At 41.6% G+C, this 273,277-nt stretch overlaps 13 protein-coding genes across 23 annotated transcripts; 5 read left to right on the forward strand and 8 right to left on the reverse strand.

The window, feature by feature from the left end:
- Positions 1-9,224: 9,224 nt before the first annotated feature.
- On the reverse strand, positions 9,225-14,125 carry vsx2 (visual system homeobox 2). Its single transcript, XM_029494286.1, has 5 exons — positions 13,702-14,125; positions 13,350-13,434; positions 12,795-12,918; positions 9,990-10,170; positions 9,225-9,604 (listed from the first exon to the last, which is right to left on the reverse strand). The coding sequence occupies exons 1-5, from the start codon at positions 14,123-14,125 to the stop codon at positions 9,225-9,227; spliced, it is 1,194 nt and encodes a 397-aa protein (XP_029350146.1).
- A 4,778-nt stretch (positions 14,126-18,903) lies between these two features.
- On the reverse strand, positions 18,904-28,521 carry lin52 (lin-52 DREAM MuvB core complex component). The gene is made up of 6 exons (XM_029494127.1): positions 28,478-28,521; positions 27,103-27,177; positions 26,970-27,007; positions 26,786-26,852; positions 26,496-26,579; positions 18,904-19,338 (listed from the first exon to the last, which is right to left on the reverse strand). The coding sequence occupies exons 1-6, from the start codon at positions 28,494-28,496 to the stop codon at positions 19,283-19,285; spliced, it is 339 nt and encodes a 112-aa protein (XP_029349987.1). The 5' UTR covers positions 28,497-28,521; the 3' UTR covers positions 18,904-19,282.
- Positions 28,522-29,131: 610 nt separating this feature from the next.
- pomt2 (protein-O-mannosyltransferase 2) lies at positions 29,132-35,780 on the reverse strand. 2 transcript variants are annotated; one of them, XM_029493751.1, is made up of 21 exons: positions 35,100-35,780; positions 34,929-35,013; positions 34,748-34,852; positions 34,521-34,629; positions 34,205-34,313; positions 33,327-33,486; positions 33,139-33,245; positions 32,976-33,058; positions 32,553-32,662; positions 32,385-32,451; positions 32,231-32,291; positions 32,065-32,143; positions 31,719-31,870; positions 31,549-31,640; positions 31,374-31,450; positions 31,218-31,289; positions 31,063-31,122; positions 30,875-30,980; positions 30,636-30,776; positions 30,047-30,158; positions 29,132-29,801 (listed from the first exon to the last, which is right to left on the reverse strand). In XM_029493751.1, the coding sequence occupies exons 1-21, from the start codon at positions 35,372-35,374 to the stop codon at positions 29,696-29,698; spliced, it is 2,268 nt and encodes a 755-aa protein (XP_029349611.1). In that variant the 5' UTR covers positions 35,375-35,780; the 3' UTR covers positions 29,132-29,695. The 2 variants fall into 2 exon arrangements, with proteins under 2 accessions (XP_029349611.1, XP_029349610.1); XM_029493750.1 differs by having other exon boundaries at positions 34,205-34,373.
- A 336-nt stretch (positions 35,781-36,116) lies between these two features.
- On the reverse strand, positions 36,117-113,065 carry LOC115035557 (latent-transforming growth factor beta-binding protein 2). The gene is made up of 41 exons (XM_029493438.1): positions 112,375-113,065; positions 109,499-109,572; positions 99,708-99,978; positions 84,837-85,090; positions 83,657-83,845; positions 80,677-80,877; positions 79,168-79,451; positions 77,902-78,004; positions 70,256-70,330; positions 66,541-66,663; positions 66,281-66,445; positions 64,499-64,828; positions 63,644-63,663; positions 63,348-63,384; positions 62,843-62,917; positions 60,907-61,032; positions 60,000-60,128; positions 59,671-59,790; positions 59,248-59,367; positions 56,660-56,779; positions 56,389-56,511; positions 56,157-56,282; positions 55,936-56,061; positions 55,634-55,759; positions 55,315-55,440; positions 54,648-54,773; positions 53,623-53,748; positions 53,289-53,408; positions 53,018-53,143; positions 51,260-51,382; positions 50,394-50,522; positions 44,472-44,600; positions 43,659-43,793; positions 42,452-42,655; positions 42,277-42,369; positions 41,889-42,017; positions 41,472-41,612; positions 41,070-41,243; positions 40,680-40,958; positions 40,407-40,556; positions 36,117-38,872 (listed from the first exon to the last, which is right to left on the reverse strand). The coding sequence occupies exons 1-41, from the start codon at positions 112,704-112,706 to the stop codon at positions 38,697-38,699; spliced, it is 6,135 nt and encodes a 2,044-aa protein (XP_029349298.1). The 5' UTR covers positions 112,707-113,065; the 3' UTR covers positions 36,117-38,696.
- A 15,733-nt stretch (positions 113,066-128,798) lies between these two features.
- Positions 128,799-140,361, reverse strand: arel1 (apoptosis resistant E3 ubiquitin protein ligase 1). 3 transcript variants are annotated; one of them, XM_029493954.1, is made up of 22 exons: positions 140,308-140,361; positions 139,230-139,457; positions 138,622-138,790; positions 136,863-137,083; positions 136,408-136,479; positions 135,899-136,125; positions 135,505-135,742; positions 135,222-135,391; positions 134,840-135,020; positions 134,498-134,742; positions 134,292-134,369; positions 134,059-134,200; positions 133,841-133,962; positions 133,632-133,707; positions 133,327-133,436; positions 133,026-133,205; positions 132,578-132,703; positions 131,934-132,063; positions 131,738-131,796; positions 131,564-131,653; positions 131,300-131,475; positions 128,799-130,997 (listed from the first exon to the last, which is right to left on the reverse strand). In XM_029493954.1, the coding sequence occupies exons 2-22, from the start codon at positions 139,375-139,377 to the stop codon at positions 130,895-130,897; spliced, it is 3,063 nt and encodes a 1,020-aa protein (XP_029349814.1). In that variant the 5' UTR covers positions 139,378-139,457; positions 140,308-140,361; the 3' UTR covers positions 128,799-130,894. The 3 variants fall into 3 exon arrangements, with proteins under 3 accessions (XP_029349814.1, XP_029349816.1, XP_029349815.1); XM_029493956.1 differs by lacking the exon at positions 140,308-140,361 and adding an exon at positions 139,805-139,968; XM_029493955.1 differs by lacking the exon at positions 140,308-140,361 and adding an exon at positions 139,544-139,725.
- Positions 140,362-140,374: 13 nt separating this feature from the next.
- Positions 140,375-143,472, forward strand: fcf1 (FCF1 rRNA-processing protein). 2 transcript variants are annotated; one of them, XM_029493957.1, is made up of 8 exons: positions 140,375-140,453; positions 140,830-140,894; positions 141,036-141,107; positions 141,508-141,656; positions 141,794-141,866; positions 141,961-142,048; positions 142,881-142,975; positions 143,090-143,466. In XM_029493957.1, the coding sequence occupies exons 1-8, from the start codon at positions 140,451-140,453 to the stop codon at positions 143,136-143,138; spliced, it is 594 nt and encodes a 197-aa protein (XP_029349817.1). In that variant the 5' UTR covers positions 140,375-140,450; the 3' UTR covers positions 143,139-143,466. The 2 variants fall into 2 exon arrangements, with proteins under 2 accessions (XP_029349817.1, XP_029349818.1); XM_029493958.1 differs by lacking the exon at positions 141,036-141,107 and having other exon boundaries at positions 143,090-143,472.
- A 1,005-nt stretch (positions 143,473-144,477) lies between these two features.
- On the forward strand, positions 144,478-148,220 carry vash1 (vasohibin 1). The gene is made up of 7 exons (XM_029494167.1): positions 144,478-144,699; positions 145,029-145,117; positions 145,497-145,553; positions 145,939-146,013; positions 146,184-146,565; positions 147,091-147,200; positions 147,720-148,220. Exons 1-7 carry the CDS (start codon positions 144,478-144,480, stop codon positions 147,790-147,792), a joined length of 1,008 nt encoding a protein of 335 aa, XP_029350027.1. The 3' UTR covers positions 147,793-148,220.
- A 2,454-nt stretch (positions 148,221-150,674) lies between these two features.
- Positions 150,675-154,416, reverse strand: angel1 (angel homolog 1 (Drosophila)). Its single transcript, XM_029494409.1, has 10 exons — positions 154,319-154,416; positions 152,962-153,852; positions 152,638-152,885; positions 152,459-152,528; positions 151,939-152,375; positions 151,667-151,808; positions 151,447-151,557; positions 151,314-151,347; positions 151,060-151,223; positions 150,675-150,986 (listed from the first exon to the last, which is right to left on the reverse strand). Exons 1-10 carry the CDS (start codon positions 154,407-154,409, stop codon positions 150,826-150,828), a joined length of 2,349 nt encoding a protein of 782 aa, XP_029350269.1. The 5' UTR covers positions 154,410-154,416; the 3' UTR covers positions 150,675-150,825.
- On the forward strand, positions 154,002-158,789 carry lrrc74a (leucine rich repeat containing 74A). Of its 4 annotated transcripts, XM_029494411.1 has the most exons (13): positions 154,002-154,887; positions 154,970-155,151; positions 155,224-155,331; positions 155,450-155,543; positions 155,737-155,786; positions 155,875-155,956; positions 156,045-156,130; positions 156,211-156,405; positions 156,498-156,593; positions 156,754-156,897; positions 157,003-157,107; positions 157,386-157,471; positions 157,676-158,789. In XM_029494411.1, exons 1-13 carry the CDS (start codon positions 154,779-154,781, stop codon positions 158,289-158,291), a joined length of 1,953 nt encoding a protein of 650 aa, XP_029350271.1. In that variant the 5' UTR covers positions 154,002-154,778; the 3' UTR covers positions 158,292-158,789. The 4 variants fall into 4 exon arrangements, with proteins under 4 accessions (XP_029350271.1, XP_029350272.1, XP_029350273.1 ...); XM_029494412.1 differs by lacking the exon at positions 156,754-156,897; XM_029494414.1 differs by lacking the exon at positions 154,002-154,887 and having other exon boundaries at positions 155,023-155,151; positions 155,228-155,331.
- Positions 158,790-162,537: 3,748 nt separating this feature from the next.
- rps6kl1 (ribosomal protein S6 kinase-like 1) lies at positions 162,538-169,960 on the forward strand. Of its 2 annotated transcripts, XM_029494161.1 has the most exons (12): positions 162,538-162,717; positions 163,438-163,554; positions 164,042-164,215; positions 164,493-164,617; positions 165,062-165,154; positions 165,338-165,385; positions 165,879-166,011; positions 166,170-167,546; positions 167,627-167,716; positions 167,877-167,959; positions 168,539-168,634; positions 168,728-169,960. In XM_029494161.1, the coding sequence occupies exons 3-12, from the start codon at positions 164,080-164,082 to the stop codon at positions 168,836-168,838; spliced, it is 2,292 nt and encodes a 763-aa protein (XP_029350021.1). In that variant the 5' UTR covers positions 162,538-162,717; positions 163,438-163,554; positions 164,042-164,079; the 3' UTR covers positions 168,839-169,960. The 2 variants fall into 2 exon arrangements, with proteins under 2 accessions (XP_029350021.1, XP_029350020.1); XM_029494160.1 differs by having other exon boundaries at positions 168,539-169,960.
- On the reverse strand, positions 169,745-175,841 carry dlst (dihydrolipoamide S-succinyltransferase). Its single transcript, XM_029494162.1, has 15 exons — positions 175,688-175,841; positions 174,796-174,829; positions 174,663-174,702; positions 174,245-174,306; positions 174,063-174,137; positions 173,873-173,928; positions 173,529-173,637; positions 173,269-173,442; positions 173,002-173,087; positions 172,810-172,907; positions 171,407-171,537; positions 170,927-171,000; positions 170,757-170,840; positions 170,450-170,617; positions 169,745-170,049 (listed from the first exon to the last, which is right to left on the reverse strand). The coding sequence occupies exons 1-15, from the start codon at positions 175,748-175,750 to the stop codon at positions 169,915-169,917; spliced, it is 1,389 nt and encodes a 462-aa protein (XP_029350022.1). The 5' UTR covers positions 175,751-175,841; the 3' UTR covers positions 169,745-169,914.
- Positions 175,842-176,146: 305 nt separating this feature from the next.
- Positions 176,147-186,383, forward strand: prox2 (prospero homeobox 2). Of its 2 annotated transcripts, XM_029493914.1 has the most exons (6): positions 176,147-176,199; positions 177,017-177,117; positions 178,682-180,267; positions 182,166-182,273; positions 183,689-183,883; positions 185,500-186,383. In XM_029493914.1, the coding sequence occupies exons 1-6, from the start codon at positions 176,192-176,194 to the stop codon at positions 185,665-185,667; spliced, it is 2,166 nt and encodes a 721-aa protein (XP_029349774.1). In that variant the 5' UTR covers positions 176,147-176,191; the 3' UTR covers positions 185,668-186,383. The 2 variants fall into 2 exon arrangements, with proteins under 2 accessions (XP_029349774.1, XP_029349773.1); XM_029493913.1 differs by lacking the exons at positions 176,147-176,199; positions 177,017-177,117 and adding an exon at positions 177,207-177,327.
- A 35,130-nt stretch (positions 186,384-221,513) lies between these two features.
- esrrb (estrogen-related receptor beta) lies at positions 221,514-247,180 on the reverse strand. 2 transcript variants are annotated; one of them, XM_029493733.1, is made up of 6 exons: positions 246,771-247,180; positions 240,983-241,099; positions 234,439-234,549; positions 233,726-233,887; positions 224,798-225,067; positions 221,514-221,758 (listed from the first exon to the last, which is right to left on the reverse strand). In XM_029493733.1, exons 1-6 carry the CDS (start codon positions 247,165-247,167, stop codon positions 221,514-221,516), a joined length of 1,302 nt encoding a protein of 433 aa, XP_029349593.1. In that variant the 5' UTR covers positions 247,168-247,180. The 2 variants fall into 2 exon arrangements, with proteins under 2 accessions (XP_029349593.1, XP_029349594.1); XM_029493734.1 differs by having other exon boundaries at positions 240,974-241,099.
- Positions 247,181-273,277: the final 26,097 nt, after the last annotated feature.

Below are 273,277 nucleotides of genomic sequence, written 5' to 3' on the forward strand. Positions count from 1 at the left end.
CAGAGCATATTGTCAGACATAGCATTTTGTATTGACTATTTGGAGACCCCTCTGCTGTAACTGCCACAGCTCCTCGCTGTCAGCACTGTTAAGCCTTGAGGTGACTTGGCAGCTAGAGTGCTGTGAGCGTCATGCACAATGCCTGCTTTCTGAAGTCAGGGCGACAGAACAAAATGAGAGCAGCACTTTGTTCCGCTCCAGTACTTGGAAAGACCATCATGGACAGCCATGTTCTCGTGCCCCACATGCCATCCAATCACAACATTAGACTGCACAGCCTGAGTATTCCAGACTTCTCAGAGCCCTTCTTGTTCATCTTTGCAGATACTATTGATCCCATGCTGAGCCAAAGAAAGAGGAGAGAAAAGATTCACACATCGATTCGATACACTTTATCACACACTGTGTGAGGCAAAGTGAAGCAGATGGCAAAGTAAGCAATTCTTACAGAGAAGCTTGCACTGCCTGACCTCTTCCAAATGTGTCTGTTTTTCCTTTTGCAGCAACTATCCAAGGAAGTCTGTAATGCATGAAATGTGGCTTGATGGGGGACACGGGGGCGAAAGTGCCGCTCTCATCAATGGGAGCTGTATGGGGTGCTGAAGTGGACTCACTCTGCAAGCGAGTGCAGTACTGCATGTGTTTTCTCTCCTTCAATAGCTAGGAAGGTTCACCCACGCCTGCTCGCACACTCACTCACAGCATCCATAGCTAGCTCCGACCACCAGAAGCAAACTGATTTTATTAGTCATCCACCCCCATGTGAATAAAAAACTTTCCAAGAGGCTGCAGCAGGTTGAATCTGAACTTCTGTAAATGTTTCATCACACACCTCTATTGTGCGTATCCCCGATTCAACTTAAGTTTTGCTTTGGGACGATTATAACGCTGCCCTTCTAAGCCTATCTCAAAGTTTTTGTTGTTTGGCAAAGTCATCGCCTAAATGTCACATCTGGTAAATGATAAAAGAAAGGAAGAAAGAAAATGAATGGGTTTTGCACACAGAAGCACATTTCTAGGTGAAAAACATTGATGAATGGGCTGAAACCAAATGGATAAGAAACTGAAAGAAGGGAATGGAAAAACAAAAAGACATTAGAGCTGAGTGCTACATTAATAAGGAGCAAGATGGTCTTGACTGTTCTTTCAACTGAATGGCATTTCCAGATTCTTATCATTGCTTTGATAAAATACCTGACACCAAGCATGGACAACAGATGCATAGAGAAGTTTTTGAGTTTTTGCCGTTATCTGAAGCTGAAATTACAGCAAAGAAATGCTGGCAACTTTCAATGAATTTCTCACTCATGAAAAGTGCTACAGTCAAAAGAAAGTAAACTTCAAGAAGAAATATTTTCAAGTCACAAAAGGAAGAAGGAAAGAAAGGTGTGGAAACTGTGTGCTAGCATTTTGAGCGGTATGGGAAACAATGGTTACCTTGCAAAAGTGGAAAAACCTCTTGGCTGTGTAGTATGTGACCGATACATTGAATCAAAGCCATATACAGCAGTTCATTTGGTAGATTACAGACACTTGTATGCATTTTGAAGTTCATGCACAGATCATGTCTCATGCAAACAGATACATATAATGTATATTTGATTATCCCACAGAGAGCAGCACCAATGATGTCTGTGCCAAAACGGTGGAACCATATTTATGTGTGATACCCTGAATGGGAATTGGCATACGGTATAAGAGCATTTACTTTCATTTACATTTATATATACACAGAATTTACTAGCCTTTGTATCGCTACACATCCTGGTATTCTTACACACTATGGCCAAAAGTCTTAATTCCACTCCGAGTGCACACACACACACACACACACACAGCTCGGATGTCACGTGACTTTTTTTTTTTGTTTGTTTGTTTATTTACGCCGCCATTTAGGCAGTAAATGGAACAGAAAATGGCTAGTGCCGCAGATTTTAAGCCTTCTGAATTCCCTTCTCACTTTAAACCGGATGAAACTGGTCTTTAAATAAAAAAAAAAAAAAAAAGAACTAAATAGATTAAATGTGACCGACCCGCATAATGCCATCGGGGTGCTTTTTACTGGTAGTATAGGACGTCCCACACCTGCAGTATCCGGGCATCAGTGGCAGCAGATCCAGCTTTAATCAACCTCATAATGAATTAAGTCTAATAAGGTTTATTATTGTGCCATTGATTCAACCACTGTTTAACAGCCTCTGAAACGCTGCATTTGTGTACTTTATGTCTAGTTTTATGTGCTGATGGGAACCCTAACCCTGACAGTAATATTACGTTGGTCACCTGGGAAGGACTGCTGCAGCAGACAGCCATCGAAGCTTTGTTTCTATCTCCTCTTGAAAGGTTCCAATCTCGTTCTTCTTCTGCTCTTCTCCGGAGATGCCAGGTAGTGGAAGATGATGACTGTGGACTGTCGCTCTTTTTCCCTACAAGCAGAAAATGCTCCATCATTTTAGTAACCAACAACACCACCACCACCACCACAATCTGGCTTATTAGCTAGCTATCTTAGCAAACGTCTGACTTTGTTGGGCCCACTAATTCAACTTGCTAGTTAGTATTAAACTGATCGAAAAATCGTAATTATAGCCTGTTAAATAAGCAAGACACTGGCGTTTGCAAGCGTTTTATTCTGTAACGTTGGCTAACGTAACTCACCTGCTGTGGTCCCACCTCTCGGTCTGTTTTGTCCTACTGCGGACTCTTTTTATCGCACTGAGCCACTTATCTGTTCTCTCTGGGTCTTTGGGGATGCGGTAAAACGGTTTACCTTTGTTGTTTTTAGCACGGCTATTTGTGCACCCTGGTGCACAACTACTGTCAACCATGATGTCGCTTCCCGAGCGCCTAAAACCGCCGAAAACCTTCTTTACTGCCAAAATGGAGGCGCGGTGAATTGCGTTGCATTCTGGGATATTGTGACGTCAGCTCCCGGTGCGCTAACATTATTATCTTATAATTCTTCGGCCACAGCCAAGGTCCATGGAGCCGGTCGATATCCGAAGGTTCAATGTGCTTCTCTTACTCAAAATATATATTAGAACAGTCACGTTTTTACATGACCTTTGAAACAAGTTTATTTTACTGTAAACCTTCTCCACATCCATTAAAAGACAACTCAAACTCAACCTTATTTATATAGCACTTTGAAAGCGACCACAGCTGAGACAAAGTGCTGTACAACAATAAAATAGGAATAAACACTAAAATAATAAGATCAGTTTTGTACATGAAAGTGTTTTTACAGGTGTTCAGGAGCACTACTGCATATGTGAGGAACGTTGTATAGAGCCTTTGTGGTTCCGGGGGGAGCAGTGAGGAGGCTGAGAAATTGCCTGAAGTGATGCTGAGTCAGTGTCAGTTGGACCTGAAGACTGTAATTCTGAAAATGAAAAAACTAGGGGAAAAAAAAGCCCTGGAGGTGAGGAGTAAGAAAGAAGTGTGCTTGCCAGCCCTCCATAATAATGGGCTTACAGCATGGACACATTCTGCTTTCTATTTATTAAATCTTGCACTACACTCCTTTTAGTCTCATAACTCATTTCCAGGATTCAGTTTTCAGACAAGTTTATGAATTATCACCTCAGGTCCTCAGGTGGTGTCTCTTATTCTTTGGGAATTTGTTAACCACTTGCCAAAACCAGCACAATTTAATATTGTGACATTCAGAGATATTCACTCTCTATTCTTCTTAATGTCGTGTCGGGGCTTGAGCTATTGAGCGATGCACAACTTTAACAGGTTTCCACCCTATCACAGAGAAAAAAAACCCTCTGAGCCAATTTACCTGGCTTTGGATTGTGAGAGGACACCAGAGAAAACTCACAAAGAGAGCAGAGAAACTCCACGCTGTAGCTGGCCGACTTGACTACGTTAAATACCTCAGTGCTTCCACTTTAAGTAATGCAAGACTTCTAATGGAATATTTTGACATGGTTGTGTAGCTCTTTTAAATAAGTAAATGATCTCAGTACTTATTCCATCACTGCTTAGCTTCAGCAGGACAAATCCGCATTCCCAGCAGGTTTCCTATAGCACTTCTCATTGTATATCAGGAAATGAGGACATCCCCACTGCAACTCTTAGCACAACAGATGTCAGCATCCATTTCTGTAAACCCATCTCTTTTACTGCACTCTCTTGGCTTCCCTCTCTCCCCACTTTCACATCAGAGTTATGCTCATCTTTGAGGCATTTCACACATACATGCTTATCTGCCCTCACACCTTTATTGCACAGCAACATGCCTCTCTCCGTGACACCAGCATTTTCCAGGACGCACTCTGGACCGATAAGAACCTCAGAGCCAGCCTCATCCTCTCTGGCTTCACTTATCACTCTTGAGCAACAAGGGAAAACTGTTTGTCTCTTCATGTTTCTCTGCTCTTGAGAAGTGCAGACTGGTCACTTTGCTCTTTTTCGCCTTGAACATTCCTCCAAACTGCCATCTTTTTCCAGCAAAAGCGTCTAACACATCTGAAAAACATGAAGTAGGCTTTTAATAGCAATCTGCCACAGAAAGGGTTGATATGTTTTTTTTGAGACAAGACAGAAGAATCAGAAAGTAATAAAGGCTGGTAAGATAATATTTAAGCAAACAGAGACTTGCACAGTCTGCCCAGCTGACTGAAGCTGGCATCTGAAACAGTCCACAGATGGCCTGCTGAAAATACCAGGATGCAGTGGATGGCTGCTGGTGCTGAGCCACACAAATCTTTCTGGGGCATGCAGCCTGGTCCAACTTCAAGAGATAACTGATGTCCTTTACTCGGTTATCATAAACTAGACAGCAGCAACAGAGAGGAGGCATGAGCCATGCTGCTATAATAAAAAAAAAAGTTAAATTTCTTATATTAAGATAATATGGCGCATGTCGCTGATGTTATTCGCCAGAAAATGTCAACAGGTCAGGTCAGACATTAATCTATCCTTGTAAAAAAAAATAAAGTTGCATTCAATAGGCCAAAGAAGGCAACAGCTGACTTCAATCAGAAGCCCAATCGAAGTGCTTGTGGGACTAAATTAGCATTATTATTAGAGAAATAGAGAAATAATTTCCCACACAAACCCAGAAGACTCGCTGAGCTGATGATGATTCTTATCCAGTCAAGTGTTAAAGGAAGCTGGTTTGCTATGTGTGATCACCGCAAAATGGTTCCGGACGGATGAAGCCTGGAGATGAAATCAGCCCCCAGCCAGGACAGATCATTTAGCTGCAGTATCAAGCTCATCTCCATTTACCTGCAGCAGACAGCCTCATCACCGGGAGCACCAGAAGATTGACAAAAGACGACGAATACTGATCAAGATAGCAGATTATGTCTGCTGAAAGGCATGAAATATTTTCTAAGACCTCCTTTTTTCAGCCTGATGGATAGGAATCAATGACAAGAATGTATAGGTATATTAACAATGTATACTAACACCTAATAATGGACTATGAACGTGCTTTAATTCTCATGGACATCAGGGTGATGAGGGATGTGATCTGGAAGGAAGCTCAAGACTTCCACCACGTGGCTAAAATAAAGCACTGTACTCCAAAGATGAGATAGAGGACTGAAATTGAGTTGTCAATATTATACACAGTAAATTTTTGTGAGATGATGCACCTCTAGAGTAACATGATTTATCCTAATCATTATCGGTTTTGTGGGTTTTTTCCACATCCAAGACATAATCCTTATAAAGACAAGGAGTAAAAGTCTGCAGGCTGCTTGTATCTACGGGCTTCGGGAGCATATTTTGGTGTCTCTGGCAAAAATAAATAAATAAATAAAATGACAAAATTATGGATTCTGAACAATCTGTGTTTCAGAATATAAAGACCTGAAAAAGTTCAGTTACTTAAGGAGAAATGATTAAGTTGAGAGGGGAAAGTTTACAGGAAATATTCTATTCGGTTCGACATCTCATTTCCTTGTCAATGTGGAAGGACAACATGATCAACGCGATACTTAACCTGGATATGTATACAGGCACTGTGTGTATATCGATGTGTATAAATACGCAATATGCAAATCCTAATTATCATAAGCCCACACACACAATGTCACAACACGTTATAGGCATAACGATCTAAGCACAGACTGCTGAATAACACAAATGGCCAACAAATGGCAATATGTTTGTAAGGTCGCCTGGAGGGATGTTAGGCCACAGCCTCATTTTAACTGAGCAATATTGTAATCTGACAGAATTGGGACAGTGATGATGCTTTTAAATGAACAACTGTAATTTCAATAATATTCCAGTTTTTACAACCAAGTTGTAAAGAATATAGTGCATCGTGAAGTAAATTATAAAGAAGACTAAATAAATCTAAATGTCAACAGGCCAAACGGCAATATCATGTGAGGCAATTGAAACCTACTGAGGGATGTTGTGGAGAGAATGTTTTGGGAACGAAGTTCGAAGTTCTGCCTTAACCCAAATCTGCCTGATGAGTCAGATCACATTTCTTCATCATTTTCATGGAAATAGTGAAAGTCATTAATGTTGCCATTAGGAAAACAAGTAACTCAATACTATTTCTTATAAGGTATTGAATGTCTTGAAGGACTCAGCTTCTAAACTAGCCAGCTGGCTTTGGTTGTACTGATGACTCTGTGCAGCAGAGGGCAGAACAGCATCACATTTTACTCTCCTCTGTTTAACTACATCTTGTGCTTGATCTCAGCCTAGCATGCAACTGTTCTCGAGAGCATTCCCAAAATGATCTGTGAGCACTTAATCTCACCAGTGAAATGAAATCATATTGCTGGGTAACCCCATCAACTAGGAACAGAATGTTAATATAGCATTAGCAGAACTTTCCATAAAGCGCCCTCTGATCTCTCTTTGCATGGATTGAGATGATCTTATGATGGTCTTCAACAAGCAGACTGTCCATCATAAGGGATACTGTGAATTACCTCCTCATATCCTATGTAAATCTTCAACAAATCTGATCTATCACAGCCTTCTTTTCCTCTCTAAGAGGATTTAATAGCTTTGCACTTTAGTGGAATAATCCTGAGCGTGTATATGTCTTGGCCTCAATAACTGACCTGGACCGAGGCTCTGCGGAGGTGAGGCCTCGGCCTGTGACTCCGCCTCAAATGGTTGTTGGGCTCTGTGGGAAATTTCCTTTTTTTTAAGAGGATGAGGAAAATTACTTGTCATGATATGTTTGTTTCCAGCTTTAAAGCGTGACAGTGATTTTACATTCAAGCTAAATTTTGTAACCTCTGCAAATTTAAAGATACGGTGTATCAGTCGTCAATTTTAAGTTTGAAAAAGGCGTAGTTGCAGGTTCAACTGGTCTTAAAGACTGGTCTCTGACTTAAAGTCAGAGACAAATCAATATTAAACAAATAAGTCTACAGCCACACCATAAATGCCAGCATCGCTCTGTTAGCTTGCTCACAATTCCAATGATAACATGCAGGTATATTATTTGCTTTGTGTGGGTTTTGTGTGTTTACATGCTAACATTTAGCACAGGACAACTGAGGAGGATGATGGGAATGTCAATGGTAGGTTTCTCAAGAAGAGAAAAAAAAAATGGTTCTGACGATTTTGTTAGATGAAAATGAAAGAAATAAGCAAAGTTATACCGCCTCATCTTGATGGGATGAATGTTTGTATAGCATTAATGAGTCCTTAAGTGAGAATGAGTTAGCTGGTTTGGTTATCGTCACACTCTGGGGAGCGTGATTGGTCAATTATCTTCTTAGATTTACACCTCAAAAATGCACAAATCCAGGTTATTACAGAGCTCAGTGCATCATTAATTACCCTGATACACTTTAATGCATTTCCTAGCCATGGTGAATTATTATCTGTGCACTTATCTCTGTCAACAATGTAATTAGCAGCCTGTTCTCCATTTGGTGATTTTATGGTTCCAATCTGAGCAATTCTGTGCAGAGTCATGTAGCAGCATACTGATAATCACCTCCCATTGCCCCTTGAACTGGCTGTTTCATTACAAAAGAACTATGTTTTTCAACTCATTAGGGCAGCCGAGGATGAAATGTAAGATAATATGGATTACAGCTAATGCGTAACACTTAGACGTGTTGTTCAAGTAGCCTGATAGGAAGTTTTATTAACAGCCCGGAGAGAAAGAAGATTGCAAGCAAATAAAGCTGTTGAATGTGTGTAGATAAGAAGATGAAACAACTCTTGTGTCTCTAGTGTCAATCAGTAATAGTATCTATCAAAGTGATTTGAAATCAGACTGAGGTCATCCTGCATGAAGTGAGAAAGTGTGTGTGGAGGGGGTGGGAGGGGTTTGTCTCCCTGTCATTCTGACTCTCTTCCCAAAATCACTACTCCCCTATTTTAATCTAAAACTGAAGGCTCTCAACTGCGACGGATTGTAGGAACTAACCCAAGCATGCAGCCGGGAAGCATCTCCTAATGAGCACGGCCAGCAGAGCATCAAGTGACAACAAGTGGCTTCAACAACAACGGGGACAACTCCATGCCAGTTAAGAGTCACAATAACAATCAAATCACTCGTTACGGGTTTGAAAGGAGAGCAGAATGAATAGACACCAAAGAGCCACATTTAATAAAACGCTGTTTCTATTTTTATGCTTCGTATTTTGAGTTTTACACATTTTGAAACGGAAACACAAACATTTCTAAGACTACAAGAAAACATATTGAAAATTGTGCCTTAGTGAGAGAGAATAATATATCAATTATATACAGTGCGATATAGGTCAACATTTACCTTCTTTCTCTTAAAAGAGTACTGTCGGTGGGAAGGTTCTTACTTCAAAGGTCACCATTTAGTAACTGTACAAGCAACATTAAAATGAATGTAAAGTGAAATGAAACGCCAACCTTCAAACACTGACTGTTTGTTGGTCACTGGTAGTCCTAATTGAAATGTTATAAATTTTTATACTGGATAGATTTTGCCTCATCTGGTTCTACATATACACCAATATTAACATTTTACTCCCACTCAGTCCGGTCTTCAGTCTTCACTCTGCATAATAAACAACAACTGTAAGTAAACTGTAGGTTTGGAAGTAAATCAGAAAAAGTGCATTTGTATCTTGTGTGCAGCAGATGAGTTTTCCTCTCAGAGACATCCTGACGCAGGCCAGTTTATAGAAGTCGATGAAGGATGTGAGCCTGCAGTGTGTTATGTCAGGTCTGTCCGTACACATGCTCAAAGCAGCCAGGCCTCTGCGTTCACTCAGGAGGATAACAGTCCTCAGCCTCTACGGGCTTTTCTCCCCCTCCGCTGGACTCAGGGGATCACTGGCTTTCTCCTCGGCCGCCTGTCTCTCCTGTTTGCCTTCCTGCTGTCTGTCGTGAGAAACTGTCCCTAGCACTTTGGCACTGTGCTCCTGTGCCTTGGCCCTGAGCGCAGCAATGCTGTTCTCTCTCAGTTCCTCTTTAGAAATGGTGGACTTGCCTTCTGATCTCTTATCGTCCGCCTCAGCCTCTTCTGCCCTCTGAGAGCTGGGCTGCTGGGCTGCGTCACACTTTCCTGTTGGCGAGGTAGCAGCTGCCTCCATGGACTTTTTGTGCATCCCTGCAAAGAGTTGCGGGTATTCAGATTTAGAATTGCGTCTGTTGATTGGTAAGCCATCTTGGACTGAAAATAGCAAGCAAAAATAGTTCTGGTTTAGAATATACTTTCTGAATGGGCAAGGGCAAATCATGGCCAAGGTAGAGGATGAACATTTTATCATACAATGTCCATGCAGCTAGTTTGTTTTTGTTTGTTTGATTGTTTGGTTTTTAAGATACTTAACATTAATGCATCCACATTACTGTGCCTGCATATGCACAATCAATTAAACCTGAAAGCAACACATTTATCCCAGCTGGAGAGTAAATAAAGTGTGGGAACATTTAAAGCAGATTTTAAGATGATGTTAAGCTTGAATCATGTGATTTTAAAATTGGCTAAAACTCCCAAATCCAATAACAGAAGAACCAAGAACGAAAAAGGAAAGATGTGGCGACATCAGCCTCACCAAGCAGCCAGGGGGCGCAGGACTCCATGATGCCATCCTTGGCAGACTTGAGGATGGACTCTGGCAGAGGGATTGAATGCCTCACCATGGCTCCATACAGCCCATACTCAGCCATGACAGTGCTGCGGCCCCAGCATTTCTCCCTTTTCCTCCACTTAGCCCTGCGGTTCTGAAACCATACCTGTGACAGGAGAGGACTTCCCTCAGTGATTAACATCAGGCAACAACATTACCATCCCCACTCCCGAATACAACTCAATAATGATCTTCTCTTCCCGGCACTGAGAGACACAGCACTGCAGCTTGCAGGGAGGGGAATATGTTGATGGAAAAACTGGATCATTTAATCAGTTTAGCTAAAACTCAGAGGGTGCTCGGAGTTCAAAAAATAATTAGTTTTTTTTTTCCTTTTTAATGATCTCTATAATGACATTTTTTAGTAGTTCTGCACATGCCTGACTGGTAGACACTGCTAACCCCTTAACCCGTGTTAGAGGTGGCAGAGTACATAATGTGTAAAGGAATTTTTTGCAGTTTTCTTTATCCATTGCAGGTAAAATGCAATAATCAATTCCCCAATGAAAGTCTGGCTTTATTAATCATTAAAAAAATTATATATATTGTGAACGCTCCATTCATCAGTTATAAAGCATCAGTTACTGAAATAATCAATTTGGCAGGTGTTTATCTGCGCTACTTGGAGGTGCGTTCATTAATTTTAGTAATTCATGAATAAATGCTTCAAATTTAGCTAATAAATTATTTTGGTTTTCTGTGGCCATTTTCCTGAAGGCAAATGAGAGAACTGGTGAACAAAATAAACACAACACCAAAAACAGTTCATCTTAGTGGAGAACAACTGCTGTTTTAGTACACAATTTATGACTTAAGCCATTACTTATTAAGCCCTTCCTTTTTTTAAGGTGCCTCATTGCAAAGTGCTGGCACTTATTTTACTAATTGTGAAAACTGAATTTTAATATGTAGCTAGTAGTTTTAAAGCTGAGCTGTTTCTGGGAATCGGTGTGTGATTGAGATGAACTGAAGCTGCTTTGATTCGGTCCATTGATTTCCCATAACCCCCTGCTACAGGTGTGAAGGATCTGCCGCCTGTCAGAAGTCATCTCCAGCCACTTACAGTGGCATTAGAGATGCTTTGACACATGAAGATACTCCACTTAGCCACAGCAGGAGCCAGCGGCTGCTGCAGAGCCTGCAGGCCTATTTGTCAGCTCAGACAGGCCAAATTAATTGCAAAGCACAGCCCAGGACTGTTAAACAGTCTACTTAGGCCCCTGTGATGGCTCTGTGAGAAGGGGCCCTCACACAAGATCCAAGTGAGGAGGCAGATATTCAATTGCAGAAATTCAAAAGGTTTTGAAGCCTTTTTTTTCCCCTTCTGGTAGTTGTGATGATAACTCTTATATATATATATATATATATATGTGTGTGTGTGTGTGTGTGTGTGTGTGTGTGTGTTTTATGAGAAGTTGCTTCTTCTCCCTTCAACAGAAGCCAGCCGGTGTGGAAGCTGCAGGAGGAGCGACCCTGGGGCACGACGAGGCTGATTGAAAAATAAGTTAATTTCAGGCCCAATCGATGGCGGGCAGGCGGGCAAATATCACGGGAAATTAAACTACCGGGACTCGGGGGAGCAGCGCTATTGACCCGTGCTAATAAATTCAATGTAGTTATTTCATTTGAACTGCCTGCGTCTCTGCAGCAGCAGCAGCAGCGTCTGATTTAACTAATTACACTCAATGAGAAAATTGGGTGTTAATTTTATTTAGTCGAGGAGCTTATTTATTTATTTCCTTTTATTATTTATTCTCGGCTGTAATGAGAATGAGATTAAAAGGCAGCCCTGGCAGATGGATGGTCCAGGTCACACTGCAATCTTCCTCCGCCTTGATCGCTTGATTAGGTCGTTAGCGGCTTCTTCTCCGAGAACAAATTGTTTCACATCCAACTACTGCGGCTGATGAGAGATTATGTGTCCTGGCGAGGATGCTGCAGGGGAGCACTCTTTGTGGAGGCAGGAGGGGAGCAGAGCTGATCGATTTGCCCCCGGTGGTGGTGGGAGAGGGGGGGGGGGGGGGGGTGAACGATGGGGAAGCTGTATCAGCCCTACAGGTGGAAGGAAAACTACTGTCATATTTATACCTATGAAAATGAATCCTGCTTTTATATAAAGACACTGGTGATTATTTGAGGAACAGTTCAGAGATCTGTGGTGAGGTTTTTTTTTTTTTGTTTGTTTGTTTTTTTTTTTGCAGTGTGCAGTTTTAGTGTGAAAAACAAGATTGAGCTGTTTTAGCAACACCTGACTCTATGCTATGGATTTATTTGTTCTTTTATAAATGACTTTATTTGGGTTTTTATTAGCTTTGCATTTGTAGCTGTATTCGACTGGAAGCATCTCAAAGAGAGCTTATGCCTTTTGGGTTTTTGTGATAACCCTATTTAAATGTTTTATGGTTAATGCTACAGCCTAAAATAAAATATTCAAAAGGCTTGTTTTGTATATGTCTAAGGAGGATAATTGACAAAAAATAGTATCTAATTACACCCGGTGTATCAAAGAAAGGCTCTGTGACATTTAAAAAAATATTTACAAGTGAAATCGACCATAAAGGTTAATTCAAATAGACTCGATTTAATAAATACGCACAAAATACACACCCATTGTATCGACTGTCAGTGATACATATTATTATTATTGTTGTTGTTGCTGCTGCTGCTGTCCCCTTTTTTATTGTTATTATTATTATTATTAAAACACTGGAAGATGAAATGGACACTTACCTGTATTCTGTCCTCGGGTAGCTCTGTTTTCATGGCCAGCATCTCTCGGGCATAAACATCCGGGTAGTGTGCTTCGTTAAAGGCCTTTTCCAGCTCCTCCAGCTGATATGAGGTGAATATGGTCCTGTGCAAACGGGTTATTATTTAAGGTGAGTGAACAGGTGGAGCAAAGTGTTTCGGCATAAACATGCATGTTTTTTTTTCCTGCTCATTTAAACCGAGTGAAAAGGGAATCGTTACAAAGACAGCTCAGAATAAAAATCTAAAAAGCTTCAAAAATCTAACATTTTAATAATACAGCAAATGAGCCCTTTCATTTTTGTGCTGGTGTAACGAACGAAGACAAAACATTTCAGATGAGCTGCACAACAATAATGAAGGAAAAATACGAGCAATCTGTGTCAACAACACACAAAACACAAATTACCACACGATCACAATCCCTGGAAGAGATTTTTCTTTTCGTGTCAATGGCTGTCCCGTTCAAAATGTTTCCATCTAAAGGCATCCTTTGTCAAAAATTTATATTATCAGCCTCGAAAAATACTCACTAACCGGTGACGTCGTTTCTTGCGTTTCTTGCTCTGACTTACAGATGACTTTGAGAGTTTTCGTTCATTTGAAGATAAATCCTCGGAGTCTGGATCACAAGAAATAATATTTACATTAGCAGGTGGAAGAATTTTCAAATAATAAATATAAACGATAAATATAAAACTACTGACAGAGACAGAAGTATTCTTAAATAAAATGTTTCATTAAATATCACACATCAGTAACGCTAATACTACTAATAAAAACATTATTATTATTATTATTATTATAGTAAAGTGCATGCAGTGGAATTATGGCACAGATAAATCCTGCAGGATGATGCTCAGGCTGCTGTGGGCCGTATTAATCTGACCTGAGCTGGCAGACTGGCTGGTGTCCAGCGGCCCCACGGACCTGCTGTGGGGCTGCAGGTGAACATCCTGTGCGTCTGACAGCACCGTCTCCAGAAACGCCGGCTGACTGTAAAACGACGGAATTCCACCGGGGCCGATTAATCCCATCCCGACACCCACACCCATGCCGGCCGGGCCCAGCACGGACCTGGCGGCTATCAGGTGCGCCCCGGCCGGCAGCGAGCCCAGCGGGCTCCTCGGGGCCGCGGACGGCTCCTTATTCAGCCCCAGGATCTCCTGGATGCCGAAGCCGGTGCACCTGGGCGGCGGATGGGTCGTGCTGCTCTTCGGCTGGACGCTGTTACTCCCCGCGTCGGCGCGCACGGAGCTTTTCTCCGACAGATTTAAACTTTCCGACAGCAGTGCGCCTTGTTTCCCCGTCATGGTGTCTTGAACGCAACTTGAAAGGCCAATTTTCTTACGAAAGCGTCTCACAGGATGCTCCCCAGTGCATGATCCTCTGAGTAACACACAAGAGTCCTTTACAAAATGGTCCTTTTATCCAACAGGTCCATCCCAACAAGAGGCAGGACGCAGCAGCCAATCAGCTGCAAGGATTCAGGATTCCTGTGGATCATGGATGCATTATACGCCCTCCCGGATACATATCTGCATTTTCCCGAGGACAGTATGGATAAACGAGGAAGGGATTTGGGCAACAGAAAGAAAGGCGGGAAGGAAACGACTGTCTCCAAAGCTCCAGGCTACAGGGAGAAATAGGAAACGCTGAGAGGAAAAAAGAAGCTGATCCTGCACATCTTCTTTAAAATACAGTGATGAGAAACTTAAAACTAGCTGCAGCATTCAAACTATAAACTAACTGCACATGCACAACATGAATCATATGAATGTGATTAGGAAGTCAGGCCGAATTAAATCGCCTGTTTCACACCTCTTGCTTACCTTTTAAATGTTGCAGGCTTTGGAAATGAGAAAAATTGCCTCAATCTCCAGGAATAAATCAGTATGCATTACCTCTCGCTGAACGGTTCACAGACAGGCAGAGAGAGGGAGGGAGAGGGAGAGAGCTATGATCTCTGTGCCTAACCACACGGATGGATAATTGATCTCCAGATGCTATGGGAAACTCATCACACGCAAATCAAAGGCCCTCCCCAAAAAAAGCCGACAGCTGGCCGGTGGCCCCTCCGTGCAGAGAGCGGCTCCAATCCTGCAGCAGCAGCAGCACGGACTGACAGACAGAGACCGGAATCTGACAGAAGATGGGCCAAAAGAGGAGGACTGACTTTTCATTCACAGCTACGATTTTATTTTTACACAATTGGCCTAATATTAGCACTAACACCTAATAATAATAATAGAAATTGCTTTAATAATAATGCAAACTGAAATGAAGTTATCTAACGGATTAATGGCTAATTGCAACTGGTGTAAGCTTTTTATTTAGGCCGAATACATTAAGGAGGAGCAAAGTGGAAGGAAGTAATGTCAGGATATTATTGAAACGTTTATAGTAGTCTATTTTTATTTTTATTTTTTTTTAATTTAGCAAAATTAGTTCGCATCTGAGTGAGCATGAACCAAATTTGAAGAAAGAAGAAGAAGGAGAAAAAAAAACAGGAAACAAACTTTAGTGGTTCTTTTTGAGACTTATTTGGACCAAAAGGTTGGTGATTATTTTGATAACGCTACAAACTATTTTTAAATGCTTGACAGTTGAGGGAATAAAGAGTGAGACCAAGGCCACCCATTTTTCTTGGCGTTTCAGGGCTGGTCAAACGACTAACTAACCCTAACCCTAACCTCACAATCATAAAATGTACATGATTTATTTAAAACAGTCAATCTGGTGTGAATAAACACTGCCGTTATTGTTTACTGTATAATATATTTTGTTGATCACACTGGCAATGGTTTGGGAACCACAATTGTGATGATGATGCAAATTTTGGGCCTATGGGGCTGCAGGTGTGAAGCGAGACTTCCAATAGATTTACACAGACACGATCAAAGCGATTACACGTTGATGCAACAATGACAGAGACGGAAATAATCTCTCTGGTCACTTGCTGAGCAAAACAAAAGGAAGAGCTGGGGAACTGCTACGGCTGCAGGACATGACGCACAGCACGGCTACAATAAAAACTGCATGAACTGTTGCTGAGGCTTCATGCAGACACACCTACAGGTGAGACGCCATTTTATATCGAATAATATGAAACGAGCTTCTGATTAAGAAGGAGGAAATATTGCTGCTGCAATTAGCGTTTTCCCAGTTGAAACTAATTAGAGCCCATTTGGTGGAAATTCTATTAATAAAGAAATCAATGTTATTAGAATATGCTAATGACGCATCGGCCTGTTGGGATCCAGTCATTTAACATGGAGGGTGAGTCAGGATGACCCGTCAGTCCGGTCTCTGCCCGCTCTCACTCCATCAACACTCCTGGAATCCATACTCTATTTTATTTATTTATTTTGTGTTTGCCTGTTTGTTTACTGCTACACTTTCTTCTCTCTGAACGGCTTTTAATAATCCATTTCCTATATGAAAATGGCCGCATGCTGCTTTACATGCAGAGGACAGGCTGACTAATAAGGCTCTAGATTAAGGGAAGATTTAGTTCAGTCATTCGTGTAGATTGGGTTGCCCATCAAAGACATGAAGGATCTGACGGTTGCAGATTAAAAAGCAAACAGCTGTTGATTTTTTTTTTTTTTTGTTGTTTTCTGTTTATCTGCCCCACCACCCAACCCTACTCTCCCCTCCTGCCCAACCCACCCTCCTCCTCTCTTCCTACTTTCGCCCCTCCTGTTCCTGCTGGGACTTTTTTTTAGGCTTAATGGAAAAAACATTTTAACGTCATGGACATGAATAAGCAGCGATCAACTGATCGGATGTGTAACCTTCAAACAGGAGTGTCTGTCGGCAGCAGGTCAAACACTGATAAACAGCTGAAAGCAAAAAAAAAACAAAAAAAAAAAAACGTCCACTATAATAAATATCGCACCCTGCTGATGCAGCTGCTGCAGCTCCAAATGCATTTGTGGAAATGAAAAAATAGCAGACTTGTTTATTTGCAGGAAGGTCACAGCGGAACTGAATGCATCACCTGATCTCGACACTCATCACTTTCCTCCGGTGGTGGGGCGTTCAGGTCCACTTTTTTTTTTTTTTTTGAAGGGTGCAAAATTCGGCCACCATACGCAGACTAACCCACTTTGTGTGACAGTAAAGCTTGAAAACAAACTGCATGCTCAGTGTTGAAAAACTGTTCGATGACAGCACACCCGTAGAGCAGAGTCAGGGGAAAAACCAAAGCACTTACAGGCCGTGATGTGATGCCATGTAACTCCCGGCCCGCCGTCCAGGTCCCGCAGCTTTCTCATGGCTCCTCCAGAATGGCATGTTTGGAAGAAGCATTGCTTAATTAGGCGAGGAGTTGATTAATTTGTACTAATTGACAGCTAATTTCAGGACTCGGGGCACATCGGATTGACGTTTGTCGGGGCACAGAGGCTATGTGAGGTCAGGGCAACACATTGGATGGTTGGATAGATGAGCTGTGACTCCCCCCCCCCCCCCAGCCCTGCGGGTCTGACCCGTTTCCTGAGGAGACTCTGCTGGGCAGTCAGCCACCATATTGGCCATGTCACGTCTCCTACCTCGTCAACGCTCAGCAGACTGATTAATGTGCATCAGTCAGCAGCAACAAGTGTCCACATGCAGCCGGTCCCGATGACAGCAAGGCCATCTGCAACAGTTCAATGTTTCAAACACTGAAGATAAGAGGAGGTTACTGAGCGGATTCTCACTTTCTAATGAGGAAGTAAAGGAATGTACCCGAGCCAGGCCTGGGGGGGGGGGGGGGGGCTCCTTCAGTGTGGGTGCACTTCAGAGATGAGCTTCTTCAGTATGAGAGGTTTCAGATTAAACCACTTCACAGTGAAATGCAAACTGCATGAATTTGTAATAATCAATGACCATAACTTATAATACTACAAAATTAATGAGAGGGGATGTTTTCCTATAAAATAGCTGAACACAATTGCTCTGATTTACAGGCTTTGAAGCTGTTTATTCCGAGTAATAACAGTTATGGATGTTTGTACTCCATTGATGAATACAGAGGGGGTTTCTCTCTTTCTTCAAACAGTTCAGTCTACAGTTAGAGATGTTAATATGCCAATCAATTACTCCGGGACTTTCATATTCTCAATTCCAAAATATTTTGCAAATGGTGACTGGTTGGAAGAAGGCCCTGCATTGTCTGGAAACTTTAATGAAGCCCATTTTAAGGGATTGGCTGCAAATCACTGCAAGTATCCAGAATATTATCAGAGAAACTGAGAATGTTTTTTTTTTTTTTTTAATCTATCAACCGATATAGGTCACTTTTGTCCTCATTTATGGTCGGATTAAGTGTCATGGGGGGGCGCTTCAACAAAAGGTGTTTGGAATTTTTTCTGCTCTGCTCATAAAATGAAGTCCATGATGCGTTCAGGACCCCCAGATCGCTCTGCTCTGTCCCTGTCCCAGAGGTGGCTGGGTCCCAGGGAAAGGCGGGCGGCCTCCGTCCTGGGGGCTTATTAGCAGCCCGGGGAGAAGTGTAACCTGTTGGGAGTGAGCGGCCGGAGCCTCGGCGACATCTCCAGCCGAGAACAGTCCGAGACATTGTCTTACCTAATTATGGCGGATGGACTTCTTTTTGTTTCCCATTCGGCATGCCTGTCTGATTCTCTTTTGGGCCGGTCACAACGCCGAAGTGTGCTAATTAGAAAAGAAATGGTCCTAGTAATTATGTCAACTCTCATTAACGGCGATGACAATGAGCAATATTATTTTTACGCAATGTTTTGTGTAGGGCACCCAGCTTCCACTGCTCATTAAGGGGAAAACGTGGCCTGGTAGCCGAGGAAGGGACTCTCACGCCGGAGCTCCTTATGTCCACAGCCGGAGAGCTGCTGCTCTCTGTGGAATGACCCAGGCACGGAGTTAGGCCCTAATCACAAGCTGGAAACTCTCTCTCTCAAAAAAAAAAAAACAAAAACAAAAATACACCCCCCCAAACAAAAACTGTTGCATCACCAATGTTAGCTGCTTTGGCTGCAAACTGGCTCTTTAAAATTTAAAAAGAATCATCTTTTCATTTCAAAAATTTATTATACAACCCCCACAAATTGGGAAAAAAAGCTAAATAATTTTTAAAATAGAAATCAGAATAAACACAGAACATTTAATCTTTGCAGATCCAACCAGCTACAGAGAAATTCTGTAAAATGTAATAAATCACTGTAAATTTTCCATAAAAGGAAAAGCTTCTATTTATTTGGAGAACTGATGCACTAAGGAGTTCAGAGAGAAGACCTCAGCTGTGTGAGGGAGAACTTTGCTCCAGTCGATGGATTTGAAAGAAAAAGTCTTTCAATTTGGCTGTGGACATCTGAACATTTTCAGGGTATATTGCAAAATGCATAAATCAGACTCGGTTTGAAATCCCAAATCTTCTGTTGTTTGAAAAAGTGAAGAAGTAGAAGAAGACAAAGGAAAAAAAAAAAAAAAAAAAAAAAAGAGATTTGTCACTTCTTGGGTCTTTCCAAGATATTCAGGAACTTCCCCCTGGTCATTTCCCTTGCTGCAAAAGAAGAAAAGTCAGTGTCACATTTTCCAGATAATCCAAAGAGAGCATATTGAATCATTATGCTTGTGAGAGACCATGAGTTAGTAAAATCAGAACAGAGCTGCCAGTCTTACACAACATTTGTCTACAGCGCAAGCTACCTCTGGAATTTTGTTTAGCAATGCAAATCATGTATTTAATATCTGCAGTATTAAGCTGGGAGATCATTTACACAAACATCTGTTTTCTGAACATGAAAACAACGTAAAATGGAGCGGTAGCTTCTAAAGAGTCTTGTGATTTTCTTGACTGCTGTTTTAATGTAGTGAGGCACAAGCACTGAGACCTAAAGGCATTATAGTGTGTTTGTGTGTATATTGTATATTGTGTGGCTGAATATAAAAGTTCACCTATTGAAGAATTAGCTTTTTTTCTCCCTTTAAGTTCCAACAATTTTGTCCCTTCAAACTTAAATAATAACAATAAAAAAAAATAAATAAATAAAAATCACTAATACACTGCAGTTTTGCTTCTCCTTTTTTAAGGACACATGTCCTAAAGCTCGAACACAACTACTCTTGGTAAAGTACTTGATATAACTTGATATAACGTGTGTTTCTGAATACTTTACTAAAGAAGTTGACGCTTCAACTAATCGCTGTAAATTAATATACATTATAGTTACACACTGAAATAATGTTGTTATATGTTAATAAGGAGTATTTCTTCCCTTGCAACCTTAATGTAAGTTTACGCTCTGCTCTCACTGACTAAATTTTGAGTGACATATCTCCTTTCATAAAACAGGTGACAAACAGTGAGGGACTTCAGTGTTGACATAAGTGGAAAATCAGTGAACTAGGTTTTCCACAAGTGTGTAAGCATCCCCCCCCTTCAACACAAACAACTCAGACCTAACACTTACTCATCCCAACTGAAGGCCCTTTGTGAACCTGGTCTTCATAATAATTAGAGGCTTCATTGTCAAAAATGAACTTTAGTGACACAATGGGGACTTTTCCTGCAGCATCATCACCATCCAGGTACAGTAATTGCTCTTTATTAAAGAGAAAAGAGCATCAGGCTCTCTGCTTTGCTACAGTACAGCAGCAAAACTCGGCAACTTTATTTGCCTTCTAACTAACCCTGTACATCACACAAATACAAAACAACACTGCACAAGAGGGACAACTGATTGCAAACCAGCATTAAACAGAGTCTTCCACCTTCACAATGCCTGTACGAAAAATGTGATCAGGATCTTAAGTACTGTCTGCCTGTGTGCTGCAGTGAGGGGCCCCCACCTCCCCTGCCAACGGCGGCTAATGAAAAAGCCGGGGCGGTTAGTAATTTAGATGAGTCGCACAGTGTGGAATGATAATGGTGCATCTGGGCGTAGGGGCCACGTCACCTTGAGGTGTCCGTCATTAGGTTAAAGATGATGCTAATTGGAATGGGATGGATTCATTTTGCACTTTGCTGTCTCTTCAAATCACACTAAACAAAGTCATCAAGGGACACTCGGACATGCATAAGGCACTTCAGATTGAAACGAAGCCATCAAAATTAGGTGAGGGAAAGTAATTACATTGAGATTACCCTATAACTGCGGGTACATTGACGCCATTTTATTATTAGGAGCAGTTAGAGCAGGAACGGTAAAGGGTTGCAGTTCATATATTTCATTTTTAAAGGTGTCATGCTTCTCCATCTTGTTATCCTTTTCTCCAGCTCTTGATGAGCCCAAACTGTAAAACAAATCAAGGATGACTGAGCCAGTCGTCCCGAGCCCATCACCTCACAGAATGTCTCATTAATAACAGCTCAGTTCAGCCTCCAACTACTCAGATAGAAACCCTTAGCATAGACATCATCACATTGAAGACCCGATTAAATGTAAAGCAGTGCTCCATTTATGATGTGTGGCACTCCTTTCTTAAAGAGGAAACATGGGAAAAGGGATATGATTGGCAGAGTTAGGTTAGGCTCTTGTTTTGATGAATGGGCCAACTAAAATTTAAACATCAGCAAGTTATAACAGTTGATTAAAGGTTGTGAAGAAAACTTTGAAAGGCATGAACGCAGGCTCAGTTCTACTCAAGGTTCCACGGAAGGCACCCATAGGATAATGCTAACAGGTAATAAAAAAGTTACGTCAAACTAAATTGTGAAAAAATTACAATTAATTTGTAATATTATAAACTTTACTGCAATAACTTGCTACAGTCCTTTGTTTTGTGTGTGTTTTCCACAAGTGGTTCCAATTTTTGTAGGCTATACATAAAGAAATACATTTAAACACATCTAAAAGCACACACAAACAATTGCACACACACACACACACACACACACACACACAGCTTTGTCATACAGCGGGAGAGATCAATACTGATTAGAGGGACTTAGAGATTTGTTTAGTTGATTAGAAAGGTCAATTACTAATTTTGTACTAAGTTAATCAGCATCTTGTTAGGACTGCCATCCATACTAAATGACACCTTATGGATTCTGTGGGCCATTTCCTTGCCCTGTTGATTTGTTGGTATCTAATTATTGTGTAGCCCCAACTGGGCTGAGATTCCATCAGAGTCTAACATCGTAGTTTAGGAAACACAGCTACGGTGTAGTATAAAATATATTTGCATAACTTTGCCATTCAGTATTTATTGACTCGCAATTTCTATCTCAACTATTTGTTATTTTCATTAATGAACATATATAATATATAAACAAACAGAGCTTAGGCAGGGTATTATCAGAGTGAGGATTTACAGCATAGAGCAGATAACAGAGGAGCCTGCTAACGGTTTCTAGTGCCTATATCCCCGGCTCCCACAGCAGTAATCCCCTGGATGTACATTTGTGTGTCATTACTATTGTTAAGGTACATAGCAACAATGCAGATTGACTACCTGTGTGTATTTGAAATTTTACTGGGAAAAATGTATATATATATATATATATATATATATATATATATATATATATGATGCAACCCAAATGCTTCAGCATATTTTCTGCTGCACAGTGGCAAATGATTTTCAATGAGAAAATCCCTGGTGGCTGGAATGTAAATGCAAAGGAAATACATTGGTGTAACATCTTACTTTCCCCCTGTTTACGGTGAGTGAGCTGGGTGTCATTGTCACAGCCCACTCCCAGCCCCCACCACAACTCCCCTGTGTATAAAATGAGAGTAATCATCACTCTGCCCCACCCCCATACCCCCAACTCCGACCGCCTCTCTCGATAGCACACTCTTGGTGAGCTGCTGCACCCCTGTTAGCTCCAAAGACAGATGACCAGCTGGGTTAACAGGAGTCCTGGACCCTGGCCATGACTGCCCCAAATTCACTTTCATTAAGAGTTAAGAGGACTTATCTGACCCTCACTGCCCATCTCCAAGTGCTGCTGAGCTATTACGGGCTGTAAGCTTTATTTAATGGATTTAACATCCACTTTCACCACCCTCCTCCCCAGGGCGAAGGGAGACACAGAGGAGATGACACACACAAACACAGAAGGAAAGATACACTTGGAGGCACACACATTCAGTCAACACAGCCCCCCTCCAAAACAGCCACGCCATGCAACACATACACCTGACGCCCATGTTTGTGTTCAAAATTCAATTACCCACTTATTGATACTTCACAGGGATATTTAAGATGCAGACACGAGTTGTGATTTCCCAAGGGAGCCACTGGTTCCTCTTTATGTCCCAACCGAGTGGGTCCACCCCGCCTCTCCTCCTCCCTCTCCCTCTCCAATGCATTTTCGTCTAGCTGAGACGCACGCGCACACACACACACACCAAAACAAACACATCCGCACCTCCCAACCCCTGCCTCATCCTATGCCTGTTCAAGAGGTGTCCTTATTAATAGGCAATCAGTCAAAAATCATTCATTAAAAAGCCTAAAAGGTTTTACACCCGCACTATGATTAGCTGGGAAAGAAAATCCAATGAATTCCTAATGCCTTTATGGAAATGAGGTGTCATTTCCGATCTGCTCATGGAGGCGGCAGGCAGGCAGAACTGAGGAACAGTGTTTGAGTGTGTGTGTGTTGAGCTCTGCCTCCCTCTTCTTTCACACACCTCTGACACCGATCCTGCTTAAGATATGGACAGGCTCTATCAGATACAGCTGCAACCTGCTATAGAAGGAAGGCGATACTTCATGTCAACCTGCTGGAAAATGTGTGACTTGCGGCCAACTATTTTCCAACAATGGACCTTGACTATAATTAGCAGCACTATTATGAAACGGCACATCAGATAATTTCAGATGTAAAATTGAGGGAGCTAATTTGAAGGAACTAATCACGCAAGTTACTGTAGTATATGGTACTTATTACACATTCCTTACAATGAAAGTGCCACACAAGGAAACACACAACACAGCTATTCATCGCAACTATGAGTCTACAGAGACACAGCGACGAGGTGGAAAGACGTGCACAGCAAAATAGTAGAGGTGAGGAGGAGGAAGGGTGGTAACAGCGGTGGAGGGGAGGCATCCCCTGTTCCTCATTCAGCGGCTGTCAGCTGAGGCACTTCATAACTGCCCGCCCCGCGGTCAGCCCATTCTGATGGATTGATGGAGGCACATTAGCACCAGTGGGGCCCAGTGAATGCAATCATATTCAGCAGCAGCGTGCTTCTAATAGGCTGGAGATTGATCCTGAGGGTGAGGAGGAGGCAGCGGTGAATGCGGGCCCATTAGGAGCTGTCAAGGCAGGGTGACCTTCAGTCTCACCTTCACACAAGAGGATGTGGTAGGGGTCAGCATGGGTCTGCGCAAGATGGCAGCATGGCAAAGAAAGGTGCTCTGTGTTACTACACAGGTGACAACAGGTGGTCCACAACCCGGTCTCAATACAGTGAGACGCTGTTATGAAAGCATTTCTATGGTTGTATATTGATATTCCATAATGTTCCTGCTTAAAAATGGCACTCTTTTAATCATTTTGGATAAAAGAGCAGCACAGTTCTTAGGTTGCCAGTCTGTATACCAATCAAGATTCTGGGGACACTAAAGAAGGCATAACCTTCCGGTCAACATTTCAATATGACAATATGGATTTCGACAAATATTGACATTATTCAAAGAAACATTTTGGCTTTAATCCAACTTGAACTCTGCATTTGACAGAGACACTCCAATTCAACACATATTTCATACAACTACAGACTCAGAAACTAATCACACATTCAAATCAGTTTCATCAAATGATTTGATGAAACTGATACTGAAGCAAGTTTAAAACTCAACAACGATGACAGTACACACACTAGTACTTAAGGAAAATCTAAATTAATGGGCCGAGACAATAATCGAACCCTTTCCTTACAATCAGCATGTACTAGCTGACAAGTGGTAAATGGCAGTCAGAGGCCTTGGGCCCCACAGTGTGATAGAGCACCATCACCAGCTCCAGCAGCTATGCTACCAGCCGTCTCAGTAGCCGAGGCCCTACAGCGCCTCCCAAAGGAACACTCAGCTTTCAATTGCCTCCAATAACAGCACTTATCAGAGTCCTCAGCTGTCCCCAGAGATTTGGGGCTTGATGCCCACGCTCAGCGGCCCACGACAGGGGCATTCATCACAGGGTGGAGTAACAGCTGGGGCCTGAGAAAGAGGCACGCGTCAAGCCCCTGTGGGACTAGACCGAGCCAGCGTTGCACAGATATTATTGAGGGTTGTAGTGAGGGGCGGGGCAATAAGGGGGCAACATGTCTTCCCTTCCCATTTATGTTAATGCACATATACAAACATGAATATGCATCAAGATGTGCAACAGTGCACAATTTGCAAGAAAAATCAGCACCCAGCACTAGTATTACTTCAGTATTCTCCCTGTAAGAGAGCCGTATTCTTGCACTGTCTGGTTCATTCCACCGTTCTCACTGCAGTCAGCTGGGTGAGTTTTCAGCATTTGATTGTGCTCTGCCCATTAACCAGCTCCCTCTTTAATGGTCCCACATGTTGAAGGGGGGAGGGGCAGTAAATCCTGTCCCATGCCCTCAGTGTGCTGTGACTCTGCAATGTCTCATTTATGGGTAGTGAAGAGTGCACAAACATGATGAAAAAGTAGCCGAGATTTACAAGGCCTCCCCTGACAGCCAGGAAAAGGAGAAAATTAAACCAGAGACCATTAAACAGGCACCCATTACAAGGCTGCTCCGACACCAATAATAACCATCATTATGTCCTCTCATTTTGAGGTACATGACATGATTGCAAAGCCTGCAGTCCTGCATCTATGACAGCTAACATCTTCATACCAACCAGATTGCATGCTTCTCTTGGTTTAGAGAAGCCAAGGAGATTAGAAACTTTTTCAACAAAATTAAGTCATGGCTTGCGATCGGTGCAGTTACAAGATATAATGCACAATCTATAGACGCTCTCTGCATCCCGTTAATATACAGTTCCCTTTTTATGGGCTTTTCTTACTCCTATGGTGTGTCCTCATGGACTTTTATGAGTCAAGAGGTCTGCAAGACAACATTTCTACTGCTTTCTCTCAGTATTGGATAATTTTGCCTGTATGCACAGGCATGTTGGTTGAATTTAACACATTTAACTTCCGCATATATTAATTCATATATCTAAACCCAGTAAGAAGGCAGTTATACCACAATTCTTCTTTGCTTGTGTGCTTTTTTGCTGGAAAAATAAATACCCATTTTTCTCCAAGAGAAATATGAGCACTTATCTATATCGCTCTAATCCACACTCCAAAAGGATTATCACAATGGAGGTAGCAGAGAATGGATTAAAAACATCCATCAAATGCTTCAGCACTTGTTTTATGGGCTGCTGTGAGAATGTTTTTTACCTTTTCAAATTTAACAAGATTGACCCTGAACCTTGAATCTATTATTTTTAAGGCCTTGAGGCTGTGAGTGTAGAATTGATTTGAAATTGAAGTTACATTTCCTGTATAATCTATTACGTCTGTGGAGAACCCATGTGCAGTCAACCTGCCTGGGATTCTGGGAAATCCACCCACTAGATACCGAAATGCTGTGAGCACCATCTGGTGGTAACATCTAACATGTTAATATCAATAAACCTGGAGGTTAGATCAACCCCAATGCCTTTTATAAATATTAAATATTAAATATTAAGTCGTTGTTCTGTATGTGTCGCTCATGTACTCACACTCCTCTAAGCCCAGTTGGTAAGCGAGGTTCTGCAGTCCTTTAACCTTCTCCATCAGGTTGGCTGTGGTCAGACTCCCCAGCTCTACAACAAGATAACAGGACTCATGAAGAAAGTTCTCAGCTACAAGTATCTAGTTTTAATAAAATATTATTATTTTTATATTTTATATATTATATATCATTATTTAATATGATTATATTGTTTCTGTCCACTGTCACCCTGTTTAACACCAACTGTGATAGGTAGACTGAAATAAAATCATGATATCTGTCTATACACAGACATACCTTTCAACATTTCTATGTCCTCACTCTCTAGTTCAGCCATCCACTTGGGGGGTGAATTTGTGATGGGCTGTAATGTAAGAGGCCAAGGAAACAATTCATGAAAGATTTATACAGCAGGCTCATATATTCAAGGCTACTTAATTATCTACATACACATCAGTGAACTACCATGGATCGAACTTACATTTTTACAAGATGCAGCAAATTCTGCAACTCCAGGCACTGTGTGAAATTACAGGATAATCAAATCAAACAAACAAAACAAGCTTAATTCCATATTAACTAATGTCACAAGAGAACGGTGACTGTAAACTTACACTTTTCTGGCCAGAGATCTGGTGATGCTCTATCCAACTTCTCGAAACTCAGCAAAGAAGACTCAAAGTCATCACCTATTGGGACACAAAATTTATTTTTTATTAGTGCAGGATTTATGATGAAGATCTAAAGTGTAACTTCTGAACATCTACAGTAAACAGTTTTAGTCACATTGCTCCTCCAAGACAATTCAAACCGATATGTCCATTCACAGAACAACAAGAAAGGTCCAATATGATTAATATTCATATTAAAACAAATCATTGTTCCGATTCTCCATATGTACAAATAGAAATTTTGTATGATTGCCCACTCGCATTTATTCTGTTATTTCTTTTTCTTTCATTTGTCATTTCTCTGTTTTTCCTCATCTATTTCTTAAAAGTTTTAATTTGGATACCTGACATCTGAATAGCATGTACACTCACTGGCCAGTGTGTTAGGTACACCTGAACAATCTACTGTAACTCGACACAACAGTGGTCAGGATGCCCATAATGTTAAATCACATTTACCCTCATCACCCATATTTTCATGAATGGTGCAGGGCTGTCCTCTGTCCTCCCCGTTTACAAAAACAGGGAAATTATTAGGAACACCGTACAACCCACAACTCTTCAATTAACACATTTCTGAGTAGAAGCAACTAGAAGGTTAACTAATCGAGTTGACTGTTGATTAATGATTAATCATTGATGATTAATCATTGATTATCCAAACAGTCATAATCAGTTTTTGTCCAAATCCAAAAATGATTGTCAACTTAACTCACACCCCTCACTTGCTCAGACATTTGGAGACACCAAACTATGAATCGGTTCAATAAATTGGTAGGAAGTAAATTATGTAATCGTAAAACTAACCCTCCACTGTACCTTTAATTTTAATGAATTGGTTCCAACCCTAAAAACAACACCTCCACGACTGTCTTCAGTCCTGAACATTGCAGGCTTCGTTAATAAAGATTTACAGGACAACAAATGTTTGGATTGACATTAGACTGTGAAGGAGAGCACTGTGGGGATGCTGTACTGTTAACACGAGTGTACCATCAGAAGTCATGGATGCCATTTTAAACTAGGTGTAGCGTGGAAAGGCCAAATACAACAGTGATTAGATTCTGCAGACAGAAGGACTGAGTGTGAACGCAAACAGAGCAGATCCAGCCCGGCCAGTTTGGCTGCTGTGCCTCCCTTTAGCCAACCGACGACAAAAACATCCCCCAGCAGGGCCAACACGGCGCCAACATGAGTGCCCCGCCGTCCGGTACCGTTCGTGTAACACGGCGAAGGAGTCCTTCGCGGTTTGGGGAGCTCTACAAGGTCAAATATACGGTTTACACACGACATAGCAGCGTAAGGAATTAGAATTTACCTCCATTCGGAGACGCCATCTTCAAAATGAGCACGTGACCGACGGCGGCCAATCACAGCCGCGGGGCTCGGGGTTGACGTGTGCCGCTGTACGTCACTAACGCGCCACCAGCTGGTCACGGCGGGCATCGAACAGGAGACCCCCGGAGAGGGGCGTTACACTCAAGGAGCCCACCCATTCATGCAGAACCACACACAGCACGACGGTACCATCACTTCATTATTGTCTATCAGGGAATGCGTACATTGTCTAATTTTAATTCACACATTAACAGTGTCCCACTAAAGATCAAGTACAGTCACATTGAATTAAAAAAACCCCACAAAATAAATGCATACTTTTTTATGGAATATGATAGGGCATAAATATCATCTGTACTTCCAAACCTAATATGATACAATGAGATATTCTTTTTATTATTCTTATCTATCTTTTATAATCTTCAAGAGTTAAATGGTTGTAGCTTGATCGTAGCTGGCAATATTGTAGTCAACAGTGAACATGACTCTGTGGACTGTTGTGTTGCACAGGTTATGTCTTGAACACACATGTAGCATTACTTCATCAGATTGATAGAGGGGTTACCAAGTAATAGATATTGGTGAGGTTGTAGAAGATGAAACACTGATGATATAATGATAAGTTAGACCAGACTAAAAGAATGTCATAGTTTATTGATCACACTGAACACAACACTGAGAGTTAGCAGTAGTCTTAATGTGTTAAAACAGAGGTCTAAACAGTTTTTGTCTTAATACAGTACAAAAATAACACAGACTAACTTCAAGCATACAGAAAAAACCAAGAAGGGTACCTCCTACAACCATCTAACAAAAAACGTTTGTTCCAAAACTGGAGAGATGCAGCATTTAAATGTTTCCTCATTTCTGTCACTAGTTCCAGGCACTTTAGCTTATTATTGTGACACATGCAGTACATAATTTGTTCAGGATGTAAGATGTGCTGTGAGTTAAGGCAGCTTGGTGATCACCACGTGTCTGGATTTTTAGTCTCGAATATTCCACAACTTCTGTATATTCTGACTCAAGTCACTCTGGTCAAGCTTTCTTTACATGGCAATACTTGGAAATGTTGAGAGATAAATACTTGGACTGGTAGCAGAATAGTCTGCACTATCAATACCTTATGAAAAGTCCCTCATCTGCAGAGCAGTTACAGATACATCCCATCATTAGTGTCATTCTCATGGAAAGTTGTCTAAAACTCCCAGGAGTCCATCCACTTCAGGCCAGCCATGCTGCTGCCCGGCTCGTGTGCAAGAGGACCCGTCATGCCGTAGGAGAGTGGATGGAACAGGTAGAAACTAACAGACAGGGAAAGGATTAAAGTGATTTACCCAAAGTCAAAGAAGCAGATAGAAGCAAGCGGACCAATGTTTTGGGGGGCTTTTTGGGAGCAACAAAGGAAAATTAGGTTAAAAATCACATTTATAATCATTAGAAACCTCATTCAATACAAGAGACGTTCTACTAACCCTAACCCTATACAGTTGACAAACCAGTGCTAAATGTTTTTCTTTCACATTTATATTTCCAATGGTCAGCTCACCTGTGAAGAACAGTAAACAGAAGAACCAACTGCCCGGCTCGCTGCAGCCAATCAGAGTAAGGTGGGCGGAGCAGCAAGTCAGCACTTTTTAATAAAATGTCTAGTGTAATTCCTGGGGGAAGAAAGAAAGAAAGAAACAAACAAACAATCACAAAGCTTGAACCCAAAATACCTGACCACAAAGTCAGCTTTTTCTATCAGAAGGGTTTTGAAAGCCTCAGACTATGTCAGACAAAATTTAGGTGGAGCTACAACACTCAATCAATATTTGATTGTGATCTGGATGACCTTTATCATTAAAGTCAGTCACTGGCACATTCTGTTTGCAACAACAGCACAGGCAACTATCACTGGGTTGACCCGATAGTAATGAAAGTGTGCAATCTTGATGAATCTGGGGTGCGTTCTAGATTTAATGAGCAAAGGAAATAATAATATCCTCAGAAAGGTTAAGGTCAGCAATTTAATATTAAATTTGATAAAATACTTCTTTCAACTTATGCAGGAGCTCTGCCAAACATCCCCTCCCCTTCAACTCCCTCTCACCTGTCTCACCACCTTACCTCTGCTCCATGAATGGATGTGATACCTGTAAGCATGCTGCTGAAGAGCATGGCAGGGAAGTAGTGGTGATAGTAGAGGACACGACCCATAGTATAGAAAGGTGCGTAGTGAAGCAGCCAACCAAGGAGAAGCAGTCCTCCCCCTCTCATAAGCACATGGGAGTGCTCTGAAACACAATGTGGAGTGCAGAACACTTACGTCCTTTTATTCCCAATGCAACCGGGAGTTTTCAGAACGAAAATTTGCCACCATGAGTAATTATACCTTTTCTTTTTTGGCTCAAAGAGAAACCTCTTTGGAGGGCGACTGAGGCCACTGCCACCATGATCAGATACAATCCCAAACTGGCCAGGTTCATCCACCAGAGCACCTGAGAGAGAATATTTAATGATGAGGTTTGAATGGATACCGGTCAGAGAGGAGCACCAACAGGAAAATGAGACTTGACTTACAGGATTCCCCAGCAAGTAAACACGATACTCTGTCTCATTCACACCCGAGAACCTTAGGCCCTTTACAAAAATAAGACCAGAAGATCTGCAGTTAAAAATAATCACCCATTGTTTTTTTTTACAAAAAACATTAAACCATGAATCAGTCAGTATACCTGATAGTTGATAGGCCAGTGCCAGGGTTTGGAGTTCATCTCATTGTCTTTGGGTTTTAAGCCACTGTTACCCTGGAATTATAAATTTTTTTGGTCTCAATAAAAAATGTATGTCTAAACATGTTCTATGAGACGAGCTTTCACAAATTCTCTTACCCTGATCATAACAATGTGGGACTCCAGTAAGATCTCCAGAAAATGAGGCTTCAGCACAGACAGACTGATGTTGGGCACTGTCAAAACACAGAGAAAAATTTAAAATATTAAATTGGTTAGTGTTCGATTAAGATATAAATACAACAAGATAGCACAAACAACGAGTTCATCATACATTTGGGGTTGATGTGATCTTCAATGTTCCACTGAGAGCTTGGAGTCTCCTTCAAATAGGGACTACAGGTCACCTCCACCTGTTCCCAGCCCCTACATTGAAACAAAGCTCATAGTACACAAAAACAAAGAATCATCAAGCTAAGAGGATGTTAAGTCAGGGTTGTTTACCACTTTGGAAGAGTCTTGCCAGAAGAGTAAAGCACACAGCCGGTAGCTCGGTGTAGGAAGCGGACTTTGCTGCGGAGCACCTTCACCAGGTCACCCTTCTGACCTCCACACACCTCCACCTGCCACAGATCATTAGCGTCCCCTGTGCCATTCTAACACCACACACAGAGACAACAGTGTGTTAAGGTCAGGGCATATGAAGATATAATGACAAACACAATCGGATGTGAGTGTTCCCAAACCGTTTGGCATCTCTGAACGGAAGTGAGAGGTCAATTTTACCACGGCATCTTGTAACATGTCATGACACAGTTGTTGGGATTAAGATATGGTGGGATACACTCACATTGCCGTAGCCTGTAACTTGGAAGTGTTTCTTGGTCAAAGGAGCCTCATGTAGGTGACTGTGAAGGTTGCGAGTTGTTCTGCAGGCACCACATTATAGACATGAAATAAAGATTTTATGATTTAAACTGGGATTAAGTAATACGTTTCATTAATGTCGTACATACTCTTTGTGCTCCAGTCGAATGATGTCACCATGGCGAACCAGGTCAGGGGTTGGAGATTGAGCTTAATAAAGATAAATAAGAGAGAAACATAAACTTATGACTTAAATAAATGTATGTGATATCAATGAAGGGTAATCTGACCTAATTATCTCACATTCATTACTATTCTGTCTGTGGACAAGCCACAGATTGTTGTAGTCCTTGTGGAGATAGGCTGTCACCTGTAAAGAAAATAACAAGGACAACAGCTTATTTAGAATAATTATTCTTATGAAAAGTATTAGTAACATTATGTGGAGTTTAGCTGAACCTGAAGCCTGACCTGCTGCTGCCTTGCTCCCACTCCTTCTGGGTATAAGTGCCAGTGAGAGTGTAAATAGCCTCCAGCAATACGCAGATTTTTCACAGTAATGGTGGAGCCATATGCCAGGTCTACATCATAAGATATCAAGAAGACCACATCATTAAAACACAGTACATAAAATGGAAAATGCCTTTTTAAGATTTATTCAAAGTGACACTAGCTAATTATGGGACTGAGCATAAGAGAGAAAAGTAAACCTCAACAGTAAATCTTTGCTTTGTAACCTTATAAAGCAAATATTTCAGCCCATCTGGCTGTCATCAGAAATCAAGGAATGCCCAAGCTTCTCTTTGACCTCCCTCACATCTTTTCTTATTAGTGCTTTAGTAAACACAGCTGCAGCACCATGTGGTTTTATTCACGTATGTGTTTGGGACTCACACTCAGGCATTGATGCATTGTGCAGGTTGTTCCCGATTAGACGAGACTGAAAGGCAGAGCTGAAGAAGCCATCTCCCGGTCCACTGTTGAGAGAGGACAATCTCAATGACCCAAGCAGGCGTCTGGAAAATATTCTGTGAACCGAACAATAAGAAAAACTCACCTTTTGTTCAACACAACAAAGTGGATGGCAAATACTGTCACATAGAAAAAGAGTGGAAACAGGATGAGCCCCACAACCCGAGCCAGAAAGTGCTTTGCGATGTCCACCTGTGGTCAAACAGTAGTCAGAGGAACAGCCAAATATCAAGCAGTTGTTACCGGCACCATTAAAATGTTCTGTTTGTTCACCAGAGATAGGCTAAGGTCTCCCAAGAGTCTCCAGAGGTCCCAGACTGTGTTCAGTCCAACTAGGAGGATGACAAACAGACCCACAAACTTCACCCCCAACGCTCCAGCAAGGTTTACACCAGTCAGCACCAGCCACAGCCACCAGGATGCACTAAAGGGCCTGTAGACACAAGCAAGCAGGGAATAATCAAGTGTATTTACTTAAAAAGATAAAAGAGCAAGAGAAATGTCGGCTTTTCATTTTATGCTTAAAATAGGACCATTAAGCAACATCATAAGATTTGTTCTAACTGAAAGATACTGGTTGTGTTTCAAGAATGTTAGATCCTTTTTTAAACAATCATTTAATTAATCCCCAAAATCTCCCAAAACAGAGACACATGTTGTCGACGGGGCATCACAGATGTAAATCTAAAAAAGAAAACCAGCAGGGTTTAATCAGAATGATTCTAAAGTGTAAAAGATAAAAATATATGCAGTGACTATATGGCGTGTATGACTTGAAAATTTGTTAATTCATGGCAAACTAATTGATATGATAAAGAGTAATTTAAGAAGTCATCAGTGTTTACTCTTGATCAGCCACAGTTTCAGATCTACACAGTAAAAGACAAGCTTGATTCTCCTTCAACTCAGACTAGTTAATGTCATGGTTATCCAAAATTAATTAAATTATTAACTTTTTGTTGTGTTTGTTTGTTTTGTATTGGTAACAGCTGAAATGTGCACAAAATCAGTTCATCCTACAGTCCAACTGTCTGTTTGCACCTTCACATTGAACTCAGGGAACAAAAGAATAGACAGACAACCTGAGAACACAAAGTCTCTGGCTCTGGCTAGCACAGGGGGGTAAATCACCAACAGCAAGTTCCACCTACCTGTAGACCTGCTGGTTGAACTTGACCATGCTAAGCACTGCCGCCATGATGAAGAACATGAGTATAGGGTCTAACAGGATGTACTGGGATATGGTGATGCATCCAGTGTCTGTCAGGAGGACGTTAATTACAGCTTTATGCTCAACAGGACGACTGCATGCTGCTAGACCTATAAATATATTTTAACCTTTCAACTGAATTTGAGATACAAGGTATTCATCAAATTATAATATATATATATATATATATATTTTTTTTTTTAATAATATGTATGTCAGTGTTTTGCAACTTAGCCAAATTCTTGATTGTTCCTCACCAAATATGAGCAGAGAGGCAGCGATGAGAGCAGCAGTTTCAGACCGAGACAACTCCAGCACTATGAGGTAGGCAAAGATGGGGAGCAAGGAGCCCAGCACAGCACAGAACTGGAGGGCAAAAGGGCCGGACAGGCTCATCAGCAGTCATAACACGATGTTTTCTTATTTACTTCACATTGTCAGAGGATGCCAAAGAGCAGTTTTTCCGTGGAGGAAAGTGGCTTACCCCTCTCATCCCCCAGTAGTTGTGGTGTTCATATTTATCTCCAGGTTTCATGAAAGGAAAGGTGCCATCATATCCAGTCATGTAACCAGCTAGACCGATCAGCATCTAGGACAGAGTGCAAGAGTTTAATAATAGAGACGTTACCATACATAAAAAAAAAAGGGAGAATCTGACATCTCACTTTTCCAAGAGGAGGATGGACATCGAAGAAGAAGGTCCTGTTAATGTAGTAGCTCCCCATCTTTCCAAAGTGCGTCTCATCCCAGCTGAAACATCACAGTAAGTCATCATAAAAAAAAGGATACTACAATGCTCTGAACAATGTTTGTGCTTCCAAGGGACATTTACTCACCACACATGAGGGGGCTCTGTTATCTTATAGAGGCGTGTGGAGAAAGACAGCCCAACGACCAACACCAGCAACACTGTGCACATGTGTCTGTCACTGAGCCTGCTGGAGAACTGAGCAGATGTCCCATTGGAGGACTGGGCGTCATTTCCTGTTGGACAGCTTTGGCCCTTGGACACAGGAGTGTTTGGGGCTGATGTGGGGAAGCTTTTCCTGTTTCGGAGTGTTGAAGTGTCCCCTGATTTGTTCCACTGTGTAATGCTTTCTCCTTTTGCCATGAGGACGTAAAATGACCAGACCCCGCCAGGTAAGGGCCAATATTGTGGTAAAAATACAGAGTCATCCACCAGCAGCTACTGAATCAGAGATGCATGTTTTAGGGTCAGATGGCTTCATTAGCACCAGTAACCGAAGGAGTTAACGCGGACAGTGACTGTCGCTCCTCTCAACTGTCAGACACAATATTAGTTACAGTACCGCCAAGCTATCGGTGTTTTCTTATCAGTAACCTACTTATTACAGCTTCCTGTTTATAACCAAGCATCCGGCCTTAAGCTGTAATAAACAACAGCAAACAAACATAAAATCCGCCTCTGTCTGTCCCCTAAAATTACCCACTTGTAATTCAAGGAGTCACATTTGTAGCAAAACGAGAGCATGAGAGGTTGTACCTCCAGTCCACGACGCACGTAAAAGGCGAGGGGGATCCTGGGAAGTGTATTCCTTTGTATTGTTGATGGGGGCTCTGTATGCCAGGACAAACGCCATTCCCCACAATCCCTCTGGAGCAGGTCCTGATCCTCGGTTAGCCAATGGGAACAGGCTGTGAGAGGGCTTCGTTTATTTCGGCCACTAGAGGGAAACATTGTATGATAAATGATTTTCATAACTTTTTTTTTTTTATTATTATTCTTTTCGTGAGATACAGTGAATACAAGATACTTGCTCCCCAGTTCTGATTTATTTATGTTCCAGGGAACAGACTGTTTATATACAGTCTGCGGTTCATAGTATCAGTCAAACACATTGGCTCAAGTACTGTGCTACTTAATGCCTCTGCTTCATCACATCTAACAAGAATACAGAAATATCGACACATTGTGCTTATTATTCTTGTCTTCTTATTATTATTACATCTCTTAGGCAGAGGTTTTTAGATTAGGCATTTATATAAAAGCCTTATGTTCTTTCTTTGTCAAATTACTTAAAATCTTAAAATTAGCTCTGCCTTGAACACTGACATTCAATATCTTGCCTTCATATAATTCAAAATTAAATAAAGATCTTCTTTATAAACTAAATCCCTAAATGGGGTCATCATTTTGTTACATACTAATGTGACAGAAATCCATGTTCCTACCTGCGTGAAACTATTCAAGGAATACCACAAAAAATGTTTTTAAAGCAGTAAATCACTATGAGGAAATGTGAGGTATGTTGGTAGGATTTTTTTTATAGTAAACTGTTAGAGATGTATATTTTTTATGTTTTTATTTTCATGACTGATAGTGATTACAGTCAGGAGGTAAACAAGATGAATGGGCATGATATTTCCAATGATCACAAAATTACAAGACATTTATCTCAAGTTGTTTGCCATTTTGAAAGGCTGTAAATATTCCACCTTCACCCTAAATGTAAGACTTCTGGTCCGTTCAGGTAATGATTTCAATAGAACAGTAAAATACAGTGGACATCAAGGGAGAACATCTGTACAACTGTAGATTTGTAGATTATGAATGCAGGTTAAGGGCATAAGTCATCCTCCAAGGTTGGAATTCATCTTTTATGTTGCTGAGCTTTCTCAAGAGAGGGTCAGTCTTTCCGACAAATTATGCCATAATTTTCTTAAACCTGAATATAATGACAAAAAGGGCTGAGAAGGATTTAGAAACCAAATATGTAGGCGGATACTGTGTATGATACATTCATGACAAAAGGACCCAACAGATATTGAAAGAAATAATGTTCACAATTACTAATATTTAGCCATAAAGTTGTGATGCACATATGCTGGTGCTTGCATTTCAAAAGCTTTTTAAAGAACTTGAAGAGACAAAATGTCTGTGATTAGAACAGTGCCGCCACTTCCAAAAAATATATTTCATTTTCTGCTCCACAGGGCAGGGTATACACACAGTTCCTCTGGTACAGTGTCAGCCACTCTCCTCATACATAAAAAGATATGCTTTAAAAAACATTTTTACAGACATGTATAAATCTACAGTTATAATGCCATAATTTTCTTACACTTTATGTTTTATGTCAAACAAAAATATTGGTTGTGTTATAATGCATTAAGAGAATATGTAACAAAAAAAAAATATATAGTACTCGATCTGTACAAAATAAACCAAACCTCTCCACCAAAACCTTTGTCTTTACATGTATTCAGGTGGACTGATGTGACAGATGGGATCCATTTGCATTGCAGCTGAATGAGAAATCCTTTTGCCTGTGTGACACTGGAGCACAAAGTCTGACTTAGGACAGTGGTATTTGTGGATAATTTCAACTGATGTACCCTCTAATAAGGTCAGAGGTTGGACTGTAGGGCAGCATAGAATCAAAATTCGATAAGTCATGGTGCATCTGATTTAAGTGTAAAGCACGTTAATACTGTTATAAAGAAAAAAAGATTAAGCAACTGAGTCCATCTTTTCCGAAGTCATTGCTTGTATTAAAATTGTGCTAATGATGTGAAACAGAGGAAGGCAAATTACACCAATTGCACCTTTTTCAAAACATTACATAGACCATCATATACATCTACAGTTTTTCCATGTCCACATAAAGGCTGAAGCTTTTTATGGGAAAGTTTGGCTCTGCTGACTTCTCACTTGCTTAATCCAGAAATTCTTCAACTTCAGCTTGTAGTAAATCTTGAAGTGCAGAAAGGCAGCTGTGGGAGAACGTGCTTCTTAGAATTTGTGACTTTTGTCAACCTTGCCGTCCATTTAGTCCAAGGCCAAAGGTAATTAAAATGACTGAATGAAACAATAACAGGAAGAGGTTTGGCAGTGATGCACAAGCTATTTTATGAGTGGCTGATTTCTTTCCTTCTTTCCTTCCTCCTTCTTTTACAAAATTATCTCCCCACGTCGCCTCTGTATAAACTGACAAATAATTGAGAGGAAACGCGTATACCCTCTGAAAAATGTGAGTTTCTTAGTTTGCAGAGGCCAGTTGTGGATGAAATAAATAACAACAAAAAAAGCGACAGAGAAAATAATGTGGAAATATATCTGTATATCAAATTGCCTGGGGTTATTGAATAATAAAAAAAAAAAAACTGTCCACAAAATCCCTTTAAGGCAAATGGATATCTAGTGAATACTGAATCCCATGTAATACATTCACTGCACTGTATTCCTGGTCCTCTTGCATATGGGGACATTGATGTGTTTTGAGCTGAAGGAAAATGGGTGTGTGTGTGTGTGTGTGTGTGTGTGTGTGTGTGTGTGGGGCAATGGGTTTGGACGTTTTGCCATTACTGTTGGAGGTTTAGTGCCAGGCCCTTGGGGTGAAAAAAGGCAGAGGGGTGCATAAAAGCTGATCTTTGAAGGAGTATGACGAGCCAGCGCTCCAGCAGTCACTGTCTCAGTTTCCTGTCTCCCTAAGCCCAGACTCTGGGATTGTCGGGATGCATTTGTGTGGTTGGGCAGAAGCCACAAAGCCCGGCAAACAGGTGCACTTGTAGGATCCCTCTGTATTGGTGCAATGCCCGTTCTGACACAAGGGCACCTTGTCGCTGATGTCCTCACACTCATTTATGTCTGCGGGAAAAGGACAAAAAAGTTGTAAGTCACCAGGGAGGTTTGACAGCTGAAACAGCTGAATGCATCACATCTGCTGCTGAGTAGCCTTATGGGTATTAGAGGTTTCACACAAATGATTCTTTCTTTCTTAGTTCACAAAATAACTTCACTCTAAAGGTTCCTTCAGTAGTTTCTCTCGAGCTTTCTATCATACCCAATGGTCTTCGTTAAGTTTCAAATACTCTGAGAAAAATTGTCAATGCAGAGTAAAAAACGTGGAAAAAAATGACAAAAAATGTAACTATAACTGTTTTGATGATCAATTTATGACTTATCAACATTAATGTGTGGCTCCAGCAAATGAGTGGATTGTAAATCGAGTATTTAGGGGTTTTTTGAGTGACATTTGATTTGAACAAAAAAAGAATTGGGGAAGTGGGATGAAGATTAATCAGTCATAAAAATAACCATTAGTTGAAACTCTATACAATCCCATAACATTTTTGCAAAATCCATGTGCTGATGAAAATTATGTGATCTTATCAAAAGCCTCAGAACAGCTACTAAATGGACACTCTTGTGAGCAATAAACAAAGCTGTTTTAATTCAGTCCCCCCAAAGTTGAACTTAAGAGGTACAGAGTGTCAATGTTGCATAATTTCTCATCTTGTGCAACTTTATTCAAACATGCTGTCATGTTTCATGTTGACTGGCTAGGCCCTGAACTTTCATGGTCACATTGAGCACTGAATATTTCATGTGATGTTAAAATTAACAGTGCATTGGGTTACGTTTCATTTTGGCCTTCAAAAAATGTTTTCCCCCTTTCCCAGTATGGGAGGTCTAAATGTCATTTCACAGCAGTCAATCTCAAATGACCCTTCTTATGTTTATGTCATGTTCTTTTGGGGAAGTGCTAGTGGTGATATTTATAAAAGGAGGCAACGCACAAATTGTGTTTCCACAGTGTTGGAATTCAATCACTTTCCTTGGGAAAATGGCTGGCCTTGGAGTTGATAAGCTTGTACGCAGACAGGATATTCTAAACACAACATTTCATTACAATAAGACAGCCTCACTTTCTTACAAAACAAACAAAGTACATTTTAAAGATATAATATCTCATGTAATACACTGAGTGGCTGAGATTCAAGGCCTCCTTACTCTTGGCAGTATACAACGAGAGAATTTCAGACCAAAGGGTAACAAGCAGTGGTTTTGAGGAGTTCACCGCTTTCATTAGTTTCCCATAAAACATAACTTAATGCAAGGTTGTTCAATTTGGAGCCTCTCCTTGAGCATGATGATATACTGCATGACGGGTTACCTCTCTGAAATCAACCAAAGATCTAGTTCCAAAGGTCTTAAACCTGCAGGAAGAGTTCACTGCGGTTTGAGGTCATGATTCAACACCACATTTTGAAACAAGATTAAATGAAGTGATTCTATATTGATTCAAGGAAGTCCCTGGACCTTTTTACTTGAGGCACACAGTCTGCATGTGGGTGGCCTGCTGAGAAAGAAATCAAAAATTGCTGGGGATACAACCTACCTACACAGGCCATCTTGTTAAGGTCAAGTTCGTAACCGTCAAAGCAGTCGCAGGTGTAGCCTTCTCGTACACGAACGCAACGACCATTTTCACATCCATTGAGAACTCCACATTCCTCAGCTTGGAGACCCTCAAAGCCCTCATAGCGCTCTGATAGAGATATGGAGCAAAATCAAAAACCTAGTTCATCTCTGGCTGTAAAATACATTCCTGTGATCGTATTGCAGATGAAATACTGTACAGCATGTTCATGTATAAACAGGATGAATATACCTGCATAAGAATCCACTGGTCTTGGTTGGTTCTCCTGTGGTTGAGGAATCGGGACATGGACAGGTGGCTGTTGAATGCTGTAGTCATTGTCAATGAAGAGAGGGACACTTTCAGGAATATCAAAAGGTCCTGCAGGGCTGCCATAACTGTCCCAATATGGAGGAACAAAGGGCTCTGCAGGATCCTCTGGCCCCTCCAGACCATATTCGTATGGCTGCCGCTCCCGTAGACTGTCTGAATCGCCTCTCCGAGGCAGGTTGCACATGATTGCATAGTCCTCTGAATATAATGACATACAGGGATTAGTTATGTATTGGGCATTCACAGTGCTAATATAAATATACTTAAAGAACAGAGTAAGCTCATTCTTATGCACATCCTGATTCTCACCAGAGTCTCTCCTGGGACAAAAAGCACACTGTCCACTCCAGGCAATACCATACAGGCAGCAACATTCTGTGTATGTAGTCCTCCGCCCCTGCAGGGGTTCTGCACACATGTTGTCCCCTTCCAGACGCTGCCAGCAAATATCCATGTGTACATCATGATCAGGCTCTAGAGTTTCTGGGAGACAGAATGAACCTTTATTGCCAATGAAACTGAAAATGTCCATTACAATCACTCATTGCAATGAAAAGGGTCTATATGCTTCTGTAGGGACTGTACTGAACCCTACCTCCACCTATCACAAAGTAGCTGAAAGGAGAAAACAATAGTAAAAGCAATAACCTTCTCAGTTTTTGTTGTCACTTTACAAAAGCAAAAACATGTGCGTTTGAGTTCGAGTCACACCTCCTGTAATGTTGACGCTAATGCAGCGCCGCCGTGTGCTGTCCAAGACTAATGGAGGACTACAGAAACAGTTGAAAGACCCTGCAGTGTTGACACACACGCCATCCTCACAGGCATTTCCAAATGCACACTCATCATAGTCTAAAAGATCATACATGAAGAGAGGCACACAGACATTAATCAGAAGTAGAATTCAAAATATAAATATTTCAATGCAATAGTATAACTATACAAACTTGACCATATATGATGTAAAAAAAATATCAACATTCTGTTAAGAATATGTTTGATTGCAGCATTCGCAGTGGGTTGTATTTCATACTGGTTGAGGATGCTGGATGGATTGAGCCCAGGTTTTCTGTCAGTTTTATAATAATATTTTCTGATGTTGAAAATGTAAATAATATAATTTCTTACCCACACACTCAAGTCGGATGTTGTCGTAGTAGAAACCAGAGCGGCAGAAGCAGGTATAGGTAGAAAAGAGATTTGAACACTGTCCATTCTTACAAATGTCTGATCCAAACATCTCACACTCATTTGCATCTGAGAAGAAAGTTTCATATTTTGGCATTACAGTGGTGATAGTGGTGATAGGGAAACTAATCTCTCTGCTTGCTAAAACACTGAAAACTTGGCTCAATGCCATTCCTTCTTCTTGCTGAAAGCTGTCAAGGCCGCACTGTGATTACAAAAATGAATGTAGGTATCTCATGCAACATTAGCTCACTGTTGAAGCAGCCTTTTAAATCTAGGTTTTTGGCTATCGTGTGGAATGGAAACCATCAATAAAATAAGAGGGTACCTATATAAGGATGCTGTTCTCCAAAAGATTGTGTCGAAGAAACAGGCTGGGATAATAATCCACTACCATGAGGGCACAACTGGTTAAAATCATCTGGAAAATAAGAAATGGCTCCATTACTGAAGTGCAAAGGGGAGATGATGTCTAAATGTAGATCATAAGCCTCCTGTTGTACCTCTTCCTGGGACAGGGCAGGCATGGATCTCGCAGTTGTCCCCCCATCCCGCCCCCACCGTGCAGCAACATTCCTGTTTGGTGGTGTTACGTGACAAAACATTGTCGCAGAAGTTGGCATCATTCAAATTATAGTAACACTCTTTCCTTTCTTCAGGTGAGGCAACAGATGGATGGACTTCAGCAGTGATGTCAGGGTCAGCACCTAAGGCAGGTGGACAAAGAAAGTATCTCTTTAGTACGGGGATGCCAGAAATAAGCAAAGGGATTGAGTCGTTCAGAAAAGCTGTAGAGGTGGGATCTCAGAGTACACAGAGCTATTGTAGAGCTGACACTTCAGTAGCACATCCTCAAACCCCAGAAGCATCAAGTGGCCTCCACTATTCATTCACTGATGAGTATGTGCACATGGCTCAAGCAGGTAGCGCCTTACCCTGGCCTGCCACTGCTGATCCTGCTCATTTGTCCAAAGGCATGGGCTCAGGCATTTCACCCTTAAGCTGCTGGCTTAGCCAAATGGAAACACTGGCTTGTGAGTCAACACACCATTCACTCTCACATGATTGATTAACACACGTCAAAAGCAAACAGAGCAATGCGGCAAAAAGGTACACAAAGGCATAGCTGGGGTTTAGTGCCCAGGCAGAAGGAAAAACATCCTTGCAACGGGTGCGCCGCTTAATAATGTAAATACGACCAATTTGTGTACACAAACGCCTATCAAGCCTGAGATATGATTTCCATGACTGAAAAGGCTCTTTCTGTCGATCTGAAAATGCAATACTTACATGTATATCTGCAATGTCTGCACTCAGGTTCATTTCAATACGGAAGTGAGCAATGTGTCTTTAGTGGTACTTGCCAATAACTACACCTTGTCCTTGTTTGTCTTGGTGAAGATATTGGTTAACAGCAAGTAGGGCCTTAGGGCTTTTGCTTGGCTCCCCTGGAGGAGTTACTTCATATTTTGTCTGATGGATTAGGCCAGTAAACATTTTTGTAGGCAACCATAGCCTATATTTCAAATGGAAATGGCCAGGTCAAAAGATAATCTAAGCGATATGAAGTTAAGTTATGTGCACATCGTCAACCTTGTTGTTTGGATAATGAGAGATGGCTCATTAAATCAGGGAAAACTACGTCTCCCGATAATGGGATGGAGAATTCAGTCCCGTGAGTCACTGTGAGTGCTAGTCCTGCTGTATTACCCAGGGAGCGGCATTGATTGGTGGTGGGATCAAATTCCTCATTGTCGTTGGGGCAGATGCACAGGAAGCTGCCATCGACGTTCTCACACAGGGCTTCTCCGCACAGTGCCAAGCTCATCTCGCACTCATTCACGTCTGTGGTAGACAGGAGAGGAGGATGGTCAGGAGAGAATCTGGCACACATGCAATAATTTATCACCATGGTTAAGTCAAGTTGGACAAGAAATAACCATCATTGACATAAATAAAATCATATCTATGATAAAAAGTTTTATTATACATATATATACTTATTAAAATACTGGTTATTAAACATTTGTAACATCATTTTCTATGAAGATGGGTCAACCAAAAAACAAATCTTTTTTTCTACGCTGTCCAACACTTTATGATTTTTTGTAGCTCCCCAAAATCCATTGGATCCATCAAATATATATCTGAATAAAAAAAAATAATAAAACAAAAACAAAACATCACCTTCATGCCCATTTTCAGTGGGCATTTTGCTTCCAATTTTAGTCACTGGCATATTAATTCAGATTTGTTGTTTTGTGGAAAACAGGATAATGTGTAAACAAGTCATTACAGTGCTTTTCCTTAATGTCATCCACTGTGACTTACTATTATGTTCCTTATTGTTTTTTAAACAACAATAACTTTCTCTGGTGGAAAAAGCTGTATCTGGTTTTGGCCGTAGATAAAATTGGCTCAGTTATTTTCATGGATTTGTTGACAAAAAGAAACCTGAAAATATCACCAGGCTTGCCATTTAACTTACTGTTCTTGAATACTGTTTAAAGAGCAAATACACACCAACACATCTGCTGGTATCTTCTAGTGGGTTGGTGTAGCCTTGGTCACATTGGCAGCGGAAGGAGCCATCCGTGTTCTCACAGAAGCCATGGTTCCCACAGATGGTTTCGTTGATGCACTCATCAATATCTAGGCCAGCGCACACAGAGAGGTGAGCGCTACATTAATATTTACACTGTCAGTCTACATAATAGACATTCAAACCGCCTCAGTAAACACGGCATGGGTTATCCAAAATAAACATCACTACCATTCTGACAATAACAGGAGAAATCACTTACATCATAACATATAAGACACAGTGTAGAAATGAAGACAATTCATTAAGGTGGTTTTCAAACAGTGGTGTGTGCCAATTACTCAGGGGAGGTTCGGGGCTTTCTCTCTGCATCAGCACGTCTTTGGATGTACTGGAAAGTCGTAAAGTAAATGTTTTTTGGTTGTGTTAATGAAGTGAGAAGTGACACTTATGTCAGTGGGACGTTGGAAAAGTGTCAGCAATGGAGGAGTTTACAGCTTCCAGCCAGCATTCTCAAAGACATTTTACAAGCGCCTGGAGCTGGATGAAGGCTCTGATTTGTTGTGAAAAGGTTTTCGACAGTGGTCTGGCAGGAAGTGCTTCAATTCAATCAATGAAATCAGTTTAAACCAAAGTGAGGTCAGCTGTAAATGTCCTTAAAAATGTAAATGATCCTATGAATGGATTATAGGCAAACTGTAAGACTTGATGTTAGGCCCAAAATAGTAGTTAGTAATCAAATCTGGCAGGCGGCAACCCCAATAGTTCCTCCTTTGTTTGAGAATAAATCAGAAGGCAACATGAATAATAATAATCATTATAGATGCAATAGGGCTCTCGCACGGTCAATGCTTGGGCCCTAATAAACACAGTGGAGCAAAACTGCTATGTGTCAATGTATGAGAGAGCAAAAGAGAGAGAGACATGAATATGGAGACAGTTAATACTGGACCATGTAATGACGCTGCTGATTCCCTACCACTCACTGTCTGAAAGCAACATTTGTTAGCAATTTCTGACATACGCGATTTAGTATTTCTTGGCATCTTGAGTACAGTGGAGAGGCCAAAGACTGATACTGCTGGAGGGCAGATCTGATTATAATTGTTTAAAAAAAGAGTCAGGGACGTTGATGATCACACTTCAGTCACGTGAATTTTTTCCTGTGATTGGTTACTATTGCCACTGGTCAGTCTTTATGCAACATTGTTTTCTTATTTAGTTCCATTACAGGTCCATTGAACTGTATAATTTAGAGAACTGACTTGTTCTAAAGCATAACCAGACATACTAAATGGCTTGATAATCTGTTCCAGTGTTTTTATGGTGTTCATTGATAACTTTGTTTGAAATTGCATCGTGATCTTTTCAGTTTAGAATTGAAGCCACATAGGGTGTCTCAGCGGGATGGTGGTTAGTGCTGTTGCCTCACAGCAAGAAGGTTCTTGGTTCGGTTCGTCTTTGGACGTCCTTTCTGCATGGAATCTGCATGTTTCCCTGTCCCCATGCCAGATGAAAGACATTTGGTGAATTAGTTGCACATATTTACGAATGAGTGTGAATCGTTGTTTGTATCGGTATGCCGGCCCTGCTACACAGTAATGACAAATTATAGCCCTGGGACCCTGATGCATGAGTAGTATAGATGGACGGATTAAAGAAATGTAGTTATTCTGCCAGTGGAAAATTATTTACAAACAGGCCTCTCATTTGATATGAACCACACTGAAGCAATTAGAGAATGCACCTATATGTCTTTTTTTATCATAAGCATGAATTGGTTCACATTTAGTTTCATAACATCACTCCATGGCCATTCCATTCAAAGTTTCCATGACTAATAGTAATTTCACTGGAGAGACTACGAAATTCAGTAAAACAGGAAGACCAATTTCAAATATGGAATAAATTCAGACAGTAAAATCACAACAATTTATAAAATTAAATTACAATTTGATCAGTTACACTTAACAGCCTCATATTTGCAAAGCTCATTCAGGGCACATCTCCTCAGTTACGGCAAAAACTCTGACATTTTAAACAAACTGATGTATTACTTGTTCACATGCCATCTAAAGCTGTTTTATTTAGCCTTTGAGCAGTCGTAAAGGTTGCATCCATCGAAGAAAGGAAGGAAAGGGGCCAGGGAAACCACAGCTGATTTGATTTGAACAGAGCCCTTGGCTGAGGCTCAGTCTTCCCCTCCAACACAGACAACTGCTTTCTCAGGCTTGCTAGGGGACTCATCTTCTGTGTTCCTGTCCTGACTTGGCCACTTCTCTAACATGCCTCCGGGGTCAAAGACAGGGGCTCCCACAAGCTAATAAAACTGAGGAGGAGACAAAATTGTCTTTGTCATTTGTGAAACCTTTCACAGGACACGCTGAAAGGGACCAAAATCGTTCGAATAGACTTGTGGGCTCAAATGACTGCAAAATCATAGAGAGAGAATAGATGGACGCATACTGAAAACGCCAACCCACTGGATTTGCATTTTGCAGCTGGGGAGTGAGATGCCTACTCCTAATAGTGCAGCAGTCGTGTAGTTCAGTATTTTGCATTTAAGTAAAGAATAAAGGACGCATAATTCCAAAGCTCTAACAGAAAAACTCTCAAAATCAGGTAAAGGGTATTGTGTATCAAGAGTTTGAGGAACATTTCTTCAAGTGTGAAGCCCATTAAGTGGGGATAGGAATGAGGAATGACAGCATTTGCCAGCTGGGAGGTCTGAGATGAGGGTGATGAAAGCTTTCTTCTAATATGTGAGATAATCAGTGTCTGCAGGCAGCATTTCATTCATGTGTAACATGGAACAAAATCTGTTGTTAACCACATGTTGTAATGAGATGCAATCAAAGTTTCATCCCAGAGAGGAATCAGAGCACCAAGACCAAAATAATTTTAATAGCCTTTCATTTTTTTCTGCGTATCTGAGTGGTTCTAGTAGCAGCGCTGTTTGGCTTTTATTATTTATTTTATTCTGTCCTGAGACTCTGCTTGCTCATCACATGCAGCACTAACGGTTTGTGGAAAAAAACTAATAATGCAAAATGAGATAACTCCACCAAAGTCAGACTTGCATCAGCAGGACATGGGATTGTCTTTCATAGTCTTTCCATGTAATAATCAGTTACATTAGGACACATGCAGTGCTTTAAATAAGCCTCAAGGGGAGAGGTGAAGCAGGGAAAATGGTGAGGGCTTTGGCTGAGATGAGAGGAATGGGGTTAAGGGGTGATACAGGCCCACTAGGCAATTATCCCATTCTGACCTGATGCGTTGGGTCCTGCGCCATGTGTTAATCTAGAACACATGGTGGCAGGTAACATGAATATAGGACTTAGTGACTATGGCTCACCCACCACGGCCCACACCTCTCCCATATTAGCTGGGCAACCCCTTGTGTGATTGGAGCCATATGAAGCGATTACATAAAGATGAGGTGAGGTATTCGTTTTTACTGACACATGCCATTGAGCTTTATCACCCTTAGAGGATGAACCTGTCCAATTGCGTGTGTGTGTGTGTGTGTGTGAAGTTTTCAGAAAAAGAAAAAGAAAAAAAAAAAAAAACCCAAACAAACCAGAAACATCTTCCCTCCACGCAACAGTTTGAGCAAAGAGACACACATGGTAAAGTCTTTAGATTTCTATACATTTACGAGGGTGGGAGGTTGGCAGGAGTGTGACCACAGATAATTTCCGCCCTGGGCAAGTCTTATTAAAGACAAGGCATGGTTTGCAAAAATTTATGACCATCATGGTGAGTTAAAGCTAAAAACAATTATAGACATACATACCCTGTACATGACAGGGCTGAGTGCAGCCTTCATAGCACAGTTGTGGCTGACCCTCTGCTGAGGAGAAAACCTGATTTTCCCTTTTGTATCACGGCCTCTAAATCTAAATGAGCAGTGTGACCAGAGCCAAAGACAACCGTTGCCCCTTCGAAAGGCCAGTGAGGAAAATAAAACAACGCCCCTCAGAGAAACAGAAAATTACACTGTCTGGCCTTTTTTTTTTTTAAATATTTGATGATTTTTACAAGCAGACAAAAATGCCCCAGAGTAATCAGTCTCCCTCCCTGGACTTTTATTAGGGTGACGGCAGCATCTCCCACAACTTCCCATCGTGAGGTGAAACAAGCCACTATTGTGTATAGTGTCGGGCTTCTGGAGGTAAAAGGGCTTGTTTCTAAAACTAGGGCTGTGAGTCAATGCTGAGCTGTATGAGGATTTGTTGTGGGGTCCAGTGAAAACACGCACAACTGGCGTCACAACATAGCAACAGGGGAAAGATGGTCAAACGCAGTCATAACTGGGCAACCGTACAGAAGCATTAAACTGGGAGATTTGTGATGCCATAGGGGACAATGTGTAACTTTTTCAATCAAGTCAATTCAAGTCCCACCTAAAGATTCCCTCGTGCTCCACAGGACTTGTCAGCTAAGATGAACTGCAACATATAGCATGCACTAAGCCAGTGGAAGTCTTTGTCCCTAAGCACAGTTATAAGAAACATATCTAAATCACATAGAAATGCGCCCAACACTGATGTGTTTTGTTTTGACAGGAGCTGCTGAGGTGAGCAGCTGGTTTCAATCTGCCCTTATCACACTACAAGCCCCTGAATCCTCCAGCTTGTGCCAGACAGAAGATTTTATATAGTACAATGAGGAGTCAGTGGCACGTATCCGAAATCAGGCTGATGGAGGGGGTACAGATCTGATCCGTCACTGATCAGCAATGCAGCAACATATTCTCCCAAGTCTCCATCCACTGATTGTCCAACGAAAACTTGTTATGAGAATATGTGAAGCTGTGCCTCAGTCAGAGCGAATCACTACAACTGTTACAATCCCACAGTCCCTGTTTTTTTATATTCTGGAACATAAACATCCAACCAGGGATGCGAAAACCAGAAGTTATCCACATGAATATCTGTACACACAGACACACACACTTACATACACAAAAAAATCACCCACAAACACCCAGAGCTTCCAAGTTTAGTCCAAAATGCCTTTCCAATCTGATGCTTTGGATTCTGCCCTAATATGAACAAAATATTTGGCCTTTGTTTTTGTCTTTCATGAACCAAACTTGTTGTTTTATGGTTCTATGGGAGCGACAAAAAGAAGCTACAAAGCACTAGAAAATAAAGAGAGATAAACTCACATTGCTCTGCAACAAACCACATTAATATTTCAAGCACAAGGTGTCCAATCCTGCCAGTAAACACATACTGAGGCTCCATGTATTCTGGAGGTCATGGAGATGTGTCTGTTGCTGTTGGCCAGTTGTTGGGTCCAGATGTAGCATAATTACAAACCTACCCAGCCAATGTGCGTGACCAGGCTCCTCCACAGGGGGTACAAAGAGGTAGGGGACCATATGAACTAGTTTGAAAATGCAATCCCCTCTCAAAAGGAGGACTGCAGTGGTCAAGTTCCACCTTGCGTCTCTGCCAGAGGCACTCCAATCGCTCTGTTGTCAGAGGATGAGCCAATTATTGGTGGCTGGACTCACACACTGCCTTCAGTGACAGTGCAGTTTTTCTCTAAAGTGCCCCAATTTTAGGGGCCACTTCTCATCTCCCCAACGGTTTCTTGTGTGGGAGAATTTGGAAACCTGATAGCTTTTGATGAACATCAGTCTCTTTGTGACAGCATGGCAAGCAGATATCATTATCTGGTGGACAGTTGATTTGGGGCTGCTCTCCTCTCTCTGTCTGTATTTAACTACAGGCCAAATGATAAATGGACTGAATTAAGAAACAATTATGCTTCAAATACAGGGAGGCTCATTCTTTGAGAATGAAGACAGCCGGGCTGTACATCTGACTGTTTTTATTAACACAATAGTGTGTGCTATTCTTTTAATTAAATGTGGTTTGACCACTCACCGCAGTCCGCGGTTGCTTCTCCCTCAAGGCCAGGCTGGCAGCTCATGAAGCACCGATAGGAGCCGATGGTGTTCTCACAGCGCCAGGTACCACACACTGTGCCGCCAAATTCTTTGCACTCATCCTGGTCTGTGAAAAGAGAGGCAGACAGATGTTCGTTAGTGACTGACAAACACAGGCGCAAGCACAACCACATGTGCTATCAGACACTAACGTGGACACATGCACCCCCGCACACTCTTTACTATTCCCTTCGCTGTTCCTCTGCTTCCAGTGTAATGGTTATGCAGCAGGAGTCGGCCAGGGGCCCTGTGGTGTAGCTGTCCTCAGTAAATGCAGCAGGCAACAGGAATGGCCAAGAACAATATTATCACAGCAACTAAAGAACTTGTGAAGGAGCTAAAGGGAGACGTTCCAGTGGGAGAAACACCTCCTGCTCACAATGGGGTCATTCATACTTCCCTCGGGAGAGAAGGAGTTCACAACTCCAACCACGTAATCCAGGCACCCTTCAGTACTGACACTATGGAGGAAAAGTCTCTAAGCCAGGTTTGAACACTTTGACTGGAGCCCAGTCCCAACTGGCTATAGGTAATCAATCATAGCCGACTGCACACTCCAGCCGCAATGCCGCATAATGATCAGCTGATGGTGACACGTGTGTTTACTCAGACAAACAATACCTGAGGTCAGCAATTGGGATAAATAATTACTAATACATACAGGACATTTATTGTACATATTCTTTTTATTCTGCTCTTCTATTCACTATCCACTTGCTGCTGGAACAATGCAAATTTCCCCATAGTAGGACAAATAAAGGAATATCTTATCTTACATTGTTCCTGAGTTTCATTCATCCTTACCTTCACAGTCAGCCATGTCTGCGTTGAACTTGAAACCAGCCTCACACAAGCACAAAAAAGAGCCATCAGTGTTGATGCACTGCCCCCGAATGCACACGTTGTCTTTACTGCATTCATCCACATCTAAGCCAGAGAGAAGCAGAAAAGAAAGGCTGACAAACATAGATAATCTGAGAAAGTTTGGGTTGAGATATGTTATTTATTAACTATCACAAAATATACCCATTTATCCTGTCTCCATTAAAACACAATTCTTTTTTTGTATGTATCACAAAAAGAATGTGTAATTAAGCGCTTGTCTGAACACAAGATGCATGGGCCATTTGGAGCACTTATCGGTGTACTGGCAAACAGGAAACAAGGGAGAATAAAAGCATTTACCTAAGCTTTTCAGGCTGAGAACATTTCCCTTCGACTCATAGGAATTAATAATGAATGCTGTATGCTTGATTACCTATAGATTGGCGGATAATTGCTGCATTACAACATAACTTGTAAGGTACTTGGACCTGGGGTAAAAGGTGGGGGCAAGGCAAGAAAGCGGGGGGAAAATTAATCAAGGTCTGTCTTCTTTTTCCAACCTTTGATAATCAGATGAATCTCTCAGAGACGACAAGGTAAACACCCACTTGCAAAAGATAGGGAGGAAAAAAAACATCAATTCTCCAGACCATAAGTAAACACATAAATATGCTGTGACTGGATATCTTTGGAGGTAATTCAAGGACTTCAAAGTCTTTTTGAAAGGCAGAGCAAGTCTATGGCACAACCTGATGATTTGGAGCAAGTGAAGAACTGTTTCAGTCTGCTGTCAGGTCTTTATTATGTATGTTCTGGTTTTGCTTAAAGACTGGCCAGGTCGAGGCATCAAGCATCATTTTGTCCTTCCCTGACGAAAACTCATTTCTCATCAGGGGACAAAAAATTCCCATATACTCACAAACCCTGTGTTAGAGGAGTCTGGCTTTCATTGTGTCAGCACTGTACACACAATGGTGGACTGCAAGAAAATATACGACAACTGCTGATTTATTGTATAATTAGAGCCCTGTATTTGTTGTGGCAAACAGCCAAAGTACCTGATGCAGGCTTAGGGAGGTACAGGGGACAGTATTTAACACACTCCAAGGCCAAGGTCTCAAAAGAACATCCCTATACAAGGAGGGACCCAAGTCTGCAACAGGACCAAACGAGGTCTTATCGGTTCCTAGACCGAGAGATCCAACCCTACCTCCATCATGTCATAATGGGACATTTAAATGCCAGCCATCCCTTTATTTACTTAACTTACCTACAACAACTACCAGAAATAACTCTGATTCAATTCTGGCATCCTGGCCAAAGTTATTTCATATATTTTGGCAGAAAATGCTCAAACTTGTTGGGAAAAAAAGTCTTCCTTTTCTGATGATCAGCCTACATTCCTCCCCCACCCCATTACTGTAACCTTAGACAAGTGATGAGGACATGGCCCATTACATAGTAAGGCTGGCCTGAACACCCATGCCAGCGGTCCCAGGCCTCAGCACCTAGAGCACAATGGTGAGGACACTCCATCATCTTGCCTGTACTACAGGAAGAAACTTGTCCAAGCCAGCAAAGTTACTGTAAAATGACTTGAACACTATGTGCTAAAAGCCTGTATTACATTATTACCAACTTTGACTCTGCCTCACCCAATTACACAAAGTCATAAAAATCATGTGAAAAATTATTTCCCAAAGCTATTAGTCTTAGTGCTTCAGCATGTCACTATACCTTGGCACCCAGTTCTTCCATTGATGGTGGTATATCCATCAGGACACATACATGAGTAGGAGCCATCAGTGTTCAGACAGTCTCCTTCTCCGCAGATCCCCATAGTGGTTAAACACTCATTGATGTCTGTCACATACAAGCACAAACATACGCACACAGCTCTGTCAAGATGCCGGTATGAAGTAAGTCACTGGAAATGTTTGACCATTAATAGTATATCTTATGCATCATGTGATCAACAGCTTGTGCGTGTGTTTGTGTGTGTGTATACCTCTGCAGGACATCCCATCCACCAGCTCCAGACCAGCAGGGCAGGAGCAGCTGTACGAACCAACAGTGTTTGTGCACTGGCCTCTGAGACACAGGCTGGTGTCCTCACATTCATTAACATCTGGATTGCCACATACACAGACGTCATCAGCACAACACATTCACACCAGCAGTAAATCACTGGGTAACACTCCAAATTTGCCTGTCACATTGATGAAGGCTTTCCAGACCACAGTGAATATGTCAGAGAAGTCATGTAGCAATAACTTCTTATTGTAGCGTGCACAGCCATTGTAAATTTTAGTGACTACAGTGAACAACCCAAGACACTTTACCTTCACATGAGAGCCTGTTGGGTGCCACTGCAAATCCTGGGTCACAGGACATGCAGGAGAAAGCGCCCACTGTGTTGGTGCAAACACCAGTGGGGCACACACCTGGGGTCTGGCACTCATCAATGTCTGAGACAGAATAAGATAAAAAAGTTAACTATGGGCTAACATACAAAGAAAAGGCACCTTTAAAGAGTCAGTTTTTTGACAGTTCACTCTCTTATCTTTTAAAAATAGTTAATGGCGCCTTGTGACTCAGCCCAACATACAATAAGAAAAGCCCTCTTTATTACATCGCACTGACAGTGTTTTATTAAAAAGAGTGGAAAGATAAGAATGCAGGATAGTCACTGAATCCAAAACAGCAAGCTATTACAGGTGGTGTATAATTACTGTATCTACAAACAGTCACTGGCTCGATGTTATGTGATCATTGGAAATTCCATGAGCCGGTACAGATTGTATTTCTTACTTGGAAAATAGTGTGGACCATTGTTAGGTGATTGAGATGGCTCGGTTTTGCCTTTGGGTGAGCAGAACAAGTTCAACAGGGTGAGCTCACAGCAATAGATGGAAGGCAGGGGAGTGCTTGACTTCATTTCCAATTAAGTCCTCAATATTTTCCACAGCATCAGAGACATCCATTAAAATCCTATCAGAGGCTGACTTGGACTCAAACTTGTTTTGTAAAACACATATCAGTTGTGGATCTTCCTCCCAGGCTAAATCCGCACTTCCATTGAAAATCACACCACCGTATATATGAATAACAGAGGCTATGGATGAATCCATTTAAATAATCACTCCTTTTCTGCTTCCCATGAAGTCATGACAGATTTAACCTCCCTGGATTCGTCCAAGGGTCCGTTTCGCTGCATTGATCTCATATAGCATGTCATGACAAATTACTGAGTTCAGTAAAAGATTTTCTGTAATCACGTAGTTGATGTAACAAGGTCTGGTCAACCTTAACCTAAGTCGAAGCCATAGTGCCAGTGTAAGCTCTCCTACGAAGGCAGAGGTCTTACCTTCACAGCCATAGCCATCCTCAGTAAGTTGCAACCCGGTCCCACAGCCCCTGCAGGTGTAAGATCCTGGGGTGTTCAAGCACAGCTGGCCCGGGCACGTGTTAGCCACCGAGCACTCATCCACATCTGGACACAGATACACAGACTCATCACAGTATAGATTATCATCTCTGGCTTCAAATAAATAAAGCCGCTTAGTTGTAATCAAGTTAGATCAGTAATGACTGAAACAAGGAATTACAAGTGTCGACACCTCTGTCTTTTGTGCTGAACTATCTGCAGGACATTTGCCTGACATCATTTTGTTCTATTTGAGGGCTGGTGTCTCATTGTGTTGAGAAAGGATTATATGAGCGGTGCCAGAGGTGGAGGGCTCCAGGATCCAGCTATGATGTGATGTCTAGAAGGAGTATTTTGGGATTTTGAGCACAGATGAAGGGGTTTTTAGTCCAAGCTGTCACACCTGATGCTGTTTACATACAACCTACCCCAGCTGGGGAGCAACATGTTTAACAGAACTGGCACATTCACTTCTAACCGCAACTTTGATGGGTATTGGTATTAAGGCATGAAATGGCAAGCCTGAATCTAAGAGGTTGCACACCTGTGCTCAAGTATATAAACATAACAAAGTACATTCTTTCTAAAACATAGCCAGAAGTCTCACCGTCACATTGCTGTCCATCCTCAGAGACCCTGAAACCAGGTTGACAGGTGATACATGTGAAGGAACCCTCTGTATTTGTGCATGTTCCCTGGGGGCATGCAGTGGGCAGTGCACATTCATCAATATCTGGAAAGAAAAAGCAGACAAGGTGAGATATGAACTGCAGGACTGTGATGTCTCCAAACCAAGAAAAGCCTTGGAAATTTTCAAAGACAGGCAGGAAGCATTTTTACCACTGGTGTTAGTGCAATATGGCTGTGTTTAATAGAATTAATGTTATTCAGGGCTTTTTTTGAGTAACTGTGTGTAATGAACAAACCTTCACAGAGCTCTCCGTCATATGAAACTTTATATCCTGTAGGGCAGTTCTCACAGGTGTAAGAACCTTCTGAGTTTAAACAGATCCCGTTGGCACAAGTAGATAGGGATTGGCACTCATCAACATCTGAATAAAACATGCACATCAGGACAGACATCTCAAAAAGACTGCATAATATGTGCGGCAGTTGCACAACAAAGGACTTTTAATGGTGAGTTGACAAACTGCCCAGATGTGTTCAGTGAGACAGTGAACCGTTGTACAAGTGATTTAATCCTGAATAGGCTAGCGTGTGGACTCACCTTCACACCTCTGCTGGTCTTGGGACACTCTGTAGCCAGATTTACACCTGGTGCAAGTGTAGGAGCCCTCAGTGTTGGCACACACCCCAGCTTGACACAAGTCAGCCTGGGTGCATTCATTCACATCTGATAACAAAAAGACCAGTTTCACCAGAGATCATTATGGTCTACTGATGTTTGATATAATTTTATTTTAAATCACTAGCTGGTATATTTCATACCTTCACATCTCAATCCATCAGCAGATGGGCCAAACCCAGGGCCACAGTTCTGGCAAGTGTAGGAACCTGCTGTGTTGATGCATATCCCTGAAGGGCACGCATTACCAGTTGCACACTCATTGACATCTAACAAAAAGAAATTATTTGCAGACATTATTCTGTTGTTGAGAGAGCTCCACGAGGAGAGTATGCAGTGATGAGTTACACCCTACATAGATAATCCTTTGCAGACCTTCACAAGCTTTGCTGTCTGAAGTGACTTGGAAACCATGGTTACAGGTGCATTTGTGGGTGCCCTCCAGATTGACACAGTGGCCGTGGAGACAAACTCCCTGGAGCGCACACTCATCTACATCTGGAGGGAATATACAAAAGGGGGGCCTCAGAAAATAGCCACATTATGCCACAAGGCTTCTGTAGTAGTGGAGAATTGTTGACAGAGCTGTTGTTGCTTTGAAATAGGAAATAAATAATGTCTCACTGATCCTCTGACAGACAGTTACCTTGGCAAATGTTCTGCTGTGAAGGTTTGTAGCCTTGGAAACAGTTGCACCTATAGGAGCCCTCAGTGTTGACACACCTCCCATGACCGCAAACCGTTTGGTTCAAGCATTCATTTACATCTGAGGACAAAAGGGAAAGGAAACATGTGCAGCAATATGATTTTAGGTTTTATCTTGCCAAAAATAAACTGTGATCAAACAAAGTACTGTCAAATTATAATGAAAACATTCAACTGCAACAAATGAAACAATGTCCTGAGGGACCATTTCTTTGGTAGTAAGTAGTTCCAATGGAAACAAGGCAAACAGCATGTAGCAAAGAAAGAGAGATCACTGTTGAATCGTTTAAAGTAAATAAAAAAATAAAGTTTGAACAGGGAGAACCTCATAAACACTGTTTCTAGAGATTTTGAAAAACAGAGCCTTCAAACCTGGGAAACCCTAACCCTACAACTGAAAGAAAGAGAACCAACTGAAAAACGTAAAGTCCCTGTAAAGTTGCAGCATGAAGATAAAGAAAATAACAAAACGCTGTACAAGTATCTAACAGCAGTAAAGAGGAAACAATCACAGCATAATTAGTGTGCAAACAGCAGTCATTAAATTACATAAGTACACAGACCCAAGCTTCATTCATGACAGCTTTGTACTATTTGCAGCAGTAGCTGTCTTTTCCACTTCATAAGTCAGAACAATTGACCCAGGGATTATGTGGAAAACCTCATGCAGAAATAATGTTTTATAGTGAAATTTACTAAGTGTTAACAATGGCAATTTTTTTAGGTCTCATGAAGGTGTGGAGAGAGAAGTCAACTGAGGTATGATTATGTGAGTTAGAGACAGAGAGGACACAGTGGAAGACAGAGGAAGGCAAAGGGGGAGAGGAAGGAAAAGAATTTGTCTACAAAGGAGGTGGAGAGAGGACGTTACTGAGAGGTGATAGAGACTCTGAAATAGAGAACTTGAACGGTGAAAACACAGCGAGAGAGTTACAGACTGGGTTTTGTTTGCCTAGCTGTGGGCACTGCCAGACTTCTGTCAGTGTGGCCTGATACTTTGTTTCTGCAATCACTCGGCATCTTTCAGGCCTCTGTGATAAGCCTTGACAAGGGAATGGAGCTGTTTTCTCTATCACACCAGCAATTAGGCTTATCCACGATTCGGCCAATTGGACCCAAACTACTGAGCTACCGTCAATTGACTGAGGCAAATGCTGGAAACCCAGAGCTCATGTTGCCTGTTTTATGTGACTCCCACAGTTTCAGACGTGTACTGTTAGTCCTGCCTGTGTGGATGTTGGAGAAAATGCATTTAGCTTCAGTGTTATCCCCCATTTACCAGGTTCCTCTAAATTATTATTTATACCACCAGCACATATTTACATGGAATGAATAATACTAGTGGACTGGCAAACCTTCTGAATAAGGTGGTGCATTTTTGGAGGTCAGGAAGGACATCAGTGAAAAATAAATGATAAAGAGCTCCAAAGCTGATTTTTGTATTTTGTAATGTTCATTCAATTTTTCAGGTTTTTACATTTCTGGACATTTTATTCCAGGGGCTTAGTTTACCAAACATAATAGAGGGGTGCAGGGTTACAAGCAGAGAGGGTGTGTAAGTAATAGCAGTCAGGTTGATTTGTAGGGACGCTTTCAGGCTAGAAGATGCTAGCACGTTAGCTTAAAAAACACACATTGAATGGAGTTTTTCAGCCCTTTGTGCGTTCACAGCTAAAAATCTGTAGTTAGAGTTTTACAGTGGAGCATGACAACACTGTGGATGAGTGAGAGAGTTTGTTTGCGTGTCGAGACCTCTTCGCAGTGGGGAATTGACTGTCTGACCTCCTCATATGCCTCCTGTGACGGCTCTGTTCTCTCACCCAGCTCAGCAGTGGTAATAAAGTCATGCTGGTCTCCACTGAGCCCCAGAGTACAGTGGTCAGAGCTTTCCAACAATAATGCACCGTTTGTTCAAGGCTGTGGCCAAGAGAAAATATTTGGACTCTCCCAAATTGAAGTATTATAAACAATCGTTTTACGGAGGCCAGTGATATCAGAAGATCAGCAATAACATGGCGAATGTGTTTAAACAATATTGGTTATATGCAGAGGCTGCTGGGTGGAGAAAATGATATATCATACATGGAAACATTGAATGGAGTGGGTGGGTGGAGTGTTGCACTCCACCCACAATCACTGTGGCTTTGGGCTGTCATGTGGACCTAGTAGTGGCCCACACTTGTTCAAGATGATCCCCATCAAATGAAATTTATTCTAACATTTTCTGCATATAGGCAGTTTGTGTCTCCGTCAGTGGTTTGAATGAAAAGCTTAGCTCTGTGAAATGCATTTAGCCCATGGTATTCGTTGACCTGCTCTGCATCACAGACTGTCAACAGGTTTTAAACAGCCCGACTCGTTGCCATGCCGTCTTGGTTATTTTTGGTGATGCACACCGGGTGCAACAGTTTCATCTACGTAAATGTTACCTAAAACAGGAAGCTATTATGACGTAAGAGGGAAACCACGAGGAGTTTGGGATTGGTTGGGGTGGTGTTACTGCTATGATGGAGTGTTAGGCTGCCTTACCCACACATCTTTCACTGACAGGCCTGAAGCCCGGGCCGCAGGCTTGGCACTGGAAGGAGCCGAGAGTGTTGACACAGATGCCATTGGGACAGGACCTGGGATCCCTGCACTCATCTACATCTGCTCAGGGTGAAGATGGGATATAAAAATAATCACTTCAATTAGCTGACACTTAAACAATGTGCGCATGTGTGGGAGAAAGCATGTAAGGTCACAAACACAAACCTATGCAAACACACAATCACTCTGTCAAGAACTGACAGAATTCTCTCATAGTTTTCTTCCTGGCTACAACTAGAGGAAAATAAGCGTGTTTTGTTACTGGGCTACACATAAACTCATGGCAGCAAACAAATAGCTCTGGCAAGAACTGTGCTGTTATAAGAACTTGACTGTGTTTGTATGTGCGTGTATACATGTCACCTTCACACAGGCCTCTCCAGGACTTGGCGTAGCCACTGTTGCATTCACAGGTGTAAGATCCTTCTGTGTTGACACATTTGCCATTCTGGCACTTGTTCGGCATGTTGCACTCATTAATGTCTGCCAGTTTGAATAAAAACCAGGGAGAAAGGAAAAGAAAGTGGCTATTGTGTTCCTCAGCATTAATTAGGGCAGGATGCTTTTTAAATGAACAGTGCTGACTGACAAGAACTTGTGCTGTTCTAGCAGAGTCAAAACAGCAGTCTGTAGTGACTTTCATCCACTAGAAACATTATATCTCATTCTGTTTTTCTTGGGCAACATCTCACCTTGACAGAACTTCCTGTTCTGGGTGATCACCTGGCTGTAGCCACTGTGGCACTGGCAGGTGTAAGAGCCATAACTGTTTACGCAGCTGCCCTTCCCTTCACATGGGTTCTCGTCGCACTCATTCACATCTGCAATGGGCAACAGAGAAAGGCAAAGAGTAGGAGAGTGATGAAGTTTGAATTATGTGACAGCATGTTACAATTCAGTCAGCATGGCGGCATAGTGGTTAACGCTGTTGCCCCACAGCTAGGAGGTTGCAGTTGCCGGCCTGGGGCCTTTCTGTGTGGAGTTTGCATGTGTTTCCTGTGGGTACTCCAGTTTCCTCTCACCATCCAAAGACATTCATGTTGCCTGGAGGTGTGAGTGTGAGTGGCTGTTGGCCCTGTGATGGACTGGCGACCTGTCCAGGGTGTACCCTGTGCTCGCCCAATGTGAACTGGGATTGGCTCCAGCACTCCTCACGACCCGGAAACGGACAAGCGGTAGAAGATGAATGAATGTTACAGTTTGATCTCAACACAAACTGTTCACTTTTCAGGCTGTCACTGTAGTTCCTCTACTACACAGCCATTCCTCAGGAATGGGCCTGTGCTCAGGCCAATGCCTTCAGTGTGAGACAAGGGATTAGAGCATTGTGGCAGCTCTTTGGATGAGCTGTAGGCTGTTGTCTGGCATCGCAGAACAGGTCAACATAAACAAACAGATCCCTTTCATTTTGGCTTGCTGAATTTCTCAAGGCTTCTATGCAATGTAATGGTTTATGTTGATGACTTTCTTGCATTGAGATAATGATAGACAGTCACTGGGGCCCCTGGTGTCAGCAAGTATGTATCAGTATGCCCCTCCTTCCTTTTGAGCGTTTACTCTTAGCCCTATCTTACCTTCTCTCTCTTAATGTTTGCCTACCGATGCAGTTGGTCTGCAGTGCGCTGAGCTTGAATCCTGGTTCACACTGGCAGGTATAGCCCGTCTGCACAGGAACACATTTCCCATGCCCACATATGGTGGGCGTGATGGCACACTTGTCAATATCTAAAAGAAAAGACAGATGTGCACAGTAATTACTTTGAAAGCTGACAAAGACATTTGTCACCTAAAGTTACCTAACTCCACAGACACCGTAAAAAGTCAAAAATGCATTCCAGTAACACATGTTGTTTTCCACTGGAACCCATCTTGCTGTTTTATAGGTGGGGTCTTGGATGCGTGGACAGGTTTTACAGCACCATAGTGTTCTAACAGGTGGTATGGAGAGCTTACAAAGAGGGTCGACAAGAAACAGGTCATGCAAAGTAGAGCCTGACATTAATGTTTTTCTTTTTCCATCCAAATGGACTGTAGTGAAAGAAAGACAGTGAACTGGGCGCCTGTGTTTCACTGAGGAGGAAAAAAAAATAGCTACAGTATTTCTTTTTCTATAGGATTATTGCAAATTCTCTTCACCTCCTTAACCTTCCAACCACACTTCACCTCGCTCTCTCTATCACATGCACATACTTTCACTCTGTCATTCCTTCTTCCTGAATTTGTCACAAATCTGGCTTCTGTCAGACTAGGATAAGTTCGCCTGCCAAGAGGCACACTCTGTCTTGGTTTTTCGCCCTCTCACCCTCTGTGCAGTGCCGCATCTTCAAGCCAACTTGGCTTTGAGAAAATGGGGTCAAAAAAAAAAAAAGCACAATACAAGCTCTGCGCAGCTTAACTCTGGGTCAGCCTGAAAAAATGTCTCATGAGAAATGATGTTGTCTGCCAGCAGTTAACAGAGAACATAAAAAATGAAGAATTTAGTTTCATGCTGTTCTTACGCATGGTTGTCCTACAACCTCAAACCCACTTGGTGATTTTAGATTTACATCCAGTGCAATAACCAAATTTACATCATTCCTTGTGTGTTTTTATTACTGGATTTACATCAGTTATGTTTGCTCATTTCATTCTGCTGTCCATATTTTATTCTGCTCTGGCAGTGATGTCATCATTTACATTTAGTATACAGCAAACTTGATCACTTTAGGGTTTTTCCAGTACTTACAAGTTTATTTGTTATTCTTGATTCATCCAGAGAATTAAGGACCAGGAAGATTTCTGTTTACCTTTTCAAGAAGCAAGATAGCAAGCTCAGTGTCTCCAGTCTGAGATAGACTTGGCGACAGATGTGGTGGGAGAGCTGTATTTGTCCTTGTCATGTAATCCTTCCTCTGAATCCCAAGATTCTTTTTACATTTGGAACTTCAGAAACCTTTTTTCAAGGTTTTTCTGTCACAGCTTCTTGCATGGTCCCTCACTAGTTTCTCCCTCCTTCAACTCTGGCAAACCAATCATTGCTTGACGTAAAATGCATCACTATAGGTGCTCCAGCATTGAAACCTCACCACAGACACCAGATGTCAAACTTAGCATTCTGTGAAAACCTTTGGCAAAGGCTTGAATGTAACAGAAATTCTTTATATGTAAAAGTCCTGTACTTCAGCTTTAAAGAGCAAACTAAAACATAGAGAGCACTTGGGTTAATATAGTAAGCACAGTTGTGTCTTGGTTTTTCTATTTTATCTTCATAAAGGTTTGTTTTTTGTTTTTTTTTTTTAATATGTGTAATTTTAATTTATTTTGATTTAATGAAAGCAGGATTATACTCTCAGATTTCAGATTCAGATTTATTTATATAGCGCCAAATCATAACAAAGTTCAAGGAACTTTATATGTAGAGCAAGCCTAGACCAAACTCTTTACCCTCTAAGTAGTTATTAGAGAGAGAGTCACAAGCCTTGGTGAAGCCAAGGTGAAAAGGGTAACACCACCATATGCCCAGTGTTTAATTCATATTGTTTAATGTGTGTGTTACCTGTGACTGAGCCTGTTTGGATCTTGTCATTTGAATCTGGACTCAGGTTTTTGATTGACGAGTCTGAAGAAGTGTCTGTCAAGACAGTGTGGGTGAGTGTGAATACAGAGAACCACTAATGCTACCTTAATAGCAAAGCTATTTTGATGCACTGCTTGTTTTCCCAGCCACTGGGATGGTCTATAAAAATTATCTCTTCTCTCCAGGCTAAAACAGTACAATGACCAAAATATATCAAGCTGATTTAATGAATGAAAGGAACCTTCAGACGTTGTTTTCACAGGCATGTGGGAAGAGCAGACAAGAACTAAGTCCACTGATAATGCTCAGGATTGTGTGATTTACAGAATACACATCGTGTGTCTATGCCTTATTCAAACTGCTCCTGGCCTTTGTGCTTAGAGATACTAAATAAAACCACACGAAGCATCAAACAGCAGTGCTGAAGCATTTGTCAACATGTAGTGTTATATGATCAGTGTGAGTAAAGCCAAGAGAAAAATACCTGGATATTTCAGTGGTGAGTCAGTCACAACAGCTGGCTGAAACAACAACAAAAAAAAAAAAGCAAATATTACTTGCCAAAAAAGGATTCTGGTTATATTTATTACTATATTTATATTGATACAGTATGTCTGCTTTTGTGATCATATTTACTTCTATTTGGGAGTGTTTACCTATAAAAATGTGGTCTGAATAAGTTAGTTATCATAATCATAACAAACTCTCCAAATGAGATAACTATAGTATATCGTCTTAAGACAAACATTTCAAAAGCCAAGGTAGGGAAGGAGAACTTACCAGGTTTAAAATTTCCAAATCTGCCATGAAAAGGAGAGAAAAGGAAACATTTATCAGTAGCAAAAGCTGACATTCTGTTCTGTATCAACAAGTACCATTGCGTACAACAAACAACATACATAAAACCAGGGTTCTCTTTAAGCATTGGACTTGCAGCTTTGGAGGTCTTCAATTCTAATAAAACAAAGCTTATGGCACATTTATCCTATAAGCCAGATAGAGAAGACAGAGAAAGTTCTGCCATAATAGCATTACTGGCCAACGAAAAATGCAAAGACAGACAGGGAAACCGATATCCCTGATAATGAAGACAAAAATCCCTAAATATTTACAGAGTCATCTCCTGACATCAATCAAAATGCCGTAGCTGTGCCAGTGAAGTATCGCACAAGCACTAGGAAGATGCATTTGCAGCAAATCCTGAAGATCTCTATATATGGTTGACATGGATTACTTATGCACGTTGCTTTGATGCTTACAGGGGTTTAACTTTGATGACCTGTGGACATGAATACTCATCTGAGTATGCTCTATGTTGGATCAAGCATTTATTTATGGTGCACAAAGCATCCTGTTGATGTTTGGATTATTAAAAAGGAAGCCAATCCATAACATTTTACAGAAATAAAGTCATTGTGTAATCTCTCAGCTGCCCTGCATTGTTTATGCCATGGGCTGTGGTAAAAATATTCAAGTACTTAAGTGAATACCATGTTTGGATAACTCCTAAGTGTATAATTTGTACTGAACATTCGGCAGCAGCAACTATTCATCTCCTTAACATTTAGAATAAACATTCATCAACCTAAAAGACAACTTGGCGGAGATTTCATCAACCAAGGCTTCAATTTTCACCTTCGAGCTGACTAGGTGTCTCTCTGTCTGGGTGAGAGGGATGGAGAGGCTGCTGTGGAGTCAGAGGGTACTGGGGTTCCTGATGCTCCTCATGGTAGTCTGGGTATTGGGACACTTGTGGTGTCTGTGGGTAGATGGGGAAGTCCGGCCTGCTCGGCAATGGAAGTGAAGGCTGCGAGGATGGAGGCTGAAGATAAGTTGGACTCTGCTCCTCCCACGATAGCCCTGTGCTCTGCAGATCATCTTCTTCCAGCTGTCTGAGAGAAATCTGCACATCAGAGCGAGAGTAGGTATATCCATGACCAGCTGGGCAGATCTCCTTGAAATGGTCTGCAGGGAGGGAATCACAGAAAACAATGAGCCACAAGAAACACTGTCTCTGCATTGAGCTGGCAAACTTGTGACTCATTTTTGTCTAATGTTCACAGCAATACCATAAGTCAGTCGTGTAATATTGTTATGTTGAGCATGCTGTGCTTCACTGTGTGTTGTGAATGGGGGGGGGGTTGGGTTTCAGGATATTGTTGTAGAACATGAGCTGGAAAGCCAGTGACAGCTGTCACAGAGAGCTACTGGGGAGAGATGGAGTGAGGGAGAGGATTTGGAGAGATTTGGAGATCTTTACAAACAAACAAACAAAACTACTCAAGTGTTGGGGAAGTAGAACATCATGTCATACTGACTGACATTTGAGCTGTTTGCTGTGGAGGCATGTGAATGAGAGGCGTATGGAGGAAAGATTGGCTGGTTACTTAAAAGCAGGAAGACTGCACCTCTTAGTATCCGAGCCCATCAAACCTCAGCAATGGTGAATCCATTACAAGTGAGAAGGACTGTGTCCTCTACCTGACCTGAAACCAGCAACTCTATGCCAAAAGAGTCTGGAATATACATATGGGTAATGACAGATATGTGGTCGCTGTAAATACTTGTGTAAATGCAGGAAATGTGGGTATGATAAGCTACTGAATGATGAATTTAAAGTGGAGGGAAATAGGGCTATATATGATCAGGAGCCACATCAGAGAATTAAATATGGAATGAAAGTCAGCGTGCTCCTGTTACCCTCAAGTAATGGGCTTAGCTTGTTCGTTCAGAGCATGGCTTTTCAGGCAATACAAAAGCTAGCGTCCGAAATAATCAGAGGCTGTGAGTCTGTGTACTGTGTCACTGCTGGCAGAGCAGCACCATGGAGGTCTGAGTTTCTGATATCTGATCTATGACAATCCCCATGAATCACTGGCCAGTACAGACGCTCCGTAAAACCAGCCTGTTTCTCTCTCAGACTTTGAAGATTAGATCAGTATGAAAAAAAAAAGATGACAACTACTTCCCATGTTTCACTTGGCCAGGCTATTTATTTCTGCTGTGAAGTTTTGCCGGTCTATTAGTGGGGTTTCTCTCTGGAGGTCTGAGTGATAACACAAGACTGACTCCCACTATTATGTAGGCTCCAAAATATGAAAACTGTTATGTTTTTGGTCGTTTTCCACTCTAAACACATTTGGTTATTTTGAAAAGGTTTACATGCCTAGCAGAGAGCAAAATTATGTCTAACTGGTAAATATTCGTTGCCTCCTCTTTCACTACCATTGCTTGTCCTTGCATAAGATTACATATCACAGTTTATATCTGCAAAAGCCTTCAACCCTACAAATAGCTCTGGAGCGACAACAGTAAAAACCAGATATGGATGGTTAAGTTTGCAGATGGGTGGACGAGCAAAGCCTTGAGCAGGATCCAGACACATGCAGGAGCAGTAAGGAGAAACTTTTGCTGTACCGGATTCTGGTAGAGGGCAACGATCACATCCAGAGCCCCAGGCCTTGCCCACTCGGCTGCAGCAGCAGATCTGCTTAGTAATGTGTTGAGCGAGTGGAAGGGAGCAGGTGCCCACTGATACTGAGCGGTAGCACAATGCCCTCTGGTCAGACACAGCCTTGTCCGCTGAGGAGAGAGTCAAAACTGTCATGTTGCCCAGTCAAATATAGAAATAAATGGACACAGCTTTATGATCATGTGTTGTTTTGAGCAATACTTACAGACACAGTGACTCCTGGCAGAGTCTAACATGTAGCCTGGTTTACACGTGCACCTGTAGCTTCCTCTGGTGTTGAGGCATTCAGCATTTTTACAGATCCCAGGCAACAGGCACTCATTGATGTCTGTGAAATATGCAGTTTGGCAGTTATACAGTATTTAGTATATTCTGGTTATGGAAATATCATGAAGTCATATTTTTCCACTGGCAGAACATTATTGAACTTCCAATGAACCCCTCAACCAAACATGGTACAAGTATCAATATCAGATTTAGGGGTCTGCATTATGCATTAAGTATACTGAGCTTTTATGTTTAAAGAATGTAAGGCTTTAGAAAACATTTGCACCTTGAAAATAAACAAATTGGATTGCAATTGATTGTGTAGTCAAAACCACCAGGTGCTTGGGAGGTGATGAAATATGGAAACTTGTACACCTTTATATAAATGTAAGGAGTTATGACATTGGATAAATATGTAAAGTAAATTTGGCCACTGTATACTCAAAATCATGTATCCATCTGATCTGCACAATATTACAAACTTGAGGGGCTTTGGCAACCTGGACTTTCCTATCAGGGCAGTCAGGGAGACAGGGAGAAAGTTTTAGGTTACCATCATCTTCAGCATGTCTTCGTTACAGCGTTACACAAAGTCACAGCATGCTTACTTCAATGCGTGAAAGTTCAAGAAGTTTTTCGATGTCTGACCTGAACAATGTGCCGGAGTGACACGGTGGTCACTGAACTTTTGCTTATTACTCTAACAGCTCCAGAGACTCTAAGCCAAATGGAGACATGCTCCCCATTTTTTGTGCCAGCCAGGAGCATAGGGGGACATATTTCAGGCGCTTAGTCATGCAATCACACCGGGACCAGGCAAAGTTTGTTGTTCTACTGTGTTATAAAAAGAGTACTTCATTAGGTCTTTTCCCATTGCTTTGACGACTGGAACTAGACAGCCTGCCACCACAGATTTTCCCAATTCTAATTAATCTGCTCTTGTTTTGTTGTTTTGCTTCCTGCTGGAAAAAGTGAGCTTATAAAGGATTGAGGCTGATAAATTCTGTGGACTGAAGCAAATCCAGGGAATGCCTCAATGTCCCTTTTGTTGTGCAGTTGTTTCTTCTTTTCTTTTCTGTATTTCCTTTTGTTTTTCCATTTCTCATGGCCGTTTTCTATCTCTCTTAGGATGGACTTATTCTGAAGCTAAAGGTGACCCTACGATGACAGAGCCTCCGGCCTCGATGTTATGGCAATGCGAAGACCATCATTCCTATCTCTGCTGATACTCGCACTACAAAACTGGAATGAAAATATTGCGTGGTTTAGTTTAAGCAGCATGCTATCTGGTCAGAGTTCAGGTCAGCGTTGGGCTCAGCCTTCATCACATGGGGTCTTTAATCCATGGTCCCAGATTAGTGGTATTGTTACAGTCTGCTGGTGGGTTGATTGGGATTGAACTTGACTTCCATGACAACCTGTCATGACCAGAACTAATCTCAACATCTATTTTGAATTTATGCTTGGTTGATCTCATTAACAAATAGTCCCACTGATAAAAAAAAAAAAAAAAAAAAAAAGCAAGCGTCAATCAAATGCTTTTATTGTGGTTGTTTATCTTACTGTTAATCACAGCCATTGATGAATGCAATAATCTGCTTTACGTGTCTATCAGCCTGCTCGACCTTAGTTGGCCTCGTGTGTGCTTAACCTCTGGAAAAAGTAAATTTTACATTAGCACCTGCAGAATTATTCCTAGCAGTTGTAGGAAATTGGCAAGATTAGCCTCTTTATTATGTGTTGGTTGTTATGGCCAGTGGGAACACCTTATGACTACTTTGGGAGTCTCAAACCAGACATAATTTAGGAAGCCGAAATTCATCTATTACTGTGAATAGTGAATTCAAATTCTCAAATACGTCCAATGTAGTCATTACTGGCAACAGCTGATATTTACAGGCAATGTTCTACCTTATAAGCCTGATATCTTGACTCTGAGGCACTACACAATATGGTAAATGTCAATTTAATGTCATAAATGTCAGTGTTAACTTTTCATCGAGGTGATCCAAAATGTTCAAAGAGTTGCTCCTTGTCCAGTTTACCATCCAAAACCAGAAAGTGCACATGAAACTGTGTGGGCCTGCCATTGAACAAGCACAGTAACAAAGGGCCGATTGAGCTGAACTATTTACTGAGGAACAGCTTCTGCAGATAAGAACCCATGTCTGAAGTCAGAGTGTGGTGTAGGGCCCTGACCGGGGATCTTATCACATTGTAGTCAGGATGTCACTGACTGCAAGGGTCAGCCTACAAGTCCAGAGCAGTGCATCCTGCCTATTTCAAAGTATAAGACATGTCCTTATCTGTTCTTTAGAATACATAGCAAACAGGTCAGGAAAGCTGCCACAATTTGGCAAACTGGACACCATCCTGACAATAATGAATAAACTAGAAATGATTTTTGGGAATGGTGTAGCAGCAAAAGGGGACAGAGACTTAAAAGTGCCCCAGGAAATATTGCGGGCAACTGTCAGCTCTGCTCTTCTGGAAATCAGGCAATGAGCAATTGAAAGGGAGAAACATCTTGAAACAATAACGACAGAAAAGCGTGAATAATGGAAAGATAAATTTCCAAAATATTTGGCTCATTGATGAACTATTGGAAAATAAGTGTGACCTCGTTCACAGGTCTTTGTTTTTTAATGAAATATGTTTCCCAGCTCAATTATTACCTAAAAACATTGATAGGCCAGTCGATCTGAAAACACGTTGAACTTAATGAACCAGTGGTTGAGGCCTGTTACTGATGTAGCTAAACCTGTCCATTGGAGAATTGTGTTGTTACACACCATAGGCTTCAGTAAGCATTGCCTTTTGAAATATACCATCGTTAATCAAGTCACTGGCAGAACTAAGCTAAGAAAGGGATTGTCAGAAATGTGTCAGGATCAGTTGCCTTGCTCACAGGTCAAGCAGTGCATCTTCTCCTGTGTCTCCTGTGTCATTGAGACAAGGTTTATCTGTTCCATGTTGATTAATTCTGATACTTTATACTAAAAACATCAACAAATATAAATAGTCAAAAAGGAAGCTTGTCCACAGAGTTGATACTGTGGGTGGTTATTGCTTCTTGAACCACCACTCATCTGATTAATGGCCACCTGTGGGTTGCTGCAATGAAGGAAATCACACTGTATATTTAAGAGTGGCCTGAGTTTGTTTTCACGTACAGATGGATGGGTGATCTGGTGTTTCTACAGCTTTTCTTCTTCTGGTAGATTTGAAAAGGCTGAGCAATGAGATTTGCTTGCAAGTTAAGCTCCCTCAAAACACTCAAAAAGCCACATTTACCATAATCGCAGCCTACCGTAACATTCTCCAGTTAGAACCCAGAAGACCAATTAAAACAACAGCCACAGATGCTTATTGGCTGCTGAACTTTGACCCTGGGCCAAGGCTAAGTGTAGTCTTGACCTGGTTCCCATGGGGGGCAGACATAAAGCAAGGGACCTTTATACTTTTACAGGCATCCTCGGGGGTCATTTGATGCATGGAAACATATGGTCAGTAAGTTTTTATCACATCTCTGTCATTATATCTAACATAAACTATGTTTTTGTTATGAGTAAACTACCTATTAAAATATGTTCTGGGATAAATCAAATCATAAAATATCGAGCTGACATTTTCCAACATATTTTACAGCTTACCTTGACAGTGTGTGAGATTCATTCTTTTAAAACCTTTGGAACATTCCACTTGTCCATTCGCAATCACTGCAAATGCTGCAAATGGAAAGAGAAAGCAGAGCTTTAGAGGAGGAAAATGATCTTACAGTGCTGTACCTCTCTGTCATGAAGCATTGCACTCAATGCAGAGCGAGAAAAGGAGCTCAGCCTTAGGAGGGAACCATATAACTTACAGATGTGAGCATCTTAGCAAGAGGAGAAATTAGGGGACCCACAGCTGGGCCTCGAGGGACTCCAGAGTGAGTGTATGGAAATGGATCCCCATCAACCACGTTTATAAGACAGCACTGCCATCCAGCAGAATGTAACGATAACACTCGACGTCATTTATAATCATATTACCCATAACTCTCCTCAAGCCCCAGGGACAGATGAAGGAAGTGCTTATATCATAAATATGTCAAGGAAGCCTATGTGACAGGCTTGACCTTTGTCATCAACCACAAAATCTACTTAAACTTAAACAAGAAGTTAATGCTTTAACTGTGCACACAAGGAATGATGATTAATGTATGGATAACGGGAAAATTATTGGTCCTAAAATGATTTTTGCTTGTTTTCCCAGAGCAACAGAAGTCATATGGTGTGTACTTCAGGTGTGTATACATTAGGAGTTCACTGAGGTGCTGCAGTGAATAATAGTGTGTCTGTTAATGCCTCCTGCGGCCTTACTGTCACTAACAGAGGCCTGAAAACATCATGTCATTGCTTATTTGGCACACAGTCAAGCCCCAGCATGTGCAATTAAATGTAGAGAAGGCTCAATGTGGCTATCATCATGGCAAAGAGAAGGTGTGTATGTGTCAGTATTGTGCGTTCTGACAGAAACAAAGAACTTGTGTGTATGAGCATGTATAGGTTTTTTAACAGAGACAGGGTGAGTATTAGTAGCAGATCTTTCCATGACATAAACTGAGAGGAAAAATTTTTCTTCATACGGTGTTGAAAGGAGAAGATCCAACTTCTGATTTTGGAGGGGAAAATGTGTGTTTGGGTGAGGAGAGCTCTGAAAATAATGGCATGGTTATTAGTATGACGGAACTGTTTCTCGCTATTAGAGTCAAATTAAATTATAGTCATGAATCAGATGGCTCATAGCCACAATGGTGGGATTTTGCTGTATGTGGCTTCCTAATTATGATTATCATGAATCTGGTTTGCCCTTTTAGCATCTGAATGAAATGTAAAAATATTGCGTCTGCCAAAAAAAATAAACAAAATTTGATGGCGTGTGTGCAACAAAGTACATTATGTCTTAGCTTAGAGTCATGAACATGAATGGGCATTTTTCTTACAAAATAAGAAACAGGACTTTTTTCAGCACATATGTATTATGGAAGAATTTGCCTTGTTAACATTAATTTTTACTTGCTGCATCATCCAACGAGAGCAAACCACAGATAAATCATGACATCGAACAATAGGGTTCAGGAAACAGGCACAAAAGAAAGTAATGACAGTCTTTGCCTTGACACCATGGCTAGAACCATGTGCTTTAAACTTGCTGCAACAGAGATGAAGATTTGAAAACAGAGGTAATACATGCATAATATCACTCATGATATAACTAGAAGCGCTGTCCTTAGAATTTGAAGACCCAAATCCAGTGCTCGAAAAAAGACTTCATCTGTCTTCGATGCACAAAACAGCGTAATAACCCTGTAAATACATACTGTCAATGCAAAACCCAGCAATCAGTCAAGAGTTTGTGTCATATTCCCAGGAGTGACTGGAATGTGTGCCACATGGAGGTTTTCTGGGAACAAAGTCCTGGAAGCTGAGTTATGTTTTGATCCTGCTGTGACCCAGTGGACCAGGCAGGGTCAGTGTACCTGAGGACTGACAGAGCAGAAGTGGGTCAGAATTAAGGGGGCAATGGGAAAAGGGGGAACTGTGTCAAAGTGACGCTCCTGTTCCTGTCTGCCCACCTCCTCGTCGTCCTCCACACCCCTCTAATCCTCCTCCAAAGTTTCTGAGTAATGAGCTGTTGTGGTAGGGTGGTGGGCATGCCCTCCTACAGCGATGGGATCAGGGAAAGTCTGTCCTGAGTGACAGCAGGGCGCATATGCCAAGGGAAGCCCAGTGGGGGAGGTTCAAGAGTCTCAATAAAGCTTATTAGACAGGAGGAGAGAACCTCTGCAGTTAGAAACAACTTCAGCATGAAATAGCCCATTTTAAAGCTCTGCCTGTCTGAGACCGTTCTGAATGTTGCAAAAGTCTTCTAAGTATGTTTATTGGAATTGCGCTGACGTTAAAGAATGAGGTAAAATGTGTCATCATTGACAAGACATAGTCACGTTTGTGAAACTGAACACTGGACAAACCTTTCCCAGTGGATCTAATCTGGAAGACTGCACTCAACATTTCCTCAAAATGTGCTTCATTCCCTGGAGCCAATTATTTTGAAATTAGGTTTAAAAACCAGCTGCTGATAAAGGTTGAGGCATCAGCCCTCCTGAGTACTGGTTGCCTTCTCTAGGATGCAGTTATGATCAAAGTTTATGCTGTTTTGGCAATATGCCTGTGGATATTCTCATTCATTCATCCAGGTCATAGTCATATCCGGCCAGCAAACTGAATTGAAAGCAACTGGACTTGGATTCGTCTAAGATGATGGCAATGATTTAATTTTGCAATGTTGGAGCTAGGCTTCATAACTCAGTGGTTTAGTCTTGTTTGAGTCTTTGTCAACTGTTCTGGAAAATCATGAGCATGTCGTCTGAACATTCACCTCCAGAAAAGACGCTAAGCACCAGGACGACTTGGCCATGTAATTTTCATTATCATGCAAAAATAATTATGACCAAGGGATTTAATGATGTGTCCGTTCTCATGCTTGCTTCTACAGCCATTTGTGTAGAAAACAGAGTTATGGGGCAGTGGCTTGCAAGAGTGAGTTCAAGCTGCGCATCATTAGAGGCACCCTTGGTTACAAAGACTGTAGAACCAGTCTGGTCTGTATCCACCGAAGGTACAGAAGAAAACTTTACATTTTTGTCCATCTATTTAGCCCTGTTCCACAAAAGACTTTGTCACACCTCAATAATTTTTGGTCAAACTCCATTCAACGTGGGGTTGTGCATTAAACTGTGCAGTAACATTTGCTCAAATTCCCATTAATTCAAACTCCTTGCAGCTTCTTGATTGGTTGCAATGCCCAAAATCAAAATGGAACAAATCCCTTCTGTTTGTTTTGAACATGAAAGTGAATCATGCATCACAGAGGGAAGTCCTGAGACCATTCAAGTGAAAGGACAGCTTATACAAAATGAGAGAGAAAAAGTAAAGACAGAGGCAGGAGGCTGAGAACAGAGGCAGTTTTTAGTGAAATGGGTTCCTCAGCTGTACAAAAATCTTTAATTGCTAATTCGATACAATCACTCAGTGGACCACCCAGCCCAGAGGCTCTACTTCAAGACGATTGAGAGGTCTGGTACATCAATCACAGGGCTCAGAGCCCTTCACCAACTTCCCCTTGGACAAGCCTGGGAGGCAACCTCAGTGTTGGGCTTCTCTCCTGAAACTGGTTGGAAAACCTGAGAACACGTGCAAGACAGGAGAGAGGAGGGGTGGATGCCATTCACAAGATGGGAACAAGAGACAGCCTTCCTTTTCATTTCATTGGGGGCCACTCTGTAGGGAAAAAGGCAACACCAAAGCCAAGTCTTCCTCAGGACACTTTCCAGCAATTTACTTTTCTGACATGCCGCCACAGAAAAAAATGGTGCCACTGAGAGAAAACCAGGAGCAAACAGAACTCTTGAATTACCATGTAGGGTTTCAGGTCTCTAAGATTGCCAAAGCTTGATTAGAACAAGCAGTTTCAAGGAAAGTCATTTACTTTCCAAACAGAACAGTCTCCTTGGAACACGTTACATTTGCCATACTGTCAGGAGTCCATATCATATGCCCTGTACATAATGTGTCCCTGCTGGTCAAGGAAAGGCTAAAGGCTCTGAACACATGGGATTAACATCCTCCTCCTGATACACACACAAAAAGTCAGTCTATGAGCTACAAGATAGTTGCTCAATCATTAACATTCTTAGCTGTGTATCTGTATCATATTGCTTCAACACAATTGTCCAGCAGCACATGTGCATCCACAGCAAGGAGGCTTTGATCAAATTGTTATTTAATTTTTTTCCGACATTAAGCTTCACTCAAAACAGGCTTTTCATTGTTTGTGTTCACGAAAGTATGCATTTTACATCTCTGTTTGTACTTTGACAATTCTGCTTCACGCCCATCTCCAAGATGCTAATGGGAAAATAACCCGCATCAAACACACATTCAAAACAGATCCACATTCCTCTATAATCTGCAATTCACTGTGAGGTATTAACCCCTTGGGCTGGTTCCAAGACAAGGCATACCATGCTATATTTCCAATAAAAATGAGTTTAACTTCACTAGTATCCAATTAAACAAATACAACAAAAATTTCATATCTATTCACCTCCAACTGGGATTTATTTCTCGTCATGATTAGGTCTGCTCTGCCCTGATTAGCCACACTGCTAATGGATTCCATCATTTTAGTTATGAAGCGATAACTCAAAGTCATCATCGATGAATCAGTTGCTGTCAAAAGCTTCTCACCATGACATGCAGCTGTGGAGTAATTCAAATGCATCTGTTCTTTTGCAGCCCAAAGTTAAAGCAACGTCAGCGTATCTTCCATTTTTGTTGGTCATTCACAAATGTTCATGTTTTATCAGGGATAATAAAAAGTAATAAGCTGAGGCTTTGGCCCCTCAATAAATGCCAGATTAAATGTGATGGGAGATTTGAGAGGGATGATTTCATGTGGGAAGATCTGGAAGTTATGGAGCTCTGTGGGCCCTCTCCTGCTTTGTCTTATATGCCTTTATTGATGTAAACCTCATGAAGAATAGTGTCTTCATAAAAGAGATACAAAAAGGGCTGGGGTAACAGGCAGCCAAAGACAGAGGTAGATTAGAGGGCTAGGCAAAGCCAGCATGAGGGCACTGATATCATGATAACCCTGATGACCTAGGGAAATAGAATTAGAGGAATCCACGGCTCCTGCGGGTGTGGTGGTTACTAGAGGCCCTTGGGATGTGTGATCTGGCTCCTTGGGAAGCCTCCCAGCATCGCAGACGTAGAGTCACTGAAAGGGAAACTGCCCAGCAATGACAGATGGGAAGACAAACGGCTTATGGAATTCCACTAGCTGTGAAATGCACAGTGAGGGAGATGCTGCCAGCAGAATTACAGAACCATGCCAACATGACAGTATGGGTCAGAGTCAGGCCACAGCATACGGCCTTCAGTGCTCTTACTAAACCTTATATTACTTGACTATATCCACTGATTCCATTACCACCTTTTCCATAACAACTTTTTGTATTTGAAGGACCAATTCCCTCTGATACATGCAGCGGATTCAGTTTATGCTGTGTGCTTCTTTCATTGTTTACAGTTTCCTTTGGCATAAGTCTTCAGTAGTGAGCCTGTCCTCCTACCTGAGAATAGGTTTACCCTCTTCAGTCTAATGCTAGGCAGTTTGCTCCAACTACTCCACATCATAAGAACCACAGGTTCTGAGCTGACTGCAGCATGTTCTGGTTGATCTGGATCTCATTACAATCCAGGAATCCTCAGCATGTGACTTTTAAAGGCACTGACTCCAACAGGCTTTTATTCCCACTGAGAAGGGACACATGGGCTTACATGCCCCCACAATGTTAGAGCTCCTTTGCAGACATGCAAACATATTAACATGCACAGTCTTCCAAAAAAAATCTCTTTTGCCACAATAGTGACATTGAGTCTTCTGTGTATAATCATAAAAAATATCTTGCTGGATATTGATAGCTGCTCTGACATGCGCATACAGTCTAAAACGTCACACTTCACACACAACCAGTTTTCAAGTTGCAAAAACAGTATGATTTTATTACCATTTGAGTGAGTGAGGATGATGTAAATTTACTAAATATAGTAATGTTGGCCTAGAATGAAATAATGTTGATAGCTGAAGTAACTCCAGGAAGTAAACTAATAGCAGCATTACTGCATTTAACCACGGTGGTATTGGCATAATTTATAAATGTAATTAAAGAAATGTTTGTCCTCAGTCAACAGTGCCTGTTGTAACCAGCTATAAAATGACCAATGATATCATGATTTCATGACATCGTTATCACATACTCAACAAGAGACACAAGGGACTCTTTTGAAGCTATATGACCTTTCCTCACACTGAAAGCCCAACTGACCTTTTCACTATGAAATGAAAGGCATAATTTTTCAAGGGTTGCACATCAGTCCTGTCAAATATGCAAGAAAGCATACGTCTACACCACTGAGGGAGGAATGCAGTTGAAATATCTGGCCAAGTGTCTAAACCCAGAACAATAACACTTTGGAGGAATTCAAAGAATTTCTCTCTCTTATTAATACTCCCTCCAAGACTTCTGGGAGAGTATATGACTTAATTTTATATTCATTTATTCTCTTTCATTCTCTCTCTTCAGTCTCCTCTGCCTGTGTGTGACCCTTGGACCTGGGCCTACAGTATGCTGCCCCCCAAAACAACCATAAAAATGAGTGAGCAGGGTATTCATTCAATTTCTCCCGCAAACTTCAAAGGCATGAACAGAGGAAAACATCTGGTAGCCAAAAGATCGTGCCGGAGACTAGGAAGAGCAGGAAGACTGTTGAAGGAGACAGACAGTGGGAGAGAGAAGACTGAATCGGCATCTTTGATAAATGGAGGGGACAAAGAGGGAAGATATCTGCTTCTGATTAAAGCCCAGTTAGACATTAAGCAGGGTACACAAGCTCTGACAGTTGTGGGCATAGTTCTAATATAATTTAATGTGTCAGGTATCACCATATGCCACCATACTCTACCTTTTTCAGAAGATCTTTTAATAAAAAGTCCTGCACAAACACAGGACCATAGCTACCTATACCATCCATGTGCTGTCAGGCCAATCTAAAGTCTCTTTCTACAGTGAAGGATGTCACCACCCATCCTGCCTGCCAACATACAACCACCCTGCTTGCTATTTCTCAAACCTCCCGCAGCTCTGGTTGGGCTGTTCATTTCCTCGATCTTTCAAGACACTGTGGCTCATTCTGTCCGCAGAGGGGTGGCAGTCCTGCTAGACTCTTATCTTCATGCTAAATGTATTTAAATTTGCTTTTAAGCTTTTTTGTGTTCCTGGTTTTATAGGAACACAAACATCTTCATTTTCACAATTAGGTGCATGGGCAAGTCATGGAGTTTTGGAATCTAATGATGACCTCTATGCGCTAAACATCATCAGTCACTGGTATTCATTAAGGCTATGATAAAGCTTGTAAAAACCCACTGAGGATACACATTTGTTGCTCAGGATTGTAAAAGGTATCACTGACTACACACCTGAATATACAGCATTATGAAAAGAAAACTGTGACAGCTTGTTTTGACCAATGCAGGAACACCAAGAGATCAACATACCAACTGCACAACAGAAAATAATTCCAACAGTATTAAGCAGGATTAGAGTTAGATTAGATTTAAGTATGTGATGAAACAGAGCAGGCCAAAAAATGAATTGTTCAGACATTATGGCTTTAGTAGGGCTTACCTGGTTTAGTTGGACACTTTTGGCACTTGTTGAGACCCCAGGAGGCGCCCACACTTCCACAGCAATCATCCTGTTTGGTTAGGCCTGGCAGAGGCTTGCCACACTAAAACAACACACATCTGTGTTAAATCTAAGAAATGAAATTTGAAAATTAGTGTTACATATTTGTGGGCTTGTTTGTGTGCTAACCCTAACCCAGGCCGAATCCCTAAGTGCCTTTGTGTCAGTCTGTGCATGTATACCTATCTGTGAAGACAGAGTGAACCAGACACATCTGAGGCTAGTTACCGGGAGAAGGACATTAACACTGAGCCTCAAGGACAACTACCAAACCCTCTGGCATGTCTCATTAAGGCATTTGGCTAATTGTAAGAAAGATTCATATCAGACCTTACTTACTGACTTTCAGCCAAAATACATTTCAGAAATTAAAGAGGAAACAGAGAGGGCATTCTTCTGCAGAACACTCAACTGGCATACTGACAAGATAAGGGAGAACTGCATGCTAAAGCTTTTCTACATGTTTTTTCTGAGACAGTTATATTGGGGTTCTGAAAAAGCACTGTGACTGGGAGGATTTATTTCCAGCTCTCTCTCTATGAAAACAGAGTCAAGAAAATATGATCTCCAGTTCAGGACCAACAAACTTGTTCAATGAATAATTCTGGCAAAAACAACTCTACTGCAAATGTTTGTGTTGTTGCAACTGCAATCCTAAAGGCCAAAAGTCAAACATAATGCCTTATCACAGCCAAGCAAACAGATGCTGTATTAAGTGTGCTAAATCTCAGATTAGCCAAACTCAGGCACCGCCACTTGAGTTATTCCCTATTTCTGGCTTCTTACTCAACAAATCCTTGTTGGGGCATGCATTAGCTTTTATAGTAAATCTGCAGTATGCGCCACACATGGAACCAGATGGTCTATGGAAAGCCACAGGGCCACATGGGCTTGAATTCAAGCCTAACCTTTGTTCTCCAAATGCATCCTATCTCATGGCGTTCATTTGTTGGGAAATTTGTGGAATATGAGATGACCACTGTAGTCAGAGCTCATAAATCCTTGACATTACATAAATCATTTCCATAGGCCCACTCCCTGTTTGAGACAGAAAAGGTGAGGGGTGTGAATATAATGATGTGTGTGGTAAAACAACACTTTCTCCAACTGGTTTCAATGCTTAAGGTGCTTCACACAACACAAGGTGGCTTGGATCAGCTAGTGATGACAGTCTGAATAATGTACTTTAATGAATTAACACAATACCTGTCCATCAACTGTTTCTTGAAAGCATCTTCCCACATGTCCGTTCTGACGGTGGTGTGGTCTGGTATGGCCATTCCCATGGCCATTGGTATGCGAGTGTCCGGAGTGATGGTCATTGGTGGGTTCATGTCCATTCCCAGGCTGTGAGCGTTGCTGAACAGAGTGTGCGCCCTCTGTGGTGACTGGTCTTTGCCCAGGTTGCACCCGAGCTACTTGATGGACCTGGACTTCAGCCTCTGGAGGGTGCTGTATGTGGACATTCACCAAGGATGGGTGGAGAGACACTGGACATGGAGACACACAGTTTATACAATAAAGCCGATAGTTTATAGTTCAAATTTTGTATAACATAAGTGGAAGTATCCTCAGCCAAGGGATAAAAACTCTTTATACATACTGCAGTTTGTGAGCTTTTAGCTAACATGCTGCACAAACATATCCATCACACATACTTAGCTTGCTTCATCACCAAGTTATGAGTTCTACATGGGGAATTCCAGGCAGTGAAGACACTATTAAGATACGACAAAACAACAACAACACCACAAAGAGTTTTGGATTCTCTTGTTTAAATCAAATTATACTTAAGACTAAAAGCAGATTCGGTGAGGAGCTGAGAAGATGTTGCAATGAGGAGAATGAGCTCTTTTGTCCGACTGACAGAGGGGAAGCATCGATCTTCAGGGAGTGCCAGGGTTTTTTCCCAGAATCCTGACGGACTGTCATGAATCATAGATCCACTGACAAATGTCAGAAAGAGTCCAAAAAGAAGAAATAGACCTTATGAAAACTCCTGGACATGAAATTGCCTCGGTGCATGTACAAAGCAGACAGAAAGGCTTATTTTTTTACTCCCCAAACATCGGACTCGTGTCATTTAATTATGATTATTCACGACATTTTACGCAATATAGAGAATGGAAGATACCTCAACAGAGTGATCTGAGCTTCTGCTTTTATTTAGTGTTAGACAGAACTGATCGAGACATAATGAGGATATAGAAGAAAAAGTAGTCGAAGAGATGAAAAGCGAGCATGTCATTCTCTTTTATATTGCTTCTTATAGCTTCATGATGCTGCCTTGCTCTGCTTCTAATATTCACTTCTGTTTGATAAAAGCAGCATTGTGTGAACAATATGAGGGCTTCCATTACTCATCATCCATTACTTGTTCTGCTTAAAATAGAGTATGATCCCCACTGCTGGCCTACAAAGGCACAGCGTTACGCTGTAAACAGTTTAGTAAATCAAGGAGGACATGAGTGCTTTCAAAAACTGTGAGGAACAGTTTGAATAAATAAATAAATAAATAAATAAAAACCACCACCATTTTAAAATGTGAACTCTGAATAAATCTGCCATACCGAGTGGTCTTGACAGTTTTGACAATGCTATGTTGCACCATCCTCGTCTTAAGTCTCTTGTGCCGGAGTATAGGCAAAGACAGAGGTACGATTGGAATTGAGGCAAATCAAGCAGCTGAAGCCAGTTGACAAGATGAATGATTACCTTGTTGATTGGACAGTGGTAGCGTGTACATAGAGTGTGAGGGAGATTTTGGAGCGTGGTGACTGGCATCCTTGTGGCTGTGAGGGGTGGTTCTGGCGGGAGCTGGTAGGTGGCAAAACTTCCCTGTTGAGTTTGATGGACACCAGCATAGGTCCCTGCCGATGCATCGACCTCCATTGAGACAGGGGATCTGACAGAAGACTTCACAGAAGAAGAGGAAGGGAGAGAGCGATTTATGGGTGTGTCAGCAGTAAAGAGAAAAAGACAAAAATTTTATTACGAGTCAGAGAGAACACATCACATTTAATTGTGCAGCTTTATGCATCCTCATACACAAAAATCCAGTAATAAGAAACAGGAGTACTCTTAATAGAAAGGGCATGTGCTGAGGCCTCATGTGGATGACGTTTGTTTGCAAATGGTTTGTGATTGTCAGATAGACACATCAGTCCACATGATATTTATAAAGATTCAACTTTTTCCTGAGTGCTGCTAACCCTAACCCTGGAGCAGAACCTCCTTGACTAGCATGTATTGTCTCACATCACTAATTACATACACTGCAGTGTGATGACTGATGATTCATCCTGTACTAATTCAGAGAAAACAACAAGTGCATGCATATCTGTATGGGACACTTAGTTGACTGGCAGCAGGAGCAGCATGAGAAATCGCCAAGCAATCAAAGATAGACTGAAAGACAGTGTCTCCCAACTAGTAAGTAAATTGAATCCCAAAACATGCTCTGTCTACACCTTCAATTATAGTTGGAGAGAAAAAGAAGAAAGGTTGGCAATGGCCAGATGGTGTTTGACAGTACTGCTTTTGCAGCCTTTTCATTGGCCTTATCTCTTGTCATAATGGATAAGTGCCAGCTCAGCACCCTTCATACCTGGGCCTTCTCCCATCAGCAGATTTGTTCTGACCCGACCTCTCCTAACTGAAAACATCAAAGACTACCAAATGGGGGAAAAAAAAAAGCCAAAAAACTATCCAACTGTGACGAATAGCCACTCTGGAGTACGAAGGATGAAAAGCACTGCACTTTTTCTGGCTTGACGGTATCACACAGCTATGAGGACTGTACAAGACAGTTGGAGATGCAGATATCCTGCATACTAAAAGATGAAAGAGGACACTAGTGATGGTAACACGCTGTGGGCTGCATCCTCTGTCTCATTGCAAATGGGGAACATACAGGCGCTGAACCATCTTGATGGCATGTAGAGAATGAACCCTGTCCATAGCATTAACAAGACTAGAAGAGGAAGAGAGGGAAGGAGGGAATAAGAACAGAGGAGTAACAGATAGGGATGAAACAGGATTATGAGAAAAGCATGTTAAGATTGGAAAGCCACCAGTGTTGGTGTTCAACACATAGGAAGGCCTCCTGTGATATGACATTCTGGCTAAATTATCAGCTGAAGTAGGCTATTAAATCCTCTTAATGTGGGAGGTTATTAAATTATCAGTTTAAATTATCATCTGTAGTAGGTTATTAAATCCTTTTAATGTGGGAAGTAGGTCTGCACTGGTCTATGTTAGGCCAGTCCAACCCCAGCATGGGGCAGGAACTATTCTTAGACAACAACTTACTGTCGACTCTGCAACCCATGCTCCCTGTCTGCCTATTTCTGTCTATTTAACAACCTCGAAGAACTAAACACACACACTCCCAGATCTCACACAATAAACTTCTTCGCAATCTAATATCTGGTTTTGAAGTAAGAACTGTACACAGGGTGCGTATCAAGGGAGCCTGTTATAATTATGCAGCCAGATTTTACTGCACCGTGTAAGGAACATAACAAGAGCATGAGATAACTGTTTGCTGTCCACTTGACATTCCTTGACGAACACGCACACCCAAGCAATAACAGGATGCAAGCCTAAATGGAAAACAATCTCCTTTTAATGCATGCTTTAACACGTGCCTTTATATAATGAAGGGAGATTTAAGGAATAAAAATGGGGTATAAAAAGAAACTGCTGCTCAAAGCAGGGGTGCCAGGAATGTAATCTTGTTGAAGACCTCTGCCAGGATGTTGAAGTGTTTGGAATATCTATGCCATGTTCCAAAACCCCATTAATGGGCACATAAATCTGCAACATCAACCTGTTTATATATTCATAAGTCAGCTAGTTCTTCTCCAAGAGAACCTTGTACACAAGTGAATGACGGTTGCATGTTTGGTTTGTATAAATGCGAGTTGTAACTGAAGAGGATGTGAATATAAACATGTATGGTATGTGCACCCTTCATCTGTAATCTACAAGTAGTAATTAGACTAAACCTCAACTGGACCTTTATAACTGATAAGAGAACATGTAAGGGCCTTCGGCATTGACCACCCCCTCCCTTCCCATAGACACTCCTGTGTGAATTTAGAGCAAAGCCCCCAAGATAAATGACAGGTTTAATGTAATCCCTATAAAATCCTATAAAATTCATGCTGCTACTCTTTTAGCCTTTCCTTCTCTTCTTTCATTTGCTCCTTCTCTCCCAGGGAGCACATTAAATGGTTAATGGCAGGGCGAGTCGCGAGGTGTAAACCGCAAAGAGATGCGGCTAAATGTAGGGGGCATGGGACCACCACGTGTGTGTGTGGGAGGAAAGATTAGTACTCCTTTACAAAGCCAGCTATTAATCTGCTTGACCACCATCTCTCTACTTCTCTGTCTCTCTTTCTCTTTGACAGTGAGAGTTTTTAGCATAGCGCTCAACTTTAATCTCCACCACTCCGCCTCCTCTGTGAGCTTGGTATTCAGAACAGACGGCATGCCACTGGGAGCCCATTTTTCTCAAGCTCACCCCATAAAATACAAATGAAAAAGTCGGACAGAGGCAAAGTGTGTGAGAATCACAAGGTAAAGCATAAGAGACAGCGAGAGGGAGGAACAGGTAGATGTAGGGACAAGAAGGAGCAGACAACAAAGCTCAGCATTAATGACAATCAGGAGGCCTGGAGTGGACACTCACAAAGTCTGAAGCCCTGGTTCTTTGGCTGCTGCTGCTGCTGCTGCTGCTGTGGCGAGGTCTCACTGTAAACCGTGGTGATGTCTCCCCTCTCACAGCTGTTGTAGCAGCGCCCACCGCTGCACACCCTGCGGCATAGCATAGGCGTGAAGACAATCTTAATGCGGTCCAGGTTGGAGGTGAGGTTGGCCCCTGGAAAACACAAACACACCTGGTTGAGAAGGAGCAGCAGCAGAGACAGACTGGAAATGAGCTGCATCCTTTCTCCTTCAGTCTCACTGTGACACACTCCCAGTCTGGGTTAAGGGAGGTTTATAAGTATGTGAGGGTGTGTGCTGACGGTTGGCCAGTGGCACGTTGCAGCTGAACGAGTGATGTGCCACAGGCCAGCGAATGGGGGAGAGGATACTATTAGGTATTGGGCTTGCTTCCAAGCCCTTTATCTCTGGAAGAAGGTGTTTTGGATGTGTGTATGTGTGAAGGAAAAAAAGAGAGCGTGAGTGCAAGTGAACATTGTGTAATGGTGGGAAGCTGTTCAACAGTCGTTGCCCTGGTACAGGGCTAAAAACAAGAGAAGCTTGAACAGCAGACAGCTGTGTATGCTGGATAGTGGATCAGAGGAAGATGAGGTAGTGAAAGGAGAATAAAATTTAAGAAAGTCAAGATCACATTTCTTTTTGTTGTTGGTGGAGGCGCCAGAGCTCAGTGCCTGTCATATCAGAGAGGTGATAGTGCAGATTCACAACGAAATCAAAGCAGTCAACTGTGCAAACACACAAGAACGATGTGCACTGGACACACTGCTTGAAGTCCTCTCCAGGCAATTGTGTGGTTGTCGACCAGCAGCATGCATGCACACATGGTCACACGTTGCATGCAGCTTTGATATGAAAAGTTTGTTTGGTGTGATGCATCTCACAGAGGGGGTGGATTGGGTGGACAGCAAAAGAAAGGAACCACAGGCTGGGATGCTGCCAGTTTTTCCCCTTGTGACTAATGTTCCATTTAGCAATGACACCACAAGATGTGTATGTGTGTATCTTAGTCACAGTGAATTCTGTGCAATGGGTTGCGTGTGTCTTGACATGGCTGGGGAGGGTGGCAGGTGCAATTTAGAACAAGTACAACTGTTACAATATTCATTTCATCAAGTTTGATAAGTGTTCTGTTTTTCTGTTCTTACCTGCTGGAAGTAGTGCATTATTGAACTGTCCATCACTGGTGGGTCTGTGACTGTTAAAGGACTGTATATGTCTTTGTCCATTTCTGTGTCCTTGCCAGTTCCCGTGATCATTGCCGTGACTGTTAGCGTAGCTGTTGCCATTGGGTAGAGCGTTGGAAGTGATAGGCCCAGATGATGCTGGATAACGCTTCACAGTGCGGGAGGTCCCTGTCTGCTGAGGAGAGGAGTCAGGGGGTCCCCGTCTCACTTGTGTCCTGTCAATCACATCATTGCAAGACCATAAACATATGACCTCAGTCAAAAGTTAATGTCCCGCACATATATAAACTCATAAAGTTACTCCCATTAGCAATGTATGTGCATCGCCGTGAAATCCATTTAGGTGTGGTCTGTGTGTGCAACAGAAAAAAGTATCCCTTAAAGACAAACATTAATGTCTTAGGTCATTGCTTTGCCTTAATTGATTTTATAGATAAGACACACTGATTTGGAAATAATTTTACTTTAATCAAATTAATAATACCATATCATTCTTTAAGCACAATGGGTTTCTCAACTAACATCTGCTCTAAGTCAGACAACCATGACCCTCAGTAATTAATGAAAGATTGTGTTTGACATTAAATACATTTCGCAAGAGAAGATTTTTCACCACTGATTAACGAAAAATGGCAAGCAAAGAGAATAAGACTTCACCCGTCCCAGTTTGTGTGTGTCTGTGTGTGGCTGGTCTGTTTGCCTCAGAGGAAAGTGTGTAATCACACAAATTAGATCTTTCCATCAGGTCCGCAAAGCCTCTCCATCACCCATTGTGTCTGCTTGACTAGATTGTGAACTCCCTGTTCTGTCTGACTGTGGCAAACCAGGGAACAACATCATGAGGGTTGCACCCTGCTGGAGGAAGTATTAAAACTAGGGTTGAAGAACAAAAGAGCAGAGTTACAAGGGGCATGTAATTTTTTTTATGGGTGAGCATTAGATTCGGGTCAATACCTAGGCATTTGTTGTGTGATCTGGAGGAGGGCGCACGTCTCTTAGACAGACAGGCAGACAGTTGTGCACTAGCTCTGATGGTCAACGAAAACTCAGGCATTGCTGGGATTCAGCTTTGCAAAAACATCTGGATCCCACTGATCTGCCCTGACAGTCAGTCAGCAGAGCAAGACAAAGATGAACCATGTCAGGCAGATCAGAAGATTAGTTCTACAGAGCACACCTGCAGCCCTGTAAAGTAATTGGGGCTTTAATCAAACCCCATATGAGAATATAAACCATCCATTAACATTTCATTCTTGGCGTTTTTAGCCACACATCATGTTCTTAAGCCCTGAATCAGTTCTGCCAACCCAAATGTGCACACAAATGTACTCAAATGTACACACAAAGATAATGAGTCATATAAACACACAAGCATAAGCTACTCAAAAATGCATACATTTGCACACCCTTACAAACACAAAAACACACACATCCTGTCCCAGCAGTGCTCGATGTAGCACAAGTCTATGCATGTTGTAGTCTGAGCTACATTCCTGCTGCCGAGAGAATCGGGACACTAAATGAGAAGGGGAAAAGAGGCACACGTCTGATAAGCTTTCATGTCATCTTTTTAAAAGACCACGGGCAGCACCTACAGACAGCTGCTGACCTAGATCCAGGGCGAGTCCCAGGAATAGGATGTGTCACACGGAAGTAAGAGGTGCTTATGTCAAGGTGGTGAGGACAGGCAGGAGGTGACCATCCCTGCCGTCCGCTCCAAATTATGATTTGGTTTTTCCATCACGAACAGTGGCACCTGGCCTGCAAGCATCCTGCTGAACTTCCTGGGCTTAACCAGATGTTGATCTGGCTGTTTCTCTCACTTTTAATGGCAAAGTGACTTCCTCCCAGCATAAGCGCAGCGCTGCCCTCTCAGATCAGGGGGCAGCAAAGGCAAGCACGACTCACTCTGCATGTTGGATGTCATCATTAAGATTTCAAGGCCCCTGAGATCCAAGGAGGAACCATTCCCCTGCCTTGTTCTGGGTGACTTGAAAGCAATTTTGAAGACCTCTGCCAAAATTACATGCAACATGGTTTGAGCAGACAGATGGAAAATATGTTTTGGGTATCATGTTATGGCCATCCAGTTTTAATTAAATCACTGCTGGAGCTGATGAGAGAGCTGTTGAGAGCTGAATGAGGAATGAAAAGGGAGGAGACATGAAGCAAATAACAAATACATTCAATTTAGAACCTTTGTGTCTAATATGATTGTATTACTGATACTGTTCACTGCTAAGTAAAAGCTGTTATATGTTCAGGAGTTCTCAACTGAGCTGTTGTCTACTGCTTTCCTCCGTTTTTAAAGAGCTAATTTGAAAATTATACCTTGCTGCACCTCTAAAACTCACTAATTCAGTCACCTCAGCTTCAATCTACTTACAAACAGAAATATAATAAAAAAGACAGGTCTGGGTTTTAGAGAGACTTTGTCTACAGTAATATCCACTACCACGTCTGGGCTGAATCTCAGGAAGCAAATTAGGCAAGCAAGCAAGTTTCTCCCTATTTTAGGTGTTTATGCTAAGCTAAGCTAAATGCTATCTGGCTCGAGCTCCACAGAGAATGTAAAATGCAGATATGACATGTTTAATTCTCCACATTGAATTCTTGGAAATAAACTGAATAAACATTATTCTAAAAATGTAAAACAAGTTATTTTCTTTCCAAAGAAAAAGTCATTATGGGTGCACATGCTGTTGAAACCCTGTTTTATTATTCAGATACTTTGATTACACTGAATAGACTCACTTGCAGAAAGCATGAGCCCCAAATGGCTTTAGTAGATGCCATGCATTATTTCATGTTCAGAACATGTGCACAGTAATTATATTCAAAGAGAGACTGTTCTTGCACCGATAAATCTCAGTCCAAACACTTGATCAAAGCAGCACTTTATATTTGATAGCAAAGTAGGCCTCTAGCTCAGACGTAAACACATTGGCTTTGTCCACTTTCACTCATCATTATTCATTTCACATGTATGGAAAGCAATTAGCTCTAGAAATCAATGCACTTGCGGAAATTACAAATCAAAGTGATGGCCAAGAATCGACACCGTGCATGAAGCTTCCAGTGTGTTGCTAGTATTACTTGGCAATCAGTTCCTATGAATCTTTGAACTCATTGCAGCATTGCAATATGTGAATATTACCTCTCATTAAAGCATGACAGGCAACATAAATGGCACTTCTAGCTGTGCCTTTTGACCCAGATGAGTTGGAGAGGAGAAAGCTTTGGAACAGAAACAGCTCATAGTGAAAATGCAAGCCAGGACAGAGAACTGGAGGACAGTCAAAAGGCTGTAAACCCTCTGATCTCTAAGCTTCTGCTGGGGCTGTGCATATACCACATTGTTAAAAGAACCCAATGAATTACACTGCCAAGAAAAATGGTAGGTGCACTTTGAAGTTTTGATGGAAGTGCGTTGGGGGATGGTGTTGTTAAGTGGCAAAGTTCAGTTAGGTGGCGCTTTTTTACGTGAAACCCATGTAGAGGCAGCTTGTAGAACGGCACTTCCCATTATCCCAGTGGTGACAGCTGACGATGATCCAGTTCACCCCAAACAAACACAGACCCACGTATGCACACAGCAGAGGACGGTGGCATAGTGGTTAGCTCTGTTGCCCCAAAACAAGATGGTCACGGGTTCAGTGCCCAGGCCTGGGGTCTTTTTTTGTGGAGTTTGCATGTTCTTCACATACTTGTTTGGGTTTTCTTTCAGGTACTCCGGTTTCCTCCTACTGTCCAAAGACATGCATGTTTAGGTGAATCGGTGTCTCTAAATTGCCCGTAGGTGTGATTGTGAGTGTGAGTGAATGTTTGTCTCTGTGTGTCTCTATATGTTGGCTCTGCGATGGACTGGCAACTGATTCAGGGTGTATCCCACCCTCACTCAATGTGAGCTGGGATTGGCTCCTGCACCCCCCGCAACCCGGAAACGGATTAACGGTAGAAGATGACTGAATGATGTACACACGCATACATTCAGTGACCTAGATCCTTGGGAATTGTTTACATCTCAAACCGTCTCTGTAGCCCACACAGCATGAGCAGGCCAGAACAGTGTTTATGTGAAGCACAGCAGAGTAATGTATGAGCTGATTTGTTCACTAACAGCTCAGTCTCTAAGGTGCTTTCGTTATCATCTGTCTCAATGGCTCTACACATGAAATGAATCATATGTCAGTTACTGTATTTGCAGACAGAGAACCTAGTTCATAAGTTGCATAGGGGGTCAAGATTGTTTTAATAAAAGACAAGCATGTTGAATTTAGGCATCTAGAGCTAAGACTGCAAATAACCCCCTCTCACTCCCTTTATAAGGGTGTAAGACAAGCTTACGGTGGACATCAGGTAAAAAATGCAAAAAGTTATCACTGGAGCCAGTGTTTGGTTTTTTTGATATATGCTACTGTAGAAAGATGGAGGTGCTACCTGACAGCCACTGTGGAAGATTATGCTCCCTTATGTAGACATGAAGGGCTCTTAACAACAGCACAGCGATTCTTGGTTTCAGGAGACTGTACCCTAACAAAACATTATGATGAATGATATAAAGCACACACAAAGGTGTTTCATATGTGCTGTCAGGCTTGTTGGCATCAAACAACTGACTGATATGCAGAACTTGACTGGGTGCTGTATTGAGAAATTTGGTCTTGAACAGACTGTCTAAACTAGATAGCCTGATAGTAGGCAAGAGTGTCTGGCACAAGTATCCCAGTCTGGGTTACACCGCAAAACTCTACAGCTTTGTCACTTTGTCCCGTCACAGATCTCTTTGTGTTGGACTGGACATGACCTGAGTGACGTATGGTTAAATCATCAGTAGATTTAAGAACAATTAACGAAAGTCTCTCTCTAGCCCATGAAGGAAAACCTAGTCATTATTCTTTTTATTTAAACAATATGTTTAATTGTTACCCTTTTTCCATCATGGAGCATCAGCCAAAAGCCCTTATTACATAAGAATTGCATATAATTAGGGCAATTTGAAAGCTACTTGGTAAATGGGAAACTAAATGACAGTCATCAAAGACCAAGTGTAAATCAAAGTTTACACACATTCATAATATTCAGAAAAACACTCCAGTTCATTTCAAAGCTTTCCCCTCGGATATGCAGATCATCAGTCTAACCAGGGGGAACAGCAATAGCCTAAAAAATTGTGCAAACAGCAGCTGAAACAATGAAATCTCTGTACCACTAAACCACTGTAAACGCTGTTGGCACAAAGGAGAAGATTTATAATCGTATTTGGGACATGCACTTTTGCAGTTAGAGAAGGAGAGCTGAGAGCTTTCAGAATAAGGGAGACAAACAGTTTTTGAATACAACAAAGCATATTGGAGGTACCCCAACTGTTCCCTACAAAGTAGCAAAGCAACAATTTGGATTCAGATCATTTGTAATGAAACAAATTAACCATGGAAATCCAGTAAGTGTGCAGAGACACTATACTGCATTCGGAAGAGGTGCTGTTAAACGCGGCAACACCTTGAAATGGACAAAGATTGTCTATCATTCCGCTCTAGATTTTCACTTTTAGAATGTCAAAAGAGAAACGTTTTTCAGCAAAAGGCTCAACAACAGATGGTGCTCCACATTTCACAGATTAAAGCTTGCAGACAAGGAAGGAGAGCGCAGACTGTTGAAGCCAGTCCCTTGAGGTATTATTCAAGAACATTAGCAAAACCATACAGACTCCACTTTTGCTCACGTTTTGCCCAAAAGTGTTAAGTATCTGTGTGACGTCAGAAATGTTAAGTATACTGTAGCTAAGGAAAGAAAACATTTCAGATTGTGATATATTTGACTGAGATTTCTGTTCCAATTAGGGCTTCTTTGGTTCAAAATTTGGTTTAGCAAAAAATCTAGTTTTAAATCAGATATTTAATGATAAATTAATTACTAATTCATGACTTTATTTTATTTAGGGAGGTGGGTTGTTTTCCCACGTTTAATCTAGTTCTCAGGGCTCACAGTTGAAAGGGAAAACTGTAATTGAGAATTGGGTTTGTCGTAACAACCTTAGTGTATTTTAGGGGGTGAAAGTAGTCTCTGTGGGCTGAGAAAGAATTAACCCCATGTTACCCACCCAGTCAGTGCACAAAGCCATCTGTACCACTAGTGGTCAAACCCCACTGTGGTCACACATCTCATTCCCCAGGCTTCATGCAAAACGCGCATCCATTCATTATTCACTACCGCGGTTCCAGTGTTTCTTTCAATAAAATCCAGAGGTTTGATACTCAGCAGGCACCGATGCATAAAATATCCAACCCTACTTTCATTACATTGTTGTTTCTCGTTCCTCGTAGCAACAAAGTCAGGCAATGCCATGGTGGTAAAGTTTATGTTCACTGGAATTTAAAAAATAACTCAAAATCAGCCTCTGTCACATTAAAGTCTTACCCCAAATTATAGCTTTTTGTTGATATTTAATCTTCGGTAATAAATGTTTTAACCTCCAAAGTTTTGGCTTTTCTCACAGCTTGTTTTGCAAGATAATCAGGAAGCATGTCCCTAACCCTAACTCAATGAATGAATACAGCCCACGTGGTAGGAATACAGTTGAAAAAACATAAAATGATAAAATCTTTTCCTTGGAAATTTAATTCAATTTTGCCAATCATGCAAGTAGTCCAATAAGTGTTCCATACTATTAACAATGAAGAACAGCAAAACACCTAGTCCCACAAACGTGTGCAGTGCTTTAACGATAAGCTCTTTTCTCCTGAAACAAGGTCTTCATACATGGCTGCATGAGGCTTAACATCAGTGAGCAATTAAGGCCCAGTCTTTCTTTGATAAAATCTCTAGTCATTATGACTTGGATAATTGTGGGTCCTGGCAGAATATTTCCCCTTGTGAAAATCTGGGTGTGTCTGAGAGTTTATCGCACCAGCTACGGAGGCTGGATTAAATCATGTTCTCCCTGTCTGGACAGCCTTCCAGGAATCCTGCTAGTAGCAGCCAGAACCTGGGTAAAATGAATTACAGTGGGGTTGGACTGATTCAGAAAGTTTTTTCCCGCCCCAGGGGATAAGGTTTATATTGAGAAATATATTTACCAAAGACTGTTATTTGGATCAGCCAAAGTGCTACACAGACAAATGAAGAGATGAAGTTCCACTTAATTTTATAGGTATTACCTCCCCCGCCGCCAGCATGAAAATAGATTTTCTGTGAAATTGACCTCACTGAGGTTTTCTGACACAACATGATCAAAACATGTGACTCCCACAGTCTACTCAATCACAGGCCACAAACTGAAAAATAGCAAGTTCAGTTTTTATGTCCGGGGGGGGCAATAGCAGTGGCAACCTGTCTGTTTTCACCTCAGCATTTATAAAGAGGGGGTTTCAACCTATCAGAAATAAACAAAGGCCTGAATATGGATGTCAGCAAAGCAGTGTGGTTACTGCGGTTCAGGGGCCGGAACCAAAATACCTTGAGACATCGGGAACAGAGGCCATTCAATACTCTCCAGTTTGTTGTAGTTGTTCCGATCATTCACTTAGTAAAATTTTGCAAGACAGGTCAGCAGGAAGAGCAATTATAAAGTGCTGACTGTGACTGTGCCTTCACTGGTTAGTGTTATATGTAAGACTGCTTTGACAATAATCCAGAGAGGGTTTCCAATAAGAGAAGTGATTGAGGGATTTTTTAAACAGATCTGTATCATGGGTTTGAAAAGCAATAAAAAGTTGCGTGGAGGTTCACTGACATCACAAGAGAAAAATGCAGACACGAGACTAACACAACAATGAGTTTTGATGCCTGAATACAAGAAAAATGGGACAGCATGTTGGATGAGTATGTTTGCCGGTTTTGGAGGTCTGCTACACCACAGGAACCCTACATCCTGACATCTGAACGGATTAACTGCACAGCCATACAGCTAATTCATGCTTTCAACAGCTTGCCCCATATCTGGGGGATGAACCTGATTGATGCTGTCTCCATCTGCCTCAGCTCCGGAGCTGGAGGCTGGACTGCATTCTGGGATAGACACCCCTCTTCCTATAACTGCAGTACAGTATTTGTTCCTCTGACAGCTGCATCTGCGCAGCCCTGCTTGATGAGATGGATTTGGCTAAGATACTGAGCCTGCTGGCACCGAAGCACAGAGAGTGAGTTTCGGACGGGGTTTCGGGAAAGTTGGGATGGAGAGAGAGAAAAAGACATATCTGTCCCACTCTGAGTGCTGAGTTCTCTATGGTCCTTTGTTCCCTCTGGTCTAGCAGGAAGCCAAACAATCATGGGACTCATTTGGCTGGGTTTGAAGAAAGAAAAAAAAAATAATACCAAGTCTTTCTTGCCTGGCTTGTTCAATATGTTGGGTGTTAAAAATGTATGCTGTATTTTGACACACATTTAACAACACATGCTTCAAAATTCAACATTTCTTCTTCATGCTTTTTCCTCTGGAATGTAGTGAGTTCACCTGAGGACCTTCACAACTGACTCTGCACTCTGCCATGTTGATGTTAGCGCATAGTAGCAAAGGTGCACAATGCCATCTAAAGCATCACAAAACCGTGACAGAGGATGTCCAGCCATGCCCTGAAAAGCCCTATCCCATTCATATCACAAATGAAAATGCTCACCAGGGAGCAGGGTCATGGCAAAGGTCAAGTTTGTAGCACCAGCATGCCAAGACAAACACACCTGCAACTCACAAGCAGAAAACCGGTTAGCCTGACCCCGTTCAAGTTCAATTCCAGTGTACCCATGCTGTGATACAAATTACAGCTCTGGGCACGTGGTCATGTGCATGCCTTAGAGTGGACATAGTCTCACACTCATGTGAGTGCACACACATACAACATGTGGGAATTAGCCTGTTCTTTACCCCTCAGCTCTACTTTAGCCCCCAACTTTCCATCTGCAGAAGTCTGTTTTTGGTAGCAGTCAAAAAGGGAGACATGAGGATGATTTTGTACCAAGTCCCCTTTGAGGAGCTAAGCAGACTGCCAGGTGGTACAGAGGGAAAACTTTCCCAGGCTGAATGTTTACAGATATATTTTAGTGTTAGGGTTAGGGCTGGCAATGTCCATCTCTGATCAAAGTCAAAGGCATCAAGAGTATTGTGATATGGAGAGCTACTGTGGGGATTTGGGCTGCTCTTTTAATTTACTATCTTAACAGAGTTATGAGAAACCTTTCTGAGCGAATTTCCACTCCCGCCTTTCAACATTTATGATCAAATGTTATTGAAACTTTATGTTTCTCTTACACTTGATACAACACATTCTTTAGTGATGGTTATGACCAGGAGTCGTCGTGATCGTTGTAAAGCAATATTTCGATACAGGTGCTGAGGTCATCTAGAGGATTTTGACAGAGCCTCCCATAAGCACTGATCATGCGGTTTGCCTGAAGTGGGAGTGAAAGTGAGCAATGATCCACGATTAACATAGAGAACTCCCACTAAGACCACAGTTTCCTTTGAGAAACAGCTGTGTGGCTATGTGCAAAGCCTTGAGTCAACAAGGCACACAACCACCAGTCCCATTAGTCACTAGGCAAACAGTGGGGCTGATATAAGCCAACAGCTAATGTAGAGAGAGCCGTATGTATCACCCATTCAAGGGTCTTTTGCCTCATGTTTCTGGATGTTGTTATTTTTCTTCAGCATCATAGTATGCCACTTCATAACTAATCCTGAAGCAGATGGCACTTGGCAAAATTGGATAGAGGAGTTACTTTCTGGAGTTGACCAAGGAAGTAATGCATTGAAATTCAACTTTTAATTATTTCAAATGAAGAACTAGTGTTGATAGATAGGGATATACTGTTTCTGATACAATAATACCACCACTGGGCCACTTTAGGTGTGTTCTGGTTTGTACTGGACTAAATCATCACATAGTTTTACAATAATCCATTGTTTGAAAGCTTTAAGTCTCCCGATTCTATTTCATATCAAATAATTTTAGGCTCAACATATCAATACAACAGCTGTTGATGTAGAATCAATTCAGACTTGTGGCTATGGCTCCAAAGTGTTTTCCACACAAAAGGTACTATTTAGGTCTTATATCAATTTTTTTGTGCCACACAGTGGCTCCTAACCATTCCACTTGATTAGATCAGCATCTACTGCAACAGTATTGGTACCATTCATTTGAATGGGAAAGTGTGTCTGTCCAAACTGTTGACTGATACCCTAACCCTAACCTACATTAAGTTATTTCAAATAAATTAATTTTCCCATATTTCTGTCATATTGTACATTATGTCGAAAAAGTACATTGTTTGAAGTCCTACTGTGTTGATGCTGCTGCATTAGATTGTGCATGCAGCCACAGAAGGCGGATAGTGTCTACCATTATATTTTTTTGCTTTGTTTGTTTTAGATGTGTAATTTCAAAGTATCAAAAAGTTGGTAAAACAACAAACACTACTTTTGTGCTCAAAAGGTTCATAGGACGTTTAAGCTACAGTTGAAAGACTATGACAACTTGAACCCTCTGCAGTATCACCATACAGCTCAGTCACCCAGGTGGGTGCCGCCAGCTGTCCTAACTTTAATTATGTAACCACATAGAGAGATACAAGAGACCGTAGAGAGATGACCTTTGGTAGGATGACCAGAGAAGCGAGCACACATCCTGCTCTGCCCTGTTCTGTTTCCTGTGCAAGGCTGACAAGATGGGTGTGATGTAAGCATGAAGGACTCATAGGAGTTGGTGAATACATATTCTACATCTTTTCAGTACGAACCTAGTCAGGAGTGTTCACCACTGACCCTGACCTCCATACTGGAAGTTGACGGACCAACTGTGATCTGCAGGATCTCGTGCTGACAGGGATAAGCCTTTCACTACTGCTGACCACACTGCTCACAGGAAAAGCTGGGATACAGAAAAACCTTTCATCAAGTCAGAGAAGGAAGCAGTTATTCGTTTGCCAGCTGCATATAGGATGTACTTATTGTCAGTTTTACAGTTTTAATGCCAAAGAACAGGCAGTGCATACCTCTGGGACATAGTTAAAAGCGTTGCAGGAAAGGTGGAAGGCTGGAGACAGGAACAGAAGATGGAGTTGGGCATGGGGTTGGATTCACATGTCTCACTGAACAGGGGGATCCTCATATGTTTTAGCCATCCCAAGACTGTCACTGATACATTTACTACGTTCATGAAACAGTTTATTCTAGTATAAGATAATATTTCACAGTAGAAAAGTGCCTGGATAAGACTTACATCATTAGATTTTGACAGATAAATTCTTGCTTCACCGAGATAAGTTTTGAATGAACAGATTTGTTGCCATATAGCCAATAGAGTTACGAGAAGGATGATAAAGCTGTGTGCTGACTGACAAGGCCTATACAGGTGTTTGACACAATTTAATTGAAGTGTTAAGGGACACTTATTCCATGTTGTATGTTTTGTATCATAAATAAACCTGGGTAGTTTTTTGAGACACCCCAAATTTTAACATTTGCAAGATGCAAGTTGGAAACTATATGAGCTAGTCACACACAACTGGGCACTTGTACTTTGTTCTAAGAAGACTGAAAATTATTAATGGGAGACTGAGGGAAATATCAAGCCTAGCTGCTACTAGCAGAACATGATATCTTTATGGCATTTAAATGTTTGACCATGTCCACATAGTGGTAAGACAATTAAAGCTCTAAAAAAAATCTGAATAACTTTTATAGCTATCGGCAAAGCACAAAAACATGGCTACTAAAGAAGTCTATAACAATTTTAAGCATTCAAATGTTGTTCAAGTAAATAATTTCAGTAATTAAAAACACATATTGTTAAAGCCAAGCCAAAGAAAAAAACAGCTACTTCAATCAAGTGTTAATAAAAAGATTTACTCTTTAACAGCGTAACCAGACTGCAAATTCTCTTCCAGTTGTTCAATGCCTAATCAGAAAAGCCTGTGTCTCACCACACAAATTTTAAATGCCGGATTACCTAAAATTGAGTTAAGCATTGCCTTGTTGACAAAATGCCTCAAATCAACTTCAGACATGACATTTTTCCTGTCAGTTGCCTGTTGATGTCCGCACTGTGAATCAGAGCTGACTGGATCGTATGAAGCAAAGACAAGCAGCAGGTATGGACAGCAGATAGTTTAATTAATTTAAGACTTTGGACTTTGGACCACTTTCCCATGTTAAACTGCTGAAATGTCTACCACTGATTGATGTTTTCTCCTGTTATCATTCTATTCTCATTCCTTCTCTACACTATTTCCTGTTCTTGGTGCCACTTGACAGGCTGGGTCAGTAATAGGGTGCTCCTGACATAACAAGCGGAGTCCGCTCCAAGAGAGACATATATAGTGCCTCACACCTTCTCCAGCAGGGAAAGGTGAAACAAGATTGGCTGGTTGCTGCTTGCTCAGGGTGGCCTTTGCTCCTTCAAGTGGGGGCAAGACCAACATGATCTGTCTGAGCCTGAGCATCTGTCCTCCCCACTCCTATCCTTACTCCTTAATTGAGCTTTGGCACTCGTCTTGTCTCTATCTGACTCTCAGTCTGTGTGACCTCACATTGCTCTTGCTTTCCTAGCCTTGGAAACAGTGAAACCTCACTGTGATATATGAAACCAAGACTTGCATCCACTATTTCTCCAGTGGGAACACGGTTGTGGCCCTAAAAGATCATTCTTGGCCAAGTGAATGCAGAGCATTCACAGCAGTTCACAAATGTCTATTGCACAAGCACTCAAATAGCCTCCTGGAAGTGAAAGAAAGTCAGGTATTGAAATAATTCTTTGACTTATGTTTAAATGAAAGCACTTTACAATTTTGGCACAAGTTTTTATTCTGTCCTAAACATTTCAGAGAAACTTGTCTGTTAGTAATTGGATAAGTCTGAGCTACATGCTTGGGATTTCTGGACTGCAATGGAGGAAAATGGCTCATTGTGAACTTGAAAGCACGTATTACAAACAGTTAGTCAGCTTCAGTAGAAACAAGACTGTGAAAACAGACATAATAGGGAAAGCAGTGACTCAGGGACACTGAATGTTACAATATTGAACCTGTGGCCTTGTCTCTCTCTATTTTCCCCAGAATGGTGATTCAGGACACAAATATGTCCTGTGAGTCAAGAACAAAGAAAACATACACATAGCAACTGTGCACTCTGCAGAGGTCTCGTATTGATTAGAAAATTTACTATGACTCCAAGCTAATCGTTTTGGGATACGGGAATGTAAAAAAAAAAAAAAACAAAAACAAAAAAAAAAAAAAACTCTTGTGAACTATCTGCCAAAACATTTAGTGGCGTTTCAGTGCTACCACAAACATGTGGATGACTCAGCCAACATAAATCCATAACACCAGTCTAAGCACAAAATGACACAAGACCTTCACAATTAGGAAGAGGAGCACCATAAATGTCAAATGTAATTGAGAATGTTTAAGTAGTTTGGTTGAGAGAAATTATACAGATGACAAACTGGCTAAAAAGTGAATGATGACCTCAGTGCCCAAACAAATTATGGCCCTGTTACCAACTATGAGTGGATTAGAAAAGTACTAGGCCAGAGTCCAAAATGGAGCAAAATCTGACAAGATAAGTCTGAACCTGTAAGCAATAACAATCAATCAAAATATTCCCAGAAATAATTATTCGCTTTCAATACCCTTGATCAAGAATATGGTTCTAACCATGGTAAATTGATTAATCTAATCAAAAAGTTGTTTGCAACACGATTGGAACTAAGACAGTCAGAAGCTGAAGCCAAGAAACTATTAGGCCTGTCGTATTATCCGTCTTTGTAAAATTTGCTGAATGCATTCAAGGACCCATTAGTCTGAGCAAACATTAGTTGGATATATTATAGTCACAGTTATTCCACTACATCAAAAAACAAACTGAAACAGTCGAAGCTTCAAGAAAATATCATCCTCCTACTCTGTTTTCTAAACAAACAGTATGGGTTAATACTGTCTGGTAAATCATATTATATTTTCCGATGTTTTAAAGGTTATTTTAATAGATAGAGCCGTAGATGGAAACAAATGGTTACTTGATTTACTTAGTATTTACTTGATTTACTTACAGTATTAAATATTTAACATATGAACCCAGTCATCTGGTTTGATTCATTGCAATAAGAAACACAATCATCATTGAATAGAAATGTAATGGTCTACTGTTTGCTGTAGGGCTTTAAAGTAATCTGTAATAGCACAGAGTGTCAATCTGTTTTCTGTGACTCTACCTAATAACAGCTGAAACAAATATCTCTTTGTAAAATAGCAGAGAATACTGTATATTAACACATGTTCACCCCAATTTAAAAAAATGTTACTTCTGTCAGAAGAAGCAGACTCCCCCACTTGGTTGGCATATAAAAGAGGAATGGTTTCCAGACAGTTATTGAAAAGCTGAAGATGCAACTATATCTTTTAAATAAACTGAGTGAACTTGTTCTCTTGGTAACTGCTAGCTGACAAGTGTGCTAACAGACAGCTAAAGCTAGCGTTGTTCAACTGACAAACAAGCTAATGTTGACTCTTTGTCCCCCTGTTAAATGTCTCTTTATTGATTGTAATCAACTTTATTGATTACAATAAATTGATTGTAATCAATAAAGAGTTGTGTTTCGAACAATGTACAATCATGAGAAAGGGGGATGGGAAGGGAGAAAACTGAAAGGATCACAGTGACCTTCCGGGGCCAGTCAGCACTTGTTATTGTGTTAGCCATTAGCATGCAAGCTACTATAAATTCCCACCAACGGCAGTTGGCCCATCAATGCTTTCATGGCAAAGTTAAATAGAAAAGAATTCCATTAAGATGTAATTGTATGAGGCTATGAGAAGGGCAGCTGCATCACTTACACGGCGTGGGCAGGCAGTCTGGTGGTGGCAGGTCGCGGGGTCTGAGGCTTGGTGGTGTCGATGGCCTGCCTTTCTGAGGGCCTTCTCCGTGGGTGGTCTCTCTGGAAAGGGTTGGTGCCGGGTTGAACGCGCTTCAGGGCGCCTCTGTCGTTGATGTACACCTGCTCCGGGGCCACCTCCTCGCACCGGGGTCCCTGGAAGCCTGAGCGACACACACAGGTATGCGGGCGGCTGCAGGAGCCGCGGTTCTGGCAGGGGGGCTGGCAGTCAGCTGGAGACAGAGCACAGATGGAGATCAGGTTTTGCGGCGGTCATGTTGGAGCGTGTGCCCCCATGTACGAGGGAGCGGGAGCAGTAATGGCTCTATGGCTACTGCTTCTTCATGGCCTCTCCTGATCTCAATACTGGGGTTCACTTTAAATTGATATAGTCCAGGGGCCATTAGTTTAACTTTTCAACCATTTTGGTCGTTTAATTCAGCAGAGAGCCTGGAGGAGCTGTCATGTCAAATTTCTCTTGAGTCTGCTGTTTCGTCTAAATGTGTAGGATCACTTACATGCTTATTCTATTTATCACTGATGTGAAACTCATGCTTCTAGGTTTATGGCTCCTGTTAGTACATTTCCTAAAAATACCTTTTGTCACAAATCTGCAATCTAGTTGTGTTTTCACTATAACACAAGCAGCTTAGAAATGTAGTAAAAGCAAGAGGTTGTAAAAAAAGAAAAGAAAAAAAAAAGAGCAAACGGAAAAAACTGGTTACTGAAGGCCAACTGCAAATAAAAAACTGTGCACGGAGTTGTATCTTTATTTGAAATATAAAACTGAATCTGAAGGCACTTAGTGTACTTACAAGATGAATACCTGCATAATATTTATCAATTGTCTGCAAAGACACAGTATTGAGGTCATTTCATGGTCATGGAAAAATAATCTGTGTCACTCTAGCAGCCCCATCACACACCAGATACTTGAAACTACTGAAAGAACTGTGGCACGCAATTTAAAGTAAATAAGCTCTCGATCTTGTGACACACATGCATGTACTAGACGGCAACTGAGGATTTATGGCATTGTCCTCAAACAGTAAATCAGGCCACTGGTTTGTGGTGGCTAAAGCAAACAGCGGCACTGTGTCAACAGGGCTATGGAATGCTATTGACACAGATGCTGTGGACACTGACAGATCGCAGGCAGGAACACTGCCACAGCTCTTGGCAGTGAGCAGTACTGGCGGTCGAAAAACTGTGCAAACAGCGCTCTACCTGCTGCACGCTTCCTGTTATTGTGATACTGCTCAAACTCTGGGGCTACGTTCAATGTTTCCTATAGTTTTGCGTGAGAGCACGGTAGGCCCCATAAAATGCGCAAAATTGAAGTTTTATTTCCACACACATATATACCCACAGAGACCCAAATTAAACTTTGGTCGCTCAGATCACGATACATGTTAATTGAAAGATCACTGTATTATGACTCGTCAGTCTCTGAACAAACTGTAACTCAGTAACAAACTGAGGATTAAATATCAGAAACGCACCAGTCTTCTCTGCTTTATAGTGAAGCAAATTTTATTTTGTCCGACTAATTCACTCGAGCAATTCATTTTAACTACTTTGAGGAAAATGTAGACTCTTTTTTTGATGAAGTGTACACATTTAGAGAAATGTGGTTGGATTTGTGTAATTTGGTACGTGATCCGAATTTTCCATCATGGGATAAAACAGGAATTGCTTGAGCTCTGTTTGGCAAGGAGTTAAATACATCATCTAAGTAAAGTACAGCCTGGCGGCGTGCCATCGCCTTGTCCAGAGTCTGTTTAACCTCAAGTTTGGGGATAAAGTGGTGGATCAAATGGGCCACAGATTCCAATGACATTATGCTGCAGGGGGAGAACTTGGTAATGTGTGAAGCTGCATTCTTTAAATAAACGGTCTGTATTGAAATAAGAAACAGCACAGGGCAGAAAAATAACCAAATAAATGGCGATTGGTGGCCACTCTTTGATGGGGCATGTATTCAAACGAGTGACGTGTGACCTGTTCTGAGCTGTGAGGTGCAGAACTGACACCAGACAAACATGTCATCTGCACTGACAATGGAGCAGACAGGTCAGTGACTCGTGGCCTGACATGTGCCCCACATGAAGCCTCTTGCAATGCAGCCACATACAGTGTCAGTGCCCCTCTGTGTTGTCTCTGGGCCCTGCCTCTGGGCTGTTGAGCACATTGTCACAGTAATTGCTGTGGTAGAGATTTGTCTTGCACATCATTAAAACTAATTGCCTCACATTCCACCCATTTCACAAATATGTGCAGCAATTATTACTTTGCAAGAGTAATAATAAAATGACAATCCATCGGAAATAAAAGAGGAGAAATGGCAAACATTCCTGGCATTGCCACTTCATCCTTAATTATGACTGAGACAGACTGCCCAAGTTTTGGGAGATTGTATCCACATCCAGTCATCTGAAAAGAGAAGACTATTAGACTGTTGCTGGCAGCTCTGAGCCCTTCCAAACAAACATGCTGATCCAGACAAATCAGTAATAAAACACATTATTAATATGGAAACAGTATTTTCTTTGGGCTTAGCTAAAATATCTTCAACTTCATATTTTAGTGAGATGGATATCTTTGAACGGCCCTCAAATACGATACTCATCAAGGAAGTTTGATTAGGTCTTATTGAGTCACATCTGAGATGCTAACAGCTGTGGTCAAAACAAACCTCCATCCTACAGAAAACTGCATTTTCTTTGGGGTTTTAGAAGCACTTTTCATACAATGAATTTTTTTTCTACTGTCAAGGTTCTTGGTCGGTTTTTAAGTGATCACAGAAGGAATTCTGCATATATATTAAAAGCAACCTGGGAAGCTGTTTTTGGGTCAGTTTTGTTCAGAATATCCCTTGTGGGTTACTGTTACCTGTTCCAAGCTGAAGTTTGAATGTGTGTGTATATCCAAGGAAAATTACCATCCTCCTCTGGACTTTCATTTCCAACTTAGTGCTTGTTTCCAGTCCATTACAATCCACCAGAGATTCTTCTTTCCTTTTCTCAGACTTGCAGTAATACAACCCATCAAATCTTTATAGTAGTTTTCATTCACCAAAGGGCAATTTGAAACCAATATCTGAGATAACTCAAACATGTAAAAAAAAAATCTCCTCACTTTACATAGGTCAACTGCACGACTAGATGAAATCTGACATTTGTGAAAATAATATTGATAATGAAAGGATAATCGTAATACTGTTGGGAAGGGCTTCTCCACAGGCTGATGGTCATTATGAGATTTAGATGCTGAGATTAGGTGAAGATTTGAATTCAGGCGAAAATGAAAAAAGGCTTGACTAAAGGCTCTTTCAGCCCCCAAAAAGGGACATAGGAAGCTAGATTGGCTGAGATAGTAACTGTTTCTGTACTTCAGGGAGAATGTGTCCATGTTCTCAGCCATTTGTTAAAGTAATGTGACTGAATTTGAAGCCTGGTAAACCTCCTGTGATGATAGCGGGAGCCTCCCTGTAGGAGTTGTCACAGAATCTAACAGATCTCATGAAATAGGTCAAGTGTTGGTTAATATTGCGGGAGGCCTGGGAGAGAGACAAGCTTAAAGATCTGTGCTCACTAACCACTGAAGAAGTAGGAATTGGTATATTGAGCAGTTAATACAATTGCCTCTAAATGCTAATCATTTCAAGTGAGTGTTAAGCTCTTTAAAACATGTGATTTCCACATGGTTGCCAGAGCAAGTGCTATCATTTCAGGGTTGCCAGACACTAACTTTGCTGTCTACAACCCAACTGCTGTTAATCTAACGCCGCATGCTTTCATTAAAAGCTCCAAATCAAACCTCTCTATTGTTCTAATCAGAAGCAGAAGGGGATGATCCTGACATTGTTTGACAAATCCTTTATTTTCTTTTTGTGGTATTTCTTACAAGCATAATATTTCACCAAATGAAGGTGCCGCTGTCATAGATGCATATTTTTCAATCACAGTGTGGGTTTTTTGGTCCAATACAGTAGTCGCAGCTTTTATTCTTCTAACCCACCTCAGCTCTGTGGGGGGATTTTGTTAACCTACATCTGACCCATGACACTGTGTACATTACTTTTAGCCATGCTATACCATTGCCTCCACCACACTCTTCAAGCTCCCACATTCAGCTTCTAATGAGCCACGTGGTGAGGTGCTCTGTGGAGGATATCTGGATCTGGAGGCATGCGCCCACAACTTGTAAAACTGACTCTGTGAGACGTGGTGTTCACCAAAAACCCACAAAACCCATCATCCTGAGGGATCACACCCCAACAACTTCCATATGGTCTTTAAGCAGGAGGGTGCTATGATATACGGTTGGCTATGGGCTGCCATAACAACATGGTGGCCTCAACGAGCATGTGTATAACTGAAGAAAAGGGCTGCTTGGTGTTAACGTTGCTCTAAGTCAATAAAGCCAAGTCTTGCTTTTTTGGATTTTCTGTAGTGAGGTCTGTCGGAGCATGTGCTATCTTTTTTGCATCATTAAGAAAGAGAGAAACAAACAACTGTTCTTGAAGACTACTTCTGCTTCTCTGTTCATTATTTCCCTCTTAGAAACACCTCATGAACGAAGACATTCAAATAAACAAAAAAGAAATTGTGCAGGAGGATGTCTGGATCGAGACGCTGAGCACTACTTCATTTCACCATGGTTTGGTCTGTGGTAGCAATTAAAAAAACATGTGGTATAAAAGGCCCGAACAAGACACAATTGCAACCTACAAACAGACAGAGCAGCTGGAGTGGAGAAAGATGTACTCCTGGTTTGGGAGACGAACTGGGAGTGAACTGTCCAGCATCTATGTTAATGATGGGCTTTGGGATGATGGGGTGTGTATTGATTACAGGATCTGTCTAATGGGCTATAACTTTCTGCCAAGGGAGCATTTTGTCCCTGAACTGTAAACTGTGCAAGCCCCACAAATCTACAACATATAAAGGCACGGAGGGCTCTGTGGCTGTCTGTGTTGCCATAAATTAAACCCCAGTTCAATGGCATCACTCGAAAACACCAGCTTCTTAAAAACCTCCTCCTGTTCTAGTAAAACAGAGAACCCATGCACAGGAAGCTAGATTCTCATCAGTAAGATTTTTAAGATTTCATAATGCCATTCATTTTAACCACACACACACCAAAAAAGGTCTGTGTCTTATGACTCTTGACATTAAGTGTCTATGCCATGACAAGCCTCTTTATCTAAGAGTCAACTTTTTCAGGTTGAGCATGAGTCTTAGTCTGAATGCAAGGACCGTATTTTACTGTAACACCCGAGCAATTATATTTATAAGTTCTACTGTGTCTCATAAAGAGGAAAATTAAATGGCTTGTATCTATTAGGTGAGGATTGTGAACCTGCATTTTTGGATACCGTTTTTAAGGTCAGAAAATATATTTGTCCTCGATACTTTGCCAGCTGCTTCACACATGTTGAAGAAAAGAAGAGCATCCACTTAGTTTTGTGAAAATGATCAGGTTTAAACCCATTGACAGTTTTTATACTCCCATATTGGTAGTATGAAATTGATTAGTTAATTAATCCACACAAAAAACACATGGTGATGGCTTTGATATCCATGAAAATCGCTTTCCTCTTTTGGCCTTTAAATGTGCTCTCACTAAACTCAACCAACTAACTAGTGTTATACGCACAGACTGAGGGAACCATGAAACTGCTCAACAGCTACATCAAGCCTCTAACATGATGTGCGTGGCTCTAAATGTGTTTGCATTTCAATCCTGACCATACTTCACTGGATATATGTTGAAACAAGAGAAGCACTACATTCAATATTGTTTTTTTAGAAAGAGGGAAAGAGTCATCTTGTGATAGCAGAGGTAAGAAAAAGGTAGAGAGTTTCGCCTTGAGAAGGTATTTTACAGGGATTTGGCCCTGAGCAGCACAGCAGGCCAAAGAAAGCTGGAAGGCATTCAGAAAAGAAACTCCTGTCCATTGCATTTCACTCTGTCAATTACGAACTGCTGTCTGAAAGCCACTTTAGTTCTGCATGTGAATGATGCACCTTTCATCTGCGCTCCCTATGACAGCGATGGCTTTAAATCAAGGACCATGTGTGTGCTTTTTCTGGTGGGGGTTGTGTTCTCTGCATTGGCTCTTCTTGCAGGAGTTTGCCATGTGTTGCACATGCTTTTGTCAAAATATTATGATGTATAGTGTGATGAAACAGATTCCACTGCAGAAACATAACTCTGCACTTCAGAGTGTACTCTAAGTACAGGTAGAATGTAAAGCCTGTTTGTGTCTTTTCTCAGTCTTTTACTGTTCCAAATAGTTTTAACATTGTGAAAAGGCAGTGCAAAATTTACCAGCGAACTTGTGACTCATCGCAGCATCTACTGAAAAAAAAAAAAAAAAAAGACCTTTTCTAGACGTAGTTCAGCCCTGCCATTAATTCATTTACAAAAACAGCTATGTCAACTGGAAAAGCCAAGGCAGCATGACAGAACTTTGATGCATGGCGACCCTGGCAGAAGTACGCCAATACGTTACGCTCTGTTTAACCATGCTAGCAAAAATCTCTCTCCATCCCTTTGATCAGGAATGAAATATTACAACAACTAGTGAATAAATTATAATGATGTAGAGACATTTCTTGTTCCCAGGGAATGAATCTCAAAGATGTTTTTGTGAGCACCATCATGAGTTGATGCTTTTTCACTTTTAGAAGCAACATGCATTTCCACGAAATTTGCTACACACCTCCATGTCCCTTACAGGATAAACTGTAATGACTTTGGTGATCCCTTAACTTTTCCTCTATTGCCACCATCTGGACAAAATTTCAATATGCCACAAAATGTATGAACAAATACATAACTAATTAGAATCCCTCCAGTGTCAGCTGTACTTTGTGTTAATGAAGCATAGTCCATGTTATCATTCTAACAAGCTAAACTAGGATGGTGGACCTGTTGTAAACATAATGCACGCTAGTTATCAACATGTTGACTTTGTCATTGTGACTATATTAGCATGTGATTGACCTCATAGGGTTTCCATGCTCACAGTAGGTATAGCCTCATCTGACAACAAATACAAAAAGAAAAGAGATACAGTTAAATCTCCAGTAACACGGGTTTCTACTACTGCTTCCGACTATAATGTTGTTTTTGGTGGTGTAAATCACAAATTCAAAACAGTAATTACACTTACAAAATATCTAATTGAGGGTTACCGTATTTATCATAAAACATGCCACCAATTCAAATCTTTATCCCAATTCAACAAATAAGTCGTTTTCTATTTTGTATACAGATTTCTGCAGCCATTCCCAATGCAAAGAGTGAGTGATGGTACTGATTTCTTTGTACCAACAATTTGGCAATTACTGTTTATGGAGGGGTACAACATTCCCATGACTCTCTCTTGCAGGTATATTTTATGAATGGTGTGTTTTTAATCTGGGTGAAGCATTGTTTTAAATTGGTGTGAGAGTCCATCAAAAACACGACAAAATTCAATAAGGAATTTGACATTTCCCTTCTGCAGTTTTGTTTGGGAAGCTTTAACCAGTGTTTGTGTCAAGACAGTGTTGATGGTGAGAGTAATGCAACTGACAGACTTTTCCCATAACTGGGGCAGGAGGACTGCTGCCAGGCAATGACTAGGCAAGGCTGCAATACGGCTTCCCTCTGCGCTTTATCTAAGCAAAACTGCGTTTGATGAACAGATGTGAATATCAACACTGCAGGGCATACGTATAACAGCTGACCCAGAAACAAGATGCTCCATTCTTCTTGATGAGAGCTTCAGTTTTGTTTGCAAGTAAACAGATGGAAATACAGCCACGCTCACACCTGGCCTCTCTACCAGCCAACCACAAAACACGCACCTTATGGTCCACAGCCACCCTTCATAAAGCATTGGTTAGGAAAGCCTCAGTCATAAAAACCTATGAAGTTTACCTCTAATTACAGCAATTCACTGGGCTAGAAGAGAAATAAACATGACCCAGTGGAGGAAATGCAATGCTCTTGATGGATCAGAGCTTTCTATCTCATAACACTGGCTATTTTATTCTTTTAATATACAAACAGGTCTGCAAACCATCCATTCTGAAGTTGAAAACAGACACAGCCACTAAGTCTGCCAGGACATGGGCAGAAGTGAGTCCTTCAGAATGCCTCTATCCAGATTACCCAGGGAGACCCAGATGCAGATCTTTTTATAAACACATTTCTAAAGACATGTAGGCGCACTCCCAGGACAACTAGTGATCCAATTCCTGTCATATATTTGCTCTGACCTCAACCCGACTGAACAAGGAGGTATTGTTAGAAAGCCATAACTTTCGACACCCAATCTGGCTTCATGGATAAAGCCTGCAGCTGACACTTTTAATATTAGACATACTTCAATCCCTTCAGTGAAAATTTCCTAGACGCATCTCAGCCACGATATGTTTTTACTTATTCTTCCAGCTGACAGGTTTGTTCCTTTAATTTCCCCCACTGTGAACATGTTTTCTTGTGCTGCCATCTCCTAATAAAACAGCCAGGGTCTCAGACAGGGACAGAATAAAGATAGTCTGAGCCTGTTTTCCTCCACGGAGGTCTTGTACGTGGGGGCTTCCCAGTCCCAGCTCAACTCTGGGGCCTTTGTGTTGGCACCTTGCCTACCGAGGGACTTCAATCAGCTGATGATAGCATAGCCTCCAGTCAGACCTGGGTAAGGGCCAAGCTGTAAGAGGGTCCAGATGGTTGGACAGACCCCTGGCTTGCTCAGATTCTCTGGCTTGTTTAACGTAGGTATGTTAGACTGGACCTGTTACTTTCTGGCAGAAGTATTTGCTCATTTAATTTGGGTAACTGCAGCTCCACATTAGATGTAATTTACACCTTGGTAACTGCCCCTTTAGCTGGGACTTGAGAAAAAAATGGAAGGAGACTTTGCACTGGGTAGGAGGGATGGAGATCTAATTAGGAGGCTGCTGGGACCACTCAGCTTGTTGTGTAATCGACTGGCTGAAATGTGTGTCAACTGCATGTGTGTGTGTCTGTGTGGGTTTGAGTAATTAGCTGGGGAGAAACAGAGAACACAGTAAACAACTAGATAGATAGATAGATAGATGAAATGACACATGGCATGCAAACTGGTTAAGTCTGGGCCTCTTTATCAAGAACATGCCTAAAAAATATGAGACTTTGCTAATAATTACAACATGTCTCTGTCAAGATTGCCTTTCGAGAAGTGCCCAATTATTCAGTCACGGATAGTTTTCTATTGCACTTTTAATTATCTGGCTGTCTGGATATCCAATGAAGTTGTGGTCAAATAAAAGAAGCAACAGCTCCACCCATAATTAAGCGCTTGTGTCGAGAAGAGGGCCAAGTGCTAAGAGCTTGTAATTTCCATGCAAGGATTTTACATGAGGAGAAAAGGCAAACACCACATGATGAACATGACCATAGGGCAATCACACTCTCGGAAAACTTTCAGACCACTTCCACTTAACAAGACTGTCATTAGTTTCCTTTTATGGCATTATTTTTCATTCTGTGTGCATAACATTTTAGAGCCTCATTGTCTGCTAAGTTTCCTCAGTCCAAATGTACTATTATGTTGTACATAAGGCTTGTCAGTGGGCTTAGGTGTGTTTTTCAGATTTACAAACACGTATGACCATGTTTGCAAAGTAGTATCAGTAGCTGAATGACAAGGTGCTTGTGTGAATTACATTTATTTTAAAGTGTATGTAGAAGAAGTAAGTTTGTTTTACTTACGTTTTATGCATCTGCTGGTTCCTGGTGCGAAAGCCCAGCCAGAGCAGCACTGCTGACCTCCACAGACATTTGGCCTGAACAAAGGAAGACATCCACAGAGAGACTTTTATGAGGTAAGACACTGGCAGGAATGTTGTGAGCATAAAAGTGTTTGTGGAATGCCTCATCATTCCCTCGCATGACAAGCATATCTTACTGAAAAGGCTTTTAAAGTTCCAAATCATCCTGATGTGGCAATTCTATTGATATGACCACAGATGATATTACACCATAATTGCGTTTCATTTCATAAAAATTTGGGGGAAAGTCACAAAACCACAAAATTCAATCTGAGTTTAGATCCACAAGTCCCTCATTCTGTTAGGTGAGAGTCCAGAGTGAAAACAAATACAGAGATATCTGAGCCTTGAGAGGATTAGACACACAGGACATGAAAAGCACCCTGCATCTCCTATAAATCACATAGCAAATGAGGAATGACAAGTTTTAAACAGTTTTAACTGGATTCTTTGCACTCTTTAATCCTCACTTGCAGCGCAGGCCAATTTTTGCAGCAAGATAGATGAAAAGGCACCAGACCGCAAGAGCAACTTCAGGGCAACAGTCAACATGCTGGCAAGGATCTGTGCCCCGTCATCTTTTCACAAGATATTACGGTAAGTGGATGTCTGACTCATAGTGATTTGAAGAGATAACAGGGATTGACTCACTAGCCTCAGCTGGAGTGCATTCATTAGATACGCCAAGCTTTACTGAGGCGTCACAAGGATAACTTGGAGTTGTTTGAGCCCTCTGGCAGGCTAAGCTTTGTCATAAATCAAACACATCAGCCCAGGCCCATGCCAAAGATATCAGTCACCGCATTTGAATTCCATCACAGCATATTTTTATGTCTGAAACTGAGAACTCACAACATAATTAGAATCATATCCCAGGCCAAAATAAAGCAACACCTTGTTCACACCTTGTCGTACTTTTATTCAAACACCAGTGGAAGGAGATGGAGTAATAATTCTCCATTGAGCTATCTGGATCAGTCAAATGTATGACAGGTGTACTGAAAACACGAGAGGAGTCACACTGAGTCAACTTAAAGGGGAATTAAGTGTACCAAGAGCTGCCAGTGCCGCAGGATGTAGTAAATGAGTAGGCTAAGTGGGCATTCCAAAGGGAAATGTGTCACAAAAGCACTTTCTCTAACAAGCAGCAGATGATTCATTCGAAGCGAATGAATCAATGTGTTAAAATAACCCAGAAGACTGCTATAAGGTAATGTTCCTGTAGATTTACGATATGCTACCTTTATGCTTCTTTAAAACTCAAAGAACCCCATTCATCTAAGCCTGAAATTTGTTTTCTTGGCAAAGTCAAACAAGGAAAGTGGCCCTTGCATGCAATAACGCATGTTGGATGGATTACTACAGGAAGCTATTTTCTTAAGGCCTCGCTTTATATTGACAGAACCACAATTCAGCCGTACATTACTGCAACTGTCTCACTGGCGAATACACTCAGATATGTTGTTTTTAATGTGTGATATATCAGAGCCTGTTAGTGGTACCTTTGAAATAATAATTCAGAGGACAGTAAAATGTAGATTTAAGTAGAAGACAAGATTCCTACCCTTTGTGTGTGTGTGTGTGTGTGTGTGTGTGAGAGAGAGTGAGTGCCAGTTCAGCCATCTTCAAGAGCAAAGGTATCGCTAGCAAACAGGGGATGAGTGAACATGAAGCATTCAGCCCACTACCTACTTTCTTCTTTATAAATTTTCTTAATCATACTTTGAGTTGAACTTAGAGAGACAGATGGCAAGCCAATTGGCTGAATTGTCCTACTGCTTGTAATGTGCTCCCCATAAATTGGCCATATAAACAATTAGTTTGCTGAAAGCAAGAGTTGTTGTGGCACGCAAAGGAGATATTCCACTTATAAGTCACTGTCTGCAAATCAAGGTGAGCCATTCGAATTCCCCACTCATTATTATGTAAACCATCTCCCCACCAGTGTGTACCATGCTTTGTCCAAATGGAACAAACAGGACTAGATGGACATGGGTTCATTTAACAAAAAGAAAAGCGTTTTATTAAGGAAGCAGCCGACCGTCCTGTTTGGACTTTAACAGAGTTGAAAAAAAAAAAAAAAAAGAAAAAAAAAAAAGGGATTTGCAGTATTGAGAGAGAGAGAGCCACTGCAGAAACAGGTGTTTCTGATCACAAAGCAAATTTGAAAATGTTCACCAGCCAATGCTCCAGTTAAGCCTCTACAATACATGGCCACAGGCAACAGCACAAAAATGGGGCACACACATTGAAGTCGTCTGCTGCTACTTCTCTGCTATGCTTTAAATACACCCTAATGTGTAGTAATGGGGGGAAGTGGTGTTAATGCAATGCTGCATGAGCCTCAAAACAGTTCAAATTCAGTTCACTCATTCATATACATACTTGGTGTCCACTATCAGCCCAGTAATCAGCACAGTGTTTATCCCCAGCTATTATTCCATGTCCTGCTCTAACCTCTGACAAAAACATACAGTACTGTGGCTGAGCTGAAGCTCTTTTGCTCGTAGGATGAGGTTGTGTGCACTCCTCTTAACTAGAGCTAAACCAACTTGCTGATATTTTATGTGGGCGAAGTTACATCATCACATGGTTTTCCTTACAGGAAGAACGGTTCTGCTTTAAGTGGGCCACCACTACTTTACTGTAAACCACATGGGCTGTTGTACAGTAAAATAGGTCACACACATTTCTTTTTTTTTTCCAAATTTCTTTCTGCTGCTCACACACAGAGAGCTCGAATGGCTGGAACAGCTTGACAAAGCAAAGTAAAACATTTTTAGATTTGACTGTAGAGCACTTGGCTGTCACTCTTACCCCACAAGTCTCCTTGTGCTGGCAGACCTGCTGCTCTGCCTGCGGCTCACTCTGGCTCTCTGCTGCGGGCTGCCGGCTGCTGCTCGGGCGGTGCGCGGCGGATCAGGGGCACGGTCCTCCGGGGAGCCGGCCGGCGGAGGAGAAGCACCGTCCTCCGATCCCCTCGGCGACTGACCTTGATTCCTCAGCCGTGACTGCTGCCGGTGTGCCCGGTGTGCCCCCGCAGCCTCCGTCCTCCCACCTGTCCTGTCCTGGAGACTAGTGCCAACCCGCATGAGCGCAACTGTCACCAGCATTAAAACAGCAAATACTGCACGGTCCATTTTGGGCATGCAAACTAAAAGTGCAGATAGACTTAGAGTTTACCGAACACAACTGAAATAGGAGTATTTAAAAAAAAAAGAAGACTGCAAATCCGTGAGCAAACTACAAGAGTTCAACAAGACCTCATCCTCTCCCAAGAGTGAAGGAAGCCTGGATACCTCCTCATAATGCCCAGGTAGGACTAAACACAGCTCCTGACCACAGTCCCAAAGTGAGATACTCAATAAGCTTCACTTCTTCCCCTGTGTTATTTTAAGCAGTCATTATTCCTTATTTTGGAGTTAGTGTGAAGCAGGAAAAGAGGCGCAGAGGCTCCAGGACTGCTCCGACTCCTGCTCCGAGTGAGAGAGCTTGAATCGAGCTCCCATGAATATCACCACCTCCTTGGATGTGGAGTCACCGGGAATTTTTGTAGGGATTGCATGCATGCGCTCTGCGAGCGAAGAAACTCCCCCTTGTCGGCTGCATTGTTGCCTCCGCTCACCGCACCACTCTGTCCATGTGCCCACACGCACTTTCCCTGCCAAGTTACATCATCTGGCTGTCTATTTCTGACTCCTTGGGACGTTAATATTGAAGCTATCAGGACTGCAGCCACATCAATCATTGCCTTTAGTTTAACCTAAAGCTGACAGGCTACTGCAGCATCATAAAAATTAAGAAAGCATTTCCAGATGTTCCCCGTAAAGACTTAGCAGCACGATTGTAGGTTTATTTAACTTATTGTCGTCTCTTCTGCGATGATTTTGGATTCATTGAGTGCAGATTGTTTTATCTGGTCACATTGCAGCAGGACAGTGTGAAGCAGCTCTCAGCATTTAAAACACACATCCTTTGATCGAGGAGTCAAACTCAAATTGGGAGCTTGGAAAAATGGTCAGGTTATGTAACAAATATCATTAATCTTCCCCTCTCGCCCGTGCCGCATCATCACTTTCCCTCCCGCCGTGTTGGAAACAACACATTACTCTTTTCCCAAAAGACCTTAAATAATCCAAAGAGAGCTAGCTCCCAGCTGCCATTCAGCCAGCAAAGATGCTGGCCTGTGGGGGGTCCCCAAGCATCATTACCACTCACAGAACTGCCATCCAAAACACACAGCAGCCGGCAGGAGGTTAGCAGTCTGCCTATTCTCCTTCTCACCACAGGTCAGGCACAAACGTCTGACAAGTGAAGTTTCACCAGGAGTGCCTAGACTGAATGGAGACCTCCTGTCCTGCAGGCTCTTTCTGTTGGCTCTCCGAGCGAGTGGTGGAGACTTGGACTGAGCGCCACAGCTGAGTACAGCTCATCCTCCAACCCAGGAGAAATCTAATTAGAGAAGGAGGCTGCATTTGTCTTATGACTGTCCAGAAGTCCCCCTTCAGCCTCAGACGCACTGCCTGCCTGCTGTCAGTGTCCCCAGTGAAACCGATCGTTGCCAGCTGACCTCAGGGTCCCCGAGGGTGAGCAGGTGTCATCTGCTCAGTGTCCTGGGGCTGCAGCTCAAGCTGCTATTTGTCAATTTCTCAACATATTTTTATCAGTCTGATCAAATTTGAATTTGTACAACTAGAAAATTCCGGACAACAGCTTACTTGAATCCCACTGTTCCAACTGTCTGCATCAGCTGTCAGTTTTTGAGAGCGCAGACATCTAAAACTAAGTCAGAAAGTTCAGTTATCGTTGAAGCTGTTGAAAGGTGTTGAATCATCTGCGTGGTTATTTTGGAGAATGCTGTTTGTGGCGCAGTTGACTAAACTGTATTGCGTTACACCGACAAGTGGATTTTATTATTTTGTCATTTATATTAGATTGACGGAAACACCTCTCTGTATAATGCAACACAGCACCACAACAGCACTTCTTGGGAACAGAAGATATTCCGAACATTGGTGCCCTAATGAAAGCAGGCCTGCGGTACGATACTGAATTAGAGTTTCAGCTACTGTGTGTACTAACTGGCAACAGGTCATATTTCAAGGGGTAAGTGTTGAGATGTTACAGTTGTCTTAAGGACAACAAATATTTTTCACATTTTGTTTTCATTTCTTTTTTGGTAATTAGTTGACCAAACAGCAAATCAAATGCCCCTGTGGCAGCTGCAAAAGTACCCTCTGGGGCACAAATACCCCTGGTTGGGGATCATTAAGGAACTGTGCCCCAGCTACCCATGTTATGAAACAGGACTTAACGTGGCCCAATTTGATACAATTTGCAGCATCTGGAGGAACTCTAGTATAAATACCAGGAGGATGTCTCTGGCTATGACCGACGCTTCAACACAAAGAGTCTTTTGAAAACTCTGGCAATGACAACCGAAGCCACTTCTATCGTCTTTCAAATACTGACCAGAAATATAACAGCATTACACTGCACAGTTTCTTACAAAGCACAGGGTCACAGTACCAATAACCACATCCAAGTTTTGAAGCTAAACTGGCGCTAAACTTCTTCAGTGTGCATGCACATGAATGGAGGTGTGTGTGTGTCTGTTTGACATGTCTCCAGAATACTTAGTGCTTTCAATCGCTGAGATGAGATGATTTTCAGAGCCTTTCTGCCTCCTAATGAATCCTATCATGGGAACATGTACATGCTTACCTGTCAGGATGAGCGTTCCAAGAGAGACACATTTGCATCCTCTGAGGTAGTGACTGTCTTGTCACTGCTGAGTGAGTGAGGGGTCAGGGTTCAAGTGTACTCATTGGAAAGCCGAACAGGATCATTGCACGAACACTGCAGGGCTCTCATTATAAGCAAGTATCAACAGCTTATTCTTAGCCTTGCCTCCAGAATTTTAAGTGATCCATGTGAATCAGTCTCTGTGATGACTTTCAATGGAGTGTACCAACAAGGAACGTCAATCTCTTCGTTAGCTACCTTTAGCCGTCTGTATCAAGGCCCCGAGCTCTCCTTCCTCTTTGCCCAGCAGCTAACATAATACTCACATTGTTCAGACTGGGCAGCAGTGAGGACCTGGGGGAAAACGTGGAAAAAAGAGGTTCGTTTGGCAGACAACCGCTTCGTATAAGGCTGAAATTATGTGCTTTATTAATGCAGTCTTTTTTCATTGAACATGACAGCTTTTCCTTGGAAAGGAATATTATAGAAGACCTCCATCGTGCTTCCTAGCAGACTGAGCAGTGTACATAAAACAGGCATACACGCAACAAGAGGAAACAGTTGAAGATGGAGCAGGACAAATGTAATGTGCTTAGGCCAAGGTCTACAGGGCCTTTCCCAGCTTGTATGAATGAAATGCTGTCAGCTGGGTAATAGAAGTAGGTCACATGGGCGTTATTTGAGACAATCCCTTCCATTTCGCCTTCCATGATACTTGTTTTTTTTTTGTTATATATGGCTGATGCAAGTACTTGAAAAACTGAGACTCGTATAAGTGCCTCAAAGGCATAGTGTACATGCGGACCTTGTTTGGCATTGCTATTCATTACTTTAGACAAAGGGGAAATCTCTCAGTGCCTTCAATGCTTACAAAAGAGTGGAAGAATCCAGAAACACAATAAAGTTAGACAGACTTTAGCACCACTGGTTATGTTTCTGACGCATGTCTGGAAATATATCTGCCCTACATTACTTCATGGGTGAACGGTTGGCTCATACATTTGTGGGTGTGAGTTGTTAGGTGAACAAAGGCTTTGAGCTGCCGGGGATGTCAATGGCAAGAAAACTGTAACAAACATTACATTAAGTGCTTCCCTTTTACAAATGACCCCTTTCACAGCCCATGAAAAGTGTCACTAGAGAACAAGCAGTGTTGGCTTTGGTTGAGACGTCATGACAAATTGCACGTTACAGCACAGGTTGTGATATAGATGGACCCCTCACTGTGCAATAGCCAACCAGGTGCCAACTGCATCACATGAAGTCAAGGCTGGTGTCAGAGGTCATCCTGAAGAAACAAAAAGGACTAAATCCATCACAGCTCCTTTACTTTAGCTTTTGTTGATTTACCTTTGGAGTCAGTGATGCTACCAGCACGGCTCCATGAGGTTTAAGGCCTGAGGAAGATTAACGGATAGTTTTCCACCTGGCTTGATGGTGGCTGAATGTTTTATGGGCAAACCTCAGAAGCTTCCTAATCTCACTTGATATTCCGGGTTAGCCTGCAGGGGCTTGTAGAACAGATTTGCATCCTCTCTCCTGATATATAATAAACTGTCTAGTGGATGGAGGTAAAAGTAATCCCTCTCCTTATCCACGGTCAGGTGATACCTATGGAACTGGAGCCCTGAGTTATTCTACTCCTTGAATTTCTGAATACACTTTAGTTTTGACAGGAATTTAAAAAAATGTTGACAGGGATGCAGATGCTGCCTTCCATCTGCTTCCATCTAGGGGCTAAATATGTGAAGTTGAAGCAGTTCTCTGACTGGTTTTGTGTGATCAGGGTCAGTGAGCTGACAGAAGCATCTCTGCCATTTGAAATGTGCGCCAGCAAGCTGCATTATATTATAACCCAGACTCCTGATCACACCCCTTTCTCTTGAATTTGACAAAAACATAAAGATTCCTAGGGATTTAATATAACTCACAGTTCTTCTACATCGCATAAAAATTGATGACAGCTTTGGCGAGTCAGTGAAATATGCACTTGATAGCATTTTTAACTTCAGTCAGTTTGAGAATATACTGTTCAGTTCAGTTAATACTCTCTAAAGCCTTCACTGTAGCCTTGAATTTTGTGGTGTAGTCCTTCTGTTACTTGAAGTTTGATTTAACAGTGTGTCTCATGAACAACCTACAGAATGATGTCATGCCACTGCAGGATAAATGCCACTGGAGCAGATTCCAAGGGTGGATCATGCCGAGTGCCAATTAGGTCAAATAAGAAATTTTATAAAAACATTCATTTTCCAAAGATGTGGATCCAGGCATTAGCCAGATGTCGCCTAAAACATACAGATTCACACAAAATCCATCATGGCACAAATCAATATTAGCAGAAATGTCTAAATAAGAGCAGGAGAATGTAGATTGTACCCACTGCAACATGCATTCTCATGTAATGTAGTATTTAATCATCACATTTCCTCTGGCGCTTCGCACATTCACTGAAGAAAAAAAATACAGAGAGGTGTGAAAGTGTGTGATTGATCATCCTGGCTGTCCACCCACAGCTTTCTTTCTCCCACTTTTTTCTTCCTTCCCTTTCAGTTTTCCTGGCCCCGCAAATTCGATTCAGCATGACTCTCTCACAGCTGGCCAGGGGCCCGTGGGCTCTGTGACCTGGCCATCAGGCCTGCTGGACAAGCTCAGCTGCCATTTGTCCTGAAAGGCTGATCGATGGCTGTGCGATGTACAACTTAAATGCGTGTTCATGTTGTTTCACGGTGTCTCCACCATGTGACCATGGAAAATCAAGGTCAAGCATTTTCCACATTAGCAGCTTTACCAGGAGGATTATGAGTGGATATCTGCTGCAATTACCCCTACATAGCCCCCATCATCATCACAGGAGAAACAAATTGATCCATTCACTTATCTCCAGTACAAAGTGACACTTTCATCGTAGACATCAAGAATGATACAGGAGCAATATTTGATTTTACATTTTAAAAAGTGGGGGAAAGGTGAGTCAGGAATGTTTGAGTTCATGCCAACGATCTGGCACTAAACTGCCTATGATTCTTAACCATCTTATGACATCCAACCTGTAAAGACAAAGGACTGAAGTCTTTCTGGATTCATTGATGTTGACATTAAGGAACTATTTTTGGATCTATTTTTTCCCTTTGTATCCACCTTCAAAGGGTGTCGTGCAGATCCTGTAAAAGATGTTTTATTTTTGAGGCAGGACCTGTAAAATAATGTTCACACTTGTAGAGGAAGTCTTATATTTTACACACTCCACTTATTAATTGCCTCAAGAGGATATTTTTTTTTTTTTTCACACCAATTTTCCGACCAGGTAAAATACTGTCTAATAAGCGAAATGATTTGTAATGTTAAATGTTAAGATAACTATGATAGATGTTCCTTTAAATCTTTCTACAACACTGTCTCTGTCTGGTGGAAAACCTCTTGTTTTCCCAGAGCAGCCAGAAAATAATTTTGTGTTTCTAGACCAAACAGCTGTGGTGCAGAAACTGTGATTGATGTATGAACAATAACGGAAAGATTTCACAAATTGTCAGTTGTTTTGATATTACACTGCAGCCTGCTGAGTAACGCAGGGTAGGCTTTGTTTACCTTTACTGCTGGGAATAGATGATGCATAAACTCTGTTCGGTGGTTGACTCACCGATGACACGTGCCCTCCAGCCGCAGAAGAATTTGGTTTGTTGTGGTGTGTAGTCTGGGCCAAACCACTTCCTAGCAGTGATTTGAATGAGTGCTTTTCCTCCGAAATGCACCATTCATGTATAGTAACATTCATGTTTGGTGGCTGCTGGATGGGCCTCATGCTTGGCTAGCTCTGAGCAGAGAATCATGTGCTCTCCTCAGCAACAGTTAGGTGAATGAAAAATCTTCTTCACTGCTCCCAATTAACAGTGAAGGTCGAGTGCCAGAAAGTCATGATGCGATTTAACCCCCCGCATGAGGTCAATTTGACCTGAGTAGCTTCCTATTAAGCATGATGAATTTGTTATTTTTCAATCCATTAAACCTTTTTCCCTTACCGTCCATTCAGTCAGAACAGAGCATTGGCCTGCCATAACCTATGTCCTGTTTACCAGCAAGCTTCAAGGGAAAAAGGGAAGATACAACGAACCTCTAACATTACTTCAAAGTTTTCTTTTTTTTGCCACAACCTTTTTCTAATTATTAGTCACCGGCACTGGGTGGGAATCTCTCCAGCACCAAAGTCGAAAGGCATGAAATCAACAGCAGCATGTAACAAAGACTAAACTGCAGCCCAGCCAGTGCAACGGCCATCAATGAAACCTTGTTATGGCCAAGCTATCCAGGACGGGCATTGAGGGGAAGAATAGGGGTATGAAGTTCAGGGAGGAAGGCTCTCTGACTGCGCTGACCTGTCTGCAGCAGCCCCTCAGGCAGACAGACACCAAAGCGTCTGACAGATGTTTGGGAGAACTGCCCCATTCATCATGGCACTTTAGAGGAATCCCTTTGAACTTATAGATATACAGACAGACAGACAGACAGACAGGAAGACGGACACAGAGACTGACAGTAAGGCAGACAGACATACAGAGATAGATAGATAAATTGCTGTGAGTGTGAAGTACTCATGGAAATGCCCTTTTCCTCCCACTCTCTTATGCTCCCGCAAGATGGGGGGCTAGATCACCCACGGCAGAGATGACAATGACAAAAAAAAAAAAAAAACTCTAATTAAAACAAATATCAGGAGTGTTTACTCTGCAGGCTGACTTTGTGAACATTCCAGTTCACTGTAATGTAAAAGTATTCATATGACTCGAGCCTGCCGGTACAGCTGATTTTTATACCTGAGCACTCCGTAGGGGGCAGGAAGAGAGGCCCCGTCCGTCCAGAACTCCGTCTCCTATGCAGCACTAAGCACTCAGCAGGCTTCAAGGGCAAATGTTCATTAGAGAGCCAAGTTTTAATAAGCCTGCAGACAGGCATGCTGCTACACAGCCTCAAGTGCCAGAAGAAGTGAGTTTCCTTACCTTGCTGATTCTCATGGCTTTACATAGCATCATGAGCATTCACCATCAGGAGTTACGTTTATCATCAGGAGTTAACTTGAAATAAATTAGATATGTCACTGGTTGAATAGGAGTTGAATGGATCAAACTGCATTGAGAAAAGTTTATTTCAACCTTTATTAATCACATGAAAGTTGATTTAGCATGTACAATTAGTACTTCACATTCACTCCAAGTGTGTGAAGTCTGGAAAAAAGTGCCTCGCCCAAGGTCACGTGACAAAATGAAAGGTGTGTGTAATTCACTTGTCTTGATTTCATTCTCAGCAGGTCATGGGATTTAAATCATGCTGGTATTCTCTTCCACCAGATTTTTAGATTTTCCCATCGGTAGTGCGAGATGCAATGTCAATACCAAAGCAAATGCGACAAAATCACAATTTGAGAGAATTTGAATTTAAGTGAAGAAAAAGTCCTTGCAACAAAAATTTCTTAAAGTTGAAAATCCTCTTTATGCAGCTGAACCGTGGATTTGAGATTATCAGCCTGATAAATCAAGCCTAAGCATGAGAACAGGAAGCAGAAGGAAAGAGCTAACTTTACTCTCTTTTCATAAATGTGCACATTTCACATTTCCAACATTTATAATGGTGACACATCAAAACAGCACATTTCATTTATTTCACATTTGCAAGTGCCAAACTTTGAAAAGGAAAATTTGGTGTTTTTATGGGTGTATTGAGCTTATTCCACCTATCAGAGATGGGCTGGGCTTCTCTCCGGTCGCAGTGCTAAGCTTCATAATCAACGGGCTACCTTCTATGACTAAATGAATATGCTCATTTTAAAAGCAGTATCTACAGCTGTTGCAAAAATGCACTTTAGAATAAACTGTAATATGAATGCAAAGAAGTGTTGGTATAAAAATGAAATACTCAAGCACAGAACTTTAGTAAAGGGCGTGATAATCTACTGCTGTTTCCCATTTATTCATTTGCACTCTGCATCTCTATCTTATCCATCAACCTGCAACAAAAACATATAAAAAAAAAAACTATTTGTACACTGCAATCCAAAGATAAGAGCACAGTTTCAACAGTCAGAGCTTTGATTTGTTTTCAATGACAAATGTTAAGATTCAAGACACCGGTGATAAATAATGTGATGACAAATGAAATCTCAAGAGCATATCAGTAGTGTACTTTATCACCGTCAATTTGGGGTGACTTGAGCATGATAACTGATCCAGTGTTATTTCTGCAATGTCAAAGAGTGCTCCTTGTGATATGAATACCCAGCCTCCTTTGTTCATGGCCAATCCTTGGCCAGTCCAGATCAGCGTTTATCTAAAAAAGAGGTAAATTACTAAAGGAATAAAACCGGGATGACAGCTGAGTAGAAAAATAAGATGACAGACACGACAATGATTGAAAGCTGTTAACAAAACAATAAGGTCATAAAATTGTCCTTCAACTGTTTCTACTTAACTCTGCTGGCTTCGAGATAAGATAAGAGAAATCGATCACAGCGTTTGTAAATTAAAACTTGCATGACAGGGTGAGGGTTCATCTTGCATGGGATGTCTGGATACATTTCAAAGCGAAAGCTGACTTAAAATCAGTGCACAGTTTGTCATGTACCAGGCTTTGTTTTTCAAAGTCTGCAGGGGAATTTCACAGTGGGCACATAGATAATGGAATGATAGGGTTTAACAACCCAGTTTCTGTTTGTTGTTTGTAGATTGTTCCGTAAGTATAATAAGCTCCTCTCTGAAAGGACAGAGATTCTGTGGCACAAAACAACAAAGGCAGATGCAGCTGATGCGATAATATTGCCCACAGAAATCCTGGATAGGATTAGATGCCGTGACAATTGAATATGCGTTGGTCCTGCTACTGTTTTCCACCACCTTATTGTTTTCATCTCATGGGTTGATGGGGTGTTGAGAGCCTTGGCAATCATTGGCTGTGATTGCTTGCAGAGGAATCAACCATCTGTCCACCATTTAGCATAAAGAATGATTCTGTGTTTGCAGCGAGGAGTCAGATCTACTCATTAGATCACTGCGTTATCCCTTATGATGATGGATAGTGTCATGTAGGGTCACTCTTCTATCAAAAAATTTACTCATTGTGTGACTGAAGCCAAACCACATCTGGAAGCAACCTGGGAGTTGTTAATCACAAACTTAAACAGAAAATAGCTCAATCTCCTTGTTGCAAACACTCAGGAACTCCCTTAGTTGCATAACAGGTCTTTATTATGTCATTCTTCGTAGAGAAGAAAATGAACGGTTTTCATATGTATATGTTTATGAGATAATAAATACCGAGTGTCTTTAACATGTGACTGAAAACCTTAGGGTTAGATTGTATTAGCTTGGACGTTTATTTCCATGCAAAACCTCTTCAGAGAAGTTTTTCTGGGCAAATTCGTTGCTAATGTAATGTTTATTTTTCCACAAAAATTTTACTGTTGCATTCTCTAATGACCGTAACTAGATCACAAATTTATTCAGTGGATGGAAATTCACTCAACCACAGTCCACGTACAATGTTGGACATCTGATGAAATTTGTACGTCCTCATGGAGCTAATGGCTCCATGAGGACGTACAAATTTCCAGTTAGCTAGTTATACGAAGGGCTTTGAATTGATGACGGTGGTTGGGGGATTCCTTCAGGTCTGTGAAATATGTTGGCTGATCGTCAGGAGCAAAGCTGGGAAAGAAAGGGCGAGTGAAGGGGAAAATGCAACATTTTGACAGCCAACTGATTATCACGAGTGTAATTGCAGAGCGTACTGGTTTTTTGTGCATCGCAGGGTTTCGCAGCCTGGACAGTATCATTGGTGGGCCTTGTTCTCTGTTCCTTAGCTCAGTCCAAATGAAAGAAACAAAGCATGTCAGTGTGCCTTACATCTGTCCATCAGCAGGAACACGAATATGTATGGGTTTTTTTTTTTTTTTCTCGACTGACCCTGTGCAGACATTTTAGTACAAAACTCTTTCCTTTTAGAGTCTTTCGGATTCAGTTCATTTCACTTTGATGTGTATTGAAACTGTGAAGGATAAAACACATTCTTTGTTTTGTCAGCATCATATGACAGCAAAGAAACACAAATGACTCTTCTGTTTGATATAATTGAGAGTGACTAACTCATATTTCTCATCATAAACAAATGCATGAAGTGGTCATGTGCTCAGAAAATAAGCAGGAACAAAGAATTCTCAGTCTTTTAAGATGTTGTTAGCAATACAGATTTATTTACACAGTTCTCTCTGATATTCTTAGTGTGACAGTACGGTGACCCTGGATTGGGATTTTTCTGCAAACCCTTGATTCAGACAGTGAGCATAAAAGAAAAAATATGCAGGCCGATTCTTGCACAACTCACACCCAGAGCAAAGCAAACACTCTGACATGTCTATGTCCTCTCTCATGGCTTCACTTGTGTCTGGTCTTAAATTGTCCACAAAGCCTCCTGGATGGTAGCCTTCTCATCCCATTGGGTGGCTGACACCCTCAAACAGGAAGCCTCTCCTGCCATGACCCACAAAGCTAACAGAAAAAGCACAGAGGAGTCTGGAGTGCATCCTATCTTCTTTGGGCCAACTTGGGTTTGAAACCCGTTAATACCTTTTTGAGCCTCTTTATGAGGCTGTACAAATAACCTTTTAGAGACAATATTTTTTTTGACAATGTCATCTTTAGTAGCGTATTTCCCATTATTACAAGCACTGAATCTGAAAGGTTTACAGGCAGCAATGACTGTGAAGCAAAGTCTTGTGAATTTGCCATTCATGAGAATACACCCAGAATTTTTTCCCCCCCAAAGGGCTTATGCAATGGGCTGCCATTATCTAAAGTAGGAGCTGAGCAGCAGCTGATAGGATGCAGTCAGTCTTTCTGTCAGTCTGAACAGAGCCTCACCCTGTTCCTCTCTCTGCTGCGGAGGTGGGCCCTGCTGCGCCAATTATCTCTGTTCGGTATGACCTGGCTGAGATCACAGCAGCAGACAGGAACACATTTCCCCTCAATCAGCAGTTTCCAGCAGGTGCGCTTTACCTTCCTTTTTTTTGTTTTTGTCCTCACCTCTAGCTCAAAGATTCCAGGCAGGTCCCTTTGAGTAAATTCAGTGTGTAATGTGGAGTGCAGGTCCAACATAGACTTTCACACATCAGCATCTGAGAACTGAGCCAAATGTGTGTGAAGGCTGGAATCCTTATTTATCTTTCTAACATCCTGTCTTTGATGTTCCTGTCAAACTGTTTTGCCCATGACGGGTTTGACTTTACAGCGCAGAGGTGAAGTTGATATGTGACTCTAGGCAATAAACACTTTAATCTGGCCATTGCTGATGTGTACACAAAAAGAGATGGTGCATGTGCTGGGCAGATGTGGCTACTATTGTTGTGGTTGCCTGGTTGTGGTCAGTGCAGGCCATTTAAAACCTCATCCTCTTACTGGAGAAAGTATGAATGAATGAGTTTCACTGTAAACTAACAAACTATAAGATGACTTTTAGCTCAGAGAATGACTAAGACCTGTCGAAGGTCCACATTGTTGTGGTGGGCTGAAACCACAGAACAACGCAGTGTTTCATTCACAAATACTGAGGCTGAGTTAGTATGACGTGCTCCTCTTAAAACTGCCCTTGATTTAACATGTCTGTCTATGATGATCCAGTTTGCAGTCATTTCAAGTCAGGGCCAGCGTGACTAACACAGCATCTTGGCTCTCATAATGGCCAAATACAGCCTCTCTGTAGAGCAGGATTTTCTTGGAGACCATGTCTGGTAGGGGGAGGAGTTACTGTGCTCGGGATCAAGCTAGTGGCCTGGAGCTCCTTACCGGCTGTGGTTGGAAAGAAGATCCATGCCAGGCTCATTGCTGGCCAGTGCCAACCAGATTTTGGCACATTTTAAAACAGTCTGGGTGGGAAGATTCCCATCAAGTCTTGTTTATTTTCCTCTTTTGTATAACTGTGGAAGTCAGAATTAATGATGGTGATTTTTGATATTGACCCCGTGACCCTAAACCAGAGCCATCCAGCCTCTCATCACAATGGAAAAATGAGTTGTATGCAACGGGCAGAAACAAAGACCAAGACTGTGCAGAGATATCAACAGCTTCAAAGTGGCTGAGCAGCAGTGCTTTAGGCTAAATGCTAATGTCAACATACTGATATTTTCACATTTATCATGGCCAGATGTTCACAAACATTTGTCAGTCAGCAATAGTGAACATTGCTGTACAATGAATATCTGTACCAGAGTTTACGGCAAACCATACAAGTCTCATTAAAGAATCAGGGGGAAAGTGAGGAAAGCTCCACAGTCTCTGTGAACCACATATATCGTGTTCGTCTGTGTCAGGGGATGGGAAAAGATGTTGATCTGCTGGTGATGCCGCAGGACTACCAGAGCAATCAGGATGCATCCTCTTGGCACCATGAATGTCTGTAGAAACTGTCATGGCAATCTATCCAACACCTGCCAAGATATTTACCTGAAACTCTCAACCTCATTACTATCAGGAATTTAGTAGCATCTGTCACCTCAGTGCCATGAACATCTGCACAAGATTTTAAAATGTATCAACCTGGTCTAAAATGGCCCAGCATGTAAGTGGCTGGAACAGTGTGTTTGCTATGTTTTCACTGCACATGTGCACTACCTGCGACACGGACAGCCATACTCACAAGAGTGAGGCAACACAGGGGCCTTTGTCAAACAGTTGGACAGTCTTCTACTTTAGAGGCCCTATCTTTACAGAGGAAATACGAGGACTGAAACATTTCCTGACGCGCTGAATATAATGCAGCTGCACATCCCAGCAGGACAACTAACCTCATTAATCAAGAGATTCTCTCCAACATCATATATAACACAGACAGTGGCCAGCTAGGGGACACTTAATCTCCATGCTAGAAGACCACTTAGAGCTACAACCCTCTGCCTGTGTTTGACCTCGGTGTTCAAGGGCGTTTATATCATCTCAAAAACAAAACACATGCTGGTGGTCCTATTTTTCGAAAAGAGCATATTTTAATGAGGCCTGATCACGTATGTGTGGCTGCTCCTACGCATAATTTAACGTGGACTTCCTGCGTGCCAGCTGTTCAGAACCAGGTCTCGCCACGTAAATCACAAAGGATTGATAGGAACAACAGAGAATCTGTGAAATATCAAAAAGATGGGCGGAAAAATCTTTTTAATCAGCGGCAATATCCCATCCATACATTCCTTTGCTGTTTTTAGCTTGCCAGACCATTGTCATCACTATGATGTGTACTTCTTACAGCCTTTTTCCTCATAATCCTCAACAACATCAATCGCAGAACCACGCTGTCACCAGTCATGGAAGGAGCCAATTAAGACCCCAATAGCACAAGTGGAGAAAAGACAGCTGAGGCAAAAGGTCAAAGTCATTTTAGTGGTCAACCACTGTAAGGGGAAGGAAAGGACTCTCATCTCATGCTGCGCTCATTCTGGAGAAGGACTATGTACGCTCACACACAGAGACCTGATGTTAGCCAGGGTTTGGACCGAGGCCCGAGGATAACATGAAGTCAGTAGACTACACAATGAAGAGTAAACTTCCTGTGGAGAAGTTCGGTCCAGGCCAGTTGCTGCAGCGATGTTCTTCTGTCCTTCAGCAACCCTGATTAAGATTGGCCTCTAAATGGGCCCAGTCATCACAGATGATGAATACCTGCAGCCAGTCCAGTTGGCAGGTAATCAGCGGTGGCCAATCAGGTAATGAGGACCTGCACGTAGCAATGGGAAGCAGACAACCCCATGGCTGTCCGACAGGAAGGAAGGAGAGTCATGTTCTAAAGATAGGCGTGCCATGTTTGAGTTCGCTGTCCTGTGAAGATCAGTGTCTGAAGGCAATTATCTTTGATCAGAGAAAACGGATGGGCATCAGAGGCGGGGTGTCTGACTCAGAGATGGGAAATGAGGCACTGCATTTTCGATCATATAAATTCTTTGGTTGAAGACAACCACCCATAAATTGACTCCTCGAGGAACTTGGCAACCTCAAACTCCAAAACCAAGCTGCAGTCAGGTCTGGAGATGTTTATGGACCAGTAAATGGAAATTTTGTCAGAGAAACATGTTTTCCCATGGAATTAGTATCATCAGATAAATTTACCAAAAATGCACAGTTTTCTTGCTGAGTGATCTCCCACAGGTTCTCTTGGGAAGAAGAACCAGTCCAATTTGGTACATTACTCTTGGTTAGCGCCAGAGGAGGACTTTCTGATTTGTGGTCCCTCTTTAGCAAGCATTCCTGGGGGAAATTCGAGAGAGGCCATTATGCAAATCCACAGGTGCATGCCAAGACCAAATAACTGAACTCCTGCCTCCAAGTACTTCAAGATGCCTTTCTGCCTGCTCCTGATAGTGTTCAGACCACAGTGTGAGGAGACACGCCAGGAACATGTGGGTGTAGTGCGGAAAGCCACGGGGCCTGCATGTCCACAGCCTTCAAGCACAGCAATTAAAATGATTTTTTTACATCTAAGGTCCATTAGGAGATAATCCTACTGAGGAAGCAAACACTCGGTCATGTAAGAGTGTGCTCCTGTCACATTTTTGGCTTGTAAAGATGTCCGCCACCATCTCTGTATGACGATGGAAAGGGAGTGCTTGTTTTCTGTTTTACTTTCAGCAGTTAAATATCATCACATTCCATAAACAGCTAAGCTCTCAAAAGATTGATTTCATTAGGCCTTCAGCTGTCAGGAGGTCTCAATGAACTTTGTATATATTCCCATTTCATGAGGTATTTGTTGTGTTGGGGAAAATGAGAAATGTCTGTAAAGGAGGGGGATTTAATCTAGTCTGTGCTCTGTGTCAAAAACTGGAAGTGCGGCGGGTCTGCTGAAGACAGGAAAGCCCCTCATCATTCTCTGCTGCTGTCCTGTCCTGCGGGATGACAGAACCTCAGTCTCCTCTCATGTCAGATGTGGGGCCACTGCCCCCTAGTGCCCAAAACATTACCTCTGAGGGCTGCTGACACACTTTGGCCTTAACTGCACATGAGGGAACTCATCTGCAGTCAACATTAAATTAAAAGAACTACCATTCCCCACATTTTTGTCAGAAACCACAAAAAACACAAACCATTATGAGACCAACTCTTGACAGAATACTGGTGTTTCTTTGTCCTTTTTAAAGCTGCAAGAAGATCAGACACTGGAGTGTTACAGATAATTAACTTAAGGATAACAATGTCGTTATATACAATATGGTGGGTACACCTGCAGGCTTCTCTACAGGTACATGATCATTTTCAGAGACAAGTTTAAGAAGTTCACAGGTCAGCACCACCAAAGAGTTTGAATTCCAGCATTCAGCAATGTAAGGCTTTGTAAAGGTTCTCACACACTAGTCAAACAGGATGCACAAAAAAGGAGATAAGATGATAAGAATTCTGTCCATTGTCTTTTTATTCCATTAAACAAAAGGACCTGCAGTGCACAGATTCTCAAACATTCATTAAGCTTGCAAAAAAAAAAAAAAAAAAAAAAAAAAGCGAAGGAAAAAATGTACCCCAGTTTCAATCATAGGCAAATATTTCACATATCTACAATGCTAAAAATCACACTTGGACAAACTAACCCATAAACCATCCAGACATAAAACAATGGTCGGTGCTCATGAAAAGGAAAACATTAGACATGAACATAAAACCACAGGACAGACCTCTTTCATTTATTTTTAATGGTCATGTCATCTAATGAAACTAACACATGTACTGCTTCAACTACCTTTACTTCATAGAAATATGATATCAGCCATTGGTATCGGTGCTTCATGAAATATTTTCATCTGCATTTTAAACTGTTCACTTCAGCAACATCAGGTCAACCTTGCACAACCCAAACATACACAAAACCACAAACCCTCCGACAAACTTCTAAACACTGTGAAAGGCCAGCTAAAGATCAAGCAGATCATAATAAAATCTCACTGTATTGCCTCTGATCAGTCAACACATCGAAGTCTTTGCCATTCAACAAGTTAAATCTCTTCCTTCTGTCCAAGTCAAACTTTTACTGCTGCCTGTGGGAATTATGTGAGGAATGGAGCCACACTCAGATTGCTCTGCGTCGGTACGTGAACAAATTAAAATCATAATGCTATAATGTTTTCTTTTTTATTCTCAGCCTAAACATGAATTTTCCTAAATGCTCTACAGTCTCACTAGCAGCACAAACTTATTGAAAAAATGGCTAATGAACATCTAACTCCAGAACAGTAAAGGAACAGCTTAACAATAATGAGGGTGAAAAAAAAAACCTAACAAAACAATTCTGTTGGCTCAGAATATAGAAAACGCAAAATACAATTAAAAATAAATATTTGAAAAACAATCAGGGAATGTTCCCCAAAGCTTTAGTTTGCTGAGGATGTGGGGTAATATGGCTAAAGTTTGTACAGGGTCTGAAGGAGGAACAAACTGTAAGTGTATGCTTTGCCCTACATGTGCATGAAAGCATATACACGTGTGTCAAAGGATGCATAGGTGGCAAAGGGAGATTTTGAGGTAAACCCATAAAAGGCTGTGAAGGAAAAAGTAATAAGGATGCAGCTAATATAACAAAAACTTTGTTATTTACTGGCTTTCCCCAACATCCAACCAAGACTTATACTCCACAGGAAACTGTGGGATTTAGAATTATAGTAGCAATGTCATAATAACTATAACCTACTATCCTCGACTATGCTTCATCTATGCACCTCTCTGGATACAATCAGAGGCAAAGGGCATGAATAAGGCAGGTTATAAAACATTTACTGCTCCAGACAAAAAACAAAACAGTATGGGTCAAAACACAATAAGTTAAAAACATATATAAACAATTGAAATTACTTGGCTTCTTTTTAAAACCCATTCATCTCTACCAGAAAAAAAAAAGCTTATAGAAATTAGATTAATTTTTAACCCATCAAAACGTGCAACATTAAAGTAATCCCTCTTCTTCAGCATCAAATCAAACAGAAACTAGATGAAAAGGTATGTATACACACTAGTATGTACAAGTATTGAAATAAAAGAGTGATATTAGATATTTACATACAAACATCAGTCCCTGATCAATTAAGGCCAAAGTGCTGTATATGCACGTGTCACCCACATCACATGTAGGCTACTGTTGCACTTAAGTGTTCCTCAGTTTGCAAGTTGCAAAAGAAGCAATTATACAGTAATACTCAAGGCCTTTGCTCTAGCATCCAGTGCCTTTCAAACATATAAAACTTAGCAAAGTTTTAGCTTTAAGAAATAAAATAAGCCTAAACCTCACCTTTTCCAGTGGTCCAGTTTCCTTTTTTCTTTCTTTTTTTCCCTGAAAGAAACAAAACAAAACAAAAAAACCCCAAGATATTTTATTATACATACAGTAGTACTAGAGTTCATGTGATCCGAGTCCTACTTCCAGTTCAGCTTTTTGTGACTTCCTGTGACACCCTCTCTTCCTGAGAGAGTATTTATAGGGGGTTGGGGTGATTCTTTGCCAAGAAGAACAACTGTTAAATGCAGATGAACGCAGATAACTGGTGTGCTGGAGTGGTCAGTGCTGGTATCTTCTTGTGCGAATGGAAGGGTCAGAGCATGCCGAAGCCTTCACTGCCCTCACTGATGGCCAGCTTCAGCATCTTGTGCAGCTCCTCGTAGGAGTCGTAGGTAGGGAGGCACAGCTGGTTAAAACTGCGCAGAAAAGAGCAACATGAAGTGTCAGTTGATGTCTTAATTGAAATGTGTGTGTAACTTGTATAAAATAAGATGTTCCTTCATGACTGAGTATACAGAAACATAGCTGTTTAAATTGACCCAATACACATCTTTCTGCTGCTGTAAAATCTTACCAAACGTTTATTCATCCACAGCTGAAAATAGTCCCAAACAAAGTATTTACTCCTATATGAGCAAGTAGGATATATGGGCTATGTAGCCAGGAAGCTTCGAGATTAATATCCTTTCAACATATCCAACACCCCTTTCACACTCACCAGGTATGTGCAGTGGGCAAGGTGCTATGGGTGGGAGCAGCGATGATCTGGAAGGAGGGGCAAAGAGTGTTGAACCCGCCGTGGGGAAGCTGAGATGAGCCGGTGGTGAACTGGAGTAGACGAGCAAGCTCCTCCTGTGTGAAACTAGACACCACTGCCCAGAACCACTTCATCACCTATGGCAACAGAAAAGCAACATGCTCAAATATATTTACAAGTTAGCTGGTAGGAAAGAAAAGAAGACTGATCATTTCCCTGACATACCTTCTCTCTGAAGTGCCACGATCCGCCGACAATCACAGCATGAGCCTTGAAGTCCTGCACATTTATATCACCTGTGCCGCACATCAACAGCTGAAGAGGTTTAAATAAAAGAGATAATTACCTTTGTTATGTTGTAAAGGAGCAATAGGAATTTATTATAAAAATCCTACATACCTCCAACTCATTTTCATCAAATATGGCAAGCAGGTTTTCTGGAACAAGTTCATTCAAACCTGCAATTGATCAGGAAATTACCCTAATTTTGTGCACATTACCAGAGACTTCAAATTAAAGGAATTAGAGGCAAAAAAACCCAAAACCACAAGCAAACAAATAAAATGACAGACTGCAGCTGTGCTGGTTCCCTCACCTTTCAGGAAATGTTCCACCTCATCTCTCACCTGGCTCGCCAGTCTATACTGAGCCAACAGGTTGAGATAATGCATCTTGTTTTCATTGGTAACAGCAATCTGAGCTCCCCCAGATATCAGTTCCACCACCTGCAACAAAAATGTGGCGAGATATTCAACAGAAATAAATCTAAAACAGGAAAAAAAAAGACAAATGGTAAGATTATAATTCGGCAATTGTTTGTCTCTATAAAAATGGCGAGTTAAGGTAAAGTGATGACAGTTGCATGTGTGTGTGCGCATTAACTTGTCTCTACCACTTGCCAGGCTCATGATAAATGTCAAATCAACGTAGGTACAGCTAAAGAAAAAAAAAAGTAAATATGCATCTAGTGAAAAGGATGGGGTTATACTGTTTCCACATGGGGAGTCACACACAATTTTACAACAGCACAAAAAACCCAAACAAAAACAAGCAAACAAAATAAAGTCTGAAAGGGTTTAAAAACTTTATATGACCTCACCACTCCCTCTCCTTAATTAAAAAAACTAAATGCTTGCCAAACAAGCAATATGGTTTCCTTTGTTTGGTTTAATGCTCCTATTTCCTGGGAAATTTCTTCAGGGATAAAAGAGGAGTTTCCTTTCCAAAATGTTTCCTCACCTTCTCCAGCTGCCCTGACTTGCTGTACTTCTCCTCAGCAAACACCAGGTCCATTTCACTCACATCATTGTTTAGGATGAAACAGACTTTAGTTTTGTAGAACTCCTGGTCGTCAGTCTCAAAGTACTGCAAATGGGCAAAAAGAAGCAGGAGAATGACTCTTTTCTTTTTTTTTTAATAAACATGTCATTTCATGTTGCTGGTGGAAGGATAAAAAAGATGACTGGGTCTTGTTTTGTTCTCAGGTTTGAAATCTTAGAAGGCTGGATCAACAGAAAAACACACTGGCTAGTTCTCCATGAAATAAATAAAGCCAAAAGTCAAATCGCGTTTCTTGGCTTTGTGGGGAAATTTCAAAATAATGAGAAGGACCAGAAGTTAAACAATGAATGACCTTCCAAGTTCCAAGGAATGAGTCTTCTCTATGGGAATGTATTTTGTTCCATACCTTGTAGTTCATTCTTAGGCCAATGATCTGGGCCAAGAAGGAACGTGTAAAGCGAGCTCGGACCAGCTGTTTGTAGGCCCCACCCAGTGCAGATTCATACAGGCACTTCCCTACGATGCGCCCAGCAAACTCGTACATCTTCAGGCGCAGGTGGGGTGGCCTGTCAGCGTTTGGGTGCACCTGCAAAAATCTATGTTAATTTCTTATTTTGAATACAGTATGGGAGGTTTAAGAGAAGACCCCAAAAAATATTACATAAAAAAAAAAACAAAACAAAACAAAAAAAAAAACCCTAACTTACAAGACCCTGGTTATTGTCGCTGAATCGGGTGAACAGCTGGTTCGAGGTGTCAAAGAGGGTCCTGCAAATCAGTTCAAACCACTCCCTGCGAGGACCGCCCCAGTCCAGAGCTGCCCAAAAAAATTTGGACAGTTTTAGCATTGTGTCACCTTAATGGATTGTGTTATGATTATTATTTTGGGGTAATCTTAATCTAGTTTTGGTTTGGAGTTGTAGCTACAACAGCAAAAAAACAGTCATTCTCAAAGCTGAATTAAACAGCTAACACAACCTGATGCTTGGTCTTTTCTCAGAGGTTTCATTACCTTCCTCATCCTGAAACACGACTTCAAAGTTTTTACTCCAGTCTGACACGGAAAAATTTCTTGCAGCCTTCAGGGACTGAGCAGTAGGAAGAGGGAAAGATAAATGAGAATCAAAGCAATCACTGGGGCGTCACGTCATGATTAAATACCCATTCTTCACACTGCACATATTATGAAACAGCCTCATAATTCAGGAAAGAAAAACTCACTGAATCCAGAATAGAGTGTCGGGTGATTTTTAGGCAGGTCTTGGTGCGAGGTCTTTTGGAGTGAATGTGTCTGAGTTCGCGCTGGAAGAAGTTCACCTTGTCTTGGAAGGTTTCAGAGCCACCTGTGGATGGTACTGTGGAATTACTGCTACTGTCGCCACAAAGAATTGACATCGATTAAGTTCAGCTTGAGGCAAAATAATCACACTGAAACAAACCAATGTTCTTATGCAGGAAGCGAATGAAGGTGGCAGCCATGATGTTCCTGTCCTTGCAGCTGAGCTCCACAGGAGGCTGTATCCCATCATCCACCACAAGAGTCAGGTACTTGTGAACTGGGTCAGGACCATAATAGGTAAACTGGGAAGAGAGGAAATGGATTGCAATAACCCAGCACAACAAAATGAATGTGGCTGGTTCACCGGGATTTTCTGACATCAGTTCCTCTTACCTTCGTTCCTGGACATACTCGAAAGGTGAAAAGGCGCCATGGGATTATTTTCAGGTAGAACTCCTTCACGGAAAGTTGCTGTTTGACACAGAAGACCAAGTCAATTTTAATCTTAAACAAATATTACAAATTAAAAGTCAGAGAACCAAAAGCTGAAGAAAAAAGAAGAAGAAACAAAAAAATTTAATGCAAAGTTGGCCACTTACCTTTGGCGATATGTAACAGTAGACCTTTTTTGGTTTCTTCACTTTCTCAGGTTGTCCCTCCACAGGAGAGTCATGCTCATCCTCCTCTTCTCCCATTGAGGGCCTCCGTTGGGGAGCCAGCAAGGAGGAGGCTGGTAACTGCCAGGAAGAACTGCTGTAGTTCCCAGTGTTGTACAGGTATGCCTCAAAGTAGATACTAATGCCTGGCGTGGAAACATTCTTCTCAACACAGGCCTTCTCATTCTCTGTGACAATATGAGATTTGTGTTTTAAAACACAGTCTGATTGTGGTTAAATACAACAATATTCACTCGATTATTTATCTTATAAATCACCGCTCACCACTGAGAACAATAATATCAAACTCCCCATTGCTGAGTGGCTGGTCCTTATAGGAGATGCGGGCCCTGAAACAGCCTGTCTTCCTCAGGGTGAGTCTGAGCAGAACTTGGCACTGCTGCTTGTTGAGTGAAACTGACTTGCTGAAGTAATCATCCAGGCTGTCATCATCTACTGTGCCGAGCTGGAAGAACAGGAAATCTAAGGTAAAAACCAGCTCAGAATTTGGGAATTACAGTTAGAACTTTTCCTGCTTATACGTTCATGTACAATTGTGAACAGAAGGTTGAAAAACAAATTCTGGCTTACAATTTTAGCTAAAACAAAAACTAAACCTTGAAATTACAGTTTACTGGATGATAGAAAAAAGGGTTTGTTCCCTTACAGAGTGCACATGGACACTGTAGTTGGCTTCATCTGTGAGAGATGTGGAGTTACTGGTGGGGTTGCCATACTCATCTGTGGGTTCAATCTGCAAAGTGTGCTGCTGGCCATTTACTAACACAAGCGTAGAAAAATGATAGGCTATCTTTGTTTTGGAAGGGACAACTGTACCTGAAATAAACAAAAGAATAGAAAAATATCCAATCAGCATTACAAACTCATTACAACAGCAATGACAGAAAACAAAATATACTTTTGTCTTTTAACATATTAAGTAGACATACCAGGCTGGAAAATTTTATAATATGGGCTGTAGGCTACATTGAGGCCACCCAGCTTGACAGCAACCTCATAACGTCCAGCCTTGCGCACTGTGAAGGCCACTTTAACTACATTGGACTCTGGTTCTTGCAGAACCTCCTGCGTTACAGGGATGTCCAGAGCCAATTCAATGTGGGTGATGTTGACCCTCAGTCCCACAGGTCGGTGGGCTGGGAAAGGCTGGCCATTCTTGTAAAACAGCTGAGCAGACAGACATACAGACAAGTCAATTTTAAATGTCTGAACATATTACAAAATACTGTTGACACCACTGCATGCAATGGAAGAAAATCAATGAAAGATAAGATTAGTAGTGCAAACATTCTTTTCTTTGGGGTATTACAAAACAAAAATCACCTGGACTCTGAAGCTCATAGTCTGCCCGACTTCCTGCGGTTCCTTCCAGTCCCATGACACCTTGCAGGAGCGTGGGTCCAGGTAGTTGCCCCGGACATAGTCATAGATGCTGCGGTCACCGCGTCGACCTGGATCTTCATTCTGCAGGAAGCTGACAACCCTCGCTGCAAGCTCACAGAGGAACTTGATGGTAAAGACAAACGCTATGATGGAAACAGTAATTCCACCTGCCACAAGAAAGGAAAACAACTGCAAGGTGTGTTTACAATAAACAAAAACTATTTTTATGAGGTTTGAACTGAGTGGACTCACTTATTATTTGAGGAAGTATTTAAAAAGAGCAGAGTTAAAATCTAACAGGTTTAAGGACCAGAAACAACTCCTCTGGCTACGAAATAAAAGATATTGTAAAACCAGTGGTACCAAGTCATGGTTGAAATATGCGCTTAAGGGAGGAGTGACAGAGCAATAATTCCAGGCCATTCCAAAAGAGCTTATACTAGACTCACCAATCACGTAAAACATGAGGTCCCTTATCGAGAAGCACAGTGCCACAGTACAGCCAAATATGAGAGCTCCCGCTGGAAAATACAAATGGATATTGTAATGATGAATTGAATAATTGAAATAAAGACAATACACACTTTCTGCTCTAAGCAGGTATGGTAAATTCTGGTGGCTGCATTTTTTATTTTTAAGACACTGTTTTGTGGTTATATCAACATAGCAACACCATATGACAACAACTTTGAATGGAAGTAAAACACTAAAAACAACCTGGGGAAGAATACCGGTCTGACAGAGTTTATGGTTCCACAGCTGGAATGTAATAAGTATTAGATGCAGATAAAAAAGGGACAGATAAACTAACAGATGTCAAACAACCAGTCTTATTAGGTGTATTGTAATGTCTCTATACTTTATAGCTGTGGCAAACAAACGGACGAAATGACTGGAGTCTCACCAATTGACCACTTCTCATTCAGACGCCTCTCAGCAAGGCTGTGCACCAGCCGAATCTCGTAATCCTGGTCTCTACTCCCCCTGGAGGTCTGGAGAATTTTGATGCCTGTGGACAGTTTTATGTAGTCTTCGTAGTAGTAGCCCCAGGCAGCTAGAGACAGCTGAAGTTGACCATCAAACTGAGACAGATCATCCAGATTCATACAACCCAAGGTCTTTAGTCTGCAGTGAAAAGCAAAAGTGAAAGCAATCTAAGTTGACAATTGGCCGTCTACAGAATAACAAAAGAATAACACAAAGTATTGCCTTAGGTCTGTTGCGCAAGACTTATCTGCAAGCAATGGGATAGTCAACACACTAAACAAACTGTGTTTTTTGTGAAATGCTGCACAAGAGTTATCTTTATCTTGTCAACAAAATGCTTTAGTGAGATGGTAGCAGCATGTAGCATCTGGTCTCTTTAAAGGCTACAGCAACAAGGCTCAATAGAGAAAATGCTTCAGTAGTCACATGGTTGTAGCAATTAAAAACATAACTTAACACCCTATGCTAAATCTACTAGTACATTATTGTCTCTTAGAACTAGGGATGTGCTTGTGTTAAAAGTGTTTTAATCATGGAACAAAAATTATGTTAGTAGACAATTATACAACTATAAATATATTAAATAGTATAAAAAGATTCCAGCAATTACCTAGTTACTATACCAGTATTAATACGTGTTTCAATAACTAAGAAAACACACTAATTCACTTTTTTCTCAATTTCAAAGTACATTTCATTTTAAACTTGAAAATCTTAATCATGTATAAAGTATATGATATCTTTTTCTTTTATCGTATGCCATGCAAAATATGAATGTGTGCTGCTGTATCTCATTTTCAATGTTTAATGAGACTTATTATATTATGTGTTTGTGGTCACTTACTGTGATGATGACGGTAATCCAAAGAGAAACATAATCTTCTATATATAACATTGTAATGCATCTTTCCACTAGCCAACTCTTATTTACACTATTACACCGAGAAGCAACGAGCAGCTTATGCAGCTTAATACTCATACCCATTTAGAGTTTATTTTTAGCCAGAAAATTAATGCAAAGATTATCTTTGGTTGTTACCCAGTCGGTCAGAGAAGTGAAACTCAGCCATGATAGTATTTGTAATATTTGGTCTAATGAATAAAAATCAGCATTGCATACAGCAAGAATATGACAGTCATGACCTTCAGGAATGTCACTTTGTCTCCCTGAAGAAAGGTACGATTTTCTAACATGTTACTATGTGAATGACAAACACAACTGACCTTGAAAAACATCCCAACCGACAACTGTCAAACACAGACAGTGCTATAATGCTGCAGTAACTCCTTAAACTATCTGATTTTGATTGCATCAACAGAGAGCATCCAGTACACACATAGATAAATATCTGCATTGCTGCAGGGTCTCACACCAACAGCCTCTAAAGAATACTTTTTACTGCAGTGACCCTCTGAAACACTGCAGCCTCCACAGCTCAGTGTCAGCAAACCTGACTAGTCTTGATTGGAGAGTCTGCCCTCAAGTGGACACAAGTGAACAGTTTTTGGTAACCAGCATAAAGCATGTGCATAACCACTTAACCACCTTACCAATTTCAGCCATTAAAAATATGACAGGGACAATCTATATCACTAGATTTGAATGCCGACAAGTAATTTCCAGAAATGAAAGGCTGTTCGTGGCTGTTGGTTCAAAAAAACCTTTCACTGCTTACGTATGGTAATAGTGCTCCAGGTTCTGGGAGCAAAGCCACTCCTGGAAGGCAAAGTCTCGGAGCAAGTGGATGTGGGCTTCTGCAATTTCCCTCCAGCGCTGCTGTTCCTTCACCACCTCTTCCAGACGACTTAGTACACTCAGACTCAGTTCCTCCAGTGTATGCACATCTGGATGACACATGAACAGCACATAAAAATCCCCATGCACATCATGGCCAGGAAGTCCTGGTCACTAAAGCCACAGTACAGATATAAATGCACATTTAAGTCAGTTATAATTGGTATTTAAACCTGTGCTTAAATAAATGTGAATATTATGTGTCTCAAAATCAAAAAATGCCCATGGTCAAAGTAATAAGCAATATAATCTCACAGCATTAAAAACTATTACAATTGGGTTAAAAAAATGATAAATTTCAACACAAACGAGGAAGTGCTAAATCTCAACTGTGATTTTTTTTTAAGGTATGGCAACCTGTCTTGCAAAAGTTTTACTGGGCTTATTTCAGAAGCTACATCTGCTTACTTCATCCTGGACAAGAAAAATCAACCAAACTTTGCAACTTTGCTTTGTTAACTTGATATGAAGTCATTTTAACCCACTGACCTTCAAACAAGTGTCTGTATTGATAGAGGCTATGTCCTTCGAGCCATTCTTGAATCTGACTTTCTTTTCCTTTCTTCCAGCGCACCTCCCAGAAGAATATCCACGACAAAGAGCAGAAGAGGAAGGTCACTAAGAAGCGGCGGTCCATCAGACCATCTTTTAGCCTTCACTCTGACTCCTCCGTGCTCAAAGGAAAAGTAGTGTGTAACATCTAGCTAGTCAGGTCCCCTACAACAGCAAAAGACAATACTGCTTAGGTTCCAAACTGCAAGACAGAAAACAAACAAACAAACAAAACAAAAACAACAAAAAACCTTGGCATTCAAGGGATGGACTCTTCTGGGGATCACTGATCAAACAGATGGGAAATGATGAAGTCTATAAGCTTCTACTGAAAACTGCTCTGCCAAGAAAGCATGAATATTTAAATATCACCCTGGAGAAGTGTTGGCTGACGGAAGAATAACATTACCCCACAGCACTGAAATATGCATGAACAACTTGGCCAAACAATACTTCTAAAAAAAAATTCCACAAGACGACCTGCAAGGGCCAGAATCAAAGAAACCGGGTACATTTAAGCGGCGTAACACTCTAAATCCAGATGATGGTGATGGCAGTGAGGATGAAGAGCTGTTCGGAACGGCTAGCTCAGGTGTCAAAAGGTTTCCAAATTACATCAACCTCAAACCAACGCATCTTATTCAAACAGCCTCGACAGTGTTAACGAGGCAATCGATTGAACGGTGTCCGAGCAATTCCACAGAATCCAGTATTTCAGCTTTTTGCGTGTCTATTGACACCTGGAGCGCTGCGTAAAGCTAACTGCTTATGCTAACATCTGTTAGCATCGCTAACATGACAAACGGCCACAACAGCATTAGTTGAGTAACGGGCGACGCTAGAAGCTAGTCGAGTTAGCCAACAATGTCAGCGTAATTTCAAAGGGCTTGTCTCCAATCCTTGGCAGTTATCAAGATGCACATCACAAGACCTGTAGAAGACGTCGCTTGCAACAGTAAACAAAACACTGACTGCAAAAATCCACTTAATTTATGCTTTTAAAAACAGTATCTACCTTCCGTCCGTTAGACATTAGCCTTGCAGCCCGGAAAATGCGCAGAAAAGTCGGCGATTTTTGATTACGTCACCAATTACCGCAGGGATACACGAGGGGACGGGAAACAAGTTTTACGCCGACCTGTGTATCAAATTTAAAACATGGTAAGTAATTTGTACCTGTATGACAGTTATCTTGCCCCTATCTGGATACCTGGAGTTTTTAAACATTTGATACCTTATATGTTTGTGTGGAATTCAAGCATTTTGACAGACAAGCTACCGAGCTATGTTAGCAAGCTTAGCTTAATGTTAAGTAATCTGTACATACATATTTACCTGGCTAGCTAGCAAAGTAGCTGCAATTGATAGCTATCTAAATATTTCATTTACTTATGTCACTGTAAAGATCCTTATGTGTATTGAAAAGAAGAAGAAGAAAAAGAAAACGCCTGTTAAACATCATGAAGTTGAACCAAAATTACAGGCTAATCCAGGTTGTACTTTGTGTTCCCAACTACTTTGTGTGTTTTTAATGTAGGGAAAGCAGAAAACAAAGAAGTTTGCTGCAATGAAGAGAATGATAAGTCTGAAAGATACAAGAATGTGAGTTTTTGCTTCAGTTATTGCTCTCTGTTCTTGACACCTGGTTTAACCACCCCTGTGTGGGTTATTAATACAGCAGTTGCCGGTGAAATGTTCACGTTGAAGATGTAATGTAGCCTTACATCCTTGTTTGTTTTATAGAAAAGAGAAGGACAGAGCTAAAGCAAAAGAGAAAAAGAAGAAAGATCCCTCAGAGCTTAAGGAGAGAGAAGTGTAAGTTGGTCACGCAAAAACTTATTTCAAATCTGGCCGCTAAACACTTCCCATATCCACCGTTATAAACACCACAACTACGTGCGGCATCACTTGTGTCTGTGATGGAAGAAACACCACTGGCCTACAAATGTGAAATTGGTGCGGTTATTTCCAAAGGACCAGCTATAAGCTGTTATCAAATGAATCAAATATTTGTGTTTCAAATTCATTACTATAAATAGTGCACATTTATTATTTCGTTTGACAGAATAAGAAAAAGTGTTTAGTAAAAAGCTAAATGTTTTTATCCAGTCAATAATTTTCCTTATACAAGCTTTTCATGCCATGGATAAGGAGAAGGTTATCTTTTAAAGAATTATTTATCTTAAATATTTTTCTTTCTGTCTTTCCTGCACAGGCCAAAGGTCCCGTCATGCATGTTCTTCCAGTACAACACTCAGCTTGGTCCACCATACCACATTCTGGTTGACACCAATTTCATCAACTTCTCTATCAAGGCCAAATTGGACATTGTTCAGTCTATGATGGACTGTTTGTATGCCAAATGTAAGACTTGTTCAGTGGGGGGAAAAAAATCATAATTCCCAAACTTTTAGCATACAATTATTGTTAATCATAATTATTAAGCAAATACATTAACAGTAGTTATTAAAAAAAGGTTTCCTCCATCTTATCCCGTCCAGGTATCCCATATATCACAGACTGTGTGATGGCTGAGATTGAAAAGCTTGGAATGAAGTACAGAGTTGCGCTCAGGTAAAATGATGTATGGTACACAATAATAATGGGGAGATGAATCCTTCTCAGGTAATTTATACAATAATTTTTTTGCTCATTTTTGTTATTGAAGGATAGCCAAAGATCCAAGGTTTGAGCGGCTGCCGTGCGCACACAAGGGAACATATGCCGATGACTGTTTAGTCCAAAGAGTAACACAGGTAACATGCTCCAGTATCAAATTGTAGCTGTTAGGGGTGGGAATCTTACTATCTCATGATTCGGTTTTAATTTTGCAAACCTTGCACACTGTGAAGGTCATGTCAAGCTCGGGCGTCCCGGTCATACGGTAAAACGGGGTCCTACAAAATCCGTGATCAGGGAATCACAGAATTAGACATTAAAAACAGAATTTTTTATTAACACAGAATAACATGGAACTGGCCGAATATTTACATAAACTTTTTTTTTTTTCCCCCCCGGAATAAAAAGGAATGTCTGTCGGGAAATGCAAATGTGGTGACTTCAGCGTAATGGGCGGAGCTCAATTCCCAGTGGGGACACCTGAATATGTCTAGGTTAATTGGTGACTTGATATAAATGCATGTGGTGACCTGAGCAGCATGGTGGTAACAAGTGATGGACTGGCAGAGGCCAGGGAGCGTGAGTAGAGAACAGAAAGTAGAGACTAGACGAGACACTGGGCCCCCCACAAACTAGACTAGACTAGACCAGACCAGACCAGACCAGACACCGGACCCCTCCAGAAACTAGAGACTTAAATGTGTGGAAGCAACGTGAACAGAGAGTAGAGACCGGATCCCACTAGAGAAGCATTAAAGTTTTCAGTTATAACTGAAGAAATTGTCTATATTTCATTGCGCAGAGTTAAATTTGCTTAAAATGCTAAAAACTGATTATTAAATATATAAAAAAAACCTAACATGGATCAAACATTGTGTAATATTATTATATGTAAATATATGTTATGTGAAGTTATTGAGATTTGTTACCAAGAGGAAGGTATAACTGATTTAAAAAATATTTCCACAGCACAAGTGTTACATTTTGGCCACTGTGGACAGAGATCTAAAGAGAAGAGTCAGGAAAATCCCTGGAGTTCCTATCATGTACATTTCAAACCACAGGTATATTACAAATATAGTTTGGCTTTTTGTATGTGTGCTTTTTTCTTCTTCTTCTTCTTTCTTCTGGAGTCACTACCAGTAATACACCTTTTCCCTTTCTATGTTTTAATACAGGTATAATATTGAACGGATGCCTGATGACTACGGTGCTCCAAGATTTTAATCATTTTACAGCTGAGCTGGACCTGTAAATTGCCTGGGGTTTCCTGTTTGAAATTTTTTTTGTGCATCTTGAAAATATGTTTTGAAGTGATTTGATTAGGATAGGAGGGAAACTGTATATTTGTAGCTGAAACTGACCCGAATAATTTAGTGTTTTGTTTTTTGTTTTTGTGAAACAAAATATTTTGTTTCAATAATAAATGATAGGATTACAGCCCATATCCTCCTTGTTTTAGTTTTTTTTTTTTCCCTCTAGCAACCAAAACATTCAGGGCAGAAGTTCTTTAAATGAGCAAAGATTGAAATTTACTTTAAGAAAGGTGAGCTTAACCAATTTTGGTTCATATTATATACAGCTTTTTTTCCCCATTGAAGCTTTTATTGTGTCATTATTCTATTTTGAAGTTAATATGACAATAGAGTAAATTGACATTGTTGATCGAGTTTATGACTGCATCTACTTCAAAAACAAAGTGCAAGAGGTCAATTTAATGTAACACTAGTAAGTTTGATAAAATAATATATTAGAATTTATACTGATGTTAAAATGCTTCTGACTCCTTTTCATATACACAACATTTTTTACACGACTCTTTTATCAGCTAGTTGTTTTCATTTTAATGGTTATGGAATGGCAGTGGTGCGTTTGGGTGCCGTCGATAACCTGCCCGAGGATGGCTCTCGGTCAGACGCCTCGAGCTGCACCTGAATGCAGCATTTGTCACGCCTGAGATCATCCGTTAGCAAGTAAAGAGCATGCGCAGTACGAGGAGGTCTGGGAGTGTCTGAGCAGCTCGTCTGAGTCCAAACCGAGAGGAGCATCTTCATGGACAATGAACCGGCTCACTTGGAGGGAAATCATGTCCTGCAGCGGACGTGAAGCGGACCCGTAAGGACTGTCGTGCTGGGGTTGAAGCAGAGCAACGATTTGCTGCTGGTCTGTGGTGTGAATGACCTCTAACGGTGCAGGGATTAGTCATTCCTGGTACTTTGTCTGTGGAGTCAATCCTCTTACAGGCTGTGATAGCGTTGCAGGCTTCACACACCAAGCTGTGCATGTAAAGGCTAAAGAGGAGTCCACTTATTAAGTCCTTGCTTCTTAATTACCCACCTGAGCAGCAGACGTGTGCTTTATTTCCAGAAAATCACCTTTACATTGAATGCACCGCTGCATTGATTCAACCAGACACTGGCAGGCACAAAGCTGCTGGGTGTCATGAGTTGGCCATCTGTTGTTGGATCCTGCTTAAACCTGCATCAGAAGAACCAGTGAAAGGGTCCAAGGCATCAGGCGGGACATTTCTGTGCCAGGGCTTTGTTGTCTTCCCAGTGGAGGAGGGATGTTGAGGGCCACCGTGGGCTCAGTGGAGGAGAGAGATGAGGAGCAGGAGGATGAAGGTGAAGAAGAGTTGAGGGACGGAGGGGTTCCCTTCTATGTGAACAGAGGAGGCCTTCCTGTGGATGAGGAGACTTGGGAGAGGATGTGGCGCCATGTGGCTCGAATCCACCCTGATGGGGAAGCTTTGGGGAAAGATATCCGAGGGGTCGCTGATCTTCCCAAGGTAAAGTGTTGTATGAAGTGGTTAAAGTTTCAAATGATAATAGGCTGTATGATTAGTTGAACTGGTACAACACTTTTCACCTTTATTTACTATAAATGGTATAGTTTTTTTTTTTTTTTTTTTTTTCAGAGCAATCATTGCACGTTTTATTCATCTGCTTGCCTTTGCAATCACATGGATGTTAAGAACTTGTATTAATTTCTCATGAAAGTAGTAAAAGAACAATTAAGATACTTACACAATTAGTTACACTGAATGGAGGTCATACAAGACTGCATTCTTGGGATTGTGTGACAGCACTGCTGTTGTTTCATTCCTCTGTCCCTCAGATTCCAGTACCGAGTGTGCCTACATACCAGCCCACCACCACGATCCCACAGCGCTTGGAAGCCATACAGAAATACATCAGGGAATTGCAGTATCCTTACGGCCGGTTAGATTCATCAAAATGATTAATGGCAACATTACATTTGCATGTTTTTGTTCATTTGTAGTTTATGGTCAGAGGGATGGATCTTTACACATTGGTATCACTCAAAGCAATATAAGAATAAATCACTCACTGAAAACAAGACGTGTAACACGACTGATCCACTTTCGATAGATGTGGGCCAAAGATGAGGAAGCAGGTCACTACGTTATGTTATGTCAAGCAAATGATTGATCTCAGGTCAGAGTAGACATTCATTCATAATTAACAACCTATGAATATCACAAAGTTCATTAAGAGGTTGTCTTTCTTTCCCCAAGGCAGCTTTACATTACTGTTACGCTATGACCTTAACCTTGTCCTGCAGGTACAATCACACAGGAACACAGTTTTTTGAAATCAAGAAGAGCCGGCCTCTGACAGCGTAAGCCAACTTTGTTTCTAACTTGAGACTGATCCTCAGTGTTACAAACACAGAGCTTCACAGCACCAGTCCTGGCAGTTTGTTGTTTTCTTATGGTTTAGCCTATGTTGCTGATGGCGGACACATGTGGCTCAGTTGTATCTCTGGTTTATCCCAGGGTTTTGTGAAAAGACGCTAATGTCACACAGCAGATGCCTGGAAGACATTTCCTGAACTGACTTTATTAGATTACATTACACAGATTTCATTTCCCTGGCTCATGGACAATGTTTTTGTTTGACAGAATGAAATTAATAGCAGTGTATGTCATTCATAGGCAGAGTCCCCAGTGTAGTCGTGTCTTATACCAAAGAATGACATGTTCTTCTGTCATTTTTCTGCACAGGCTGATGGACATCGCTAAGGAGATGACACGGGAGGCTCTGCCGATCAAATGTCTGGAGGCAGTGATCTTGGGGATGTATCATTACAGCAACATATCATGTTGCATATTTCTTTAGATGCTCTGATGTATTTAAATTGTGTTGTTTTGTGTGGGTCTTATATTGCCGAACAAAAAATTAGGCCAAATTTGTGTTGAATGGAGAAGATTTTTCATCAACCATTCATTTCCTTGACACACCTTCATAGTTACCTCACCAACAACATGCCAGGTGTGGAGCGCTTCCCCCTCAGCTTTAAGTCTCAGTTCTCAGGGAACCACTTCCACCACATCGTGCTGGGAGTTCATAGCGGTGGACGTTTTGGCGCGCTGGGCATGAGCCGGAGGGAGGACCTAATGTTCAAGCCCCTGGAGTTCCGGACGCTGATGGACTTGGTACAGGACTTTGACGCAGCCTACAGGGGCTACTGGCACACCCTCCACAAGGTCAAGATAGGCCAGTATGTGTCCCATGACCCTCACAGCGTGGAGCAAATAGAGTGGAAACACTCAATACTGGATATAGACAAGCTGACCAAGGAGGAGTTACGGAAAGAGCTGGAGAGACACGCTCGAGACATGAGGTTGAAGGTAAAACGCAGGAATGAAATGAGAGACAAAGTTTCGCAGTTGCGTTTTGGTTTTGAATTTGTGGCGAAAATGCAATTTAAACACAAAGCAGATGCATGTTTAGCGTTTTGTTTTACATTTCTCTGTAGTTTCAAAGTTTAATTTAACAGATGGACAATGTATGTATAATTTTTCCTCAGCAGATGGCCTGCCCCTCACTATCAGGTTTCCTTTGACATGCTGTGACACAGAGGCAACCTGCTATTAGAGGAGCAGTTTCTCTCAAACGATGCTCGCTCATCACCTCTCATGCTAACATAATGAAGGCTGCCTTGATGCTGAGCTCTGTGTGTAATAAAGCTAATGTGATGGCTTGACTCTGCTCTGCTGTGCATCATGCCTATCTGGCTCAATACATCAATAGCTGATCTTTTTCCATGAGTGCTCTGCTCAATTACATTAAAGGCTGACACTCAGCACCATGAAGGCCTCAGCAAAGTGTAACACACCCAAGTGATTGAAATTCACGTCGAACTGTCTTTGCAGATTGGAAAGCCGGTCCCTCCCTCTCCGACCAAAGACAGGAGAAACAGCATGGGTTCACCCCTCAGAGGACCAGGCAGCCCCATACGCAGGATCAGCCGTGTTGAAAGACGGTATGATTAATCATATTCATTCATTCATCTTCTACCACTTATCTGTTTCTGGGTTGCTGGGGGTGCTGGAGCTGATTCCAGCTCACACTGGGTGAGGCGGGGTACACCCTGGACAGTTTGCCATTCCATCACAGGGCCAACACACAGAGACAGACAGAGACGAACAGTCACTCACACTCACACTCAGACTTACAGGCAATTTAAAGTCACCAGTTAACCAAAGACACCCATGAAAGCACGGGGAGAACGTGTAAACTCAGCAGAGAAAGTCTGAACCCACAACCTTTTTGTTGTGGGGCAACAGTGCCAAGCACTATGCCGCCGTGCTGCCCTGACTAATCATGTGCACTGGTTAATTCAGTCCTTCACTAAAAATACTTAAGTGGAAGGTTTGTTGTTCATGGAATTTATCTGGACAACAGCAAGTGAGCTAAAATAAGTACCTTCTGAATTAGTCACAGTTCCCATCTTATGTGAATAAAACTCTTTGTTATGTGTCTTTTGTTTGTTGTGTTGCAGTCCCTCAGGGGAGAAGAAGGTCTTGGAGCAAAAATCATCTGCTGATATGAATGGATACCAGATTCGGGTCTGAAGAAGAACTTTTGTTTGATTGTGAAATGTAAGGTACCATAAATTTGTTTCATTTTGGCCCCTGATTTACTTGAAGCCTAAATTCTTTGTACACACTGGCCTATTCACAGGGTGTAGTTAGGAGTAGGCCACCAGCAACTTTTCTTCCCCAAAAACTAATGTTTCATTCTGCCTCTCAATGCCAGTGTTTATAGAGGCTTTTGGAGCAGTCACTGTGCATAGTGATTGGTGCTGGCAATGCTCTCACATTATATAAGCAGTGTGTAACCATTTTTAAATACCTGCAGAGTTTTGCTGATTACAATGTGAAATAAGAGGCTTCCCTGACGCTTAGCAAGACTACCACTCAGTGTAAATCTGCTACTGGACATATCATAAGTTTTTGTGGTGTAGCTATGTACAACAAAAGCTCTTGAGGCTTGTCTGCAATCCGTATTATCGTACTGTAAGTGTGCAAATACATTTAATGTAATTTTAAGTCCACTTAGGCTCTGCTGGGCAGCATGCTTGCGTAGTGACGAGTTTGTAAACCACTACCCTTTGTGCCTTGTATAACAACTCAAAGAAAAACACCCTTTTTTTAATATCCGATCTACAATTGTGTTTTTCTTCACTAAATGCAGTGCAACTTCTGCTTTTTTAAATGAAGATAGTTGAAACGTAAAAGGTAGCATATTGAGCATGCTGGCTACCTTGTAGAGATGTATGAGATTGTATCCACAAGTCATATGATCACATTTGGAGTGTTAGTGAATCAGGACAGTTATCAAGGCCATCACAACATGGCTGGCTGACTTAATCTGCATTTAATGTAGATGTAAATTACTAAAAAATCCTATGTACTGTATAACTGCTTTATCCGTACAATTTTTAATTTTTATTTGTAGCAATTTTATCCAATATTTCACCTGCCTTAAGTGGTATCCAAGCAACTGACTTCCATTTAAGTGTAAAGTGTAAAGAAGTTTGTTTACAGCACTTTTATCTGCATTTTGTATTTTTTTAATTGTCATTTTATACTTCCCTCAGTATCGGTGATCCCCAGCAGACCACATAATATTTGCCACGCACTGTTCTGAATATGTTGCCACAACCAACATTTTTGTTAGTACAGTACTTGTCTTGTTGTTCATTTTCATTTCAATACGTAACACGTATTTTGTACCAAATGACTTAATTTACAGGATCAAATTAAAGTGTCAGAAGGATTGTGGCAACATAATTTTCTGAATTACCTAATTATGTTATACCATGCTTTTTTTGTTTTTATTATTCAGTAATCTATTTAATTACTTGTAGCTTTTTCCAAACAGACATTCCAATAAATTCACATTTGTGGTGCGCTGTACTGTACTCAGTTGTTTGGGTGTCAGACAGGGAATGGTGCTGGCTTGTTAACCAACTGTTCAAAATGAGCACAGCGTGTCCTTAGCTGAAGGGCAATTCTTGGCACCAATGATGACGAGAGCCGACTGAAGAGATCTCCTAACACTACCACTGTTTGGTTTACACAAAGTAAACTAAAAGCTAACAACTCTATAAAAGGGAAACATGAGCCACAGTGAATTAAATCACTCAGTCACACTAAGTGGGATGTTTCAACATGTTTTACATCCCAGAATATCTGTTACACAAAATATTTAATTAACGGAAATGTTGACTAAAGCAAGGTGGTTATTGTGAAACTATATTCTGTCCTTTATATTTTCTCAGTGTTGCCAGTGTTTGCTGAACATGTATAAATAATTGTGGTAGAAAGAAAGCAGCATTTGCTTTGCTTTCATGATATAGACTCGTGCTGTTTAATGATTCCACCAAGACTACACACAGCAATCAGCTAATAAAGTTTAATGACTATTGCATTCATTGAAAACCAGTCAGCAAGGACCCGCTTTGGTGCATAGGACAGCTCCAACAGAGCTATGCAAAGCAAAACACTCATGTTAGTGTGCTACTGTAAATCTTCATGCAATGGTGATATTTGTACCAGTGAGCTCCTCAAAACAATTTGTCCTGAAGCTCCTGGTGAATTGTGAAGCTAGTTGAGAAACAAAAACCAATCTCTATCTGTAAATTCCAGATGTCCAACACCTGGTCCCCCACTGTAAGATATAGAGACAAGGCATTGTGACCTATTTGGTTTACTTACATATGTTCAGTGCCACTGGGGAAATAAAGTCGCATAGAATTTGTTTCTGTTGTGGATATAAGAGATTGAGTCAATCATGATTGCATTGTGTAGAAGTGTGCTGACAGAAATGAATGAGTGAGTGAAGCTCATCCTACTGATGGGAAAAGACTTTACAAGACGTTCTATAGTCCATGCATAACACAAAGCTCCCTCACTGCGCACCGTTATGCATGAGCACTCAACTATCTGCATGAATTATTCATTCGTGCATCTCTCACACACACATTCACCCTGACAAACTAAGTGTTTCAGTGTTGTGGGAAGGGAGGAGCAGAGCTGACATTCAGGTCAGTATCTCAGCAGGAAAAGCCAACACCAACTGGAATATTTAATCCCAGGATTCATTTAATGTTGTTAGAACATAAATCCAAAATTCTCAAATGTAATATCTGTGTAATGTTGAAAACCATAGCTTAGGCACAGTGAGTTTTCCATTCATTGTGGCTATGTGAATAATAAAATATGTCTGAAAGCAGTTAGATTCAGCTCAGTAAATCACACCAAAAAGGAAAAAAAAAATGACTGCCTTATTTTTTTTCCATTATTATCTATTAAACCACAAATCAGATCTCTCATATTTCCCGTATGTAAAAAAAACCCTTAAGAAAGAGACTGAATGTTGGCATTTGATATTTTTTCCTGATGCTTTTGAACAGAAATACAAATTTCAATTCAGTTAGAAAACTATGATCTTTTTTTTGTGGCCAGTGAGGAACAAAATGTAATCATGTTCATACTGATAAAAGCACAAACCAAACTTGTTCAGATCAAGACCTTAACAATTTAAATCAAATATGCTTATAATCTGACTTCCATCTTAATGAGTTCATTCACATCCAACTTTCAGGCAACATGTAGGTTCATCTGGAATTTGGCCACAAGACTGAGATGGTCAGATGGGAATATGTGATTTGGAAGGCCTTTCATTGACCATAAGGCATCTTCTGATAAGAGGGAGAGACTGCCAATCAACTTCAGACCCTCACTCACAAAGTTTTCACCAACTAAGGAAAAGAAAAGAAAATGCATAAGTTACTCAAAGTAGCAAATTGATCATTCAGGTTTGCAAGATAATACCTTTTTGATCAGAGGTTAAGGAGCGTCTTGGTGAGTAGAAGATGTAGTCGACAGTAGCTCCCACTTCAGAGTGCAGGGTTGTGACTTCTGCATTGCCGGAGGCTGGGAAGGTATGTTTATAGACCGACTCCAGGTCTAAGCAATGACTGATAATGTGCCTGAATCTATAATGAAAAATTTATCATCTGTTGGTGTTAAAGCAGTAACAGCTGATACCTCAAATTACACCACCGACAAACTGCAGAAAAACTGACCTTTCCTTGTAAGGCTGATTTCCTCTTGCAGCGTCTGTGCATATTAAGACATATTTAAACATATTAGCAGTGTGTAAGTCAGTTTTTCAATTAGTATTGAATGTGTAACTCTGTCCTAATGATACAACTGTACCTGGTATGTTGTCAGTCACACCTGGGATCAGAATTAGGTCAACAGGACGCACCAATGCTGCTGGACAATAGCGCAGCTGTAGCATGAATTCATGCTTGTACTGCCGGTTCCCTAGACAAGAACAACAAATGTAAGATATTAAGCTGAGTAAGATGGAGAATGCAACAAAAATTGCTGGAATTCACCCTTTGTTGAAAAATACCAATGTGCAAATTAAAACCTGATTTCTGAATATTGCTCTCAGACATGCTGTTGACAGTAGTGTACTGGCAGCTGTCAGTGATTTCCAAACAGCTGGGCCACAGGGGAGCAAAGAGTCTGTAACAATGGGTTTTGTAGGACAGGTCCTCTTGACCTGATATCTGCAGGACAATGACAAAACAACAGAAACAGAGGTAACCATTTCCAAAACCATGAAAGAAAAGTTGAGATATGTGTTATCAGTTATCATGCCGCACACTGATTGCAGTGCTCTCAGTGTTTCAGTCTCACCATCCATGCTGGTAGACCCTGGTAGTAGAGCTGGCCGGTGGTGATCAGCTGGTACAGTGGCATCTGCGGAACTGAATTAAAGTCTCCACATAATACTATGTTACAGTGTTCACCTTCGGCTTTACAGGACTTGACCATGTTGTCGATCTCTGCCAGCATTATGGCTAACTGAGCCAGCTTCACGTCACCTCTCCTTGGGTTGAAGAGCAGGTGGGTGTTGGCCACACACAGAAGTGGGCCTTTCACTTCATAACCCTGGGTCACCACTGGCCGAAGCAGCAAAACAATGCCCACATTGTGTCGGTCCAGCAGCTCTGTCTCTGGCCTGAAGTACTCCAGTGGAATTACTGATACCTCTGTGAAGGAACTTTTTCGATAGCAAGTAGCACAGCCGTCTGTCTTGGTCCCTGTACGCCGCTTGTACACACAGGTGTAGCCTGGAGAAACAACATGAAGACGAAATGGGTAACACTCCCGCTGTAATCAGAATTATTCCACTGTTTTGTTTCAGACAGCCCACCTATTTGAGACAGAACTGGATATAACTGCTCATGGTAGTGGTTTTCCTGAACCTCTTGGAGACAGAGAATCTACACACAAGTGGAGAAACATCAATCATTAGATAGCAGCTACCCTAAAAAAAATTACTAAACTATAGTGCAATTAAATTTCAGAAAACCACATTTGCATTTTACTGACATCTGGAGCCCATTTCCGTATTTCTTCTAGGAGTAGTTTGCAGCGGTAGTGCCAGTCCAACACCTCCAGAGGACAGTGTATGTACAGCTCGTGGTTGGCCTCAAGTAAATCTTGAGCGAGGATGTTGTAGGACATGACAGTGAAGTGCATTGAGGCCTCAGTGAGTGGAAAAGGTATCAAGGTAGACTCTGCTGCAGTGGCACTCTCATCTACCTCCTCCCACACTCTGCACATCACTGGGTGAAAGGCTAGCACATGCATACAAGTCAATGCAAGAAAGACTACATTTTAAAGTACTGATGACCATGGCCGAAAAACTCTTACCTTCAAATGGCATTGTTGGCTCTACAGGGGGGTAATAGCTCAAAGTAGGAAATTGCCACAAAGGGCATTTCACTTCTTCTGCCAGACCAGGTTGTGGAGGGAAGTGCCAGCCACTTTGTGTATCATGCTCTTCGGTGAATTTAAGGTAGGTCTCAGTGTTAGAAACAAGAGAGGTGAATACCAGGTTGCTTTCCTCACTGTGCCTTACATCAACAGAGGGGGATAAGTATTCATCCCAGCATTCAGATATTTCACCGACCGTTTCAGAAAGGTTCACAGATTCCTCAACGCTTGGTGTCTGCATCTGACTCTGCACCAGACATGTAGTTTCTTGAATGCTTTCTTCAGCTGGAGTTACTGACCCTCCCAAACTTTGCATCTGTGCTTGTGGCTCAGCTGAACAGCTAGTTTCCTGTGCACTGTCCTCAGCTGGAGTTACAGACCCATCCAAACTCTGCATCTGCATTTGATCATGTACTGGACAAGACATTTCTTGTCTTCGGTCTTCTGTTTTCTTGTTCTTCAATTGCAACACCACTGCTTGTTCTTGACTAATATCCTCTGTATTTAGTTTCCAAAGCAGCTCTATTGAGGCATCCTCAACTTCCACTTGGTGATGCTGCACATCATCCATCTTCATAGCCTCACTATCTGATTCTTCAAGCAGGACAGCCACCAACTGGTCTGTATTCATTATTGCATCCACTTCTTTCTCTGGGTTTTGCTCTTTCATCCTTTCTTTCGTCTCTCCCTCAGTCGCAGTGCTTGGGCTGAGCCCCTGGTCCAACATAGCCGCCTGAGACTGGATGAACTTTTCCGCTTTACCGGTCCCACCATCCCACACAGTCCTGCCATTAACCTCTGCAGGCGGAAGACCCCTCTTTGAGGACCCTGCAAAACAAGATGGGTTTGGGAAAACAGTACTCACGACGCATTCATGTTAAACAACAACTTAATGGCCTTTTTTTTTTCTTGCCAAAGCATAAACAAGGCCAAACAAAACACTCCCATGTGGCGACGTCCTGACGTCACAGGGGCGTCAAACGATCAGGAACAAGTGCAAGCGCACGCGCTAAAGTTAGCCAAACTGCTTCAGCACAACACGCCGAGCTGCCGGCGACACGAAGGAGGAACAAACAGCAGTCACATGGAGCCCGCAACACGAAAACGGCTTCACTCACCGACTTCAGGCTGACAGCTGACAAACACTGAAATAAAGTCAGTCAGCTGCGATCTAAGCTCACTAACTAACGCTAGGAAGCGTTAGCAGCCGCAGAGGGGAAGCGCACACAGCCGACACTGACACCTTAACACAACGTTAACACAACGTTAACACAACCTGTGAAGTAAAATGTACCTGCTCGATGAGCGATCAGGTACCTGGACAGCGGGTACAGCGCGTAAAACAATATGCTTCCAATCATGTCGCACGAATGAAAGCCGCGCATGCGCGTCGCGGGACTATTGGTGGCACGAAGTGGGGGAGGGGGGGCCATGGGAAATGACCGTACTGTGGTTTCCTCATGGAAGTGTTTGTTATTTTTGATTATGGATTCTTGTTGTTAAGAAATAATGCGATTTTGTGCCTCTGGTGTGTTTCTTTGAGACATGCCAAAAGGGCTATGACCACACTGAGGTATAAATTGTTAATGCCACTATCTTAGATACCTTAGGAGTAGAATTACCTGCCGCACAGGTGAGCCTATTTCATTTCACTGCAGGCAGCTCATACAGATCACTCAGGAGCAAAAGGGGCCAACAACCCAAAGACTGGATGCCTTTTGCATGAAGGGGATGTTTTCAGACTGTTGACTGCAATGTCCACACTATCTTTTGAGTCCCTCTGTTTAAAAGATGGCGAGTGTCCATCTTCAACTCAACCCCAAGACCAGGATGATGAGTTTGACACAGACTTGGAGTCGGATGGTATGAACATTAGATTATCCATCTATCTATCTATCTCTCTCTCTCTCTCTCTCTCTCTAATAATTGGGCTTCTTATTTCCAGAAAAAGAAGAGGAAAGCAACGAGGAGACTTCTGTGACTGCTGAAGTGTACCTGCAGGCCTGTAAGCTAGTGGGTGTGGTACCAGTCTCCTACTTTATACGAAACCTTGATTCTACAACAATGACTCTGGCCCACCATGGTCTTGGACCTTCGGGTTGCAAAGCACTAGCTATTGCTTTAGTGGTAGGTTCAAACTGCAGCTATATTTTAAGTCTTTTTGAAATGGAAAGTTTCTGAAAAGCTCTTTGCATTTAGACAGATATGAATATCACAAGCCTGGAACTGGCAGACAATGACATCCAAGCTGAAGGGGCTAAATACCTTGTGGAGATGTTAAGGGCGAATTTCACCATTAACCATCTGGTATGTAGGACTGCAAAGCAACCTCTAGAGGGCACAAGTGCTTTTCAGATGATATTTTACTTTTACTTCTACTGCTACTTTTGCTACTATAAAAGTGCTGCATCTGTTTTGCTTTCAGGATCTCTCGAAAAATCGCCTTCGCTCTACAGGAGCTGAGTATGTGACTAAAATGTTGCTGGACAACATTTCATTGAAGTCTGTTAAACTTTCAGGTGCACACCAACAAAATTTAAATGCATTCATATTACCTAGGACTGATATCATGAATTCAGTGTCACTTATCAAGGCTGGTGTCAACACCAGCGCAATTCTTATCTCTGGGCTGAGTGAACAATGGGATCAGTTAGATTATTATTCACCATCATGTCAATTTTCTGCATTTACAAAATACTATATCTGCAACAGGAAATGGGTTTACCGATGACGATGCAAAATATTTTGCAGATTCATTCACAGTAAGTTATCAAAGAAAAAAATGAACTGATATTTTATTTCCTTTTTTTCCTTCATTTACCACATTGCTTGTATTTATTTTACACGTAGGGAAATTCCAGAATTAAAGAACTTGACCTGAGCCATAATGAGTTTTGCGGAAAAGGAGGTGAACATTTAGGACAATTGTTAGGTATGGCAAAATGCACCTTTTAATATTTTTATGAATTTAAGATCTACAGGGTTTATTTGGTTTTTAATTATACCATCAATTTCCACAGCAAACAATGAAGCCCTGGAGCTGCTGGACCTCAGTTGGAATCATCTTAGAATGAAAGGGGCTGTAGCTTTTTGTGCTGGACTCAAGGTATGGATGTGTAAGAAATTCATTTGATCCCTCATTTGGTATACAACACACTCGCATTTAATGACATGTTCCATGTTTAGGTGAATACGATGTTAAAACACCTTGACTTATCATGGAATGGCTTTGGGAATGAGGGTGCCCTGGCCATGGGAGAGGCCCTAAAATTCAACAACACTCTTGTGCACCTCAACCTTAACAACAACCGCCTCACCAATGAGGCTGTCAGCCTGCTGTGCAGAGGTCTTGAGTTCAACGACACACTTCGGGTCTTACTGGTGAGTGAGTAAAGTTTTATTAAGTCACCACGCAGCATCATTATGGCTGCAGGAAAACAGTGATCTGAATCTTCATTCCCACACTCCTGTAGCTGGCGTACAACTCTATAACAGTAGAGGGAGCACTCGCCTTGGTCAGTGTGGTGAAGAACACCCCTAAAACTGCTTTAGAGGAGATAAACCTATGTGTGAGTGGCACTGTTTTGCATTCTGATCTGATTGTCCTATTGCACAAACTGATAACAGTTTAAACAAATTACATAAGCTGTTAGCAAATCCAAAATTCTCTGTTTGTTTTAAACAAGTCAAGATTACATTGTTTTCTTCTGTTAACTTTTTACCAAGTAGAATGTGCTGGTGAATGAGAACTTTGTGCATCTGTTGGAGTTGACATGTCAAGAACACCCAGGTCTGGATGTGCTGTATGGAGGGGTGGGGGGTTTCATTGCTAAGAAGCCACCAAAACGTGTTGATCCAATGAAAATCATTCAGGTCTGAATTCAATGATCATGCTTTATCAGGCTGTGTCTCTATCTTTGTTTAGTTCTGCATATATGTCTGATGCATTGCCAAAAGTTGTTCTCTCTTGTTCAAAAGGATTATCTAGATCAACGCAAACTGCGCCTGTGGGATTTCTTTCGAAACATTGACAAAGATGGCACCATGCGAGTCCCTGTGGCTGACTTCAGGAAGGCTGTGCAGGTTTGTGAATATTGATTTATATTACTATCCTTTGTGGGATCAGTCAGATTTGTAGGAAGAGCTCAAACTGATGGATTTCAGTGACAGAATGCAATGAAAGTGTCTGAAACAGAGGTCTCCTCCAATCCAATTTACAACTGTTGCCTGATGCTGATCATAACCAACATCAAGTACACAACAAATCAATAAAATCATGCAGTCAGGGACTTCACTAATGCATTGCATGTTAAAGTAGAAACTCTGACTCTGTCCTTCTCTGTCGTGTAAAACCACGAAAGCAATCAAGCATTCCTTTGGATCGATACCAGATTGAGGAGCTAATTCAGAGGCTTGATCGTGACAGGACAGGAATTGTAGACTACAGGTGAGCAGGCCTATTGTTTCATTATGGGGTCTCTAACTGCATCACAGAGTTGGCCTTTGCAAGCAAAGGTTTAGTGTAACTATACCAGCAATGGTAAATTTGAACCATGTACATGTAGGTTACTACTTTAGAATGGTTTGGATTAAATTGACTGCAGTCCCAAATTTTGGCTCAACGAAACAAATGTCTGATGTTTCTGTGCAGGGGATTGGCAGATACAAGGAAACAGATGATGAGAGATCACCGCCGCCAGCTGAGGAAGGTAGAGTCCCGTCAGAAGAAAGAGAAGCAGAAGAGCGACCGTATCCTCAAGACCTTCCAAAGCGCCGTGGAGGCAGTAACACCTCACGACTCCATGGTCATATCTCCAGGAGGTGCCAAAGACGACTCAAGTGGGCCACAGCAGTTTTCTGCTACCCCTCTCAGTTCATGGCACCATATTGTCATGTCCAACAGCAGTCGCTATTCTGTCACCAACCTAAGCAATGAGCATGTCCATCTGCCCATGCTAGGAAGCACCGTGTCTTACCATCCAACCAGTTCCCTGGCAATGCGTTCCTACTCCCAGCCTAACCTGCTGGATGACTCCCCTCGTTCTGCCCCAGCGAAGTCTGTCTCTGCTCAGGGTTTACGCTCTGATCCAGAAATGGGACACAGCAAGCTAAGCCCAACTGGTAATCACCTGACCAGGTCCAGACCTGCTCTCAATGCCAAGCAGCCAGAGGTAAAAGCCAAACCCAAGAAAATGCAGAAAATGAAAACTAAGAAACTAAGAAAGGTTCAGAAGGGCTCAAAGAATCCTACACAAACTGTGAAGTAACTGACAAACTCTGTTAGGTTGCAATTGCTTTAACCTGTTATCACTGACTTTTTTTGTTACACACAATTGAATAAAGAGTCAGGTTTTTAATTGTTTATCTTGCCTACGATCTCTAAAATTCTAATTTCATCCATGCAATAGGCCATTTCTCAATTGGTATTTAAATCTGTATGCATGATCCCAATATTTCTTAGTGTTCAAAATCAACAAGCAGCCAGTAGATCACTAGGCAAATTCCATTGAGATTGAGTGATTTCAACTTCCTCTCCTTTGTGAGGGCCCAAAGTTTCCTGATAACCATTTCAAATGGCACACAAGACAAGTCTTTGAACCTGAGATGGCCCATTAATTGTACAATATTCATTTTGTCAGGATCAAAAGCCCTGACTGCTTCTAACATGGCCCCTTCCCACTCTTTTTGGGGATTTTAACTGCCACCATCTCTTCGTGAATAAGTTGAGACAGCAACTTTGCTAAAACTTCCCCTCACTGTTGAAGTCCATTTCCAGGTAGGCGGTGGGATTTCTCTGAAGAACATTCTCCTTCTGTACCAGAAATGGTGCAGCTGCTTTCTCATTCTCCCTGTCGTTCGCACTAGCTGAAGTACAATTGATGTGGAAGACATTTTGGTAAATGTTTTGAAGTCATTTTCAAGCACTTTGCTTCATACTCTGAAGGTACACAGGAACTAACTGACCAGACCAGATTCAGGTCTAAGAGTGTTCTATGAACTCATCATGATGTCATAGTTCAGTTCCAGCAGACACACACACAGACAGCCCCAACCCTAACCCTTATTTAAACAAGTATGATCTATGAAATATTATTTAGTACAAAAAATGATTCATTTTAATTCAATTAAACGAGAGCAAAGTGAATGTAGCACTTGTGGGTCAATAATATGTGTGTACTGTCTGTACCTGTAGATACGATTGCCTCTTCCTGTTCCCATAGAAAACACATAGCTGTCATCTAATGAGTCGTAAACTTAACCAGGACTTGTTAGAGAACTTCATATTTTTCTCATTCACACCCTGTTCAGGGCAGACCTTATAGGTTGTTATGTTTATTGTGACCAAACAAGGACTGTCTGTCAAGGTCGGCGTGTAAACAAACATGAGGTCAAACAGTAACTATGGGAACCAAACCAAAACCGAAAGTCCTCTAACCTAAGTCTTACAGGAGAAACCTGAGAGGTAAACTGAGACAACCTGGAGGCGATTGGAAAGTTGCAGAAGAAGCTGTATGTTGATGAGGCAGCTAGTAAGAAGGTGGTGGGTAAAAGTTAGGCATCATTTTCAACATTTCTCTTTTTTGCAGGCAACTGCAATCACACGGAAATCATGAGCATCAGCAGACCTACAGTCCAACCAAATGCTCATCTGAATACAGGTTAGAATTATGGCAGCTGTGGAAATCTCTGCAAGGTTATGAGTCAATGTGCTGGTATGGACAGTGCATGACTTTTATTTATATTCTGACTATGAAAAGATGGCACTGAGGCCTGCATTCAAACACCATGGCCAGCAAAAAGCTGGGTTGGTTCTGGTAACAGTTGCATTGTTATGGACACACCGTATATTACCAGTGCAAAATACCTGTCAGTATGAACAATCTAAATCTGACCAGTTCTAAATATGACTCCAGAGTAATCCCAGCTGCTAGTAAAAGGTTCCTATACGTTTACTCAGACAATCAGAACATGGACATTGCTTCTGATGAAACTGGCTTTTGGGCACTGTTTGCCTCGGAAGAGAGCAGAGGTAAAATTGTCTTGGCAAAGATAGATGAGAAATCTTTTGGCATTGAGTGTCAGGGTTGGCACCTAAGCAATCACTTTCAGAAGTTCCAGGAGAAATACACCAACCTGGATTATAATCCCACTGATCCGAAGCTTTATGTACAACACTGGCTACTATGTATCCTACAAGATGAGGTTCAACAGAGAATAAGTCTTACTCTTTATGACTTTCATTGTATCAATCATTGTATCATGATTGATACAAATGATCAATATTCAACATACAAAGCCATTTTCTGCCATTTTCTAAAATCAAGCTAGAGCATTCAAATAATGGGCTTGACCTTGACATAGATGATTGATTGATCCATAAAAGAATGAAAAAAAGTCTCCAAATTACTTATTTAGTTCCATTAAACCAGTTGAAGCAATTAAAAATCAACCAGTGTAAAAACTAACAAATAAATACAAAACTCACAATGCAGTTAAATACTCATTGTATTGACAGCATTTATATTGAAGTACAAGTGTTGCAGAAAACTGGCCTAATCAGTTATCAAATCTCCCCATATGAAGAACGGCATGAACTAAATATCCAGGTACTGCTGCTTGTAATTGAGTTTACAGAAACCTACAGAGCAGTAATACTTGTGTCCTTTCTGAAACACTAATACGAGGAGCATGATCTAAGAATAGGCTGCTTTGTCAGACTCGTATTCAATTTTCAGTTTTTCTCCAGGGTATAATGAAAGCTTAAGATTAATATTGAACCAATTACCCTACAGCCCCAGCTAATCAAAACACAAACTGGAGAGAAAAATCAAATATCAGCTGTCTAGTGAATTTAATGGTTATTTTCTTCTTTTATTCCACAGTTCAATCAAATTAATTTAAGGAATTGTCAGTAGTTTGTAAGCTTTGTGTTTTCTCCAGCTCCACCTAGTTGTTATGTTAAAAGTCAAAATGTGATTAAACGACAGGAGAAAAGATATCACCAATCTCAATCAAAAATACTATCTTATTTGTGTGTATTCTCACCACATGCATGTTTTTTTTTCTTTTTTTTTTTTTAAATACATAAGATTAAAATGTTACAGATTTATTTATGTTCAGGTTAGGTTAGTTTCTAATTTCAAGCTGAAGTTATATCTAAAGGAAAAAAAATTTAACACTAAGAGAAATAATTGTACCAATCGCAGCACAATGTTTATATAGTAATGTTCACATCTGCACTGAGCTCAAGCCTGCTTATAAAGTCATCATGACTGCATAACCTGCTTTAAAAGTAGACATCAGATCGGACAGTAATCAGACAGCAGATAAATAATTTCTCTTGACTGCTGCTTCCCTTTCCAATTTCAGAGCTCTCAATGTCATTGCTTGTTGATGCTAAATATATTAATTGTCCTTCAGTGAATTGTATGATATGTAATATATTTGTAAAACAACTCAAAAGTAATTCTTACAGTCAATGGAAAAGGAAATGAAACCACATCGGGTGGAAGACAGACGTGCGTGTGCGGGGCTTTGCAACACCTTACCTGACAACCAACTGTGATGCATGCAGAAAGTTACCACATACCTAAGGTTAGTGGCGGAAATTCAGACAAACAAGGTCAGTGTGAACCAGAGCATCTAGTATTCTTTATTTAGATGTAGAAACCCGTAAGGACTTTAACATTAAATACATCAAAAATATAAACCGTTTTTTCATCACTAATATATAGGAAATGTGGAATCAGAATTAGGAATTAATATCTGTAGATCAACATAATCAGCACATAATTCAGCAATATTTCTCACCAACATGGAGTATTGAACTATAAAAGGAAATCAACTACTCCATTACGCTAAGACTGGGGAGTATTGATCAGGGGCTTAACATGTACAATGATGCCTCTAGCATTCTAACAGAGAATAAATTATTGTTCTTCATCTGCTATTATGACTAATGAAAATTTTCTTTTTTGATCTTACTTTATCATTTCTGATCTATATCTGTACAGATAAACTACACCGTCTGGAATAGGTCTGTCCTGTTTTCTGTCATTTCAGAATGAAATAGGCGAACCAAACAATCCCTTGGGAGAAAACTGGAGCCTCTGACACATCCTTGATGCTCCCTTCTGCTCCCCTGGAGCTCCCTCCCCCTGCTCTGTAACCCAGCCCTCTCTTGGGGTGGGGTCTACTCTCCTTTGTGCTGCGGTTGGAGCCTGACTCTATCTGGTACTGAGCACCAAGACCCAGCAGATTATTGTTTCTGGGTAGCGTGATCCTTCCATTCATAATGGATAAGAGATAAAACTGGTGGCCCAATGCCTAATAATTTTAAAAACGGAGCATTTCTCCTGTGGAATTTGTCAGCAGTCAACGATAAAAGCTGAGCGCAGTCCATTTTAGGAGTAAAAGTCAAGAGGATGGCCTATAGTGCACACAAAAACAGCACTGTCTCTTTAAACTGGCCAGCATCTGTCAGGATGAGAGGGGGGAAGTGAGAGCCTTGTGTGAAATGGTACCCTAAAGTGACATCATGCTCAGCCAATGGGCAGGCTCGCCTGGGCTCTTTCCTCCTCTCCTGCTCCAAGGATGAGCTGCGCTGAGGCTGCTGAAGACATGAGCTCCTGCTGCTGATGCTGCTGCTGAGGTGGAGGATCCAGGGCATGCTCGCCTCACGTCAGGTGCAGTGTATGTGTCTTTACATTAGCGCCGGCTTTCTGTTCTATTTGTATATTTGTTTCCCACGGCGGATCGCTTATACAGTAGCTATGGGGTTGCATGTTAAGAGGATGATGATAGTGGCAGATTCTGAGGATGGTTTTGTGTGTTTCATAACACTCCTTACTCACCTCCATAACTGTAACCAGAGAGGGGCGTGTGTGTGTGTGTGTGTGTGTTTCATTCTGCAGCTAAATTAGCAGAAGAGGAACAATGTGTTGTACTGATATCACATTTTGTTTTATAGTCAAAAAATGATTACATAACTGTAAAGATCTTAAAGATTCTGTCAATAGATAATTGATTCGCCCCTTGGAACTAATCCATTTCATGTGATTTGTCTAAGTGTATGGGTGGATGCCTAAGACCACATTGGTGTGTCTGACAGTCTGGCACACTCAAACAGGGTTTTTGTTGCGTATATTATGGGACTAACAATGCAAGTGGTTTGTCAACACCTTCCCTGTAGTCACCTTTAGGATGATTTAGGTTTAAATCATCCTGTGGGGATAAATGACTACATCACTAATATTATACATGTGACTGTGTCTCAGTGTTCTGACTCATCTCTGTCACTGTGGACATTTGCAGCTCTGCTCTTCTTTCCATTCAACAGAAATAGCAGGCACACAATTGTACTCACTTCCTTTCCTCGTCTGGAGGTTAACTCTTAATTTCCTGCTGGCACAGGTGATAATGCTGTGCAGCAAAGACCTAAGCCATGGAGTCAATGGGTACAGACGAACACGGAGCATTGTGACAACACACAGAGATGCAACCTGTTGTTGATAAGACCAGGGAGACCAGGTGAGTCCGAGGTGAAACACTCACGACTTTGAAATACTTTTTGTGTCACGACTGAAGTCCTTTATTGAACTGGGTTGGTACACTGGAGATCTGTCAGCAGAGCAGAGTAGAAGAAAAAACAGGCAAAAGATGAAGTCAATAGGCATAAACAGGTCAAGAATCTGAAAGGTTTACAGTAAAAACTCTTAGGAGACACTCGCCCTCAACGCGGGACAGAGAGGGTAATGGCAGGAAGTGAAGGTGTCTGAAACAAAACAAGATGGTAGTATCAAAATAAAACAGGAAAGACAAGACAGGGAAGTACGAGGCGAACAAAAAGGCTAAACTGAAATTCTAGACAGCTCGGGCCCAGAGCCAAACAGCTACTGATTCACTTTGAGAACTTTTAGATTCAGTTTCTTTTTCTGTTTTATCGAACAGTGTGTTGGTAAGTCAACTGCCTTGTGTGAATAAAGCCCAGCTTTTTACTTCTTATGCTTTTGCGCAGGCCCAGTTGGACCTTGACTGGTCCAAAACAAGGCAGCAATGGCAAAGAGAGATTACCTGGTGGAGGCAGCCAAGCAGATCCGCATGGCACTGGACAGCGAGGTCAATGAGGACTATGAGGCGGCTTTCAGTTACTATAAGAATGGGGTGGACTTACTGCTGAATGGGGTTCAACGTAAGTGAAGAACATTTCTTCTTTTTTTGTTTCTTTATTATTATGATAACTATTTGTAACGGGGAATGGGGAAATTGAAGGGGTGTGTTTACATAAGACATGTGACAGGAACATGTGGCTGAGAATAAAAAAAGGAAGTCACAGAGCAAAGGTTAAACAAAGATTTGAGAGTTTGAAAGGCCAACTAGCTTCGTGCTACTGTTATCCAACGCTTTAGTCAGTTTGTTGACATAGCTACAGTATTGCTCTGGTGTCTGATTGTGTAACCATCTGACAGTGGACCCCAACAAAGATCGCCGGGAAGCTGTGAAGAGGAAAACAACCCAGTATCTGAAGAGAGCTGAAGAAATCTTCATCACTCATCTACAGGATAACCTCGGGAAGGGGAGCTCTCACTTAGGGGTAAGACAGTAACTCTGAGCAATCATTTACCAGTAAGTGTTTTTATAGACCCAACCTTTTTGTTTTTATGGACGGCATCTTTTGAAACATGTTCCTGTTTTTACTGGATTTATTTTGCATCCATTTAGAACTTTATTAATAAATCTGTCTGTAACTGATTGTTCAATTCATGTCAGTCCCACACAGGTCTTATTTGAGAATGAGAGCTTGTGTCACAGTAAAATTACCTAAAAAAAAAAAAAACAAAAGATTAAAAGACTGTGTCACTCCTTTGCTGTAAATGTTTGGTGGGAAAAAAAGAAATAAGCCATTAGTTGCCTAATAGTTGATATGGTGCATTAAATTGTTTCCATTCCCGGCATGTCTTTTGTTGCTTCCTAGATGAGACATTGTAATGTGCGTCATTGTCTTGAGGTTAATATAATCTGTGGCATTAATCATCAGGGTTATAGCAGTCTGAGGTTTCGTCCAATCAGACACTTGAGTTCACCCGTGGAGGATCTGGAGATGTGTAAGGTGGTCGGAGTGACTGATAAGGTAAATCAGACTTTGTTCTTTTTTAGTATCTACTCCATCAGTATCTCTAATTAGTGTTGTGCATTGGAATTCCTTGTGAGGCAATTAAAATGCACATCAACCGTAACCATTAAAGCATGCTGTTGTAATGTATGAGCTTTGCAGGGGGAAACTAAATATGTTTAATTTTTTTTTATGCCAAAGGTCCTGGTTGTTCAGAGCATGGTTAATAAGGAGACATTCGTTGTAAAGGCGAGTATTCAGAGCGTCAAATATGAGACAATGTCCTGACTAAAAAACAAAAAAAAACAAAACTATTGTACCATTTGAATTAAACACAGCTCATTGTTAGACATCTATCCACCCACAGTGGAGATGTGTTGTGACAGAAGTCTGGTCTAAGTTGTGCGGCAGGCCAGTCGATGCGAGCTCCCTCCATTCTGTCTCTCTGAGTATCATTGAGCATTGATCTGCCTGAGAGCTCTCACCCTTTAATCTTGTGCAACTGCACCTCAAATTTCAGCCACCAGAGTAAATGGTAACAGACTAATCTCTGAAATGGGCTGTCCAAGCAATACTGAATCCTTGTTTTTTTTTTCAATTTTATTTATTTATTTATTTTTTCTACTTCCACATTACTCTTAATGAAAGGTTTTTTTCCTCGCACAGATTTTTCCATTTCTAAAGAAAAGTGCATACGTCCCTTTCGGAAAAGCTCAATTATTACATGCATGCGTGTTTGCAGAGTCTGGTCAAGTCAAGCTGGGAAAGCAGGGAGCAGCCAACCATCATTCCTCAGGGGGTGCCATACATGGTTAAGTTGTTAAGATACTATGTCAGTGAGGATGCTGTGTACCTGCATCTTGAGCATGTCAAAGGTAAGCTGTTAACAGTTGCTGTGAGAGCACAGCAGATATATGATGCTCTTTCCGATCTCTCTTTTTTCATAATGACTCAACAAAGGTGCTTTGCTACATTAGCAATAATACATTGCATTCATTTTGATAGCCCTGTTCTGGTTTTACCGTCATCTTAGGTGGGAGGCTTTTCTCCAAGCTGAAGAAGCTGAGGAATGAAAAGGCCAAGGAGCACCCAGAATGCTTCAGCTCTGGCCAGCCCAGCATCAAGTTGAAGACCAGCTACACCTCCCCCACAATCAGCACAGACCACCAGCATATCAGCAGAGGAGGCACAGGGGTCATTCGCCAGAATTTAACCGATGAGAGCCCAGATACTGACTTCCACACTTCATGGGATGAGACTCAGCAGCGTCTGGAGAGCTGCGGCACTCACTCCTACATCGAAGAGACAGGTTGTCTGCAGAACACACGCTCTGCAGCATCATTTTATACCAAGCTTGATCATCTAAGTCTGCATCCTGGCCCACCAAGAACACAGGTTAATACCCACATCCATCCACCAGCTCCTAGTTTGTGTTTGCACTCCAGTGAATCTCAGGAAAAGCCTGCTCTTCCTCTTTCTTGCACTCGCATCAGTCAAGCTCTTGATGTCATGTCAGAACTCCAAAAAAGGGAAGCCGGAATGGGTCTGATGGAGTGCAGCTCTCAGTTTGAGGTTGCTTGGAAAGCTGCAGATCCAGCACATGTCTACGAGAAAATGAACCCCTATGCAGTGACTGACAGTGACCCACATAGCACGCTCACACAAACTTCACCTCATACAAATCAGACCTCATTAATGACTGCAGGGCCACCAAAGAGTGAAAATAATGGTTTGAGTTCTTCCCCTGCCATTTTGCATCTTCCTCTCCATTGCCAAACCCAGATTCATGGCAAGGCATCATGGGATACCAACATCTGTAACCAAGGAAATGTATTAAGTGGCAACTGTTCAGACACATTTAAAGACTCAACACAAGACAGCAGCAGTCCCACCACAGAGGAGAGAAATGGCATGGTAGTCATCAGGAGCACAGACAGAGCAGTGTTCTCTGACCACACAGACACAAAAGGAACCCCAGAGAACTCCTGTCCTGCTTTTTCAGGGGTCCCCTTGTCCCTCTCAGGAGGGACAAACAAAGGTGAGGAAGCCTATGAATTCCTAGGGAGTCCTAGGGAGAAGGTAGCACCTACCAAAAAAGGGCAATTTGTAGGCTGGTTCTCCTCTGCCCTTCCTGGAGCTGAGGAAGATAAGAATGCTCTCTGTAAATCAGAAGCATCTGAGCAGCAAGGAGACGACCAGATCATTGAGGTGGATGGTTGGTGCCACCTGCCTCGGTTCCCGGTCATGCCCTCCAGGCCTACAGATAAGGCCTTGCAGACCTGCTGGGGGCTTCCTGAGGCAGAGGTTTGTGTCTGGGGAGCACAGATTCTGCTGGCCCTGGAGAATCTACATCAGCAAGGCATCCTGTGTCGGGATCTGAACCCCAGGAATATAATGCTCACCAGCAACGGTGAGTACATCACATAATAGAAAAGGCAGCATGGGGAAGTGCAATACTATTGATTTTGAACAAATGCAATGTTTTCACAGGAAAGGTGTGCTTGACATTTTTCGGCCAGTGGAGTGAGGTTCAGTCAGAGATCAGCTCCAAAGCCATGGAACAGATGTACTGTGCTCCAGGTAAAGGATGGCTGTTTCTTAGTGTAATGTGCCACCTAGCTGCAAGATACAGTCAGTCCGCTTTAGTCAGAGCCAGGTGCTGCGCATTGCATGGGAATATTTAAAAACACCGTTAAAAGTGCATGCATGCATCTAAACTTGACTTTTTGAGTGTTGTCAGAAATTGGTGGGGTGTCCAGAGTTACGGAAGCCTGTGACTGGTGGAGTCTGGGGGCCCTGTTGTTTGAACTTCTCACTGGGATGGTAAGCAAAATGCCACACAAGCATGTTCAGGCTCGGAGCACCGACCTGAACTGGAATAGTCATTCTACACATTTCATGAAAACTACAGGCAATATCCCTGAGCTATTCTTAATATCAGTTCTACTTTTTGGAGCTTATCGAGAATTTATTTTATTTATTTTTTTTTTGGAAAGAAAAAAAAATTCCCATTGCTTTACTTCTTTTTCTCATGTGCACTTAATTAAGACTAAAACAAAATTTTAAACAAATCGTTTTTAAAGTTTATAATGATGCAAATGTAATACCATTATATTGAACAAAAGTTTATTTATTATTATATTTATTATTATTTAGCAAACATTCCTGTGGTGGTGCCACGTGTGCCAGTGTAAGGAGAGAAATCCAAACTTAATTTTGCAGAAAACTTTGCCTGAAATGGGAAAGATTTGCACCACAAGTTCTAGGCTGTCGAACATTAAACCAAGTTTTGAAGGTTTTCTCCTCCACAGTCACTCAGATACGTAGATACATAGACATCCCCTCTATGGCCTTCATTTCTCTGCAACTTAAACTGTCTGTCTCTGTTCACTCTGTCTTCAGCCGCTGTGGCAGCTCCACCCAGCAGGGATCCACTCCCACACCCAGCTGCTCATCCCGGACCACCTGAGCGCTGCCGCTGCCTCTCTGCTGACAGAGGTCAGGGGTCAGGGTTCAGGGACAGGCCATTCATGCACCGGCCGGTGGTTTGTTATTATCTTACTCTGCCTCCACTCTCCTTTTGCTCCGCAGTTGCTTCAGTACGATGCCGGCTATCGGCTGGGCTCTGGAGGCGGAGGAGTGAGCGACATTAAGTGCCATCCCTTCTTCAGCAGCATCTCCTGGCGAGCTCTGAGCTGCTAGGCCGGGCTGCTGCCAGCCACAGACACCACAGACCCTCCTGACCATCCTGATCCCCCGCAGCTCACCTGGATGGGAAATGAAGGCTGTCTTGGGTCCAAGGATCAGCGCCGGATCATGCTTCCCTTTGCATTTATGCTTCCGACAGAAACATGACACAATAAAAACTGTAAAATATTAACAAAACTGGTCAACAATGTCCCGTAGACAACAGGAAAGATATCAGACTGTTAACCTTGATGTGTAAGTATAAGTACCCATCATCCAATTTTCATACATTCGTACATTATTTGGATTTATAATACTTTATATAGATACATGAATTCTGACACCACCAAGCCCTAAATTCAGATCATTTTTGGACCATGTGCCATCTGACATTGGAGGGGAAAAGAAAGGATATTAGGCAATAAATTGTTGACTAATCTATTTTTGCTTCAAGTCTGTCACTGTTAAATATATGTACTGTCCTAAAGATGACTCAGATGAACGAAATATGAACCTGACAGAAATATTCACAAAGACAGCCAGTAATAAGCACATCTGTTCGAAAACAAATGAAACAATTATTTCACAATTACACATTACATTACACAAAGAGTCAGCATGAGGATTATGCACCCTTTAAAATGTGTGCCCTGGATCTTGTACATTCTACTTCCAAGACAATATTGGCACACACACAAAAAAACCCAAAACAAAAACCTATGGTTGACCAATGCAGCTTTTATTGTTTAAAACTTAAATTTTCTTAAATAATCTTTCTTACACACCATAAAGAGATTCTTCTTCAATTTGGGAAACTGATGGCATATGTTCTCATGAGGATTTTGCCACTTTCAACATTTTAGAACATAGTGTTTCTTGGTTTCTGGCCCAAAATGTGCCCATTGTCAACCAGAATGATGAAACAATGCTATGCAATTTAACCTATATTTACCATTTGTCTCACAATAAAGTGATTTTTTTTTTTTTTTTTGTTGTTGTTGTATGTAGAAAATGACATATGGCGCATATGAGCACAGCCACTATTTGTGTGCAGGGTGGTTTGTTTGGTTGGGCCCAGAGTTCACAGAGGGTCACATGTCGAGGAGCAGCACCCTGGGGTCCTCCACCACTGACTTGATCTTGCGCAGGAAAGTGACAGCCTCTCTTCCATCAATTAAACGATGGTCATACGTCAGGGCAACGTACATCATGGGACGGATCTCAACCTAAACACAGGGAAACCACTGAGACCAAATTCTTACACACTGAGCAGCAATAAAAAGGTATAATTGTACTGATAAAAAAGGCAGATTTGATATCCAGTTTATCAAAAATGAATCAGCAACTAGATGTTAATAATTGATTATCTTCGTCGGTTTACAAGAAAATGCTAAAACATTCAACTCTTTCTGTTTCATGTCACATGAAGGGAAGCTCTATGGCTTTTGGACTGATGTTCATTTTTCTCGTCAAACTTACATTTTCGACATTAAATGATGAATTGAAATGGCAACTGGCAGATTAATGGATAATAAATTCAAGGTGGAGCAGTTGGAGCTACTAACATCACTGTAAAACATGGTATCCTGTGATATTTGCATTATGTTTAAGACTGAGGAAACAAACCTTTCCACCAACTGCAACAGGCCTGTCAAAGATGCCATGCATGCCTAAAATAGCAGACTGTGGTGGGTTGATAATAGGCGTGCCGAACATGGACCCAAACACGCCACCATTGCTGATGGTGAAGGTTCCTCCGTCCATGTCCTCAACAGCCAGCTCATTCTTGCGAGCCTACAAATGTAAGTACATAATTACGTGCCGCATAAGAAAAGGAAAGCACAAGATAAAAACCTGTGAGATAAAGTGAGCAAAAAAATAAAATAACTTCCAAAAACTCAAAATGTTAAATAATATCAACACAAAATATCACCTTTTCTCCCAAGAGATTGATGGTTTTCTCAATGTCTGCAAAATTCATTCCCTCCACGTTTCGGATTACAGGAACCACCAAACCCTAACAGAGGAATCACATGACATTACAATCAAGTAGGCTATCAAGTACCTACACTCAGTGTTAACAATGTAGTCCACTTATCTCACCTTTGGTGTGGCCACAGCTACACTGATGTCAACGTAGTCCCTGTACACAATCTCTTTGGTTGTGTCATCAATTACTGACAACAGAAACAGAGCATAAATACGGTGCACAGAAAAGTCAGATTTAAAAAAAAAAAAAAAAAATCTGTCACCCCCCCACTTAATTTCACTGCATGATTAATTTATTTTTCTCATGTACCATTTCTGTTACATGAGAATTGAAAAGGAACGTGAAACCCAACAAGATAATTTTAGACATTTAACGCCAGCAATACAGAGCAGCCTCCTCCATTGTGGTATCACTAAATAGGTCAGGGTAGTCTAAAAGCAGTAAATAAATTTGTGATGGTTTTGAGGTTTGGCAGTGGAAGATACTGAAACTTCAATCTTGTTCTTCACCACACACACTTGCAATGACTTGATACCAAATGTGCAGACACAACTTTTAATAAATATCAAAGCGTCAGGTCTTTTTATCCATACCAGCATTGACAGTAGGTTGGTCAGCCAGTGCATAGGCAGCAGCCTTCACAAATGCAGACATGAAGCCCAACTTGATGTTATGCTTCTTCAGGAAGGCATCTTTGTAAGTCTTCCTCATTTCTGAGATGTTGCTAAAGATAAATAGAAAAACAAGATGCAAAGATTACCCATTTTTTGGTAGTAAGACAACAGGAAATGTTAAAGGCAAAGGTATGATCCTCCAACTGGAATACTAGGAATTAAAAAAAAAAAGAAAATAAAAAGAAAAAAGGCAGGAAAGCTGTGTGTTCAAACACACTCATGGTATAAATACAGCGATTACCTATTGCTGAACCATGATTTAATAATTTTCTTAAAATTAATTCTATATTTAAATCCAGAGGTTGTCCAATTATATCTGTGGTTCTGACTGACTAACATCCTATATTTAAATGTTTGATAGTTCGCTGTTGTATGTATTGCAAACTGCACATACAAGGTATACAAAACAAAGTACTAATAGCATCATTACTAAGATATACCCAGACTTTCTTTATGCATTTCTATGTTTAAAAAATAAAAAAAGCAGTAGTAGATCATGGCAAATTTAAGCTATTGAAATCAGCCATCTAATTATTTCCCCTTTGCTCATTTTTCTTTTGTATCTCTCTTTTTAATTGTTTGTTTTCCTGTGTGTAACCCTGTTGAAGCTCTAGGATTTCTCCGCTAACATAATTAGCCCCTCCCAAGACACAGACTCTCCGAGAAAGGAGAGAAGAAGCGATAAAAATCTTCACTTTCTAGAGCCTGTAAATCTTATTGGGCTGTCATAAAAGCCCATATCGGTTGAGGCAGCTCTTTCGCTCAGAGCGCAGGTCTCTGCGGGCCCCTGCAGATGCTTCAGCCTCCTGCTCTGACTAGCTCCTTCGGCTCCAGATGAGCCCTAGCCTGGGAAGTCTTCCTCCAGACCATCAATGTCAATCCAATTAGGATACACAGAAAACCCTGAATAGCCGAAAGCTGACACCACACATTTGCAGGGAAAAGAAATCCTCAAAGTGTCCTCTTCAGTGGAGGGGGCAAGTGCAGACAATAGCATTTCCTTGTAAATTAATAAAACCTGTTTTAACAATTCTTATCTTCGTTTTAGATGGCATTATGACCAAATATTTACATTCCAGTGTTTAAGAGGATATTGGGTTTCAAAAAGCTTTTCCTATTGGGCAGATTCCAATCCATAACCATTTGCGCAAGTGTTGTTTTAGCTTTCAACACTGATATGCATACAGTGTGTGTACTGTATGTGCTATGCTGTGCTGGCACTGCGTGAGAATGCGGACAATTTTTTTCGGCAGATTTGTTCTCCTACACTCTAAAAAGTGTGAGGTCTTAATAATGTAGGTCAACCTATTTAAATTTCCTACCTCATGTCGACCTCATTAAATGTAGTCAACATAGCGCAGGTGTTTTGGGCTTCTTTGAGTCTCTGGGCAATTCTTAGCCTCATGCGGTTCATCTTAACCTAAAATCATAGAAACAGTACAAAAACATCAGTCTTAGTAAACAACTCCAAGCTCTTACTCTACTGAACAATTTTTTTGGCCTTTTCACTGTACCCTGCTCTCAGTCCTGGCTCCCTTAGCTCCTCCCTCAACTTGGGCCGCTGGTGCAGCTGGGGCAGCAGTGGGCTTGATGGCTGAAACTGTGGAAAAGATATAAAGAAGCAGTTGGTATCTGAAGATATCAGTTTAGTGGGACTGGTAAAGGTTGCTGTCTAGAGAAAACCAAACAATGATTAATCATATAAGCGTGAGGTCAAGAGCACAGATGTCAAGCAAAACAGCTCTCACATGACACACGCCGTCTGTCTGGTGACAACTAACCTGGTTTGGTGTCCATAGCATGTGCTGGCACAGGTGGCACAGGGGGCATAGTGGTGGGAATGGGGCCCACGGCTGAGGGGGAAGGAGGTGGAGGTGGCGCAGCAGAAGGTGGTGGAGGGGCTGCAGCGGCCGGGGCCTCAGCTTTTGGAGCTTCTGCAGCTTTGGAAGCACCAGCTTAAATCACAGAGGTGAACTGTTATGACAATGGAGATTTTGCTCGTTCAAGTTAACGTTATCAGAAAAACTCTAATATTACAAACCTCCTTTTCTAAGCTTGAAGAGAGGAGTTCCGCCCTCGACTTTGCCTCCATCAGGGACCAAAAGCTCCTCGATCACTCCAGCAGCAGGAGAGGGAACCTGCACTGATGTCTGATGCCAGAAAAACAAAACAAAACAAAAAAAAAAAACAATCAAAAGGTTAACAGAAAAATACAAAAAGTTTGAGGACATTTATCATCTAGTGTTGAAAGCACACATTTATCTGAGTGTAAAGAAAACTAAAATCCCAGGTTCAGTGCTTTTGTTGATCAAGATACTTGGAGGGATTTCACTTTGATAGGCAAAGCCAAACAATTCTATGCATTCACCAACATTTTTGTTTTACCTTGTCTGTCTCAATTTCGCACACCACTTCATCCTCTGAGACAGTGTCTCCAACGGCTGTAAAGATAAAAAAAAAAATAAAATAAATACAAAAAAATAAAATAATATCCAAGTAGAGTCCATCTGTCTTCTGTTAAGTCCGTTTATGTTGTGATCAGTGTGACAAGACAAATACATTTTAATTGCCCTACCTTTCTCCCACCTCACGTCCCCTTCTGTGACAGACTCTGCAAATGCAGGGGTCTTGACTGTGACAACTTCATCTCCTAGATAACAGTGACAGGAAAAGTTAATGTATTCCTCCAAACACCAGCTTATGTGCCTCATATTCTGATAAGTGCAAAACTAAAAGAGCATTCCAGGTGAAACATACTGTAGGCTACAGATGTCCTGAAGTACTGGATTTGGAAGAAGCTGGAACGGGGATCAGATTTTCTGGGGATAACAGAAAATTTTCAATCAAACAATGAGCAAAAGTACAAAGTTTACACATCAATTATGACTATACTGGTAGCTTTAAATTTGACTTATGCGTGGAAGAACATGAATAATTTAAACTGGGGTTGGCTGGCTGATACACAGAGATACTGAAAGTTAGAAAGTGTGTTGTGATAGTGTATCGTGGCAATACTTTCTCAGTTATGCTGATAAGTGAGGGGCTACAGACTGTTAATAATAACAGCATATTAATTATAGTAATTGTAACATATCTGGAGAGTGATAGGTTGTGTGCTTGAATCGTGACAACTAAGATTCCTCTCTCTTATAAAAATGTTCACATGTGTACTTACACATTGTTGTTGAAAGTGATGGAATGGCTGGCTGATAGAGCTGTTGCAGAAAAACAATAACAAATAATTTGTTATAACAGCTGTATGCAGAAGCAAAAATAGAGATTCAAGGTTGGACAGTCAGGACACATACCTGCTGTGGCCCGACGAGCTAACACATTATTCCCCTGTGACAAGACACAGCCGGCATTACAAACTTTTTATCTGTCAATCGATCTCACAATCATATCATGTCTATAGAAATGCGTATTACTGAAAGGGATAACAGGGACACCAAGTCAAATAACAAGGATAAAAGAGATAACTGTCAGTGGAGATGGTACACAACAGGCAGTGGCGTCGGCAAAGAGGGGAGTAGTATGTGCTCTGGGTCAAAGGTCACGTCAGTGCTCCACACAACCTTTGACAGGCTTAAAGAAATGATCTGACAAACAGGTGGCTGGAGTGGTTTTGCATGAGACTCTAAACCAGCAAATGCTGAGGTTATTTGTGTACCGAAGTTAGCTGCTACGTTAAAGCTTCTAACCTCTCTAACTGTTTAAAACAACCACTTGACAAACATTTGATTTTGTAGATTTTGCACTTTAAATTCCATTTTAAATTTAAAACAGCACACTTAATAAATATAACTGCACTGAGTGTCGGTTTCTGTCCTAGGCTACAATATGACCTCGGCACGACAGCTAGAAACAGCTAGCTAACCTGCCCATACATTTAGCTCACACTGGCTAGTATGTTCTTGTTAGCTGCCGACTAAATAATGAACATTAGCGTAAATGTAAATGAACACGGACCGGGGATCATTTGTGTGCAAACGTGAGAGCAGCTCGACACAAAGCGCCCAGGTTTTACCTTTACCACAGACTGCAGCAAAGCCCTAACAGAGAAGTGTCAGACTGTCCTTGGCTACAATGTTACGGCCTGTTCGCGGCCTACAGCGGACCTCCGGCTAAAGCTAACGCTAGCTGCGACCGGCACGGACCCGGACAGCTCGAGGCTTCAGAGCCGGGCTGCTCGTTGCCTACCTGGCGGATGGCAGAAAGGGAACGGCCGAAATTCCTGGTCAGACACCGGGAATGGGATAACATGGTGGCTGTGTGACAGCAGCCTGTCAGCGGACGGGAAACTCCAGTTACACCGGCAAGCCAGGCAAGTACCGAGGAAGCGATGTGGGACAAACCAAGTGCTCCGACCCGGGGGGGGGGGTGGTCCCCTCTGACCCCCTCTGATCACTGAGATCAAATACAGCCAGTCACAGGACGGGAGAGACAGAAGAGAGATGACTATATAAAAACTAAATAGATAATATCAAAAGTAGAATAGAGATAAGATCATGCCAAAATATGATGATATAAAAACAGAACACACCGAATAGAAGGATGCAGTTGTTGCAGCTGTTGTTTTCAAAGGTTGTTAGTCTCTGTGTGTCTCTGTGTGTTGGCCCTGTGATGGACAGGCGACCTGTCCAGGGTGACCCGGGATCGGCTCCAGCACTCCCTGCTACCCGGGAACGGATGAACCGAAGATGAATGAATGAGTAACGACACCTCAGCCAATGGTCATCATTTATGCGACTGTCTCGTGCCAGCTAACCAAAGATGAACAGTAAACAAGTTTTTACCTCTCGGTCCAGAGACCTAGTTGGTCTGATGAAGAAAAAAAAAAAAAAACTGCTTCAATTACCGTCACAAGCCGCAGTTTTTGCAGTAACGGTAACGGCGTGAACTAGATTACTCGTTACTGAAAAAAAGTAACGCCGTTGTTCCCATCGATGGTCAAACATAAAACAGAATAGAACTGAATGGATTGGATAAAAGTTGATGCAAAAATATGTCGATTCAAAAAATATATACGGGACTAGAACATAATAGTGAAAGGTCAAGTGTTTCAATTGATGAAGCTTGCTTTTGAGTAGGCCATTAACTATAATGGTGTTATCATGAGCAATTGTTTCGTTTTTTTTACATTTATCTATCTTTTTGTCATAATTCAACTTATATATTACATATATTTAGTAATACATTTCAGTTGTCTTCACTAATTTCTTCTTAGTGTCAGTTTATTTTCTGAGCAGCCTGGCAGCAGACAAAGTATAAAAGAAGAGCAATAGTCTATATTCTTATGTAATGGCCGGGTTGTTTGCCAGTTCTAGACTGATGTTAGTGAAGATCTATGAATCTTAATGGATATTTCCAAACTGTGTGCAGCATCAGTATTTCCTGGTAATTTCATTAGTGAATGTCCTAGCTCTGTGATCTGAAACCCTTGTGGGTAGGTGATCAAACCGGCACCTTGCAAACACTTTCCTCCTGACATTACATGGCTGATGGGCGCCTCTCGTTTCTTTCCGATAGCCACGCCCCAGCTCGGTGTGATCCACCGGCTCTCCCGCACCCTCCCTGTCCCCGTCAGTGTGCGCAGGCCATCCGCTCGGCAGCACGTCCCGGCGCAACAGGTAAGGTCCCATCATCACTCACCGTCACCGTCAGTGCCGCTCACTCTGTGTGTGTTAGACGCGGTTGCAGCTCCTTAAGAAGTGTGACAAAGTGCATGTCTGCGCATCAGTGCGCCTCAAAAGTCACTTTAGTGGTTTCACGAGTCAGAACTGTACCGGTGAGTCACACACACATTTCCACTGAGCGACTGACAGCTGGAATCACATCGGGTGAGTTTGAAATAGAGTTATCGAGTGTTTGGGGTTTTTTTTTTTATCTTTTATTTTTACTGTTTAAGTTACTCTTTGTTGTTTCATAACTGAAACAAATATTAGGTTTGCTCATTGTGGCTAACTGTAACTTATATCGGACCACATTAACACACCTCACAAGATTACAGGTAGTTTCGAATTTGAAAGACATTTTGATTTTGATGTGCTGATTTCCTCCAAGCAGTGGGCATCTACTCTTTATTCATTCATTTATAATATATTATAGGGGCACAAGGTTATATTGCAGGATATTTTCAAACTGTAGGCTAAATTATAAAAGAACATATTAAGTTTTGCTTTCCACAAAATATGGATGTTTTCCATGTTCTTAAACTTTGCTTAGAGACAAGTTATTTTATGCTCTCGAGGTCTTTTTGTCTTTCTGCTGCTTATTTAGGATAAAATTAGGATGCAGAAACGTAAGTGGGTCTTGACTTGAGTAAACTACTGATACAGAATTAATTGATTCATGTATTACAATGAATAAATAAAGGAGACTTGTGTTTTGAAGTCAATCTATGCAACTTTTATAATCAGATATATATTTCATGAAATTTCAAAATTTTGTCTTAAGCACAAAATATACATAAATAAATAGATAAATAGATAATAATAAAAAAAAAATACACAGTTAAAGGGAAGGAAGCCAGTGACCCCAGAATCAGGCAATTCAGCTTTTGCTCTTGATCATCACTCAAGATGAAAACCATTAAGTATAAACAGGTATTTCTGATATTTTCTTTTGTAAATAATGTATAAACAGACCTGTTTCTCATACGCGCAGTATATTCTTCGAGAGCTGAAATTTACCTTTCATGGATGTAACACAGTTACAGTTTTTCTCCTTTGTGTTAACCATTATTACCCCAAGATGAAACAACAAAAGTATGCACTCGCTCATTGTTCAAGTTCAATGATTTATTTATTTTATTTAATTTTTTAACAGAACTTGGGCTCATGTAATTTTTTCTTTTTTTTGGGGGAGGGGGGGTTTATATCATGTTATATAATGATATAATGTTAATTTAAAATTAAAGTGACACGTTTTACAAACAAAAATACAGAATGACCTGCAACGGTTGTATTTATTAGGTTAATGTCATAATTTTTCAAATTAAATCTTTGGAAAAATTACATGCTTTTGTCAAAGCTGCTTACCTGAATGCCACTCTTCAATGTGGGGCCTTTTATTAACTTAAACATGTTAAATATACAAGCCCTAATATAAAGCATTAACAAACAAAGACTGTACAAATGTATTTAATTTGATTTAATTTATCTTATTTAACTGTTACATTTTTCTGTCTTTCAGATTCTTGCTTTTCACTTTACTCAGACTCATCGTGTGGAGCTGAAATTCTATTGAGCATGAACCTCAGTCTGTCTGACCAAAACATGCACAATTCAAGTGAAAGCTGCATAGAGGACGACAAGCCTGATGTCATGTTACAATGCTTCCGCAGAAACATGTATGATGAGCCTCTGGCTTCATACTCCAATGGATCCATCATCTCTCAGCTCCTTCGCAAGACAATCCACAATAAGAGGGCACTAGATGAAAGCCCTTTCTACCTTTCTAGCTCGACTGCCGCTGACTCTGGCCAGGAGGATCAGAGCAGTGTCTCCTCAAAGGACAGCACAGTGGAAGTTGCCTCCCCTGGTGGTCACATCTCTACAGGGACCAGTCCGGATGGAGAGCATCCTGTGAATGACCACCTGCAGGCCAAGAGAGCCAGGGTGGAGAACATCATCAGGGTCATGGCTGGCTCTCCTAACGGCAAGCAACACGGAGAGAACGAGAGATGTGAAGCAGAGGCCAGAGACACCAGGGAGGCATACAGGGAGAACAAACGGAAACAGAGGCTGCCACAGCATCAGGAGCACAGTGTTGGCGGACCAGTGAGTAGCAATAGTGATAACTGTGGCACTAAAGATGAGGAGTGTCACAAGCTGAAAGAGCAGCTCCACAGCATGCAAAGGCTCCTGCGTCAGCTCCAGGAAAAGTTCCTGCAAGTGTACAGCCAGGATGATTCTGAACAGGACAACAGAGATGAGGCAGATATGGCTGCTGAGCATGATACCCAGGGAGAAGGCACAGAGTCACGCTACATAAGCGCTGAAGAGGACTTTGAGAGGAAGAGTAGCAGGGGGACCAGAGAGTATAAGGAACGAATGAAAGTAGTTGGTTATCTGGTGCACCAAAGAGAGAGCCAGAATCTACAGGAAACCCTGAAACAGGAGCTCTCCCGGGCTGTTAATGAGTGTGTGGACAGGGTGTTCAAGAAGGTGTCTTCCTCAGGTCTGGACTTGTCCCCTCAGTCGTGCATGTGCTCTTCTCCAGAGATGCAGATGAGCGTGGGTGCAGACAGGAAGAGCCAGCAGGCTAATTCCATCCAGGAGCAGCCCCAGTCTGAGGAGGCTGCATTCAAACCCCATGCTTTGGAGTACTACGAAAACTCTGAGGCTCAGAGCCCACAGGACCAGACAGAGGCGCTGTCTCTGGTGGTCCGCAAGCCGGCTGTGACCCCCCTGAGCTCAGTCACCCCAACGGTGAAGAGGCCCTATCCTGTCCACCAGACACCATTTCAGTTCAATTACAGCACCCCTCTGCACGACAGCCAGATTCTTGAACACCTTCTCAAGTATGGGCCCCATTCCAACTTTGGGGGTCTGCCATGCTTGCCCCCATCGATGGACAGGACCTCCCCAGACTCAGTAGACCTGCCGTGGGACACCATTAACATGAGATCCAAGGTGACATCCAGCCATCTCAACCACCACTCCCGTCCCTCCGCCCTGGGGGCAGTGACAGTCGACAATCTGTGTCTCCCTCACGTTAAGATTGAGTGCGGTGAGCTGCAGAGCATAGCCGAGCGAAACCCCTACATGTCCCTCAACATATCCTTTCACCTAAATGATAATTGTTTGAGCCAATGTGCTGTTGTCTTTTGACTCTTCACGATGCAAATATCACCAGGACACTTGTTTTGTGGTTAAACTGAAGAACTCGTTTTTTTATTAGACTTGGTAAAAATTTGAGATAAAACTCAGGTCCCTTATATCTGTAGGCTGAAGACGCAGTGATGTAAAAATCCTGTAACTTCTCCATGAAAATATAAAACTTCTAATAATGAATGACTACATTTAATTCAATTTTTTCCAACAAGATATAAACTCAAAATCAACAAACCCACTAAATTTTAATGAAAACTCTGATGAGTATAGATATTATCAAATACAGTGTTTTTGATAATATTTATACTCTATGTACCTTTTTATTTTATACAGTCTTCTAATATTCAGCCGTTCCATTTGAACAATGGCTGCTTGAGGTTCATTGCAGCTTTGGCAGTTCCAGTAACAAACTTCAAGGAGAATTTTTTCTTTGATCTTACTAACCCCATAGAAAATTATAGCATCTTCTTTAATCTGAGCAGTGTAATGACTTTAAGTCCAGAAAAAGACAAATAAAAAGGAATACAAGGCTTTGATAAGAATTGCCAGGAACAAAAGCCAATTTTTCAAAGGCAGAGAAAGCATCGGCTTCTGTTTCAGGAAGCGTCGTTTTTTCAGACTTGAAAAGGTGCAGGATCTATTTCTCCATCATCAGAGTGATAGGGGTGCATCTAAAAGGTCATTTCTGAGTGCTAGTGGAAAACACAAGTGCCTCCCAACCACAACACTTGAGCTCTCGTCTTGAGCATTTGTTGTTGGATACCTTTATCAGAATGTGCATGATTGAAATAGATTGCAAGATAACAGTATATTCTGCCTCAAAGAAGCTGCAAGTCGCTCTATTGGAGGAAAATTTTGGCTATTGTTTGGAAAGCTAAATAACACTTTCTTGCTAATATCCACAATCAGGATGATTAGGATAATATCTACATTTAATCATTCCAATTAAAATGTAAATTGAAATAACCCAATAATTTGCTCGTTGGTCATTATAAAGTCAACAATCTAAAAAAAGGTCCTAAAATTAAGTTCATCTTTGTTGATTTTCTTGTCGAGGAGCATTAGACAGGGTTTGCTTCATCTTTACTGTGCAAAGAGATCTCCCTCTCTTTGAACAATGCCACATAAATCTTTCATTCTAACTTCCTTATTTCAAAGGTAGGCTTCCTAATACAGGAATGGTGTGGTGACCTGATAAGGAAATATTATGACCTAAGGCGTAGTGGTGTACTACAGAGAAAACGCTCCTGTGCATCTTCATTGCCACGGGGAGAAAAGTTGAAAAGAATTGCATTTGTTGCAGGCAATATGCTAAGTAAATTTGTGTGGGACACAACATGCTGAGCAAATGGTTTATGTTTTTTTTTTTCCTGATAATTTTAGATATACCATACAACCTCATAAACATTATAAATGTATATAATCGACATCCCTTCATTCCTTTGTAATTGAAGTTGACAATGCTGCAGTGTTTTGTTTTGTTTTTTTGGGAAAAAAAATATACCAACATATGTCATCTTTAAATCAACTTAATTATATCAGAAAATCAGCTCCTTTTTTCCACAACATTTCAAAACATGCTGTCTTAACTGCCAGGCATGAAGTGCTTCGCTCTCTAATTAAAAATCCCTAATCTAATTCGTAATTCTGTTTTGCCAATAAGCACATGTTAGGGTCATTATTGACTCCCTGGTTAATGCCAAGCTGTTCTTTAGTGAAATTCAATTTAGCTGAAGATTGAGGCAACACAATACTCTGGTATACTATCACTTTGCACAGGCCTGTATGCTGTGTGTTATATATAATTGTCAGTTTTTCTCTGCCTTAACCTAAATGTGAACATCCAGGAGGGTCTCACCCCGAGCCATCTGAAGAAGGCAAAGCTCATGTTCTTCTACACCCGCTACCCCAGCTCCAATGTGCTGAAAACTTTCTTCCCTGATGTCAAGGTATTTTTTTTTTTTTTCAATTTCCATTTATGCTTATTAGAAAAAATTCCTTTTACTGAAAAAATGTAAAACAATCAGCAGATTTGTTTGTTCTCCGCGGTATCGACTTGTCAGTGTGTGTTTGCGACAGAAAAATCAGCAGTGTGTCGGAGGAGAGAAACAAAAACGCAGAGGGTTTAAATAACAAAGGCACTGAGCTGCTAGTATGTCCTGGGGGCAGAGGGAGATACAGGGGCATTCTCTCTTATAAAAAAGCCACTCCAGTCAGCAAATGGACTGACAAAGGACTCTGTAGGAAAGGCACTGCTATTGAGTGTCAACAGAGAGTTGGTATTGGAGACTTGTGCAGCAGCAACCAGGCGGTGGTGAGCCAGCCCTAAACACAACATCCTGTGTGTTTTGGCCTTGTTCTCATGTCATGCCTCCTCTTCTGTCTCCTCCTTTTGTCTTCTCTCTTATCTCCATATCTGCATCCTGTTATTAGCTTTTTTTCATTCATTCTTCCTGTTTATCTCTTCTTTTTTTTTCTTTTACCGTACTATTTGGAGCACAAACTCCCACTGATATGCCCTCTTGTGCCTCCCCTCCAATTCTCTCCACACACCTTCCCTCTGCTGTCCTATCTTGTCTCCTGGATCTGTCTACACCAGTTCGTGGGCCCCTGTCTCTCAATCTGCTCTGACCCCAGGGGTCAGGGGGGAGGATGCTGTTGCTGCAGCCCTGCGAACGTCTCCTCCTTGCTTACAATCCTATGGTGGGAAGTGGCACTGAACAAAAGAGCACCTAATCCCAGTGTCTGATTCCATCCTATCAGCCTGAGTCAATGAGAGGAAAGCTTCCTTCTGTCCTTATGCTGCCGCTTTCTCACCAAACACACCAGAGAGAAGAAGCGTCTTTGATGCCTGCCCAGCCCTTAGGCATTTTTTTCTGTCTTTCTGGATGATGAGATAGAATAACAAGACTAATGTCAAGACTGAGTTTAGAAATACAGAGCCCTGACAGATGTTTTTTCACCCTGCACATTGGTGGGAAAAGATCAGAGCGATGAATGTTGCGTGGAGTGACAGACCATTAGGTGGCATGTAGCCATACAGGTGGTAACTGCAGGTTTTAAGTCAATTATGGAAACACTTTATAAAACCAAAGCAAGTAAAATTCTTTCATTTTTAGTTGAAAAATTCAGAAATTAATATTTTCAATTTTTTTTATTAAGGCCACATTTTGAAGTCTGATATTATATATTTAATTTTAGGCATGTTAGGCATTTTTGTTTTGGGGATTTTTTGACATCTTCACAGGGAGCTCAAAAGCAGGCAAATGATTGTTCAGTTTAAAGAGATGTGAAAAATTGGATTCACCTGTGATGGGCTTCAGGTGTTCTTTTAATTTCTGAACAATTTTCTCTCCATTTCCAGTTCAACCGCTGCATCACCTCTCAGCTGATCAAGTGGTTCAGTAATTTCAGGGAATTCTACTACATCCAGATGGAAAAGTTTGCCCGCCAGGCCATTGTTGATGGCATCAGTGAAGTCAAAGACATTACAGTTGGCAGGGACTCAGAGCTGTTCCGGGCTCTGAACATGCACTACAACAAAGCAAATGACTTCCATGTAAGTGTCATTCATTAGTCATCTCTCTTTTATGTTGCACTTGTATTGTGTGATCATTGTAGCTGATTTCCTGCTTCTGAGGTTTTTGTCAAAAGCCTCACTTCTCTCAAACTGGGTATCCATGCACACATCAACAGATAGACAATGCATGCTTAAAATAATATCATATTCACATTCAGTTTTGCCATCTGTCCTTGCTCTATGAGCGTCCACTCATAGTTATTTAACATTTTGGAAGACATGTTTAGCTTCTGTCTTTAGAGATGATTGGTTGGTGTCCAACCATCAGTTAGCTTAGCTTAGTTCAAAGAATGGATACAAAAGGAAACAACTAGAATGGCTCTGTCCAAAGGCAAGAAAATACAACTGCCAGCACATTTAAAGTTTAATCTCACCATCTAACACATAATGTCTTGTGCACACAAAAACAGAGGTGTATATTTAAGATTTTACTAGGACAATTTCTTAACGCTGAACAAATTCTTGAAGTACTTGCAGAGGCCGTGAAGTAGTACCCTGTCAAAGTCTAGCTGTTTCCATCTTCCATCATTCCATCTTTATGCCAGGCTAAGATAGTCTTCTCATTTAACTCTCCAACCAAAAGCGAACGAGCACATTTCCCCAAATATCAATCTATTCATCCAAAGAATCGGAGTACATGCCTTCTTCAGACCTGCTGTTAACCTACAATGCGGCCATGTATGTCCATGCTCTGACCTGTGTGTCACACCACACCTGTGGCTGGCCAGCCCTTAGAGCCATTATCTAAACTCCAGAGTGATGCTTCATCAAACTGTGGGAAGAGGAAGCCGCAAAATCCCACTAAAACAACTCAGGATTAGAGGACCAGCACGCCTGAGTGAGACTGAGATTGCTACTGATGCGGAATGCTGAGAAAGACGTTGTGGATTCTGAGGGAGAAGGCTGTTTGGTGGGAAAGGGACGAGCGTTTTCTTTACCTTGGGACCAAGACATTCCTTTCCCAGGGATGCTTTTGTGTCAGGGAAAAGAAAAATAACATCCACCGCTAACTGGCCAGTGGATGGGAAACAAGGGCTGAAGGGTGGTTTTCTCCCAGCATCCTTTGCATCTATTCATTCGCTGATGCACTACATGGACTTTGCTGTCATTATGGGCAACTCCCAGATTCTTATTGTGATTTTGCCCAGACCAAATGCTCACTTAGACACAGTTATCGTCAAGTTTATAAATTTACTTAAACTTCTAAATATCAGAATTTTAATCCTCTACTTCTTTATTTATAGTCCGGGTGGGATCCATCATAACGCTTCAGCGGTGCAGGTAGAATCCCTCAGAAGAAAGTTACCAGGAGTTAGCTAAGGCTGAACAAAGGAAGACTAGCTAATCAAAAAAGCGTCTAATGAAAGTTAATGATTGCAGCATTGTCTCTAATGTTTCCATGTGTGCAGAGAACAAAGAGATGAGCTCCCTTTCATCAGCTTGAATGTTTGAAGAATTGGTCTTCATTTCATATATTTTTGACTTTGAGAAAGCTGAAGAGAGCTTCAATATGTTTCTAGCACATCAAGTGATTTTTTTTTTTTTTCTAAGATGTTTCCGACTATATTGACTTCATTTCTAAATCTCATTCACAGGTTCCTGACAGATTCCTGGAGGTTGCTGAAATCACTTTGCATGAGTTTTACAACGCTATTTCTGCAGCCAAAGATTCAGACCCCTCTTGGAAAAAGGCCATATACAAGGTGATCTGTAAATTGGACAGTGATGTCCCAGAAGAGTTCAAGACATCTTCTTATTTATAGGCATCAGTGGAGAAATGTACAGGAAAAGGAAGTGGCAATTTTTGAAGTTAGTCTCTCAACAGTATTATTTCATCAATTATTGTAGTGCATTTTAATTTTAGTGAGGTGAAATATAGATGTTGGTTGAATAATGATTTTGTAAATTTGTGAGAAGCATGCACACACACACACACACACACACACACACACACACACACACACACACACACACAAACAAAATCCTAAAAGCTAAGGCTCTATGGTCTGACATATTGTGTTCTACTTTTGTGAAGAAGCAACTATTGGTTTTATTATTAAAGCTGTTGTGGTTTATTCTGTTGTTGTTTAGTATTTGCTCTTATATAATCTGCCTCAAGACATTTAGATTTTCTGAGTTTGTGGGTGTTTAAAATTGTTTACAAAGATGTAATCACTAGCATAGCCTTATTTAGCTGAACTAGAAGAAGTTTTTTGGAGGAGTTATTGTCAGTATTTCTTTTTTTTCTCATTTCATTTTTTCCACTGCTGTGTGTCATGTAATTGTACAAGCACTGCTGTTATATGTTAGATAATGTTCTTTGAATTTGTTCTAAACTATTTGCTTGACAGAATGTACATGTGAAATGACTGTGAGTGAGTTTCATTATGTATAATAGTCATGTAAAAAACAATGATTTTCAGATATTTCAGTCACAAATATTGTACTGGATGATGATTGAAATTAAAGATGCACTAAATTATAATATAAGACAAGTGTGTTATGGTTTTCCATGGTAATAATCAGTACAATCAATACACATTTTTTATGCCTACAACATATAAGACACCCCAGGAAAAAGTTTTATTTCTGGTTGTAAATGTTTAACTTGCCAGTAAAAATACTGCGTCCCAGTGCTGAGCCCCTAAGGTGCCTCTAATCCACGTCCAGCAGCCAGCTGTTAAATGTCCCCCAAACTATGCTGTTCTCATTGTTCACCGAAGCCAATTCAAGTCAACTTTCTAAGGCCAGCATTCATTGTGTGGCCACTGCGGATGCGGACAACTGCCATGTCTTAAAAACAGCCACAATGCATTCCCTGCTAATGACTAATGCCCGAGGTGACCTCATATCACAGTTGTGCCACCAAAGCAAAATTCCACAAACCAGTTGACTCTTTCTTCCAGGCACCCGCTCAAAGCTCACTAATCGCCAGCACACACACACATATTGGTGATGTCAGAAAAATCACAGATGCGATCATTTTGATGCCTTGAGCTTTATGTAAACCAGGCAATCAAAGCAGTGAATGAAATCCAACATCAACTGTATGTTTCAGTCTCGACGAGCTAAGTAAGTCATCAAAGTATTAAGAAAATTCTTAATACTATTTCTGAATGTTTTCAGGTGATTTTATTCCTGAAACTTTTACTGAAACGCTTCAGTGTGCTGTTTAAATGAAGACTTTGCACGATTCCACGGACCACTTTTATAAATGTATACTGTTTCTTGTCACTGTGTGAGATGACGTTGTCACTGCCCAAAAACAAACATTTAATTGGAAAACCTGTTAGTCACCCAAGCACCAATTACATCAGAAATGATAACATTAAGGAAATTAAAACATTAGTTGAATTGGTTGATGACAAAGACTGGAGACAATAAACCTAACTAATCTTTTAATAGACATTTCTTTTCAATTAGATCAGTCTTCTTCAGTAAATTGATTTATATTCTCAACTCAATTAAAATGCCTCTGGTTCAACCAAAGTGCTTTGCTCAAATTAATTTGTTGTGACATTTTCTGAACAAGACTTGGTAACCTCTGATATAATGAAAGAAAACAAAGAAAATACCTTCAGTTGTTTAACTGCCTCTGGCTGACTAGGCTTCAACTTAAACAGAACGATATGAAATTATGTTCTGTATTAGAGAGTCTCTGATAAAACAAAGCATGCTTTCTAATGAAGATGAAATGAAAAGTAAAAAGCAGGAGGACGTGATAGAATTAAAACTATAGGAAAAAACCCAGCGCTGTCTGATCAGATAATTGGTGACTCTAAATTGCCCGTAGGTCTGAGTGTGAGTGCTTGCTGGTCTCTTTCTCTCTCTGTATTTTGGCGCTGAGATGGACTGGTGACCTGTCCAGGATGTACCCCGCCCTCGCCTCATGTGAGCTGGGACTGGCTCCAGCACCCCTTATGACCCGGAAATGGATAATCGGCAAAAGATGAGTGAATTAATTTCTGATTAGATTCTCCGTGTTGTACATTGAACCATATAAAAATACACTTTTACATGTAAAGGCATGTTGGCTGAGCTGTTGTTTTGTCAGCCTCGTGCATAAAGACACCATTAAAGAGAATTTAATCATCAGCATCAGCATCATCGGCATCATCATTAGCAGAATCAGATTCAGACAGAGCCATTCTTACTATGTTCTTGGAGATGGCCTACCTGATCACAGAGAAGGGTAACAGCATCATCTAGTGAATCTCTGGTGTAATGCACATAGCTTGCCTTGCCTGTAACAGTAACACAATTATATTTGGTGTGCACATTTTGTGTGTGTCAGTTGTTATTTTTACATTTTAGACTGTATCTAGTCTTTTTTTTAAATAAACTAGGCTTAACCAACGATAAATTCTCAAAATATTCAATGTTTTAAGCCTTTAAATATGCAGCATCAGATTCTGTTTCGTATACAAATCTCCGCACTAAAGTGCCCTTGCCACTGTAAACTGAACTGCTGTTTGGAGAATCTTCCTAACAGCAAAGACTTGAGAGGAGTGTACAATCACATCCTGTTTTCTCGATTTGTCAGTTAGGGAAAGCATGGCTAACGGTGCACCGGCAGTATGTGTGTGGCATGATATTACTGAAAAAATGAGCTTCTGTCTCTTTAGCTGGGTCTTGGAATGACAAAGGCAAGATCAAACACCCCTGAGCTGAAGAGGAAAGGACCTGTGGGACTGGGGGCACTGGGGGCACTGGGACAGTCTCCCTGTTTAATCTCCTGCTCATAGATACTGGCGTTTTGGCAGACTTAGTGTTGGAGGGCGCTGGGAGCAAAATGTAGTGCAACTTGAGAATGAAGGCCGCTGACTTTAGGCTGCCCTTCAGACAACCACTTCTTGGTGTAGTTTGGTGTGATCACCAGTAAATCTTTATTAATTTTAATTGGAGCCCCCATTTAAAAGAGCAATTAAAGCGGATTAATCGAGCCCATCCCGTATAATGTCTTCTGTTAATTAGTTTGTCAGCACTGTTTTAATATCGCTTAATGACTTCATATTTCAGGGATGACATTAAAGGGATGCTGAAGGAAAAGAAATGGCCTTATCACAATGCACGGCTTTAATGGGAGATGTCCCCCGCCAGCGGGCAAGGTCAGGACTGGGGCCGCTGGGGAGGAAGAGGCTTCAGGGTGGCACCAAGGCAGCCACCTCCAGGGATACTCTCCCTCACACATTCTACCACACAGTGAGTGTTATACAAGCAGTCTTTCTCATTCACCCACATACAGATCATTGAGTAAAAGGGATACATGGAGAATCATGGAGGTTTGTCATTGTCCATTTTTGAAAGAGACAGAATGAGCTGAAGGTAACATCACTCAAAACTCTCAGGCCAAATTCCTTGTTTGCACTGCAGAAGCACAAGCACAACACAAGTGTCCCAAATACCACTCAATCCACACACCTTTCCTTTTCCCTTTATCTTCCTCTGTAGACTAAATTACAACAAAGTGGATGCTGCAGCACACTGGGGTAGCCAAAGATTAAGCAAACATCCTTTTCTTTTGATTCATATTTGACAAAGTAAGGAATTACCTGCCAAAGTCAGACCTACATGTTACATGTTAAAACTGACTTCTTTTCATTATATGATTGTGCATTACTGTCTGTGTCATTACACTTGATTCGTATAGTTTTAAGTTTTATTGTACATCTATATATATAAACTTGAATCTGTACCATAAGCAGTGGGGACAAAGTTCAGCTCTTTTTTTAAAAAAAGGAGAGATCTGTGTACTGTAACAGTGCATGTTTAAGCCTGTGATGCTCCTCTCACAGTGACACTGAGCCAAAGGTGGCCAGGCAGCAAGAAGTTGATAAAAACCAACAGCACATCCTCCTCATCGCAGCTCTGGCTGGCGTGCATCCCTGCTAATTTGAGTGTGCCCTCGCACCTCCACTCTCCTCAGCAGATTCATAAATCTCATTCCCATTATCCCGCTAATTAGCCGGGATTACAGGAGCATGTAATGCCCCCGCTTCCCAATAGATTGATTGGAGGACGGTCTCTTTGTTTTGAAATCACTTCCTGATTGATGTACAGAGCCCTAGTTTGCAATTGTAATGGCCCAGATGTTAACAATCAAATGTGTTTCCGCTCCAGGAAGTAACAGTCTGTCATGGAAGAGGAGCCAGCCGAGCGTGTAACGACACATCACAGGAGTGTGGGGAAGGAGGGACTGCAGAGGAGGGGATGGAGGGATGAAAGGGAGGAGGGGTTCAGAACGGGAGCCCTGGTCTTGAAATGCTGTTGAGAGTGGGCATAATGCCCAAGTCCTTGCTTCCACCTGAACTGTTCTGGAGGCCTTTGCAGCAGAAAATTGGTCATATTGACCTTTCAGGTGCTTTACAGCAGATCAGAATTTGGCCCTCTGTTTTTTATTTTCTTCAGGTTTGTCATTGAATTGTATGTCCACATTGAAAGTCTAGAGGCTAGGCAAGGAGAAATATACAACCCCCTATCAAAACTTCATCAGCACATTAGAGTTGACAACATCATCGGTGCCAGTTTCATCTCTGAAATCAATCTACTTTACAAACAGTAGAGGGCACTATTGTCTAACCAAACTGGCTCCTCCTGCTTTCCTCCTCATTCCTTTTTTCTTACCCTTCACCAATAAATCACTTTCCCAGATAGTTAATGGATATAGAAGCAGATCATGAGTGAGCTATCTGTGGGGTGATAATTTAAGTGAAGATCCCCACAATGATTGCAGTGAAAGGTTATTTATTTCAACAATAATGCAGGACACAAAGGGGGAATCTGAGCAAGATTACCAGCTAGGGTACGCTAGAGTGCTCATCTCCAATGGAGCAGTGTGTAAATTGGGTTCACTTTCCCCAATGAAAATACAGACTGCAGTTTATTTCAACTTTATGCACATGGAAGGCTGTGCTTTCCTCTCAAGGGTGGCTGGGGACTCGGAGATGGCTGTGCATATGAGGGGAGGGTGGGCTTAGACCTTGAAAAATGCCCCTTTTGTCCCTGAGTCTCTGAAAGGCTGAACTATTGAGGTAAAGTCCCTCATCCAGCAGATTCGCACTCTCCTCTAATTAAATAGCATGACAATAAGGGAATGGTCTAAAGCATGCCGGCCTGAATAATGGACGGAGCAAGCACTGGCTTCTAAATGGACCTGAGGTAAAACTCTTTGTGCGTATCTGTCCTTGTGGGCTTGTCTATAAGAATGCGTCTTTGCTTCCATATGTGTTGTGTACACAGTGATGTTGGGCACTATTGATTGACTGTGTTGGTGGTAGACCACGGGGCACAGAAGCCAGCTCAGCACAGACACTCCAGCTCTCGACTCATGCAGAAAAATGCATGATTAAGGCCCAACAGACATGTCTGAAAAGCCCCGAAGAGAGAGAAGAGGAAATAATTCCATATGCTGCCCCATGTGGTCGCAGCATCCCGAAAGAATGGCACCACTCACAGTCTTGTTCTGCATCACTTCCAATAGCCTCTGATCATCCGGGTCTGCAAACAGTGACACTGGTAAACATGTACCGGGCAGAGTTTAGGAACTTAAAAGCACACTTGGGTATACAATGCATACTTTTACATGTCTGTCATGCTCTGGGCTCTCAACTATGCTGTCAGAGAAGATATGCATCAGACACGGATCCAGTGCCGTGTGAGATATAACCGTGGGGTAAAGGATGGGAGCCCTTGAGCTGCATGATAAGCACTGTCACAGAGACATAACATATGTATCTATGCTATGCTTTGCTTAACGCTCCAGCAGGCTTTGGTTGACATCACCTGCGCTGGCAGGTGAATGCTCCTGCTCAGTGCCAACGCTGAGGAGTGAGAGCATCAAAGCAGAGGTGCCTGGAGTGAATGAATAGGCATGAAGGGCAGAAGTGAAATGAAGAAGTGCATCAAGACTCCGAGGTTTAGACTCTGTAGGGGGCATCCCGATCCCCAGATGGGCCACTTGAAAATCAGACGGCTTGCTCGGGGTGATGGAAGCTAAGCAGCCGTCTCAGTCTTTCCAGATGGGCGGATCACAGGTCAGATCGTCCCAGACAACTGACTGGGACATTTGGGTGGCTGGTCCCAAGGGACAGCATGGGACAAGAGTAAACCTGCCTGAGACTGGCAGCTGCAGCAGTCCCTTTTGGCCTAACATACCCGAGGGTGTACCTGCTGCTCAGCTTGTGCCCCAGTGGCATGTGACAAATGGTGACATGCTTCTGCTCTCCTGCTTTGTTAGATTGGCAGCCCTGATTGAAAGCAAAGCAGCAGGCATCTCTCAGATCCATATGTCTTCAGAGAGACAGAGATAAAGGCAAGAGAGAGTGGACAGACTCATCTGCAGCTTTAGTGAACACTCAGACAAATGAAAATAAAGTGATATCATTCCAGCGCATAAATGCAATTTTCTGTAATAATGGGGTTCGGAGATGAGCATATTCACCACCGTCATTTTATTTACATATGGATGAGTCCATTTTTGTTTTTATGCCCACCACTCTCTTCATTAAAATGTGCAGCTCAAGGAAAGATCATATTTCATGGAGGACTAAGGAGAGTTCCAAAGGATTTTGAAGAAATAAAATAGGAAAGAAGACAACTGAGCCAGGCCTTCCACTGAAGTTCCAGCAGCCTTTATTAAAAGTGCAGCATGATTGATAACCTGTCAGTCATCGGAATAATCACGGCCAATCCCGTCGCTCACAGCCAGCTCTGCTTCCCGCCCTCATCCTTTATGCCCCTATCACCCCCAACACATCCACTTGCCATTGAAAACCTGTAATTGAATGAGTTTTTGTCATTATTGTGATTAATCATATTAATTTGAACTAATTAAGAGATGGTTCAAAGTTATGACAATTAGATTAATGAAATTAGTTTTAACTTTTTTCCCCAACCTAATAAAGAAGGGAAAATCAGACCAAGACTGTTATGAAACAGTTGGCAATCTGGATTTTGGGACTAATTGAATGTCTGATTTTATTAATGATGAAATTTATAAAAGTCCTTGAGGGGAAAATTAACGCAGATTCAGCTGCTAAGAGTGGAAAATTAATTAAAATTCCTGGAGATATTCCTGTCATTAAAGGCACAGGCCTTGTTAACCCTGGTCCGACTGTGACTGGTTAGTGTGTACACACCGGGGCTCTCACAGTGACTGGAGGCAGATATACGGGGGTTTTGAAGATAGAAAAGAAGCTTTTAGGAGCTTGCTCCTAACTGGGGTTGGTCGGGGTTCAGCACTGAAACTCTGTATTTGTTTTGGATTACTTTTTCCTTGACCCACCTTCTTTGCAGAACATTTAAATCAAACTCAGATTCAAGTGAAGATTTTAGTGATCAGTTCAAGAGAGCTGCCTCGTCAGGCATTTGTCTGTATTAGTCACTACAATATCATCCGATATAATGTGATAGAGGTAGATTTTCTGATCATTACTCGATGGTTGTTTCTTACTTAAAACTAAAACTGGACCACCAATTAAAAATCAACACTTTTCTTTATGACTAACACAGAAAGTGTTAGTCACAGGGGCCGCAGCCTGGCTGTACCACCCGAGTAATAATACAAACTTAAAAGACTTTTTGAGGGAGTTTTTACTGTTATTGTGAGAGAAGGACAGGAAAGTGTTAGATTGAGATGCAGACACGACATGCAGTGAAAGGCCAATATGTTAGGGTCATGCTTTATACTGTACACAACACCAAGGTGCCCTCTTGATGTTGTGTATAAACTGTGTTTTATGTTTCCAGCTTTAATATGTACATGAAGATTGTTTTTCCTGTTGTTAGTGTATTTTATTCTGAAGGATTTGGTGCAATTTAAATGAACTCTAAATAAACTTCTTTATGGTCTTTGAATCACATATTATAGAAATGGTTGTTCCATATTAAAGTAGACCATAGTTTAAACTTTAAGTAAATTATTGTGTTATTTAAGTGCAAAATATTGCATGAACAAGCTATTAAAGATAAAGATCCTTAAGGTGCTACTGAGGACATGGGATAAATGGTTCATATTTGGATTTGAATACACCAACATTTGTTAGGTGATAGAGAAGATGATATTGAACTTTTTTGTGTTCCATCAAGTAAAGTTAATTTCAATGTGAGCAAAAGTGCTGTGTTTTGGGTCCATTCCAAGAAATCCCCATCCTGTTGCTTGGCCAGTGCTAGTGATTGACACCCAGGTCAACCCCTGCCACTCGGGGTGCAGTGGGGGTCTGACACTTGTGTTGTATGGGCTCCGCGCGCTCCTTCAGCTCTGCATATTCACCAGCCTGTCTCCCTCTCCGCAGGCCAATTCATAATTAACAGCTGTTGGCTTGTCAAGAGTGGCCCTGGCCGTGGCACACACACACACATATATTTATATTCACTGTGAAGACCCCCTTGCCATGGATGGATTTCAAAGGCCATGAACCCATCCTCCTTCCCTGAATGATGGACACTCACCTGAAAGCTCAAATACATACTCAGTCAACCTGTTCTCACTCGTCCCCTCTGCGCTCTCTCTCTCTCTCTCTCTCCTGCTCGACACCTTCTGCCATCATGTCAGGAACTTTTGCATTAAGTCCAGTCCGTGGCCTGTGAGGAGGAAGTATGAAAATGAAGTGTGGCCGTGGCTGGCCCTTTTGCAATGTGTGTTTGTCATGCCTGTTTAGCTGAAGTTGAAATGTAAATATAGACCGCGGGAGATCTCGGCTGCGATAGGCTGCTTGAAATTCTAATAAACAAGTAGCTGTCCACCTGTAATAAATGATACCCATAAAAAGAGGTGATTCCTTGAGCAGATAAAGATGAAAAGTAATTGTTTGTGCTCACACAAAATTAATCAGATCAAAACAGGGGCAATCATTTTAAAGAGACACCAGACCCATAAAAAAGGGAAAGCTGTGATAAAGTATTGGCTATCAGGCATGCAGTCTGGAGGTTAGCATTACAATAATATGGAGGTTCCAGTATTCATGTGGCTGGAGATAGGATTATTGCATATATTCAAAGAGGGGGAAATGTTTATAGTACATACATATACAAGCAGAGGTTCACAAAGACATTCAAGGTACAAGGTCATAAGCGAGGGAGAGTTTCACTGCAGAATGGATGTTGGAATTGTATTCCCTAAAATCGAAAATGCCAACCAATCTTCAACGCTTTACAATACAATAATATTTAAAAACCTGTAGAGAGTGAGCCAATAATGAATATGTTACCAATAAAAATGACCATTGAGGCACAGAAGCTATTTTAATAAGTCATATAAAGACTTACTATTGAATGAATTACTAAAGGAATAGTTTAGGATAGAATAATTACAAGGGCATCTTGCTCAACACTGAACCTGATGATATTTGTGCATCACAATTTTCACATTTGTGCAAAAAGAAGCCCAGTTTGAATTAGGTCTGTGTATGTGTTTGTTTTGCCATGGCTACAGTCACTTGTATTGAAACTAGCATACTTGTGGTGCCAGCCAGGAGTGTTCCCCTTACCCAGATGCCATAGTGATCAACACACACAGCCCGTGCCATCCGGTCTGAGGGCTCAGATATGACAGACCACCTGGAAAAGAGAAGAGGCAATGCAAACACGGTTATTTTCACAGCTTTGATATGCTAAACACACAAAACCCCACTCCAGCAAAAGGGCCAATTTCTGTTGCTCAGTGTTTAGCAATACACATGTTGAGGACATAGAGGAGCTCTGTTCAGCTTTTATGCACTGGCTGTGGTCCTATGCAATGTGTTTACCAGAGCAGTGGAGAGAGACCCTGATACACAGAAACAGCAGCGGAGCTCGGAGCCCACCTTGGAGACCATCCATACTCTATTTCTAATATAAGCATTGTTTTATACAATAATGTCTATTGGCATGCTTTCATTTGCTGCAATATTTCTCTTTTCCATGCCCAGCACTATAACCTAAACCTCTTCCTTGTACCAGTGCTCTCTTCTTGGAGTTTCTAACGCAGTACAATACCAAGCAGTGTTTCTATTAGCACGATATGGAACAAACCAAATATAATGAACTCTGAAGGTGTCAAATAGAAGAGATCAACAAATGTTCCATTTAGCAGCTGTCCAAATTGAGTAGGTGATGAGGCAAAGTCTCCTCTGGAGGTTATTGTATGCTTTGGAAAGTGTCTCATCTTGTTAGAGGCAAAAGATTGCATTTGAAAGTGAGAGAGAATGAGCCCAAGGCAGCGCTTATGTGAAACTCCTAACACTGACCAAATTCCCTGTTCTCTTTATTCTTGTCTGGCAGGTTGTAATGGAGTTAATTGTACAATAAAAGCTATTCTCTAAATCATTTCCTCTCTGTCCATACAAGATTGATCACGGAACCAATCCTTTCTACTGCTGTAATTTTCATATTTAATGAGCGTGACTCCAAAACTATTACACTAATTAGTCAAATCTCACATATCGGTAATGATGCTCGCAGTAATTAATATTGTATTTAATTAAAAAATGACCCATTTCAATGGCTTGCATGCAAGCATTGCTGGTTGCTTTGCCTGCGGTTAGAAGGGGATGTTAGAGAGGGGGTGTGTGTGGGGGGAGGATGGGGGTTGGGCTGTTGGACAACACGGCGGAGATGGATAGAGAGCTTGAAGGGATGGGGAGAAATGGGGGGGGGGGTTAGACAGGTGTAGGTACCGTGAGTGGCTCTCTCTCTAGCTGTGCCGCCGCAGATTTCCAGTTTCCTGCAGCATATGTCTGTGGGGTTAGCATGTGCTCCAAACCCCCTCTTTCTTTCACTGGAAGCAGCCAGCCTGTGTGATTTATGTGGGGCCCCTGTTCCACTGTGCATACACTGGAAAATCTCCAGTTTACACAAGAATTGCCTGAAAAATGAGATCTGTGACTACATTCTTTTCATTAGTGGCTTACGGTAGCGTGGAGCCTGGGAGCCTCTGAGCTCCTAATGATGCACACGCAGCCCCGTAGCCTCCCAGCTGCTCCTAGGCTCTCATTACCCACAACATTCATGTCACAAACACTCTTATTTAATTTCCACAACAATTAAAAAGGAAAACAGTTGCTAAACTTGTGCTGCTTGAGGCAGCTGAGTGCTGTGTGTTCAGCGGCTCAAACAAAATGTTTGTGCAACGAATACACACTCAACGGTGCGCGTTTTGATGTTCAGCTATAAAGAGGACCCATAAACAACGGCTATATTTTGATACTGTATTCAATGCAATATACAGCCCAAAGAGCTCCCAGATAGGAAATGACATTAGGATAGATATATAACAATGAAATTTTATTACCTGGGGATCCACTTCACAAATGCACACTTGGAAAACAAAAACCATACCTGTCTGACAGATATTCTCTGCATGTGGCCAGTTTGCCTGCCCTCCTACAAACAACATTTAATCTCTCTTATAGCATAAGAACATGCAAAGACCACCACCACCACACACACACACACTTCTCCTCTCCACCTCTCCAACCATCAGTAACAAACAATGATGCTCTAGTCCCAGGCAGCAGTTCAGTTCTCTTATCTAAATAAGATTTAGCCTTCATTTAAACGGGGCTTCCATCAGTTTGGAGAGATGGCAGAGGAATAGTCAGCAGGATAGAAGACCTAGGGCACCTCATTTTATCTTTATTTATGTCTCTCTGCCTCGCTCTTCTCCCAGCAGCAGGACTGGGTGTGCACATGCCACCGCTGAGACGCACTCAACAATGTAATTGGGGTGATGAAAAATTATCGTGATTGGGGGCATTGCCTTTCTGCCTCTCCCTCACCACCCCACCCCTTGCCGCCCTATGCTCCCTGGTCCACACCCGCTCCTCCCAACACTCCACCCCACCACCCCCCTTCCTGCCCCAACCAGTAATAACATCTCCGGGCCCATCTGTCACCATCTAATGTGACAAAGTTTTTATCGCATGTATTAAGGCGGCCAGATTAAAAAGTAAATACGGCAATCTCACCAGGCCCCTGCGCTGGCAGGTTATGGCGCATTTCACGGTGGCCTGAGCACCTCATCAGTGTTCCGCCGCCTGTGCCCCTGGCAGGGAAACAAACAGGCCCCCAGGGAGCAAAGCCTGGGGGGGGTGGGGAGTGGAGGTAAAAGGGACCGTGGTGGGGTTGTGAGTGGGTTGCGGTTGGCTGCAGGGGGAAAAGAAGGGAATGGGAGGTGCTTGGCAAGCAAGGGGGATTGGGGTTAAGGAGATGTTAACGGATACCATTAATGTTATATGTCTTCTTCCCCAAGAGGTAGATGGCAGCCTATATTTCCCCTTTGTTCCCTCCACCTTTTCTGCTCTTTCTCTCCGTGGGTTAAGCATGTGGAGGAAACCAGGAAACTGCATGAAAGGAGGACAGGTGGAGGGCCCTCAAACCCAACTGGATGGGGTAATATATCGTTCTTAGCAGGGATTTCATACAACCTAAACAACTGAATTGGATGTTTATCTTCCCAAAATTCATGCCCAAATCAAATGATTCGGCTGTGATATGAGCATGCTCTCGGTCGTCCTCTTCCTCCTTGCATCTCTGCATCCATGGTCAGTGGCTCGCTTCTAAAGTAGGGTGTTTTCCATCTGGCCCATCCATCCCGTCGCTGCACTCAAGAGGAAACACACTGTGGCTCTCAGCACTGTGGCTGGCAGATGGGGAGCTGAATGCAGTGTGCCTGTCAGATTAGCTCCTGTAATGGCTCATTTGGGCTCCTATGAGGAGATATTAGCACATGTGTTTCATACGTCTGTGCTGAGCTCCATTACGCTACCAGGAGAATCCTTCATAAACACAAAACTTACACTTCAGGAGTCATCTTAACAAGGGAGCTCAAGTGGAACAGGGTAGTTGTATTCTTATAGAATTAAATATCATGGTACGAGATGACTGAGCTGAATCTACTCTGGAAGACCCTAGACAGCAATTCAAACCAAGAAAAGTGGTGTTTACTTGTGTCTCGCACACTCTTAGGTGTGTTGATTATGAAGTAGCTACGGCCGCTTTGAATAAACCCTTAATGAATCGAAGTAGCAGCAGGCTTGGCAGAGCAGCCGACAGAACAGGGTGTGGAGATTGTCAGCCGAGCACCTGGGATAGCTGGGCTGCGTGCTGGGCTGCATGGCTGACAGGCTGGCTGCTGACAGCTTTGTGACAGGTCAGTGTCTGTGCCGGAGCGCTATCTGTAGCCTCCTCCAGAGGGAGAGCCAGCGAACATGTGTAGCTGTCTCTCTGCCTGTCATTAGGGGGTGCTTAGCGAGAGGGCCCCAACGCGCCACTCCAGTTCACAATTAACTTTGCAGGGCGCCGGGTGTGACAGACAGCGGATAGTGCAGGATGGTGTCGGGCCAACAGTGAGGACAGGGTGGCCGCTGTGCTGCTCCCATCCGCAACAGATGCTAGTTCAGATGCCCAGGAACTCAGTGTCACTGACCGGCCTCATTGCCACCACACTCCACGGACCTGAGATGGCACTTGGACAAAGACCAGGAAATTCATTGGCAGCAAATACTCCATACACATGTCTCACTCTGCATAATGTAGTGGAATGGATCACTGACAGGCGAGTATGCTGTGTAGAACTATATCTACAGTACAGTTTAATCAGCTTCATACATGCAGCAGGTCAACGCAGTAAAATGTCATGTGGTGCTCTCGTGCAGTATCTTGTTTTCCACCTGCCTACACTGCAGGTCTGAACAAAATGCAGCTGCGCGCATTATTACAGCCTCAGATGGACACGTTGTCTTGCACCGAGGACTTCTCTGTCATGTCTCAGCAGTTCAGTGCACTTGTGTCTGTGTACAGAAAAGAGAGGGCGCGTTTGCATTTGTACAGCTGAGCGTGATGTGCTGACAGGCTGCTGATGTCTGCCAGCCAGGCCACACTGCAGATGGAGGACACCCACGGTGCTGAAAAGGCCAGGGCCAAACACTTAGGAGTCAATTCACCAGAAAGGAGCCCCCAAGAAAGGTCAAGTGGACACATTTACTGCATTCAGCGAGGAAAACATGGGCTTTATAGGGCGGAAGAAATCAATTCATAATCTCCTAACTGAAGGTTTTTCTGTGTGTGCATGTGTGAGCCAATATCTACTATATCTCTCTCTTTCTAGATGTGTGTATCAGGATGTTATATTATTGAATGACCTATCCTGTATCTAGTCTTAACACACGCAAACGCACATTTCAGTCACAGCACTCACCTTATCCAACTCCTGCATGTTGCACCGAGAATCTAAATAGCAGGGCTTGGCTGTCTGACTTACAGGCTTTGACTGTGATAGTACAGAAGAGGGAAGAAACAATCTCAGGGGTCTTTAAAGATTGTAGAAAGACATTTTACACACAGTAATACAACACACTCAGGCACACTCAGTCCAGAGGGGGAATTTCTAATAAAGTCTTAACAGATTGAGCTGCTTTTTTTGTCCCAGCACGTCTGTATTTCTGCCAAGTGACCATCTATCATTGATTCCTGTAGCCATTGTGATCAGATATGTGAATGACCTCTCATTAAGTCAAATGCAGCAGATTAATCAGGGCCAATGGGTCCCGTTCAGGAGCAGGATGGGAGGGGGGGCGTAATGACCAGGGTATGAAATGAGATTGAGAGGGGGAGTAAAAGAATGTAAAGACAAAGACAAGAAATGGATCATCCTTCTGAGGCAAAGAAAGGTGAGAATGGAGCTGCATGTGCAAACTGTCTGATGAACACTCAGTGTAGGAGAGTGTATGAAATTATTTTCTGGGTGTGCAACGTATTATTTAGGGAACATATTACGCCTTCGTATTTATTAATTTCTCCAAGAGGCACTTTGGTTCCAGCCACGACAACTAAAGAAAAATAATGGAGATGGGCCACATTGTACCAAAGTTAATGAAAAACAAAAAAGAGAATGATAACATTTTGATAACAGTAGGTGAAAAGATGAGTGTAAAGGAAGTTAGTTAGTTTGAGTTTCAAATCCAATTTTTGTATGAACTGATTAATTTGTGCTCCGACCTACTTTGCTTGTTCAGACAGATTTCCTAATATTAAGTGTGTTTAATCTTCTTGCATTTCAGTCGTAAATAGATTATTTTAATCAGACATACTCTTTATGATGAGTGGAAATAAAATTTTTATTATTATAGCACTATATATAGAGACACAAGTGAACAGCAGCATATTATTGATGCTTGGAGTATGCATAATGTGAAAAAGCACATATTTTTTTTGCTAATTATACCAATCAACAGGAAACTGAAGGGGTGGCAATGCTAAAATGATGAAGGAAAACGGCCGTTCTGAAAAGAAAATACAATATTGGAAAGGAAAAAAAAAAGCTCCCCTTGAGTTTCGGTGGTTTTGGAAAAAAAAAAAACTGATGCTAACTTACCTTCTGTTTGATTGTCTTGCCAACTCCGAATGAGTGTCACCTTACCCCCAGCAATGAAAAGATTAATTTTTATAAAAAATATTTGAGGCAACTTTGAAAAGTGTTTCCATTACTCTCCCACACTAGACAGCTGTCAAATTGAATTTGTGTTTGATTAGACTTAGACTTTTTTAATATGTTTTGCCTGACGCAAAATCTATATCTGCAAAGTGTTTGTGTTTTTATGCGCTCATACATTTAGCCGATAATAGTGTTTTTGCAATTACTGCAGTCTCTCTACTACATGTCCCCTCAGCTACAGATAAATTAATTATTCTTATTGATAGAAGATTGCAAATCCATTAGTCCGTCTGGCTACAGCACTTGTTTACAGGAAGCATGTGGACAGGCCATATTGAAACTGAAATTCTGATATCATAACAATTAAGTTATAATATCTATTATGTCACAGTTAAATATTGTACAGATTTTATACAAGAAAGAAATCCAAGCCTGCCAGACATTGCTTACCAGGCATGCACTATCTATCCATCTATCTGCCTGCTGACATCTCATATTTCCTTCAGCCCTTGTGCGTATCTGGTCACCTGAATTTTCCTTCATCTGGAGTTGTGTGCATATTGACGAGTGGACAAGCTCTAGAGCCAGCAACCTTTCCACCTTCTTGTGCATGGCAATTAACACTGAATCAGTGGGAGGGAGGGACCTGATTTCACTAGCCAGTCAAAGTGCCAATCAAGTCTGATTGGCTCCCCATCCTCTGGTGTGGATGCTCCTGGGAGCTGGGTGAGGGTGATGGGTCATGCGTTGGGGTGGGGGGTGGTGGTTTGAAGGGTACCTACAGTGATGGCTGATGGTGGAAGTGGTGTTTAAGCTTTTACCACTACTGCCACTACTTAGTGCCTTTGTTTAGCAAAACGGCATTCCTGATTTAATTAACACTGCAATTAGATGTGATTGCATAAACACTCTGCTAATAACAGCAGAAACCTGCGTGTAAGCCGTGCAACATTTGAAGGAGTTTTTCTCATTATGGCAATGAGAGCAATCTTGTTACACAAATGATAATTAGGTGTCATTAGCACATACAAACTGGGTTAATTAGGGAGCAGGAGCACAAACACTTGAGATGGACTGATCAAAGTTCCAGTCTGACATCGTTAAGTAAATCCAGCTCTGGGTAGGGCTGCAGAATTATTACTCCTATCAGCCATAGAGCTGGACAAAAAACAAAATATGAATACACAGAACCATCCATTACGGAGTGTATTTTATCATACTCCCAGGCTCCCCCTTATCGTCCCAAGTTTTTTCCTCTTTATGCATGGAATATTCCTGAGGTAATCTGTAGCTGCTCAGAACATCCCCCGCTACGGCAAGATGGTAGACTCACACCTGAACTTTGATACTCTTTAGAATAATTGCATATCAGCATACAGCATCACCATGGTGCTCACCAAACAAGCTCTTATGCATGGCAAAAACCCCACTGTTTGCATAGGCCCATTTATTATGAGTGATAGTGCTGCCTTCACTGACATTTTGTAAACTGGAAGCGCCTAATCTTGTTTGGGTTTGATACTTATTAAAATACCAGAATAGTCAGGCAGCCGATGTCCAAAGCAGCGCTGGCCATGTCCTGATAGGCGACATGTTTTTTGGTAACAAATATAAATACATTTGTCTTGTAGCTGGCTGGCTGGGTGCGTCAGTGTCCAATGCGCTGTCTGAGGTGAGAGGAGCTCTGCAGCTCCCGCCTCAGTCACATGATTTATGATCTAAAAGCAGCAAGCAGGAAGACATGGCTGCATATGAAAAAGTTCATGATGGCTGGCCAGGGAGCAGAGCGGACTGCCTCCCAGACCAGTAACCTTCCACTGCTGGGTCAAACAGCAGGCTGGAGGAAGCACTGTCAATATCACATGAAGATGATCAGATGTGTGCCCTGCGCAATAAAGGCAGGAGGAGGGGGCCTGTGATGGTGGTGTGGAGGTTAGCAGCTGAAGACAGGTGGGGGTAGTGTTGCCGAAATAATTGAATTCTACAATGGCTGGCAGATATCTGAATGTGACTTTGTGCAGCTCCAATCCTTTATCCCTTCCCAGTTGGAGTATTGACAGCTAAAAACAACAGCCATTATCTGTTAATTACATTAACATTTTATCAGCGGTGGGTTGCTGGGGTGTATGTCCCCCAGCTGGAAGATAGCTGTCAGTCAGCAGCATGACCATGGAGGGGAGTGGAGAGGGGGCTGGAGGAGCGAGCCCAGGAGATGCAGCTCTGCAGGAGAAGGGCCCTTCTTTCTGAGCTGCTCTGTTGCCCTCACACCCCTGCCCCCTCCAGGCCTAACAGGGAGGGGGGCTGACAGGGGCTCGGCACCACCCCCTCAGTTGTCCTGTCCACAGAAGACAGGCCAAGATAACCGCTGACACCTGCCAAGCTATCCAACCTCAGGGCCAGGGACTCACTGATTCAAACAAACTCGTCAGGACAATGGACTTGAGACACATGCAGACGTGTGATCAATGCCGCGCTGCAGCTCCCAGTGAGAACTAAACGCAGAGGCATTGGCTCGGCAGCTTTCCGTTGCCACTGTGATTGCACTGGACTAGTTTGGAGCTCTTTATCTGTGTATATCAATGGATGCTGCTCTGTGGCTCTGTTGGCCCTGCAGCTCTTTTCTCATTACAGCTCTCATATGTTTTATTTATGCTGTCTGTAGAGTCTCCAGCTCTGCCTGGGCACTGGCATGGCTGGCAGTGCCAAACAGAGGACAATAAGAGCGGGTGCCAGCTAACACTGCACGACTTGGCAGTGGACTCTGTGTGATGGCCTCAGTCATGGAGTGGAGAGATGATTCGGCTCTGCCTCCAGGTCTTTGGGTGATCCAGGGAGCACAATCGCATTACCCCCCGGCTAGTGGGGCTTCTGCCGTGGGGAGTTGGCCCTGCCCCTCACTGCTCCTGGCTCTGTTTATTGATTGGAAGCTGACTTATAACTTAATATTTCACCTGCTTATTTTCCCCACTGAGGCTGCTTCCTGTCAGAGGGCCGACGGGGGGATCAATGGGAACCTTGTCTGAGCAGTGGAAGGTCCCGGCAGGGGTCGGCCGCTGATTGACAGGAGCCCTGCATCCAGCTGGAAGCAGGACAGCTCACGGTCAATGAGAGAAGCCATGTCACTCTTGCCATATTGGGTCTCCTCACAATTAACAACGTTACCTTGTTTTTTTTACATGAAACGCTGCTGCAGTGCCCAGTCGTGGAAGAGTTAAAGATCAGTGGCAGGGCTGAATACACACAAACACAAACACCATACACCAAACTATACACAAAAAATGCTAAGAACCACTGCTGACAAAGAGAGCGTAAGAAAGAAAGAGATATCAAGTGTAGTAATCAAAATGAAAAATGGGTCTCCAGCTACTTTAAACAAGAGCTAATTTATCACCAGAAAGTACGGATAAGTAGCCGAGTTGTTGCCGTTCAGTAAGTACCCGTTCTGCACCAAATTATTCCACCCCTGCCTGCGTGCAACCATAAATCATACACTTCCACACATCTTTTCCTATTAGCAGCCGTGCTAGGCATGGGCGCGTGCTCAGCTACCAAACACAGACTAATAGGCTACAACTTTTAATTTTGAGAATGCAACTCCCCCTTCAACACTCCCCTCCTCCAATCCCTCATTTTCTAGTCACCCCCCGCCCCCCATTTCAGCCCCCCACAGTTCCTCTCAGTGCAATAGTCACATTATTACATACAAGAGCATTACACAATCATGTTTATCGCCCAGTGCCAGCCATTCAAGAGCCTGATTGTAAAGGCTGTCCTCCCCCTTAGTCCTTGATGCGTGTAGTGAGACTGGGGAGCTTCATGTTACAGACAGGAGTGTAACCCACCAGTGTAGATAGAGCTGATCTCTTAGCCGTGGACACAGGTGAAACACCCTAAGACACTGTGCTCCCTGGATATGGACTGGAGCCATTACTCGAGAGGACTCCTATGAGCTGTATAAAAAAAAAATAATAATAACCTTCACCTGCTACAAGTGAAACATCATAGCGTTGATGGCATTGTGTCTGCTTAAATAATTAATACAAAAACACCACATTTTTCAGATCAGTAGATATTCTCTTAAATCTGAAGTCTGCTTTGAACTTATGTTTTGACATTATGGGAAATAAAAGTGCTCACTTTCTATCAGCGATTTAGATGAAAATATTGTTAGCAGTCTCTTATCTGTCTGTAAAATATGAAGCAGCAAAAAAGTGGAAATGGGAAATGCACGGCTCTGTTCAATGTCATACTACCGGCGGCATATTTAGAAAAGCGACACTTTATGTCTTGTTTGTCCAGCATGTAGTAACAAATAAACTCTATCTTTATGGTATAGCTTGTCATTTTGTCTTCTCATATTGGAAGACAAAGAAATTAATGATTGTATTTTTCAAATGTTGAACTATTCCTTTAAATAATGAAATAATCTTATTCTCTGAATACTCAGAGCATGTCATGTGAAATGCTCTACACCCCCAGTGAAAACTCTCTTCATTGGAATAAAAACACAGAAGGAAAACAATGGCCAGTGCAACAAATTCATCACACCGGCTCATGAGTTCGACTGGGAAGTCCCAGGGAAGACAGCAGCGCCAGCCCCAGTCAAATGCTAAGGGAATGTTATATGTGATGGATGGAGTCTTTGACTTCCAGTAGAAGTGGCATGATGGCCTGGCATCTCTCTGAAGTGCTCTGCTCGCATTGTGTCCAAATCCTGTTATGTCCCTGTTTCATTGTGGTGACAGCATGAGGAATGCTCGGTTTTGTTCTCCCCACTGTTGCTATCCATCATGTGTAGAGAAAGAGAAAGAGAGCACAGTGGCACTTTGCTTTCTAACCCCCCCCCCCCCCCCCACCACACACACACACACACACAGACACAGACACAGACGCACACTTTACCCTGCACACACTTCTCTCTTACTCTCTGTCAAGACATCCCGTCTTTTCCTCCGCATCGCATTCCACACACACACTCTTCATCTACACGTGTGTTGTTAAATTATCCCCCCTGTTTTTCACACACTCCTCACTCCATTCCAGTGGAGCTCTCTTTATGGGGCATGTGAGAGGACAGAGGAGGAGGTATGTGCTGCAGCTCTATTCAAAAACACTTAGCTCGTAAGGACAGCCTCCCCTTCCCCAATCAATCCACTACTTAAAGGCGGATGTAATTTGAGCTCAGTCAATGTGCTTGGTGTTGAAAGCATCCTGCCTGGTTTTCCTAACCTGGAAAAAAAAACACTAATGTCCAAGCATCTAATTAAAGCCTGAGTCTCACTTGATCACATTCTGGAGCGGTCAATGAGCGGGTGTGTGGTGGTGGTGGGTGAGTGTGGGGTGTGGGGTATGAGGAGGGGGGATAGTTTAATTATCTCCTCCCCAAAGTGGTTAAAGCTAATATTTAATTAGAAAATAAACAGAAAACGGAGGCCTTGGTATCCAATCATGATCAATGAAGCAGAGCGAGGACCTATATTGTAATAAGGGGGGAAACTCCCAGCTTATATTGCCACATAAAAGAATCATAATTAGTCAAACGTAATTAGCAGAACATTACAGAATTACTAGGCTGCACAGCAATGCCTTTCATGCTTGTGTGAAGAGAAAGCAAGGGGATGACTAATCAATGAGTCTATCATTCTACTGATATGGATACTGCAGACCTACCGTTTCTTTGACTGGAATGCAGCACAGTGCATAGATTTACAAACAGCATTGTTATTTTCCATTCATTTCGTCAACACACAATCACATTGAATACTGTTGTCGCTGTCAATAAGTATAAAGAATAATAACCTGAATGCGGATATTTATTGAAGAACATCCCACCTCCGGCAACGTAAACAGACATGCTGTAATTCTGTAGCCTAATAAGCATCCAGGAGCCAGCTCTGCATGTGAGTGTCTGTCAATGTGTATGACGCAAGCTCAAGTGCTGAGATCTTATCTCATAAAGAGGCTTATAAATGTACAACTATCTCATGTCACATAAAGGAGCACACTGATTTATTCCTATTGATCAACTGCCGCGGGCCGCGACAGCCTTGTAACTGAAATCAACACTCCTTCCCAGCCAAGGCAGTCTGGCTGCACTGAGACATGTGCACACAAGTCGTCTGCTGGACTATACGGATTAAAATGGAAATTATGCATGATTTATCACGCTTCACTTGAAAGTAACGCCATGAGAAGAAATACAACGTGTGTTGCTGAGAGACTGGCGGACAGGTGGACATACAGAAACACATGAATATTGCAGGAGGAAACTGCGCGACTGCTCCATCCCTAACTTTGGCAAGCTTTTAAAAAACAAGTGGAGTAAACTGACACCCAAGTTTACTAAGTGTTTATGTGACATCACAGCTGACCAGTGCTAGACAATGACCCTCAACCTGTCTCTGTATGGTGCCCCAGAGGTGTCATAAAACCTGGGCAGGGAGCTTTGCTGGGGATGACAGAGTGCCAGGCGCTCTCCCACCAGGACCTAATTTCCCCCTGTGAAAATGGATAGCACGTCCATAGCGTAGCTTAGTTTAAAATGCAAAATGTGGACATTATCTGGCATGGAGATTCAGCGGCATCCATCACACTATGCTAATGCAGCCCAGTGGTTAAGATATTCTAATGTAAGCCACCCTGGAGATGTAGAGGAATTAACACAAACAGAGCAGGGCGGCGGGAACACAGAGGGGTCAGGAGATAGGACAGGGGAGCTACTCCTGAGACAGGCGCTGCCACACACACACACACATGCACACACTCGCACACTTTCACAGGTGCAAATAAAAGCAAGCACACAACAGTGTTTCTGAACATGTGCACATGCAGCCACACATGCCAACAGCTACCAAATTAAGTCAAGCCACATTTCAGAATTTGCAGAGAGTCGTCACATAACAAGGCAATGTCACCTGTGACAGATACCGACGGCGAAATTAACAGCAGGAGTATTTAAATAAACATAATCTATGAATTAGTTTTTAACCCAACCACTCCCTTTTTAAATTGCATGCACACTAATTGTCTGACAGCTTCAACTTATTGCTCCCAAATCTGATCCTTTCTGCATTCAGACATTTTGTCTCTGGGAGGAGTAATGTTTCCATTCACGTTACAGCTGCAGGTAGCACAGAGCTTGTTTTCCCCATTCTGCCGGCTGTTTGGGGGGCCTGTACAGAGTCCCTCTCCTCAGCTTAGCAGCGCTCATGAAAGCCCTGTCCCACTCCCCTGCTCTGCCTGCCAGAGCTGTAAGGGAAGGCATTATTATCATTATATTAATGTGACATTAATTGCTTTTACTTTTTCACTCCATTAAGTGTGCTCTATCTCTTTGGGAGCCTGGCCAGATGGTTTATCACTTCCCGTGCTGTTGGTAGCACCATTAATGGGCTAAGACACTGGGCTATAAAATAATTGCGCCGCAGTGTTGGAAATGTTCATCGTGCTAATTGAAAAGTAATTGCAGAGGTATAGTGCAACTGTCACACCATAAAAGCCTGTCATAGGAGAGGAGGAGCGCTTTATAGTAAAAGCCCATTGTTTGCATTCATACAGTACAGCAAGTGGTCAAAGCAATAGGGGAACAGCCTTTATGCTAAATGTTAACAGGGGCAATGATCCATTGAAAACACAACTCTTTTATTCTCTAGCACCACATATTAATGCTATAAATATATCAGAACTATTCTCTTTTAATACTGTAGTGATTTACATGATCTTAGTGTTTGGTTATGTCGGTAAACCATGTCCACATATTGTAAAATTAAAACTGGGAGCTGGACTATCAATTAAAGGAGTGCAATTACACAGTTATTTATACCTTCACATTTCTAGGTCTGGAATGGCCTGCAGTGCAAGAAACGGGATTTTTGACCTGAACTTGTTATATTGTAGGAGAATTGGTGCTCTGAATAACCTGTAAACCGCTGGATAAAAACAAGAGAGCAGAGCCGTGAAACGTGCACTATTTGAGTTGTTTCTGCTGAGTGCACTAACATACAACAGCTCCTGCCTGCAGCGAGCAGAAACAAAACAACCAGTGAGACTAAATCAATGACTTTGGAGACCAAAACATATTTTCTCAGTTTTGTTTGCCCTGTGCTTTCTTGTGTGTAGTCTAACATTTCCCAGTGTGTGTGTGTATATACAGGAAATGGATGTGTGCATTTGTGTCAGATATTTGGTGAATCTCAGATTTTCCTCAATACTTCATATCTAACTGACATATAAATCAGAATTACAATTTCAGTAACTACAACACAGTCAGTAATGAGATAAGATTTACTTCTAATGAACTTTGGACATTACAATGCAGAAGCAAGAGCATTAAATCGTTAAAGTGTTAATGTAACATTATAAAATGCCATTAAGCTGGCAATTAATCAGCTTGAAAAATAAAAGGAAGGATTTTACTGCTCCAAAACCTACAAATTTCTAATTTCCCCAGAATACTAAATGTTGAGAAATAAATTCCTGCTGCTTTTAATGCTAATAGGATCCAATGAAATGGCTGACACCACAGCAAGTATTCATGCAGCAAACAAATGTCTGTGGAGACACACATTCAAAAGCACCACGCCAGGAACACTTTTGAGATGTAGTCTTCTCAACTCTTGGGTTATGGTATGTGTGCAGATGCTACAAAGTGAGCGTCCAGAGTTTGTGTGTGTCCCTTTTATCGATGAAAGCTTGTTGTTTGAGGTGACGCTGTGGGTTAACGGAAGGGCCGGTGGGCGTTTGTTTAAGCCGTCATTACTAAAACAAAGCAGCCTCTCGCTGCTTATCAGCCCTTCATCGACTCCCCTCCCAGCCCCTGTCGCCTGGCCAATCCACTGTATCGACACTCATTGACTCGGATTTGAGGAAGAACAGGATGGTGAACTTGTCCAACACAGATCAGGGTCAGGGCGAGGGACAGGGACGGGGATGTTTGTGTGTGTGTGTGAGACCCCCCACATTCTCCTGCATAGATCCAATAGGACTGTGTGTGCTCCAAATCAATGACATGGGGTGAAAACAAGGCCTGAAACTGGAGTGATTGATTCTAGCAGTTATGATGCCATGTATATTGATGCGATTTTGATTTGAACTACTCTCCTTTCGATTCTTCTTCCTTCCAAAATAGCCGCACATAGCATCATATGGAGTGTAAACTGTGCGTGTGTGGGCCGCTTTGAGGAAGGAATAAATTCTCTGTAGGTCAAGCAACCAGCGTGAACTGTGAGCCACCTCAACCCCTCACCCAATTTCCCCTCCCTTCATCATTCTCTCCTCCTTCCCAAGGTCAATATCCTCAACAATTAGTCCGAGGAGGAGGATGATTTGAAGCATGGTCGCACCCTCTCCAAATGCCCCCTCAAGGGCTTCAGGGGGCAGCAACGGTATGTCAGACTAAAGTGAAAAGTGTACCCATTCCCTCTTTATGTCTCCATTTGCCACCCTCATTAGGACCATTGACGAGCACTTAGAGGCCCCCTGCACATCCACACATCACCCCGGTCAGGTCTGCCCTCTCCTCGATACACCTTCCCCAATCAAATAACTATCATTAAAAGCCAGTGTGTGTGGCTACGTATGAGTGAAAGAGAGACGGGCAGAGAGGAAAAGACAGTCACCAAGTATCTATATAGTGCCATCATACTAATGTAATATTGATTGGTCCCAGTCACCATGGCACCGGAACAATAGTCCAGTCCTACTGGCCACTGGTCAGTCTCCCAGAAGCCTCCTGTGTCTTCCTCCTCCCCCACCTGACTGGCTGGAGGAGCCATTCTGCAGCACGTCAAAAAGCATGGCTCTCTGCATCTTTGCATATCGGTGCGTCATCTATGATGTGCAGGACAGCAGAGTCAGGGACAAAATCTGAATTCATACATTAACTCTTATCCTCCAAGCAGCTAATTCACAAACTTATAAATCTCCGGCTCATCTCCCTTTTCCTCTCTTTTTCTTTCTCTCCCCCTCCCTCTCTCTCTCTCTGCCGACGCCCGCTGGCCTGTCAAGCCTCGGAGGAGGAGAAAACACGAATGTGGCAGTCGTCCTGGGAGGAAGAGGAGTGTGGAAATACAGTGAGGTGAAACAAGTACAAATGTTGAGCTCAGAGAAACTAGTCCCCCGTGAGTCCACGTGCAGTGGTACAGGGAAAAAAATGAGCCCGACTCATTCAGCTCAGGATTTGCTGTTTGTTCTCTGAATAGGCCACGTTCCTCAGCCCTGAGCTTCTGGCACAAAACAGTAGTGAGTTGAAATCATTTTGAATTCCAAAAACCTGAGGCTTTTTTCTTCTGCTGTTATTTTGTCTAGACAGCTGTTCCCTTTCCTTTCCTATCCACCAGACCACACGCACACAGAAGTGTGGGATTGCAGTAGCAAAATCATGGCAGAAGAGAAATGGGCTCGATGGCAAGGAAGTCATAAGCAGGCATCAGATTTTTTTTTTTTTTTTTGATGCCTCAGCTGCCTGAAAACAAAGAGCACAGGACTCCATTTTTGATTCAAGTGAATGATTTGCATGGAAAAGTTCATAAGCACGGGACATAAGGATACGGTCATAAAAGGGGGCAATAAAAATTTTAACTATGACAGAATATTAGAAGTGGCAGTAAATTGAAGGCAGACTTCAGAATGACCCTTGCAGGTTCGGTTAGGACGGCTAATCTCAAAGTGTTAGAGGGGCACTCACTGTACACAGAGAATAAAACATCTCCTGCCGACCCCTGACAGATATGGTTGTCTCTCACACTTTCATCCTGCTGGATAGTTAAGATTTAAGATAATGACACAACGACTTTCACGTTGATGCCGACATTGAATCTTTTTAAGAGGCCTCCTGCTGCCGAGCCGGGACGGCCTGTCAGCCACTGGCAGTGAAAGAGTTGAATGTCTTGCGCATACCCGTTTCCTGATGTCAGGAAGAAATTGTTCGTAACATCGGCCCCTCACACTTGTCTCAACTCATTTATTTCAGCCAAGGTCTGTGGATATAAATAAAAGGAAATGTTACTGGAGCATTTAAACTCGGCGCCAGCCTTGAGACCAGTAATGTTACCACATATCATCAAAAGTGCTGAATCTCCCTTTGTCACCACACATGACATGCAATTTCTCCAAACATATTCACGTTTTGTTGCCATTCATACAAATAAATAATCACAGAGTCAGGACAGCCATTTAAAGCTGACCTCTGCAGCATCACTGAGTGTCCATCAGATTTATCCTGCTAAAAATAGAGCTCTGAAATTATTTACCCCCCTCAAGCATTTTCTTCTTGAACACACTCAGAGCGAAGCGCTTCATCTCAGCTGCATTTGAGGGATTTTATAATAAATGCAGTTCAACAGGTGGTCCATAGATGGAGCTCTTCTCATTAGAATATACATTACATTACATTAGAGAGCTGTCCCCGGGTAAGTGAGCGCTGTCCTTCATTCCCCAGCATCATCCGAGGAGCCGAGCGGAGCTGTCGTGTGGCCTCCACCTTTACCTGCCCTCTGTGTAAGCAGAAAAACAAACAGGCAGCCTGACTGTGGGTGGAGGGGTGGAAGATCAGTGTTTTGGACTCACACAAAATGCAGTGACCATTTTAACAGTTGTGTTTCTCTGCCTTACTTAACACACCGGACCCCCTGTGAGTGAATGTCAAACCACAAACCACTGGGTCCCCGGAGCTGTATGACTTAATTGAGCTATCCTGGGAAATCTAATTACAATAATGCACAGAGGATTGTGTAATAATCCCTCTGCTTCTGCTCTAACACCTATCCATTCAGGCACACATACACACGCATGCAGACATATAAAAATGGGTGGGAGGGTGTGAGAAGACTTACTGACATGGATGTGCTGGGAGGTTGTGGATAGGCACAAACTGCAACAACCATAAAACCTTTCACAGGAGATGTTTTAATCACAATTCATGGGCCAGTAAAGCTCGAAACAGCAGTCGGGCAGCTCCACTGGGCGGCGAGGACAAAACAATGACAATGTTAGGCACTTATAGACGGACAGAACAAAGTTTCCAATGATCACATTTTTCTTAATACCTCCTCAGAGTTCATGAGCAGGATCGTGCAGAAGAGGAAACAGTTTATTTGAACAAAAGAACACTTAATTTGCTCATTTGATTTGCATTGTACAGCTGGGCAATGATCATATATCACTGTAGGGAGTTATTAAGCAAATCACAGCCATTCATACGCAGCCATATGCAGTGTATGTCAGTGCTGCTGGGGCCAAGAAACAAGCTATAGAGCACAGACACACACCGTTACAGTTATTGGGCTGTCTCAGATAATACATCCTGTGACTGTGCTCATTCGCTGTGTTAATTCCACAGATATCCGTCCTCAAATACTTGCTGATATGTGGACCTTTTTTTTTACTGCAGACAGACATTAGCAAGCGTCCTGCAGCCACACAGTGAAGATTTTTGATGCTTGTCAGGCACCGACAGAGGAAACCAGCATACCTTGCACAGGCTGACTGAACCATACATGTGTACAAACTTGAATGATGCGTGCAATCAGATTTATTTCAGAGTTCTTGTGTGCACACTTTATAAACAAATGCATATAAAGAGCTGGGAAGCAGACATGATTTGTGTATAGTTTGCTATAAAGTCAATATGTGCCTGTGTGTGTGTGTGCGTGCGTTTGTGTGTATAACGTCTGGTTGTGATTGAGTGCAAGGTCAAAAGGACACATGGGAGAGTAGAGAGGGAGCGGTGGTGAACTAAAGCGGGGGTTTGCTACTGTGCCCAAGGCCATACCCACACAGACGCACACCATATTGAAATTAGTAAATGGACTGCATAGTGTCGTTTGCTGCCCCATTTGCAGCCCCCTCTTCTCTGGGTGATATACAGATGCACCCAGTGAAGGGACATCACCGTCCCAAAGGGGCAGCAGGGTGGGGTATGTGGGGGGGGGGGGTTGCTAACCCACACCACACGCCCTCACTCTCAGCCTAAAATGAAATGGGTAGACTCCTATTTATTTACAGCATGTTTTGCACTCATCCCATAACACTGTAAATTACCTGTGTGGTCAAGGATCCTTTCTCAGGCATAAAGGACATAAAACATGTGATCTATATGATATTCAATTCAGGATTCACATATGATCTGTCAATTTCCATATATCATACTTTACGAGTTGTATTTTAAATACAAAATCACGTTTATGAATATAAATGTGTGAATTATGAGTGGCCGTATGTGTTATATGATGTACAAAATGTCTATAAACCCCAGACAGAGCATCTTGCCAATATTTATGAGATTTCTATAGTAGATCTCATAAGGAGAAAAGGGATGGGTGTCTTCCTCCCTGGGCTCTTAGGTGGTTGATCATGGATTTTTTTCCTCACCTGGTGTGTATATTCATCATGCTGCTGACTGTTTGACTCCTCCCTGAAATTGCACGAAAGAGTAACAAGGATGATTACACTGACAAACATGATGCAGTTAATTGTATGACACAAAACAATTCATGTAATAAAACATGTTGAGTTTGGATTGTTTGATAAAAGAAAGGTTGACACTTACCTGAACTTAATTATATCGCAAAGCTGGCAACAACAGAGACAGTAGACTATCTGTGTGTGTGTGTGTGTGTGTGTGTGTGCGTGCGTGTGTGTGTGTGTGTGTGTGTGTGTGTGTGTGTGTGTGTGTGTGTGTGTGTGTGTGTGCAGATAGAATTCCATCAGAGGGATCTCTCTTGGGAGCAGACCTGGTCTCTAGCTGAAAAAAAAAAGGCAGGGGGCTCCTCCATAATGGCAAACAAGTGCATTTGCTTTAAGGCCAGTGGAGATTTCTAACCTTTGCTTGACACGCCGAAAAGGTCAGGCCCATCTGTGGCTTCCCACCGGAGTTGAGCCTGACCATTTCCTCCCTGCTTCTTGGGACCCTGGGAAATCCTGGGATCTGTGATAGCAGCAAGCACACACACACAGTCAGAAAATGACATATGACAAAATAAATAAATAAATCAATTTTGCTTGAATCAGAGCTCACTAACTTTGAAGGCTTAATCAGAACATTTGTCAAATATTTGTATTTGACAAATGAATACAAGAAACATTTCTGAAAGTCTGAAATAAATTAAAGTTTCAAAATTTCTTAAATCTTTAACAGTTATATCTATTTATATATTCATAAATATAACCCCAACCCTGAAATTTTCAATATTTAATACATTACATATAACATATAATGTCCTATTATATTGTGAAAACACACCATATCCACAGTAATAACAGAACCATTGTGTTAAATGCCTGTGAAGTGAGCACACAAACCATTCTGCGAGTTTTTCTCCACTTGATGGACGTATCCATGCTTATCAATGTTCCTTATCTCCCTTCATTATTTCCAAACCAGTGGTTAAATTGGAAAAGCCCATAAGAACGTGTGAATACATGGCAGAGCCAATAAAACAGTGGGGAGAGGAGAGATCCCCCCTCCACACCCACCCGCACGCACACACATCCCACAACAGTGTTTTTCTTGGGTGGGGGAGATACATTCGGCAGATAGTTGGAAATATTTCTGCTTCCCCCCACAGCTTCATATCAGTGAGCAGCACAGATAAAGATACAGTTGGGCAAATAAATCTCAAATGAAGGAAGAAAACCCTTCACATGCAGTTATCTTGTATGTGCATACAGCGTGTGTGTGTGTGTGTGTGTGTGTGTGCGTGTAGTTTATTACCTACCTCCCTCTCTCACAGTGCTTGTGTTGCTACAGTGTTCGAGTGTTACAGAACACAAGTGCACAGATTTTAGCTAAAAGCTGTATTCTCTCTGCAGCGCTGGAGGGTCAATGTGGTCTCATCCTAACAGGCATCATGTGTGGCAGCAGCGCCTCTGCCTCCGTCCTCTGGGACTTGTTTTCAGGGGGATTTCTAGGTCCGCTCCATTTCTACAGCGCTTATCAGCTGAAATGGTGATGCTTTTTATGCAGCTCCTTCTCAAGGACCCAGTTTGGCCCAGAAATGCTTGTGTACATTTAAATACAAGACTTGATATAAGATTTCATTTTCTCTTTTTGTTTCAGTATTTAGTCTGACAACCACAGAAGACTTAAGATTTAAAAAAATGTGAGCAGAGCAATTTGACAAACTGGGACAAAGGTCCACTGATGGCCATTAGGTTTTTTTTTTTTAGGACAGCAGTTCAGCCATGCATTAAGTGATGAAGAGAGCAGGCATGTAACCTGATAAATGCACTTAAAACAGTGAAGATGGACAATGGGGGGGGTGAAATCTCAGATGGCCCCGCTGCTGTGCCTGCTAGGCACTTTGACAACCTATTGATCAGTCAAAGGGAGTCTTGAGCAGGGTCAGAGGTGTGGGGATGGATGGCTCGGATACTGCTAGTGGGACAGGTGCACGACAGCAGTCACCAGGATCTATTAGGAAATAGATCTACTCATGAGCCAATTACATTGTCCTTTTGTTGAAGATCAGATGAGCCATTGACTGCTGGCACTCACAGTTTCCCCAGTAGATGGTTTTCTTATCCCGTATAACACAGAACAACAATATAGCAATCTGTCTGTCATTTGAAATTGATGTGACGTAACGTTTCCGTCTGGGACATTGATAGCTCACGGTTGTGAAAATGCCCAGTTCTTGTTATTGAATAGTAATAGGCTTGTCGACTGGTGCCTCCAATTTCACAAATGGAGCAATGAATAGACATAACAGAATCAGTGGAACAATAAGAATACCCATAAAGGATGGCCGTGCCTCAAAAACAAGGAGGTGAGCGTGAGGAGGGGAAGGGGAATGAAGAAGAGGGAGGGTGTTGGGGGGGGAGACAGAGAGAGAGAGGGAAAGGGAGAGATGGTGGCCCACTCTTCATTTCTGTGCCACAAGCTCTCCTGGGCATTTGCATGCTCCGTTTTCAACCTAAGTGTAATTTGAGCCCTGGGTTGATACAAAGTGTATGCAGCAGCTCTGTTCAAACCCAATCACTCACCCTGACGTGTAATCCTTTCCCTCACCATCATCAACGTTGCTTTGGGAATAATGAAACACACTTAAGCAATACACAGCAGTCATACAGCTGCACACAGGACCGCATCTTGATGAGATGCCTCATAACTCTAATGAAAGGTGTCTTGACCTGTCAATGGAGGTAAATGATTGTCCTGCTACTGTATCTGTGAGGAACTTATTGATGGCAATATCTGGTCCAACTGGATAATTTGCATGAGAAATGAGAAGCACATCGCCTTTAAAAACACACCAACTGGCGACTGTGCTCTACATTTTATTTGAGTGGGCCTCTGCAACTCCTTTTTCTTCCCTTTCATCGTCAAATCATCCCTCCTCTTGCCTTGTGATGCCGTTGTTTCCACATTGAGGATTATGACAATTAATTGGTTGCCAAGACATTATTCAAAAAGGGAAATTGGCTTTTATAATTATATAGAGAAGGGAATACTTTAACTCCCTGGAATATCAGCTTCCTGAAATAATGGAGCTGCGGCCCCTCTCTTCCCCCCACCTCCATCAGCGTTCGCATGTCTCTCTGCCTGTTTCCTGTGACGGATCCATTTTCACCAGCTCCTGGCCTGCAGTGACTGCGGTTGAGGGCTGAATGGTTGGGTGGCTTGTGCGAAGCTTTGGCTTGAGAAGCTCGCCTCACTTCCTGTCACCCATCTCTGATCTGCCAGCGGCTCCCACGAGTTCAGTCCTGCTGCTGAACTCCCAGCGTATGTGTGAGTTTGACTGGTCATGCAGGGCAAACGGCAGGGTTAGGTATAGAGCGCTCAACTCACTAAATACTAGCAAGGAGCAATGTCTTTTTTTTTTTTTTGTGTCATTTTAGCAACAGGGCTTATATAGATGGCAGAAATAACTCATTTAAAAATCTGCTTTTATTAAGTTATCAAGTATAAAAAAAAAAAAAAAATCAAAATTGGCATGTTTTAACACGGATCAAAAAAAATCTTAGGGGTGTTAACTGATCTAAAAAGATAAAAAGATCAAAAAGGTTAAATGTCTTTGAAGCTAAACATCAGCTTGTTACCATTGTCATTGTGCGAGCATGCCAGCATGGACTTCAGTGTTTGGCCATGATGTTTTTTAATGGGATTTAAACTTTCTATACGAGGAGTTTTAATTTACAACAGACTTTTAGTCGGAATACAAATGAATCACAGATTTCAGGGAGTATTTAATTCATTGATCCTTTACCTTTTAGAAAATCAAAATGTGAAAGTTACACAGATATTGGTGATTTAACCATAAGAGATATAAATGTACACCATTGCCAAATGATATAGTTCATACCATAAATACTCATAGCACAGAAGCAGGAAATCAGTCACCTGCCCCTGTCTGCAATTTAGCATCAAGGGACCAATTCTGACACACTGATGTTCCTAAAAACACATACCCGCTTTGTACCTAAAATAGGGGTCACACCCACTGATGGTTAAGTCATGTGGTCAACGTGAAGCATGCTTTACTTGTACAGACAGACCTATGAAGAACAAATGGGAAGATCAGAAAAGATAATTACAAATATTTTGGCGGGCACAATGTAAGAGAGAGTCAATTTTTGATAAAACACGGTTGGCTCAGGTGTCACAGACGTGAGGATGATAAGGAGCAGAGGAGTGTTAAATCAGAGAAATATTGACAATATGATAATGAGGTAGTAGTCAGCAGGGCGCTGCATACTTTATTTTCAATGGTATTTCGGCAACCTACTGTATTGATGCTGATATATTTACACACTTAGACACAGTTTGTAATGTAAGACATGTTATCTTTTACTTAACACAGTGCCACACTGCTAGGTAAAAAGGAAAAGGGGGATCACAGGGCTCCCATTATTATGATTCTTATGGCTGATCATTTGGGACACTACAAAAATCTAGTTGTAAAGAGTTTCTGCAAAAGTTTCATTTATACAGCACTTTTATTGAAACAAGCACAAAAGTCTTTTAGTCATTTGAGCAAATCAAATAGTTTCTCTTCTGTTATATGAGATACATGTTTCTGATTAGAGGATCTGAGAACACTGCATGTTACTTAGTAGTGTATAAATTATCCCAAGTCTAAGTAAAAGCATGCTATTAGCATGGTTTCAGTCAGAATTGGTCCTTGTTGTATTGCACAACAGTAAAATAACTCAAGTAATATTGTTACCGTCTACAGTGGAGCTTGTTAAGTGGACAGCAGCTAATTGAAGTTGGGATGGTTTGGTGCTGGAGTAGGTAGTTGTCCTCCATTACGTGGCCAGTCAGGTTGCTGTGAGAAAAAAAAAAAAAAAAAGAGGCATGCCGGCAGCTGGGTCATAGCTAGCCACTGATATTGCAAGCATGGCGGCAACTCTACCCTACTGCAATGTCAGGGATTCCTTTGATCACAGTATCATATTGTTGTGACAGAGCCACAATTTATCATATCATATAAAATTCCTTCAGTAGTATAAGCATTCAACTCCAACACATCCTCTGTCACTTGGAGATGAGCGGCACAGCTCTGCTGGACTAAAGTATTACTCACAGCTGGCGCAATGCACATGTATCTGAACACACAAGAAGGGAGCACAAGATCCCCAACTCCCACCAGAGATCACACCTTGTACTGACACACTGTTGGGTTGCTGTTACCCTTTCGAGCATGCTGACACTTTGTTTCTTGCATAGCTATTCACATGTGCATGCTTGGGCATCCTGAGCTCTCCTCACAGATGCCTTCCTGCCTCCTGGCCAGTGTGAAGTGTGTTGCTCTGCACTGGCTACTGTGTCAACATGAGGTCAAGAAGAAGTGTTCCACGTGCTTACTGTACTCCTGGAGGGAGGCCGTGCAGACAACAACCTCCTGCTGGGTTAAAAATAAGCCCAGTGTGAAGTGCCACTGCTCTGGCTCTGCACCTGCCATTTACCTCAGTTTGGTTGAAGTTCTATAAATACAGACACAGCTATTAAAAGATGGGAGGTGTCTAAAATGGTGAGAGCAGATGCTGAGCACCTTGCTCCCTGTGTGCAGGATGACTCTGCCACAGGATTAAAGGGGCCCAAAATAAAGTGTTTGACATATGGGCCTCTGATTGTTTGAACATGGAATCTCCTGGACTTCTGCCACTCGGCATAAATCCTTTGATACTGCCGCACCAGACCCGACTAATCATCTTTCACCTACGCTGAACCGGGTCAGCTGTTTGAAAGCCAAGAGGCAATTTCCACAGGCTTAAAAAAAAGGGCCAAATTTGGGATTCACTGGGTTACATGAACATCACTGACACAGACAACACTGGTGTGCAACAGTGGTACAGGACTGTAACCCACTGGTGGGACGGAGACACACAGGCATAGGGTTTTAGCAACAGCAGCACTGAAAAGCAAATCAAAGATAGGTGGTTAGGCATCCAGCTTCCCCACAGCTCCCTTTATTGCTGAGTTACTACAGAAGAAGACAACTGCATATTGTACCTGCCTATGCTAGTTTAGTTAAATGTGGTACCAGCAAATCTTCCAGTCTGAGACAGATCCACAAAGACCGCACGATTCACTGCTCTGGAGAGGTATATCCAAGGACATTTAGACTGATAAGAGTTCACATTTAGGTAACAATTTTAGTTCATTTTTTACCAGGAGGAGAACAAGAAAAAATGGCCACCAAGTTCACCAGACTTTGAACTGTACACTCAGTCTTCCAATAATAAATATATACATGTCCTGGTTGAGTCCAGGCAAAAACACAACTGTGAGACAAGTGAGTCTGTTTATGGTTGTTGACACATTTGCTGTCTTCAGAGCAAATGTAGGAAACTCTTTAGTTGTCTGAAAAAAGAAACCTCTTTATCTTGTCTATCAACAACTGGCAACTACTTATTCTGAAGATGCTGAGGGGCAGAGGGATCCTTCGTCATATACAGCATGGCCACTGACATTTAACAAAAACCCCAAAAATTATTACTGTACATAGTATTTCTTATATATTTTAAATTATCTGCATCATTTTTATATTTATACGAATAACCAAGTTTTGCATTTGTTCTTTTTTATTTAGTGCCAAGGGGTTCCAGGAGGGGGAGTGAGAGAGGAGTGTCTCTGCCCTGCCTGGTACAGTCAGTGGGGGTCTCCCTCTCCTGAGTACCCTCAGCCTTGGTTCAAGTCACTTTCTGTATCGCTATTGCAGCCCTCCTTGTTGCCATGGGCAATCAGCCACCCTCTGATCAGACCTTGGCCTCCAGCATCTCCAGGAAGAGTTTGTGCATGGGAACCTTTCCCTGCACCTTGATGCTGTAAAAGTGCTGCACAGCCTTGGTGGCTGTCTGCCTCAGCAGGGGCAGGGTCATGAGCAGCTTGCCAGCCCGCCGTGGGTCCTCCTGGTGCTGGCTGCTCTCGTAGTCCTGCAGGGCCTCATGGAGGGCATCCTGAAGTTTCTGGACCGCCTCCATGTCCTCTATGTGCATGGAGTCTGGACGAAAGCAAAGGAAGAAGCATGAAGATTGATGGATTTTTAAACTTAAAAAGAAAAGAAGTTATTTGTGAGAAGTGTAGTTGGCACTTTAAGACAGTGTCAGTACAAAAGGAGTGATGGGAAAGATTTTTCTATAGCAAAATTAAATCTCATGATTGATCTTCAGTGCTCTGTTAGTCGCAGCAAGGGAGGGAACAGATTATAAAAATAACTCACTGCCAGACAAGATAAAGAACAGATCATAAAAAGAACATCTGCTTTACTTTATTTATTTCTATATTTATTCTTTACTGTTGGACTGGGTAGGATATTCATATAGCCGTTGACCAGCAAGACTGAAAATCAATGTTATTCTCCAGCAACAATGGCATGAATAGCCCTTGATCTCTGCTGAGTAAGTACACTTTAAACACCTCTCAAACCAAACCGTGCTTTGGAAGAGAGGTTTTGTTTAAGAAAAAAAAAAAGAGTCCATAAGAGAATTGTATGGTGTAAACAAGCATTAGATGAATATAACACTTCCTTTCAATTAATTTCCGTCTTACTCCCCCAGAGGAGTTTCTGACCATTACAGAGAAGAAGAAAACAAATATGAACTGTTCATTTCACTTATCAACGCAAACAAAAGAAAGTTCATGAGATTGAAGAATTGGCAAATTTTAATTTCCTACAGAATGATTCTGTTATTTTTTCTATATAAAAAAAGATTTGTTTCCTTCCTACTTTTTTGTGAATAAAAAACTTTGACAACTCTCCGTCAGCTTCAACCCAAATCACCCCCTCGCCTCCTGGCTGGTTTTGAGCAGTCTAGAGTTTCAGTCTGGCATCTTGCACCAATAGAATTTCGTTACGGTGCCACCATTTAATACTGATCCTACTGTTGTTATGTTACAGCGCTCCCGTTTCAATCTAACATTTCTCCTCCTCTCTGTCTATCTCCTGACCAGTCTTATGGCTGTGCTTTCTCGCGCTGGTTAACCAGTGTCTGATGTTCTGGCGGTGGCACGTCATTGGCTGCCTGACTCGTCTCACCTTGGCGGTGCATATTTTACCACGCGGGACAATAAAAGGCAAAACAGATCTCAGACTTCGCCCCAAATTCATTGACTGGAGCAACTGTATTCCCAAGACCTTGAGACATTTCTCACCCTGACGGTTTTCAAATCCACAGTGGTAAAATGAAGTAGGTCGTTTTGTAAAGTGAATGTGGGAGGGAGGTGAGAGGGGGAAGATAGAAAGAACAAAAGGCTAAAAAAAAAAAAAAAAAAAAAGAAGATGTGGTGTGACATAATTATTCCGTGTTCATTTCATGGAGGGTGAGGCTAATATTTTTCTGTTTTTCATGTTTGAAAAACAGATTTTGTACAAAATAAATAGTTTTGTAGAAAAAAGAAAAATGAAAAGAGATATAGAGACATCTTAACAGATGGGTGAGAAAAGAGGGTAAGAGACAGTGAGAACACTGCTTGTAGTCCTTGGAGGAGGGGAAGACAAAAAAAAAAAAAAAAAAAAAAACAACTTTGAAGAAACAATTTCCTTGCAATCCATCAGTGAGCCCACGTCGATCCGATTGATAAACTGCTAATTACAAAATCAATCGCTATGAATTTTCACAGCTGTCAGACAGAGGGGCTCCCGGGAGAGTGATCTCCCAGAGACCTTGTTCTAACGTTCCAGACACCCTCTACCTCCCCCACCTCCTCCTCCTCCTCTCTCCTCGACCCCCATCACTACTCTCTCCCACACCCCACCTCCCTACCACAGCTCTGTTGTGTGAAAGCAAAGCCCCACCATCAGCATTTTCATTTTTCAGCCCTGGACAAAACAAGGGAAAGCAGAGCAGTGACCCAGGCGTGCATTGATCAGAGCAGGACAGGTCCTGCCTCCTCAAAAGGAGCCTGTCAATAGCAGCGTGCCATCTTTGCATTGGAACAAACGAGGCCTATCACTCCCTGATACTCATTCCATTCGACTTAACACATTTTATTGACAGCCCCTGTGCTCCTAATGAAATGCTAAATTTATCTCCCGTGGCTGCTGTGCCCTGCAGCTACTGTTATGGAGATAGAGAGAGAGAAGGGAGTGGGAGCGCAGGAGAAATACCACAACATGGAAGATGTTCAATTAAAAAAGCTCACTGCTCCATCCCTCTCTCTCGTACGCTGCCCCTATCTCTTCTCCATCTCTCCGTCTCATGCTCCAAAATAAAGGTTACACTGAGAACTCCTGAAAAACTACGGAATGTCATTTCTGAAACTGTTGGACAATGCCTTGCTGTTTCTGAATATTACAGTCAAGCCTGCATTACTTAGACTGACTAATCAGAAAAAAAATTATATCCTAGTAATAAACCTGAACAATATCTTAGTAATGTTTTTGTCTTGCATAAAAGATTTAAATATTTTTTTTTTCACCAAATAAAGTTAGTCAGTGGATTCTTCATATATTCTGGAAATATGAAATTGTTGTTAATATATAAAAAGCTTGTTTTCATGGTTGGTTAGTTTTACGTCAATAGTGAATTTTATTTTGAATTTATGTGTGAAAAAAATCTACAAGGCATTTTATATTTTTAACAATTTCATAGTATATCACATACTTAGAGGATACGTTAATCTAATTTATTGTAATTTCTCACTGATCATTTTGGAAAAAGAGTGGATATAGCTTCTTTTTAAATTAAATAAAAAAAGTTATATTCCAATTAAATGAAAAGATTATGCTTAACATTGGAGCTATATTAAAAGTTATATTTGGTAAATAATTTTGTGGTATTAGGTGAGAAAACTTAGCAAAATTATGCTAATATTGATATTTAATTATTTTTATGTTGTTTTATGCCATATTAAAATGCTAAAATCATTTAAAAACGATTAAATTAAGTAGGCCATTTTTATCTTTTGCTTTCAACACTATAAAGCTAAAATTATTTTTGGTGATGGTTATTTTTAGTTTGGTTACAAATAAAAATAAGCATGAATGAAAACCTCTGACAACTGTCATTTATGATGTGTCAGTATGCTGAAGACAGCGCACCTGAGTTGGCGAGAGCAATGGCCTTGAGGGTGACAAATTCCTCCTTTTCCACTTTGAGCTTCTTGTATTTGCGGACCAGCTGCAGGATGGATACGTAGAGGTCGAGCAGGCCCGTCAGCCGTGAGTGTTCCTCGTCCATGATGTAGTCCTCAGCATACACCAACTCGTCTTCATATGGCAGCGAGCGGAAAACAATGCTGAGGATGAGGATTTCCATCCAGGCGCTCTGCAGTAGACTCATCTGATCTCCCAGTGAGAGAGTGGAAAAGCCTGAAAGGACACGGGGACACTGTATGAGGATGGGGCGACGACGATCCACAGGTAAAGGGAGTGAGTCAGTACTGATGCCACTCTGTTCATATCACAAAAAATAAAAGATCATTCATCTTTGGCTGGAGAGTATTAAAAAGGAGAAGAGAATGAAAAGAAAAGCAAATATCACTTTTGGGTGCTCAGTAAAACAAACACGACTTGTTGAGCCCCAATAGCTGATGCTGAGGCACATGTTAGTGAGAGGTGTTTAATTTTAAATGCGCGGTGGAAGGTCCACTTTGAAGCCTGTGTCAGGGCACTAGAGTGGGCTTTACTGTAAGTGAGGACAGTAAATCGGTGTAAAGGTCCGGGATACACAAAGCCATGTGGTTGCCCCTTGTATCCTGTCATACTTGTATTGGTGTGAGGGGGATTAACACAGAGACACATTCTCATTGGAGGGGTTGAGGACACGACATGCACTGTGTAGCAGGAGGAGGTGATGAGGAGACATACACACATGTGAAGACACACACAGGCACAGGAACCTGCGCAGAAACCATGACAACATGCAGACGCATATGTGCACATGCAGATCATGACACTGATGTATAGGAAACAAACACACACACACAGAGGGAGCTGGGCCACATGGTTCAAGTCCAGCCTGAAAACCTTCTTAAAGCTTGGGTCTTAACAGCAGCTGGATGAGCTGAATTTGCTCAGCCGCATCACAGCACTGTCATTTCTCCTTCGACACCTCAGCATGTGCTAAGTATAGAACATTAAATAAAACAAACTGCTAAATCCCCCCAAATATGAGCTGTGAGAAATTCAAACAAATTGAAGAGCGTAAAGGCAAAAAGAGAGAAGAAGAGAGTCAGGGCCAGATAGCCAGATAGCCGTCTCATCCCTTTTCCCTCCGCACTCCCCGTCAGCTGTCAATAAACTGCATGCCCACCCGCCTTCTTCACAGCTTCAACTTTCCCCTCCATCTACCACCTACCCTCTCCATACACTGTGTGCCTGCAGGCGGCCCAATCTGACAGCATATTAGGCCCTTCAGCTCCTCCCCTGAATAACATGATTGCTTCAACAAGTTTGATGTTGCCACACTACCTGTCATTGCGTGATTGAGAGTCCACAGATTATAGTATTGACCAGGCTGCTTGCCACACATAGGCTCAACATTTTCTCTTAAATAAAAATGTTCTCAGTGGGGTGCATCCACCACCCTGATGTTTATCTCCTCCTGCCAGGACACCATGAACACATACACAAACATACGTGCATGTGCAGTTCGAGTAGAGTAAGAGACATGATGAAGAAGCTTGAAAGAAAGTGAAAAAGAAACTGTATAGAGAGAGGGAGTGGGAGAGAGACAAGCAGAGTGAATGAAGAGCCAGTTGGAGTAGCACTTGAGTGTTCAATTTCCCTTATCGTGGTGATGACCACTGCAGGGGAAGAGCTGGAGGATACATTAATTAACAGATTGTGATCAGAATGTGAGGGCCTTCACATTTTGAAGGGGAATCAATAGTTGGTAGAATGGAGTGCTAACAGAAAGGTGCTGGTGCCCATCTGGCCTGGTCAGAGGTCTGAAGAGCCCAAATTAGACACAACAAAGCAAACTGCCAAAAGCACTCAAAAGACTTAACTATGGCAATAAGCCATATTTTGTAAAGGCATGTGCTATTACACGTATCCAGATAGCATCTTAAAATCTTTTGTTGTGTTATTTCCTTGTCTGCATACGTGGTCATTAAGTTGGACAGAATGTGGACTGGCCGGAGGGAAATTGTCATGCAAGCATGGATGCAGTCTTGATTGCCGCATCAGGTTGGCATCACAATCACAGGCAAGGCTTTGTCTAGCCTTTTATTGCCAAGGAGGACTGAAGCGGAACTAAAGCGCTGCTCCCAATGTGACAGCCCGTGCGAAGGCCTTGTTCAGGGCTTGCTGGAGAGGCTTTAGAGTTGTTCTGATACAGCAGACACCTCTCAGCCATATGTACACATGCAGCCCAGCAGCCTACAATTACCTTTGACGCTAAAAGTCCTTGAATTTAATCCAGTGTTGTGAGATGGAGAGGTGGTGTTTTTTCCCCTGTTCCATCCCCTCTCTTCAGGGCCTAAATTATCGCTCCAAATGGGATCTTGTGTCGTTGCCTCGCCTTTTTCCACTCAATTTAATCGAGTAATGAAGTGACTTCCCGACTCTGCAGGTCACACAGCGCTCCGGCCACCACACTCTGGAGGTGGCCCGGTTAAGTGCCGTCGGAGTGGGTGAGTTCCTCTAATGAAATATCAATATTTACATCTTCATTTCCAGCCCACTGCCTTGGTGGGGTTTGACCAAACATGACACAATATTGACCAAATCAGAGAGGCCTGTCTGCGCACTTGAAGGGCCTTTTCCACTCCACTGCTGAGTGCACTGGCAGATATTTGTCAGAAAGTCTTTGCTGCTGAGATAATAACGATGCAGAGTTTTTCTTTGGTCACTTTAACTTAAGTAGCCCACTTACATAGGAATTGCACATTTACTTTTTACAGGGGCTTTTACTCTCAAAACACCCAGATGTGACATACCTTATCCTACATGAGCATCACTGAAATTCAGTTCAATCTAGAGAGAAATACTTATGACAGAGAATCAGCACTATGGAGACCAACTGACCAACTGACCGCCTCAGTGCACCATCATTCATAGCTCAAAGGCTGAAAACAAGACCACTAAAGACCAACAACAGAAGCCAAAACCATCATTACTTCCTTCATCTCCCCAGAAGCCCTTGGCTGTTGGCAGGAGGGGGCAGCCCGAACCCACAGACGGCTGCTTCAAACCCCTCTTAGAGATTAATCAGTGCACCGTTTCATCTGCCAGAGCACAGGATGGTCCAAAATGAAATGCTGGAGATTTCTGTTGAGCTGGAGTTCATATTCTATTAATTTATTATTGTTTCCCTCTCCCCAAGGGCCATTAGCACGGGTAATAAAAAGAGATGTAATTACGAGGCACGGTGGCCCCCTCCAGCTGCAGCCCCCTCGTAACTCACCCTCAATCAGACAACAGAGCAGACAGAGAGAGGGAGACAGAAGGGGAAAAATGGAAAGAGAGAGAGAGCTAGAGAGATGGAGAGAAATGGAGGATGAAAGAGAAGATATGGGCCAAAGAGGAAGGAGATAAGAGAAACAGAGTAAAAGGGGCTGGAGAATGAGGGGAAACGGAAGAGTGAGATAGAAAGAGGAAAGAGAGTAATTCTGGCTGGACAGGGGCTGATCTGTCATGGCCAGCTATCAGAAGGACAAGCAGGCCCAGAAGACTTCTGCCCAGAGGCAATCTCACCTCAGCCAAGTCAAGTGCTCTCCGGGCTCTAGTTGGAGTAAAACTGCCCCTAACAGGACCCCAGAGGTTCAGCATGTCTTTTTTTTTTTTTTCTAACCTCAAACTGAACTGAAAGATCATGCTGCCATAAGCTTATTCTATATCAAAGCTTTTTATTTGAGATGGCACTTTAAAAGCGGGGGAAAGTGTATGCTTTGATTTGTATAGATTCCTCTGATCTGGCAGAGTGACACACCACAGTGTAAAATGTACAGCTAGGGCAGGAATGAATGGCAATTTAGAGCAGCTCCATAATGGTTTCTGTGTGTGTACAAGCTCATCTGTACGGTTGTGTGTGTGTATGGGGGGTGGAGGAACATGCAGCTGCCGACCATGATTCTTGTTGGATTCACATGACAGCATCAGGAGGACCCAATCAATAGCAGCTTGGTAATAAATTGCTGTACTTGACATAAATAATTTGACCTGAAATCAAGCCACATGTACAAAACAAACAGCTCAGTTTGCTGTGAGCTTTTGCTGGACACTGATTTGACGACTCAAAAAATGCTTTGGTGTTGAACAAAATAATTTCAAAACAAGGTTGATAACTAAAAATGTTGCTGCAATGTTAATTTCAGGAGGCTCAGCTCTCTGTTTTCTTTCAATGTGATAATCAGCATAATATCCTGTTGTGAGTAGCATGGAATGGATGATTTGACAAGTAACCTATGAACATTATGAGGTTAAAAAATGTCAGATACCGTAATCCCCTTGTTTTAATCTGCACCCTTTGAACTCCTGACCCCAGCAAGAAAGTCTTGAATCTTCCCCAGGGTCCCTCTGCCCAATACTGATGGTTACATATCCCTGTTTAGTCACAAAGACTAGGACGAGTCAGACTTTAATCATTGACATAATTACACATAATTTATCTCTGGCTGCCATCGAGCAATGCTGCTACTGTATACCGATGATCACTTAAAGGCACATCAGTACAAAAGATTTTCTACAAAACAATTTATATCAGATATAAAAATTCTAAAGCCTCAGAAAATTATACAATTATTCTAATAATTCACCTTTGTGATAATTTAAACAGTGCAAATACATAATTGTGATGCAGGATGTACCTGCTCATTGTCACAGTAACTAAACAAAGCCATCCCCCACCCTGGCTGGCAAAGGTCCCCTTCCCTGGCCCTCCGCACTTCTGTCTGCTGCCGATACGCCCCCATCTCAATCTCCCTGCAGCTTTTTCGCCTTCCTCGCGCTCTCCTACCGGGGTTCAGGCCTCAGCATCCACCTGATTGTTCAATCTATCTTTATCTCCTGTGTTGAAGCCTACGTCAGAGAGTAAATTGAATATACTAAGAGCTGTCTGTTGGTGTCTATATTTAATAAAGTGCACTGATGAGGTGCTGATTTATTGCTGGGCAGTATTCACACTCTATTACAAGGAGATTACGCAGCTTGAGTGGGATCAGGCTGGCAACACAGTAAGTAGATTTCACAATTTAATGGCAAAGAAAAAACAGGAGCCCAGAGGGGGCTGAAGGAGGGTGGGCTGATAGGTGGGTAGATTGGTGATTATGGTAGAGGGTTGAGCTGACACAAACACGACAACATACAAGAGGTGTGATCTCTTTTTAACATCACTGCCTCCACGCTAACAACTAATGCGGCAGGCGGCTGTCTGTCAAATGCAGGGCTGATGAGCTGGAATCCAATAACGCGCAGATGATGAATATTCCCAAAACACCAGTAATGAATAGAACAACGCGACGACAAGCGTGTTTCATTAATCTGATCTGAATTTAACAGCAAAAAATTGTGTAACGTATGAGAAGGGTGTTAGCATCACATCTGAGGAGAAAAATAATTTCTTAACATTGAACACAAAAATGAACTTTAGAAACTGAGTATAAATTTCAGCGTTGTTTAGATGTTTTACACTCTGGTGGTAACATACCAGAGAAAAAATATGTTTTATTGTGTGAGAGCAAAGCTGAAAACACTGGGACCTGGGAAGCTGTGATAGAAGCTTGCAAACACCGAACAATGCACGAATCAGCTGCATGCATTTTATGCTTTTAAATATGACATTCCCACTGTGGGTGGGAAGAGACGTGGGGTTGCATTGGACTACAGGGGTCAAACCAGTATTCTCTCACTGTAGAAGATAGAAAAAGTGTCAACGAGGAAAACAGGCTCCAACGTACAAGAGCTTTCAGTATACTTTGTTCCTCCCTAAACCTCTCGGACAGAGTGAACTGTAGCTTTAGGGGATGGAAGGGGGCCAGAGGGGTGGACAGTGGACAGCTATGTGTGTCAAAGGTTGTTAGCACCTTAGGAGCAACAAGCCATCTGTCAGCATCCCCCTAACACTGCTCCTAATGACCCTGGCCCCCCCCCCAACCCAGGCAACAGCCGTGTTAGACTCTGCTTCATGGTGCTATTTGGAGCAATGACACTAGTGTCCAAAAGCTACGCAGTGATTATCAATTAATCAAAGGCAGATTCAGAAAGAGGGCAAGGCTGTGGTCTGGCAACAGCAAACCTGTGAAAAGGCTTTTGATATGCGACACCAGCCTTCACATCTCCCCCATTAAACTAAGGTAGCAAGCGGCCTGATCTGATTGATTAGCTGCGTTCTTCTTTCATTTAAAATGACTAGGAAAAAACTATAAAACCCAAAAAGGGCTTCATAGGTGAAAACTGACCTTTCATGGTATGTTAAATAGAGCTGAGATGACATTGGACCCCATGTAGTAAAGATACCATCTCCACTAATGACAGAGCTTTGATATCCTCCTATCGCCTTCAAATTAAAACTCAATAGGGCCACTCAACTGCACATTACGCCACTTTTGAAGCGCATTCTCAAATGTTAGTGGAGAACAGGGGAAATTTAAAAATCAATTGGGAGAAGGTAAGTGCCGATTTTCATGACATTTAAATTGCTACATTTGGACTTTAGTTATTGGCCCATCTGTCAATGACCTAATCAATGTGGTCTACTTCATAATGAACTGTTAATCTTTTTAATTCCATTGCCCAAGGCTGCAAAAATCTATCAGAATGCAATCGGTATTTTTTGCAACCGATGCTTTTCTTGTCCCAGAGAGGTTGCAGGGAGAAATATAGGAATGGAGTATGGTAGGCTGCCCTGGGGTACCAGTGGTGCATGGAGTGTTAGTGCATGGAGTCTCGCTCAACCAGTGAACCGTCTCTGATCAGGTTCAGCCATGTACAACTCAATTATGCAGCCATTTCATGGCCAGAGGACACCTACTGTCCTAATACTGAAACCACCAAAGGGACTGACACAAACCAAGAACTTGGCTGAAGCCGAAATATTTATTCTGTCCGTCTTTTTAATCTGAAGTGAATATGTTATGGTACTGTATTGCAAACGTTAGGAAGTGGCCAAATGTAAAACAAAAGTGCAAGTATGAGTGTGTCCATCCACATTGTGCAGATGCTGCCTATTGCTTAGTGCAGCTGTTCAGTTCCAGGTAATTTCTCACAGTTGGAACAGGCTTACCGCCTCAGGTTTTGGGTTATATGATCATTATCGACGCATTTGGAATGACAAGTCCTCAGCCGCAATCTGTGTGGCAAATCCCATTAACATCATGAATCTATCCACTGTACAATACGTGTTAGTATAATCTGATTAACAATGCTTCAGCACTATGACACATAAAATCCGAATTAGAGTGTACACACATTAAAATGATCACGGTGCACTTGACGATACACAGTCAATTAAAATCTAAGTTAGTCTTTTTAAAATCAAAAAAGACTAAATGAAAGATTTATTATGATGGAGAGATATATATATATATATAATACATTCACAAACAGCACAGACAACTGAAATATTAACTACATCAAAGCCAAGTTACTTAGCAATGTAAGATTTTTTTCCACAGTAAAATTTAGATGCTAACAGGTAATCATTCTATTGCACTTGTGTATATGTGTCTTAGTAAGTGATATCTCCTTGCCTGTCTTGTATACACTCAGCAGTCTTTGTGCTTGTGAGCAAGGTTTGTGTAATTTTTGGGTCACAACGATGAGAGTATGTTATCGGGTCAGTTGTGATCTAGTCCTGAGTAAGCCCCTTGGTTAAACTCTCAGTCTGCTGACCATGCAGGGCCCATGTGGAGTGATCCAATAAGTTTAGACGCGTAAGGGGCCGAGGCTGAGGCCAGTGCCTGGGAGCATATCCATCTCTAATCTTCTTACGATCAGATGTGTACCTGATTAATACCCCTCCTTCTGAGAAATAATCTAATACCTTTTCAGAACAAAATGCACCTGTCTGAGGTCAGACGAGTCCACATCACTTTACCGGTAATAAATTAACCTTCTAAATCTAAGAATTTAGACTGAAATTTATCTTCTAAATTATCCGATATGACACTACAGTACCTGCTTACACAAATTTTTGCTTGTGTGCAAGGGTTAGGCGGATAGATAGTGTGCATATGCGTCAGTGCTTTGGTGATGCCGCACATTTCCTGCATGCTGACAGCTGTGTGCCTGTCCAAGTTATGCTGATGAGAAGAAGAGGTTATGGAGGTGCTGCTGAGGGACACATTCATTTAGTTTGTTACCCCTCCATGCCTACAGCACTGTAATGTTATAGAGTGATGGGGGTCAAGCTCAAGATCAAGGAGAATCTGCCTCGGTTGCAAAAAAAGAGCGGCTAAACAATGTGTTCTCTGTCAAAATCAGAGGAAAACTCTTGAAGGAAGCAAAATCTCCGCTGACATGAGGCTCTGTATCCTTAATTCAACAGCCTCTTATAACCTAACACCTCGTCTATCAGAATGTCTATGGAGCAGGGAAGAAACATGATTAGGCCCATCAATAATTCAATGTGTGTGTGTGTCTCTATGCTTGCACTTGTGTACGGTCATATGTGCATATGTGTGTATGTGCAATCTGATGTCTTGTTTCATTGGGCGGTTGCCCAACTTTGCTCTAAATCTCCCTGGTGATTGCGGCACACATTGGCACATGCACCCCCCACCCCCCCCCCCCCCCCCCCCCCCCCCCCCCCCCTCCCGCTTTCCAGTCAATGCAGGGATTTTAGATGCACTCTATTGATTTGTTTCTTTCACAGCTATGTCCATTTTGCACCCCTTCCATTCTCCATACATCCTGAGGCTGTATGAGCTGCTGCCATTAATTATCTTCACGTCATATGTGCATTTTTTTGAGTGTCTGTGAGAGACAGAAGGTAAGAAAAGATGGGGAAAAAAAACTGGGATAAAAGTGTTTTAAATTAAGCAGAGAGGAGCAGAGAGGTAAGAGGAGAAGAACAGGCATTCATACCTGGGATGTGTTTAGCCCAGCCGATGATGACCACCAGCTCACGATCAGCCAGGTCACACAGCGTTGTCAGAGCTTTGATGTCGCTCTCTGGCATGGTAGGGTCTGGCATAGCATAGATCTTTTCTGGCTCCGCCACCAACAGGTGAGACACTATCTTTGTGACTGAAGATAGAGGAGTAAGGAGGGGGATGTCAAAGCAGAGGTCAAAGGTTGTATCACTGCAGAGCTTAACCCAGCACTAAGATGCATTGCACTAGTAAAAATTGTAAAACTGAAATATTCTATACTATATGGTGGCCTCACGTTCATTATTTCTCTTTCGTTCTCATTATGCAAACTAAAGGATAGCGCTTGAATTTGTGCGAGTAAAATGTAGGCACTGAAAGCTCTCATCCCTACAGATTGCGTGTCAGTGAAAAAAAAAAAAAAAAAAAAAAGTATGCATAAAAATGTGAGACACTTGTACCCTCAAGCACTCTGTCGTTGTTTAATATCGGTCATCAGCTCAGAGACTTATCATAATTCAGCTCTGACCAGAACAATACCTGGCCTATATTTCTGACCAATGACCTCTCAACTGTTCAAACATAGGAGAGACAGGAAAACATGAGTCTGGCCTAGAATTTTTGTCTCAGTTTTACCTGCATGCTGGCCTGGCAGAGGAGGGGCGACGGAGGAGGGAGACAATGGACTAGTGACGGAGCAGTACTCACGAGGCTTTTTGGTGGGAGGGGGGAGCGTCAAGCCCAGGTATGGGTTGTTTTCTGTGTCCAACCTCCTTTTGTATTTCTGTCTGCCCCCTCGCACACGGTCCAGACGAACCCCTGGGTTAGAAACATCAAGAGGACACAAAATGAAGAGTGTAGAATTTAAAGGTTTGAAATACATGAAAATGAAATAGATACAAAGAAAAAAAGGATAAAATTAATACAGAATGACAGGTACACACTGAGTAGGTAGAAAAGATTGCAAAATCTATTACATAATGTCGGATGATGATCAGAAATTACCTCCCAAACACATTCAGTATTAGTATCCCATATAAATCCTGAAGTGTGCGTAGCCATGCTGGTCTCTGCTGTGTATGTAACCATTGTAAAAGGGCTGCATAGTGGTATAAGTGTAGGTATATGTGTAGGTCTGTGTTTGTGTGTGAGCCGGATACTCCGGCGTATATCTGTGTGTGTGCAAATGTGTCAGAAGCACGGCTGCCTTCCCATATGTGGTCCATGCCTGGCTGGTCTACTGTGACACAGCTGAGCCCAGAGCAGGTCTAAACATATGAATATTTAAAGCAGGGTCAATGATCTCACAGACTGGCCTTCTAATTATTTAGCTTTTGGGGTGAGGCAGACTGCATACTAATGAGCTGCCAGCTACATGTTTCTTTTCAGTGTGTATGTGTGTGTGTCAGAGAGAAAGACAGAGCTCAGGTGTGTGCTCTTCAGGATCAAGAAAAAAAAAAGAAACTTAACCAGCCTACAAGCAAAGACACACACTGTCACTGTCTTTTGTACAGTCCAACACACACTGTACAAAACATCCACTGTCACATAGCAGATAGATAACTGGGTATTGCTTTCCCATAAAAGACCCTCATTTCACCCCACTTTCACTGAAGTAGCACTGAGGCCTTATCACCTCCAGCCACACCTAGGGGGCCAGGTTCCACACTGATACTGTAAATGTCAAACCAACCTCATCATAACATAAGTAATTTATTATCTCATTATTTGATAAGAATGTTTCCATTTGGATGTCATTTCTCTTCTATTAATTTTCAACATAGTTAAAATATTTCATCTACACTGTTCTTATTTGATACCACAGAAAGGTATTTGGTTATTTAATTTAATAGTATGCAAATATTTATATCCCACATATCCTTATGTTTGGACAGGTGTGTCACTGCCACCGAACAGCCTAAATATCCCTGATATCTTAATCCTGTCAAGAGGGAGAATCCCTTCAATTTACTTTGTATGCACAGTGTAAACCCCACCCCCCCAAAAACAAATTTAATACTAAAGTGTGGAGGAGAAAAGGCTCAATGAAATGCTTGTGGTGGTGGAGGAGTTAATTTGTCAGCCTACCATGTCCTCTGAGCGGACAACACTAGCAGCCAGAGCACTTCCTTGATGATTTCATCACTTTATAACAGGGAGGACAGTGTCAAAGCTGGGCATTGTATGGCCACTGCAAATGAGCCTAATACAATTTGTCCATCACCAAGTGCTCTTGGAGAGGATGAGTTAGGATGTGACCCATACGTGGTCATTGGAGGTCACTTGGTGTGGAAAAGGAACAGGAAAACCAAACTAACCGAGGTAAAACCGGTGTCTTTTATTCAGCAAACAGGAGCTCTACAGCAGATTCATGCACAATACAGGGTGTCTATAAAGTCTCAAAGGCAATTGATGAGATATCTTAATCAGATTCTTTGTATGCACTCAGCGGTTATCAAAGTTTTTTTTAAATCACATTAAATTTGTGTATTTCAGGTACCCTGTTGATGAAATAGGTAACCCTAACCCTTGGAAGGGATCGCCACCTTGTTCACCAGATGTCACTCCCCTGGACTTATTTCTGTGGGGTTATGTGGAAGATATCATGTATCAAACAAAGATACGGGACATCACTGACCTAAAGCAAAAGATCACTGATGTGACCATTGATGAGGCTATGCTACAGCGAACATGGCAAGAAATCGAGTACCGTCCTGATGTGCTTCATACAACTAATGATGCCCATGTAAAGGTCTAATAATGAGGCAAAAAACTTCAATAGCTACTCCTCAATTTGTAATAATGTCCACATATTTGTCTGTTCATTTGCTTTTGGAAGAATGTTTTGAAGTAGTAAAGAGACTTTATGGACAGCCTGTATATCCTTGATTTTCACCACTTATAGTATATTATGACAACCGAACTCTCACAGACCGAGTGAAGGAAGGGGTCGGGTAAACTATATTATCACATAACTGTGGAAGGGAGATTTTCTGTGCTTATATAAATTATTTGATTCCCCAGAAACACAAATCTGATTAGGATTGTCTTTCAATTTCCTGACACTGACAACCCACTAACCTAATTACCCCCGATTCCCAACAGAGCTTCATCCTTCCCAGCAAGCACCGGGGAATCATCTGATGGCAACTACCTGTACTTCACCGCCCCCCCAACACACACTATAACAGTTCCATCTATATGTGTATCATACAAAGGATCTTTTTTTCTATAATGGTGTCTTGAAAACAATTTTCGAACAATGCATTTGCTGCATGGATTTAATTGCTTAAGAACTTTCCAGTTCAGCTTTGGAAATGGAAAACGCTTCTCACTGTCAAACCTGATGTCACCACTTTCTACAGTTTCTTCCGGCTCTCCCAATCAGCTCAGCCGCTGCCAGGTGGCTGCGCTTGTGTCTTTCATGACCCTCTCTGCTGGTTGAGTCATGTGGCTGTGTCAGCCAGTGTAAAGCCAGCGATGAAGGTAGATCGGTGCCTCTTTTAATTAGAACAGTCCTAGCCATAATTAACAGATGCTGAAAGGAATTAAAGCTTGGCTCTAACCTGTCTCATTTTACTGTCCGACAGGGCCAGACACAGGCAGAAAGGAAGAGAGAGCGATTAAGAGCAGCTAGACGGATTCATTCACTCTGATTGTCATGCAGTCCAAGTCTTTATAGGGGCCTTTGTGAGGTTCATATGTCCCTTTGGTAGCACCCGAAGCTTCAAGTGGTCTGAGTCTAACTGGTCCGTATTGTGTTTTACAAAATAAACAGTAGCTGTGTTATAAATGTGTGAAGATAGTTGAGTACAATTTCATTCAAAGTCATCTCACAGTTTTATGACACACTACACAGTGAAGCAAGGGTAGCAGTGGGTGAGCTCGGGTATCATCTCTTCAAAGCAGGGTGCTGGGGGAGAGGGCTTTTGGCCAAGGCGGCTGGCATTTGTGCAGGGATTAACCAAGGCCTTGGGGTGGGGGCTGGGGCCAGCTGACCTAGGGCTCTTCTTTCTCTCCAAAAACAATAATAATCCCCTTCCGAGCACACTCCTACAGAAGAGCTTGTCTTCACTCACTTTGTGCAGCCGACCATGTTAGGGGCCCTTATTTTGAGTCCCTCACCTGTTCTGGGTGTCTCTCCCTGGGGAAAGTGTCAGGATGTCTGGGATGGTTGGCAGTGCCAAAGGGGGCTTAGACAGACCCTATTTTAGCTGGGAAAATCAGAAGGCCACATGGCAAGGCATGGTGAACCTTGCCTTTCAAGGAAGCCGCTCTGTTAAACTGCCGTCAGCACTATTTCAAAGGATCGCTGCTGCCAGCTTTGGATGCTTGTAAGTGTGTTCCAGCATTTTTAATCACAAGTGATGATGAGCGAGGGTAGCGGAAAAACTGTCAATCCTTTGCCCCCCCAATGCCCCATCTGCTGACCCCAGGGCCTGCCAGGCTGACACCCACGTCACAAACTCCATTTGCAGGTTAGCTACAGTATCCCTACTGAGCTGGCATACATGTTCATACTTTGTGCTCTAAATTTTCTAAAGGTAGTGCAGAAAACAAAGTTTGCATCAGTAAAAGGTGATTTATTTAGCGGGTCTAACCACTGGCCTGCAATGCACGTGGGCATTTCCAGGGCTAGTATTTCAGAGACCATATGAGCGTAATGCGGTTTGTCTGTATGTTCTCTATGCGACTATGATGGGACTATTGTGGGATGTGGTTGTATTTGCATGCCAGTCTTCTTAACAATGAGAGGTGTATTAATATCAGCACAAACACCCTTTCCTTCCTATTTCAGTGAATAAACATTAACATCTCCATGCTCTTTGAAAGTAAGCAGTCTCTACCATCACACAAAGTGCTGTTACACTGTTGGGAAATTGGAGCAAAAAACCTATTGTCTACTGCAGGCATGTAGATAAAAAAAGTGTAATTTTACAGTAAAGGGCATTTTTTTCTGCATTTGCATTTGTGTGTGTGTGGGTGGGTGGGTGCATTCATATATGTGGAGACATCTATGTGTGAGTAAGTAAAGGAGAAAGGAAGTGAGTTCAGAGAGCAACTGCCACTGAACAATGTCAATGTAATCTCTCAATAGTATCTTGTCTTCTCTCTTGCTCTAAGCTCTGATCCGTTTCCATTGATCAGAGGAAAAACCTGTTGTCCCTGACATTTGATTCTTCTATTGATCACTTCCTCCTTTATACAGTCAAGGGAAAGTACAGTGACTCAACACAGGGTTTAGGCAGGTCTCCTGTAATTAGACTGCTGATCTTTAGGGACCATTTTACTTATGCCTTTTAGCATACTTCCAGATATGAACTTATTGATTGTATTTTTTGCCCATTTATCTGAATTTGCATTTGTTAAAGTATAAACAAATATCTAACATTAATGTTCTCTGAGGATGTCTAATATTGTTGTTCTGTCAGAAATGGTTATGGATTTATACTTTTATTTCATTGGGGGGCAGCACTGTACTTTGTTGTCGCTGTAAAGTTATAATTAGGTGATTTTCCATTCAGACACAATGTGACCTTTCTGCAGTAATGAAAGTAAGTGGCAACCTCAGTCACATGAGCGGTGGCCATCTCCATACTCAGGGCCTGAGCACGGCGTTGAGCCGATGGCTTCATAGAGCTTACGTTGACACAGACCATGTGTCTCTCTTTCCATCTCATCTCTGTGACACTTTAAAGTGCTGGGCCTCATGGAAGAGCTTACACAAAACTGCACCTCACATCTTTCCTTTAATAATGCCAAATGGGTTCAATAGAATTAACTGTAACAGAAATCAGTTATTTGAGAGGTCTCTTTGGCCACACTTGCACAATACTTCAATCAGTCTGTGACAATAGTCAAAGTGGCAGGTGATGGCAGCTGCTACGTAAAAGAAGAGGGTCATTCTTATTCTGGGAATGTGCTGAATACACAGAAGTGTGCATTAGAACCTGAGGCTTAGCCGAAGTCTGCATATTTGAGTTTTACACTCTTTTTTTAACTTTGACCTGACACTAGTCATTCATCCATAGCCATGGCCACATATTTTTGTAGTCTCTTATTCTCCAAGATGATATATTGGCATAAATTTTTCATCAGATAGTAATGTGATTACTCTGTCTTTTTGGCACTGAGGCCTTATCTGGCTGCATGCAGTCCAGGGGATTCTGTTACTGTGGGGAGATCCATATGGGCTCTGACTTTGGCATCAGGTGGTGACCTGATATATATGCATCTATTATTCTAAATCTCCAATAAATAATGCGTGGAAAAATTGTGGAGTATTTACCCTACAGAGTTTGACAGGGAATTAAATAGTGTGAGTTTGTACAGATTTTCTTTTGTGATTAGCTCTTCTTCAGAATTTATACCACTGTATAGCCATAAGGGACCACAAAAGCACTACCTGACAAACACTCATCACCACTTCAGGAAAGGGGAAAAAATGAATAAAAACAATGAATGTTTCCTGAAAGAATCCACATGCAACTCCCACAGGAGACTTGAATAAATATAACACTTCACCCTCAAGCCACATTTCTTTCATTATTCATTTGTCTGGCCTTTTTGGAGCAGCCAACAAGTGAGAAAGAGATATATAGAGCGAAAGGCTAGCGAGAACGCATTTAACTAATTCAATGTGATAAGTGAGTACCAATAGGTGCCTCCCTGGATGAGCAGTCAAGCCTCAGAGTCTCAGGGGGCTGAGTCGATGTTAAAAAGGGCGGGTGGGGACACCCAGCCCGAGAAATCCATTGGAAACATGTTTAATTGTCGCTGAATTCCCTGCTGGAATAGCTTTAAAAAAACCATCCACAGGAAGAGAGCTGAGATGTTCGGAAAACATTTACTGGATCAATATGCTGAGGAGAGCTGAGACTGTGTGTGCTCAGGGGCCCTGCCTGAGACTTTCCAGGTGGAATACTGTTACATTTCTTTTACTCAGACAGCAGGATCAACCTATTCAGCATATTTCTGTCCCCAGCTCAACTGCACATTATTTACTGCTGTGTAGGTAGAGGGAGGACAGGAGGGCTGGGAACTGTTGTCTAAGCCAGTTGTGTGCATGTCTCACTCTGAGGAAGAAGAGGAAAGGTCTGTGGTCTTGTAGTATTCTGCTGGTACATCCACTCTCAGATCGATGGAGGTGTCACATTTGCATAAATGTGTTTTTATACCGAAACCACATTAAGTGGCGTGTATGTGTATAATGTGTGTTTAAGAATAATAAAAATGTTCTTACTCTTCTTACCTTCTTTGAGCATCCCCACTTTGAGGCATTTCATGAAGCGACATGCCTGACATGATTTGCGTCTTCGTTTTGTGATCTCACACTCATTTGTGGCAGGACAGCTGTACTCTATGTTACCTGAGGACAAATAGAAGCAGAGCAAACCCAGATTGGAAATCGAAAAATGAATCAAGGCGATTTCAAGTAAAATGTTGTGGAAATATTACTACATTAGGCAAAGATGTTTCACCAGGGCTAAATAGGGCTAAATCACCATCAAGTGCTCTCTGTGTAACAATAAATCATCTTATGCTAACTGAGCATAGACACTTGTTAACCAAAAGAGAGATTCTCTTTAAGAATCCATTTTTTGTGTGCAGGTGGCTCAGGTGTCCTCAGGATGGTGCAGTGCCTTCCTGGGGGCCCGAGCAGAGGGAGAAGCTGGGGTAAAAGGAGAGAAGTGGGGGGTTGGGTGAAGGCGAAACTGCTACAGTCCTTCAGGACCCATCAGTAGACACCATCCTGGTCCAGCACTAAATTGGCCTCATTAATTCCATGCGTGTCCCCTCCGGGCCTCGGGTGCAGGCCACGTCCCCCTGCGCTCAGAAAGGCCTACCACTGCCTCTATAGCAGGCTAGTGAGCCAGACATGCTGCCCCTGACCACTTTACATAATACTGCAGCAGACCCAAACCTGTTGTTACCACTGTTGCCATTGTTGACTATTTACATAGTCTACTGGCAAGAGGCCTTATACATTATTCAACTGCAGCGTCTGATTCCAGGACGGAGCAATGAAAAAGAGTTTCATTGCCACACAATAAAAGAATCTGTTCTGCTCTACTCTGGCATTAGCAAAAGAAAGGGCTGGCTATGTGAGGCAATTCCTCTGCTTCCGTCTGATTGCCTACATTTTACTGTGTTCAAGGGGTTTCAATGAAGGGTATCATTGTAATGGTGACTTCAGCCAGGGAATCTGATTTATCCTCATTCTGAATGGGCTTCGACATTCCTGTTTTCAAAAATTTTCTTTTAACCTGGGGTTTATGTCTTTGTCAGTACAGCTTTGAATTTGATTAGTGAGTAATATGAACATGTAATTTAATCACCATAATTTCCAAAATAAATTATTTTTTCCACTAAAATACAACTAAGTAAATAGAAATATTTTTGCTGAAACTATAAGATACATTTTCCCTTTAACAGGTAAATCCCTTTTCAGTGTTGGCTGTCAGGGAAAACACAAAAGGACTGTGCTCTAACATCCTATAGATATTCCACAGCTCTGACCCTTCCTGTACAGAGACACAGAAGGCTGTGTAATATTCCACTGGCGTTCCTCCACCAGCCCTCCAACACCCTTTGACAACTTATGCAATTATGTTAACATTATTGGACAGATCAAGTGGAAGGTCCCAAGATGTTATAAATAATTAGAAATTCCTCCTTATATCTGGGTTAGAAATCATTATGCTAATTCTCCTCATCTCTTTGGGATTGGGGTAAATAAAGGTGTGAGAGAAGCGGCTGATGAACTGTGATTGTCTTCCCTCTGTCTGTTTTCTCTGTTGTCATAGCAGAACCAGACCATAATAATCCTAACCATTTCCCATATGCTGAGTGGAGGCAATCAGTGCCCCCCTGCACTGAAATCAATTCACAGACGCCTTTTTGCTTTGTGTCTACATTATGCACTAACCTATCAGCACTTTACAGATACATAAAATACTAAATATATTTGTAAAAACATGGATTTGATTGGGAAGTTAATTATTAATTTTCCTAACCTTTTTCTTTATTTGCTTATCTTATCTGTTTATATTTTATAAATTCAAAAACCCAGCATATTGCCAGCACATTTCCATAAATGCTATAAAAGCTATGTTGTGGTTTTGCTTGCACAGCTGACCCTGTGTGTCCCTAGGGCACATTGTTTATAGGGTATTTTTTCTCCTGCTCTCCTCCCCTCCCCTCGCTTTCACAGGAGTGCTGGGGAGGACACATGCACAGACACCTAGTGGCTAACGAACAGACGTAGCTCTTCGGTATCATACACTCTAAAAACAGAAACAAACATACATTTACACACTGCTGTGCTACTGTGTCCACCTGTCCTGTAAAGCCCCCTAGGCCTCTGATGTTCTATCAGACGGGGCTTCTCATAGCTCAATGTAGCATAAAAGGTGGATCATCTAATTTTTCAACTTCACATTTGGTTTATTTTTAGGAGAGGCACTGATATACATATAGTAAGTGCCATCTCATCACATGCCTGATCTAAAATGAACATAAGCTGTGGCTTTTTGTTTTCATTAAATTGTGTATAAAGTAAGCAAAGCACTCAAAAATTGTTCACACTAAAGGCATACATCATGACCCAAATGTAAAGTCTCCCTTCACAAATGAAAACATAGGATTTACTACTTAAGTATTAGGAGGATTTTTTGGATACCAGAAGCAGCTACATTTGCATTAGTGTATTATCTGATGCTGGTTGTGCAGATCACATTGCGTCTTTGCATCAGGAACATAACCACAGCAGGAAACAGCCGTTAATTTAAATTATGTTCATCATTTCACACTTATTTATACCATATGTTTAATAGACCTGCAGTTCATATTAGCAATGGTCAGTAATGAGTAATTTAATCATTTCTCGTTTCTTTTTGAATTTTGAATTTCAGTGTATGAATGAAATTATTTACAGACATCTTTAGTTGTCTCATTTGCTTCAAGTATACCCCAACAAAATAAATAAAACACAAACCTGAACTTAACTGGCTGAAATGAACTGAACAAAAGTGTCCTTTCGACTCTGAAGAGATTTATATGATATCTAAACCATATATCTACTGGAGCAATACAAACCTAAAACTGCATCCAAATAGAGAGTACTGCTTTAAAAATGGATTTCTGTAGTAGGTTCAAATATTGCACTTAAGGGAGTTATAAACCCCTTTAAAACAATCTTGCCATTCCTAAACAGCGCGTGGAAATCATGGTTTGTAGAGTAATAGTATGGTGAGTTTCACTTTCAGAAATGAAGCATACTGGCAGGAACCCCTTTAACCTGAGAGCCATTCTCGGGTTTATCTGTCTTTAGAGAGGTTATGGTATGGTTACCAATAACATTACAGAGTGAAGGGAGAAGAAAGAGATTTCCCTCCTTCTTCTCTTGATAAGTATCTGTCTCAATCTATTTTATGGCTTTTCAGGACCTATGCCAGGGCACAGAGGGGAAAGTCAGGTCTTGTAAGTAAATTACAGTAAAATGGCAGGTATTTCTCATCAAAATCTAAACTGACTTTTACAGGCTTACTGTCAAGGTCTATTACTTCATATAAAAGAGGGCCACTGAGTTCAGTTGGTTTTTCAAGTAATTTTACACTTGAGTTCAAAATGGGAAGAAAACACGGTTCAATAAGAAATTTATGTTTTTGATTGGTATGGCACATGAGTTACAGGGATGGGAGGGATGATTAGGGCGCAATGAGAAAAGTGGTAGTTCTGGGATGGATGGAGATACACGCTGACATTCATTTGGACCAGGCCTTGACTAATGTTGCTATCTCCGCATAAGAGTTCAAGGGGTTTTTCACTGGATGAACCAATGACAGAAGATGGATTTTCCATCCACCTTTGTTGAAAAGGTAGAAGCAGTAAAGCCAAGACTATTCAATAAATAAATGCCCAAAATTATTCACTCTGAAAATATTTTGAATACCACAACAAAATATGGCATACTAATACTTTCAAAATAACTACAAATATCCTATTCAAAACTGACATATTGAGAGGAATACATAGTTACACAAGGTGAGTACAAGGTGATAAAGAAACTGCCATGTAGATGGTTAACATTAACTTGGCTTAGTTTGCCCTGAGTGATATAGAACAATGTGATAAAAGGCTGGAAAAGACAGCTCCTTTGTTTTCTTCTCATTAGAGAGGGCCGTCTCACACTCCACCCTTGACTGCCTCGTTATTCCTTTAATTAATCAGTTCTCATCAACGGCACCCTCTCATTCTTTCAAGGGCTCTACATCCCGCTATTTACTGTCTTCATTTTCCTCCAGCAATACTGCATGTGTTTCTTTTATCATTTCAGAAGGCTTCACCTCCCCCAAAAAGTCCCTGTGTCCTCCCGCCTTCTCTGCCTGGGACCCCTGTCTGATTATTATGCCATTAAGCCTCTCCTCCTCTCCTCTGAAAGAGCAGCAGGGTCCCTCTCCAATCTAAAGAAGTCTTGGGTTTTTTTTCTCCCCTCCTTTCCCTGAAATTACCCAGCGACGCGTGCCTGAGTTTCTAATTGGCATGCCTGTCCCTAGAGACGGCCCCCTCCCTTCTTCCTAATGAAAAGCCTCGGCCTTAATTACACTTTCCAAACGCTGATTGTTATTGACAAAACTCCTGTGGCTCGGACAAACGACGGCAGATTAGCTCCATTACAGGCAGCCCTCCAAGAAGAGAAAGAGAGGGATTTCAAATCGACAATGTAAAGGGAGCGGAGAAAAAAGAAGAGCTTTTAATTTTTTTCCATGTACCTTCTTCTTAATTGTTTGGGCCATTGCTCTACTTACGACGCCTCTTTCTGTTCTATTGTGTTGCCGTCAGTGTACTTTCACTGAGGGGACAAAAGCCCAGTTATGTTACTTGAGAGAAAATGTTCATCTTTTGTCAATAGACAGGATTGCTGCTGACAGCATGGGTAAACAGGAGGATTTGGCTTAATGCTTTTGTTTGCTTGCAAAAGGTACATAGACTGTCTAAAGCTGATATGGCTGGAAGGTCCAAAATCAACACCTGACATCAAGACACACAGTATGCTCTCTACAGAATGCCTGCAGTCATTTGTTGATTAAAATTTACTGAAAGCTATGGATAGTGGAAGATGTTAGATTCATTCAGTGCAAATATCGAATTCCTTGTTTCCTTCACTTTTAATCATCTCAATCAGCAGAATCAAACCCTTTGGCTCATTTTACATATTTTATCTAGTTTTCCCAAAGCATGTACTCCACTACTAAGCCGGCAGAGCTCAGACCTGGGCAGCTGTGCCTGTTGTGGAGGGGTTTTTTTCCAGGCTCAACAATATCTTCGTCTTCCTGATTAATCTGGAGCAGTGTGCACAGTTTCACAGAGGGGGGCCTTTCATTGCCTCTCTAATGAGAAGCTGTGATACATCATGCCTTGCAGATAGCCAGTCGCACCCTAGTCCCCAGATACACACACACAGACACACACACATACAAACACATAACAGGACAGGAATAATAAAGCACTCTGGAGCATTCACCCCAAACCCCACCCCCACCCCAAGACATCTGGGCAAAGAGCCACTACACTGAATCTGACCTCTGAGTGATGATGTCATGTCCACCAACTATGACAGATGATGTCATCATAATCTCAGTAGTAGTCTGTCCCATGTCAAATTATTGGTTTTTGTTTCTTTTAAGACAAGCATAAAATAAAACTCAATCTACAATGAGTAAAATGTTCAGTGAATAATGTTACATGTTGGCTAATACTAATAACATATTGCACACTGTAATTTAGTATTTAAAAAAAAAAGAGAAAAAAAAGATTTTGTGTGGTGGTTGCTGGTCTTAGGAGATAGAGAAAACTTTTTCCACACTTCAGAAATTTTTTTACATTGTGAATTGCTTGGGCTGAATATATTTCAGTGTTGTTGCGAGGTCAAAGGTGACTTGTACTCAGGGTGTTTTTTTGTCTGGTGATGCGGCGACATGGGATGAAAAAGCTGGTATTGAGTGTTTGTTGGGAGGAGGCGAGATGAAAAAAAATACCTTGTATTGTCCTTTTAAAAAAGGCTTTGCAGGCCTCACAAGAAGCCACCCCATAGTGATACCCTGAGGCTATATCTCCACAGACCAGGCACAGCCTCTTGGGGAGGGAGTTCAACATGTATTCGCACTTTATGGACGAGTCCTCCATGATGGTGCTGGAGCAGTCGTCATAGCGCTTGCGGCAGGTGCCAGCGCCCAGACCACTGGGGGTGAACATAGGTGGAGAGTCCAGGCCGTTGGAGTGGCTATTCATAGCACTGACATAGCCACCACTGGCGTCTGAATTGCCGCTGGGGCTGTGGTGGCTGACTGTGTCAATGACCGAGGAGGGACTGGATGGCTCCGTCTTGATGTAGGACCCACAACTGGAGGGTAGATGCCGGTCATCAGCGGCCATTCTATTCAGCAGCCTGGGTGAGATATTGGATGAGAAATTGGGTGGGGCGGGGGGGGGGGGGGGGGGGTAGAAAAAAGGAAGACGATTATTAGCAGGGGAATCTAAAGGATAGAAATTAATCTCATCAACCAGTGGAGTGACAGAAATCCCGACACAGCAAAATTCTTGATTCACAATTAGTGTAAAATATAATGACTATGTGGCAGTTCACAACAATTACGACACAACCTTTAACCAGATATTATGTTAAATAATTCCAGTGATGCGGCTTAAAATGCTTATATTTGAAAAGAAACACCTAATGACTGTTTAAAAGATGGGAGACATGAGGGAGGTTTCATGTGGTCACACAGCCCATATTTATTTGCCAAACCAAAATTAAATGTTTTTTTCCATCTACTTTTGTCATATATCAGTGTTTAAAGTTGTTCCAATTTCCTGTTGCTAACCTTGCTTATAAACCAGTGAACCAAGGGGAGGATCTCTCTAAGTGCCTCATTAGCCACACATCATGGCAGCTGCAAAAGGGCTTTGGTGTACAAATACACACAACTACAGTATGCACACTCACACACAGCTGTACACAACAAAAACATATAGGCGGAGGGAAACAAAGTGAGAATGAGAGACAGAGGTAGAGAGCCAAGGAGAGTGAGCACTTAAATAACTTAGCACACAAGTGTACAGACAAACAAGTGCACCAACACAAAGAGCACATCAAGACAGGGGCATCTCTGTAGTTTAGAGATCACAGTGGACCTTGGCTTGTCTCCTTGAGTCAGCAGTCAACCAAAAGAAAAGATGATGGCATGATATTGACTTTTCACTGTCTGCCTAATAACTGTATTTTGGAGTACATGCAATCTGATGCTATAACTTGTGCAGACTAAAGTGCACCCTTTTGGCTGTGGCCACAAAATGCACTCTGAAGCCTTCCTTGCCCACATAAATCTATTTCAGTCTTGCTCTATAACCTTTAACTTGCACAGGGAGAACAACAGAGGGAAAAACTTAGCTTGGACATGTGCCGCTCATTTCTCAGCAAACCAACAGAGTGAACTAAGGAGGTGGTTGAGGAGACGGTCCAGTAGATGTATTGGGAATGCCATGTAGCCATAGTGACCTTTTAAGGTCAAGCGAGGTCACACACTTACATATACTCAGCCCTTTGCATTAGGTACCAGGGAAGGGGTGAAAGGTCACCTGCACTTGCCTGCATTAACAAAATTGAGCCTTGCATGGTTTATGCAAATGCAGACACGGTACTGCTAGTGAGTGGCAGCTAGACAGCCAGTTGTGCCTCAACACATTAGTACCATTAGCATATTGCCAACTAATGGTAATGTTTACATATTTGACATGTCAGTTTACCATCAGCTCTGAGAGAGGGGGATGTTCCTCATTATGCTCTATCTGCCTGATTGGACAATATCAGTCTATCTCATAGTGCTTCAGAGGAAACAGGGAATGAGAGGCCTCCATAATGTCCCCTAAATGTCGGCCGGACTGCCTCTTGCTCTCTGAGGTTGATTTAATTGTGAAGGTGGGTGACGGAGGGGTTCAGGCCCAAGGGTCAGTGGGTCAACTTTATTTTCTCACCCTGGCTTCCTGGGCCCTTGGAGATGGGGGTCAACGTGTCAAATTAAATCTCATTCCCGGGTTTCCCTCCCTCTTGTCATGTATATTCATTGGAGCTCGAGGTGCCTACCACTTCTGGAAATTCACAAAAAGGTTAACTGCTAAAATAAATAATAAAAAATGCCCCCTGTTAAAACCGTTGACCTTGTGGAATAAGCCTTGAGCACTCCTGGAATTCTTTTTGCAATATAAACCCACTACTACATAAAACAGATACACAACTACCATTCTGCTTAAAAACTGTATCAAATATCAAATCTTTTCAGTGATTCTATGTTTAAACAAAACGCCATATTCAAATGCTCTTGCTGGTACTGTGCGAGTTTATTAGGAATTCTTTTTCATATTATCCACTTATACTGTTAAATGTCCTTGCAGACAGAAATTGAAAAGTGAATCCATTTCATGCCTCTCTAAAATAGAACTTGCCGCTCTTGATAATGAATGCAGATTGCATCCCCATAAATTAATGCACGGCTCTGTGTTCATCTGCTTTATGTTCTCTGTTTCAGATGGATATGTGCACCTGTGCGATAGGGCACCTGCACTTGGCTTATTAAAGGCTATATATTAAAACGCAGGAGCACAAGATGGCTCCATTTAGCTTTTATTTCACAAATTCAGAGTAAGCTTAACCCTAGTTCAAAGGCCACCTTCAGGGTGACACTTAGCATAATTGCATAAGTGTCTTAACTGTTTCCCCTCCAGCTCAATGTGGTCATTTATAATAAATGCGCAGGCTAGAATCCCCTTAACTCATTCTGCTATGACACATTATACCATTGCTATGCTTATGTTTTTAACAAGCCTGCATATATTGATTAATGATACTGAGGGAATACTAACCACTTGAACCTTGCGTATTAATCAAATATAGAAAATATTTCTATAAATATTCGTACACCCTAATGGGACAGGTCCAATTTAAATCTATAAATACCATTGTATGGGAAAATGAATTATGAACATTAAATAGTTTGACAGCAGCAATAGTCCTGATAAATAATTCAATATGTGGGGCAGGTGCTAATTAGCTTGTGTGCTACACACTGAGACAGGAAAGGGTCTGCTGAACTAACTGAGACTTGATGCTGCAAAATCCATAGTTCTGTCTTACTTCCTTCTCAAGGTAACAGCATTTCAAATTCTGCTGCCTGGCTGACCAAAGGAGCAGTGCTTTTCTACGATACAGTATCTCCCCCTCTTCCTTTTACTTTCTGTTCCTCCCTCTTTTGTTCCCTTTGTACTGATCAAAATTCATGCTGAGTAGTGGGTTATGGGCTCACAAACGCACACTGCACAGTTTGGATTTAATCTGATTCCAACTGGCCCTCCTAACAGCATTTCAGATCCATAATATCATTCCACTGGTGCTGCCGTGACTGGGATTAGCTGGCCTAATGATCTGAGAGCTCATCTCACACTTGCTATTTCTCAACTACCAAGATGAGAACCGAGGAGCACTCATTCTGTCATGTCTCAACATTTCCTTGCCTGCAAGCATACCTCTCAACACTGCATGACACTATCATAAAATGCAGAACATTCTGGCTCTCATTGAGCCAATTTGTAAGCATTCCTGCTGAGAGCTTCCTGCTTCAGGAGGGTCCAGACATCCTCCGCTGTTCCCTGGGTGACTACAGCTCATTCCCTGTTTCAAGTTTAAATGACAAGCATCCAGCACAAACCCTTGCTAGAGGCTCAACTCAAACGGTGAGTAAATTCCTGATGTCCTTTTCACTCTCAAGGCCACCACATGCCAAAAAACACCATTTTATAACATTTGCTAACCCCATCCCCAAGTGTCACATCCCTGCTACCTGATCAGACTGGGTAAGCGGAAAGGAAAGGGTGGGTGGTGGCGGTGGGGGTTGACATCTGCAGCAGGGTGATGGTGATATCAGATGCCCCAGTCGGGGCAGATCTGTCTGGAGAGCCCCAGGCGATGTGGCCTGATAAGCCACTGGCCCCAGAGTCAGCGCTGGTATGACGAACTCAATTAGCTCCTGACAGACCTCCTCTCAGCCTGGCTCAGCCTCTCCGCCACAGCCAGAACCCAGTGGCAGCTGCCACACTGGCCTCTCCTCCAGGGGCCACTGCCATCTCTTACCACTCAGATACACAGCCAGGGATTTGTATTTGGGAGAGCTGAGACCATGCTGGAAAAACTGAACAGACCAACAGCAGACACACTGAAATGCTTGTCTACCACCAAGGGTGCTCAGTGTGCATTCTCACAGAGGAAAATGTAGATGAAAAGGGACTGGAGCTCACAGAAAGGGATGGCTCTGGGGAGTAAGTTCAGGACGAGAGATTCCAAAGCACACTTTCAAATTTTGTCAAACTGTTTCCAGGTTAATGACCATCAGGGAAAGTAGGGGCCAAATGACTCTTGGGCAGTGTGCATGATTGCTTGTAACCTTTACCAATGAAGCATAGGTTTAAATCTGAGCTTGTGTTCTGTTGCAGACAAAATATGAGAGATGGAAATATGGGATGTAGGTGGTTGCGGGGGGTGGGGGGTTGATGGCTGTGGTTTGGTTGGATGCAAGCCCGGCACTCCATAGGGACCCATTCTAATCTACGAGGGAGAGGCCCCTAATTTTGGAGTTTCTCATTCATTAGTCCTGCTCTGACAGAGAGATGAGGGAGTGGAGGGGTGGACCTGGAGGGAAGGGAGGGGCCTCTTTATTAACGGATATGCCAGACACTCTGGAGAAGCTGACAGAGATTTATGATCTATGGATCCAAACAAAAGGGAAGTTGAGGAGACCAAAAAACAGGAAAAGAAAAAGTAAGCGATACATGAGGGGAAGAGAGAGCGAAGAGACATTCAGTGATGTTCCTTGTACCAATGGAGAGCGAGGATCAATAGTGCAGGGTTACCACTTGGGGGGACCATGCTGCTCTGTGGCCTGGGCAATTAAGTTTTTCAGTCTCCTGCAGAGGATTATATTTAGCTGCTCCACAGCGATGTCACTGTCTTTATAAAGCCATGATCTCACTCCACTACAACAACATGAGCCTCATGCTTCAGCAGCACCACAAGATAGCGCTGGCCCAGAAGCAGATCACATCTATTGATCCCCCTCTTGCTCCTTCCTGTTCAAGCGATGCTGCTGGCAGGAAAGAAAGGACCTCTTATGATACAGACGCTGCTGTTTGTCTGACGTAAACTGTCTGGACCGCACTGGGCAGATCTAGTTCTTACAAGGGGCTGAGTTCAGGATGTTTAGAGAGAGACAAATGGCTAATGATAGAGCTACTGTCAGTTGAGGATGTGAGCTGTCGGCTGTCTAATTTTCCCAACTACAGAGTGCAAATAGTTAACAACAGACCCAATGGGGAGGGTCCCTGTGGAACTGGCCAATTCATCGACTGTATGTTAAAAAGAAGTTCAGTGATAAGTCCAGCCTGCCATTCAGTGCATTAGGGATCAAATTACTAATTCTGCCTTTTCATTAGAGAAGATTAGTTTCCATTACGTCCATTGTGGGGCATGGCCATGGTATAATTCGGCAACATAAATTTGGAACGGTTTGCGATATCTAGAAGAATTTATGATAGTCCAACACAGAGAAAAGCTTCTGACGGAACATATTTTTTTAAAATAAAATATTATAAGGCATTACTCCTCCAAAGCTTGTTACAAGAAAACTAGTGTTATCTGATACATTGCCAATACTCTGCTGCTAATATCATATTATATCGCCATGAATACCATGGACAATGAAGATCCATCCTTTTTCTTTGTTGTTTCAACTCTAAAATGTTCCAACTATTTTACAACTTTATAAAGACAAGGTGTGTTGTTCATTGTTGCTTGTCTAGAAAACTTAAACCCACACAACCACAAATAGATAGATAGACAGACAGACAGACAGACAGACAGACAGACAGACACACACACACACACACAGATATATGCTGCTACACAGCACCCAATTTTTCTGGACGAATACTGGAGGAATAACTTGAAAAATTCAGTTTGGTGTTCCAAAAGACTTTTGAAGCTAGGTTTCATTTAACTGCCGTAAAAAAGAGGAAAATTCAGAAGATACCAACACACTCACGTACTCTCAGCAAGGTTCCTTGTGTAGAATAAAGGAGGTGAGGTTATAAAATATGAATGATGTAAACTTGAGCCAAGTTAAAAAAGAAATTAAGTTGTAGTTGTGCATCACTGGTCACTGTCTAGATATTTATGGAACAAACTATTGCAGAAAGGAGATCCACGGGACAGATTCATTTTATCTGAATGGTGAATGATATTCCTGATTGTGTTGAATACATTTTTGTAATGTGTGCACAGGTATGTATCACAAACAGAAAGAAATATTATTAGGAAAGGGTTAAGGCTATTTAACACAGTCCAGTGTAAATCATAGGTTTAGACACAGCGACTGTGCGTACAGGAAGACGGAGACATAGAGCCATGCATGAAATTAGTTCATTAATCTTCCTCTGATAGGCCGTTCTTGTTTATGGGGGGGGGGGGGGGTCTACCTGCTTAAAACAAAGAGCCCATCCTGCCTCCATAAATTATCCTCTTCATCAGAAGAGCCAAATATAAACAAACACGCATGCAAGCACATGCACACACATACACAAACATAAAAGGCAAAATTAACAGGCCAAAATTAGCAGATTTATCTGGTGTCCAGGATAATTCTAATGCAATCACATGTGTAAATATTAATATTTGTAGAGACTTACATTTAGTGTGTAAGCACAACAATGGGTACATTGAAAATAATGTGCAGGATGCAACATGATCAAGTCAAAAATTCAACTTCACATGATTTAAGCAGCTCCAAAATGAATTGATGTTGCTTAAAACACTATTGCTGTGTCTATGTCTGAGAGTGTCATAGGCAATAGCCTCTAGCTTTTTACAGGCTCATCTCTACCAGCTGCCACACATTCCCCATAAATAGTGCTGGTAATAAAAAGGCGGGTGGGCCTAACTGATTTATACGGTAGTATCCACCACCACCACACCATTCAGGAATAATTAAACTTTGGGGATATCTCCTGAATTAATGCGTCTCCTTCAGGGGGTCAATCTAAACATACATTTCAGTGTTCACCACGTCTGGTATCACTGGATGTACTGAGAGGAAGGGAAAGACTCTCCAAGTGGCAGGTTCAACAACCAGCCACTCAATGTGACCAATTGATTACACTTAGTGCTGCAAGGGTGGTCTCTACAAGAGGCTTTTTTATGCAAGTAGGTTGACACCAACAAGCAAATACACACACAAGAAAAATCACAAGTCTAATACCTTGAAGGTAGGCAAGCAGGAGGATGCACACAAACACACAACTTTGATTTACAAAAATCCTCCGTTAGAAATATGATAAAGATTTTATGTAACACAAGTTAAAAAGGAAAAAAAAAAAAAAAAAAAGTTTTGCGTATATATTTTGTTCTTCAGTAGTAAAGCACAGGTAATTCCGTCAGCAAATTCAGGTCAAAACTCATTTATTATGCTGCATAGTATTTATCTATATATTATCATTTTTATTATAATCACATTTAGCTTTGGCAATTATCTAATGATTTCTACAAAAACAATTTCAAGCACAGAAAGTTGTGTTTGGTCCATATACTATTGAAAATGACAGAATTCTCGTTAAAATTTTAATAGGAGCAATGCAAGTTTGACATAGGACAAGAAAAACATGCATCAATAGAAACTGTTGTCTAACACCGATAAACTAGGTCTGTGTTGGCTGGCTTATGGCAGAATACTATATTAAAGGCTGGTTATTGGTTACATTTACTTCCCTTGGGCAAATCAAAGATGAGCTATAGTAGTACTCTCTTTCTCAATTTCTCTCTCCACGACAAACTCACGACACTGCTGAGTGTGCACACTGCATCAGCCTTTTTAATTTAACCGCTGATGGTGCCATGAGCCATACTTTTATTCAAAACAACTTCAGACTGTGTTTGCAAGCTTAAAACATTTTATTGCAGCTTCCCAAAAAGCATGATGATTTTAAAAAGTACTTGGTCTCAAAGCTGTAATGAGTGCAAGGCTCACCCAGACCAAGCAGAGAAGACTTGGTGAAGCTGTCAGTGGGAATCAGAGCTGCCACAGTGATGGACGGTTTCAATATTGATTTCATAAATAAACAAAGCTAACCATCGATCCTAATGTTATTTTGCATTTCAATTACTGCTCCGAAACATAACCTTCAAACAACTGGCCGCTCAATACCAATAGCCTTCAGTGATAAACACCCATATAGTTACCCACCTTACATCACATTTTCTTAGCAAGTGTGAATAAATGCACCCTGAAATGGTCTCAAAATAGCAGAACTGTTGTGAATAAAAGAAAATGTTAAAAAATACTAATGGGTACACCTGTGTAAAACTTTACTCAACTTTACTTGGCAGTGCTTGATGTATTCTTGTAGCCAATTTACCACTCTGCTGCAGTTTACAGTATTTTGTCAAGTGCATTACCATGTTAACAGCTCTTTTCTTGACTCGGTCACTTTTCTGAACTTCTGTGTTCTGTACTATGTGTGCGCATTCATACCTGCATAAATGTATGTGTGTGTAAATGAAGAGGAGCCCTTCAATGTGAAGCAACAGGAAGAAGTGCTGACGCACTGTGTCAGTGATAGCACTCTGCTGCCACAAGGGCATGAGAGCCCACGTAGGCTAGCATTATCCTTCTAGACTAATGGACCTGGTTATTTTTAAACAGATTCTCATACTGCAGTGGAGGTGGCCAAGGTTACCATGGTCCAGAAATCAGGAGGGACGCGTGTGGTGGCGGCTCGGGGTTTCTGCACAGGTGGACGTTGTGAAATACTCAGAGGCATGGTAGCTAATCACTGAGAGGTTTAAATGCCAAACATCAGATGGGTACTCAAGAGAAAGTACGATAACGTAACAGTAAAATTTTCTAACAGTATAAAAATATACAAATTTATAACCTTTACATAATGAGATTTATGCCATGTTCGTTGGTGTGAAAAAAATGAAATAGTTAACTTGCAATATGACTTTTTGCTGAGGACTTGATTCCAGGTGAATGAATAAAATAAAATTTGCCAGATTTTAAAACTGAACAAGTGCAGATTTGCATGCTTTTCTTACTCTTATTTCCCAAATAATTGTCCAGGGAATATAACACCCAAGAGGTTTTATGTGGCAGCTCAGCTAAAAGACAGCCAAAGTGGTCACAAGAATGAATCCAAAAACCTCTGGAGCTACAGAACAGTGAACATCCAGTGTCAGTGCACTCTGCATCCCCATTTGGCCTGGAGAGGGACAACATGCTCCACCCTCCCCCCTCTCAGCATGAGCTGAGTGACATATTTACAGTGAAAGTAATGATACTAGATACCAGAAATGAGAGGGCTCCAGCGTGGCCAGTGGACTCAGGAATCTCTCTAATGAATTGGACAACAAAGCCCTGTTGGTACAAGGAAGAGGTATTTAGAATTGGGTGACAAATTGAATTCAAAAACATTAGGTTCTCTTTCAAAGGCACACATCCCAACACCTCCTAAAAGGTCTCAGAAACGAGGAGCGGGACAGGTGGGTTGGCTGGTCATCTGGGCTGAACACTGCAGCGACAGAGGCCACCAGCTCCTGCCACATAACTGGTTGGCCATTCTCGGTCAGGAGCCTCTTCTGGTAATGTATTCTGAAACCAAATTACCGTAAGCTGATCCCATCTGGATAGTGTCTGTGCACGGCTGCTTTGGTTACCCACCACTGCCTCTAGCCTGCGATAGCATCTCCATGAAGACAGCAAAAATCTGATTATCCCAATAACAATGAAACACTTGGTCAAAGAGCAAAGAGCTTTTAACTTAAGATACACTAATGCAATTCCCTTGCCTTGTTTTCTGAAACCTAATAAGAATCAAGCGGACTGCTAGAGATGGGTGTTTGCAGGCTCTAATGCAGCAAGCTGGGAATGAAGTCAAATAAATTGAAATCTAATTCATCATTGTGTGCTAACTTCTTTCTGCCCCTAAAAAATAAATTAAAAAGCTCTTATTTCATGAAAGGAAATTGGATAGAATGTTAGTTTTTAGGAGCGGCTCTGCCAGGACTTGGGTAAAGTAAGGGTGTTGAAGGAACATTTTGAAGAAGAGAAAAGTCACATCTCAATTCACTGCCATTAAGACTGTGTGCGTTTTAAAGCAGGCAGCGAGGAATTTAAACTGACAGTCTTCAGTATTGGTTTATTTCTGAATGGTGTGAACAGCCACTGCAACACAAGATCAACAAAAGCCTGTGAAACTCATTCAGTAAAAGATTTCACTCACTGGATGAGCCAAGAGATATGTAGAGTTAAAGAAGTCAAACAAGATTAAGACGTCAAGTGAAATGTTGGACCGATAAATCCGAATGAAAGAAACCAATTTTGAGCAGATAGAGTTCCAGCAAAAACAAAAAAATATTCGAATATTTTATGGTAACTTCAAAGCAATCAGAGATTTAAAGTCTGTGAAGAGAAAAAAGGAGAGTGTCTCCACTCTTATTCCTCCTCCTAGGACAAAACTCAGTTTCAATCTAATTCCCTGGCAGTGGCGATGCCCTTAGGTCATTTTATGAAGTGTATAATACAACGATTCCACAACAGTACTGTGCTAATTACATGGAGCACATACAATCCTCATAATCCTCTCAACCAAGCATCACGGCCACATGCAGCCTTCAGTGAGGGGCTGCAAATAACGCTGTACAATTAGCAGAAGAAAGCCACTGCTGTACCAAGCCATTAACAGCACACTCATGCCAATGCTGGAGAGATCCCACAAATAACTAGCTGTTGGTAAGTAGACACAAAAACAAAAAATGCTAATTTAGTATGATCATTTACAGATAAAATAAGTTGTTGGTCTGAGGTTTTTTAGTTTTAAAAATATTATGAGGCACATATCAAAAGACTATAAAACTTAACACACTACTTAAACACAGTCAATGACTGATGCTATTTGTACATCTAACACTTTTAGTTCAGCTTTGAAAGAGGAAAAGCTCTTTTCCATGTCATTCTGAATGTTGCATCCTCACTAGGAAAATATAACGAACATGGGACACAAAATTAAAACATTAAGCAGTATTTCCTTTTATTATTAACAAATTCAAAACTAGTGCACAATAACAAAACACTGTTGTTAAATCTATATTATTGTACTTGTATTATTAGTTGATTATTCTGGGGGACAAACACACATAAAGACATATAAACAATAACATTAATATTTTACAGATGAAATTAACATGCAAAACTTTATTACATTTATTATTTCATATTTGACAAACTGAGATGTGAATATTATATCACCTCTATAACTTGTAGATGTTAGATGTTAATTTTGATACTGCTTTTTGGATATTTGTCAGATTGCCTAAAAGGAGAAAACCTCAACTGAAACTAAAACTGACTGATTCATGACTTAAACAAATTATTTGAAATAACTGAATATGTCATAAGTTGTTGTAATAATGGTTGCCATAAACATGATTCTATATTTGATGGAAATTGCATTTGCATGGAAAATCGTGCAAAAATGAAAAAACTCAATGTCTCCACAAACCCAACAATAATCATGATCATATCATTTTGTGTAATTATAATTATAAGAACTGCTTAAAAACTAAATATTAGTTGTGTCCCCTAGTTTAGAGATGTACAACCCTGAAAAAAAAAACAAAAAAAAAAACACACCTGCACATGTGTCTAATAAGCTACAGAAAACCCCACTCTATGGTTGCTGTTTGTGCCATTTTGTATCAAATTGTACCTTTTGAAAAAAGTGAACTTAAAATACTTATCTGGAAAAAAAGAACAAAAAAACAAAAAAAAAAAAAACATTTGTTTCATAGTCTTGTGTCTAAGATATAAATATGTTAAGAAGAAGATTTGGAAAGTTTGGTAAACAAATGGGTGCACTAAAGCAATACACACTAACACAATACAGCTCTCTACATGTACACAAAAACATTTTCTGAAGGTTTTTAACCGCCTGTTTTGCTGCAGAAACTAAAGAATGTTTAGAAAGCAGCATTTGGTACATTAAACTGAATAATTTAATGAACATGAAAAGATCAGTGGCAAGAACACACAATTTTGGACATATAGTCACGATACAGAGTATAATTTGGAAATACTAAATATTGAAGTGGAAAAATAATTTGTGAATACACTGAGGTACTAAATGTCTTCAATATCCTCAAAGTGGTTTCCAACAAATATCAATTACTTCCTATAAAGGATTTTATTAATTATATTTATTGAAAATGTTAAACATTAATGTAAAAATCATCTCTATATTCCAACAAACTTTTGAATAAGGCCAATTTTTCATTGTGGGTTTTTGACACATTAATGACACATTAATATTGTTCCATAAACAGTTCTTTTAACAAAACATAAAGCAAAAATTAAATATATAACTATACTTAATACAATTTATATTCAGACAAATGTAAGGTATTGATAGATTTACAAAATTACAGTTTAGTGTAAACCTGCACTGTCCCAGTAGTTAGTGGGCATTGAGAAAGCAGCTTGCCTTGCGTGCCGCTGCCTGGGACAGACCTGCCAGCTCACTGAGGTTACAGGGTCCTTTTATTTGTCTTTCCCTTGCTGCAAATATTACACTGTGTAATTTATCCCCTTCAATTCCATGGGTTCATGTTAATCTCATCTTCTTAAAATATTATTCTGATTCTCCCTGGGTGGCCTGATCTAGGAACAAATCCATCAACAAACAAGCTCTTAACCGAAATAGGGGTGGGGGGAGATAATAAAAAAATAACACTTTGGAGAAAAGTGAATCAATCGGCCATGTTCTGAATTAAATTTATAAGGGCTGGGACATCTGACGTGTTCATACAATAAATGCACGCACACAAAACAGAGTTGCATCTGCCCTGTTCCTCTATATGTCAAGTACTACCAGATTTAAAACCCCTAAAACAATCAAGGGACAGTGTGTGTTTAAGAGTGTGGGAAGGTGTGAGATTATATAGGAGGGAAAAGAAGTACATCACTGCTAAAACAATAAAAAAGTTCAGTGTCTAGGTGAGTAGGATTCAAGAAACATAAAAAAAGACCAGGCACTAGTAGAAGAGCAGATAAAAAAAAAAAAGATAACAGAGAAAAGAAAGACAGGAAAGAAATAAAAGTGCATCACAACAGAGAGGTTAAAAGGAGAAGTGAAAGAAAAAGACAAAGAAACAAGGTGCACCTACTGGTTATGATAGCTGAGAGGGTCTGGAAGACAAAGTTCTGAAATGTCCATCAGTCCAGTTTTAGCATTCCAGGAATGAGAGGAAGAGGAAAGAGAAAACAATTGAGACCCGCTTCTTCCCTAAATGACAGCAGAGCACCCTCAGACACAACGCTGCCGAAAAGCCCCTCCAGCACCGCACCCCCCAGCCTGCACAGGTATGTTGGACTGTGATGTATTGAGTGGGCGCATGTGTGTGTGTCAGCATGTGTGTTGTGTGTGTGTGTTTATATATATATATATATATGTGTGTGTGTGTGGGGGAGAGATTAAGAGTGTGTGTCTGAGTGTTTGTAAGTGAATGCGTGTGTATGACAGAAGCGGAGTGAGAGAGTGAAAGGGGAGGGACAGACAGACAGAGAGGTAAAGGGGGGTGCGAGAGAGTGAGCAAGCAAGAGAGAGAGAGAGAAGCGCAGGCAGCAGCAGGATGAGCGCTAAGATGGGGAGAGCATGAGAGTGCGAGCAAGAGGAATGACTCTTTCCATGGTCGGGATAGGGCTCTTTAAGACTCAAGGGCTTGATGAATATGGAACAGCTGCTGTTGGCTGGCTCCGAAGGGCAGGACTTAAAGCGACAGAGGGGCCGGCACAGCACCGGGGAGGAGGGATCCAAACTCTCACTCATACACTCTGCTTTGCACAACACACACAACACATGGCTCACAGCCGCACAGACAAAACAAGCTATCACATCAACAGAGATGTAACCAGTAAAACGGTCAATGCACAAAGTTTGAATCATTATTAAATATAAATATAAAAAGACTTGTACAATTCAAAATGCAAAAAAAGCCTCAAACCCAAAAAGAAATACAGATAATAAACAGAAATAGGAGACTGTCAAACACTGCACTGTAGGACTTATGGAATAATAAGAAAAGCTGAAAAAATTTCTTTCTGTTTTCACTTGTAAAATATTTAATAACAAGGCTAACCATTGTTTCTCCTTGACATTTTCCATTTTTTGAGAGACATGTTCATTTCTTACAGCAAGCCTCAGAAAGCCAAATCAGTTTTACTTCACACAAGAACAACACCATCAGAGAACTTTACCAAGCAACCTACATCTCAGATCTTGACTATGAAAATGAAAAAATAAATAAAATAAATAAATAAATACACATTACTGGAATCAACTATATGCATTTGCAGGGATCAAAATGTTGCCTGTACTGTCATGGATCATATCAAAAAAGTCGAGCAGCCTAGGCCACACTACAAAAGTTCCTGCAAGCAGTGCAGCGCATCTGCAGCACTTCACTTTCAAAAACCAATAGCTTTCAAACCACTAAGGACAGTCAATGCATTTATTTAGCTGTGCCACCAGCTCCATTTGTGGGTGCTACATGGGAGACCATTGTGAATCTTTCACCACCTTTTGAGAGATGATCTCAAGCCATAACTCATATTCTGGAAGCCCATCAGCTTCTAAAGCAGCAGAAAATCCAGCTCTGTCTTCTCTAACCCCAGCTTTAGAGCCGCCTGTGTTTCACTGTTGATCAAGCTCAGTAAGAATGCAGAGAATGCAGATATCATTTCACAGCCAGCGAGGGTCTCCATGTTACTGTATCCCCACATTATAAGAACAGAGCTTACCATGGCTTCTTACTGGAGAATCGAACAGTCCGACAATGGCTGACACTTGACTGAGTCAAGAAGAAAGAAACAGCAGCTTTGAACCACTTCTGAGAAACTCACAAGGTACCTGAACAACAGTCTTCATCTACGACAGTAAAATTACAAGCGCGTGAGGAGGAGTCGAGATCTACCAGTAGAGTCAGGCAAAAAGGTGTGTTAGGTCGCTCTGCTGCTCTCCAGCTTTCCCTGCTGAACAGGAACAGCATAACCCCCAGAGAGGAATCTGGTTCCATTCATCGGCTCACGTTTCTACAATCAATGCAAAAACATCACGCAATCCCTATTGATCATCACAGACCTATTGACGTGCAGCAATAGTGCCTCCATTGTGGCACAGATCACAAAGCATCTGGTCTCATTTTGTGACAAACATAAATGACTAAATAAATGAAAATCCAAATAAGAGTGATGCCAAGTCAAACACCTGTCAGTTTAATTCCTGAGAGAGGCGTAAAATAAACTATCAAACAAAGTTCTTGGGCATATAACCACTGCTGCACAAAATACAGAACAAAAATATTAGTAGAAACTAAAACATGGCTACACCTTTCACAGTGAAAAAATAAGAAAGAAAATCTACCTAATATTGCACTATATCACACATATCAGCAAACTGAATTTCAAAGTAATTAATGGGATTTAGTCAAGTTTGGGAAACACAGTCTACCTCATTGAAGATGTGAAAATCTATTAATTTTAGATTTCTCATTTAGCATCAAATGAGTGAAATGACATCAGCACACCAGTAGCAGCCAATCTAGCATAGTTTAAAATGCTAAGTTACAGCCTGACAGAGAATCAAAAGAGGTAATACTTTCATGAAACAATATTAGCAATATTACTTGTATGTATCCTGTGTACTTTTACTTTTTCATATTAATAACTGCTTCAATGTGATATATATATATCTATATAGATATGTAGATCTACATATTTCTCTTTTTTTTTTTTTGCTTCCTACCACACAGACTTTTGTCAGGCAGTGTGAGCTATGAAAGCCCTGCTGCTGCTATCGTTGTTTCTTATCACCCCTGTTATGAAAAAAAAAAAAAAAAAAAAAAAAAAAAAAATCACGGCATATGACAGCTGATTTGACAGGAAGGGATCTGATACATATAAAGAATAGAGCTGCGCTGTGCAAACACTCCATCACATGTGGCATGACGAAGTTAGTGCAATACCAGAGTAAAAGTCCCTGCTGATCTATCTACACTAACATGCACTTAATTACACTTTTTTTCATTTGATTTCTCTCTTCTAATTGCACCACTTATATCTACATGTCTTCACTTACTGTTTCTCACTTTTTAAACATATTGTGCATGCCAGTGGTGGAATTAAAAGACATTTTGTAGTAAATAAATACCTCAAAAGAAGAAAACAGTGTCAGGTTGCTTAGTTAGTGTCTTTTAGCTGTTGTCATCTTTAGTGATTTAAATATTGTTAGTGCATAAAACTGGTAAAATGTCATTTAAGAGCAATCCCTTGAGTGGTCAAATCACAATTTCAAAGAGCTAAATACACAAAAAACAGCCACATTACTCTATTTTACATGAGGCTGAAGTTTGACTAACACTGAGGCAGTTGAGCAACGTGAAGCCTTATCACGCTGATAGATTGACAAAGGTAATGTTTTAACTGACACGTTTATTTTAACGGTTGATGTTAATTTAACTCTGGAGATGAGAACAGGTCTGGCCTGGGAGAGTTATCATAAAAAGCTATAAGCATCTTTGAAACCCCACTTTTCTTTAAAGGATAAAAAAAAACACTCTGCATAGTTCGCCGTCTGTATTTCGCACTTCTACCAACATTTTTCTCTGGTAATAGACAACACGGGCCTTCCACTCGTGATATTTAACCTTGTCATGCATACAGTAATGGTCAAATCGATAACGTAATTCAGTCGCCATTCCCAGAGGAGCAGGTACAGTGTTGCGGCTCCGCGTGCACTGCACATGCCTTAATTAGAGCTAACCCGCGTGCACATTGATGTAATTTACAGTACAGCTACAGGTGCGTTCAGGCTACATGTAAAACAGGAGAAAACGCTCGGAGCCTTCACACTGAGAAAAAACAAACAAACAAACAAACAAACATTAATATGTCTGGCATGTGTAGGAAGAGAAACTACGACTGACGGTGAATGTATAGTGCAGCTTACTCAGACAAGTCATGTTACATCCCCGGCTGAGCATAGCGGGCTGTGGCAGTGCTGTCTCCAGGTGGCGGCGGTGGTGGTGGTGGTGGTGGTGGTGCTCTGGCTCTGTGTGTCTGAACGCGCCGCTCCGCTGACACACACCGCAGCCACACCATCAACTCCTCCTCCGGCGCGCACCCTGTGCCTAAACCAAACACCTCCACCGGCGGCGGGTCCCGGGTGAGCGGGGTCAACAGGGCTGCAGGCAAATAATAATAATAATAGTAATAATAATAATAAAAGCCGCTCCTCCAGCTCCACTGTCTCGTAAGGACACACGTTTTGTTAAAAAATATTTAAAAAGTGATTTATTTTTTTTTTATCATAACTATGATGCGACGCTTATTTTGTTATTTTGTGCTCTGTGAAATCCTGAGGACACCAACTGCTTTTGATTCATTTTTGCCTCTCGGCCCCGTGGTGTGGAGAGTTGGTTACATTTTCACCTGAGAAAACGGCAGGTGACGGCAGTCGTGCTAAAGGTTTGGACAACACGGCAGTCGGTCGGTTTCCACGCTTGATGAATAAATAACGCGACAATAGCAGCGTCGCGTCTCTGTCTGAGATCACAGTCAGGGTATCAGTTCACCCAGGAAACTTCACTAACTCCACTCCATTACATTTCCACAGCACGCTTTAAAAATGATTTCAATGTGGTTTGGGAGGCCAAAGGAGTTTTCTGCAGTTACAGCAAGTGTCAAGTGCCATAGTGTGAAATGTAAGTTTGAAATGAATCTGAAATTTGAAAGTTGCTGGTTGCTCCCCACTTCATGACCTTAGCTGGACCTCAGCAACACTGTCAGTTAACACAAAGCATCACATGGGTATTTACATCAACAAGTAAAAATGATTAATTATATATGAATTCTTGATTGTTTGTCTTCTATTGCATAGTTCATAAATGTGACAAGAAATATTGAAGTCTGTTGATATGTAGCGTGGTCTGTCCTATCTTGTCAAAGAGTGCTACACAGCTGAAATTGTCCTTCCCTGACTGACTGGCTCAGCTGTGGACCAGAGCGTAAAGCCAGCTGAGAGCAGCAACCAACTCTATCATCTCCACTAGAGGGAGGGCTATCTCACTACAAGGCCACCAAGGAGCTGCAGCAAATGTACCTTTATTTATTTATTTTCCCAGGGTAATAGTGTAATTCATAAACTGAATGAATGACAGTCAGGACAGTGCCAGACACACAATGGAGACTCGACTGCATTTACTTCTGAGCACAAAAACCTATCCATTACAAATGTGTAATTATTGTCCTTAATAGATTAATTCATGCTGAAAGATAGAAATGGGTTCCAGGCTATTGATGTAATCATTTCACTGAGGAAATTAAGTGACATTAAAAGAATGATATTGTCACCATGAAAGTATCATTGATTCTTTTCGAATGCAATTAACTGTATTTGAAAATGGGACCTGCACACCGATCTGCGCATGGAGCACTGAGGATCACTTCATTTGTGAGAGATATAAAGACCAAATTATCCCATCAAAGAGAAAATCTATAAATGTAATGGCAGAGCACTTCTGCACTAAGGAATGACAACAGCAGTTCCCTCTGTTAGGTGTATTAACTACCATTGAGCGACTCCCACCAACCCATGGACAGATTATCCAGTCTGAAACTGAAGCAGATTATCGCCCATGAAAAGTGTTTTTAAGGAGTTATAGAATTTTGTTTTGATTTCTAAACATTTTGCATTATGTAGTTCAAACTAAAGCTAAAAACAACTAACTGACCTGCTGAAAATGAATGACCTATTTTGATAATTTATTTGTTTTTCAAGAAGTAGCGTTAACCATTACCAGATTCCGGTTTGTCAAATGTGAGAAGATCTGTTTTATGTCATTGTTAAAGAAAAATCTGCACTGTCAGTTAATACAAACTAAGCAATTTGTATATGCCTGTTTGGAATTCAGGAAATTGTAACAGGGTATTTTCTGACATTTTATAGACTAAACAAGTAGTCTGGTAATGGATTAATTGGTACTGAAGAAATGCATAATTTGTTGCAGCTCTGATTCAAACCAATCTGAAGCAATGCCAGCATGTGAAATTTACCTACACAGTATTAGCCACAAAAAACATATTTGTATATATTTGTATAAACAGGGAAAATTGCAGATATCACTTTGGCTAATAGAAGGATTTTTTTCTTGTGTTCTTTCCTACTTGTTACCTTGGACTCTGATGAGAAAGTGCCTGGAGCAGTGGACAAAATTCAAACTCCAGCAGTTTTGATTTAGAAATAAGTAAAAATCTGACTCTGATTCAAATTCATGTGTGTGTTTTTGTTTTTTTTTTATTTCTGAATAAATCCTATAGTGGTATATTTTTTGAGTACCAGTTGTGTTGGTTTGTTGTGTTATGTTTTGTTGGTTAGTTGTGTAGTGAGTTTTGATGGATTCAAGAAAAGCATGTATGTGCAACCGTTGCTGGTCCACACATGCTCCCTAACCCAATTACAGTGTTAGTAATCCAGTGAAAAGAAATTTAGTGAAGAGGCAGAGAGGAAAAAAACATAAAACATATCAAATATAACTACTGATCTGATGTCCAAGCATCAGAGAACCCAGGCATCAATCTCCAGTCCTGGTCAAAAATGCTGCATAATTCAAACCCAAACATTTTTCTTTGAGCAATAGATCCAGATCAGAGGGTCTAAAACCTCTCTCCCTCCACCTGCTGTCAGCCAATCTCCATCCCACCCTTACCTAAATTTCATTTAGGAGACATCTTTCTCCCTGGCCTCCCTCTCTCTCATGCTCTCTGTGTTGCTGTCTCCCCTCTCTCTTTGAATCCAGTACGCCATAGCCCTTAGATTTTCTTGCTTAACAAATATGGACAGGGGGCCTAAGTGGTTTTTGAAATCTACGAATGGACTTTGGAGTGCCTGAGCTGCACTGGGTGACAACAGTCTCTCTCTCTCTCGCTCCCCATCTATCCCTCTAAACTCAAATGTGTGTGTGTTTGTAACTGTGTGTGCTTGTCTAGTTGTCTGTCTCTTTATGTTTATTTCTCTGTGTGTGTGTGCCTATGCACATCTTTGGCTTCCCCATACTCTCACAGACTCCCTTGCTGGGAGATGGCAGCGCTGGGAGGAGCGACAGTCTGGAAATGAGATAAGGATGTCTGATTCATAGGATCTGACAGGAAATCTATACTCTGCAATGTTTATAATCCAGCCATTACTACACAGCCAAATGAAAGAACAATAATCCAATCATTTACTCCATATTTACCTGAGGCAGATTCTCAGCTGTAAAGGCAACGTGCATGGTGCAGTGACAGAGGCTGTAAAACGGCTGATGTGGGTGAGAGTGTGGATGGGCAGTTTTTAACCAAGAGAGGAGAGCATTGAGCTCTGTGAGGATGGACTGTCCTCTGGGGAGATTTGTGTCAACAGGAGACAGGATGGTTCACCTGTGTGCACTCTGCAGGGTTAAAGGTCACTCATTACTCATCATTAAGAGCCAACTGATTTATGAGTAACTAACAAGAAAGGGAGTAACTATAGTTTATGAAACATGAGGTTGAGGTCACAAAGATGAGCTCTGAGGAGGGAAAAAAAAAAAATCAGATGTTCCGTGTTAATAAAAACCTTCTACTATTACATCTTATGCAGGTTAAAGACAAGGTGTAATTTAGCTCCATCATAGTGATCCTGTGTCATCTACAACAGAGAAGTCCATAGAGGGAATGTCTCTCTATAAGCATAGAGGAATTCTCTGGCAGGGGTTTACTTATCATAGAGTCTTTCATGGACAGTATGAGCCGCTCCTCATTGTGTACAAGGGGGAGGTTTATCTTATTTGGAAAAGTGAAGGGGGCCTGCCCTTATCTGTCAATAAACAGTAATTAGATTTTGTGGCCGATAGCGTCGATTGGTTTCTAATCTAGCTGTCGCCCTAGACGTGTGTAATTAAAATCCTGATTGATAAAGGGGCAGAAGCCCGCCCACACCACCACTTTACCAGACCCTACCCCCGACCCCTTCAAAATACAAACAAGACAGAGATATGAAAGAAGGCCTGGGGAGAAAACTGCACTTCCTATTGATCAGCTCTATCTGCCTTTTTATCAATGCCCTTTTCCCACAATGGAGAGGCTAGTACAAAGGTTTCCCACGTTAAACTTCATGGCTAATCTTCATCCAGATTTTATCTTCTCTTAAAAAACAAAAAAGAAAAAAAAAAAAAAACTTTTACTGAAAATTATATAAAAATCTTTACATGTGCTCACACCATAAAATGTGTCAGCATGTGACTGTGAAATTCCTTGCATAAAATAAGATATTAAAATGAGCTCACCACTAATGAGGAAACACTTACTGTGCTTGTAATGCAATCAAGGAAAAACATGCCTTAGGCGAGACAGAGATGAAAAAGGAACAATACATTTTATCTATTTAACCGATGGGCCAGCGACCACAAAATGAGAAGAAAACACATGTACATCAATCCACACGCACGCACGCACGCACGCACAGACGCGTATTTGTCAAATGTGCATCGCCATACATTAGACAAATAAGGCGGTACCTTCAAGTCAGAGGACTCCCACAGAGATTGGCCTGGCTGACAGATGTTCAAAAACACTGCCTCCAGACTTCACTGTCATATGGGTCTGTACAGAGAGACAAGTCAGGAAGAAAGGCTTCATGCTGTCTAAGCACTACAAAAAAGGCACGGTGAAGAAAGTGAAAGAATGAAAGTGGAGAATGGGACTCCTAAAACTAAGGGGTAAAAATAACCCAATTTGTGTTATTATGTTAACCAAATGCGGGGTCAAATATAGGTCAACCTAGCATGGGTCATTATAAGCCAGCAGGCAGGGTTTTGGGGTCTGACCCAATATGTTGGGTTGCATTATGACCCTAAAAGTGAGTAAAATTGACTGTTGCGTGGGAAATACTCCCTTCTCTCTGAAGCACTCCATCAGGTGGGACACAAGTATCTGTCCCATGGACTTTCAGTTATAGAAATATGGTGGTTTTCTTCAAGGCTGCCAAGGAAACATTTCCCGTTATGTCTTTTGCTGAGTATCTAATAGATGCTCTGTGAAAATAGGACGATTTCAAGAAAAAAAAAGGGGGAAATTAATTCAACAAGTTAACCAATCTGACAAAGGGGTTTTTAACCCTCCTTATTAACAGTCAAAGTGAAAAAAAAAAAATAACCACAAAAGAGATAGATCCTTATTAACAATGTTACCACAGAGTAAATGAACTTACGCATGTTGTTTCTGGCCCAACTGAAACACTGTGCTGCTCTGTAGACACATCTGGGGCTGCTGTGCAAACAGCAGGTGCAGGTTTTGGGCTTGCAACCTTAAAAATATGTAAAAGACATGATCTTGATAACTATCATCTAGGCATCCTACAAATTGCTTACATTTTTTAAATAAAAAAACAAGCAAACAAAAGAAAAAAACAATTACACTCAGTTCAGTACACACTTCAGTTTTTCAAGGAGAGTTATCAGGGAGGTCAAATCTCCATCTAAGAGAAAGACGCAGGCATGATCAATCTGCACAGCTGCAAGGATAAACACAACATCTAACAAAGCTGTACTTTAATTCTACATTGAAATCAGTCTGTGTACAGCTTGCAAAACAATATTTCTTGGACATTCATTTGGAGGATAATTGTTAATGTTCTATTCCTTGCTTTACACCAGTCTTGTTAAAGTTGGCATACCTTGAAAAGCAGAAAGAAAATCACCCATCTTTAAGAAATAAACTAACATTTTAGGGCCACATGGCTGCGCACACAATGAAACTCACAAAGGTTTGACAGTTTATCTCACAGGGGAAAAGTTGTATCCAGTGCATCATTAAAATCAGTGATGTTAAAATAGCCAGTCTAGCTAACTTAACATGATATAAGCTAACGTTGGCTTGTTTTCTAGCTAGTGAGCGCCATGTTGACTTCCAGAAGACCCAAAATGGTGAAACAGGTAAAAAGTTTTTTTGGGCGAGTGGGGCAAATCAACCGAATAAAGAACGATATAATATTTTTAACCCAGCTTTAGGTCAAATTGAGAATGACCCAGCCATCAACCCAACATAATGAGTGGTGGCAAAGAAGCATTGAGCTAACTGAACTTCCACAAAAATATCCAAATAAATGAAAATCTCATCATGACCCCAGCCTGGGTGGCATGGGAGGAACATAATCTGTTTGATGGAGTCAGATTTTGGCTGGTTGTCTGCAGGCTCTGTAAACTGACTGCAGCCCTGTGACCTTTCCTGTCTGACACTGGTCACCTGCTGTCCTGGGTAAGGGCTGACCCACAACAGTGAATGATGGCTGAATACTCTCCTTCACTTCCACTCTGTGGTGCGCGCGCACACACGCACGCACGCACGAACACACTACTGTACCCACTGTGGAAAGGATAAGCCACTTCTCACTCAACAGCACACTAATGCTCATTTCACACGAGGAACATAATAAATCACATATTGGATGTGTGTGAGAGTGCGTAGTTCAGTGGGGGTGGGCATTTTAAAAAGCGCCGGTCCAGTGCTTAATTTGACTCTTAATGGAAGGCAAAATTTCCAAAAGGAAAACTCTCATTGGGCACAAAATGACTTTCGTTAGTTTTCACTCTCTTACACTGTGAGAGAAATTGAGATTGATATGTGCTGGCGGAGCAGTGCTAGCCCATGCATGGTGTACCCAATTTAACTGATTTCAGCAATAACCTCACTAAACACTGAATAATAAATGGTTACCTAAACAAATGAAAAATAGACCATAGAATAACAAGATAAAAAGGTTTTGCAAGCATTACCTTGTTTTATAACCATAAAACACCCTTTATAGCGTAATCATGGTAGTATTTTGCCTTATAAAGCGCTGTCAGTAGTCGCAAGTATGCTACATTACAAAAAAACACACAATGCATACATAAATGTGAAATACATATGATTATGATATATTTGTACTTTGTTTCATGCACTGCAGTTTTGCACTGTGGCTCTTGGTAAATCAAATGAAATTCATGATTAGATTAAGTATTTATGAGACATTTATACAGTATGAATACAATTGTCTATCTTATACGCTAGCTAACACAACACTTTACACTGCAAACCTAAATCACAGCAAAAAATAACTTCTTTTTCGCACAGATGTTATTCTTATGTTTTCTTCCTAATTTGATTCGAAAAAAAAAAAGAAAACACATTTTAATATAGCTGGTTGTCATCTCAAAAATAAGCAATTATAATGAAATACCGAGGTCTTGCATTGGCGAACATTTTTAATTGACTGTAATTTTTTATCTATATATCTGACAGTCAAAAAACATTTGTTCCTAAATTAACACAAGTAACATCAACTGAATGGCTATTGTATTTTTGCTATTATATTTTCATTGTATCAGTTTTATTATTAGCGTTAGTTTTAATCTGTCATCTGCATGCATATCTAATCCAATTGGATCTTTTTTTTTTTTTACCCTTGACAAACTTTGAAAGAAAGCTCCTGGAGATGGTAAAACCTTGTCATCTTGTGTGAATCGATGTGATTGGAGATCAGTTTCCCTTTAGATTCTTCTTACAAATGTCTTCTCTCCTGATAATAAGACCGGCTTTCCCTGTGGTGCCACAACAGTCAAGTGACCTTGTTACCAGGGTGCCATGTGTCACAGTGGGGGGACCCAGGGGGAGAAAATGGGGTGAACAGATCATCTCCCTGCATGCCTGGCACTCGTGCCCTACCCTTCCTGCTCCCACCACAGGCCCAGCACCAGAGAGGCTGGTGCAGCGAGAGAAGCCGCTCCAGGCTCTGGAGAACATGACTCCAATTAAGCTGTGCAAGCCTGGCTCACGCTCTACTGCCTTAGCCCAGTTGTCCTACACAGGAAGACACACAGCCAACCCAGGGAAATGAACTCTGTCACCGTAGTCAAGATAGTCACTGAGAGACTTAGATTATGCTTTACAAACAATTTGTAGTAGATAAGCACTCACCGTGATCCATCAAAAGCCACAGAATGAAACTGAGAATAAAAATTCTGACCTGAGCATTTTAGATAAAATGTTAAACAATATTAAAATTAAACTCAAACCACCAGGGAAACACGGGCAATGATAGCGACAGAGATGATAGCTTGTTTCCTGTTTTGAGATCCCTGGAGAAAAAAATGCAGAGAGTTAAGCACACAGTAATAGATGAGAGCGATTGAGAGGCCTCGTTTCCCCTGTGATTAAAAATGTATGTTGCCACACACAGCCTTTGGTGTGGAACTCTCCTGGAAAAGGAGCTGCTTAATATTCAGGCCCATGTCTGGCTAATGTCTTAAAGTGATAAATAGGAGGGGGTTGCTGGCGTTTGATTGTTCTTCACAGGCAGTCTGGGAGCAGCAGCACAGGGGGATTTAAGGTGGAGGAATCCTCTCAAAGCTCCTCATTCATTCACTCTCAGACGTCCCATCATTAATTGGGCCTGTCGACATGACTCCTCTGTACCCAGGGCTACTGGCAGCTACCATGGTGGATGAGCTTTTTAAGACAGTTCAAAAGAGTCCTTGCCTCATGAAAGGCATTCAAATTACATGAAATTGCATTCATGTCAAGCCTTGCAGGCATATTCATACAGTACACTGGCATAATGTCTTATTTCGTGCCCTGCATATCTGTGCGACTATATAATCGTCCTCTTGGGAGCTAGTCACACTATAAAGGCTATCCTTTATAAACTATTAATAAATAATGTTTCATTTTTCAAATGACTGTATAAATACATACAATACATACAAAACTGTATCTGTGAGGAAATACCATTTCCTCACTGTAATGTAAATACAGCAGTCATTTCTAATTACATTTTTGGTATAATATGCCCAGGAGTAACTAACAGGAAGGAAGATAATACTTTTATAACAAATCAATTTTGTCTCTTGCTAAACAGCAGGAAATAATCCTCATGAAAAAACATATAATCCACAAGGAGTCAATAATAGCAGTGAAAGTAAAGACAGAGTGAATTTCAAGGTTTTTGGAAGGAAACTTAACATAGACCATTTATACCTGTATGTCAATCTTTACCCATAGTAGTTAAAAAAGACTTCTTATCAAGCCTGAGTCTATAAATTACTCTTCCACAAAGCCATTACATCTGAAGTGCATGACAGACTAAATCTAAATGGTTGGATGAACTACAATATATGCAGCAGTTATCCCTTTGGCACAGTTTCCACTTTGACAGTTACCAGCCTGCTGCTGTGTAAGTATAGCTATGCAGGACAAGGTGAGTCCAGCCTTCAAAACTTTGTGATTTCTTCTGGTGTGGAGTTGGAAGGTGATTGTAGAAGGTGGCCAGATTTGGTTCATGATGT

Source organism: Echeneis naucrates, chromosome 22, assembly GCF_900963305.1.
Source record: "Echeneis naucrates chromosome 22, fEcheNa1.1, whole genome shotgun sequence".
Classification (NCBI taxonomy): Eukaryota; Metazoa; Chordata; class Actinopteri; order Carangiformes; family Echeneidae; genus Echeneis; species Echeneis naucrates.

Excerpts from the sequence above, each read along its gene's own strand:
- rps6kl1 (XM_029494160.1), top strand. The coding sequence starts at position 164,080 with ATGGCAAAGAGAGATTACCTGGTGGAGGCAGCCAAGCAGATCCGCATG. Across the intron at positions 164,216-164,492 it reads ACTGCTGAATGGGGTTCAAC|TGGACCCCAACAAAGATCGC; the intron begins GTAAGTGAAGAA and ends ACCATCTGACAG. Across the intron at positions 167,960-168,538 it reads TTGAACTTCTCACTGGGATG|CCGCTGTGGCAGCTCCACCC; the intron begins GTAAGCAAAATG and ends CTCTGTCTTCAG.
- lrrc74a (XM_029494411.1), top strand. The coding sequence starts at position 154,779 with ATGTCCACACTATCTTTTGAGTCCCTCTGTTTAAAAGATGGCGAGTGT. Across the intron at positions 156,131-156,210 it reads CTTTTTGTGCTGGACTCAAG|GTGAATACGATGTTAAAACA; the intron begins GTATGGATGTGT and ends TTCCATGTTTAG. Across the intron at positions 156,406-156,497 it reads ACACACTTCGGGTCTTACTG|CTGGCGTACAACTCTATAAC; the intron begins GTGAGTGAGTAA and ends ACACTCCTGTAG.
- LOC115035557 (XM_029493438.1), bottom strand. The coding sequence starts at position 112,706 with ATGCCCAAAATGGACCGTGCAGTATTTGCTGTTTTAATGCTGGTGACA. Across the intron at positions 99,979-109,498 it reads AACCAGCAGATGCATAAAAC|CTGACTGCCAGCCCCCCTGC; the intron begins GTAAGTAAAACA and ends CTCTGTCTCCAG. Across the intron at positions 42,370-42,451 it reads CTGCCCTGTCCCAGGAAGAG|ATGATTTTAACCAGTTGTGC; the intron begins GTACAACAGGAG and ends CTTATTTTCCAG.
- dlst (XM_029494162.1), bottom strand. The coding sequence starts at position 175,750 with ATGTTATCCCATTCCCGGTGTCTGACCAGGAATTTCGGCCGTTCCCTT. Across the intron at positions 174,307-174,662 it reads ATCACTTTCAACAACAATGT|AAAATCTGATCCCCGTTCCA; the intron begins GTAAGTACACAT and ends TGTTATCCCCAG. Across the intron at positions 173,929-174,062 it reads GGACGTGAGGTGGGAGAAAG|CCGTTGGAGACACTGTCTCA; the intron begins GTAGGGCAATTA and ends TTATCTTTACAG.
- prox2 (XM_029493913.1), top strand. The coding sequence starts at position 177,213 with ATGTCTGCGCATCAGTGCGCCTCAAAAGTCACTTTAGTGGTTTCACGA. Across the intron at positions 180,268-182,165 it reads ACCCCTACATGTCCCTCAAC|ATCCAGGAGGGTCTCACCCC; the intron begins ATATCCTTTCAC and ends CTAAATGTGAAC. Across the intron at positions 182,274-183,688 it reads CTTTCTTCCCTGATGTCAAG|TTCAACCGCTGCATCACCTC; the intron begins GTATTTTTTTTT and ends CTCCATTTCCAG.
- pomt2 (XM_029493750.1), bottom strand. The coding sequence starts at position 35,374 with ATGGCAAAAGGAGAAAGCATTACACAGTGGAACAAATCAGGGGACACT. Across the intron at positions 35,014-35,099 it reads ACAGAGCCCCCTCATGTGTG|CTGGGATGAGACGCACTTTG; the intron begins GTGAGTAAATGT and ends GTGATGTTTCAG. Across the intron at positions 31,123-31,217 it reads ACTGGCCTATCAACTATCAG|GGCCTAAGGTTCTCGGGTGT; the intron begins GTATACTGACTG and ends ATTTTTGTAAAG.
- arel1 (XM_029493954.1), bottom strand. The coding sequence starts at position 139,377 with ATGGACCGCCGCTTCTTAGTGACCTTCCTCTTCTGCTCTTTGTCGTGG. Across the intron at positions 131,654-131,737 it reads TTGATGAAAATGAGTTGGAG|CTGTTGATGTGCGGCACAGG; the intron begins GTATGTAGGATT and ends AAACCTCTTCAG. Across the intron at positions 131,476-131,563 it reads CGTGGCACTTCAGAGAGAAG|GTGATGAAGTGGTTCTGGGC; the intron begins GTATGTCAGGGA and ends CTGTTGCCATAG.
- angel1 (XM_029494409.1), bottom strand. The coding sequence starts at position 154,409 with ATGCGCGGCTTTCATTCGTGCGACATGATTGGAAGCATATTGTTTTAC. Across the intron at positions 153,853-154,318 it reads CCTGATCGCTCATCGAGCAG|GGTCCTCAAAGAGGGGTCTT; the intron begins GTACATTTTACT and ends CTTGTTTTGCAG. Across the intron at positions 151,224-151,313 it reads AATCAGCCTTACAAGGAAAG|ATTCAGGCACATTATCAGTC; the intron begins GTCAGTTTTTCT and ends TTTTCATTATAG.
- vash1 (XM_029494167.1), top strand. The coding sequence starts at position 144,478 with ATGTTGAGGGCCACCGTGGGCTCAGTGGAGGAGAGAGATGAGGAGCAG. Across the intron at positions 146,566-147,090 it reads CTCGAGACATGAGGTTGAAG|ATTGGAAAGCCGGTCCCTCC; the intron begins GTAAAACGCAGG and ends CTGTCTTTGCAG. Across the intron at positions 147,201-147,719 it reads ATCAGCCGTGTTGAAAGACG|TCCCTCAGGGGAGAAGAAGG; the intron begins GTATGATTAATC and ends GTTGTGTTGCAG.
- vsx2 (XM_029494286.1), bottom strand. The coding sequence starts at position 14,125 with ATGACGGGGAAACAAGGCGCACTGCTGTCGGAAAGTTTAAATCTGTCG. Across the intron at positions 13,435-13,701 it reads CAGCCAGTCTGCCAGCTCAG|ACTCCGAGGATTTATCTTCA; the intron begins GTCAGATTAATA and ends CTTGTGATCCAG. Across the intron at positions 10,171-12,794 it reads TACCCGAGGACAGAATACAG|GTATGGTTTCAGAACCGCAG; the intron begins GTAAGTGTCCAT and ends CTCCTGTCACAG.
- lin52 (XM_029494127.1), bottom strand. Across the intron at positions 27,008-27,102 it reads AGATCTCTGGCCAGAAAAGT|TGCCTGGAGTTGCAGAATTT; the intron begins GTAAGTTTACAG and ends AATTTCACACAG. Across the intron at positions 26,580-26,785 it reads GGACATAGAAATGTTGAAAG|AGCTGGGGAGTCTGACCACA; the intron begins GTATGTCTGTGT and ends ATCTTGTTGTAG.
- fcf1 (XM_029493957.1), top strand. Across the intron at positions 141,108-141,507 it reads GAGCTTAAGGAGAGAGAAGT|GCCAAAGGTCCCGTCATGCA; the intron begins GTAAGTTGGTCA and ends TTTCCTGCACAG. Across the intron at positions 142,049-142,880 it reads TAGTCCAAAGAGTAACACAG|CACAAGTGTTACATTTTGGC; the intron begins GTAACATGCTCC and ends ATATTTCCACAG.
- esrrb (XM_029493734.1), bottom strand. The coding sequence starts at position 247,167 with ATGGCCGCTGATGACCGGCATCTACCCTCCAGTTGTGGGTCCTACATC. Across the intron at positions 225,068-233,725 it reads CTGGGCTAAACACATCCCAG|GCTTTTCCACTCTCTCACTG; the intron begins GTATGAATGCCT and ends GTGTCCTTTCAG. Across the intron at positions 221,759-224,797 it reads CATTGCTCTCGCCAACTCAG|ACTCCATGCACATAGAGGAC; the intron begins GTGCGCTGTCTT and ends GCTTTCGTCCAG.